The sequence below is a fragment of the Amphiura filiformis genome, chromosome 2 (assembly GCF_039555335.1).
Source record: "Amphiura filiformis chromosome 2, Afil_fr2py, whole genome shotgun sequence".
NCBI classification, from domain to species: domain Eukaryota; kingdom Metazoa; phylum Echinodermata; class Ophiuroidea; order Amphilepidida; family Amphiuridae; genus Amphiura; species Amphiura filiformis.
The window spans coordinates 24,645,962-24,934,319 of record NC_092629.1 but is presented as its reverse complement, the minus strand read 5'-3'; the positions used below and the strand labels follow the sequence as shown (position 1 = coordinate 24,934,319).

Sequence of the window (288,358 nt, the reverse complement as noted above, 5' to 3'; positions counted from 1 at the left end):
GGTTATAATGACTATAGGCCTGTTATAGCACATCCCCCTCAACCCTTGCGTCAAAACAGAAAAGGCAAAACTTTGGCTGAATTGGAGGAATTATTGAGCACGAATGTTCATATAGGCCTAAAACTAAAATTCGCGGCTCAGTTGGAAATCTGTAAAAGAAATATATGCTCCGAAAATAACCAATAAACAGTTTTGATGTGTCCGGAGAATTGAAAGTCTGCAAAATGTCGTCGAGGGAGCAAAGTTACTAGTATTCTGCAGCATTTAAGCTCAAAGTTATGAAAAAGAGCAACAATTTTTTTAGCATTCTCCGATTTCTCACGTTCACTAGAAAGAGAGTAATCCCAAGCCCGCGATTTAATTCATAAATTGGATAGTAAAATTAGCAGGAGCTAGTAGGCACTTGGGCTAGCTACAACCCTGATTATGCTGATTAGGCCTACTCGCAAAATTATTCCCGTTACGCCAGTTCACGTTCACAATATCGTTTGCGGCTGGGTTTTGAGACTAGGGAGTATGTGATTTATGAGACGTCTTTGAATTATGATACTGTCAGGTGACTCGGCACTGAAGAGTCTTTGATATCAGAGACGTCTTTGAATTAGCAGTACCCCCGAACTGAAATATAGACGAATCCAACGAGCCAAGTCATGGTCAGGATTTGGTCGGTGTTGTTGGCAGGTGTTGTGACTGCCCAATTGGCATGATTGGGTGGATTAAAGCGGCTTAAAAATTCGGATGTTATATTGTATTGTGTTGTAAACTTTCAGCATTCTTTTGTCTACGTGTAACACGAGTGATGGAATGCAGTTTACATTTTCCGCCAAGGACGCATCATTTCACATTTCAGGTGAGATATACTCAGCGGGGACCCAGCCATGGCTGCCACTGAGTTGTAGGAATGTGTAAAATTAGATTCGTCTATAATAGAAAGTCAAAAATACAAAACAATATTCACAAAAAGAAACTTGTCAGTTATAGTCATCCTTGCTGTTCAACAACCTCGTAATTTTCAATTATTCTGAAATATACATTTATTTTTGTTAAATGGATTTTGCTTTCTCATTTGACACCCTGTTCGTGAAAATCGAGCAAGAATTGACCAAGATATGCGCCTCCAAACCCTCCAAACCCAAAATGAAAAGTTGCAATTTTAGCGATCAATTGTGCCTGTTACATGCATTGTGTGCTTTTATATAGATTGACCCGTGGTGCTTGTGTGCAATACAACGATGCGTTTCCATAAAAAAATCGTTGAAATTGAAATTTTTGATTTTGGGGTTTGAGGCTTTGGATGCACATATCTGGGCCAATTCTTGTTCTATTTTCACGAACAGGATGTCAAATGAGAAACCAAAGTGCAATTAACAACATGTATATTTCATAATCCAAAATAATCAGGTTGTTGAACAGCCCGTTGAACAGCAAAGGTGACTATAACGAACGAGTTTCTTTTTGTGCCTGGTGTAGGTGTAGATATATGTCTAGTTATCTAGACTTGTTTGTTTTATTTCCTCTTTAACTTGGGACACTCAATCGACACTGATTGGCTAATTGAATTATGTCATCATCACATTGATACTTCATTCGCTGGTCAAGCTGTGTAGCAACGCATGACCTAGTTCTTTTTACGCGGTAATCAGACAGAGCAGACGGACACCGTTGAAGTAATTTGCTGAATAGTAGCTGATCTAAACAGAATTTCCTCCATACTTTTTAAACAGTCGATTTTATTTAATACAAAGCAGAAATGATGTGAATAAGATTAGGTGTGCCTCCTGAGAACTTCTGCTATTATTACAGTGTTTCTCATTGGTTAATGCAACCTCTTTAATAGCTGAATCAAAGCGTGCGTCCGTTGTTCGACTCTGCCTGTATTCGCTGGCGTAGTTCACGTTAGAATGTGACCGTTGCTAGGTCAACTGGCTCACGCTTTCTTTGTTACGAACCACTGATCGAAATGATCACAACACAAAGCCTATGGCATATCAAAATTCGGGACAGGTGTATGAGCCCAGGCTTGAACCAGTAACCAATGGTTACTAAGGCCCTGTATCCATAGGCTGTTCCCTTGTGGCGTGTGCCCTTGTTCCGTGTTCACTTGTTCCCATGTGACCTGCCACACAGACAACGAACCTTTGTTTTGCTTATAGCCGTATCTATAGTATACAACCTATGGATACGGCCACTAAGCAAAACAAAGATTCGGTTGTCTGTGTGGCAGGTCATGGGAACAAGTGAACACGGAACAAACACGCCACAAGGGAACAGCCTATGGATACAGAACCTTACCTGCACTACGGCAGAGAATATGAGACATAATTATATTTCCTATTAATTTTGAGTTCTAGGCAGATTCGGTGATACTTGCCAATGTCTTTGTCCATGCTTCAGCGAATTGAATGTCTAATTGTTCTATATATTGTCTCGTGTATAATTGTTTGTACAACTCTACAAAATCTAAATTCTCATATTGTCGAAATGAATTTTGTTGAAGTGAAAGAAACTCGACCAATTGCTTACTTTTTTTGGTACAAATCTAATTCTGCATCGAAATCTCTTAAAATATCATGAGCATTCCTGTCTTGAATCACGTATGGCGACGAAAAGGCTAAGCACATGTTTTTGCTGTGTAGAAAACATTGCGCTATGTAACTTCTCCAAATATCACTTACACGCCCATTTACACTCAATGGTAATGCCATGTAAGCAAACGCCGGAGCAAACCATAATGTTGCCTGGGCATTGAATGGTGCATATGTACCTCTTGGCAAAACGAGTGGCGGATGAAATGTTCGAGATGCGCCAAAGTTAAAAGGTACGTCACGTGTCATTCTATAAATAGCATCTACGTCCGGTTGATTATTAGCTAATGATTGCACTATTCCAAGCTGAACGTTTCGACGTGAGGTACATAGCTTAGGCAGTGTCTCATTACTTTTAATGTATTGCAGAGGAAACCCTCTTGGCCATGTACGGGTTTCTTTACCCCCGAAATAGGGATAAGGATTCAGAAGTATATTTTGTGAATGTTTGCAGACAGTGACGTAATGGAAATGTTTTTTGAAATCATTTATATCTACTATTCCATCATTATCGTCATCAAAATCCCAAATCAATTTAGCTTTGTGATGTATAGCATACATATATCCTATATTTTTCCTTCCAAAGGTGTTTAAAGGTATAATTTCTGATAATAAAGGGTACAGGATAGTTTGTTCCTTCACCGAAAGATATTTGATTATTTTTGAATAATTCGAGTTATTTTTCATTACGATTTCAGAAAGGTATGTACTTTCTAGTGGTGTTTTGGTGTCAGCTACTATTACTAAGCACCAGTTCGGAAGGGATGCCATGCTTTTTACTGCTTTTGTAGGATAGTTAATCGTCGTAACAACAGCCCAATTATCGCACCCTGGCATCTTGTCCATGATTGCAAAAGCGTTGTGATGTGTTGTTAATGATGGCATTGGGAGCAGTGTCCGCACGATATCACCCGAAAAAATTGACCCAGTCACGGCATCAGATACTAGTACTGGTTTGTTATATTCATGAAGTTGTTTCATTACTTGTATTGATGATTTATGGCAAAGCACATATCTCAAACAAAACAGTGGCTTTACATGATCCAGGGCTATTGTTTCGAAGCTTAATTTATACACAATCCTATGGTTATCTCCTTGAAAGTCGACGTCATCGTATATTGACAGCCATGATACCAAAGATGTATCCCCATAATTAGTATCGATCAGATCTATCGTTTTGTTGCATTGTTCCGTGCAATACTTGCGTTTTACGATTCTTTCTAACAAGTCTTTACCTACAACCACAAACATTTCATCTATATATGGCGCAAAGGGCTTTGTTTCCCATTTATTTGCTTTACCGTAGTATAACTTCGTTGATTTGAGTTCATTAAGTCGTTTTAACAACTGCGGGACACATAGAAAAACATCATCATCCAGTTTGACCGCAAGTAACGTATCTGGGTAGTATTCATAAATGTACTTATACCAAACGTATAATTTATATCCAAATTTCACGGCTCGTCCTTGGTGTGTATCATTTAGGAATAAAATATCGTTATACTTATCATTTTCTACGATTGTGTCATTTGTTGGTTGATCGAGAAGGAATTTGTAGATTATTCTGAAAGGAAGCGTATCTTGCAAAATAGATACAGTAGAAAGCCACGTGGAACGTGAGGCGTTCCTAAAGTCACTGTTTAGCTCTGCTGATAATATGCCTAGTACTAGAAGGGTCTGTTGTCACTGGTTGATAGTGAATTGCGGTCTTCAAGCTGAATCTCTCTCACTGAACTACGGTCAACAGGTTGCCACGTCAGGTGTGTAGAAAATAACAGATGTTCAGAGAAGCCAATGACCAAAATGACAGAGAATATACAAACCATGAGATACTTCAATCCACTTAGCATGCAAACGGAATGCACTCTCCACTCCATGGTGTTCTCAGATAGACTGATGTGGAAAACTGAAAGAAGAATACAAAGTTCAATTAAAATAAATATTATAACATAAGAAACTAACCGTACTGTCTTAGTGTTTTTGATTAGATGTGATTTCCAATTCCAAACGTACATGTGATTGCGAGTCTACCTTAGGACATACATAAACAAGTCACATGGATGGGCCCAAAAATGTTATTTATTTCTGTCACCTAAAATAATGAAAATTGATGATGCATTCAAACCCATTGTTATGCGTTAACAATAGGCTACTACACCACCTAATCATCATTATTATGTACTTAGCGCTCTGCATGCTAGCCACAGGCTTCGACATAAATAGGCCTTATTCCAAGTTTTGAGATATTTTCACAGACTATCAAGAGCTATCTCAAGAACCACTGTACCAATACTAGACTTGTTTGTACTCATTTTAATGCATTTTACATTCTGATTCTAAATATGGTCATGAAAATTTACAATTCTTAAATTTTTGGAATTGTTTAACAAATTTTGAAACTTGTGGTCTGCAGTCGACATCCGTGTGGAGAGGGTTAAGCCAAACAACTTTAACCAGTGGTGTGTGCAATTGTGTACTAAGCCAAATACTAGTCATGTTCAGACGGTCATAGGATTCTCGAGGATCGGCATGCTCGAGAATTGCGATTCCTAAGTCAACCCCCGAGTGCGTGTCCACATGTGACTCAATTGCATCCTGGACGGAATCCGTGAGTTTTGCAATGTCTGATGCATGTCGTCAGCTTTAGGGTCATTAAGGTCATAAGTTATGCCCAGCACTCGAGAATCGCAAAATGTATCGTTCACACGGCAGTAAAACTCGAAGATCACTCGGGAAATCGTGAAATCCCCTAAATTTCTTGGAGATAAATTTGGGGATAAATGTTTAGGCAAACTTAGGATTGGAATCCTCGAGAGCGTTCACACGGCAGATTACCCCAAGTTTTTGCTCGAGAACCGCGTTGCATAAGCAGAAAGCCCTCCGTGTGGATGGGCCTAGTACTATGTGATCAGTTATCCTTCATTGGTTTTTCTCTATTATACGCATGTACATCTATTCAAAATCACTCTCATGTGACTGAGCGTATGGGCGTACGATACGTACGTTTGGAAATCGCAACCTCTCTATCACTCGGAACGGTTAACCGATGGCTATTGTTGTACAAGGCTCACACTGTCATTTAATGAGGCAATACAAACGATCGAATTTGGTGTTGAAATTAGCAAAATTGTAAACTTGAAATATTGTAACATAAAAATATATTAGTATTTCGTTTCCATAAAATATTAGCTTTTACTGTCAGATATGAGTCGAACAAACGGGGCGAACAACTCAGGAAAAAGAAAAGAAAATTAGAATTTACTACCAGCACCGAAGTCGCCAATAGAGAGATTGCGTTCGCGGCAAACGCCATACGGGTTACGGATTTCTGCATTTTGCGGTAGAACGTCATAGTCCCGTTCACATCCAAATTAGCCTCCTGCACAGCCAGTTTGTGTTGGTGCTAATGCTCGTCGTTCCTAGTATGTTCGTGATAGCCGCATAGAGTCTGAACCAAGACTACGTGTAAACGCAATTGCAATCATGATGGCGCTATGCTGAGACAAATAATCTAAAGGTAATAGGAAGCACCCATTGATTCACCTTGGGTGCATCGAACCAGAGAAGATTATCTTCTTTCATCGAACTACTTTCCTCGGTACTGATATGCAAATACGACTGGCTATATCTATAATGCTCTAAGCATTCAGTCCAGATTAGCGATATTTGAGTTTTGCGGGCTATTGGAAAATGAGTAGCCTATGTTCACACGTGTATGATATTTGTCTAATTAATCTAAACAGAGTTTGATGTTGGATGCCAAGGAAGTCGCCTTGGTGTATATTATTCGAATAAAAAGAAACAAACTCCATTATCATATAAATAATACCCTGTTTACTTTCTAAAGCAAAGTGAAATTAGATAATCTAAAATGTCTAGTTTGATTACTACCCAGCAAACACAAATATATTATAGAAAACGTTAAATGTCGGGTTAAAGGTTATGTGAGGGTCAAGGGCATTAAAAGTTTTAATAACATTCAAAAAACCTTTTGTTCAAAACTTGCTGATAAACATTCTAACACAATGGACACTTAAATATGTTTGCCAAATGATATTTTACTATAGCATTTCGAATTTCGGCTTAAAATGTTGTATTATTTTTTCAGTATAACACGAGTTTTCATGATTTTTATATGAACATACATCGATATGTTATCAAAATGTTTTAACCAAAACCAAAAACACATGCATTATCATGTTTTAAAATATTTTGGTGTTTGCTGAATATTATCCATAAGCAAAACACTTTGACAGCTGTTTAATGCACAACGAAAAGCAAGGCGAAAATAGCGTTTGCACGAACTTCTGTTCCCCGTCCCAAACAGACAATTATACCGCATTTATGCCGTAACACGTCACGATCTTGCCTAAAACACCTCTTCGCAAGCTGATTTTTGGACGGCATTTTCCACACACAAATGAATAGGCAATCTGTCCGTTCGAATTCGCGTCGAAAAAAATCGAAATTTGTTCACTTCTTCTTGTCTATACGAGATCAAATTTTAACCCCCAAAATGGATTTTATTACATGTCGGACTCTACTTGTTCTATTAGGATACTTTGATTCGCTTCATAACATGATCAACATAACATTTTTCTGCATTTTATAATGCGTTTTTTTGTCATTTTGGAACGTCATTTTTTGCTACCAACCGCATCTTAATCGCCTTACGGTAATTCCACGATTGACCAATTCACAATAGATTTCACCCTCTAGAGGGCATACTAACCGATTTTCGACTAATAACATTAAATTCTTTCAAATTGGACTTTATTTTGTCCACTATATATTTCAAACTTCAAATAATTTTACTTTGTGTAGCAAATATGATTTTGAATTTCCAATTCATTATCCAAATAAATACAATGTTTTAGGACAGACTTGTTGCAGTCTAAAAAGGTTTGTTTATTGAATTATCAGTATTGTAACATGGTAGACTTGGAACAAATCTTAATTAATTTTTATTCTAAGATAAAAACATAGATTCTAAAAGTAAGCATTAAAATGAGCAGGATTTTGCATAATTTTGGCTAAATTTGGATTGGTAATGACTAGTAATATTAAATCCTACAAGTGTATCACAGATGGCAGATATCAAAAATTGTTTAAATGATTTTAACTTAGCATTTTTATAGAGAAAAACTGGCATCATTTTCAGTGATGTGCGCCCTTATGTTAATTTGCTCATACGATATCTGGCGATTTGCACGATGGTCGAATTCAGCACCTTTGAAGAGCTAGCGTTTGAACTTGAAAATCAGTGTACTGTGAAAGCCGAAAAGATTTCGTGATGGAATTTGAATGTCTGTGATACTAGTGATGTGAGTAATTATGATTGTGTGTGTGTGGGGGGGGGGGGGGGGTGGGGGGGGTGGGGTACATAGACCTGTATGTTAAGCTTATAGATTTCATGCACGTGAAAATGCAATGCTGTTGATAATGCACTTGTCAATAGAAACCCTGACCCTGTGATACTAGTGATGTGAGTAATTATGATTGTGTGTGTGTGCTGGGGGCGGGGGTACATAGGCCTGTATATTCAGTATTTAAGCTTATAGATTTCATGCACATGAAAATGCAAGGCTGTTGATAATGCACTTGTCAATTGAAACCCTGACCCTGTGATACTAGTGATGTGAGTAATTATGATTGTGTGTGTGTGTTGAGGGGGGGGGTACATAGGCCTGTATATTCAGTATTTAAGCTTATAGATTTCATGCACGTGAAAATGCAAGGCTGTTGATAATGCACTTGTCAATTGAAACCCTGACCCTGTGATACTAGTGATGTGAGTAATTATGATTGTGGGGGGGTGCATAGGCCTGTATGTTCAGTAGTTAAGCTTATAGATTTCATGCACGTGAAAATGAAGACTGTTGATAATGCACTTGTCAATTGAAACCCTGAGTCCCTGACCCACTCCAACCCCTGCCTGCAGTGCAGAGTACCCGGAAAAATAGCCGGGCAGTTTATTATAACAGACGGGCATTGACACAAAATTTGTCCCTGTAGGGCCGGCCATGTGTTGTTTCCCGTCGGTCCGGGACTTGGCCGGAAGTTTTAACATTTTTGAAATTTAGCCCTGGTATAAGTCCCAGCCACCCATCCCCCTGGTACCCTGGCCATAAGGGGGGGCTGAAATTCACAACTGCATATAGCCATATCTTTGATAACATGGACAAGTATAGTGATGATGTACATTATACAAATGATGAGATATCCTCTAAATGGGCACAATTTCACGGCTTTACCAGACGCGTAATGTTGCGAGTAAATTAAACGCCATTTTGTGCGTAGGAAGTTGCAATAAAAAAAACTGCGATAATTTAAAATGACTGCAATTTGCAATGAAAAGCAAACCACCAAAAATTTCTCATTTGTAGATGTACACACATTGGTATGCATATAGCCTCTGGCATTGGCCAATTTGTCCTTGTACTATAAAAAGACCATGCACATTCTTCATATGAATCACAGGCCTATATTCACATAGCCATACATGTACCTGTACAGATGTACACACACCCACACAAACAACTGTATTTTATCCAAGGTAATTGCAGACCCCTCCTACATACGGTACCCTATAACCCTAAACCCTAAACATGGGCCATAACACTAACCGTAATTCTAATCCTAACCCTAACCCTAATCCTAATCCTAACCCTAACCTAACCCTAATCCCAACCTTAACCCTAACATACCCTTAACAGGCAAACCCTAATCCTATATCAATTCCTAACCTTAGTCCAATCCTAATCATATAGCCTTGGAAGGAGGGGTGCTCCTTTTGGAATGGATAATAAATTGGACATTCAAAATCATACTTGTTACACAAAGTGAATTTAATTTCAAGTTTAAAATAAATCTGGACTTAGTAAAGTCCAAAATGAAAATCATCTCTGTTTAATGTAGCTTGCCGTTGGCGTTCCCGTGTCACGTTTCACGTAAATTTCGCAATCTCTCTAATATGTGTGTATGACCGTCCCGCACGTCATGTACGTACTGTGTTATGAACATCGCGTACACATTCGACTAATATTTCGACTAAAACTATAGCACATAAAGTCTTGATTTTGCAGGGTATGTTAGTCAATGCATAGGTACCGCGTAAATCCGAATTGGACATGTTATCAACAAGGCGTAAAATAACAAGACTCTGTATTCTACACAAGGCCATAGGGGGGCACTTAGCATTACCAGTGCAAAACTACTTACGGCCGACCCAGAGGCTCACTCGCAGATCAGCACAAGGAGCATATATTGAACACCAAACCAGAATGGACAGTTATAAGTACTCTTTTGTCCCCAAAACTGTAAGGGACTGGAATAGCATTCCATCGAACATAACCAACATCCCAGATCCTGAACACTTTAAGATCACATTGGGGGACTTCGTCCGAGTACAGGATCGAAACATTCATGACATTAGGGACTAAAAAAGTCCAAACAGCGCACACCACTATTCCTATTGCGTCTTGTTCCTACGAGGGATGTTGCATAGTATCCAAAAAGAAGAAGAAGAAAGAATGTTGTAGTGCAGGGCGATCTATTCAATAATTGTATTCGTCTATTGCTATGGTAATTAATCCTGTTACATCATCACTTCGACGGCGAATTGAACCCGTATTACAAAGGGAAAAAGAAACGCCTTAAAGGAGGAAATATCGAAATTGGTCAGTTTTGAAACTCACCCATTTGTCATTCAAATAAATAAATATCCTAGTGGAAAAACTCGCATCGTGCCGAATAACGAAATAAGGTATCAAAGTAAGCAGAATGAAATTCCCCATCTATCGACTACTTATTTGTAACTTAGGTTTAGTGTCTTAGTATACAAATATTAACTGTCTATGAGTGTGATGGTCGAAATATAATCACGAGGTGAAAGATGGATTGTTCCATTCCACGAGCCGGAACGGCGAGTGGAATGGAACAATACATCTTTCACCGAGTGATTATATTTCGACCATTACACAAATTTAAGACAGTTAATATTTGTTTTATATCACTCATGCATAAATTCTATTACTAAAATACTATTTAAGGTAGGAAATACATTTTTTCATCAACATAACACCATGTTTTGCCGTGATATACTTCACATTTTGGGGTCCACCCCATAACTAAATCGGCGAGTCCAAGAGTCACGTCAGCGCACGGCTTGGCGCAGGCGCACAACGGCAGAGCACATGATGGTAAAGACTATCACACGGAGAGGGTGATAGTAAAAATGATAAATGGTAATCAACCAATGAACTGTCTAGAATTTATGTATGAGTGATATAATAAGAAATGGCTTTTGTTTTAAATGTTCGGATACGTTGTTGGCGCAGTTTATAACTTCTGCAGGTGTTCCACCACCCACTGGCCGGGATTATGCACTTTCAGTTTTCCACGCATTTGAATGAGCATTCGCCACTTGCACGGTTCCGCCATTATGCACTATATGCGGGAGAGCCTCGAACTGGCAGCATACATGAAAGGAAGAATTACGTAACCTTACACAGAATGTTATATGACTGGTTCAATTCCCATTCATGTATGCTGCCAGTTCGAGGCTCTCCCGCACATAGTGCATAATGGCGGAACCGTGCAAGTGGCGAATTGGATCGCGTACTTTTATAATGTTTGGTGAGCATATTTCGCCAATATTTTAAGAAGTTGACGTCGAATGTTCTATTCTATATTGTTTGGCAACCGTATCTTTTGCCAATAGTATGTTTAAAGTTGTAATTTTGTTTTTTTGATCGTAAAGATCGGATATTTTTATTCCCGATCCGAATACTGAGCCCTTCGCAGGGGTGCTAAATTCGGCAAAAATTTGACGATAATTTTGCCTTTTTGGACACTAAAATGCATTCGATCCTTAATTTTGTTTCAACCGAGTCTATAATTAGCAAGCACAATAAGGTGGGTGCCAATTTTATATACATTGATGAAAATTTAAAGATTTTTTAAATGGCGTGAGCCAGTCCTATACATAGGCACGGCGTATAGGACTGGCAAGCGAGTCTAACCACCCACAAATGAGCAGCCTATCTGTACGTTGCTAGCATTAATGCATGGTATATAGCCCTACATTTTATATTTAGAGCACTTACCGTGTTTAATAGCAAAATTCAGATTGGGTACTGCGAAACTCAACTGCCGCGATACTAATGCTGGACGATCAGCAGACTCCTCAGTAAACTCTCTTCAGCAATGTACAATCTTCGGCAAATGTCAGTGATATAATAAATGGTAAAGTTTATTATGTTGAATGATTAAAATAATCTTTCCGTGTCCTTGGTCCTTTTCACCATCTATTCATAACAGCTCATAACTTCACTTTTCATCTTCTCTTGACTGCACACACAGAATAACAATATAGTTTGTGCAGTGCAGTGATGCGTCTCTCCCGCGACCCGCGTCTGCACTTAAATATAATGGCTGATCAGTTTGTGGTTTAATAATAATAATATGCATTTTGGTTGAATTCCTTATAGTACAGGGCGCTATGTGATGATTTTTGAGTTAGCATCTAGTCTAAATTAGTGGAACCAGTGTTTTTTTTGGCATCCATACACTTCTAAGGATAAAACTTCTATGCCCACTATACTTCCCACGAGGAGTCGTATGTCATACTGGGGGCAAAAGTTAATATCTGTTCTATCATGCTGTAATATACCTCAAATTGTTCCCCTCAAAAAGTCAATTGTCATATTGCACTAGGGTGCTCAGTTCAGGAGTTATAGTGTAAATAATTTTTGGAAATTTAAGGCAAACCACAAAAAGCAGTAGCCTACTCATCATTTTACAGCGAGGCTGTAAGAGCGATGGTCATAAAAGCAACTTCTGGTAGCGCGTATTATAGCGGGCGGTATAAAGGGAGCTAGTAGCTGAATCGGTTTTTTTTACACAGTGCGTAGCATCATAGTGCCCCAACCCCAATCGGTTTGAAATTTTAGAAAATCCCATAAGAAATTTTTCAAAAAACGGCTTATGTCCCCATCAGGCCCTCGGTGTCCCATAATCATGGTTGTTATGCCCTCCCTCCATCTAGGATGACTCGTCCTACACCACTGAATATGACCATAATAGAGGTTCTAGTTCTTTAAGTTGCATATCCTATTGAGCGACTGCTATACCTTGTTAAGGACTTTCAAGAGAAGTACCTGCATGTGCAACCATGACTGCTTCAAAACACACCACTCCACGCCATGCCATACATAAATTCTCCCAGTCACATTTCCCCAATATGAAATTTAAAAAAAAAAGTAAAATTAAGTTTGGCAGAGGCGGGGTTCGAACTTACGGCGCACCGCTTTGGATACTCTATGAGCCTAGCGCCTTAGACCTCCCGGCCACTTGTTTTGTTGGTATCCATTTGAAACTTATTTGAACATATAATCACAACTTCAACATAGGCCTACCACGTGACAAGCAAAGGCAGAAAACGTACCATATTTTGGAATTGTTTGCCTAAAAACATTAATGTGTATTAATAGCGCTCAATTGTTGTTAACTGCGTGTTCTACAAACAGAAATCCGACAATAAACGGGCCTCTACATGGACAATACATTATATCGATTTTGACTCGCCGAACACGTGCGCTAGTACATCGTATATGGTCGAATCCAACGAAAAGTGTACACGGCATGTTCAGGGCCATAACTTAAAAGTATTAATCAATTGGCACTCGTTTTTGTATTGTGTTTATTCGCCTTGATCATACGCTTCGCGCCATATATAATAAGACCCCCTTCTGTGAAAAAGGTAGACACAGAGACCCCAAAACATGCTATTTTTACCAATTTTTTCAAAATATTTCTTAAGGTATTTTTAAAAACATCTAAATCAGTTATGAAAAGAAGTCATTGGATTGAATCTAAATTGATTTCCTGAAAGGTGTGTATTCAAAGATTGCCTGTTCAATTTTGCACATATTTGTACATAATTATGAATTTTTGTGATAATTTTTTGAGTGGTATTTTTTACATTACCTACGAATACAATTTTTCATAGCACTAGATATATCTTTAAAAATGGAAATCACTAATAAATGCGCAATTGATACAAGCTTTGATATGTCCAATAGTGAAATGCATTGCATTCGGACATCTTTATTATTGTGTTTAGCTGCCAGAAATTCTAAATGGCACAAAGGTAGATTTGGTAAAAAATATGCATTACCTCCGAATACATGTTAAAAGCTGTGTCATTTCCACAAACTGAGAGAATAGTAAACATTAGTTAAGCAATAGGTGCAGGGTAATACACTTTTTATTTCTACCAAGTTTCAATAGCCTGCGTTTAAATATATCTGAGATGTCAACAATAAAAGCAAGTATTCGTAGGTAAATGTCGATAACCGAATGTTACCTACGAATACAATTTTTATCATGACAGTATTGTGAAACACCGCCATTCATGCCAATGCCCATATTGGTACATAACGAAGGCCTGTATGTTTGCTATCAAATCATATGTCAATGAAAGTTGCGAATTCACATACATGCCCACCATGCAAAACTGAAAAGGCTTAATTGTTGAAAAATATGTACTGAAAAAGACGACGGTCTGCTCATTTGAATGAAAAATCATATTCGAAGAAGATTAGAAGGGGGTTAATACTTGGATTTGTCAGCTGTCATGTGTGTTTCATTTTAAACGTTTACCGACCTTCTGGTTTCTGAGTAATTTGTGTCCAAATTGGTTTATTCGAAGGTAACTTTTGACGTTTTCGCTAAGTTTACCTACGAATACCATGGACAAAACGACTTTTCTCATTGTCTCATGATCTAGACAACACAGTAGTGGACCCTAGTATAAAGCTAATTATAGTTGCCCTCAAACGAAAGGCCACAAGACGTAACTGACCCCAAGAGACTTCACAAGTCTGCAATAACGGTTTTAAGCGATTTGTGTGCAATTAAGCAAATTAAAGTCACTTTAGTGTCTTTGTTTCTTACTTCAATCCTTTTTCAACCACTGTGAACCGACATTAAATATACATGATAGGGTCTCAAGTATCAATAAACACACATAAAGAAAATAATACATTCAAAGTGCTTTATAAAATGAAGATTTGATTGCGATATCCACCAAAAGTCTAATTCTTACCTACAAATACTGAAATGTTACTTACGAATACAGCATAATACATGACATATGTAATGAAGTGTCCCTACCAATGTAAATTAATTGTCAAAAACTTTAAGCGGTACTCCCGGACAATATTATTACCAATATACGGATCCATTCAACAATTATTTATTATGTAAATTTGCTGTTTAACTACTTGTATATCAAAATGAAGTGTTCAAAATCTTGCTAAAAGCATCAAAAAATTTTGATCTAAGGTAATAGCATTTATTCATTTGAACGCACCATCTGAAAGAGATCTAAAAACTACCATTTTATTCATTCATGATCATAATAGCAAAATTTAAACCTCTAAACGTAATATAGATATTGTTAAATCGCTCATGTTACCTACGAATACCCGGGTCTCTTCACCTATTATTTTATAAAGCGTTAGGTGTATGCGTATAATTCCTAATATTCCTGAAAACAGATATCCCACTCGTTCTAATACAATATGTAAATTGATTCATACTCATTTGATAAATAAAATACAGAAACTGACCTAAACTTCATTTACAAAAATAAACTAGCATAAATTGACTAAGATCATATTGATCGCGTTATAAAAATGAAAACAAATATTTTCTGGTTGAGCTAGCATTTTCCTGACACCCTGTGGTCTACATTACACGAAAAAAGCGTTAATGGGAATATTCCCATTGCTTTAGGTTGATTAGTATTGCGATAGTGAAAGTATCCTAGTGGTATTCGTAGGTAACATTGGGTTTTGATGTCACATTTACTATCACACGTCCTGGATTTATTTTTCAAGATTAGTGATGGCACTTTTGGTTCCTATAAGGCCAATATGTTATCAATCAATGGGCAAAAGGAAAAAATTGTGGAGACATTTTTATTTTGGACTTTTATTTTTGGCCCGTGGACACTTTTGGTTGGATTCGACCATATACATAGTATAGTATAATACTATAGTGGAACCTACCATTTTTCTTGTATACACGTTCGATGTTTTTATCATTTATATAATAATTCCACATTAGACCCCAATTTTTTTTCAGGAAATAAAAGAATAGATTACCATAAAAACAAAACCGTAATCGTTGGCGGGGTCTAATGTAATTTTACATCGGATTTTCAACGTTTTTTCTATCCTTATTCTTGCTCAATTAAAAAAATATTTTGGGTATATAAAATTGAAATAAAATTCTCTGCTTCTTAAGGGAGGTGTAATGGGCGTGAACCCGGTTTGGATTCCAGAGGGGGTGTGCCTGTAAAGACTCACAGCCATCAGAAAAGGACCAGTTCAGATCGCGCGCCATATAAGTTTGCATTTCAGAAATAGCTTTTTTTTCAGCCTTGAAAAAGAACCAGGCAGAGCTGGGAATCGAACCCGGGACATCCCGTTTGTAAAACTCAGTGCATACCACTGAGCCAAGTAACTATTAGCTACGAGAAGTTTGATAGTAATCCTTGATATTGCTGAATAGAATAAATCAATACTTATAGCCCTATTTATCTAATGTACGATGCAATTCAAAAATTAAAAGGGCCTATAAACTAGGAATATGTGCGAAGTGGCTATCAATCGATCAATCAACCAAGTTTTCAAGTTATCAACAATCAATAATAAACCGATGAATCATGGAATATTATTAATTAATTACTAATCTACCAAACTAGTCAGTAAGTAAATAAGCAAATAAATAAATAGGCATATGCCTAAAGAGAAGTAAATAGGCCTACATAATGCAGAACGCAGTTAGTATTTTAGGTACAAAATTCTATTATTCTATTATTTATAATTTTCTACTATACACGGGATTAGGACCTGTGCTTTTAATATCTGCGCCTAATCAATAATGGGTCTTTCACCATCACTAGTGGAAATTGTAAAATGAGAATTCTTTCAAAGCGATGAGAATTGGACAAAACTATGAGAATTGAAATTTTCTCATCCAAATGAATGAGAAATACTAATTCACCTGTCAACAACCTGTCACAGATCGTCGTTTGACACTGAAATTAATGTGAACTTCAATTTTCTCATAAGGAATTATTATGATTACTTTCTTTTGATGCAAAACACCTACATTGCGTTAATTGCTAATTTTAATTTATAATCTCACGGATTTCATTATTGATCATAATTTTTAAAAACAAATTTAAATCGATAAACTGCGCCGTCGTAGGTGTTATCTGAGATTTTTAAAAGGGATAAAGAACAAAATTTTAAAGGGAAAAAAATCGGCGACTATTGGACTCGAACTCCAGACCTCGTGATGGCAAGGCATTAACGAAACCACAACACTGCAGTAGGGCCGTTGTCAGTCGTGCAGAGTTATTTATAATAAGAATAACAGGTTGATGGCCAAACGGTCGACACAAACAGTGTTAAAAGACATTAATGTAATTTTCTTTATTTAAATTGTGTCCACCGTGAGGAAAGTGCACGAATCAAAATTCCAAGTTTATTTTCTTAACCCTAAATACATTGCCAACAAATATTCGTAGTAAACCGATACAATTATGTCTATTTGAGACGTTTCAGTTCAGTTTTGTACTACGCCACGGGCCATACGTACATTGAATAACTTAATATAGGCTACATAACAAATCGATTAAATGTTCGTAGAGTTCCTCGTGGTGCAGCGTTAGAGGATCTGACTTGTAAACTGTAGGCTTTATTGAGGGTCATGGGTTCGAATCTTCTGTAGTGCTATTTTTTTATTATTGTTACTTTTCCTCTTCTCTTCTATAAGATATGTTTAAAACCTTTTATCTCAACTTATTTATTCAATTTATACAACTGCATTATTGGCATATATTTATACCAAAGATCTATGAGTGGATTGGAAGGTGAGCGGGTCTTTTGGTGAATCTCAATTCTTTCTTTCTTTCTTTCTTTATTTTTGTTTCTTTTTTTTCTTCACATTGCCAATTTACACTTCTTCTGTATTGCATAATTATTAAAATGTCTTTATATGAAATATTAAATGAATAAATCTTGATTGATTGATTTCTATTTCCATGTATCAATGCTTGGGTTTTCTTCAACATGTTCAATTTTGGTGGTTTTTTTTATATATATTATTATAGAAATGCATAGGCCTGATAAATGCATATGCATATTTCGCAACCTCGGTTCAATAAAACCGTCCATATGAAGTTCGCCATAGGATATTTTATTTGTATAATTTCCAGCCTATTTTGAATCCCCCCAATACATGATATAGCACATTTAAAAAAAATGCGGTGTTTGGTATACAACATTGAATAAGGGGCGGGGGAGGTCATTGAACCGTGGATGTGTCACAGCAAATTTGCACTTGATTGTAGCTACATACAAGATACAGAACATCAGGATGACGGTTGAAACTCAAATTTCCTCATTTAAAACAATGTGACAGGTGGTGCCCGGGGTGGTTGACACGCTAATTAGTATTTCTCATTCATTTGGATGAGAAAATTTCAATTCTCATACTTTTGTCCAATTCTCATCGTTTTGAAAGAATTCTCATTACAATTTTTCTACTAGTGCATGTTCACCCAATAGTTAAACTATACTGTGTCCCTGTTGGATTATCTACTGACGAGGTGCTAAAGTCGATGCTTTAACAGTACCCAAACAAGTGTACATATCAAGGTCATAGCAGGGCATTATACAAAGAATGGTCAAAGGTCAACGTTTCCAAAGAAGTAGAGTATAGAAGTAGACGCACGCTTTCGTGCGGGAAACATAAATACATAATCGCCAGTCGTGGCCTTTTGATGAGATTTGATAGACTAGAGCTCTTCCATAATTTAGTCCGAAACTCGGTTTTCAGACGAACATTTGTGTGTTGTTACAAGGAATTCAAAGTAATTTTATCATCAAGTGACCCACATAGAGGAATACGACATCTATCGTGAGCCAATCTGCATTCTGTTGCCTGCAAAAGCCGACGATCAGGTAAAAATTATAAAAGGATCGTGAGCAGATATTTTCTTAATTTCATGATAAGCTTAAATTGCATTGAAAACGCCAAGTTGCAGTCACAAAATATATAATATTCGTAAATCACTAAAGCGAATGGTAACGTAGGTATGTGGAAAAGAACTGCAATAGCAATAACAAATTACGTGCCCAAAGAGTTTTGGAAAAACGCCCCAAAATTTAAAACAAACACGAACCTTCCAAAATAAATACATATTCGCACTCGGCGGCCCAGTCACTACCTGCCGCTGTGATTTGGGGTAACTCGTTGCTTCCCCTCTCCAGATACCTGTACTTCAAGTTCGCCCATACCCCATGCCTTAAACGACATCAAATGTGCCACAATTGGGTATCACGAATCGTTATAATGATGTGCAGTAAATATTCATAATTATATTCTTTTATACATAGGAAAATGAATTTAGAAGAGCAGCAACGACATCACTTGCATTACATTCCAGATGTTAAATCTACATCATATGCAAAATTTGAGGAAATTCGCACGAGTCTTTATTTTAGGGCCATTTGTCTATAAGTGGTCTTTACATGTAGCCCTATGGAGAGAGTGCCCGTTGAGGGCGCTATAACCCCCATTTTAGGAACAAAAATGTGATTTAAAAAAAACGGACTCGTGCGAATTTTCCAAAAATTTCAGAGTATGTAGTATGAACATGTAGAAATATAATCAAGTAGTTGCCCTACCTGCTCTCCTCCGAAAAAATAAAAAGTCCTATACCTCAATGATAATGAAACCTAGGTGGATGCTTCAATTTTGACACAAAAAATATTTCATTGAAAACCCTCTCACTCGGCTATTTAAAAAGGTAACCACGCTTCCCTAGAATGTGCAATAAATTAGCATTAAAAGTTTTCTTATTTTAGCAGCATTCCAAATACTCTTGTCGTTTGGCGAAAAGAGGAGTAGCTTCAAAATAGCCCGCCAAAGTCATGCAGGTAACTCCGAGGTCGTGCATTGAATTGGTTTGAATGAGGAATACTACGGGAATCAGCGTCTTTTGTTAGAAGTCACGCATGAGTAAAGTGGATAACCTCTATTGGACTTTTCCCCAACAATTTACCAAGTCTTTACAAAGATGAAGGTATCAATATAGACAATAGCTAAAGAAAATGTAAATATAGATGAATAAATAATGTAAATATAGACGAATTCAACTAGCCAAGTCTTGGTCAGGATTTGGTCGGCCATTACTGGGTCCCCGGCGCACCAAGCTGGTGTTTTGACTGCCCAATTGAGTGGATTAAAGCCGCTAAAAAAATCGATGTTATATTGTATTGTGTTGTAAACTTGCAGCATTCTTTGTCTACGTGTAACACAAGTGATGGAATGCAGTTTACATTTTCCGCCAAGGACGCATCATTTCACATTTCAGGTGAGATATACTCAGCGGGGACCCAGCCATGGCTGCCACTGAGGTGTAGGAATGTGTGAAATTAGATTCGTCTATAATAGAAAGACAAAAATACAAAACAATATACACTAGGCACAAAAAGAAACTTGTCAGTTATAGTCATCCTTGCTGTTCAACAACCTCATAATTTTGAATTATTCTGAAATATACATTTATTTTTGTTAAAGCCATATTATAACATTTCTTTGAAAATAGATTAGTATTTATTTTCCATAAAATGTTAGCTTTTACTGTCAGATATGTCCCCTTTTAATTTTGAGCCGAACAAGCAAGGTAAAGCAAAGAAAATTGGAATTTACTAATAGCGCCAATACATGTTACTCCGGTGGTTGTATTCGATGTCGTAGTGCACGTTAGTAACCATTGGTTACTGCTCCAAGCCTGGGCTCATACACCTGTTCCGAATTTTGATATGCCATAGGCTTTGTGTTGTGATCATTTCGATCAGTGGTTCGTAACAAAGAAAGCGTGATCCAGTTGACCTGGCAACGGTCATATTGTAACGTGCACTACGACAGCGAATTACAGTACGATCCTCTGGCGCGTGTGTGTGTCCCGCACGCCGTGTACGTAGGGGTGTGTTATGAACAACAAATACGCGCGTTCGACTAATATTTCTATCGTAATAATAAAACGACGGTTCCGGCGGTTTATTCAAAATCACGGATTTTGACAAAACTACAGCACCTAAAGTCTTGATTTTTGCAGAGAAATTTTGTTTACTAAAGTACATTACAATCGTGTAAAAACCTGAATTTAAATATTTTTTGAGGGCGTTCTTCTCAACAAATGTTATAATATGGCTTTAAATGGATTTTGCTTTCTCATTTGACACCCTGTTCGTAAAAATCGAGCAAGAATTGACCAAGATATGCGCCTCCAAACCCTCTAACCCCAAAATGAAAAGTTGCAATTTTAGCGATTCAATTGTGCCTGTTACATTGTGTGCTTTTATATACACCAGGCACAAAAAGAAACTCGTCAGTTATATTCATCCTTGCTGTTCAATAACTTGATAATTTTGGATTATTCTGAAATATACATTTTGTTAATTCTCATTTGACACCCTGTTCGTGAACATTGAACAAGAATTGACCAAGATATGTGTCTCCAAACTCTCAAACCCCAAAATGAAAAGTTGCAATTTTAACGATTTAATTGTGCCTGTTACACTGTGTGCTTTATTGATTGGCCCGTGGCGGGGCCCGTGGTGCTTAACGATGCGTTCCCATTGAAAATCGTTGAAAATGCAACTTTTGATTTTGGGGTTTGAGGCTTTGGAGGCGCATATCTTGGTCAATTCTTGTTCGTTTTACACGAACAGGGTGTCAAATGAGAAAAAAAAGTCCAATTAACAAAATGTATATTTCAGAATAATCCAAAATTATCAAGTTATTGAACAGCAAGGATGAATATAACTGACGAGTTTCTTTTTGTGCCTGGTGTAGATTGACCCGTGGTGCTTGTGTGCAATATAACGATGCGTTCCCATAGAAAATCGTTGAAATTGCAATTTTTGATTTTGGGGTTTGATGCACATATCTTGGTCAATTCTTGTTCTATTTTCACGAACAGGGTGTCAAATGAGAAAGTCCAATTAAGGGCGTACTACACCCATATATTGGTTTGATTGGTCTAAAAAAATATTTTTTCATTTATAGCTAGGCGATATATGCACGGATCATGTGAAATAATAAAATTATGAAAAAACTTTGTAAAAGTGTCCTGTTTCACCTTTTGTCGTAAAGTTGACTGGTTGATAAGGACGCTTATTTTTAGCGATATTCCTGTAATACGTCTATCAGGCGGTGATGGAAGCGATAACGCCAATTTTGAGGTCGCCATTGGATTAACACATAATCATGAAATCTTCACAAACAATTCTAAATTTGTTATGTGGTGTCAAAGCAAAATTATTTTACTCTAAAACCGTCGGGGTACGACAATGTACCACACTGCAAGTATGTTAATTTTCCATTTGTAATTGCTAACCGTGTATTTTGAATGGGGCTGTCAGCCTGTATCTTCGCCAGCCTCGTACGTCACGTGTTGCGCTTCCTATGCCACCTGCGTCTATGTCAATCTCCATAGGGATGGGCGATACCAGCTTTTGGTACCGATTGTCGATCTAGATCTAGATCTAGAGCAGTCAGGGGTGGGGCCGAATTTTTAGAAAAAAATAAAATAAAATGAAAATAAAATGGCCGCGGAGCGCGCTTGCGCGACGCAGGGGGTTGTCTAAGGGGGGATGTTCCCCCCTCAGAAGTAAGAAACTTGTGCAAAATGAAGATCTAATTGAAGCGATTTGGTTGACAATTTTGGCACTATTAGGCCTAATAGTGTAAAATTTTAGTTGAAAAAGCCGCAAATTTGTAAAATTAATGACGGTCCATGAAACCTTCCGTGGACAAGTTTTCCCTATAAATTGTGTTAACATAGGAAATTTGCAAATGTCGAAAGAAGAGCGAAAATGGTCATATGTTTATCCACTACGCTGTCTGAGGACGGATGTTCCCTCCTGTTTGAAAAATTTGCAAAATGATCAGGGATGCAAATTGTGTGGGAGCGGGGAGCACTGCTCCTAGGAAATGAGAGTTAAAATTAAGGAAATAATGCCATGGGAAAAAAAAAAGAAAGAGAGGAAAAGGAGGAAGAAAAGAAAAGAGTAGAGGAAGGGGGAAAGAGGAAAGAAAAAGAAGAGGAGTGAGGTACAACTTAGGGGAGGGCTGTGAGGCAGTGAAGCTACTGAATGGAAAAGAGGAAATCTTTAAAGACACTGGTTGTGCCAATTTGGAGGAATTCACAATATTGTTCAAGACATAAGAGCAAAAAAGAGGACGGTGTTGGTGTTAGAATATGGAAATGGGATATGAGGAAATTTACAATAATCATCACCATAGGCCTATAGGAGGTATTCAATATAATTTGACAGGAAAAAAAGAAGTTGGATGAAGACAGGTGGAAACAGGGCACATAGCTTAGGAAATTTACAGAGGCGGCAATCATATCTGAGGAAATTTATAGAGAGGCAGCAATGAGGATTTTATGGGAACAAAAGTTATGAAGGAATTCAGTGTATCAATACTAATATTGACAGAATTTAAAAAGAAAAACAAAGAAGCACTGAACAAGTTGTACTCCCTCTGACAAAAAAATGAAAGAAGAAATGGGGGGGGGGTGGTAAAGGAAAATAAAAGGGGAAAGGAGCCTAAAACTAGTGTAACATAGCATTTTTTTGTTCGCTACGCGCGCACATTTTTCTCATATAAAGTCTTTTTGGAAACTTGAAGACTTTAACATTGAGTCGTTCTAAAAATACACAATATGTATAACATTCCCATCTTTTGAAATATAGAATAAAGCTATTTATGCATGGTATGATTGAGGAAATTTTGAGTCTAAAAACCTTGCTCCTGAGGAAGAAATCACAATTTGCACCCCTGGTCCAATTCAAGCCATTTATTTGGTGCATCATTTTTACACTATTCAAATCAATTGCTTATAAAAAAAGGGCCCGAACTCAATTTGCAAAATTCGAGATTCGTAAACATGGTAAAAGCCGTGCATAAATCGATGAAGTCGGCAGGAATAATGACTTTGGTGGCAAAATGTGACGGACCCTGCATATCGGCGGGGCCGCAGTAATTTTCACATGCTTTAGGATGCGGACCCGCCTTCAAGCCCAATGCCTAAAATAATCGCAGGCCATTATTATAGGACCTACTTCAAATCGACCCGACTGTGCGTGTTTTTATTAAGCATGGGCCTACTCAATTACGTGAAATGTTAACCTTCCTTTTCTCTTCTCCTTTTCTTCTCCTCCCCTTTCTCTTCTCTTCTCTTCTCGCCTTTCCCCTTTTTTGGGGGGGGGGGGTAGCGGGTCAGTCGGCGTTCCCTAAAATCTGCGCCTGAAATGAGTAGGATGTGTTTGTTCAGGGGATGCGGGGTACGTGTGGCTGTAGGCCTACCACATTAATGAACTAAACTTACTCTTTGTGGGATTACGAATCGTAAACACAAACAACACAGGTGATAATAAAACCAGTAGCAAACATCACTTTAATCAACTAGATGCAACAAGCTTAATACAACTTTCTTTTTAAAGCCTTGTAGGCCTATACGATCGTTTCAAATTTTTAGATGTTTCTTTTTTCTTCCAAAATGATAAAATAGGCCTACTTAAAGGCCCATTCAGTGATTTTCTTATCCGGACGATAGTAAAAATCATCAAAATTCAGATTTTTGTACCTTTGTCATTGTCATAGATGTGCTAAACATAGCCTGCGAGTGGTTCAGCCGAAAGACATTTTACGTTACGAATCTGTAATTTAGATACTGACAGTATCGTGTATTTGAATGTGGCTTCAACTTCGTCAGTACTGCACACTGCTGGGGTTTTTTTTTCGTTTTTTTCCAAATTTGTCATTTCAAAAATACCAAAAGACAATTTGAATGCCTTCGTATATCCGCCATTTTGGATTTTTGCCATTTTTTTGCATTTTGAAACCAAAGACCAATTTTTTCTTCATTTTTTAAAGTCCCCAATTAATCTCTATGCAATTACCTATCATGTGAGACATGTTATGGCTTGGCTTCGATTTAGTTTTCTTCTTCTGACAATTTTAACTTTACGGCCACCATCTTGGATTTTGAGCTGAATTTTCACAAATTTTCAAGTTTTACCGGATTTTTAAGCCGAAGGCGATTTTTTTCTTCAAATTTGGCAGTCGCCAAGTAATCCTTGTACAATTATCGTCCATATAGTACATGCAAATTGGTTGGCTTCGACTTTATCTTTTTTTGAACTTTTTTGAACAAGTGATCGCGGTCTATGTAGGCCTACATCAACCCCTGTGATCCTACAAACAATTTTAATTTTTTACACTTGCGCTGGGATCACTGAATGGGTCTTTAATATGCAATCATTATGAAAGTTCCCAATACATTTGGAAGCGAAAACATTGGAAATTTGCAAAAAAACCAGCATCATAAACTTCACCTCTATCACTCGAAATATCACGCCATCAGGCATGGTATGCCGATGAGTGTATATCCCATACACAATCCCATTCATTCATTCATTCATTCATTCATTCATTCATTCATTCATTCATTCATTCATTCATATTTATTCGGCAAAATCGACAAGAACAATAAATATAATCAATCACAAATTATCACAAATTTAGCAAATACATGGATACAAGCAAAGACACCAAAAAGCCGAAATGCTAAGATAACCTTAAAGTCTAGCTGCAAATGGGGGGACAATCCATTGGAATTAAATCACTATACCACAAACAATTTATTCGCTACCTGAAGTTGCTAATAGAGAATGACAGATTAGAATATTTGCTTATATTTGTTTTCAATTTTCAAATATTTTTGTTTTCAATACGTTTCATAATAGTACATTTTATTTTTGCTATCTGTCAAAAGTAGCCGATACCAATTACGATACCACTGGTATCGTAATTGTAGCAAGTACCGCCCAACACCGAAATGAAAATTCAGTTAAAATGGCGACGTTTATTTATGGAAATATCATACACTGGCAGCGGTTGTTTCAAGTGAAAATGGAGTGGATTGAGGTGTCCGATGTAAGTACAAATGGTGGCATATTAATTATACTCCAACATACACTGGTTATGTTCCCATTTTAGTTGATTTTGTGCAATAAGTTGCGAGAAATTAACTAATTGTCCCAAACACATACTTGCCGTACATCGTTTCACGTTATATTCAATGTTCGTGTTTTACTTAGTCTGACGGCCCTAAAAATCATTTAATACTTAAAACCAAGACATTGACTGTTCTTTAATTTCAACCGTATCAAACCTGAAACAAATATGCTGCCTTGCGAACACAAATTTTGCATATCATTGTCAACTGGAAGGGGGAAAAATAAGTTTAATTTCATTGATAACATGAAATTGATGCATATTAATGTTTTCAAAGCTGTGCATAATTAATATTTCCCCAAAAAATAAATTTTATAGTTTTAGCGTCTGTCATAAATGCTTAACATGTGTGTGTAATTTGATTTACGATAGCAATTCTGAAATTCTCAAGAAACTCGATTTCATGAATGCATGCCTATGTACCTCTTCCGGGCTTCTACCTTTAAAAGCATGTAAGCTACATTGATACCGATGTCACCAATAGAACGAGAAGATTTGCCCCTTCATTTTGCATACCACTTTGACCAATTTTTTTTCCTGATTTCTTCACAAAATGCAAAAAACCCGCAAAAAAATCCAATGGGTGTAGTACCCCCTTAACAACATGTATATTTCAGAATAATCAGGTTGTTGAACAGCAAAGGTGACTATAACTGACGAGTTTCTTTTTGTGCCTGGTGTAGGTGTAGATATACGTCTAGTTATCTAGACTTGTTTGTTTTATTTCCTCTTTAACTTGGGACACTCAATCGACACTGATTGGCTAATTGAATTATGTCATCATCACATTGATACTTCATTCGCTGGTCAAGCTGTGTAGCACTGAACGCATGACCTAGTTCTTTTTACGCGGTAATCAGACAGAGCAGACGGACACCGCTGAAGTAATTTGCTGATCTAAACAGAATTTCCTCCATACTTTTTAAACAGTCGATTTTATTTAATACAAAGCAGAAATGATGAGAATAAGATTAGGTGTGCCTCCTGAGAACTACTGCTATTATTACAGTGTTTCTGATTGGTTAATGCAACCTCTTTAATAGCTGAATCAAAGTTTGCGTCCGTTGTTCGACTCTGCCTGTATTCGCTGGCGTAGTTCACGTTACAATGTGACCGTTGCTAGGTCAACTGGCTCACGCTTTCTTTGTTACGAACCACTGATCGAAATGAACACAACACAAAGCCTATGGCATATCAAAATTCGGGACAGGTCTATAGTATACAGCCTATGAATACGGCCACTAAGCAAAACAAAGATTCGTTGTCCGTGTAGCAGGTCACATGGGAACAAGTGAACACGGAACAAGGGCACACGCCACAAGGGAACAGCCTATGGATACATGGCCTTACGTGCACTACGTAGCGAATATGAGACATAATTATATTTCCCATTAATTTTGAGTTCTAGGCAGATTCGGTGATACTTGCCAATGTCTTTGTCCATGCTTCAGCGAATTGAATGTCTAATTGTTCTATATATTGTCTCGTATATAATTGTTTGTACAACTCTACAAAATCTAATTTATCATATTGTCGAAATGAATATTGTTGAAGTGAAAGAAACTCGACAAATTGCTTACTTTTTTGGTACAAATCTAATTCTGCATTGAAATCTCTTAAAATATCATGAGCATTTCTGTCTTGAATCACGTATGGCGACGAAAAGGCTAAGCGAATGTTTTTGCTGTGTAGAAAATATTGCGCTATGTAACTTCTCCAAATATCACTTACACGCCCATTTACACTCAATGGTAATGCCATGTAAGCAAATGCCGGAGCAAACCATAATGTTGCCTGGGCATTGAAAGGTGCATATGTACCTCTTGGCAAAACGAGTGGCCGATGGGATGTTGGAGATGCGCGGAAGTTAAAAGGTACGTCGCGTGTCATTCTATAAATAGCATCTACGTCAGGTTGATTATTAGCTAATGATTGCAGTATTCCAAGCTGAACGTTTCGACGTGAATTACATATCTTAGGTAGTGTCTCATTACTTTTAATGTATTGCAGAGGAAAACCTCTTGGCCATGTACGGGTTTCTTTATCCCCGAAATAGGGATAAGGATTCAGAAGTATATTTTGTGAGTGTTTGCAGACTTTGACGTGATCGAAAGGTTTTTTGAAATCATTTAAATCTGCTATTCCATCATTATCGTCATCGAAATCCCAAATCAATTTAGCTTTGTGATGTATAGCATACATATATCCTATATTTTTCCTTCCAAAGCTGTTTAAAGGTATAATTTCTGATAATAAAGGGTATAGGATAGTTTGTTCCTTCACCGAAAGATATTTATATTATTTTTGAATAATTTGAGTTATTTTTCATTCCGATTTTAGAAAGGTATGTACTTTCTAGTGGTGTTTTGGTGTCAGCTACTATCACTAAGCACCAGTTAGGAAGGGATGCCATGCTTTTTACAGCTTTTGTAGGATAGTTAATCGTCGTAACAACAGCCCAATTATCGCACCCTGGCATCTTGTCCATGATTGCAAAAGCGTTGTGATGTGTTGTTAATGATGGCATTGGAAGCAGTTTCTGTACGATATCACCCGAAAAATTGACCCAGTCACGGCATCAGATACTAGTACTGGTTTGTATTCATGAAGTTGTTTCATTACTTGTACAGATGATTTATGGTGAATGACATATTTCGAACAAAAATCTGGCTTTATGTTTTCCAGGACGCTTGTTTCGGAGTTCAAACCACGACCTATAGGCCTATGAATAATCCTATTGTTATCTGGTTGAAAGTCGACGTCATCGTATATTGACAGCCAAGATCCCAAAGATGAACCACCATAATTAGTATCAATCAAATCTATTGTTGCGTTGCATTGTTCCGCGCAATATTTACGTCTTGCGATTCTTTCTGACAAGTCTTTACCTACAACCACAAACATTTCATCTATACATGCTATACCTGTAGGTGTTGCTTTTTTGTTTTCATGTGCCAAACCGTAGTATAACTTCGTTGATTTGAGTTCATTTAGTCGTTTTAACAACTGTGGGACGCATAGAAAAACATCATCATCTAGTTTGGCCACAAGTAATGCTTCTGGATATGTTTCATAAATGTACTTATACCAAACGTATAATTTATATCCAAATTTCACGGCTCGTCCTTGGTGTGTATCATTTAGGAATAAAATATCGTTATATTTATCATTTTCTACGATTGTATCATTTGTTGGTTGATCGAGAAGAAATTTGTAGATTATTCTGAAAGGAATCGTATCTTGCAAAATAGATACAGTAGAAAGCCACGTGGAACGTGAGGCGTTCCTAAAGTCACTGTTTAGATCTGCTGATAATATGCCTAGTACTAGAAGGGGTCTGTTGTCAATGGTTGATAGTGAATTGTGGACTTCATGCTGAATCTCTCTCACTGAACTACGGTCAACAGGTTGCCATGTCAGATGTGTAGAAAACAACAGCTGTTCAGAGAAGCCAATGACCAAAATGACAGAGACTATACAAACCATGAGATACTTCAATCCACTTAGCATGCAAACGGAATGCACTCTCCACTCCATGGTGTTCGTAAAATGAGATGGACTGATGTGGAAACTGAAAGAAGAATAGAAAGTATTTGATTAAACATTTTTAAAATATTATAACAAGACACTAACTGTACTTCATTGAATAAGTTCATCAGGTTTGTAGATTAAATAAACAAGACACAATATTTCGTTTTCGGAGGACGAAATATTGTAGTGAGTTAACTTTCACAATGGTTTTCGTCCTCACGTCGGAGGAAAATGTCTTGTTTATTTAATCTACAAACCTGATGAACTTATTCAATGAAGTTAGAAATTTACACGGTCAACCAACGGTCAAGAAGATACGTGATTTGGAAAATGTAAACAAGAAAATCTCTAGACACAAAAATCATCTGACTTTCACGCACCGCTGCAAGGATCTAAATCTAACGCCGGTAAGCCTGAAACTGAAATGCCCTAGACTGAAAAGATCATTGAAAAGGCGGAAAAAGAACTTGTTCGGGAACGCATTCGCGTGATCAGTAATAAATTAGTTTCCTTAAAAAAAACACGTCGCCATAAACAAAGAATTAGAAACACTTGAACCGGAAGTGAAATCGCAAGTTGAGTTTCATGTAAACAATGCACGTGTGACGGAAAATGAAAAATGCAAAAGCCGTCAAATTACGAAGCTCGAGCGTTTGAAAGACGGAAATGAGAGAAAAATATCACCGTTAAAACACCATGACAATGTAGACCTGTCAGGAAACCAACTTAAGAAATGGGTGACAAATCTGTCCAAGCACAAATTAACCCAACCGGAGGAGAAACTTTTGCAGAAAGGCTTGAACTTCGCGGTAAGTTGTGAACATATACCAAATGAAGAATTCATTGTAGCCACCGAGAAAGCGTGTAGTTATATTTCCGCTAATGATCGTGCAGCCTTGAGAGCTGAAGTTGTAGGTGTGCTCCGGAATGCAAAGCCTCCCCAGTCCAATGTTTCAAAAGAAGAAAGGGCGGCGATTAAGTCTTTAAAGAAAAATGATTCCATTCTTGTTATGGGCGCTGATAAAGGCAGGTCAACTGTTGTACTCGATAAGGAAGATTATGAGGAAAAAATACATGAAATGTTGAAAGATGATAAGACTTATGAAACACTAAAAGGCGATCCCACTGCCAAGTATAAACGCAAGTTAATAGCCATCCTCACTAGACTCCAGAAAGAAAAGAAAATTGATGATGCTCAGTATAGGCTCTTATATCCTACCACGGCCAATACTCCGAGATTATATTGCACCACTAAAATTCACAAACCAGGCAATCCTATTCGGCCCATAGTGGATTACACGGACTCCCTTGGGTACGAAACGTCGAAAGCTTTAGCTGATTTACTGAACCCACTTGTTGGAAACACAGAACATCATGTGAAAAACTCAAAAGATTTAGCGGAGGAACTTAGTGGCGTTTACATAGAAGAGAACGAAATATTCAATTCCCACGATGTTGTCTCTCTTTTCACGAACACACCTATCAAAGAGACACTAGATATTATCAAACAAAGACTCGTCGCAGATAAAGATCTGAATAAGCGCACAAAACTCGATGTTGAGGACATCGTAGAGCTCCTGGAATTTATCTTGACCACCACATATTTTGAATTCCGAGGCAATGTTTATAGACAGCGTTTTGGTGCCGCGATGGGCAGTCCGGTCACCCCTATCATAGCAAATTTGTTTATGGAGTTCCTTGAACAACAGGCAATTGCGACCGCGCCTATAGATTGTAAGCCGCGGCTCTGGCGCCGATATGTCGACGATGTTCTTGAAATAATCAACAACGGTCAAGTGCAAAATCTAACGGACCATCTCAATACAATAGACCCAACAGACAGCATTAAATTTACTTTCGAAAAAGAGAAAGATGGAAAAATTCCTTTCTTGGACACACTTATTATCAGAAAACCAGACGGCTCCATAAAACTCCTTGTGTACAGAAAACCCACCCATACTGATCAGTATCTTGATTTCAATTCCGAGCATCCTCTCCATCAAAAAATGGGAGTTATCATCTATCTATTATTAAGGTAGATACGGCCATGAAACCTCACCAAACTCTCAGGCGTATCTTAGTACACCCGAAGGACAAACGCGAGAAAGAAAAAACAGGCAATTGTATCTATGAAATTGGATGCCAAAACTGCGATCAGTCCTATGTCGGTGAAACATCTCGCATGTTTGGAACCAGGATGTCAGAACACAAAGCTGAAGTCAATAAGGCCACTAACAAAAAGTACACTCGATCTGAACGCGCAAGTTATCAGAAAAGAACAGACCAAATCAGCAATTTCTGATCATGTTGCCCGGGCAAACCACGTTATCAATTGGGATGATTCAAAGCTCCTTGGGCGGGAGCACAACAAGAAGGCTAGAGAAGTTCGAGAAGCCATGGAGATTAGAAGAAGGGGGAGCAAGACCTTAAACAGAGAGGAGGGCACATATTTCCTTAGCACGTATATGATCCGCTTTTGAAGACTGCGAAAGAGTCTAAGCCCAACCGGAAACCCATCTCCCGGGAAAGTGGATCAGATGACCATATCAGTCATACCTGATGAAGTCCTCCGACGTGAAGGACGAAATATTGTAGTAGAGAGCTTGCGAAATGGAGTTACTTTAACTTTAACTTTAACGTCAGAGGATTATAGAGGATTATGTATTCAAAACCACTCTGCCATTAAAGCCGCTTGAAGTTAAAGTTAACGCCAGAATCTATAGTGTGCCGTAAATTATGATGAAAATACGTCATAATTAAAACAATGGTTTGCATATTTCCTCATAGACTACATAATTACCACTTATGTATTGTCTAGTTAATAGACCAATTATTGGAAATCTAATTTGGTTTGGGTAAAAAACATGCCACATGATGCTAAAAACTACTGATTGAATTAGATCAAAATAAATTTTGTTCCAAACGTCACACTTGATATATACATTTGTGTGTGCTCATGACGTACACCAAATCAGCTTGCGGAACCAAGTTTTTGGCTTGACTTCAACGCCAAGGGGATTAAGTTCCAGTAAAATGGACTGATTTACGCGACCCAGCAGTGTTGTGAACTTCTGCGAATTGCAGCTACTGTGAAAATGTCTTTACAACGTTGCGTGTCTTATAATTACACCTCTATATATAACCAAATATGTTTGTACTGTTCAGGTATTTTATTTAATTATTATTTTATTCATTTAGGCCTACATTATGTACCCCAATTCAGCAGAAAGCTGGTCTAACATGTGCCACGCTATTATATGCATATTATAGGCCTATGGGTACGGTATTGTATGTCAACCAAATTATTCATTATTAAAAGAGGAGGCCTATTTGTTACAAAAAATAAGAATGTCAGAAAAGGAGCATCCAGAAATATGTTAGTTGAAATTCAAAATTCTGGGAGTTTTTAAAGAACAAAATGAGGATCATTCGGGGAGATATATTTAATTCGATCAGAATGCAAAGAGGAGTCCTTGCCCTCCTAAAAGAAAACTCCTGGCAACGCTACTGGGGAGTGGGAAAGTGAGGATAGATGAATAGATGGAGGGAGAGGATGATATGGAGAGGTGGTGATGGGGGGGCTAGGGAGAGCAAACAGATAAAATGGGCTTGTGTCCTGATGGAAATATAAAATTAACAAAGCTGACGTTTACTGGAATAATAATTGAGCTTTTCTTATAATAATCCGGGACAATAATATAGGCATATCACAAGAATATTTAATTGAAACATGTTTAGAAGTATACTATTAGCGTATAGCTCATAACATAGGCCTAATTCCCATTGCATTGGTCATCGCCAAGAGATGTAATCCATGCTTATTCAAACTAAGCGCCTATTGTAATAAGTGTTACCAACTAACCACTTCAGCAAACAAAAGGGAGAAATTTGATGCAGTCGCTTTTACATACCCTTCTTTTGATCACCCATTGATACACTTCCCCTAGTTTAAACAACAAGACGCTGTTGGTACAGAAACCAATCTGACGTTCGCGTTGAAGTGAAGTTGAGCAAGAAATCGAATCGATATTTTTGAAGTTGCCGTTAAAGTTCCAGTAACTTCATTCCACAAGCTCTCTAGTGAGTTAATTTTCACTTGGTTTTTGTCACTCAAAAATGTCTTGTTCTCCACTATACTCCCAAAGAACGACACCAATGCCCGCCAATAAAACACTTTTTAATACATAAGCTTGCGTTGTGTTGGTATTTATTTGCACCGGCCACAGCGAATCGTGAGCTCAATGAGAGCAGGCACAATTATTATAATTGTGAATCTTTTTTCTTACTCTACTTGTACAAACAATGCAGTGGGATCCTAGACTAATACAATGGGGAAGCCTAAAGCCTAAAAGAAAACAATCGCGGTAGGAGCGGGCTACGAAAACTCTTGAAAAAACTCCCGATTACTATTTTTGGAGAAAAATTGAGAACGTACGATGACCCTGGCTTTCTACCTCATGTCAACCTGATGATTGAATTCTTTCCTCCCCGAACAATCAGTCAAATACCCACCCTGGATAACCGACGGAGGCAAAACCTTTTAAAAATACACATTAAAATTTTTTGGATTTAACAAAAAAAATTGAAAAAAGCGTGTGTGCTGCGTGGTGCTACCAACCTGAAGTGACTACCAAACACTAACACGCCCCGGCGCACACCCAAGTCATTCATTATGACGTAACGTGAAGAAAATAAATATATGCTAATTCGCCGAGGGCGCTCAAACGCACATATTTTCATTTCTCCACTATACTCCCAAAGAACGACACCAATGCCCGCCAATAAAACACTTTTTAATACATAAGCTTGCGTTGTGTTGGTATTTATTTGCACCGGCCACAGCGAATCGTGAGCTCAATGAAGTAAAAGTCAGGGAAATCTACAATCCCAACGATTGGGAAACTGAAAGCAATTTTGGTAAACTTTCCTTGACATAGCCATCTTTGGCTGAATCGGACCTCCATCTGCCGTGCCTCTTAAATAATCTTTCAGGCACCCCCGCATTGGCTGCCTCTGTGGCACCCCCTGAACGCAGGCTATGGACACCAAATTTTGATGTGTCGCCAACTATTGGCTTGAGCGCATCCAAAATGACTTCGCGAACTCTAGTATATGACATTGGTCGGTTATCCTTGCGCAATTTGTAACCCATTTTTGTGGCAGACAAACTCCTGAAAATGAATGAACATGAATCTTGGACCTGAGCTAACTCTAAATACTTCTGTAACATACGAACAGGACAAACTCTTGATCTCAGACGTGCTATAATAACTGATTTACCTTGCCTATAAATGTCCGTCTTGCTAGAAGGAATCAGAATTGACATATGTGATAACTCAAATGTTATATGCTCTCTTTTTATCTCAGAAAGTTCATCAAAACGGAGAAACCCTGCATAAGCTATCAAGCACATTGTTACAGTTCTAATAGTAAGCAAATTCTTGATGGACAAATCTGCACAATAGTGATCATATACTTTAACCAGAATTTCTGCTGTTATAGGCTCCTTTTTAACGGTAGGAGATGCTAATTTACGTTTCAAACCCTCAGCAGCATTCTTAACAATTGGAGAAAGACAAGGATCTGAACTCCCTGCCAATTTATGAGCCCATGAAATAGCAGCAGTGGCTTTCAAAATAGGTGCTGGTGTGTTGGCTGAATGACTGACATGAATGAGATATAATGAAACATAATAGGGATCCGCTGGAATTTTGACTTTCCAAATCTGTCAGCCCATGTGCACCAATTGCAAAATGCTCCCCCATATTGTTTTATAGTTGAATCGGCTCTAGAGTTTAATGTCACACCAGGCAATTCTGATGCTAATTTGTTCAGTTCATCATGCTCTTCGTATCCCGCATCTGACCATATACCACTCTGGAAGATTACCTGCAAATGAAATGAAAACAATTTTTAAGAATTCCGCAGTCAAATGTATTTAGGCCTACTAATATTTCTAACATTGTCTGATTACTCTACCTACTTACTAATTTTCACTTCTTGTCAATGCCGTCCTTCACGCATTGAGTACCAAATCAATCTTCATAAATTCCTGCTATATTAGCATGTAACTATCTTCGTTGCAAGCTTTGATATTTGTTGCATTTCATTTATATAAAGTTCTTTGTATTTCCTCGAAAACTCATTACCAATATCATGGCATACTCAATTTACAGAATATGTTTCTCTTAAAATATCAAATTTATTAGGATTTCAAATCCAACCGATTTTGCTCAACGCATTCGATTAAAACTGGACTCTTACCGCCAGAATAGCACTTCTGGCTATTTGTTTAACGAACTGCTCGTTATTGTATCTGCCATTTACAAACATACCAGGAAAATACTGTAATTCCTGTATATCCACCACTCCAACTATAGGAGTCTGTCCATCTGGGAACAATATCGGCCAAAAAGGGGCCGAATACCACTGAGGGCAAATAAGAGTTCCTGCTGCCCCGAACGCATCATGTGAAATAGGACTCTTGGAATGAGGTGGATAGGTGGCACTAACCAGTTATTTTCATTAGACCAATCCACAGTAAATGCGTCTATATTCTCACAACCTGGGTTCCAAAACCTCGAATCGAATCTTGGCAACTTTGCATTGTAAAAACTGGCAAATCTGTCTATTGTATGAGGACCCCATCTTTTGTCCAATTTCTCAAATATATAATCTGAGATAGCCCAATCATCAGCATCAATAATGCGACTGATATAATCAGCTCTTTCATTGTCTGATCTAGGGACCCATTCCACTTCTAAAGATATATTATCTTGGACACAAATTCTGAAAATGTTCAAAGCAATTTCTTGTAAATCAGTTTTCATACTGCCTTTTGTTGCTATCGCTGCAACACTTTGGTTATCCGTAAACCATTTCACAACATGATTCCCAAGCTTCTTGACAAATGAAGCCATGACCATTTCTACGGCCTTAAGCTCTCTCCATGCCGAGCTTCGTCTTGCATCAACTTGATTCCATTGCCCATGAGCAATATCATCTGACATATCTACTACATACCCACCGTAGCCAGTGCTACTTGCATCTGAATATACTATTTTAGATGCTGCTGTTTTCGGTTCTACTTTTGCACAATTGAGAGTACGAATATTTTCCCGCCAAAACTCTAACTCATTAATGGCTTCTTCCGACACACAAACAAAGGATTCCCAGTTTTCTTTACCTTCTACACAGACATGTAAAGATTTCGTCATTAATCTTGCTATATTTCCAACTGCCAGGCTAGTGGAAACAATTTTTCCCGCCACACTAGCCAGAAGTCTAGCCTTCACATTTAAATTCCCACTATTGTCTTTGTAGTTAAGAATAGTGGTAGTACTTTGATGGATGTCTTGAACTCTTCTTCCGGTGACCCCAAATGCACCCGATTCTAGATCAATATCATATCCCAACCACTCTAATGTTATTGTTGGGTTCCAAATCGACTTCTGGATATTCGGCACAAATCCAGATTTAATCAGATAGGCTTTAATACTATCACTAGCCTCTTTTGCTTTATCTACAGACCCACCAAAACCTAGACCATCATCTAGAAATACTACAATTGCCTTGCCTTCGCTTCTCCACTTCTTTACCAACGGTCGAACTATTTTAGTAAAAATGAATGGAGCCGAACTCAAACCAAATGCCAGGCACGAAAATCTAAAATAACGCACTTTACCATTGAGATTCCATGAGAATCCCAAGAATTTTCTATGCATAGGGTGAATCTCTATATGATGATACCCGGACTTCAAGTCAAATTTGAACATGAAACCACCTTTCCTAAGAAACAGCAGTGCTGTTCTCATATCCTCAAACTTAACAGATTGCTTGCGAATGAACTTGTTTACCATCCTCAGGTCAAGAATTAGCCTCTTTTTCCGTTTGGCTGAATAGAAACAGTGAGTGGGTTAATAACGTGTGGGGAGATTGACAAATTTCTACAGACCCCAATTTTACCAGCTCAGATATGGCCTCAGACACAAATTCGTGATTATTATACGCAGACCTGTTATTCTTGGATGATTGCATCGGAGGCTCGTCATAAAAAGGAATTACATATCCGTTTTCAATAGTTTCCATTATAAACTGTGGTGCCCCAATTTCCCGCCAAAACTGGGCGTGGCTTTTTAGCCTACCTGAAACCTTGATCGCAATATTACCTTCGCTTCTCTCATAATCTGCATAATCAAATACTATATCATCTGAAATACAGACACATTCATCTACGCTACATGAATTATCATACTTAACTTTAGCTCTATTTACTTTAGATGCCTCCTGCATTTTGCGGCTGGTTTGTACTAAACTGCTGCCGTCTGGCTGGACAACTTTCTCTCCAGTGGCCGAACTTCCCACAGAAGTAGCAACTGCCTTTGCCTTGCCTGCTGATGGGCCCAGTGAAGGACCCTCCTGCACGAAAAAGCTGACTAGAAGAACCAGGCATACCAAAACCACCACCCACGGAAGCGCCGCCATCTTTTTGAACTTTTTGCCGCTTGCTTGCTAGCTTGCTTCTGCTTGATCTTTTCCTGCTCGATATTCGGCCCGTTGAATTCTTTTGTGATCATCCTCATCAGCTGCCAACTCATTGGTTTCATACTCTGACACGGTCGCCCACCCATGCTCGCTGATGTCAGCCAGTCTTATAAACTTCTGCCTTGTACCGATGGTATCTCTCGCTTTAAGTAGGTGCACCTTACCATCAACTGGGTCATCAATGGCCTTGGTTATTAGGTCGTCAACAGATCTATATTACAAGTAAATAACACGTAACACTTATTAGAGACAATTCATATCAGATCATATACGCGCCAAATCGCACATTTCGCGCCAATCAAACAATTGAGATAATTAAATACATTTCCACGCTGGATGATTTTCTTTTTACTCGGACACATTAGCTCATACCAATTGAACTAAATTTCTATAAAAGGTGAGCCACGCGTATCACTGCCCTTTTGCTATTGTTAACCTTGCACACAGAACAGACCTATTGATATTACACGGTCCACTGTGACACGGTCCATTGGACCCATTAAACTGACCAGAAAAGCTGCTGCCAACCATTTCTTATTAAACATGATAATAATTGAATTATCCTTCTAATAAATTTAATCATTTTAAGTACCACAGAAACGGAACGAAAACTTAACTGGTTAAACTCGTACTGCCGTTTATTTCCTTCTCTTTTCCACTTTGTCTCAGAGGCCGTCGCCAACTTCTTTTCAAAACACTCCGCTGTTTTCTTATTTTCTTGCCAAAATTCCTCCTTTGCTGACTGTAGTGACTCTGTAAACGAACTTTTAGCTCTGCTTGGCTACTTTTGAACTGATTCAGTAACTCTTGAATGTCTTCTTTCGTTGCGGCCGTCATATTCATATAGGCCTAACACCAATGCCACGTCACTGAAGCTGAGACGGAACCGGGATATTGAAAAAGCGTGTGTGCTGCGTGGTGCTACCAACCTGAAGTGACTACCAAACACTAACACGCCCCGGCGCACACCCAAGTCATTCATTATGACGTAACGTGAAGAAAATAAATATATGCTAATTCGCCGAGGGCGCTCAAACGCACATATTTTCATTTTGCTAACTGTACTGTCGAAGTGTTTTGATCATATTAGAGAGGTTGCGATTTCCAAAGGTACGTATCATACACTCTACGAAATAAAGGAACTAAATAGGTTCTAAAGTTGTCCTCTCAGGTGAATCCTTATAGGTTCTCTAAAGAACCAAAAAATGGTTCCAAAACCATCAAAAATGACCCCAAAATGTGATACAGAACCGTTTTCAGTTCTTTAGAGAACCTTTAAGGGTTCTCCAAAATTAAAGAACCTTTTTAGAGGTTCAAGAGGGAGGGTTCTCCGGAGAGGACAAAAAAGTTTCTATCTAGAATCTTTATTTCTTAGAGTGTACACACGTGCATCTATTCAAAATCACTCTCATGTGAGCGTATGGGCGTACGATACGTACGTTTGGAAATCGCAAGCTCTCTATTCTGCAATAATTCACAACCCCTGCCGACAACATTTTAATCGGATATATAAAGTTCTATATAATAACTATCTTTTGGTAGTTACTGAGGTAATAACAGAAAAGAGTTCATCATTAAAGGGTCTCGGTCTGCACCCCGGGATCCCACCCGGTGTCGAATACAATTTTACATACTAACAAAATAAGTTATGTTGCATAGCATTCATTTTAGTAAAGAAAACGCTGCGCAATTTGTGTTGCAAGGGTGCATACTACCAAATCACTGTCCCTGGACAGTATTCATACACGATAGAGTGTAAAAGGGGCATTTTGTGATCCTAGCATCCTCTTTGTATAACATTAATTTTTTTCACGAAAAAAGCTTATTCCCAAAATTTCAGTTGATTCCGATTTTGCGAGTTATGCATGATTATGTGTATTACTAGGCATGTCACAGTGGCTGCACAATACTTCTGCCACACTGTGCATGCAAGCATAACAGTAAATTAAAAAGCGCGCGCATGAAAGTTGTTCAATTTTGGCAAACATCCATGTCGAAAAATTAATTTCCTCATATGTGCTATTTATCACAATTATTGTTTGAATTTTTGATATATGGTGTGTGAAACCTTTCTGTGACTACCATCGGGTTTTTTAAAATAAATATTGCTTCGTTTAAGAGCTACTACCTGTTTTTATGGATTGTTGAAGATGCCTCATAAATCAATAAATATAGGCATTTTGAAAAAATCAAGACCTACCACCACTTAGCTGAAATACTAATCTTTCTAAGCATGTAAAGTATTTCCGTCGACAACGAATGGCACACTTGAGGAAAACGATTTGAAACAAAACATTTTTTAAGTGTGTTTAAAGGGAGTAATATTCCAAACCACAATAGCTCTAAGCCATTGTGTGTGTCCAAGGCCACACCATTTTTGTATACGCGGTATAGTAGAGTAGCTGTTCATTTTACTGTTTATCTTCCCATGTTAATCCAGATAACAAAATGTTAATTTAAAGTCTCATTGCAAATGAATTTTTATTTTTACTTTTCGGATTTGGCTTTGAGCAATGGTGACACATACCATATTTACAGAAAAAATTTAAATTCTATTCCAGACACCGTCAAAATGTCAAAGTTTGTATTTTTTGTATTATATTAAAGTAATTAACTGCAGATTCTTTACTCAACATCATAACAGGTTCATACTTGACAAATTTATGATGAATGAAAAGACTTTCATTAAATATTGAAAAAACAAACCAAAATTACTCATGCCTAATTTACCTAATAAAATAATGAATACATAATTAGCTGTAATAAGCTAATTTGCATAATTGATTACTTTTTGTGTATTTTTTGTTATCAATTGAAAGAACTTTGCATACATATGTGTGCGAAAAATCCGCACCCTGATATCATGTACGGTTTTCTTTTGGCATCAATTTTGCATATTAATTAGCTGAACTTAGTCATTTTTTCAACTTTAATTTGTCTGCAGATTGCTAAAATAGTATATTTGGTTAATTTATTATAATTTTTCGATGATAGATTTTTTAATTTTGTTTTCTTTGACGAAGTTAGAAAAGATAGGCAATTAACCTTTAATACTTAAATTAACGTTGCTTTTTCAAGCAAGTGTCCAAATAAACCTTCAAAATCTCGAAATGTGCCAATTTTGTCATTATAGCAATTTGTGGCAGATTTGCATTCCATTTATGAGCATCTTAAAATTGACACTACATCACAATGCATTGACCGAATTCTTTTTAAAAATATTTTTGATGCTTTAATGATGCTTTAATAAAGGTCATTCATGTAGAAACATTAAATAACGTGTTTCTGATGCCCCTATTTTTGAGGTGATATACCTAGTATTACACTGCTACATCATGTCCATAGGCCACTGTGTTGTATTTTCGTTCTGGTGTACCAGAACGTAAAATACACCTACTCATGTTACTATCAGGGCATGGGAAACAATAATTTTCAATGTGGGGCTTTGAATATGATAACTTGAAATTCGTCACAACTTAAAAGTTTGCTGTATTTTTGTGTATCAGTCAGTGTGGGAATGCGACATGTAGCTAGACTATGCCATACTCGAATTTTGATAAATAAAAATATGTTATTATTAATCATGATGAACGCATTCCGTTGAACTCAAAATTATACTGATGTTTACTAAAATTAAAGTGTTCAAAAGTAAAATGGTCATAGAGAGTTTATATAATTAGTTGCAGTAAAAGTAGGCATATGTTATTGAATGCAACATATCTTGTATAATTATAATGGCTCACTTCAATACTACACAATTCTGATTTTGGAATCTACCAGTTTATCGATCGCGAAAACCCGAGTAAAAAATCCGACTATGTACTTTGGATTTTAAGCAGGACTTTACCCCGGGACTTTGTCTCTAACATACGCTGTCTCTTATTTAGCAATCGAATTTAACCGCAAGCATAAAGCATGGAAGTACAAGACGCACTTAACGTACGTCCATACACCAAGTGAGAGTTTAACTTTCGCGCCAGGACAAAGCGCCGCAAATTTTACAGATTGTAGAATGGAAAGTGCCAGGAGGATTAAAACTATAGCGAGATCTTGGCGACCAATCGCAATACAGATCTATTTAAAGATGCATTCATGACCAATTTCGGCCAAATCGGCCTAGTTTTACATAGAGACCCGTGTTAATAATGTTAACCGCAATCCAAAGTGACTGAAAAGATCAGATATGTGAAAATCTATCAATTGCACACAAATTAATACAAATCAGAATTGTATGCTTTAATGTAATAGCCATAGTATGCAAAATGTGCAAGTTGACTACGGAGAAGTGTAACATGTAGCATACATGTATATCGTGCATATATGTGGCATACTGTGTGCACAGGATACAGGCTGTTACAATATAAACATCTCAAAAAGGTAACTAACCCCCCTTAAAATAATGGCCATTATTCAAAAACGGGCTATTGTATTACAAATCTGTAAAATGCGTTGGAAGCAGAATTTATTTCTGCGCATTTCGACACCTCATTAGATGCGATAACCCAGAAAAGAATAAAACAGCAGTCAATTTAATGTAGTGAGGTCCAGATTTGAAAGTTGCACTTACAATAATACAGAAATACTCAGATATCATCACACAAATTTCCTTCCATTATACTTAATACAAATCCTAGTGAAAGATATGACGCTTCAAAATGGTATCGAGACTTTTGGGACACCTTGTATAACATAAGAATCGGATTAAATATGGGTCAAATATTATGCTTGTACATATTTCTATTCGACTCTGAAGAGGACATGACAGTACGAAAATGGACTAAATTTGTGAATTAAATATATTTTTGAGATTTTGTGTTGTAATTTCGTTCTGGTATACCCACAGAATTAGTTTTAATTCTGTGGGTATACCAGAACGAAATTTAATATATATCTTTGCTAAACGAATTAATCTGCAAAAACTTTTTAGTACATAAACGTTATGATAATGTTGTGGATCACGAAATACCCTTTTAAGCTTTACTTACTTACTCTTACTCTTACTCCGTCGACTCTTGCTGTCGGGCATCAATGATGGCTCGCCATAACCGCCTGTCCTGCATGCTGGTCTCAATTTCTGCCACTGTGTATCCTGTGTCTAGTTGAAGCAGGTCCACAAAGGTCTTCTTGGGACGTCCTTTGGTTCGTTTTCCTTGGGTGGGCTTCCATGTTACCAGATCAGATGTACTCCTCCCTTTGGCTCTCTTACTTGTCACTGACTTCGATTTTGCCGATGACATAGCATTATTGTCAGAGGAAATAGATCAAGCTAGCAAGCTGCTCAGCGAGGTAGAAACATCAGTAGGAAAGGTCGGACTGAGAATGAATGCTGGCAAAACGAAGTTCATGGCATTTAACCACAGCAAAGGTCTCACACTCAAGACAAACAGTGGAACACAGATTGAGGAGGTCACAAATTTCAAGTACCTTGGGGCATGGATGCAGAGCTCAGAAAAGGATGTTAAAATCCGAAAAGCAGCAGCCTGGAGAGCTTGTAATGGGATGGCTAAGATCTGGAAGTCATCTCTCTCAACAAGGCTCAAGCAACGCCTATTTACGGCAACAGTTGAATCAGTACTGCTCTATGGGTGTGAGGCATGGACAGTCACTTCCAAACTGGCAAAGGAGCTGGATGGCTGTTACACCAGACTGTTGAGGGCAATGCGTAATGTCCACTGGAAGCAGCATATGACAAACAAAGAGCTGTATGGTGACCTCCCAAAGTTATCAGACAAGATCAGGGAAAGAAGGACACGGTTTGCTGGCCACTGCTTCAGAAGCAAGACAGAACCTGTATCTAAATTGGTGCACTGGATTCCAAAGCATGGGAAAAGAAAATAAGGAAGACCCGCCCTAACATTTGTCGACATCCTAAGACAAGACACAGGACTTGAATCTACTGACATGGTAACAGCAATGCAAGACAGGAAGATATGGAGGGCCATCACAGTTCGAGGACAACACTCGACTTAAGCAAGTAAGCAAGGCTCTCTTACAGTGTCCCGCAAACCGTAGCCGTCTTGTGCTGATTTTTGAGGTCACAGGTGGAATGTCCCCATAAGCTTTAAGCTTTAGAAGACCTCAAATAACATAAGCAGGTCACAGGTAATGGCCTTGTCCTATTTGTTCATTTGACATTTGTGAATGGAGAGCTTCTTTTAATGGGGCACTACACCATCGGTTTCAGGGCGTAGTTCATTGAACTCAGCGGCAGGGCTTGATACTCAACTCATTTGCATAGCAAAATGACCCGTCTCCTCTGCAGCCAATTTGGTTCCGCTCCATCGAAATCAAGCTGGTCACGGAGGAGACTACCCTCCTTTGTGTTTGTTCATTTGTGTATGGAGAGCCCTTCTTGGAGTCCGTAATGACTTAGGCTACGCTCTCAGCTAGAGTCCGACGCTGCATTGCACTAGAAATACCTTTTCTGTGAAATCGCTATAGAGCCAACCGGGAACACGTACCGGTATTCGTTTTGAAAATATAACATTAAAATTGGTATCACCCTTGTGGCCCACGTGCAGTGGAAACCTTAATACTTTCATTAAAAGGAAATGAAAATAATTAAAAAAAACACGGATCTACCTGTGCACCTATAAAATGGGCACAGCAATTTGTCTCAAATATGAATGAATTTTAAAACATACGGGATATGATGAGCATTGACATGACGCCATGATAGTAGGATCTATTAGTCGTTTATATACCGTATTGTCATAATACCAATATTTGTCATTATATATAATGAGTAGGCTAATATTTAGCAACGTAAATGTGCAGTTCATATGCACAAACGAATACTGATCTTTATGATATTCAGGTTCTTGTACATCGCATATAACATGTCACATAGGAGGTCATACGTGCTGACCTTCATCTATTGCATTTGTTCATCTGTGTATGGAGAGGATTAACGCCATTAAACGCCATTAAAACTCCATCAGTATTAGGGCGTAGTTCAGTGAACTCACCGTATTGCTATTCCAAGTACCTTGATAATACAGATAATATGTACTAATAGGTCGAGACGATTTGCATTGAAAAACCTAATGAATTATTCAGAACAGTTACGTAATCAATCGATGATAGTGCGGACACTTTTCATTTGCAAACCACCAAAATTCGTGATCTTTAAGCGTTGGAAAAGAAACCGCGTGAATAGAGTGCCCTCTCAAGAATATCTTCTCTCTGTCAGCGGGCTGATATTTGAATTTTTACAAAACGGATCGTGGTGATAGCCTTGACAAACCTAATAAATATACCAGGGATTAATAAGTAGGCCTACCGGGGTGCGGACATTTCATTAGTCCCAAACCTTCAGGATTCGATACAGGTTTGCGTTGTAAATGAAAGCGTGAATAAGAATGTCATCCCCCTGGCCCTATATAGGACTGGCAAGCCGCGAGTCTAGGGTACATAGGTACGGCGTATATAGGACTGACAAGCGAGTCTAGTCTAGGGCTAAGCCTATCTGTACGTTGCTAGCATTAATACATGGTATACACCAACATGTATGTCAACCAAAAACCAAAAAAAGGTCAACTTTGGCACAGCATGTCATTTTTAAAGGGAATTTTTCTATTAGGGCACTTACCGTGTTTGATAGCAAAACTCAGATTGGGTGCTGCGAAACTCAACTGCCGATACTGATGCTGGACGATCAGTAAGCTATCTTCAGCAATGTACAATCTTCGGCAAAGGCATAATGAATGTTAAGTTTATTATATTTTGAATATTTTTTCTGTGTCCTTGGTCCTATTCACGATCTATTCGTAACAGCTCAATAACTTAATTTCTTAACAATAGTCCATTTGAATAGTCTGTCACAGTGCAGTGATGTGTCACTCGATCCCGCGTCTGCACTTAATAAAAATTCCCTTAAAAGGGAAAACCAGCCTCAATGTAGAAGAGGTCTTGCAATTAGTTTGGGTCACCGTGGAAGGCATTTTTAGGACTACGCCTACATCCATCATGTTTCATGACAGTCCACCGAACCATCAATGGTGAGAACATGCACACTGAAACAGCAAAAAATAATTAACTCCTATAAACTCAGGCTGTCAAGTCTTATTCATATTGCTCCAAATTGTTCTGTCTTTTTGTCTTTTCTGCCTCATATGGAAAGGTTTCTATAAAAAATGATTCTCTTAAGTTAATTGTATAGGCCTACACAGTAGCTTATTCATGGACAATAATCATCAATTCAATTTTTTTCTTTTTATTCGTGAAAAAAAATAACTATAAGACAATCAGAAGAATTTCTTAATCCATTCTCTGCTCCCACAGATGCTTATGCATTATGAATGTGTATATCATATCATGGCAGCAAGTAACATAGAAAATCACACGTCCCATGAGCAAATCCACATCGAATTATGATCGATAATATCAGTAGATTTAGTACTAACCTTTCCAAGTTAGATTTAAGGTAGAGTTTTTATCCATAACGAAGTTGTATAAAGTTGCATAACTTAAAGCGTAATCATATCTGTAATATCCATTGGCGATGGTTAAAGAACAAATAGTCCGCATTATGTTTATTTCTTGCTAACTACCTCCAGAATGATCCTAAAACTACCAATACATGTACCAAATTAATATAATATACATATCTTACTTGCCACCAAATGCAAAAATAGGCACAAAATTGGCCAGGGGTGTACAGTAGTACCCCCTTAATGGATGCATTTTGACGTGGAAATAAGATGAATAGTTTGTTAATAACCTTTTACTTGTATACTTACAAAATACAACAACTGTGTATAAGATTTATTTGATTAATATACCAAAGTGCTATCTTTAGTAGATAACAATGCTCTTATATATCAAAGTGATATCTGCGGTAGATTACAATGCCCTTATATCTTTAGTAGATAGCGAATGCCCTTATATCAAATTGCTATCTGCGGTAGATAGGAATGCCTTTATACCAAAGTGTTATCTTCAGTAGATAGCAATGACCTTAAATCAACCCTATCTTCAGTAGATAGCAATGACCTTATATGGTCGAATCCAACCAAAAGTGTCCACGGGCCAAAAATAAAAGTCCGAAATAAAAATGTCTCCACAATTGTTTCCTTTTGCCCATTGATTGATGACATATTGGCCTTATAGGAACCAAAAGTGCCATTACTAATCTTGAAAAATAAATCCAGGACGTGTGATAGTAAATGTGATATCAAAACCCAATGTTACCTACGAATACCACTACGATGCTTTCACTATCGCAATACTAATCAACCTAAAACAAATGGAATATTCCCATTAACGCTTTTTTCGTGTAATGTAGACCACAGGGTGTCAGGAAAATGCTAGCTCAACCAGAAAATATTTGTTTTTATTTTTATAACGCGATCAATATGATCTTAGTCAATTCATGCTAGTTTATTTTTGAAAACGAAGTTTAGGTCAGTTTCTGTATTTTATTTATCAAATGAGTATGAATCAATTTACACATTGTATAAGAACGAGTAGGATATATGTTTTCAAGAATATTAGGAATTATACGCATACACCTAACGTTTTATACAATGAAAAGGTGAAGAAACCCGGGTATTCGTACGTAACGTGAGCGATTTAACAACATCTATATTGAGTTTAGAGGTTTAAATTTTGCTATTATGGTAATGAATTAATAAAATGGTAGTTTTTAGATCTCTTTCAGATGGTACGTCTAAATGAATAAATGCTATTACCTTAGATCAAAAAAATGTTGATGCTTTTAGCAAGATTTTGACCACTTCATTTTGATATACAAGTAGTTAATCATCAATTTTACATAATAAATAATTGTTGAATGAATCCGTATATGGGTAATAATAGTATCCTGGGGTACCGCTTAAAGTTTTTGACAATTAATTTCCATTGGTAGGGACACTTCATTACACATATCATGTATTATGTTGTATTCGTAAGTAACATTTCAGTATTTTGTAGGTAAGAATTAGACTTTTGGTGGATATCGCAATCAAATCTTCATTTTATAAAGCACTTTGAATGTATTATTTTCTTTATATGCGTTTATTGATACTTGAGACCCTATCATGTATATTTAATGTCGGTTCACAGTGGTTGAAAGAGGATTGAAGTAAGAAACAAAGGCACTAAAGTGACTTTAATTTGCTTAATTGCACACAAATCGCTTAAAACCGTTATTGCAGACTTGTGAAGTCCATCTTGGAGTCAGTTACGTCTTGTGGCCTTTCATTTGAGGGCAACCATAATTAGCTTTATACTAGGGTCCACCACTGTGTTGTCTAGATCATGAGACAATGAGAAAAGTCGTTTTTGTCCATGGTATTCGTAGGTAAACTTAGCGAAAACGTCAAAAGTTACCTTCGAATAAATCAATTTGGACACGAATTACTCAAACCAGAAGGTCGGTAAACGTTTAAAATAAAACACACATGACAGCTGACAAATCCAAGTATTTATCCCCTTCTAATCTTCTTCGAATCTGATTTTTCTTTCAAATGAGCAGACCGTCGTCTATTTCAGTACATATTTTCAACAATTAAGCCGTATTCAGTTTTGCATGGTGGGCATGTATGTGAATTCGCAACTTTCATTGACATTATGATTTGATAGCAAACATTCAGGCCTTCGTTATGTACCAATATGGGCATTGGCATGAATGGCGGTGTTTCACAATACTGTCATGATGTCAAATTGTATTCGTAGGTAACATTCGGTTACCGAAATTTACCTACGAATAGGCCTACTTGCTTTTATTGTTGACATCTCAGAAATATTTAAACGCAGGCTATTGAAACTTGATAGAAATAAAGAGTGTATTACCCTGCACCTATTGTTTACTATTCTCTCAGTTTGTGGAAATGACACAGCTTTTAACATGTATTCGGAGGTAATGCATATTTTTACCAAACCTACCTTTGTGCCATTTAGAATTTCTGGCAGCTAAACACAATAATAAAGATGTCCGAATGCAATGCATTTCAGTATTGGACATATCAAAGCTTGTATCAATTGCGCATTTATTAGTGATTTCCATTTTTAAAGATATATCTAGTGCTATGAAAATTGTATTCGTAGGTAATGTAAAATAATACCACTCAAAAAATTATCACAAAAAATTCATAATTATGTACAAATATGTGAAAAATTGAACAGGCAATCTTTGAATACACACCTTTCAGGAAATCAATTTAGATTCAATCCAATGACTTCTTTTTATAACTGATTAAGATGTTTTTAAAAATACATTAAGTTTTTCACAGAAGGGGTCTTATTATATATGGCGCGAAGCGTATGATCAAGGCGAATAAACACAATGCAAAAACAAATGCCAATTGATTAATACTTTTAAGTTATGGCCCTGAACATGCCGTGTACACTTTTCGTTGGATTCGACCATATATCGGAACAATTTTACTGCTTTTGCTGTTGCCACAGAGGCTTATGTGCAGGGTGTGCCTGAAAAAACTGTATCGTCGGAAACCAAATTGTTTGGGTATTTTAACGACAAAGGTAAACATAACTAAATAATTGTGTGGTTGAGGAATAAATCAGCTATCACATACTTTTTGAATTTTGACAATTGACCTACCGTTCGTGAAATGTAAGAATTTTATGAAACTCTCTCATCTTTTATCAACCTCAGACGTATCGAAATGAATTCTGAACACGAGGCATGTCTTTCTGATAATAATCAAATAATTTTAATTTTTTGAAATTCACAATTTAATACAAATTTTATGACAAATTATTAAAACTAGCGGGATACCCGCGCTTCGCGCGGGTCCCCGCTAGATGAGTAAATGGGAGCGTTCACTATAACAGGAAGAATTACTGGACAGGTATAGAATCATCGAAAAGATACATTTTGATTTTCCGTTTCCATGTTATTTATTTATTTAAGGGGGTACTACACCCCTGTGGTAAATTTGTGACTATTTTTGATTTTTTTTCTAAAAAAATAATAACACACTGGTAGCAAAAGTTATGTATATTATTGGGGCAAGGAATCCAATTACTACACTGAAATTTCAGTGACTCAAGAAAAGCGATTCAGTATATAGGCCTATGATCGGAAATGAGGTACATCCTAGCGGTACCTTATTTCTTATCATAAATAACGAACCGCTTGTCTTGAGTCACTGAAATTACAGTGTAGTAATTGGATTCATTGCCCCTATAATATACATAACTTTTGTTACCACTGTGTTATTAGTTTTTAAGAAAAATGCAAAAATAGACACAAATTTATCGAGGGGTGTAGTACCCCCTTAAACCCGTTCCCATTGTTTTCTAAATCTGTTATTTGTTACATTTCCCTTTTAACTTCATTTTTTATTTGCTGCTTGTGATTTCCCGTTTCCATGTTTTTTATTTAATTCTGTTATCATTATTATAGCTTCTTTTTTTTCTTACATTTCCTGATTAGTTTCTTTCCTTCTTTGTTTCGTTCCCGTTTCATTTAGTTAATTTAACCCGTTGGCCTAATTACTCGTGCCTCTTTTGTCATTTTAATTTCATTTTTCTTTATAGTATAGGTCTACCGCTTCATTTTGTTTATACAACACACATATTTTTCCCGTATACGTCCTCTTATTTATTTTTCCTTCTTTCTGTATTATCATGTCCACTGGTCTCTGGCTCGCAAGTCGCGTGGCTCTGCGCCGTTTACTCGCGCATTGGCGTAGTGCGCATTACGCCCGCGCGCCGACGCGCTGCCTGCCAGCTGCAGTGACGCGCAGGCTGGTAACCGATTTTCATAACAAAAACCCCGTTTTTACCCATATTTTCACTGTTTTTGCAGCCAATTCTTGACCGATTTCAACCAAATAAAGTCGAGGCAATTTCCCGTATATTCCTCGATCTCCCGTATGAATTTGGCGACATTTGGATCGAAACTGACGGAGCCTTTTACATGAACCACATAGATACATACAACATTCCCCTATCTTAATACTAATTATGGCGTGTCTGTCCTCTGTCCGCGCGCTATCGCGTGCGCGTGGCTCGCTAACGCGTGCTCGCGGTGCGTATCGCGTGCGCGCGGTGCGCTATCGCGTAGTGATGCGGAGTGCCGACGGGCGCAGTGCGAGCATCGGAAAGTATTACAGTGACTAAACAGGTGCATCTCATCGGACCAATAGGCCTATTTTAAAGACATGATTAACATACCCGTTTGCGTTCACATTTCTCCCGATTGAATTGACGGCCTACATCCAGACACTTCTAAAATTTCGGGGTATTTTTGGGTCCTCCGATGTGGTTGCAGGACAGGGTTTGGAAGAGGCGAACGATGGGTTTTCAGATTATAGGTTCCGAAGTAAGCGTCACCGCTACAAAACAGAGTTGATAGTTGTGTCTTAATCATTGAGAGACATATATCGTATAGGTCAGGACAAGTATTATAGGTAACGGGCGTTGGGTAATTAGAGATAGGCCTATCACGAGAACCGCCCAACCCGAGAACCGCGAAATCTAGTTTATAGTAAGATTGGATATTTTTCACATTTTTGATATATAACAGTCCTTGAAATAAATTTTATAAATCTAATGATATTTTCTTAAAGTGTATGTAGCTGGGAGGAAACGCCGACGATCAATTGCAAATTTTGACCTTTTATATTGAAGATATGGATTTTTTTCTCAAAAAGACCTATTTTTTTAGGTGTTTTGGGAAAAAATTAATATCTTCAATACGAAAAGTCAAAATTTTCAATTGATCGTCGGCTTTTTATCCCACCTACATACACTTTAAGTATAAATCATCAGATTTATAAAGTTAACTTCAAATACTGTTAAATATCAAAAATATCAATTTTTAATGATTTGCCATAAAATGTGTATTACATTGCGAATTTCAAAAAATCAAAATTATTTGATATCAGAAGGACATTCTTCGTATTCAGAATGCAACTCGATATGTCTAATGTGCTCTAATGTCCCACAACAAATACTGTCCAAACGTTCATACCCCTTCCCTTAAGAGGAGGCGGCTATTGGGCTCCCGAAATTTTCCACACATCCCCAAAGATGACATTGCAATTTCCCATAACTTTAACTTTCCCTCTCAATATTGCTTGGAAATTCCTATCATGAAATGACGAAAGAACATGCCATATCCCGTCCAGATACACTTCGGAATGTACAAAATTGGGAAATTCCATAGCTTTTTGGTGTAAATGCATGTAAATCCTAAATTCCCAAATGTAGGCCTAAAATAAAATTGTGGCTGGGAAATCACACTTTTATTTTATAGGTGGCTCAGAAAATCGCATAAAGTTTTAAGAGATTGGAAATCCCACATTATTGTTAACCTTGTTATCTTTGAGGGGTGTGTGGAAATATCTGGAATAGCCCATCGTCATTGATAGATATTTGACTCCGTGGAACGGGCTGAAAATAAGTAGTTTCGTAAAATTCTTTTATTTCAAAATCGGAGCGGTTAATTGTCAAAATTTATGATATACTGTAAACGTTCGCCTAATGGCACTATGGGCTGCCTTGACATAACTGGAATTTTAGACACAATCTAAAAGTGCCCTCCCGTAAAAATACAAGTATCAAATAAGGGCACATACCCTTAATTCTTGTTAGGATTTTCAGAGGAGGGAGCTCTCTATTCATGCTATTTGTACAGGAAATTTATCCCAAGGCAAAGGAGCCCATGTGGCCATTAGGCGAACGTTTACGGTATTCCTCAACCACATCGGTTATTTAGTTACGTTTGATTTATGCGTCAAAAATACCCAAAAAATTCAGTTTTCGACGATACAGTTCTTTCAGTATAAGGCCTAAAAAAATTGATTGGCGTAACCCGACCGACCTTAAAAATAGTCCCGATAATTTCTTTTTTATAAATAAATAAATAAATAAATCTTTTTTTTGGTGTTTTGGGGAAAAAATCCATATCTTCACAGACATGCCAACTTTTAAATCCAGATTTCCGTACTCAGAAGAACAAAAATCCGTATTTTGCACCCTAAAACCGTATTTTTTAAATATGTACCTTTTGCATACCTGCCAACCCCAGAAACTCCAAAAGTAGAACACATAATTGAGAGGGAGCAGTGGCACTTGTGCGCCCGAGCACGTAACGGCCCAGGTCCAGGGGCCCACTTTACAAATTTGCAATCAAATTTGGCAATACCAAAGAACCATTCCATCAAAGTAATAAATCAATACAGAAAGATGCTTCCTTTATGAGTTATCACTCATTGAAAGTGCTACTTTGCTATACTTTACATGGAAAGAGGCCCTCTTAAAGTCGTCATATTTCCTTAATTACATAACTGATCAAGCTGAATTCCGGATATATGATGCACAGTTGAAAATTAATTTTTAAAAGATTTGGTGGCCTCAGTCGACCTTTGACCTTGTATGTGACCTTTGACCTCACAAAATTGGATAAAGTATGTAGACCAAACAAATTGGGTTGTGTTACTTCTAATGTTGTTAGAAGCATGCTTTGTTAAAACTTTCAAGTTCAGAAAATCATTGATCATCATCATCTGAATCTGAATAAACAAAGTGGGAAAGCATCTTGTAGGCCTATGCATATTGCCTGTGCATGCATGGTGCGAAAGTCGGGAAGTAAAAGGAGGTCTGAAACCTTGTAGGTTTATTCTTTTGCACCAATAGAGCTAAATAGTTAACTAAATACCTTCAGAAGACATAGCATTAGGTGGTTAAGGTGGCTGTGTACTCTCAGATATGCATGTAGTAAAAGTGCAATAACTTTGTAATTATTCGCGCAAGATATATAAAAGTATACATTTTATGAAGGCAAGACATCAATAAATCTTAATATAAATACAGATTTGGGGTAAAAACAACAATTATGAAGAAAATCACAAAAAGTGAGTTTTTGGCAATATTTGTTAGGTACATCATAACAGAAAAACACTCTTTCCAAAATATTTTATTTTGTTTTTAGCTCAATCTTGAGGCTCCATTCCAAAAACGGTTTTTTATTTTTTGATATTGGCCTTATTTTTTGAGATATTGACCATATAAGGCATCAAATTGAACTTTTAAAATTCACAAACGCCTATTTGCACAAAATGATGCCTAAAATCATAAATAGACCAAAATATAAAAAAATGAGAAAACCGTTTCTTGAGTCGATCATGCTTTTTACGATGATCATATTTGCTTACCTATAGATGTTGTATTTATTGAGTTATCGTGTACCTAAATCGTCATTTTACCGAGAAAATGAACATTGAAAGAATGGCCGTTGAAGTTTAAAGTGGTCACATTATGCACTTTCATCGAATCTTACAGGAGAATGCGGCAGTTTTCGTTTTTCTACCTTATATAACGTGAACATCGGGTAAATCCACAGCCCCTTGAGAGGTTTGAGCGAAATCCATTCATAACTTGATATTTAAATCGGGGGAAAGAACTTGAAAAAACCCACATTTTATCAGCTAAAACGGAGCCATTTGACCGCTAGGTTTTTGTGAAATCAGTGCTTCCGTGGTGCTTCCATAAGATGCGCCGCGCATGTAGATACGCGTTGCGTATGCGTAGCGTATTTGTGCGTTAACAAATTGCGCGATACGCAACGCGATGCGCGGTTGCGCGCGTGTACCCTGCTGGTACAACAAAGATTTTCTTTCCTTTTCAATTTCAAATACGAGTGGAATAGTGAAATAAAATCCTTAAAATATTGCAGTTGGAGTTTACAAATCTGGATTTTCATTCCTTGTATTTATAAAAACATAACAAAGTACAAACTTATCAAAAAAGCTCAATTTTGCGAAAGAAACCATGTCTAGAGTACGCAGCCGCGTTAATAAAAAATATTAATGTGCATGAAAAATCTGCAAGTCAGAAGAAAATTATTTCGGAAACCATCTTGTAGGCCTATTAAATATTTCTTTAATGTGCATGCATGGTGCGAAAGTCGGAAGTAAAAGGAAGTTGGAAACCTTCTTTTATGCCTATTCTTTTGCACCAATAGAGCTAAATAGTTAACTAAATACCTTCAGAAGACATAGCATTAGGTGGTTAATAAAAAACATTAATGTGCATGAAAAATCGGCAATTGGGAAGAAAATTATTTCGGAAAGCATCTTGTAGGCCTATTAAATATTTCTTTAATGTGCATGCATGGTGCGAAAGTCGGAAGTAAAAGGAGGTCGGAAACCTTCTTTTATGCTTATTCTTTTGCACCAAAAGAGCTAAATAGTTCACTAAATAGGCCTACCTTCAGAAGACATAGCATTAGGTGGATAATAAAAAACATTAATGTGCATGAAAAATCTGCAAGTCGGAAGAAAAATTTTTCGGAAAGCATCTTGTAGGCCTATTAAATATTTCTTTAATGTGCATGCATGGTGCGAAAGTCGGAAGTAAAAGGAGGTCGGAAACCTTCTTTTATGCTTATTCTTTGGCACCAAATGAGCTAAATAGTTAACTAAATACCTTCAGAAGACATAGCATTAGGTGGTTAATAAAAAACATTAATGTGCATGAAAAATCTGCAAGTCGGAAGAAAATTATTTCGGAAAGCATCTTGTAGGCCTATTAAATAATAATTTTTAATGTGCATGCATCACCGAAAGTCGAGAGAAAAACGATGTAGGCAACCACTTTAACAGACCAAGAAAGTGGTCAAATGATACCAGTAATTCAGTCGGTAGTCTAATCTTGCAGCTGTTTATATATCTTTTTAAGACACAACATTTTATTATTTTGGTCAAAATTCTGGAATACCGTATTTTTTTTTTTGGGGGGGTGACCGTACTACCGTATTTATCACGTTTTACCGTACAAAATACGGTGAAACCGTACTAGTTGGCATGTCTGTCTTCAATACGAAAGGTCAAAATTTACAATTGATCGTCGGCTTTTCATCCCACCTACATACACTTAAAGTATAAATCATCAGGTTTGAAAAGTTTACTTCGAGTACTGTTAAATATCAAAAATATCAATTTTTAATCATTTGCCATAAAATGTGTATTAGGGGCCTACATTGCGAATTTCAAAAAATGAAAATTATTTGATATCAGAATGACATTCTTCGTATTCAGAATGCAATTCGATATGTGTGATGTGCTCTAATGTCCCACAATAAATACTGTCCAAACGTTCATACCCCATCCCTTAAGCATAGCATTTGAGCCCAAACTTGTAATGAAACCAAGTAAAGCTTTTCTGTTAGCCAAGATGTTACTGATTCCATGTTATTTATACTGCATACAACACTGTTGCCATGTCTCTTTTTTTTCTTAAGAGTGAAATTGCAATTGTATAACTTTTATTGTTACAGTATTATAAAGAATACTAGAGGTACAAATTTCAAGCCGGGTATCACACTTAGTTAACAAACCACAGAAAAAGAAACACACAAAGAAAACACCAATTTGATATAAAGGTTATAATTTTCTCAGCCTTAGACACGTATAATACAAAATATATATCAGTATTTACATGGAATTATAAATATAGGCCTAATTAAAAATATGTATTTCAATTTTACGTAGCAAGATAACAGTAGCCAGCCAAGTATCATTTACTTCAAGACTTGGTTCATATGATTTCATCGTCAGAAAACAACCTAAAATGGGCTATTCGCGGATCGCACGGTCATCTCAATATGCGTGCGAGTATGCCTGTAAAACATGTTATTTAATTGCCGCGCATGCTTTGCAAAAGCATTCTGGCACCTTGCGTGCGAAAAGCGTGCGAAACAAAAATGCACTTTTTGGGCATGCGTTTGCAGGGAGAACCTCGTTTTGGCAGCAAGATGTCGTGCAAAGGGTCATACACGTTGAAATAATACACCCCATATCATGCATGATATGGAAGACATGTCCTTAATGACCTCCTACACAGTATGAATTTCAAATGGGAAGTATACCTGAATGGGTGACTCCATTTTAAGTCTACACCCCCTGTGTGGGAGATTATGATAAAGTCTTCCACAGAGGGTGTATGGTTTTAACTAGAATAGCCCAATGTCGCAATCCAAAGAAAAAATATTAAAAATATAATGGCTCTCTTTTCTTTGTATATACCCAGAATTGTGAAAAATATTCAGGGCATCTTCCTCAGCAAATGTTACAATATGGCTTTAATTAACTTGGGTATTTGAGCTTCAGTTAGAAGCACTGGTTCCCCAAGCACAGTGTCATCGCCCCGATATCTTCATGGCAGAAATCGCCATGGTAGATTGAATCCATCGCCACGCATGGTCATTATACATATCGACCTGTTTAATAGTTCAGTCGCATAATAGGCTGAAGGACATCTGACTAAGGCTACTGACAATAGCCCCGATTAGCTCAGTGACTAACCTCACTGTGTGTCAGTCAAGCATGGTATGCCATAGGTCATATTCTTTTAGACAACCTTCACGATTGGCCTATACACTGCGCTATATAATTCGGCACATATAAATCAGAATTATTGCGGAATTATTGTCAGTTTTTGACTCAAGATGCAAGCTACTGTCTCAAAGCGCACGATAACGACTATCATATCTGTTCAAAATATATATATTCATGTGCAAGGAACCACATCTGGTTTCTTTATACGAAATCATTTACGGGAGATATTCATCATTTTCTACACCGGTATCCAAAGATTTTCTTCTCATATCAAACTCGTACATAGCAAATTCACGTGTATCGATCCCGGGTATTTATTTTAGTATCTCTGCTGTACCAAGTAATTATTAGCCAGGTGATGTCGGTGTGCCAAGTGAGCCTGTGCAGAGTCGACTGCATACTATCTATCCAGGATCATTGTTCAACTTTTCTCCGTTTTACATGCCATCAAACAACCGTGTCTGTTAGATAGAATCTCGATGTTTTCATATTATGTTGTTTTAATGCTTCAGTCTCAATCCAACCACATCTACAGCGGTGTGCCTATTGTGAGGCAGGATTTACATAACTTTTACTGCTACTGAACATGTGCAACACACTTTTAAATAAACTAGAAAGTGAGAAAATCTTTCTAGCATCATATTTGGGCTTATACATGAATATGTTACTGGCTGGAGCTCTGACACTTGCTTGTTTTACTTGTGTTGGAGGAAGAAATAAGCCAACAAGGTTATCAACAAACTCGACTGAGGGTGTGCCTGTAGGATATGATAATAGTGGAATTGAAATCAAGTACTTTGGTAAACTTTGTCTGCTCTTTCTCAGTAAAATAACAGCCACATTGCCCTTGCTTTCATTAATATCTTGAGTAAGACTTTGATACATCTGATTCATAAACCACCCATCTTCAACTGCTTCTGGGCTAACTAAAAGCAGAATTTTCAATGATTTCTCAATTGCTTCTGCTATAGCCTCCAGATGTGGAATTCCTATTCTTACATCACGATCGTAACGAAAACCACACAAGCCTCGTTCCTCCTCTAACACCTTGAATATCACATCCGCTTCTTCAGTGTTCTCTTTACTAAACCAAAGTAAGAAGTCATACTGGTCCTTGTGAAACTCTCCAAACTTGGCTTCATTCAAGCAGGCATCAGTTGACCCTACAGATAAATGCGATGTCCTGGATGAATTTGGCACACCCGAATCAACAGCTGTCACTGATAAGGTCTGTGCTGTTGCCATGGTTTTTGGGCGGGTGCGGCGTGCCGCACCCGCCCTGTATTCTCTGACTATTGACCTACTTTCTCACATGCCGCAGTGTTGAGAAAATATTCGTGCCGGTTATATCCCAAACACCCACAGAGGTGATAGTTTACGGCGAGTTTTGTAATTATTACTTGATTTTGATATGTAAGTAATACGATAAAGTCATCATAGGCAGTAATGTGTTTGTATTAAAAGAAATAACAAAAATAATTATTTTAGTAATAGAAATACTATTTGGAAATTGCAGCAAGATTTGCAGATGTTTTTATTTGAACAGTACCAGTTCACCAGTTTTGCTAGTTTTCCTAATCTTTGGGCTAAATTAATAGCATAGTGAAGGTCATATATATCATTTTATACTGATAGCTTCGGCATGTACTTAAATACAGCTTGTATGTGCATTGTGTTCAGTGTGTACATAGGCTATTTACTTTTCAAATCTTGTGACAAATAGTGCTTGCTAATGCTTGTATAAGGTATTATAGACAAATTATTAAAATGCATGTGCACCAGTAGAAATGGCCCAGGTTGAATAAAATAAATAAACATATGAATGAATATTTTATTCCCTGGATTATTTTTGTTGGGACAAAATAATGATATAGTTTGACGCTTTGAAATACAGTTATGTTAATCATAATAAAGTTACAAAGTTAAAAAATAATATCGAAATATTGTAAAATCAAACTTTTCCCTCATAAGTTGTATCAAAACAACATATTGAGGAAATTGATATGACTCACCAGAGAAGATGAGCAGAAGTCTTTCTATCTGATGATAAAAAAAAAACTCTAGGTATGATTACGAAAATGTTTTAAATAACTATTATCTACAAAAGTTTTATAACAATGTTTTATATAAAATATTAACATAAAACGTCTTCTGTTATGATGTGAAGGGTTAATATAAAAACAGGGAAAATATGTTCCAACTGACCAGCAGAGAACAAAGGATAAGCAATAGATAAGATTAAAATCACACAACCTCCAATGGGGGAATAACAAACGTATAAACGTATAAAGTTAAAAACTCTTTTAACGTTGTTTATACGTTTTGTGTTATTCCCCATTGGAAATCGATGTTGTGTCATATTTTCCCTGTTTTTAATTGTGAACTTGACTTACTCATTCTTTCATTTCTCTTGACAATTTTTCATTTGCCCGCCCTATTCCTTTTAAAGGAATTTTTATTACACCTTCAGTGGAGACTGTAAAGAGTTGCGACTTCTGCCTAGAGGACAGGTTCTTCCTTGACTTGGAAGATGAAGATTTTGACAACCTGCTGACCCTCCATGGCATTCTTGGTCCTTTTCTTTTGGTGAATTTGCCAACTAGACTATCAACAAACCTATCAAACTCAACTTGCAATTTTGAATTGCTAGTACTTGACACATGCAAATGGCTTCTTAAGTCCATCTCATCATCTGATTGTGTAGGATATGATAATGGTGAAATACAAAGAAAATCATTTGGTAAATCTTTTCTGCTCATTCTAAGCAAAATAGGAACCAAATTACCTTTGCCCCCAGTTTTATCATGTGCAGAACTTTGATTCACCTGGTACTGAAACCACACATCTTCTTCTGCTTCTGGGCTAAATAAAAGTAGAATTTTCCATGAATTCTCAATTGCTTCTGCAAAATTCACCACATGTGCTTGCCCTGCTATTGCATCACGATCATACCGAAAACCACACAAACCCTGTTCCTTCTCCAACACCTTAAATATCACATCTGCTTCTTTAGTGTTCTTGACAGTAAACCAAAGTAAGAAGTCATAATGGTGTTTGTGAAATTCTCCAAATTTGGCTTCTAAGCAGGCATCAGCTAAACTGTCCATGCTGACAGATGAATGTACAGATTGCAATGGCCTGGATGAATATAGCACACCTGAATCAATGTTTCCAGCTGATATGATCTGTTCTGTTGTCATGTTTTTTCTTTCTTCACTAGATTAGATACAGTAATTGTTTGTGACTCCTGTGTGGGGGACTGATTCTTCCTGGACTTGGAATATGAAGATGAATATTCTGACAATCTACTAATTGACTCTGTTGTGTTGGACTGTATTTTTGCTACTGGTGGATTGCATATTCTTATTAGGCTATCAACAAACCTATTAAACTCATCTTTATTGCTTGTGCTGTTTGGGCTTTCTTGTTGCCATTTTGAACTGCTAGTTGAGTCTTTAGGATATGATAATGATGCAACTGAACTTAAGTAGCTTGGTAAACCTTTTCTGCTCATTCTCAGCAAAATAGGTATTACATTGCCCTTGCTTTGATTAATTCTAGGAGTAAGACTACTAATCATATGGTGATTAAACCATACATCTTCTAATGCTTCTGGGCTAACTAAATGCAGAACTTTCCTTGATTTCTGAATCCCTTCTGAAAAAAAAGCCTCATATGATGTCATTCTTGGTCTTCCATCACGATCATAACGAAAACCTCGCAAACCCTGTTCCTCCTCCAAAACCTTAAATATCACATCTGCTTCTTTAGTGTTCTTTTTAGCAAACCAAAGTGAGAAGTCATACTGGTGTTCGTGAAATTCTCCCAAATTAGCTTCTTGCAAGCTGACAGATGAAGGTGATAATGTCCTGGATGAATTGGGTACATCTGAGTCTGGTACATCTGAATTTGGTACATCTGAATCTGGTACATTTGAATTTGGTACATCTGAATCTGGTACATTTGAATTTGGTACATCTGAATCTGGTACATTTGAATCTGGTACATCTGAACCTGAAACATCTGATGAACCAAGTTTTCCTGTGAGGAGAAATAAAAATATGATTTTAAAACAGGCCTTAGCTAAATATCATTTTGTATATTCCATGGGCTTAAAGGTCCGTAACCTGATCGACAGCATCCATCACCCCCACCCCCATTTTTTCTCATTGTTGATAAGTATCATATAATAGATCATATTTTTCTAATTACCATCCTGAAACTTGACGCTCCAAGTCGATGTATTTTCAAAGAAATTTGTGGTTACCACAAATAATGAAATTTCCGGAATTATGGGTAGGGAATTATGAATGAAACCGTAATCAATCTAGTCTCCTCAGCAGCCAGTTTGGCTCCACTCCGTCCACACAAACATAAATTCAGCTCCAAGATGTTATGATATAGGCTTTAAATTTCCGTAATAATCACAGTTGGGTATTATAGATAGCGCAGTGCGCGATGTACCAGGTTCAATTCCCTGTAGTGGCAAGTAAGAATTTTGTTTCCTTTCCCTATCCATTGTAATTCCAAAATCGTTTACTTTCATTTGAAGATGTACATATATTGCACTAGGAAATATATTTTGTTTCCTTTTTCTGAATTGGTACATGGGTGTGAAAAAGAGCCAAAAACACACTTTGGACAAACAAATTTTGTGTTTAACGTACAGCAGTGCAGCATGTTGTCATCACAATCATATCTATTTTGTTTTTGATATTGGCTATTGCCATATCATACACAAAAATCTACCAAGAATGATATTAATAAGAGGAAAATGACAAATATATGAGAGCATGCCACCCCTTCAAAACTGGTTGTGGGGAGTGGTATGTTACTAATGTCAATTAGTATGAACATGTAGGCCTACTCTGGCATACTGGTTGTCAGTGCAACATCCTGTTTCCATCGGGAAATGCACGAACGAGAATGCAGCACATGCTGTTGGCTGGACCAGAATATAATCCACGCATAATAACGTATTGCATTGCTAATTTTGCTATTCACTCACATTTACGCTGAAAATGTTCTTGTTTTTTCATGTAGCTGCATCAAGGGGACGATATTTGACATTGTATGCAAGTTTGGAGACAATCCTCAAACTAATAGGGTTAACCCCTTTAAGTCTTCATTACTTTAATTATTAATTATACAAACTTTACATCTAACACAACAAATTTGATCATATATGACCGTGCAGACATGATCAAGGTGACATGGAGTGGGTTGATGTAAAACAAAGCATTGTTGTTAAAAATGTCAAATTTCCTCCCGCCGAATCGGGGGTCAAATAATTGAAAAGTTGGCAAATTTTTCACTTCACAGGAAACTATCGGAAGTCGCAGGACCCTATGTTGAATGGTCACTTTTTTTTTCTAAACCATTGGTTTCTGTGGGACAGGAAATTTTCCAAAGTTGCATGGAAAATCTTCAAAAGTTTTTAAACCACTGGAAACATCTGGCTATGTTATGTACAAAAAATGTCTTGCATATTAATTCGTTTAGCAAAAATATTGTCAAATTTGAATTACATTCTGGCATACCAGAAGAAAATTAGAACACAGAGGCCTATGGAGGAGTGTAATACACATAATCATGAACTTGTAAATGCAAAATCAGAATCAACTGAAATTTTGGTAATAACCTCTTTTTGTGGATATCTACTGAAAAATGTCATAAAAAGAAGATGCTCCTTTAATATCAAAACTATAAGTTTGTGCAGAGGGTTTAATTTGATTGATATGGTATTATTTTAAGGTGTTTGAAATGTTTTTGATGTCTACAGCTAAATTGTGTGTGCAAGTATATACGGCCCTTAGCCATCAGCGGCGGCGGAACAATTTTGAAAGTGGGGGGCCAGTCAGGGTGATGTAAAAGCGGCCATCATGTTGCGCTTGCGTGACGCAGGGGGGTGTCTGAGAAACTTTTGCAAAATGAAGGCCCAGTTGAAACCACTTGATGGACTATTTTGGTACCATTATTGTGTACAATTTGAGTTTGAAAAAGCCATTCGTGGACAAGTTCTCACTATTATTAACTGTATAAATTATTACTGTAAACATTAAGTGTCGGGTGTCGAAAGCAGAAAAAAGGGCGAAAGCAGGGGGGTGTCTGAGGGGGATGTGCGCCTTCAGAAGTGAGAAACTTTTGCAAACTGAAGGCTAGCTCGAGATACTCTAGCTAAAATACAGGTTTACATTTACTATCTTACATTATCTTGCTGTATTTCAGCTAGAGCTCCAAACGACAAGCTTCCGGGTTTATTTTAGAGAACAATACTGTTACGTAAGATGAAGAAGAAACCCGCCTCGGAGCCCGCCTTACTCATTATTTCATTGTACTTATTGCAATTTGCCTCCACACATTACGTAATCAACACAAAGCTTTTGTGAGGATTAGTGAGCGGATAAGAAATTGACAGTGGAGGATACGAAGGACACGCCGATTGTTAGTTGTCAATCATGAATTGCCGCAACGTATTAATATTTTACTGCATGGCATTCCGCAAACACCAAGACAAATTATGCCGTATTTTTCCAAAGATCATCTCATATGAAGTAAGCTGAATGCGATCTGTACTTTTGTAACATTCCGATCGCTTTTGATGACCTATTATCGGCTAATTTGCTTGAAAACACATGAGATCATGTTGTGTAAACATAATTAGCATAGACACAAATGAAATTACGATGCAATACAATGCAATTTGAATGCGCAGCAGATCTATAGAAATAATGTTGCCCGGTTTTATGCAGAATTAGACCCTGTCTGCTGAAGGCCCAATTGAAGCCATTTGGTGGACCATTCTGGCACAATTATTGTGTACAATTTTAGTTTGAAAAATCCGAAAATGGGTTAAATGAAGGCCCAAATTGAAGCCATTCGTGGATAAGTTTTCACAATTATTGTATAAATTATTGCTTTTAGTGTTAGGTGTCCAAAGCAGAAGCGAAAAGGGGAATTTGTTTATCCATAGGCCTACACACTGTGTATTAACACAGGGGAGTTGGAAAATTTTGCAAAATGAAGGTCCAATTGAAGCCATTTCATGCATCATTTTTACACATCTTTAAGCATGCTAACCCTAACACCTGTAAATACCATAAAATACCACAATGAAAAATTCTGCGCATGCATGAATCCCAGGGTCTGCGATGACGCAATCACCCTAAGTGTGATATGCTCACGGAATTGCTGGCCGGGCAGCAATAACTCGTCCAGCTACCGGTCCGCGATCGTGTGGTTGGCATGCAGGGGGTCAAAGGTTCGAATCCCGGGGGTGCCAAGTCAAAACTTCTTCTTCTTCTTGAAAAATTCGGGTCTTCTTTGACTTCCAATATCAAAAAGCATGGGTCAGTGTTAGGGTTAGGTAAGATGTATTTTTCCAGATTAGAGTGTCTTCTAACCCTAACACCTGTAAATACCACAAAATACCACGATGAAAAATGCTGCGCATGCATGAATCCCAGGGTCTGCTATGACGCAATCACCCTAAGTGTGATATGCTCACGGAATCCCAGGGTCTGCGATGACGCAATCACCCTAAGTGTGATATGCTCACGGAATAACCCGTGCAGCTACCGGTCCGCGATCGTGTGGTTGGCATGCGGGGGATCAAAGGTTCGAATCCCAGGGGTGCCAAGTCAAAAATTCTTCTTCTTGAAAAATTCGGATCTTCTTTGACTTCCGATATCAAAAAGCATGGGTCAGTGTTAGGGTTAAGGGTCTAGAATAGAGATTTGATTATTTATGTTCACCCAGACATGTTACACACAGCACATTATGGGTTAAAAGTGGGGGGGGGGGCAGGCCCCCCGGTCAAAAAAGTTGAGGGGCCAGGCCCCCCCTCCCCCGGTCAAAAAAGTTGAGGGGCCACTGGCCCCCCTGGTTCCGCCGCCAATGTTAGCCATATCCATTAAGAGTGCCCTTTGTATGAACACTAACCTTGATTTGTTCACTTGACTATTCAAGTTGAAATCTATACATGACCTTAATCTTCCGCACAGGGGATGTGAATTTCAAATGGGGCTGCCAACACCCTTTATAGCAAGTTAGTGTTCATCTGGTTTCTCATGCTATTTTAATATTCTCTTTAAAAGTTTCCATGACAGCTTCTCCCTTTTTTATTTCCACCTTGTCTCACCTCTTTTCAGTAGCATATCTGGAGTCACTTTGGGGGGAGGGGGGGGGGGGGCAAAGAGACAACAATTCTGGTGTGCATCATTTTGTCCCAGTAATTTACTAGTTGGACTGCAGTCTTCTTGCTGATCTGCTTCAAAAAGGACACAAATATTTGAACTTTTACACTATTGTGGCACATAATCAAGCTTAATATGAGTGTGGAACCTTTGAAATTCAAATAATTTATTCAATTGAAGTTGAATTTTATCTTACCATCCACAACTTTTTGCCGTGCTTTAATGTGCTCTTTGGTTGGTTCTATCTTGTGTAATACCTCCTCACTGTCATGATGCCGCATTTGTCTGGAGTCAGGGGTTGAACCACTGTCCATCTCATCAAGGGGATCGTTGTCTGAGCCAAACCGCATGCTGAGAAGAGAGCCAAGTGAATCTCCCTGTTCAATATAAAAATTGAACATTACAAAATTAGGTAAGGTAATTACTTCATTGGTCTCATCCATACCGCGGAAACATGGCATGTTGCCTCAGGGGATCGACGCTAAGTCAGGTACCGCGTGAGCAAACTCACAATAGCGCAAACAGCGCGAGCGTACACAAACGAAACTTCTCGCGTAAGATAAGCGATGTCGCCAGGTCTGTACACTGTACCGGGGCCAGCTGAATTCAAGTACGCTTAGAGGGCACAGGCATGGAAAATTCCAATCTGTGTATTAATAATCTAAGGTCTCATCACATACAGAGGTATAAGTTCAATACCATGTTGAACGATGTTACTCAAATGATTGACATGTGAATTTCACCAAAATGAAAACTTTTAAGTGTCTTTTTCATAAAAAAACACCCTGTCAAGGAAACTTGATTGAGCAATCTTTTGAGTAACATTGTTTAACATGGTAATAAACTTATAGCTCTGAATGTGAAATGTTGCATCAAATAGATCAGTATGTGATGTGACTGACGAATTATTCCATAATGGAAATACTACCCTGTAAATTCCACAATAAGGAAGCCTATAGTGGATGAGAGTACATATCTTACAGTATTTACAGCTATTAATTAGCGCACCAATTTGGAAATCTTGCTGGAATATGTTGCATGCTCCCAGTTCTGGCACTCTGTGTATCCCGGGATACTCATGCTGGTCGGAAATTTTACGAAATTAGGGGTATTTTCAGATAAAATTCGAGAAACACAAAATATAGGAGTGATTTTTCATACCACTCACTGCCACTTATTTCGAGAAATGGAAAAAAGGTGCTCTTCATTTATGTATCACATGTATATAAATCATAGTTTCATTCATTATTCTTCATTTACGAATTCTATACACAACTCATCTCAGTTTCATTATTCTGTTTGGCGCACATTACATCACATCACATCAATATACAATGCATACAACCACGGGTGCTGTGTATTATACCCTATACGTGTTTCCTTCAGAAAGGGTTATATTAGAATGTCGTTCGCGATTATTGAAGGGCACAAAATTTGTGAAATGGCTAAAACTAGGGGTGTTTTATCCTGAAAACTTCGCAAAATAAGATGCAAAAGGGGGTGTTTCAAAGTTCGCCGACGCGCATGAGTACCCGCGGATACACAGAGTGCCGGAACAGGGTGCATGTTGCAGCCAGATCAAGTTGTATCACTGGTAACAGTAGTTGTGGTACAGCCTGCTTCAGCACACAATTAATATTTTTTCACCTTGAACCCTATAATGTAATATACTCTAGCAGCAGAAGGAGGGGGGTTTGGTGCCCTATGTGAATGGGAGGCACCCAACCTGTATGCAGTATTTGGGGTCATTAGGGTTATTGAGCATGCTGAAGAGGAGGGTGAACACTGCGCACATGAGGTGTGTGTGTCAAGGGGCAAAACAGATAGGGTGTGCATGCTGCAGGCATATTGAGGGAGACTAAGAGGGGCTGTGGGCCAGGGCATGGCTGCTGGTTATCAGTCACAGCATGGGCAAGTGACCAGCAGCCCCAAGTTGTCTGTCTCTGTGAATATAACTCCGGGATCAATGTAATTGGGCTACATAAATGGCCAAGAAAACATGCATTCTGTGGTATTTTTTGCCAAATTTCTGTTTGTCACTTTTTGACCATATGGGGTGGATTAACCCTGTCGCTCTGAGGGGCGATTTGGTCCAAGGTATCCTATGTGTTGCCCGCCATCGACCTGTTGAAGGGCAGAGGCACATAGCCAGTGGTATTTGGAGGCCTAGTGTTAAGAGGAGGGTGGTCACCCGCACACATTTGTAGTGTGTGTCAAGGGGCACAAAAGAGAAGACATATATGTTCACAGCAGACATATCGAAGGGGACTGGAAGGTGTTGTGGGCCAGAGCAGTGTTGCTGGTTGTCTGTTATGGCATGGGTGTCCAGGGGTCCATTTCACTAAACTTTACGAAGCTTCGTAAGTCTCAAAATCGTTCGTAACTTACGACAAGTCGTAAGTTCCATTTCACTAAACTTACTTACGAACGGTACCCTTCGTAAGTAATAGGGATTTACTACAGAGACCCTTCATAAAGTTACTTGTACAGTATTGGGTATTCGTAACTTTACGAACGGTTACTTGAGTTACGATGGGTTAAAACCCAAAAACCCTGTACATACATTCCATGGCATTTTTGGTGACATTTCTGGGGTTCATTTTTTTTTACCATTATGAGCCTTAATTAACCCTAATGCTCTGGCAGGAGGTGGTTGTGGGTGCCTTATGTGCTGTTCAGCACACCCTGCTGAAGGGGAGGCACCAAGCCTATGGTATTTTGTGGTATTTGGAGGCATTTTTATTACTTACCTCTTTATATTTCAAAAAAGGTAAAAGATCAGGGTGGTTGGCTCTTGCTACCTCAATTACTGTCCGATGTTCCTGCAACAAAATATATAATAAAATAATCAAAATTATATGTGACCCAAACAAATATTAATAAAAAAATTATTCTTAAATCCCTGATTACACTCTTCCATAATCTAAGGTGAAAATGTGTTTGAAAAGTTTTGTTTCCTTGACTGCACTTTACAAGCATGTACTATATCCCAATATGGATCATTCTCATATCAATGTTTGTGCATTCACAATCTCATGAATATACGCAATGTGTGTGCTCCAATCGCATTTTATTATTTTGTAAAAATACAAACGCAAATGGAGGTCATTAATATTTCACAATTGACCACAAAGAGCATAATTGTTAAAATCTCACACACAAATACCTGACGTTTGCGTATCATTTCTTAACGTATAAACAAGCACACGTAATCACCGCAAGTAAGTCTATTGATCGCATATTAAATATGCAATAAAACAGTGAATGGAAGATAAATTTTAAGCAAACAAAGGTGTTTTTTCATGAAACAAATTTGTAAAATGGCAGTAATGAATGAGAATAATAACTTTGCACTGTCTGTTTTACGGTCACTGCATGAAATTGTCAGGGTTTGTGTTGGGCCTCGGTATAGTTCCACAGCCCAAAACAACCCCTCTGATTTCCCGCAATGACCTCAAAACAGCTAGCGTACAGTGAAAAATTTAAACATTTTGTCTTTAGAACCGAGGAATATCCCGAGGGGCGTAGCCCCAAGGGATGTTTGGATTTTTCACAATGCCTAACATATTACCAATGCAAAGTTATTAACGTTATTCATAACCGTCACTTTCATCTCTTCACTTTACAAATTAAAACAAAAGTTTGTAAAAATACACAATTTTTATATTTTGCCTTTCCAAAAATCAAACAGGCTAAAACAGGATGACCAATAACAAAAGTGCAAATCACAATCTGTCCAAATATGGAAGTGCATAATTTAAATACGGCAGCCTGCGCGAACGCAGTTTGCTTGACGCACAACACGGTGCGCAGAGGTTACTGATATTTACGATTGGAACAATTACGCACTTAGGGATTCAATCATGTTTCACCGTTGTTCATCACTGATAAACAACTCGCGTCCGGCGCGTCTGCGTGGTTTACTAGACGACGCGGACGCATCGTTGTTAATCGGTCCGGTGCGTCTGCGTGGTTTACTTCGCGTCTGCATGGTTTACTTCGCTCTGGTTTACTTCGCTCGGGCAGCTAAAGCTGCCCTCGTGAAGTAAACCACGCAGACGACGCGGACGCATCGTTGTTAATCGGTGATGAACAACGGTGAAACATGATTGAATCCCTTTCAACAACGAAAAGAAGCTACAGATCGTATAATTCACGATTATTTTAAGAGGAATGTCAGTTAATGCATTGCCACTCAGCCTTACAAAAACTTCGATGATTTCTCTTTTGATATCAGCAATAAAACTACTGAATAAAACTGCAATGTTTAGCTGCTATCTGAAAAATACTGAATTCAACTTGTAAGCTTGCATACGCGCAAAGGTTCCAGGCATGACGATTTTACGCGCTCTCGCGTAACCCGTAGTCTCGCTCGCGTTCGCGTATACGCTACAGTAACACTGTGGATTCATCACGGATTAACAACGGTTGGCTCCTGTACAAAGGTATAGGAAGAGTTGTTGAATTTGTGGTCAATTGTGAAATATTAATTAATTATTAATTGTGAAAAAACTTGTTTGACATTATTTCTTTGATCGGTTTGTAACACAATACAAACAAGGAGAAAGCAATCACCCATCGTGGTTTTATGCGGGGCACACATTTGAAAAAAAAAATACATGAACACGTTTTTGGTCTTGTTAACATGGTGCATATAAAAGAAGGATTTTCAAATTGATTCTAAAAATATGTATAAACCCACAAAAGTAATGTAAAGCTACATCCAACACACCAATATTTCTCTCACTGCTATTGCTGAGAAAACTTGGTTTTAGAAAACAACTCTATACATCTTTTATAGGTTTTTTTTATAATTATACGTTTCTTTCCGTAACCTTAAATGCTCGGGCACTAATTAGGTTGAATATAATGTGACTGGACACTACGAATGAGCCCTAAACTTGGCAAATTGTATTCTGAGTTACAGTGTAAATGTGCGTGAAGGTCGTATTCATAGGTATCTCAATTGGTTGCGACAAGTATCTCATCAAAGCATTGTATTTTGTCTAGGTATGTATAACCAACAATTAACAATGAGAGGACATTCCTGAACCTCGTTGACTTGGGGATGATTTGAAATGACCGCCAATTATGACTGTTTGATATTTATTACCAGAAATGTGGAAAAAGAGACACATGTAGAACCGAAAAAAGGTACAATTTTGTTGAAGGAACAGAGTTCAACAAACCATAACCCCGCTTCTGGATATCGTTTGAATTCAAAAGATATACCATTTTAAAGCTTATGATATATATTTTCTAAACACGAAATAAAACAAAATTGACCGGGGCCGACTTTGCGGCTGATTCGTGGTGTCCACTCACATATACAATAAATTTTGTGCTTTTCTATAGATCATTGTAAAATAAACATACCTTATTTAAGACATCTGTTCTGGCCTTGTTTTTCACTAGGAGCGCACACATCAAATTGTTTCCTTGATGCACTGCATGATGTAGGGCTGTATTACCCAGCTGGGGAAGCAAAACATAGGTGCTGTTATTAAATGTTGTTTGTGAAAATGGCACACGTTCATTAACATAAAACACCTGTAAGGCCAGAAAATATTGTTGTATTGGCGTAACCCGTGCTATTATAAAATTCAGGCCTTGCTGTCTAGATTTTAAATGGTCAATCACTCGCTAGCATGATGCTACTGCCTATTCCAGAAAAAAACAGCACTAATTTTTTGGGATTAAAAAAATATTATCAAGTTCTGCCAAATGAAACATAGCTCAATCATAATCATTCATAGTACTTACTGGAGATAAAAGAAAAAGTTCACTATTTTACTAATTTCTTGAAAAAGAGCCAACAACATGCATTTTTGGTATATTTTCTAACAATTGAGTCACAAAAATCAAAGACTTGGAACAAGTCTAAGCATTCAAAATCTTGAGTATTTTTTCCGAAATTTTGCTCTAATTTTCACTTTTTTGTGTTACTTTAATTAAATGATTGGTTATAAGAATGAAACATGTCTTTTCCAAAAATTAGAATGCATAAACTGAAATAAGTCTTAGTACAAGTCTTTGGGCTTGATTGTCACAGCATATGAAAAACACCTTAAAAACGCATGGTTTTGGCCCTTATTTCCAAAAATTGACCAAATATTAAAATTTGACTTTTATTGCCAGTTAGGACTAACTGAAGGATTAGGATTTAGTTATGTTTCATTTGTCAAAACAGGATAACATTTTTTTAATCCCCAAAAATTAGTGCTGTATTTTTTGGAATAGGGAGTAGGCACATGGTTGAATCCCTCTCTTATGTAGTGGTCGAATCACCCTTTAGCTCTGAAAGATCATTCATACTAATATGAAACACTTATGCACTGTTGACACCCTCTCTTTCGTTTTCAAGAATCAAGGCAAATGTCTTACAATAAATCGAATATATTGAAAGTGCAGCAACTTGAACATAAATTTGATTCAATTTTGGGTGATTCTCAGCAAGCAATATTTAGTGTTTATTGGCTAGTGCAATATCGCTCATTAGAAATTGAGTTTGGGTGAGTGGTGGGGAGCGACAGCGATCACATGTTGCCTGTTTGTGACCAATGTTTTGATAGAGGGAAATATATCCCAAAATGCAAACCTTTCAAGAAATAAATTCTGTCATCACGAGGCTTGTTGGACGGATAAAGCTATGTTTATAATACAGGGTGAGTCAAAAAAAGTGCGATAGAGTAAAGAATCAATATTTATGTAAGAACCACATTGAACTTTCCCATTATTGAAAGTTTTTATAAATGCCACACTCAATAGTCACCTTCTGTGAAAAAATGAAGTGAATCACAACTACCGTTTAATTTTTATGAGTCCTTTTGCTGCGATACCCAATTTCATTATTTGTCCACGAGGTACCATGTATTTTGAATGAAAGCACAGAATGCACGATAAAGGCACCAGCTCTGAAACTGACTTTAACTTAAATAAGGTTGATTTTTGCGTTCTTTTAATTTCTTTTTTCTGTTCAAACAAACTTTCTAACATTACTTTAAGTCCTCTGTATTTTACCTCAGCCCAAAACAAAACCCTCCGATTTCACACAATGACCTCAAAATAGATGGTGCGCAGTTATTATTGTCTAATTCAACAGGAAGTCTGTCAACATTAAGTGTTCTTGGTATTGCTGGAATGGTTCACACTTTATATTTACCTCATCAACAGCATTGATTATGTCACTTTCTTTCATATGTTGGAGCAGCTCTTCACAAATTTGGGAATGGTTGAGAAACACAGCCATGTGCAATGCTGTTGCTTTCATCTAATACATTAAAAAAGAATGATGAAATATGTGTTCAAAGTTCATGTAAAATATGTAGGCTGTATTGACACCAAATATTTCTGCTCTTGGACTCTTTTACTTATCATTATTCAAACCTACGCAGCCACAACTTTTTTACTGTCTTATGTATCTGCAAGCAAATCCAACCCCCCTTCCAAACATCAAGAATGTGTATGCACCATCCTTTAACTGACTTTAAAGGCAGGTTGGAGGAGCGCATGACTTAGCAGTGTTTACACTCAAATATTGAGACAACTAAAGCTGACACACATTAGCAATCATATTGGTTTTGTTAAGTACATACATTAGTACGGTTTAATCTTTCGATAGAGAACTCCTTTTCAGAGGGCTAAGCTTTCCAAAGAAACATAATTGTGGTGATGGCCCGGGGTGATGGGGCCAAGTGCTAAATGATGCACAAACATTTGTATTGCTGAAGTTTAAAGATGCCAATTTACTGTTCGATTTCAAGCCTTTCTTGATAAAATGCCACACATGCCCAGGGCCGGATTTATCATTGGGCCAGAGCCCAGGGCCCCAAAATTCCAAACTTGCCCTGAGCATCTGAAAAGCACTCATGTTTTGGGCCAAAATATGGTAAAATTGCAAATTTTTTTGTTCATTTTTGGTTAAAATAGTCTGAAAGTGAATTTTTTTCGCACGCTTTACACGCATATTAATTGTAGAATCTGAACAATATATGATCTTCATCTACAGTCAATTGAATGCTTCCGCAGAGAATTACAGAGAATTCAAAACATTGCTGCCAGACATACACATACACAAAACCATGTGAGCACATTACACCTGTTTTACATGACTTGCATTGGCTACCAGTTGAACAAAGAATCACATTTAAAATAGCCTTGTTTGTCTTCAAGATCTTGTATATATCAGCTCCAGCATATTTAAATGAACTTGTAGAAATGTATTCACCAGCTCGTAACCTCCGTTCTACTACAAAAGGACTTCTTCAAGAAACAGTTGCCAGAATCCAGTGGGGCAGCAGATCATTTCATGTTTCAGCTGCAAACATTTGGAACAATCTGCCATTTTCGGTTCGCTCTGCCAAGAGCTTGTGTAGTTTCAAAACAAGTTTGAAAACACATTTGTTCCAAAATGCTTTTAATTGACTCTTTGCATATCATGAACTATACAACACTGATGAACTGTTTTTGTTATTAATTGTTATAATATGTTTGTATCATTGTACATTGGTTGTTTTTTGCAAAGCGCCATGAGCGTCTCTCGACGGATACCGGCGCTTTATTAAGTGTACATTATTATTATTATTATTATTATTATAGATTTGTGCGAGTCTGAAGTCTGACAAAGTGTCACAAATAGTGGACCAATGTAACATTCAAATTTTACAATATGAGTTGGGACCCATGAAAATTGACGAAGGCCCGGTTAAACCCAAGGGCACAAACAACCCTTGAAGAGCTTGGCTTATTTTGTGCACTACTCTCTAAATGTAAAAAGAGTGAAAGTCTACTCGTCTGGATTACCAGCCTAGAGTCTTAACCACTACTACCTGAGTTCACAGTCGGTACTCGGGCAATCTCAACTAAAGTCCTCATGATAACTCTCTGCACTGTGTCTAAGCGGCCAATTATAATCATAATTTCTCAGACTTCCATCATTTATTTCCGTTCCTAGCATATATTGATTGTGTCTTGCATAATTATCTTACGCCCTGCTAGGGTAAAGCATATCGTCGGCAGAGTGCTACACTATCGTAAGTGCAGTAGAGTGTAATAGCTGCCATTTGCAACATTTCAATAAATGTACTTATTTTTAACCAATAACACTAGAAAAACACCTACCGTAACTACATGTAAATGATGTGATATCTTGGGTTAGCTTAGTGGCCATCAGGCAAGTAATACAGAACATCAACACTTTACAATGAGGGGATGTGCTGCAATAATACTAGGTGTTTTACAAAAGGCAGCTATTACATTCTAATGCACTTACGATAGTGTAGCACTCTGCCGACGATATAGCCTTCCTCATTATTTAACCTTATTATTATAGTAAATTTCACTCTTTCAAACTTTCAAAGTTTGAAAGTTTTATTCTTTGGTGAGTGGTCCCTTTATTACTCTTTCACATTAAAAGAGTACATGTACATATTGTTTTGTTATTTTGACAATGCATACCTGGTCTACTTCATCCACTCTTGCTCCTTGTGATATGAGATACTTTACCATTTCCAGGTTGTTCAACTCAGAAGCCAGATGGAGTAAAGGCTTTCCTCCCTAAAATTGTAAAAAGAAAATGTGTCTTAATTCAAGCCACAAGACCTGTCTAAAATCCGAAATTTTACATCCACTTCCTGGCTTTGTTTGCAGCTGTGATATAACCATTTTGTGAAGCAGATAATAATACTTTTCAGTATGGTATCATAAAGGCTCAGATTTCCCACAGGGCCTGGGCCCAGGATCCCAAATTTGAGAAGATAAAAAAACCCTCTGGTTTGAAATGAGAAATAGGTTTCGGGGATGGGGTGGGGTGGGGCGGGTGTAACACATGGATCTCTACATAATTTGTTGGCTTATGATTGGCAAAAAATGAGACTCATAACAGATTAACACGGTGTATTGAAATAAACAAGGCAGTTCTCGAACCATGAGTCTCCCCTGCTTTTGCAACCGCCTGCTTTCGCAATTACTTTTGTTAGAAGAAAATTAACATGCAACAACCCATGGTGACCCCAAAATGACCTTCCAAAAATTTGGCTCTAAATGTTGACTGTACCCACAAAGTTTCATGCCCATACGATAGTTTTTCCAAATTTGACCTCATCTGACCCCTGGATGACCCTGAAATGAGCTTCCAAATATTTGGCTCTAAATGTTGACTGTACCCACTAAGTTTCATGCCCATATATGACAGTTTTTAGTAATTTGACCTCAGATGACCCCTGGGTGACCATGGATGACCTTGAAATGACCTTCCAAAAATTTGGCTCTAAATGTTGACTGTACCCACCAAGTTTTGTGCCCATACAACAGTTTTTAGTAATTTGACCTCTGTTGACCCTGGGTGACCCCAGATGACCCCGAAATGACCTTCCAAAATTTTGGCTTCAAATGTTGACTGTACCCACCAAGTTTCATGCCCATACAACAGTTTTTAGTAATTTGATCTCAGATGACCCCTGGGTGACCCCAAAATCTAATCAGGTTGAAAACCTCTGGTCGCGCTACCCCCACCAAGTTACGCCACTGTACCCCATACGGATCGCCCGATATTTTTTTTACAGGGTATTTTGCTTATTTTCTGCCATACCCCCTTCCTCTCCCTTGTACTGACCATCCTGCTCTACACTTCCCCCATCACTGAGCAGCTTGACACACTTGCCCCTATCACTGTTCAAAATTGCAGCTCGATACGCCAGAGCATAGTGAAATACATAGCCTGAGAGCAACTTAAAGGCCCATTCAGTGATTTGCTCATCCGGACGATCGTAAAAATCATCAAAATTCAGATTTTGGTACCTTTGTAATTGGCATAGATGTGCTAACATCCCAGGGGGGCCACTCATATAAAAAGTTGTAAGCATGCGTGTGAACAAAAACGCGGAATATGGGTGGTTTTTTCTACTGCTACACGGGCCCGCGTTAAGGGTCTCAAAATCATTGATTATAGCAAATAAGGGTGTCATTTTTGACACCATGTGTCCGTGCTAAGGGTAGTTAAATCTAATCACATTCCTATAGGCCTACCCCTACAATCGATCGTCATAATAAAATATACTGCCCTAATAATGCAGGCGATAATTATGTTGAATAATGATAACTGAGTAGGCCTAAGCCTACCAAATCCAGTTAGGAAGTATCCAATTAGAGTATAATAATAAAGGAAATAAGAAACCTTGAAAGTTGATGTCTTTTACTTTTTTCTTCAAAATTGATCATGCATCCTTGCTAAGGGTTAGATTTAATCCACTTGTAATTTTGTCCTTGTTAAGGGTATGGTTAACAAACCATTATCCTTGTTAAGGGTCATTTTGAAGACACAATGGTTGTCCTTGTTAAGGGTGCTTTTCTGAAGTGCATTCACACGCATGCTTACAACTTTTATATATGAGTGGCCCCCCTGGGGCTAACATAGCCTGCTAGTGGTTCGGTCGAAAGCCGTGTATTTTAGACAAAATAAAGCATTTACATGAATCTGGACTTTTGATACTGACAGTACAAAAAGTCCGACTCGAGATCGAAAGAAGCTTTGCAACACGCGTTGCGTATTGTTTCTACTACTTATTACATCAGTAGCTACTATTTTAAACAAAATACACAATTTTAACTGTTTTTCTTATTTGAATTGGCCGTTAGTTTGCCTCGGTGACCTTTAATTCCTTATTTTGTTTTCTACTACAAAAATTAAGCGTCTGTTTTAAATCAATTTAGTCTCTACTTCCCCGTGTTAGAAACACTGGACTAGGAAGTTTTCCCAGTCGATTGGTGGCGCACTGTACGAAAATCTCGATTTTCTCGAGTCGATCTGAGTTGAAGTAGAAAACCTTTCTAAAACTTCTGTTTTTTGACTTATTTGTCGATGTATTCAGGGGAAAAGTGGTTTCATGAAATTCTGTAGACTTATTCTTTATTTCTAAGCAACTCTGACAAATTTCCATTTTTTTAATGTTCCTGTGAAATCACTGAAAGGGCCTTTAATCCAAATTTCAAGAAAACACCTCAAATGACCTACGGTAAGTTTCCTTGCAATAGGATTTGAACTTCTGAGAGCATTTAATCAAAACTTAAACCAAATTGTCACATACACACCCCCACACGTGTAATTGCCTCCAAACGTGGACGCTGTTGAGGACCATGCAAACGTGGTCGTCTGAATCAGTACTCAATCAACACACCGAGGACGTTTCCGCCATTTTGTTTGTGTATTTTTGTGTGTATGGAATTTAACTTTATTTCGCAAATACATTATACATGCACTGATTTGCGGTCGTTTGCAGACCTCCAGAAACCGAGGACAATCAGGGTGGTCCGTGGTTTGAATGTGAAGTGCAAGTGTGTGTCCTCGTTTGCTGGCAAAAACAAATGCACACATACACACACACATACTGAAAAGTGATTACATAGTCTCCTGCCTTATCAGGCGAGACCAAAATGGTGTGCACACAGTTGGGCGTAGTGCTTTCGCTGTTTGTGAGTTGCATAATGCATGACTGACACACACACACACTTATGTGAAACTCAGAGGTGTGAGTGACCACAGATAAAACTAGAGGGCCTTATATTTGTACACAAATACGGCTATACCTGCATGTTATCGGTGTACACAAACTTATACTCCCTTTTTGATTTTTGGCTGAGGACTTAAAATAAAGAAATTGTAAAAAGTTGAACAATTGGGCGAAAAATGTGTAAAAAGTGAATGTCCAAGTCACAAGCTTATATTTTGATGTAGGTTGCAGTCTTGTATAACTTAAAATAATGAAATTATTAAAAGTCACCCAATTGGGCAGAAAATGTGTAAAAACAAATCACAAGCTTTAATTTAATGTAGGTTGCACTCTCATTGTACTAAAAATAAAGGAATTGTTAAAGGTCGTCTAATTGGGTGGAAAATGTGTAAAAAGTAAAACTAGCCCATAATATGCGACATATTGGGCTTATACATTATAACAATATAATTCTCAGGTGCAATCTGTGTACCAGCTCTGAGCACTGAAGCTACTTTATTTGTTGAGATACGACCAGCCCTTGGTTTTAACATTTGGGGCCCTAGGGCGCTCATGTACATATGTACAGTATACTCAAGCAGGGCATTGTAGCTGTTTTATTCATAGCCAGCGCTATGTGTTTGGGGCCCTGGGGCCCATATTATGGGACATAAAGGGCTCATATATACATATAAGAATATAATGCTATAGACCTATTAGTGTACAAAATCTGAGCCCTGCAAGTACTTTATTTCCTTTGTTTTAACATTTGGGTCTCTGGGGCCCATAGCTAGCCTTGAACACCTGAGCCAAAATGGGCAAAAAGCACATCTACAACTTAGGGTCCATACGTGTGCCACATATGCAGGCATGGAAACTGGTGATGAAAAAAACAACATTGAAATGCGAATCGTAGAAAGCATAGCGTGCCAAGCTCTCGATGATCACGGCGGGGGTCGAGGGGGTGAAAGCTGGTGGGTTTTGAGGCTCTTTAGAACTAAAAATCATCAATTTCAGACGGGCTTATTTTGGGATATAATCAAGGGCATACAGGTATAATATTGACCCTTGTTAGGTTCCTCCTGAATATCATATCATGTCAAAGCAGATGGTGCAAGGATAATTTAAACCCCCAAAAATGTATTTAAAAAAATTTCTATCTTTTCGGAGGATTTGGGGAACCCTTGGACCTATTTTGAAGTTCTAGAATCTTTGTAGTTCATTGAAAAATTTTAAATTATGAAAAATTTACAATTTGTTATCTTTGGTGTGCAAAAGTATAATTTGTGTTTACCTCATTCCTCTATCATAAAAATGCACTGGGTTTTCTATGCATTTCTATAATTTTTTTTTTCAAATTAACTATGAAGATCCTAGAACATCAAAACAGCTCCACAGGTTGTCTAAATGCACTGAAAAAAAAATAGAAAAATCACCAAAAATTTTGTAAAACCATTTTTCGCTGGAAATTGTATATTTTTGTAATATCTCTAGGTTAGAGCAAGATTCTGGGTTAGGGTAAAGGTTAAATTATGGTAAGGTCTGAAGGATGGTTAGGGTTTTTGTAAGGCTGCGAGTATGAACAAAATGAAGAAAAGTTTGGGAAAATATTAAACATTTAGCGGAAAATAAAAATGCGGAAATCTGCAGAAACTTTTCATGCCTGCATATGAGCCCTTGTGCCCTTGAAGTTTTAGAGCTAGCCTTGTCAATCTGATCCCCTTATGAAAACATTTGGGGCCCTGGGGCCTCATAATATATGACATATGTATATTTGTAAATATAGAGTACCCCTCAGGCTATCAGTGTACCAACACAGGGCCCTGATACTGTTTTATTTGATGAGCAATGGCATGCTTTCTATTTTTGTTAAGACTGGTGAGCTACGTTACCAGAATTCCATAGTATGCACTTGTATAACAAGTACTTCCTAATAATATGTGATAGGTACCAGTGATCGAACCCCATTTATATTAGAATTAACCGACATAACATTCTAACGTTCGCAAATCACATCAAAAAGATTAAAAACCTGTGAACTGCGTTACTGTGAGCTACGTTACGCACTCATTTATGCATCTTTAAAACTTCTATGAAATGGTGAAATCGGTGTTATATTTCACTCAAGTGATCTTTCGTTTGGTTTTTATGACCTTGGATTAAGTAAAACCAGCCCATTTTGTAGCCGGTAACGTAGCTCACATTACATTGAGTTTTAGTGTTAAAAAACATCATGACTTCCTGAAAGAAAAATATACAAGTGGTGTTGACAATCTTTTACATCTGAAAGTAGTGATACATTTGCTCTTAAAAAACACAAAAAACAGGTCTTTTTGAACAACTTTTATTTTTTCAATTTTTACAGTGGATTGGCACCGGATTTTGTAGAATGAGCGATATGGGCCCTGGGGAATATGAATATTGGCGTAGTTTTACACAGCTCAGACGAACAAACAAGATATAAGACGAATAGCAATATGCACACAGATTATACATCAAGACGGACAGTGCTTACAATGTGTGTATAATCTCGCCGACCATATTATGATCATGATTATTGGCAGAGCTACACGCAGCTGATGTGATGTACAAACAAGACGTAAGACAAATAGCGTTATGTTTATCCAGCACTCGATCAGTGAGCTCAAATAAAACCGGAGAGCTCCTGTTTTATTATAAATGTTAAATTTTACTATAATTAAAGCACTTCAGGCTTAGTCTTTCACAGTTAGGGCTAAAGCCACGATTTTCTCCGTGATACAGAAATAGCCTAATTGTTCCAATCTCGCAGACAAATAACCCGTGTTTGTGTATCGTTTCTTAAAGGTGGGTATACCTGATTGACGATCTCATCCCCCACTTTACCTCATCAAAATGCTGATTTTGGTATCAGATGAAAGCTCATATTGTTCTCATAAACATATTGAAATTTGGCGCTCCGAATCGGTATATTTCCGAAGAAATCATCAAAAAACTGCTGAATTAGTCAAAAATATGGTATACCATATTTGTAACTAATTCAGCAGTTTTTTGATGATATCTTTGGAAATACAACGACTTGGAACTCCTAATTTCAGTACGTTTATGAGAAAAATAGGGCCTTTCACTTGATATCAATATAGTACATGATCATGATGATTATCATTAATAAAAACACTGTAGACTACCAATATCCCGCTGTATAAATGTTGGTGATTCCATTAGGAATTAGTCACATTTACAAAAAACATTTACATGACTGTTCTTTTTGCATGAGTGCTTGAAAGGGATGACATTTTATATTATACGTAAGTTTTAAAGAATTTGATTTTCCCAATATATCAGGTCACCTTCCTTTAATGAGCAAACAAGCACACAAAATCAGCGTGTGTAAGCCTGTGCACTTGTTGATTAAGTATTAAATGCGCATTGTGCTGTGCCCTGAGTAATTTAATTTGATGATTTATCTTTGTTTACAAAGTTACATGAGTGATGACATTTTGGGGAATTCCCCTTTCAAATTGAGCAAAACAAGTTGAATCATATCTAATTTGGAATATTTGGAAACCCCTGAAAATGATGTAATGGGATTTCCCTCAGGAAGTGATGTAATGAGAAAGGTTAATGTTATAATTAAGGCTTGGGAATTTCCAAGTTCTCATCATGTGTATTAATACTTGGGATTTCCCAGGGCCTGATATATAAGAAAAGGTAAACACAATTATGGACACAGTTGATAGTGTTGATCTGGGCTATGCTTACAGTCCAATTCCTTCAAAGAAAGGAAATTGCAAACCAGAAATATTTTATGTAGTCAAAGTACTACTATTTACCAGTGTTGTCGGAGAAGATCTAGAATACGTCAAAGAACGTTATTCTTCCAAGAAAGGAATATATATTCTTCTGTCGACTTGCTGAAGTCTGGTGTTTTGATTCAACGCAACTGTCAAAATAAGTGGGGACAACTGCATCGCAGTCCTGCTTCCTGAAGATATTGTGTGAAAGGTGGAAATAGCACCAAGTTTGGAGAAAGCAGCGCAAGGAGTTAAAGTTGGAGAACTGCGCAAGGAGTTTAATATTGGAGAACGGCGCAAGGAGTAAAGTGAGTTGAGAACTGCGCAAAGAGTTACGAATGTGTTTGGAGAACGACGCAAGGAGTTTAGTACTTGGGAGAAAGTAACACCATTTTCGTATGAGGATTTTATACGCAAGGATTTATCAATGCAAGTGTACAAAGGACTTCGCTGATTTTCGCAGGACAAGTGAATAAGGATATATTACATCAGTCGTCCAGAACATTGCAAGAACTTTATGATCACCAAGAAGAAGAATGCTGGCTAAGTACTAAATAGTTAAAGAGTGATTATATTTGATTATTATGTATGTGCATTTGTTGTCATATATTGTACCAATCATAACTGGCTTTCAATTAAAGACTTAGATTTTATTAGCTTAATCAAACAGTGTATTTGTGTTGTGCATTCGTGTGACTTTGGGTAAAAGGTGATTTTGGCCTTGAGTCAGGTACGACTCGTAACAGCATTAAAACAGTGAACGGAAGATACATTTTCAATAGTCTAATTATGTACTCCAAAACTTTTGGCCTAATTAAATAAACACATGAATGTTTCTCAATAACTGGCCATTCAGCATCATATTTATTAAACACAATTGGAGAAGTTTTCAATTTTGACCCTTATATCAACTTTGACCTTGAAATTCTTGAATTGCTGTACTTTATATTTTACCTAATTAGCACCCCTCCCTAAAAGTGTCTCTACAAATTGTTAACTTTTCAACAGTACAGATAAAGGCGTACTAGTACGTACACGTACATGTACGTACTGACGTCATGAGTTTCCCACAATTCGTTGCAACATTATAAAGAAATACATAAGATTTTAGAACCAACATTCGGGACAGTTTATCTTAAAAGGTGCAAGGTTGACATTTTCAGACAATGAACCTAAAGTGCTAAGGAACAAATTGTATGTGTGGATTTTTTTATATCATGTGTCTGAATAAAGATATTGCAGATTTTGTATTGATTATGTAACACCCCATGTTTTTAACAATAAATATTTCAAATTTGACGTATGATTTTAAAATTTCAACACATAGGCCTACAATTTGTAGCTTAATGCTAATTCGAGTAATTGTAATTCGAGTACCCCCCCCCCCGAATAAAATTACCATCTAAGCCTTCTGGCTAACAAAAATGATGATTTTGACTAGCAATACACTGTATTTTTCATGTTTATATGTCAAGGTCTCAGTGCAACACTGGTTCATCTCCATTTACTCTCCCAGGTAATGCTGTGTACATTTCCTCTTAGATCATTGTAAAATAAACATACCTTATTTAAGACATCTGTTCTGGCCTTGTTTTTCACTAGGAGCGCACACATCTTATTGTTTCCTTGATATACTGCATGATGTAGGGCTGTATTACCCAGCTGGGGAAGCAAAACATAGGAGCTCATAGGTGCTGTTATTAAATGTTTTTTGTGAAAATGGCCACACATTCATAAGCATAAAAACAAATATAAGGACAAAAATCATTGTTGTACTGGTGGTGTAACCCATCCTATTCTGTAATTGGTCCAGCCCTACACTTTTTTAGCTGTCAAACATTTGTGGGATTAATGAATGACCACTCAGTTTTAGAAGTGTTTCAGTAAATTTATCAGTGTCATTACAGTCTCAATGCAGGACAACCGATTCTTTTGTTCTGCAAGGCTCACTCAGTCAATTAATGAGGCAATACAAATGATCGAATTTGGTATTCAAATGAACAAAAATTTGAGTTACACCTTTTCAGTGTAAATTTTTTTTTCTTGGCAAAATGAAAAGCAATAATTTTCATTTTTTCAGTAAATGTCAGGAAAAACTGTAATGCTTGATACTGTATTTTTTTCAAATCCTAGTGTTAAACTTAGGCGTGAAATTCAGTCATTTAGTGTAAGATTTTCGATTTTGATAGGCTTCAACTCTGCCCCCAAGCCTTTTTTTGGATCAACCTTTTAGCTTTTCAAAGTAATATAGTTGGCTAACAAAGGATTTTTCCCAACTTTCTAACGCACATCACCGTGAGCGATATATCATAGTTTTGTCAGAATTTCCATTTTGATTTCACCCTTTTTTACTGCCGGCTGAAATTTTTTCAAAATCAATGTGTGAAATCCGAGGCATTGTAAATCGATATCCCTGGGTGCCATATGAAGACCGGCCTGGCTACAGTGTTGCCAGAACTTCAATATAGCAAAGAAATTCCAAGGCCTAGCGCTCCTATGACACTGTGAGTGATTAATTATTTGATTTCATCATCACCGTGATCATCGGACCAATGTGTTGAAATTTGCTTCTCCTCAAAACAACTTTGCCCAACATTTGGTAAAAAAAATCAACAATCTTACATGCAATTGGGCAATATTTTAAACAAAACTTTCATTTACAAAACATAAATATTACGCTGTATGTTTTATCAAGCAAACTGTTTGGAACACACTTCCAAATAACCTTTGTAACATCCCCAGACTTTCGTTACCGTATTTAAATGCCAGCTCAAAACCAATTTTTGTAAATTGATTGTTTTTATGTTTGTTTGTCAATTTCGTGCTTTATGCGCTTTGAGTTCCTCATTGGAAGAGATTGTGCCTTATAAGAACCATTCATTATCATTGTTAACTTAAACCTGTTCAAGCAATTAATTAAAAGTGCTTGCCTAAAAACAGAATAACTTGGATGTTAATACTTGACCTAGTGTTTCAATTGTCATGAAGGTGACTGGGTATGGTGCCTTTTGTTTGTGTTTGTTTGAAACTGCTTTTGGAAAACCAGCGAAAGTCATAAGAAAGCAGCCAAAACAATACAAGGTTAAACATGGAAGTTTATAAAAAACCTATTAAATAACCTAAAGGAAGAAAAGAAACACAATTGTGGCAACAATGAGCCTTGCATTGAAAGTCATATTTAAAATGTGTTGAGTACCACTCCAAAGTTTCCCTACATACACCCCCTACTACCCACCTCACACACCCCTGCACCCACCCGACCCCCCATAGGCCTATACATAATATTACATACCGGTATAATAATATTTATATAGCACGTTATAGCTATACATTAAAAAAGTATAGTGCTATTATGACAAATAGGCCTACATGTCAAATTAAAAACAAACCCGAACACAAGTCTGAAGGGTGTAATGAAAATGCCAACCCGCGATGGGGGTGGGGGGTGGGGTGGGGGCATACAAAATTCACCTGGAGATAGAAGGGACAGAAAATTAAAATCCCCTATAATAACACACTAATTTTTCTAGGTTGGGACAGTACAACGTGCGCCTCTTAATACGGACTAACCTAGGTAAACAAACAAACAAACAGACAAATGGTCGACATAATCATGGAAACCATAATTTGCCATTGCAGGCTATCACCATGATCACGGAAGCAAATATCCAAAATTCACTTTAATTTACCAAAGCACCCAAATGGGAGATTTGGGCTACAAAATCGCCCGTCGAGTAATCCTTGCTTTCAATTCAGAAGAGACCTGGATTAGAGCAATGGAATTATCAACTATTTATGCTGCTTGCTTTCGAGATAAAGTACTGAGTTTGAGATTTTAGGAGCATGACGTGAAAAAAGGTGAAATCAAAATGGAAATTCTGACAAAACAATAATAGACAGACCCACACGATGTGCTTTACAGAGGTGGGAAATATTTTTCCTTAGCGAATTATATTAGTTTGAAACGATAAAAAATGAATTCCGAAAAAAGCTCGTGGACGGATGTAAGGCCTATAAAATTCAAAAATCTTACACTAAACGACACAATTTCATACCTAATTTTAACACCAGGATTTAAAAAAAAATGTATATCCAAGCACTATGTTTTTAATTGACATTACTGAAGAAAAATAAATATTGCTTTATATTTGACCGAGAAAATTAATTTCATAGCAAAAAGGTGTATATCTGAATTGTGCTTTTAACATGTATCGATCGACTTTTAGCGCGACTATGCATTTCTTAAGAATCGGTTGTCCAGCGTTCTAACTGATTAGACAAAAATATCATAGGAATTCCCAAATTGTTTAACAAGAATTCAACAGGAAGTCTGTCAACATTAAGTGTTCTTGGTATTGCTGGAATGGTTCACACTTTATATTTACCTCATCAGCAGCATTGACTATGTCACTTTCTTTCATATGTTGGAGCAGCTCTTCACAAATTTGGGAATGGTTGAGAAACACAGCCATGTGCAATGCTGTTGCTTTCATCTAATATATTAAAAAGAGAATGACAAAATATGTGTTCACAAGTTCATGTAAAATATGTATGCTGTTTATCTGCAAATAAATCCACCCCCACAAAATAAACCCAAAACAAAAAAACAAAAACAACTGTAACATCAAGAATGTGTATGTATCATCCTTTAACTGACTTAAAATGCATAACTCTAACATGCCTGAGTACTACAAAATACTACTTGATATATTTAGTCTGGTGGTTAAAACTGGGAAAATAGGGCTCCTGCTATCCAGCTCACCTTAAATGTGTTGCTATGTCATGTTTATGTGTCCCTTGTGCAGGTAAAACTCCCGGTCCCGGCAGTCTGTGTACCCGCCGGTACTCATGCCCGTTGGCAAACTTTGAAAACACCCCGTTTTGAATCTCATTTCGCAAAGTTTTCAAGATAAAAACACCCCCAGCGATTCACGATTTTTTGCCCTTAAATAATGCCCTTTTTTGCTGAAATGCAAACGACATTTCTAAAATACCCCTTTAACTTTCTGACGGAAACGTGTTGTGCTTCCTTTCCTTTTGTTATTGTGATTTCTTGTAGTTGTAGCATGCTTTCTTATTCCCCTGATACCACCAATTAAATTTCTATTGTTTAATTTTGAAGATTTCCACCCTTTTCTACCCTTATCTTTATGGAATAGTTCTATTGTCAGTGCACGAAATAAGGTGGGCTTCACGACTAGTAATAAAGAGTATGTGAATATCACTGTGGGCACACCCCGACACACTGGTAAACTACCCTATCCATGAAATTTTGTCACCAAAGTAAGCAAAACACACTAAATGCCGCCTGAGTCTGAAGTCTTACAAAGTGTCACAAGTAGTGGACCAATGTAACAATATAATTTACAATATGAATGGGACCCTGCATGAAAATTGATGAAGGTCAGGTTAAACCTAAGGGCACAAACTACCCTTGAAAAACTTGGCCTATTTTGTGGGCTACTCTCTAAAGGTAAAAGCAGTGAAAGTCTACTCGTCTGGAGTGACCTGAAGAACCACTCAGAGTGTCACACTTTATGATGTTTTTGGGCTCAAGCAAACTGGCATATATATGAAAGTTTTGAGAGAGAAAAAAATCAGGACTCAACAGGGCTTGAACTCTGGTCACTGGATTACCGGTGCTGCGTGCAAAAGCACATACTTATGCAAAATATGATGTTTTGCATATGCAAAACTACATACTTTATGAAAGTATGTACTTTTGCATATGCAAAAACACATACTTACGCAAAACATGGAGTTTTGCATAAGCAAAACATCATACTTTACGGTAAGTAGAGGGCTATACAAGCTTATACAAAAATAGATGTTTTGTCTAGAAACACGTGATGGGGCATACGGGCTGGCTATATGGAATCAGGGCGCATACTACCAAAGCGGGAGCAGACCACTTAATAATGTGCCGTACCATTCATTCCACGGAGCTTTTTGAGGTAGCTGGAGGTATTTGGTATTTTAACAGTCTCATCTCTCGCTTATACCTCATCCAAACTGAGATTTGGCTATCATCCTTAGCTCATTTACTTCCAATTTTACTAATTATATTTAGTACACTGTGTGAAAGAAATACGGGTAAAAAACTACGGGCAAAACGTGGGTGGGGGGGCAATCACCGTAATGATGTACAATAGGCCTAAGACATTTCTTTTATACGTTTATTATTATATATGCTTATATATATAGGCCTACCAAGTTGCATATGCAAAGCACATACTTTTGGAAAAATATGTCACTTTGCATTGGCCCAATCATGCAAAATGACATATTTTGCAAACGTACGGTATGAAAGTTGGCATAATTAGTAAACTTAGGGGTAAAAGTGGTATGGTGCATAACCACCACCGGAAAGATAATTTGTAATTCTAATAATGTCTTAGTGTATTCTATATTAACAAACGTATAATAAGTTGCATAAGCAACATACTTTTGAAAATGTAATTTTGCATAACCATGCAAACTGATATATTTATGTATGTGGTTTTGGCCAAAAAAAAACGGGGGGGGGGGTGCATAAACCACACCAAAATATAATGTACTGTAAGACATTAGGTCTTTATAGTATATACTAAGTTGCATAAGCAAAAGCATACACTTTTGGAAAAGTATGTAATTTTGTATAACCATGCAAAATGACATACTTTGCCAAAATATATGGTTTTGGCAATAAAACGGGGGGGGGCATAAACCACCACCAGAAATGTACTGTATTATAAGACATTATGTCTTATATACCTTTATTATTATAGTATAGACTAATGAGTTGCATATTAAAGCAAAAGCACACATTTTTGGAATTTGGAAAAGTATTTAATTTTGTATAACCATGCAAAATGATTATGCAAAAAGTATGTGGTTTGGGAAAAAAACAGGGGGGAGGGTGCATAAACCACCACCAGAAATATAATATACTATAAGACATTAGGTCTTACATTATACGTTTATTAATATAGTATAGGCTTAAGTATGTTGAATCAACAAAAGCACACACGTTTGGAAAAGCATATGTAATTTTGTATAACCATGCAAAATAATATATTTTGCAAAAGTATGTGGTTTTGGCAAAAACGGATGGGGGTGCATAAATCACCACCATCAGAATTATAATGTACTATAAGACATTAGGTCTTATATGTTTATTAATATAGTATAGACCTATACTAAGTTGCATAAGCAAAAGGACACACTTTTGGAAAAGTATGTAATTTTGCATAACCATGCAAAATTACAAATTTGGCAAAAGTATGTAGTTTTAGCAAAAGGGGGTGGGTGAATAAACCACCACCAGAAATAGAATGTACTATAAGACATTATGTCTTATACGTTTATTAATGTACTATATAAGACATTAGGTCATTCATATGACATATAATGGTAATGTACTATAAGACATTGGGTCATTCATATGACATAGGCAAAATGCAAAATGACATATCTTGCAAAAGTATGTGGTTTTGGCAAAAACGGGGAGGGGAGTGCATAAACCACCACCAGAAATAATGTACTATAAGACATTAGGTCTTATATACGTTTATTAATATAGTATATACTAAGTTGAATAAGCAAAAGCACATACTTTTGGAAAAGTATATGTAATTTTGTATAACCATGCTAGTATATACTAAGTTGCTTGAGCAAAACCACACCTTTGGAAAAGTATGTAATTTTGCATAACCATGCAAAATGACATACTTTGCAAAAGTATGTGGTTTTAGAAAAAAACAGGGGGGTGTATAAACCACCACCGAAAGTATAATGTACTATAAGACATTAGGCCTTATATACTAGTATACGTTTATTAATATAGTGTAGGCCTATACTAAGTTACATAACCAAAAACACACACTTTTGGAAAAGTATGTAATTTTGCATAATCATGCAAAATGACATATTTTGCAAAAGCATGTGGTTTTGGCAAAAACAAGATATTAGGTCTTATACGTTTATTTAAAATATAGTTACTAAGTTGCATAAGCAAAAGCACATACTTTTGGAAAAGTATGTAATTTTGCATAATCATGCAAAATGACACTATTTGCACGAATGTGGTTTTGCATTGACGCAGGATTGTTCATTGCTTGAAAGGGTAGGCATACGCTTTAATATGCTTGTCCTGAAAAATCTTAAAAGAGATACTTTTAATTGAAAGTGTCTTTCTACAAAGCAGCAATTAAAATCATTTGCAAAATGTGTAATGGCCTATAATAACATTCTGGATTGATATTTTGAATATTGTACACATAGATTTAGCATGTTATATATGTCATGTAGGCTAATAAGGCTTGTTATGTCTCAAAGTCCACGACAGTTTCAAAAACGAATGCGAAATGAGGATATTTTTTTTTAATTTTCGACTGCTCAAAAGTACACAACATAAAATTGTGGTTGATTTACACAACTGAAGAACAATATTCATTGTTTTTTGCCTAAACAATGCGAGTATTGAATCAAGTAACTCTTCTTCCAAATTTGTCAGAATTTCATGATTTTACGGCAAAAAATATTTTTACGGCAAAAAATGAATTTGCTGTTTCTTAGCCTAAACAAACACCAAATAAGTCTGTGAGCTAATCATGTAGTTGGACTTCTCACAAATTATGTCCATTTTTTCCACTTGACAAGTAGAACAGTGTTCAAATAACCATAACCAGGAACTGGTATGCTCTGCTGTAGTGTTACACATTGTCATTGAATCACACAAGTAAACAATTCACAAATAACATTATGCTTTGATAACCTTTATTTCCCAAATCACTGTTGACACAATGTGACAAAAAATTGCAGGTAATACTTTGTTTCACCTTGTATTTGGTAATGAAGTGACGTCCGTTTGTTGTGTGTTTCTGAAGCGCCCTTGTACATACAGGTAACACAACTTTTAAAAGTTTCCCCGCATAAATGTTTTTCAACCGATTATGTAATTGTATGGCATGTTGGGCATCTTCAGTGTTAAATATGCAATGATGCTTCCCATGTTTCAGAGCAATTGAACAAAATTTGAAATGAAAAGTTGCAATGGCATGATATCAGAAGCACATTCTTCGTATTCAGAATGCAATTCGATTTGTTTGCTGTGCTCTCATGCCACACAAAAAATACTGTGCACACGCTCATACCAGTCCAGAGCCCTTAAAAAGAGCTTTACTGTGTAACTTTTAAAACATGATATAAAAACTGGGAAAATCTGTTCCAACTGACCAGCTGGGGAATCAAAGGATGTATCCAAAAGGATACAACAGTGTCACACTTACCCACTAGCAATGGATGAAATTAAAAACAGGGGAAATATGACAACATCCATGGGGGAGTAACAGTAACACTAAACATATAAAAAAAGTTTAAAATCCGATGTTTTTAAAAGACAATTTTTTCTTTTTCAAGGGATTAAATAAGAGACCTGCTCTCAATATAGTGGAGACCAGCTCTCTTAAAATATGGTCAAACTTTGTTCAACTACTCATAGTAACTTAAAATAGCTTGAATGGATTTCCTTTAAAAAACACTGAAGATGCACAACATGTTTTTTATTATATTATGCTTTTTCTGTTTTTAAATAGGCTAAAACTACATTAATTTATTCAAACATTTATCAGGGGGAACTTAGAAGTTGTATTATCTGTATATATGAATAATGTTTATACACTCTGTAGATTTGGGACAGCAGGTGCGATTAAACAGCAACGTGAGTCAAATATTGTTACGGAGTCGTCAAGGCCAAACACACCTTTCACCCAAATTCACTTCAGAATGCACAAGAAAAAAATGCTTGAAAAGTTAACAGTATTTGAATAAATAAAAGTAAAATATGATTTATAATGTTCTGATACATAAACATAAATAAATGTCCAGTTCTATTAGCACATTACATATTCACTCTTTCACAAAATACGATGTAATCTGGAAATTCCCAAGCCTAATTTTAAACATTAACCTTTCACTTCCTGGGGAATTTCCAAAATGATGTTATATCTACTTTACACTAGGGAATTGTGAGTACATAAATAGTTCTGACTTTGTTTACTGTGATTACACGGTAAAGGGAATTCCCAACTTTCATGCAGTAGCTTTAAATTGTAAACAAAGAAAAATTTTCAAATTGAATTACTCAGGGCTACTGTAATAATGTTCTCAAGCAGAAGCAGATGTGTCTAAATGTTTAAAACCTATGCCTTGGAATGAATTGGATAATGTGACATGTGGTCTCAACAATTTGGTTATTTTGATACACAAAATAACATAGCATAACAGAGACGTTTCCAAAACTAAGGAAATGATAATTGATTTCAGGACGTCAAGTACAACTCCAAGCCTTATAGTGGTGAAGGGTAGTAAGGTTAGCCCTACTAGTATATGGCCTTTTGACTGTGATGATCCAAAACCATGCTATATCATAAAACCTGGCTATATCCAGAGAACTGCTAAACCCTGTGACTGCTATTCCCCAGAAATCGGGTGGAGCGGTTATAGTGGGTTTTAGCAGTTCTCGGATATAGCGTGTTTAAAACGCCCTATAGTAGGGCTAAGTAAAGTGGAGCATGTGTCCTCATATAAATATCTTGGCACTATGATTGATGACAAACTCAATTGGCATACACATGTAGAATACTTGATCAAAAGACTGAACTCTAGAATCACATTGGCACCTCATTCGCTAGTCAAACTGGGTAACAATGTGTGACCTACAATCCCGGAAAAAATGTGTTCGAACACCCACTGTAATTCCCATGTTCTTCTTAGTATAGTGTGCACACTATATCCACTGGAAACTAAGGATTATAGTAGTGTTGTCTCAATGTTTATCTTAAGCATTCTCCCTCCCCTTTCCCCACCAAACAATGTTGGGAGAAGATATGGTGAAGATGCGCATATTGGGCATGCTAATATTGTAAGGGGGTAGAAGGGGGACCATTTCCAATAAGGCCTTAAAAGTGTTCAAACAATTTTTTCTAAGATTGTAGTTCTTTTTACGTGATAATCAGAAAGAGCAGAAGGACACAGCCTAAGTAATTTGCTGAATAGTACAATAAAGTATTACTTGACTTGACTGGACTTGACTTGGCTAATCATTCACAAAATCTAATCATTCACAATATAATTATAGTTTACATTATTTGCTAAATATAGTTTCCATATGTTTTAATAACATGCTTCTCATTCTAATAAGGTAGGATTTGACTTGAATTTTTAGCCATGCTGTCAGCTTTACAATGAGTTCTGCTAACACTGGTAATATGAAATGACCAGTCACTGACATTTCCTTCGAAACAAATCCATGTAAATGTGCTGGTCTTAAAAGCCTTGCATTTTTAAATAGATAAAGTGTATATATTTGTTCATCATATTTATGCAGCTTGTATCATTCATTTTTATACACATCTGTGGATGTTGACAATTGAGAAAATTTCCCCGCTGCTAAACATGAATGACTGTGTCGCTGTTGTCACTTGTTCCCTTGTAGCATCAATGAGGGCATCAAATGATTCTATGGATAAAAAGAGTCAGAGAAAGAGAAGATAATAAGAAATACATACATTTGTACAATTGACTGTGGATACTCATGAATGTGTTATTAGCATTTTGGAACAGTAAATTCTATAATTAATGGAACTTAATTTAATGTCCTGATCTACTCGTACTGTTAGCCACACTCCAGCAATAGTGGAATTCCTTTCTTTTGTTTGAATAAACATAGTTCAAAAGCATTTGGGACCAGGTTGCTTTTGTATTACATTAATTTGAAAATGGCACATGGACACTTAAAATGACATGCGTAAGAATATTTGTGTTGTGTATCTGGATAATATTGTTTCCAGAATTGCTAAGTGGAATAAGATTTATATATAGACAAAGCAACTTCAAACAGTGCAATAGGGGAGACCGAGGAGTCTTTGCCCTTTTTCCGACTAGTATCTATATGTCAATTTTAAGGTTAGAAGGGACCTGACTGACCCATATGAGAGCCATGTGTCTTGGCTACATACAAACCCAATCTCAGGACTGCAAGCCTTACAATACTAACAGAGTAAAGCAGACAAACAAATTTAGGGAGCGGGGCAGGATGGCCCATATGGTAGGGTCAGTTCGCAAAAAAAGTTAAAAATAACTAAACAAACATTTAGTAAAGGGTACTAGTATATTGGGCAGTTATTTACTTCCGGGGAAGAACAGGGTAAAGGGTAAAGTTCAAAATTACGCAGACCTGTTCAAAACTCACACCATCGTGACTCTCTGGTAATACTACTTCAGATAAGGTATACTTTGACCAATCTATGATGTACGGTTATGGAGTTATGGGCAAAATTGGGACGTCATAGGTCCAATTTTTCCTCCGATGGGGGCTAAAATGGAACTTGCTCTGATTTTGATGAAACTAGTCTCAAATTATTTGTATTGTTGCAAGAAATAGTTTTAACGATCTTGGGATTAATAGGGGCTGTCAGCCAATTTCGCCATCTTGTGGATACAAATGATCTGTGTGTTCATGTGTTAGACACTACGCGCAGGTCGCAGCAGTGCCACGCATCGATGGTGCGTTTAGCTGTTCACATATAGATCGAACGAGCATCGCAGCGTGCACCCACAAGATAGCGGCATACAACATCACACTGATTATCTCTATTTTATATGCAAAAACTCAATATGAACTGTGAAAAGGGCTAGTGTAGGTTCATGGCTAAAGCCCCAAGAAGTTAGAGAATTAACTGAAATTGCAGGGCAAAAATGCAACCTGTAATTATAGAAATGTATACAAACAAGCCTGACAGGGGGGGGTCCAGGGAGGCATTTACGTTTTAGACCTTCAGCTACAAATATTCTAATTATATGAAAATATAGGGATTATAGGGCTGTTAAAAACTTTCTAAGGAAATAGAGAAATCTTAAAAATATAGGAAATATATGGCCACTTGCAGCCCTGCTCATAGAGCTACATGATACACCTTACCTGACTCAAGCACCTGTAAAATGTACAACATTATCTGATTGCAGCTCTTGTAGGGTTCAGCAGAGAGAACAGGAAAGTATTTTGCAACTGTTACAGCACTCTTGTTGTATTAAATCTTGTTTCACATATTCAGCTCCGACTACTTTCAACATGCAAAATCTGGAAAAGAAAAAATATAGGTTGAAGAAGAACTTCTCATAACAATACTAATTATGGCGTGTCCGTCCGTCCCCTCTGTCCATGGCTGCTATCGCATATTTATGAATATAAATGAGCTTATTTGCAAATTTTACCTACATTTTCATTATTCCACTCTGCAGATTAAAGCATAATCACCGATCACCTTCAAACTTGGTATTGTAATGGTGGCCTGGCGTGCAGTATAGTTTTGTGCCATGTTATTTGCATATCATTATGAATATTTATGTACTTATTTACAAATGTATTTGCATTTGCATATATACAAAACCACATACTTTCAAAAAGTATGTAATTTTTTTGCAAAACCATGGTTTTGCATGCAGTACTGATCTCCCTCTCTTAACTTTGTATTGCATTTTATATGAAAATGGAAATGGTCGTGTGTAATGAAGTGGTGTTCCTTTGTGCAGTAAATTTCAATGATCGCGCATCATATTGCATTGAAACACTCCTAATTTACTAAATATAGACCCTATCATAGTAAATGTGTATATTTTCTGAAAGGAAAATGTCCAGTCTGCCCAAATATGGCATGTCAGTAGGGGCTAGTCTGTGCAAATCCTTGTATGCATGAAAATGATGTCAACAAGAAGCACCGCCTCAAAAACATGTAACATCTAAACCACAGCACATATAAAAAACCCAACCTTATCAGTGCAATGGCCCACCTAAATATATACTTTGAAAAGGTTGCCACTAGTTGATGAACTGTTATGATGTACACGGAATGACATATTACAAAATTTTCAGTCAAAATAAGTGGAAAATACAGGATATAATGCTTGGACTGCTTAAGACTTGCCCCTTTTTTGGAAAGAGTAAACTTCTTTCTTCAAGAAAATGTATAATTTTGATATAATATGTAGTTTGTAAATTAAGAATGTTTCAATGTATGATGGTGCGATATGTGTCCCAGGAACCAGGGAAGTGAGACAGATGGAACATCTATTGAATTATTTACGTAACATTGTATAGAAGGTACACGCCAAGCTATTGTGCTAACAATGTAGTCAGCCGCACAGCATGCCTTTTCAGTGGATCAGGTATGCCGCTTCTATTTCAGTTTGTTTATTTACAGGTTTATATTGTTATTAACAAAAATTGTTTTTTTCTCGATTAATTTTCACATAAAATGTGACAGGACTTAGTTAACATCAAATTTATAGTCCATAAATTGCACAAAATCAACCAAAAATAATCATATTCAGCCATATGCTTACAGAATTAGAATATTGGAAATCAGTCATTTACATTTAAACCGCCAATTATTGCTATAAATATGCGCATTTGACACGTAAATTTATCTCACATCTATATGTGAGCCCAGGCCACCCAAAATTGCTGTTGACAAAAATATTCTTGACTCTTGAGTCTGGTATTATATTTCCATTTTGCGTAAAATTAATTTCATTTCATTTTATTTTCTGTTTTGTCACTGCTATGAAAGTATGTATTTTTGCATGTATACCCGGTACATGTATGTACAAATTGCATTTATGGCTACAGGAGACTGACTACATAGGGAAAATTATTTTGCAAAAGTATGTAGGTCCCTACTTTTGCATACATGCATGTATGCAAAACCACATACTTTTGGAAAAAAAACGGGAATGTAAACCGTAAACAAAATTTAACAGTACATACTACAGTATATGTATGTGCTTTTGCACGCTGCCAGTTCTGGGTCAATAATGAGATCAAGTAGCGTCACGGTATGCATTTTTGCATCCTTTGTGACCTGAACCGAGTTACTTTGAGATTAACTCTAGCGTCAAATTTGCACATGTAGACTATACGAATTCCATGCTAGAGTCCTTTGCCATTTTTTTTTTTGGGTCGATCAGCGTTGATTTAATATCATAAGTTCATAACTTAAATCATGAAATGTACGGTTGTCGGTTGGCATGACATCACTTGTGATAGATCGCTTTTGCTGAGATTTGGCTGAATTCAGACACGAAGGGGACACATACCGTTGCACTATGGGGGAAATTGTCTTGAACTAAGAGGTCCTGCACAAACCAATAGGGATTTCACAAGGGTGTCCCCTTTGACAGACATTCTCTCGGTCGGGCTGTTTAGATCTATTGCACCCATGCACTTTCGGACAATGCAATGGCATGTTTTGTGATTTCACCCACTAATTGCAACAGCAATTCAAGTGTCCCCTTTTGTAAGACAGGGGCCGAGATGGAACAGCCAAATCTTGGCAAAAGCAACCAATGGGTTTATATTCGAGAACTCCAGCTTCAAATTTGCACACGATAGTTACCGGTACTAGAGTGCTGTGCCATGTTTTGTTGGTCAGACAGCGGTGCAATTTTTTGCACGAAGGTTATCTATATAAATAAAAGGAAGTCGCTAAATCTTGTGCGCGCGAATAGACTCAGAGATGATTTCACTTTCAGCTCTGATTTATTCGTACATTGATCGGTACATATTGCCATTAAACCATCTGAGGTTCATTTTTGCAAAAATTGATGGTAACTAAGAGAATAACATAAAAAACTGTCGCGTTGCTATGCAAAATCGCATGCAGTGGCATTGTGGGTAATAAGGACAGTGTGAACCGCGTAATAATATTTCCATTAAAAAACCATACGCAGAGCAACATTGCCCTGTTTTCTGCCAACTGCGAGGTGGCCAAGAAATGATTCAGGCTATCTAGATGCACAACATCGCGTACTTTAAGAATGATCTTACGAGCTTTTCGCCTCTCATGAGCTCGCACCCCATTTTCCGCCACTGCACCGAAGTTGGCAGCCAAGAGATTAAGTCTACGTCGCGTGAATTTTATTATTTATTCTAGGCCTATAATGAATCGTCGTTTAGTTTTACAGCCACATTCATACGGGAGATTGAGGAATATACGGGAATGCATTGCACTTTATTTGGTTGAAAGCGGTCAAGACCAAGAATTGGCCTCAAAATCAGTGAAAATATGGTTTTTCCCGGGATTTTTGTTGTCAAAACTCAGTGGTAGCGCGTGCCGTAACTAACTGGCAGCAGGGGTTGGCGTTAGTGCGTCGGCGTACTGAGCAATGTGATGTATATATAGACAGAGAAATAGAAAAGAAAAGAAAGGAAGACAAAACTGAAAAGGTAGGCCTATGGATGGGTCGGGTTGTGGATTATATGCATGGTACTGGATTAGGTTAAGAGATTACCCGCCAAGATGATAAAAATCGTGAGGATACGAGAGGAAAGAAGGAAGCTAAAAATGAAAGAAAGAATAAAATAAAAAAAAAAAAAAAAAAAAAAAAAAAAAAAAAAAAAAAAAAAAAATAAAAAAAAAAAAAAAAAATAAATAAATAAAAAAATAAATAAAAAAATAAAAATAAAAAAAATTAAAAAAAATAAATAAATAAAAATAAATAAATAATAAAAATAATAAATAATAAATAATAAATAATAAATAATAAATAATAAATAAATAAATAAATAAATAAATAAATAAATAAATAATAAATAAAATAAAATAAAAAAGTAAATAAATAAATAAATAAATAAATAAATAAATAAATAAATAAATAACGTAAAAAAACTAAAATAATGAGAACAGAATTAAATAGATAAAATTCAAGCGGAAATCACAAGCTAAGCAGGAAATATGAAAATGGGAACAAAATGTAGAAAAAAAGCCAAAACTAAAATAATGCATGGGAACAGGGCTCAATAAATGAATAACATGGAAAGCGGAAATCACAAGCTAAGCAGCATGGGAACAAAATAGACCTATGCAAAAGAAACTGAAGAGAAAGAAAGGAGCTAAATGAATAGAAAAAAAGAAGAAGACAAAAAAGGTAGGCCTACGGGTAGGCCTATACAGGTTATGATTACAGTAACTAAATGAAACGGGAGCAAACTAAAGAGGGAAAGAAAGAAACTAATCAGGAAAATTAAGGGATAAAAGAAGTTAAAATTAGAAACTAATCACGAAAAATAAGAAAAATAAATAACAACTGAAGGAAGCGGAAATCACAAGCTAAGCAGCTGATAAAAATGAAGCTATAAAGGAAAGCGTATAAGAAAGGATAGATTTAGAAAATAATGGGAATGGGGTTAGGCCTAGATAGATAAATAACATGGAAGCGGAAAATCAAAAGCTAAATAGCATTTTGTTTTAATGGAAACAAACTAGGCCCGTGCAGAATAAACTGAAAAGAAAATGGAAATGCAAGAAGGGACAGGTTTAGAAAAATAAAATTTACCTTTCAATGATTCTACCTTTTCAGTAATTCCTCCTGTTTTAGTGATTGCTCCCATTTACTCATCTAGCGGGGACCAGCGAAGCGCTTGGTATCCCTTAGTTTATTGTAATTTTACGAACATTTTTGATGCAATCGCCTGTGGTTATCGGCTGTATGTGTTTAATTCTGAACTTCCATTGCTTTAATTTATACGGTGTCATGCTTCAGCGAATCCTACTAAATTTTGAATGCAATGGTCTCTAGCCTAGAATGTGAAGCTATCGGTGAGCAAATTCTTGACTACATGTAAACTTCACGAGCAATGGAAGAAGCGATCTATCACAAGTAACGTCAGGCCGACCGTCCGAAAGAATGACTGAGAAGTGGGCAAGTGATCTAGATGGAACTAGCATCCAATGTGATGTGAAGCTTCATGTACACCGGCAGCGAGTTCGCCCATGAGTGCGTATCGCAGTGAATCCAACCATGGCCATGCCATCGCACTCGTGATTAGTTTAGTACTATAATTAAGACTTAAAGCCATATTATCATAACATTTGCTGAGGAGAACGCCCTCAATTTTTTTTTTTAATTCTGCGATTGTAATGTACGTAATTTTACGATTGTAATGTACTTTAGTCAATAAAGATACTCTGCAAAAATCAAGACTTTAGGTGCTGTAGTTTTGTCAAAATCCGAGATTTTGAATAAAACGATGGAACCGCATTTTACGATGGAAATATTTGTCTAGTAACACGTATGCACAGTAGGCCGACGCACATGGTGTGCAGGATCTACTAATCTATTTTTACAGAGACGTTATAATATGGCTTTAATTATTGTATCCAAGGCAAGGGTTGTTCGTTCGTGTTGTAGTTTGAAATTTATGTGATAGGACCTAATTTGAATCGCGGTTGGATAAATCACGTGTACAGCTGTTCAACTTCAAGCAGTGTTTTAACTTTGAAAGCTAAAAGCTGTTGAAATTTCTAGCTGATACATACATCAAGCGTATGGAGCTGCAGTATATTAAAAGCCGAAACTCACATACCTGATACATGACATACATACGTACATGTATCTATCTAGTCCGAATAATCAGACCCACCAGAACAAAATATTAATTTCTGACATGATCATGTACTGGGTCTGAACTGTTTCCATATGAAATCTTGATGGCAAATTGGACAATAGAAGCACATGGTTCTACGTGACAGCTTTTTAATCCCTATTCAGGTTACGTGAATCACGCTATTGTGGACCATCCTTCTGATACTTGAGTGTTTGGACAAGCGGAACGGTTTTTTGTCTACCTCTCTGTTTGTAAACAAACCAGGAGGTCGAAATCGTCCTCCTCGCCGAATACGAAAGTCAGCGTAATAGTACGGCACTGGTATCTATCTATGACAATAATTGACATGTCTATGTACTGTGTACATGTATACGATGCTGCCATGGCCATGGTGGATGTATGTAATGGGGTGTAGCGTGTGTAGTAAACACTGACACGTCGTATCTTATAACTAATTTGCAAAGACTTACCTGGCTACGAGGAATGATTCAACCACACCAACTATCTGACAGTGATGCACAGATTCTCACATCGAATAAATATACACTACTTCGCCTAGCTGAGCGATATAAAGCGGCGGACATTATTGTGAGAATGACAAGCTGTCTATATTCATGATATTGGAAAGCACCGCACACCACTAAAATCGTCGTCATTGATTTTGCCACGCAAGTTCCATAACTTTTTTTTATGCAAAAGAAGATTTTTTTCTTTACAGTTTCGAATTATAAATTCTGTATCATCTTAGAGAAGAATATTTTTCATAACAAAGCATGAATGGCTCAATATTATGAACATTGCTCGTCTACTTGTTGAGAAAACTAGCGATATATAAAATTCCGACTGCTAACTACATTTTGGCCTTGTATATTCATGCGCAGATAGCCGTAAATATTGTCCAAAAATTCCTGTTTTATTTAAACCTGTGTGGCATTCACATTTACAAATTCTATTCAAACATGGTTTTGAACACTAAAATTGCTAATATTGTATCAATTTGTCACATTTTGTATGTAAAGATGGCACTACATGACTGATAAACTTAGGCAGAAGTCTGATTTAGTGGTATAAGCCCTGGAATTAAAATGACCACGTGGTGATATATAACTGGGTGGAATATTTTCTAAAACAATGCAAAAATTCTTCAAATTATTTGCGAACCACGCAAAAGGTCAATCAAAATTGTTAGGATATAATGCAATATATTTCTTAATTCACATTTGATTCACAAGTTGACAAATATTTTTAAAGTAACGAACACGTATATTTCATTATATATCACCAAACTCGATTGAAGAGTCTATGCAAAACATCATACTTTAAAAGTATGTACTAAATTATGCTATACCGGTCCAGAGTACTACCTGAGTTCACAGTCGGTACTAGAACTCTCTCACTGTGTCTAAGCAGCCAATTATAATCAAAATTTCTCAGACTTCCATCATTTATTTCCGAACCTTGCATATATTGATTGTGTCTCGCATTATCTTACGCCCTGCTAGGGTAAAGCATAATAGGCTGCCTCCTTCTTCATTATTTAACCTTATTATTATGGCAAATTTCACTATTTCAAACTTTTAAAGTTTGAAAGTTTTATTCTTTGGTGAGTGGTCCCTTTATTACTCTTTCACATTAAAAGAGTACATGTACATATTGTTTTGTTATTTTGACAATGCATACCTGGTCTACTTCATCCACTCTTGCTCCTTGTGATATGAGATACTTTACCATTTCCAGGTTGTTCAACTCAGAAGCCAGATGGAGTAAAGGCTTTCCTCCCTAAAATTGTAAAAAAACATGTGTCAAGCCACCAGACCTGTCTAAAATCTGAAATTTTACAGTACTTACTAGCTTTGTTTGTACTTACTGTTACTCGTTAGCTTACAAGCAAGAGAGTTAATTGCAGCTGTGATAATCATTTTGTGAAACAGATAAGTAAATAATAATTTTATGCAGAAAATTACTACTAGCAACCTCTCAGTACATAATGGTATCATAAGGGCTCAGATTTACCACAGGGCCAGACATGCCTTGGCCCAGGATCCAGGGCCACAAATTTGGGAGGATAAAAAAACAAACATGGTTTGGAAAAAATGAGACTCACATGAGAATTACACTGTGTAATTTGTGTATTGATATAAAAATGGTGCATGAATACAGTTGGGCACAGCGTTTACACTATTTGTGCGTTACATAATAACTGACACAAGCTTATGTAAATTTATTCAAGCATAACTTGGGATTTCATTGATGTGTGTGAAGCCAGTAACAAAAGCCTTATAATTTTCACCAATTATAAGGCAAACATTAGGACCCTAAATTTTAGGCTGGACTAGGGCCCTGAAAAAGATAAATCTGGTTCTGGGTATAAATGTTTTGCTGAAATAGATAACTGCATTAACATTGCACTGAATTTCATACTTACTATCTGTAAGGATTGTGAATATGCAGGAGTTGTTCCTTTCACTTCAGGAACATTGTTCTCCAGAACAGCTAAAATTGTATCAGCATTCCTTACATCTGCAAGACAACAACATAACAACACATGATTATCATGGGACATTATGTTACTTTTAAGCCATAATATACAATTTTATTGGGTTTTTTTTAAACAAGATATTTTGGCATACTTATAATATTTACATGTCCCAACTTACACCTAAATAGAATAAGCCAAATTGGTTGCATTTGTCAGGTCAGCAGAGCTATTTTAACGTTATGTTATATTCAGACATTAAGCATGAAGTTTTTATAGCCAGTGGAGGTTTCTTTCAATTTATCTTGTTATTTTAGATTAAAATGGATCAAAATGAAAATGTTTGGAAAACACACAGATTTTGCTGCCATAATTAAGGTATCACCAATAAATAAATTGGACACCTACATTTAAAGATATATTAGTAACAGGGACAGATTTTAGCGGTGGCCCTGCGCCAGTGGATTTTGCATCGGGCCAGTAAACTTCCAACAATGCTGACCCGGCGGGCCACTAGATTTTTGAGCCTGATATAACTAATGAGAGACAAGTTATAATCAGTGATGGACTTCTTAGACACAGTTTCTACTCCACTTGTCACCTACATGTATGTGTAATTTAAACACCGAGTGCCACAACACTGTGTTTCATGCCCTGCAATCTTTTCGTCCATTTATTCTTATTCTTGCATTGCAAGCAAGTTGGAAATATATGGCCGCTTTTTACGGCGATAGTATAGGCCTACATGTACCTGCTACTAGTGACTTCCAATCATCTGATGATGATAGCGATACCGTAAATACCACATACTTGAACCTTTGTGAATTTTTGGAACTAGATTAACCCTAGCCCCCTAAGGACTTTTTGGCGACGGGAAGGGAAAGAAGGAAAGAATAAAGAGAGAAAAGAAGGAAAGAAGTTGTTTGCTGTGGGTGGGATTTGAACCCGAGACCCCTTGCATGCCAAGCACTCGGTCGGCGACACCTTGCCATGGGCTTGGGCTTCGCTGGCCAGCGAAACCGTGCCTATATATCACTTAGGGCGATGGCGTCATCACACCATGTGGGATGCACGCACGAACAGCGCATATATCAAGTAGTATTTTGTAGTATACAGGCGGGTTAGGGTTAACCCTAACCCAACTAGGACTCACTAAAGCTCACTATTAAAACCACTCTGCGTGCATGCATTCCACAGGACTTGATGAGCGCAATCAGACCAAGTCATATATGCCCAGGGAATCGTTAGCCGGGCCAACGTCATCTGTGTACCTACATGCTGGGGATCTTCTGCGTGGCATGCGAGGGGTCCGAGGTTCGAATCCCGGGGGTGCCAAGTGACTTTCTTCTCCATCTTCTCTCCTTTTTCGTTCCTTCTTTCCCTTCCGATAGCACAAAAACCACGGGTAGGGTTAGGGTTAAGGAAGCATATAATGAGTTTCGCTAGTGGTAACCTAACCCTAACCCTCTAAGGGCTTTTTGGCGACGGGAAGGGAAAGAAGGAAAGAATAAAGAGAGAAAAGAAGGAAAGAAGTTGTTTGCTGTGGGTGGGATTAGAACCCGAGACCCCTCGCATGCCAAGGACTCGGTCAGCGACACCTTGCCACGGGTCTTGGGCTTCGCTGGCCAGCGAAACCATGCCTATATATCGCTTAGGGCGATGGCGTCAACACACCATGTGGGATGAACGCACGAACAGCGCATATATCAAGTAGTATTTTGTAGTATACAGGCGGGTTAGGGTTAAGGAGGGAATACAGACTGAACTCGGTACAAAACAATTAAAAATGTTAAAAGGGTTTGTTTGACTTAAAGTGGCAAAGAATAAAATAATGTTAACACACAAGTAACATGACTGTGTTAGTCAGGAGGATGTGAGTTCATAAGGGCAATGTCGGGGACTAAAGGTCACAGTCGATGCGAAGAGATGAGGTCTGACCGAGTCTCCTACACAGGGAGCATAACCAAACTGGCTGATGTGGAGACTAAGCCAGTTTGCGTCGGTCTGATACTCGTCTATCCTCGTCTTTGACCATGCGCAGATCTGGCTGGTCAGGAAGATATTTAATATCCCGAATTTATAATATGCCTAGGCTGTAACCAATTTGCTAGAGAATATTTGTTACCATGTTTAATAAATTCGTATTTAACGTATAATAAAATGTGGCCGAATGTATATTTGTGTACATAGTTTGTGGATTACAAGAATAATATCTTCTTCGGTCTTTGCTACTAAGCATGTCGGGAAGGATATGGCTGTATGCTGACCTGGGTCAATATGTTTTGGCCAGATGAGGTCCGACCGATTGCCTACGTCACTGTGTGCGATCATGTGTGACAGGCAATTCCCGATATCATAATAAATTCCCTGGTTAAGTTTGCTAATTGGTTGTCTCTAAGTCGCATTGCAACACACTTCTTTATTTTGCACTTTTAAACATATTAAAAAAGCTGGGCCAGTAAATTTATTGCAGGGCCAGTAGATTTGCCATTTCATTGGACCGGAGGGCCAGTAGAAAACTGAAACATAAGTCTGTCCCTGTTAGTAAGCTGCTTTATGACAGCAGAATTACTTACACAGGCTTGGTTCACTTGACTCTACACGTACATGGGGCAGTGAAATGACTTCTTCATTGTCAAACCAAACTTGGAAGATACCATGTAGAACACACCATTCATCTAAGTCCTGACAGAAGTACACTACTCTTTGCACTCAGATGGCACATCAAAATATAGCATAATGCATCCATCTGCTTGACCTTTTTCTGAAATGTACACTATATTTTTTCCACACTGTTTGGCAAGCAGCTGTCTAAATTCTTCAACGTCTATTGGTCTGAACTGTTCAATGTCACCGACGATCTTCAACTTAACTAAGGATCTTCCTGCTCCTGTTGATAAAAGAAACAAAAAAGAATTGCAATATTGGAAACTGTCATGCCATAAATTAGAGGTTAATAATTGCACTACACAGCCGTTTTCGCCAAACGTTTGTCAAACAATTGCCGATCACAAACGTTTGTCAAACATTTTCGTTAACACCCGCAAACGTTTGGCAAACGTTTTGATCGCTAAATGTTTGTCAAATGTTTGCATCGTGCATATTCATGAGGTTATGAATCATGATTACATATAATGGGGTTATCACTAAAATGTAGCATTCGTAGAATGCTAGAAAATGATGTCAAAAACTTCTTAATTGAAAATTGCTGACATGTGACTCATTTCCCTTGATCATGTCACATATTAGGTTACATGTATCATAATTACTTGGTTTTTTATACAAAATAAATAGAATCTCAAATTCAGCATGTTCATGACTATATAGTAACAATGCTTGGGAGGGCTACCAGCTTACACTGTCAACAGTAATGAACTACCAAAAAAGCAATCTAGGATTTGATATAGAAGTTGGCTATGAAATGTACCATGTTTTTTAAGGAAAAGAAATAAACAAACAAACAAAAATATACTTTTAACCCTAACATGCCCAGGTACTACAAACCCGGGACTACAAAATACTACATGATATGCACTGCGCATGCATGCATACATCCTACAGGATGCCATGACGCAATAACCCTACAGTTCAATCAACTGGGTCAGTGAAACAACCGCGGTTACCAGATGCCGACCTAGTGAGTCTTTGATTTTTGTGACCCGATTGTCAGAAAACATGCCAAAATGCATGTTTTTGGCTCTTTTTTCAAGAAATTAGTAAAATAATGAACTTTTCTCCAGGTTAGTACTAAATGAATGATTAGGATTGAGCTTTATTTCATTTAGCAGAACTTGATAATATTTTTTTAATCCAAAAAAATTAGTAAAGTTTAGTATTTTTCTGGAATGGGGAGTAGTTGTGCATAAAGTTTTAACACCATTCAAGCACACATGTTTGCTTTGCATTTGCACAGAACATGTCTTATAATTTCAAATGACTAGAATACTCGCAACATGCTTGGATTGAAAAAAAAAAGCCCAATATCATTCCAAATGTCATAAAATATCTAAATATCAATAAGTAAACGTACCTTGATCAACTTGTTCAGGAGTACATACAAATAGTGTTTTTGATGTCAACTGGTCAGCATGAAACTCAAGCACCTTTTTGTAGAGTAGTGAATTTCCAACATGATACAATAGATATTGGACAAACCATGTGTTTGTTGAACTAAGATAATTATAATCTTCCATACATTCCAAAAGGTCCTGCTTAGACTCAAGTTTTTCAATAACATCCCTTGGTATTCCAAGCTCACTTTTCTTGTCTGAAATAAAAATAAATAATAATCAAACATTTTGCATTAATAAACTAGAATTATGTGGTTCATAATTAAGGTGGCCCCCACACAAAGGTGGGTAAGTAACAGAGGTTTGTAAGTACCAATAATATGCAATTGAAGTCATTAATATTGTGGATTAATTGAATATTTGGGAAAATATGCAAATAAGCTCATTAATATTCATAAATATGCTAATAACATGACACAAATCTATACAGTACATCAGGCCACCATATACTATCACAATACCAAGTTTGATATAATATTGGATGGCTGAGCTGTTGGCTCGTCCGATATTTTTATGACTCATCCGATATGTTATGGTATCATGCAAAATAATAACATAATAATGAAGTTGATCAGTTATTGCGTTTAAGCTGCAGAGTGGATTAATGAAAATTTAGACAAAATATGCAAATATGCTATTAATATTTATAAATATACAAATAACGTGACACAAACTATACAGCACATCAGGCCACCATATCCTATCACCATACCAAGCTTGAAGTTGATCGGTTATTGTGTTGGAGCTGCACAGTGGATTAATGAATTTGCTTCTGCCCAGACAGCCAGTCAAACAAACAACCCCAACCAGGCAAACAACCAGACAGGCAACCATTTTGGCAATAACATAAGCCCCACATAATGTGTGGGAGCCAAAAATAATCCAGATGTCACACACCAATTATATTATTAACCAGACAAAATCTAAAGTAAAACAGACTGAAACAGATAACTATCTTTGTCGCTATTTGAGATATGTCCTCTTGTTTTAAAGAGGTGTGACAAGACTGACAGCTTCATCCCTGATTTTTCTTCATCAAAACTGAGAATTTGGTATCACAAGGAAGCTCATATCTTTCTCGTTATCCCAGTAAAATTTAATGCTCGAGATGTTTAGTTTAGATGGTGTGAACAAAAATATGGTAAAAAGTGGTAACCACAACCTGAAGTTTGTGGCATTGTTATATTGCTTCATGAGTTTGCTTCTCATATCAAAACCACTACAATGCAACTCAAAATTTCAATACATATTGTGTTAATGGTAGGCCTAAATGTAAAATAGAAAACAGAACATGAAAGACCATGCCCCTAAAAAGATAAGAATAAAAATCAGTGGCAGCACTACCGGGGGATGGGGAGGCAAGAGGGGAAATTTGCCCCCTCCCCCACTTTTGAGGCAAAAACCCCAAAAGCACACAAATTTCTACTTTTTGAGGCAATTTTGATTTTGCAATTGATTTTGCCCTACCGCTGAAATTTACTTTGCCCCCCCCCATAAAGTCAGATATGGGCAAGGTATCATTTCAAAAACATAAAATTTTTATTTGATCAAATTATAAGAGATATTATCAAAGTTACCTTTTCGCAATAAAAACTTCAACTTTTTAAACTGTTTCTCTGTGAGTTCTTCACAAATGTCATAGCATAGCAAATTGTATTCCACAGGTGGAATACCTGCATTTTCTATGTCTTCGGTGGATACACTCCCTCCTTAAAGAAAAAAAGAAACATATTATGAAGTTAAAAGTTGCTAGAAAAAATATATGTTAACATAATATATAATTTTTGGTAAAACAATACAAAGATATATAATTGCAGATCACTTCTGCCACTGAGAATCCATCATCAGAATATGTCTGCACATGCGCAGAACTGGGGGGGCTCGGTACAAATGACCCAACGGGGACGTGCCACAAACATGGGTAGCATTTTCAGCAGTTTGGTATATCAATGACCCCTTTTTCTAAGCCAATTTTGGTATATGGATGGGTCCTTTGATCATGCATGCAAACACACCAGTTCATTGAGTCAATGCACACAATTTAATAGTACGAACCCTGGAGAACGCACTCTCTCCAAGTCGCTAAACGGACTATACACTCACATGCACAGAAACCCTCTTTCTTGGTTCTATAGAATACACCGACACAGAACCTTTCCATTACTTCAGTCCCTTATGACTCTGATGGCCTTGAATGAAATGTCCTTGTCCCGGTCCTTGTTAAATTTTGGCATATCATTTTGACCAAGTTTCATGAAACTTATTATAATGTGGACATTTTACAAAAACCTTACAAGCAAAAATTGACTTAATGCTCCTTTTTCTATAATTTCATTCTTGGGTATGGTTTAACATTTTGAACTATAGAACTAGGTCAATTTGGGGCCTGTTTTGTCAATCTGGGGCCTTATGTTTATTGTAGTTTAACATTCTGCTTTAATAAACAGGGCCATAGCAAACGGGGCAGCCGGGGATGCCATATGGCTGCTCCACTTTTTGAGAAATTTGTTATGTTTTTCTTTATATCTTTATGTCAATTTGGGCATATATTTGTATTTTGGCCGCTCCACATTTATGATGTCCGCCCCACATTTGTCAACCTTGTTTCGGCCCTGTTAATTAATGTCATTATGAAATGATAAACCCATGGGAATTATGTTTTGATGGGGTGTGCTGCCTGACCTTCAAAACCCTACCCTATTTCTAAGGGTCGCAGTTAAGTTTTACTCAAGAAAGAGGTATATTTTGCTCTTTGAAGGTGATTTTTCAAAACATGGACCCACGTCTAAGGATATTTTTTTCTAAACCTACCCCATTTTTATCTTTTTAGGGCAATTTTTCAAAGCATGGACCCTTATCTAAGAATTTTCTGTGAAAAACAAACGGACACATTTGAGTGGCATGTCGCAGTATACTTCAACATGGAAATACCAAGCGATTCAATTGCTTAAAATTCAAAAGAGTAAAATAGCCCTTTCATTGTGTAATATGTGACATGATCTGGTCCATGGGACCAAAGGCAGCAAATTTGAAACTGAGATATAGGTAAAAATGTGTAGTAAAAAAACAATAAAATTAATAGAGAAAATATAAATCATAAAACTTCATAACTTTAGAACCAAGTATGCTAGACCTTTGGTGTTTTCAGTAAATGATAGCCTACAGTAACTCAAATTTCAAAAATGCCTCCTTTGGCCCCATGGACCAGATCATGTCAAACCTACCTTCTGATGTGGATGTCCTTTCATTTTCTCTTTCTTCTTGGTTCTCATCATTACCTGTTTGAAAAAAGAAAATAAAATCATTTCGACTTTGTGTGTGCTAAGAACATGACATTAGGCTGTGAGCACATAAAAGTATACTGTATACGGTATTCACTATACTTAGGCCTACATCGGTCATTCGGTCAGAGTTCACATAGTATTATACTCATACTTCTATGTGATCGCAGCCTTATGAAACCTTGCAGCTTGTATGTAAATGTGAGAATGCAAGCAATTTTATCTACCTTTTTACAACAATCCTAACTATTATAAGTACATGTAGTTCAAATATTATTAATATTGTTCTCATGATGATGACCAACATGTTTTTCAGTGTTCTGGGACTTCAGTACTTGGTAGTGTTAGTGTTCCGTTGCCTGAACATTACCAAATGAAATGACACTTATTTGATTTACAAGGTTAATGCTGTGTTTGATAAATGTTCTTTTCTGATCTTTTAACATTTTCGAGTACACTGCAAAAACAGTGTTGAGAAAGTGAAGGCAAGAATGTGTTTAGAAACGTTATGTTTAGAATATGGATGTCAGATGTTTAGAAATTGAACACTATCACTGCCCAATGTTTAGAAATTTGACACATGATGTTTAGCTGCTAAACGTGTTTACAAAGTGAAGGCAAAATTGTGTTTAGAAAAGTGTTTAATTTCTAAACACTGTTTTTGCAGTGTAGTGTACAATGTCATGTAATTTTTTCAAAATTTCTGTTGCTTGCCAGAGACACTATATTAAATGTACCACAAATAAATGTTAGGTATATATACTTTTTGTATTAGTTTATAAAATTGGACACACACTTTGACACTAGGGTAAAGTTCCATGTACATGTAATTGTATCATATTTATCATGTTCTCTTAGGGCTAGCTACTATAGCTAGACCCAGCCCCCAACTCAACACAAAAGTCGGCAACCATGAGAGTTACCAAATCTTTCAAAGACTCCTGATTTTTCATCATATTTACCCCCCTTTTTCATGCAAAATCAAAGACAACATTTGGCCAAAAACAACCCCTATTTTGTGGTTTTCAATGACTAGAATTTCAAACACCCCTTTTCAATGACACCAAATATTGACATAAAATTACCGGATTTTCCCAAGTACCCCTTTTATCCAAATTTTGCAGACAGCCCAAATTAAATACCCTCTATTTTGCCAATTTCGCGGTCATCGCTACTGGTAAAAACAAGGACCGTTGGTAACCGTAGCGGTTGCTGCGGGACAAGGAATTCAATTTTGCAGTGATGGTGTCTTTGAAGCAGGTTTAAGTTTGACCCCTATTTTGACCTGTAACCCCTCTGTGAGCTTAACCTTTGAGGGCGCTCATCTTAAAAATAATGCCAGAAAGGGTATTTCCATCCACACCAAAAAAAAAAAAATCAAAATTTGAAAAATTGTGGTCGGAAATCAATTTCGGACAATTTTGATGTCCAAACGATTTTCGGGAAAAAAGCGTCTTGACATCAAAAGTGTACGGAAACCGATTTCGGACACTTTTGATTTCCAAACAATTTTCGGGGAAAAAGCGTCTTGACATCGAAAGTGTTCGGACACCAATTCTGGACACTTTTGATGTCCAAACAATATTTGGGGAAAAAGCGTCTTGACATCAAAAGTGTTCGGAAGCCGATTTCGGACACATTTGATGTCCAAACGATTTTCAGGGAGAAAAGCGTCTTGACATCAAAAGTGTTCGGACACCAATTCCGGACACTTTTAATGTCCAAACGATTTTCGGGAAAAAAGCGTCTTGACATCAAAAGTGTTCGGACACCGATTCCGGACACTTTTGATGTCCAAACGATTTTCGGGAAAAAAGCGTCTTGACATCAAAAGTGTTCGGAAGCCGATTTCGGACACATTTGATGTCCAAACGATTTTCAGGGAGAAAAGCGTCTTGACATCAAAAGTGTTCGGACACCGATTCCGGACACTTTTGATGTCCAAACGATTTTCGGGAAAAAGCGTCTTGACATCAAAAGTGTTCGGACACCGATTCCGGACACTTTTGATGTCCAAACAATTTTCGGGAAAAAAGCGTCTTGACATCAAAAGTGTTCGGAAACCGATTTCGGACACTTTTGATGTCCAAACAATTTTCGGAAAAAAGTGTCTTGACATCAAAAGTGTTCGGAAACCGATTTTGGACACTTTTGATGTCCAAACGATTTTCGGGCAAAAAGCGTCTTGACATCAAAAGTGTTCGGAAACCGATTTCGGACACTTTTGATGTCCAAACGATTTTCGGGAAAAAAGCGTCCTGACATCAAAAGTGTTCGGAACCCGATTTCGGACACTTTTGATGTCCAAACGATTTTCGGAAAAAAAGCGTCCCTTAACTTCCCTCAATGTTCCCAATTTCCCATCAATTTCCCTCATTTTCCCAAATTTCCCTTAACTTCCTCTATTTTCCCAAATTTCCTTAATTCTTGTAAATTTCCTTAATTCACCTGAATTTCCCTTAATTTCCTTAATTCTCTTCAATTTCCTTAACTTCCCTCATTTTCCCAAAGTTCCCTTAACTTCCCTCTATTTTCCCAAATTTCCCTTAATTCCCCTCAATTTTCCCCCAATTAATTCACCTGAATTTCCCTTAATTTTCCCAAAATTGCCCTTAATATCCCCAATTCTCCTCAATTTCCCCAAATTTCCCTTAATTCACCTGAATTTCCCTCAAATTCCCTTAATTCTCTTCAATTTCCCTTAACTTCCCTCAATGTTCCCAATTTTCCCTCAATTTCCCCTCATTTTCCCAAATTTCCCTTAACTTCCCTCTATTTTCCCAAATTTCCCTTAAAGGAGGATTTCGTGATCCTAGCATCCTCTTTTTATGACATTTTTCAGTAGATAGCCACGAACAAAGCTTATTTCCAAAATTTCCGTTGAGTTCTGATGTTGCGTTTGCGAGTTATGTATGTGTATTACACTGCTCCATAGACAATAATTTCCCCCATTCCCCTCAATTTCCCAAATTTCCCTTAATTGCCCTATAGGCCCTCTCCCTCACCAAGTACCATAGCCATGCGACAAACGATGTTGATGCAAATAATGCCAGAAGAGTATTTTCATCCAAAAAATCTAAATTTCAAAAATGCAGAAAATTGTTGAAAATCTAAATTTCAAAAATGCAGAAAATTGTTGAAAAACGTGTAATGCCCCTTTAATGACCTAATTAGCATATTTCGGGACAAAACTCTTTTCCAGTATGGGGCCGGTATAGGCCCTCCCCCTCACCAAGTGCCATAGCCATGCGACAAACGATGTTGATGTAACAGCATTTTTTAGTGTTTGTTACTAACAGACGGACGGACTAACGGAGAGACATGGTGACTTATAGAGCTGCTACCCACTGCTAATTCCCTCTATTTTCCCAAATTTCCCTTAAAGGAGGATTTTGTGATCCTAGCATCCTCTTTTTATGACATTTTCAGTAGATATCCACGAAAAAGCTTATTTCCAAAATTTCAGTTGATTCCGATTTTGCGTTTGCGAGTTATGCATGATTATGTGTATTACACTGCTCCATAGACAATGTGTTGTAATTTCGTTCTGGTTCACCAGAACGAAATTCAAATTTGGCAATATTTTTGCTAAACGAATTAATCTGCAAGAAATATTTGGTAAATAAATAAATACCAGAGGTATCCAGTGGTATAAAAATCTCAACTTTTTTTTTTTTTTTTTGGGGGGATGAGGCTGTGGATCACAAAATGCCCCTTTAATTCTTGTCAATTTCCCTTAATTCACCTGAATTTCCCTTAATTCTCTTCAATTTTCCCAAATTTCCTTTAATTTCAATTAATTCACCTGAATTTCCCCAAAATTGCCCTTAATTTCCCCCATTCCCCTCAATTTCCCTCATTTTCCCAAATTTCCCTTAATTGCCCTATAGGCCCTCTCCCTCACCAAGTACCATAGCCATGAGACAAACGATGTTGATGCAAATATTGCCAGAAGAGTATTTGCATCCAAAAAATCTAAATTTCAAAAATGCAGAAAATTGTTGAAAATCTAAATTTCAAAAATGCAGAAAATTGTTGAAAAACGTGTAATGCCCCTTTAATGACCTAATTAGCATATTTCGGGACGAAACTCTTTTCCAGTATGGGGCCGGTATAGGCCCTCCCCCTCACCAAGTGCCATAGCCATGCGACAAACGATGTTGACGTAACAGCATTTTTTAGCATTTGTTACTAACGGACGGACGGACTAACGGAGAGACATGGTGACTTATAGAGCTGCTACCCGCAGCTAAAAATTACCCCTTTCCGTGCTATTTGGTAACTCTCATGGTTACCAACTTTTGTGTTGAGTTGGGGGGCCGGGTAGCTAGACCGCTCTTTTTTGTGTACTTTTTTCCATTGCGACAAAACATACTTCTTCCGTCCTCTGTAGTCTTTTTAAAAGAATACTTTTGATCGAAGGGGACATGTTGCGAAGCCGCGAGCAAAGTAGACTATGCCATAGTCGAATTTTATTAAAAATATGTTATTATTTAATAGTCATGATGAACCCATTTCGTTGAACTCAAAATTATACTGATGTTTATTAAAATTAAAGTATTCAATAGTAAAATGGTCATAAAGAGTTAAAAATATCAGATGATTAGTGACAATAAAAGTAATTGAATGCAACATTATCTTGCATAATTATAATATCTCACTTTAAGGGGGTACTACACCCATCGATAAATTTGTGTCTATTTTTGCATTTTTCTCAAAAACTAATAACACACTGGTAACAAAAGTTATGTATATTATACGGGCAAGGAATTCAATTAGGGGTGGTGCAATAATTATGTGTACCGGGGGGTGAATTCTCAAAATGGTCTGCCAAAATCGCTTGCCCCCCCTTTGGCTGTGCCAAAAACCTTTGCCCCCCTTTCGACGTGCCAAAAACCTTTGCCCCCCCCTTTCGATGTGCCAAAAAACCTTTGCCCCCCCCCTTACACATGCAAGATTTTGGGGAACCCGAATTGAAAACCTTAAATTGTCTTAACATATAATGCGAGCGCAGCGAGCAGGAAATTTTGCATATTTGAACGTGTTCGTAACGTTTTCCTACGCCTTTTAGGGCGTAATATAGAAACGGTGCCCAAAATATCTGTGCCAAAAATTGCTTGCCCCCCCCTTTTCGACCTGCCAAAATCGCTTGACCCCCCCCCCTTTCGACCTGCCAAAAATGCTTGCCCCCCTTTTGGCCTGCCAAAAATCTTTGCCCCCCTATAATTCACCCCCGGGGGGTACACATAATTATTGCACCACCCCTTACTACACTGGAATTTCAGTGATCCAAGACAAGTGGTTCGTTATTTATGATAAGAAATAAGGTACCGCTACGATGTACCTCATTTTCTATCATATATACTGAACCGCTTGTCTTGAGTCACTGAAATTTCAGTGTAGTAATTGGATTCCTTGCCCCAATAATATACATAACCTTTGTTACCAGTGTCTTATTATTTTTGGAGAAAAATGCAAAAATAGTCACAAATTTACCACAGGGGTGTAGTACCCCCTTAATACTGAACAATTCTGATTTTGGAATCTACCAGTTTATTGATAGCAAACCCCGAAAATTCGACTATGGACTTTGAATTGTAAGCAGAACTTTACCCCCTGGACTTTGCTCTTTAAAAACACTGTCAAGCATACTTGTTTATCAGTCCATTAACCACAAGTACGCGCTAGATGTTTGATGAGAGATTAACTTTCGCGTCAACACAAAAGCGCCGCAAATACCACAGACAGTTGTGTACGGTGTAGTTAATGGTAATGGCGCGGGCCCAGAAGATTTAAACCATAGCGAGATATGGGCGACCAATCACAAGGCAGATCCATTTAAAGATGCATTACATCATGGCCAATTTTAGTTAGACCAGAAATTGGCCTAACTCTCCATAGATAGAGTCCCGTGTTAAAAATCTTAACCGCAAGGCAAAGTCAGTAGTCTACTTGGGAAGCTAACAAAAAAAGGGAGTAGGGTGACTGAAAAGATTAGATGTGAAAATCTATCAATGGGCTATTCCATTTGAATTCCACACCCCCCCTGTGGAAGATTTACAATGCTACCTAAATTCCAGCTGGGCCAAATGTACAATCCGGTTGGAAATAGTCCCATGTTTCATTGTAATTCCAGCTGAATCATGTAGAAGATTTACAAATTTAATGCAATTCCAGCTGGATACCCTATGGAAGATTTGCATTTTGACCTCAATTCCAGTTGGAAACATTTACATGTTTTGTGTGGAATTCTAGCTAAAAACTTCATTCCAGTCAGATACCCTGTGGAAGATTTTCATGCCGACTTCAATTCCAGTTGGAAACATTATCGGTGGAAAATTTAACTTTCAGTTGGATACCCTGTGGAAGATTTGCACTTCTACCTCAATTCCAGTTGGAAACATTTACATTTTGTTAGAATTCCAGCAGAGAAGGTCTAAAACAGGGTAGAAATTCCCCCTGTGGAAGATTTGCTTGTTTTCTGAGTATGGTGGAAATTTAGAAATAATAAAAACTGTTAGACGCAAAAAACATGTTTGCTTAAAATATTATCATGCTGAAATTTCCAACAATAACCAACACATTTTGAGTTGGACCATCATGGGGAAATCCCCCCCCCCCAACCCATTGGCTCATAATTATTGCACATCAGCCCCTAATGAGAATTTTTGCCTGAATTTTATTTTGTTGTCCAAATTTACGAATTTTTTGTTGTTGTAAAAAAGGATTTTTTATAGATAGAATTCTTGACAGTTTCTTCAGATTTTTATTTTGCTATACATTCATTCATTCAAATACCAGATAGACTTTATAGCCAACTTTAATAGACCTCAAGTGACAAGAAATCTATTTTGTCTGCATTGTGAAGTTTTTGTTTTAAGAACAGGTAATTGCAAAAATATAATGCCACATAAATTAAACCATTAACATTCTAAAACCTATTTTTAGGATGGGTGTCCTTGGCCCAGTGGAATAGTTTTGTAAAACCACTACAAGTTTGTGCACAGAAGCTGTGGACCACAGTGGACAGTGTATGGGGCATAATTTGATTATGATCTTTAGTCTGGGCTTTTCTCAGGATAGGCCTTGCTTCATGTTTTTTTTCTACCTGGTTACAGATTTTCACATAACAAATTCAAGTTTTATATTGACATGTGAATTAATCCTTTTTACTGAAGTTCAAGTATAACGAGTCTTCTTTTTTTACTGAAGTATAATGCGTCTTCTAACCTCAAAACTGATTACCACTTCACTTTTTGTATTGATATTTTCATACAGATATTAAACAATATAATTTAATTAATATAATTGCCCTGGTTGCTTATTTCTATTCTCGGCTTTCTAGAGTTCAAAATCGTAAACATTTTCAAACAAAATTGCCTGCATTTTTATACCCAGGGCATTTTAATTTTAAGGTGTCATTTTGGTGTCTAAAGGTAAAATTCCAAGCAGGTTGGACAACATACTTTGATGGACAAATTGAATTTGGCTACAATATAATTTTGAATTGATTTCTAGGCTGATTCCTCATGTATCGTGCCAATGTCTCAGATTCAAATGTCAAAGAACTTGCCCATATGAAAAAATAAACACTTAAAATTTCTATACTACATGCTCATTTTCTGATATCAGAAAGATGAGAATTAAAAAAACATTCTTAATTAATTATTTCAAGATATTGGAGATATTGAAATGAGGGGATTTTTTTTCAGCTTTGATCGTTATCAAAGCAGATGGACGTGAAACTTTTATACCAATTACCTTTTCAGAAAAAAGTCATTGATAGATGGGCAAATGGTCTTTTGTACCGAGTACCTCCCTAGCTGTTTATACAGGCTATTTGAACCATCAACCATGCCCCCGCATATTTCATTATAGTCTATTAGACTTAGAGCATGACAGTATCCTGCTATGACTATCACCCTCCACTTTGTCATATCATAGGAACTAATATTTTTCCCCTGGTCTGTTTTGAAGGGGAAAAACCTCGGGCCCTTCGTGATTTTGAGTTTACCGTTTCCTGCCCGCATCCAAAATAATTGAGAATTGCAAAATATTTAGGCCTAATTATTCGATTTTTATTTGATATTTTGATCACATTTAATAGCTATGATGCTGAACAAACAAATAACATCTCTGCATTGGTATGAAATCAACCATAATTGCAATATAATTACAGTAAACCCGCAGTGCCAAAATGTACCGCTGATATTGCATATGTGACCACTCATTTCAAAAGAAAGAAAATGATATATTAATTAAGAATAAACTTTTTGCAGTTCACATTGTTAATTTATTCATTCAAGGTTTATTTTGATTCTCATTTAAAATTTATACTAACAGTTATAAATATGCTCTTGTAATGTTTTCCGTTTGGACAAAGTCATTTTTGACCCTCGGACGTAAAACTAGCACCATTTTGTTTAATAATTTAGCTTCTTTTGCTTTCATTTCTTCATCACATACTTTTAGAAAGATATACATTTAGAATATGTAACAATATCATGAATAGCTCTTCTACAATTCGAGCAACCCCCCTCTGAAATTGGGTAAAGTTGTTTTTGGCCCACACTGTAGATGTGTCATTCAATCGAATTGGTCGTTCATTTTAATTCATTCATTAATTTCAATCATTTGTATTATATTTGTTTTAATATATCAAGCCTGTAAATATTGTCAACTGAGGGAGTATGGGCAATTCACTTGCACGACTTATTTCTGCCCAATGTTTGTTGACTTTTTCATCAAAAGTAATATTTTCAATGCTAAAAAATATTTATAAAATTTTAAATAAATTTAAAATAATTTGTAATGCAAGAAAATGAATTTTTATTGCAAACATTTTGACTTTAATAAGTTTGTCACTGAAGTTTGTTAGGCTTATGTGTGCAATACCATGTCATTTTATTTTTTATTTTATTGTAATATTTGTCAATCAATCGAATTGGTCGTTCATTTTAATGCATACATCAATTTCACTAATTTGTATTGTATTTTGTTTTTGGGGCGCCCTCTACGGAGGTGCCCACCATATAGGCATGAGTTTGTGTAAAGCTTCTAATTTCACTCCTAGATTTACTCCGCAATTGTTTTGCTAAAATTATGCCCTTGCTCAGAAATAAAACCACAATATGCTTGGATTTTATTTTATTATTGTTTTCTGATATGCACGGGATAAAATGGTTTGCGTATATTCTTTGTTTAAAATACAAAATTAATGGATTTATAAAAACACCAAATAAAGCGAGACCTTTGACCTTTGTATGGCTTAACCAGTTTACCGCCTCTTAGAACCCGATAGACGGTGACCAACACTATGGACTACAATAGCCTAATCTCAATGGCATAGTCCAATAACCTCAAATAAACAATCATAGTGCAAAATTTGACCTAACTTGCAGAGTATGAGTTTTTGTACCCAAAGTTTCAAAGTCATTCAAAGAATGTAATGTATGTTGTATAGTTGTCCTTGTTTAATACGCTGCAGCATGGTAGGCATCTTATCAAGATCAAGATAGTGATAGTGACATAACAATTAACATGCTTATCTTACCAAGGTCTTATCTATCTGCATGTAATTGAAAATATGTGTATTTGTTTTAAGGATGAAAGAACTGGCTCCTTTTGCATGGAAATTAGAACAAATTACTATACAAGCTGTATCAAAAAGTTTGGTACCCAGCAGTTTTGATATTTTGTCAACACTTAAATAACATTATGTTAAAATATTTGCACCTAGCAAACACAGAAATATTCTTACAATGTTTTTTACAAAACGTTTTAATAACATTTAAATGTCGGGTTATATAAAGGTCGTGAAAACATTATAAAACGTTATTTAAAATATTTTGGCCAAACATTTTTTGCAAAAATTGTTTTCAACCCCAAAATAACATTCTGTTTAGAATGATTTGTACCAAGTTTTCACAAATGTTTTTGGAATGTTATTAAAACGTTTTTATACCCTTTATATAACCCGACATTTAAATGTTTTCTGTAAAACATTTGTGTTTGCTGTGCAGTAAATTACCAACAAATGTTATTTAATGTTATGAAAACGTTTTATACTCTTAATGTACCCTTTATATAACCGACATTTAAACGTTTTCTGACAACCTTTTATAACCTTTTGCGAATGATGTCGAAAACGTTTTGTGTTTGCTGGGTAAGCTACTTTTATGAAGAATGAATGTTCTGACACCAAAATTGTCTGATTTTTCATATTTTGAACCTTAATTAATACAAACATTAGAGTTTGCTAGTAATAAAAAGAAAAAGAAAAAAAAAAAGAAATCCCACAGCCGACCGACCCAATTTTGACAATTCATTTGAGAGCAAGCAAACAATTTTTTTTATTGGCCTAAGATCAAACAAGGCAGTGACTATGTAAACATGAACAAGGCCATGTTTTGAGTAGTATACTGATAATGATAATTGCAGTCACACACAGCACGCTAATTAAATCTGAATAAAAACCGCTTATTTTGTAAACAGATAATACTCTTATTTATGGAAGAAAGTTAATGGAACTGCTCTCATTGAAATAATTGATATATTAAACATACATTGTGTTTTTTTAACGATGGAAATCCGTTCACAAATAAAGTTTTTACGACATTATTTGACAATTCAATTCATTCGGAAAATGCAAGATTGATTCCAGGCGGCGAGTGAAATGATAGAGCCGGCAACTTGTGAAACCGTCCAGCCGTATGGCATTTTCCATATACTCGGTTAGTTTTGTGGGGTTCACTATCAAACCCGAACGGTTTTAGCTTCTATTTATATTATTTATTAACATAGGCCTATTTGTTTGTGATATTTCAAGCGTTTTAAAAATTCAAAATAATCCCATTTAATTACACGGTTGACGATGGAAATTTACTGAATTTAGAGAATGCACGTCATTCACAAGGTACAAGACAGAAAGGGCAAAGAGACAGAAATTTAGAGTTTTAAATTAGAGAGTTGACAGGAAGTTGTAAGAGTTAAATTGTTATGGACATGATTGGTGTAAGCGCGAAAATGTTGAATGTCAGGTCAAAGTCATCCGAGGTGAATTAAGTAATGTCGATCACAATTCTGCGCCAAAATTGTTACAGGTCATCTGAGGTGGACTAAGTATATATTTGGATTGTCAGAACACCTTCCCCAATCAAACACATTTCTCTTGCATTTGATCATCTTCTACTCTTCCCTAGAAAAATCATTATAATACCAAATCTACACACCATGGAATTCACCATCACATCCAAGCTCACATTGGGCGCCCCATTCCTTTTTTAAAGGAATTTTTTTGGTCATAAGCCTGTAAATATTGTCAACTGAGAAAATATGGGCAATTCACTTACTTGACTTATTTCTGCACAATGTTTAATGACTTTTTCATCGAAAGTAATATGTTCAATGACAAAAAAAAAAAAAAAAAAAACTTACTTATTTTAAAAGTTGTATTTCTAAACATTTCAATGTGATATTCTTTTAAACTTAAAATGAATGTCAATAGCCTTTTCAATTAATTAGTTATCACCAAGTGGATATTTGATGAATATCAATGCCATACAGTCATACCGTCATAAGGAAATATTTTGAGTTTCTGTGGCTGCAATATTTTTGGAATTGGAATATCTTTTCACAATATCAATGACAAGTGCGGAATTAACTAAATTAATCAAATATTTCATAAAAACAAAGGCATTATGAAGATTGTTAAAATAAAATGAATGCCTTTGATTTTCAAATTGTTTTGCAGGTTGTAACAAATATGTCACACTTTATTTTGTAGCCAGCCATATATTTCTGAAAGGAAAATTTGTATCAATTATTCACTCTCTTTCTCACATTCATTGGCATGTTTGAGAAAAGATTGTAAATAAAAATATATAAATCGGGACTCATTTCCACAAAACCCTGGACATGTTGACAACCCTTCTGTTGAAATAAAAAGATATGTTGCGCTTTATCATGTTCCTTCCTGTATTCTACGGGGATCCCTTCAGATTAGTTTACTATTTGGGTATGCTGTTTTCTATTGTCAATATATTCCCGCAACTATTATTTATCTCCCCTCAAGCATGACTTTGATGACTATTTCTTATGATAAATACAGGTTTGTACTTTTGAATTACGTAATCTCATTTGTATCAAGTCATTGCTATATGTACACTGACAACTGTCAACGTTGGTGGGACATTTGAATTGCAGTTACAGAACATGAGAGAAGGATAAGTAAGTACCAAAGCAGTTTGCAAGCCCTGTTTTGGTATGAGGTAATCTGAGTATATTCACTTGATAATTGTGAAAGAAGAATTGAACACACATACGAGGAAAGGTGCAGTCTTTGAAATTCATCAGAAATAGGCCTTAATGACAAACAAAAATGGTGTGAAAATCATGGCAGACGAGCATACAAGTTAGACACAAGTTAGACACAAGAATAAAAAATATCTCCAAAATAAAACGAAAACAATTATGATTATTGGTATGAAAGATCATAGTCAGGACAATAGAAATTGTTGCAATAAAAGAAATAAATATGCGCATGTGTGGGTGGTAGGCACAATTAAAAGTACCAAAAATGTATGAAAAAAGGAAAATTTAGGCAAAAAAGCACTATAAATATGACTAAATACAATGCTGCTGGACGTTGTGAGTTAGTTGCTATACTAAGTCTCAGAATGCTGTTCAAATTAAACACACCTTTTGAAATTCAAATTTCTTTTTCAATTCAGAGCCTCTCTATGGTGTGCTGCTTTGATTACATAAACATGACATTTTGAAAACAAAGGGTTTAAAAAGGAAGAAATGTTTGCGAATTCCCCACGGGGACCTCCCATTTTACCTTATCGAACCTGGTACCATTTTAATCTTGCTATTTCTTATTATGTAAAGAACAATGCGTGATATCGCCTACTCAAAATTGGAGATATTCAACATGATCCCCTATCTCTAATAAAAATAGAGGTTATCCGTGTTCTATAAGCTGCATATCCTATCAGCGACTGCTATACCTTGTTTAGGACTTTCAAAAGAAGTACCTGCATGTGTAACCATGGCTGTTTCAAAATAGCCCGCCAAAGTCATGCAGGTAACTCCGAGGTCGTGTATTGAATTCCTTTGAATGAGGAATACTACGGGAATCAGCGTCTTTTGTTAGAAGTCACACATGAGTGAAGTGGATAACCTCTATAGTATAGGTCTAATAGAGTATAGCATCAACCCTGTGTAATCGGTCTACCAAATTGCAAAACCGCACCAGATTCCATAATTTTATTCTCGAGATATTTAGAATTATGTAACAATACCTCAATTTGACTCATTATTTTCTCCACTATTTTTCACCACTATGATATATCAGGCAGTGTCCATATGCTATTGTGTTTATGCTAATGTCATTACGTAATCAAGAATTCGACTTGGCTAATAGTAATACACATTTGTTTTGAAAGACAAGGGTACAAAAACTACAAACTAGTCATCAAAGTCATGCTTAGCAGAGATAAATAATAGTTGCAGGAATATATTGACCATCCCTCGTATGTTGTTATTTGTGATGGCAGAGAAATTTGAATAAATAAATAAATACATGTATACAGCGTTCGAAATTTTGGTTGTCCGGTTGCCCGGGACAACTAAAAAAGTCGCCGGACAACCAAAAATACTGATTTGGTTGTCCGCCAGACAACCATAAATCTAGCCAAAAGTCACATTTGTAGGCCTACGGACAGCCAAAAACTTACACGGACAACCAGAAATTGTAATCTGGTTGTCCGTGGGACAATTTATTTTTCCTAAATTCGAACACTGCATGTATACATGTAGGCATATAAGAAAACCATGCCAATAGCACATTTTTGTGAAAGCAATCTGATAAAGACCAAATTTGAAAAGCAATTCTAGGATAAGTAGTGCAATTGAAGTTGTTGCATTTTGAAGCCTATGTTCAAGATTATATAAACATTTTGGGGATTGCTATATAATTTTATCATGAACAATTTTCCAACTGTGCCAAAGGTTGGTCAGTTAATTACCTTCCCCCCCTTTTTTTTTAGCATTATGTGTAACTTTCAATATTATGATATTGTGGTTTCTCGGAAAAAATTATCTCGCTATCTGAGGGGGAAAATAAATTAGCTCCACACCTCCACCTCAGACTAAAAAAAATATTTAAAAAAATTGCTCCATGTCGGGTCAACAAAAAGATTTGGTGTCAAGGGTGAAAACAAATTCATTTTCATCATTTATAATATTTTAGCTTCGTACATGTATAATTCCCCAATATTTTGATAAGAGGGTATGATCTATACAATCCTCCCCATGCATCATGTTGATATCTGTATGCGGATTTTTGGCCTAAAAATAGCCTTTGCGTCTATTTATTCTATTCTTGTATAAACCATATTTCACACAATTTAGCTTCAATATGGCAAATATTAGGTGCTTCGTGCGAATTTCTACCATAAACTTATTCTGTGGGTAGGTTTAGTTTCACACTTAAAGAATTGTTTTCCAACCCCAGTCCCCCTACCATATCAAATACAAATCTATGCCACTGACTTGGAAGGCCCTGTATTCGAGTCCCACATTCTCCCCCTTTTCACTAAATTTCCACAGCTTTATATTTTTAAATCACATTAAAATGGCAAAAAAATATATTTAAAAAAAATGGATTGTTTTTGTTTAATATAGTCTCTATTCAATTTCACTATACTTTTTTTTAATCTGGCAATAAATATAAATATTTACAATATTACACCAAAAAATAATTTAGGCCAAAACATTAGAACATTATAATTAGGTGTAGGCCTAAGTTTAACTCTTTAAAACTGTTACTCATATTAAAATGAAGCTTGTTTTCACTATGCAGCAACAATAAGTTTTGTATAACAGTTTAGTCAAGAAATGGCAAATTTCTTGTCTTTACTTAATTATGTCTAGAATTTCCTTCGAAGTTTCATTCAAGACATAGTGAAACAAAAGTCAAGAAATTTACCACTTCTTGACAAAACATGGATTTTGTTTTCATCATTTATAATAGTTTAGCTTCGTTTTTATATAATTCCCTAAAAATTTTGATAAGGGGGTATTGACAATCGTCCCCCATGCATCAAGTTGACATCTATGTAGCTTTTTAGCCTAAAAAGAGCCTTCATGCCAGCCTATTCATTCTATTTTTGCACAAACCATATTTCACACAATTTTATATAGCTTTTTGGCAAATATTAGGCACGTCGCACAAATTTGTACCATAAACTTTTGTTTAAGGGATCTGGAATGAGCGATTCTACAGTATTTTTTGTGGGACATGAGAGCACATCAGACATATCGAATTGCATTCTGAATACGAAGAATGTCTTTCTGATATCAAATAATTTTCATTTTTGAAATTCACGATATAATACAAATTTTATGACTAATTATTAAAATTACGCGCGTATCGTGTTTAGGGTGTAAAAGCATGAAATTTTGGGGAAAAAGGGTAGCAAAATTGCAATTGCTAATATGCGGAAATGAAATTTGATGCAAGGAATAAAATCCCTGTTTAGGGTGTGAAAAAACAGGTGCGTGTTACCTGTTTATGGTAACGTTTTAGGCAAGGGTTAAATCCTTGTTTAGGGTGCTTTTCAAAAGTTGATTATCGTGGATGGTGTACATGCTATAATGGGATTGACCCCCCCAGGTTTTCAGAGCTAAATGCTCAAACAAAAAAAACACTGAAAGACAGCGTCAAAAATTGGTAATAAAATAACTCCAATTGGGCTGAATTTTTTTTTAATGTATGAATTTGAGCAACAAAAGTAACTGAAAAGTTTCAGGTCTGGGTTTTCAAATTTCACAACTACTCGCGGATACACGGAGTGCGGGGACTGGGAGCATGTAGTCTCATTAGATCCAGCATTTGATGGTTTGAAACCATGATTACTAGCAAATAAGAAGATCAGATATAGTGATTTTATACCAATACTAAGGTACTATGAAAAGCTGGAATTCCAAACATGCACTTTTCATATAATGAAAATCTGGAAGACTCAAATTGATGATTTTGGTTGGATTTCCAAAATCTTCCACACCCTTTTCAGAGTAAATCTTCAATTCCAGTTGGAAATTTACATGTTTTTGGGTTGAAATATACATGTTTTTGAATTACCCTGTGGAAGATTTGTACTTCAGTACCTCAATTCCAGTTGGAATATTGACGACTCAACCTGTTGATTTTGGTACTATTTCAGATGTTTTTGAGTGGGAAATTTAACTTTCAGTCGGATACCCTGTGGAAGATTTGGATTTTGACCTTAATTCCAGTTGAAATGTCAACTTCAATTCCAGATCTGGAATGACTCAAACTGTTGATTTTGGTTGGAATTCCAAAATCTTCCACACCCTTGCCGTACTATTTCAGATGAAATCTGACCTCAATTCCAGTTGGAATGTCGACGACTCAAACTGATGATTTTGGTTGGAATTCCAAAATCTTCCACAGGGGGTGTGTGGATTTCAAATGGAATAGCCCAATTGTGCACACATTAATTAAATCAGAGTTTTAAGCTTAAATACAATATTCAGAGTATGCACAATGGGCAAGTGGACTACGGGGTAGTCTACAAGCAAAGTGGCAAAGGCACAACAGAGCAGCGACACATAGAGTAAGTTGATTTACTATTTGCACATCCGTACTGTCATAGTCATGTACATCATCCACACAATATAATTATATATGCACTCTGAAAATTTCAAGGGGTGTGTGTGTGTGGGGGGGGGGTGGCAGGGGAGGGAATTTATCAGTCTGGTTGTGTGGGTGAGGGGTGGGGGTGTGTAGGTGTGCGTTTACGTAGGCAGGCAAACGAGGACACACACAAGGATACACACATGTCAAATGAGGACACCCCGTGATCGTGGAGGTCCTCGGTGTTTTAAATATATCCAAGACATCGCAAATAACGTAAAAATGCATTTAAAACGGGTCCACCTATGGGTGGTATAGGACGGTCCACGGTTGGATAGTACGTTGTCTGGTGTGTGTGAGTGAGGTCCACGGTATGGCGATTAAGAACGGATGTGTGAGTCCTCGGTTAGTATGTTTTAAATCAAGTGAAAAATTAGGTCCTCGTTTTCCTGCCTACGCGAGTGGCGGTGAGGGTGTGTGTGTGTAGGGGTGAGTGTACTTGAGCATGAACATTTGCTTGTTTCAAACGTTAGCATATAAGTACCCTTACCATTCAAAACTGCATAATATATGCAGTCTTTATGCAGTCAAAGACAAATGACTACTTAATCATGCAGTTCTACCATGTAGTTATGTCTTCGACTGCATAGAAAGCAGTCGAAGACATGTCGACTAATGAAGGCATAGCTATGCAGTCGACCAATGAAGGCATAGCTATGCAGTCGGCCAATGACGGCATAGCTATGCAGTCGACCAATGAAGGCATAGCTAATTTGCATATTAACTTTGCTGTGGGAAGGCATAGCGACTGCAAATAAGCCTTCGAAGGCATATATCCTGTCTTTGAAGGCATAATATGGACATGTCGATGCATATGAAGATCATTTCGACTACTTAAACCGACTACATAAAATAACTGCATCTACGACTGCATAGAAACTGCATAGCGAAGGCATTCACTTTGGTAAGGGATAGGATCTACATGTATCTTGACACAACTTACCAATTTGTGAAATTGGAGTTCCACTGTTAAATGTCACTGGTCCAGTAAAATGGTATTCATGTCCAATTTTAGTGTTATTTCCCTCCACTTTATACATATCATTACATCCGATGGTCTGGTGAGGTTGGTGATCACTTGTATCTGCTACTTGTATGCTGTCTTGTGTATCTTGCACTTCACTGATGGTATTTGACATTCCTGAAGAAAGTATTACAACAAACTTATTTGAATATTGGTTCAAAATGGTTATATTTGAAATGGAAGTGTTCTTTGCTTCATTTCACATTACATTATTAGTATTAAAATATTAGTACCAGTACTAAAGGAGCATCTTAAAGTGCCTGGTCAGTGAACTTTGACACATCACAAATCAAAAACGAATCAGAGTTCCAAACTGATTTTTTGACCAAGTGATCACATAATATCAGATAATGTCAAATTTTAGATAAATATTGGACACAATCAAAACAGTGTCTAAAAAATCACTGAAAACTGCAGTTTTTTAACCCAAAATGGGTCAAATTTGAAACAGAACCCCTAAAATTAAGTATCGATGGATATGAAATATTATTATCTTTAATATGACATTGACACCTTACTTGGATAAGATTAAGATAGGACCTTAAATGGGTTAATAGCATCTAAATTAGGCTACGAGGTCAAAACGGTGGCCATTTTGGATGCCATCTTGGATTTCTATCACAAAGCTACCATACTGGAATGGCTATCATAGCAATTCATGACCCCTATAGGTATAGACCTTAAAAAAAACCACAAGATTTTGCCCATGAACTAATTAGGTTGAATACAGTAAAATAATATTTTCTTACCATTTTGGACAATCTCTTCACAGTTTGGTGTTTGTTGACATTGGATAGACCCATTGAGGCTGCTTACTAAGTCTACACTACCACTAATTCCTGCCAGGTTCTGAATTTGCTGTTCAACTGCTGTTGCCAGTTCTGGTTCAAGGAAGGATGTTGGTCTCATCAAAGCTAATACATGATTTGGACTTTGTTGTCCCCCTGATTGTTGTACACATGACGAAGCTGGCTTTTTTGTGCTTGCACTTGATACAGGTGGTGTGCTTGATTCCTGATCCCCACAAGCCATTGTTGGTGTTGATGTTTGTGAAAACGAGCCACCATTTTGAGCTCCGGATATTTCACTGGAAAGTGATGATTCAACAGTCATCACCTTGGCAATTGGCAAGTCTGTCACATGGGGGGAATGTATTGGAACATTTCCATTTGTAGACTCAATTGGGCATTTTCTACCGGTGTTTGTTATTTGTGAGGAGTGTGGGCTTGTATCCTGGAATACTTCTGAAAAAGGGGAAAATAAAATACACTTTTATGAAAGTAAGTATTTTTGAATTTTCATTTTAGACAGAGGTCCAAATAAGCTCAAATGGTGGCTCAGTGGTTACGGCCTTGCCGTCGTTTTATCTTTTCAGTTTCTGTTTCCGTATCCGTAATAGTTTTTGTAAGTCATTGTTATTCTGAAGTGGTAGTCTCCCAGGTATGACCAATCTTTTATTCTAGCCTTTTGTTAGTTACTGAAAATTTGAAGCTCGTGAATTTCAGTTTTCGTTTTAGTAAGTTATATTGATTTTTTACATAAAACCTTGAGATGTGCGGTTGGGTGCCAATCTAGACAAAAGAAGAGTCTAAATTTTACGGTCCTAAATTCGCGGTAAATTGTACGGCTTCAATTGACTTGTGTTTGGTGTATATGTACTTACGCCTAGACGTAAGTGGATCGTAAAAAAGTCTTGCATTGAAATATATACTGACCATGTTGCCAAGTTATAAGCAATGAGTCTTTCATATTGGCGATGAAACGAGCGTCTAAAATAGTCAAATATCTCCCAATGTGGCGCGTACAAGTGGTGATTTGGTAATCATGTTTTATATTGAAATGCAATACAAAAGAATTTGCATTGGAGCAAAGATAATGTATTCTATTCATGGCAAGCTAATCTGATAATTGGTTGCGCCTATATGCAAGACTCGGGTTTATTTTAAATGTTTATTTTTGCAGAGCTTATTTTCAGTCATGGATCATACTGATAAATTTCGCGAGGGGAGGGAGGAGGAGGAGGAGATACTTAAGTTGAGACTGAACAAGCGAAAGTGGGAGGGGTGAGGAAGAAAGAGAGGAGAGGGAGAGACGGAAAGGCTAGAAAGAGAAAGCTCGAGAGGAGAGAGTAGGGATCGGGGAGGGAGTGGGGAGCCTGATCATTGGGGGGGCAGGAGGAAGCAAAATAGGGAGATAGACATTGATACGAGGGAAGGGCGACACTGTGGCCCTGCACAAGTGCAATGGGGCGCGACAGGCTCATAAGCGGACCTTTTGTGATTGAAGGGCTTATTTTCAACGTTTTTACAGAAAAAAGTGGACCTTTTCATTCGGATTTGCATTTTGTCATAATAATGTGAATCAATTTATCACTGTCAAACACGAGAGGGCGCTAGACCATTAAAACAGCGGTCGGACACCGGTGTTCAATACTATTTTATCTCCAGCCTTTATGGGCTTTATTGACACAGGCAATTACCTCTATTGAAATAAGCTGATTGGTACTTCAGAGTCAACAATGAAGTCAGATTACAGTAAACTTACTGAATCCCTTGCGTTTTCGTATCTGAACAATAGAGTTACGGAAACTGAAAAGATAAAAAGACCCTTGGACTCATAATCTGAGAGCCTGCTTTACGTGCGTGGGTTCGAGTCCCCGTCCCGCCACCGTGTTGCGCCCTTGGGCAAGGCGCTTTGTCTCGCTTGCCTCACCCCACCCAGGTGCAATGGGAAGCTGTTAGGGGTAGTCACAGTCGTTGTACTGATGAACCCTGCGCCATTTGCAGGCAGCAAACGTGGTTCCGATATATTCTAATAACGGCGGAATAACTGTAAAGCACTTTGAGGCTATTTACGGCATAAAGCGCTATATAAATATCTACATTTAAATAGTACATACGAGGGTCATTCAAAAAAGTTCTGCTTAAACTTTATTACCAGTATTTACACATACTACTGTTATTGTTTTACCATTATCATGGGAAACAATGAATTCCAATATTATATGGCTTTAAGAATTAAAACCCCCACCGGCTACCCCAAAAAGGCTCCCCCCCCCCTGCCCAGATGGCTTTTACTGGGCTGGCTAGGTCCATCTACCAGGCAGAAATCAACCAGAATTGTACTGTGAATCTCCTTTTAGCCTTATAACCATCTTAATTTTGAACATTAACTTTGTCAGGTACATGGCACAAAATATCTAAACCAAACGTGGGGACGGACACACAATTTTACCTGATTGGTCATGATGTACAGCAGTGACCAGTTTGTCGGTTTTTGCATTATGACTCCCCATCTCTATGCACATATGTATACATGTAGAAGTTCACCTGAGAATTGAAATACAGAACAATTGTGTACTCATGTTGAAAAGGTAGTCTGGGGGAGGGGGGAGGGGAAGGAATGGAAGGGGGTGCAGCTCACTTCAGTATATAATGGATATAGGTGTAGGCTTGACACTTTGACAGTAAGGGGCATTTGGTGAAAGCAAAATATAAAAAAATAGGGGGAAATTGGGTGAGAGCACAATTTTTGGAATTGGGTGAGAGCAAAATGTACAAAATATGGGGTCACTGAGTGAGAGACTAGTACCGTTTGGACCTAAATGGGGGGGGGGGGGCATTGGGTGAGAATATGGCTTTTTTTAAATGGGATCTTTGGGTGACAGAGCATGCGTTCGAAAAATAAATATGGGGGGGGGGGTCTTCAGGTGACAGCACGATGCTGAAAAAGGGGGTCTTAACAGCCATATACATATACGTCACCTCCAAAGTGGTAGTTCCTCCCCCGGAGTCAGTGGCATAAGTTCTTTTTTGACATTGAGGATGGAGGTTGGTGTAAAATCTGTGAAGCAGAGTGAATAGAGTGTCTTTCACTCCCAGGATAACTTTCCTTCTTTCTAACTATAATGCATGCTCAAATTTGCCATTTTGAAGCCAAAATGGTCAAAAATTATGTTAAACTGGATCTGCGCATGAAAAATTGCTATTTTTGGCCCCACACAGAATGAGGGGCTTATGTTACTGGTTGTTTGTTTGTCTGCTTGTTTGGCTGTCCGGGTGGAAGCAAAACCATTAATCCACTGTGCAGCTTAAATGCAATAATTAATACCAATCTTGCATCCTATAGCGGTCCGATTAATTCATCATTAGGACAGTAGAGCTCTGCATTTTGCATATTTTGCAGACTGTGTTGGATTATATAAGGGCACACTATTTTCCCCCAAAATTTTTTTCCAATAATGCCTCAAATACCACCTTAATAACGGTAATTTTATTGCTTTTTCAATTTTATGAAAATTTTAGGGGTGGGCGTTTAATAGAGACTGGGCATTTATTAGGAACAATACGGTATATTACTGAATACTGTACAATATGATTCACATTGATATGATGTTAACCTTGAATTGAAATTAACTTTATGCAAACGTATGTGTACATGTATATCATATGAAAGTTTGTTCCACACTTTAAGGCATGTAGCTGTTACGGTGACACTCTCCGTCGAGTTTTTCGATAAATTCATTAATTTCTCAAAAAGTAAAAATAGCAGTTTAACAAATAATAGTTCAAATGAAAGCCATTATTGGGGGCATAATTATCGTATCATTCATATAGGTCTGACACCAATTAAAACATGTGTTTTGATGTCCCAAGTTCATAGTAAAATATGCTCACGCTCTTTTTTACAGATGGCCTGGAATTTCATATTTCGGTTGCAGCGATTGCCCAAAAATAAGTGGTATGCTTATGAAAAGCGTTTCCGCTTGGAATGTAGATAGTTATTGTTGCTATTACTGTTCGCGATTTTAATTTATGCATTCTTTAGCCGACAATTTTCAATGCATTTTACACACTCAAAATGTCGCTTTCGCGTAAATACTGATATTTTAAACAGTATCCGTTTTTAAACGAAACTACTGTCCACATTAGTTCCCAAGACTTTGATGAAAACATAGATACCAAATCAGACTGCATGTGACGAACAGATTTTAAATTAGAATTGAAAGAACCAGCGTATGCCCTATGAAAATGCTGTTTCGTAATAAATCGCGTTGTGATAAAAGAGGAATTTTGGACATCCTTTTGGCTGTTTTTTATACCAAGGAAATGCGTGACCTACCCCAAACTTCTCATGTAGCCTTGACTTAATGTCCGTGACTGTTTGATATTATTGAATTTAGACGATTTGAACTATTTACTTACATTTAACCCGATGTTTGGCCAGAGAATGTTGTATTATATTCCAAAAATGGCGACAGCTACAGACTCACTTTAAACCAGTAAAAAGGACACGTTTCTGCTCAGTTGTTTCAGAGTTTGAGACCATATATTCACGGTTTTCCTATTACAATTCAAACCTATGACAAATTTGGCTGGTTTGCGATATGCGATTTTTCATCCTGATGTGGTAGTGATGTCAGTACAGTGAGCATTTAATTGGGCACAGCCAAATAATTACTAGCGTTCGGTCAAAGCGCTGGTGTACACATGCACACGCTTAATACGCCACATAGATGCGCGAACGAAACAGCTGCTTCAACGCGTTGACGTTGACTGCCACATCAGGGTGAAAAATGGTAGGCCTACATGTATGACTATAAAACCTCAAACACGCCCCTCGATAAAGGTTGGCAAATGAAGGAGGCGGCAGTTTAGCGAATATGCGAGTGCAAGCGCCGCCCTAACCGTGGAAGGTTTCCGCATACCGAATATAGGTTTATATCATGGCCTCTAGGCCTCATGGTTTATTTTTCGAAAAGAAAGCATAATCAATTGAGAAGGGAATGGATATTGCCATAATAATATCAAAGTTAATACTTGTCGTCCATAACAAGAAGGAATGCATCACGATTGTATAATATCCAGCTTTGGTATTTCATTTGATTACACTAAACATATGAAGCTTTATCTTTACTAGATTTATGCACTGAACATTTGCAGACCAGGCCTTCTACATGTAGTGAGCACCACATTAGATTGTGTTTACAAGAAATATTTATAAAATAAATAAATAACATGAATCCATATAAGATTTATATAGTGCACAAAGAGGATACAAAGCGCTGTAATTTCGCTGCTACTAGTGAATTATCAGAATCAGATATCATCAACTATGCCGATTGTAGCCGATTAGATTGTAACATCCACTTATTATCTCAGCAGTTCCCCAAAGTCCATTGGATGAAGAAAGATGTGAGCGGTATGAATTAATAAGTGTCGCCTCCTAGAAATATCCTAGATCACCAGCTTGGATGATAAAATATTATCTAGAAACACACGTCTGTTTTTCAAGGTCTCCCTTTCATCTATTGACCTTAAAGAAAGGATTACAATTATTGAATAGAGTCCATGACCTGACGCAACGCATTATTAATGAGTAGCTATTAGGGACAGTCATGATGTTATGGTTGAGCGAGCAACGTATGACCACTACACAGGTCAATGGCCTGATTGCGATCTGGCGGGTTTTTTAAAAGCACGGTCCCTGAACAACGGTGTACCATCAGGGACATGCAAACTTAAAATAATTTTTCACAAACTCAAATATTTTTTTGCAAACTGAAATGATTTTCTACAAACTCAAATATTTTTTTTACAAACTCTAATAATTTTTTTACAATCTCAAATAACTTTCTACAAACTCAAACAATTTTTTACAAACTTGAAATATTTTTTGCAAATGTTCGACTTTCACGAGAGAGCAAGACTCCCAGCGAGACTCAGGCTATCGAGATTGAGTCTATGCGCGATGCGATATGATTTTTTTTTTTAAAGAAGGGTCTTAGACCGCTCGGCCACACGACTTGTTGGTATCCATCTTGAATTTTTTTAACATATAATCGCAACCTCAACATAGGCTTACCACGTGGCAAGCAAAGGCAGAAAACGTACCATATTTTGGAATTTTATTTGCTTAAAAACATTAATGTGTATTAATAGCGCCCAGTTGTTGTTAAGGAGACTGTGTACTCTCAGCCATGCATGTAGTAAAAGTGCAATAACTTTGTAATTATTCGCACAAGACATATAAAAGTATACATTTTTATGAAGGCAAGACATCAATAAATCTTAATATAAATACAGATTTGGGGTAAAAACAACAATTCTGAAGAAAATCACAAAAAGTGAGTTTTTGGCAATATTTGTTAGGTACATCATAACAAAAAACACTCTTTCCAAAATATTTTATTTTGTTTTTAGCTCAAACTTGAGGCTCCATTCCAAAAACGGTTTTTTATATTTTTTTTTATATCAATTGGCCTTATATTTTGAGATATTGACCATATAAGACATCAAATTGAACTTTTAAAATTCACAAACGCCTATTTGCACAAAATGATGCCTAAAATCGGAAATAGACCAAAATATAAAAAATGAGAAAACCGTTTCTTGAGTCAATCGTGCTTTTTACGATGATCATATTTGCTTACCTAGATGCTGTATTTATTGAGTTATCGTGTACCTAAATCGTCATTTTACCGAGAAAATGAACATTGAAATAATGGCCGTTGAAGTTTAAAGTGGTCACATTTTGCACTTTCATCGAATTTCACAATGTCTAGAGTACACAGCCGCGTTAAGAGGCGCACCATTTGATTTACAAGGGGCATGGGAGTTTTTGAAAAAAAACTTCGCCCACTAGTGAGACGAAAAAACAACTTCGCCCACTAGTGAGATGGAATTTTTTTTTTCCTCACTGGTGAGTAAAACAAATTTCTCCCACCCAACTTTGTATAAAGGTATACATTATAATTGAAAAATAAATAAATAAATAAATAAAAAAAGGCGGTGAAAATAAATCCTCCCTTTGGAGGCGATAAAAAATACAAAAAAATTCTGCCTGACCCAAACTCCCATGCACCCCTGAGAATCTAATGGTGCGTCCCCTGCGTGATCTAAATACAGAAATCCGACAATAAATGGGCCTCTACATGCACAATACATTATATTAAAGTTTGCAACAACAAACATTAAAGTTTGTAATAATTATTCGAGTTTGTAAAAAATAATTTGAGTTTGTAAAAAATTATCAAAGTTTGCAAAAATTATTTTCAGTTAGCATGTTCCTCATGGTACACCGTACTGAACATAACATATCCGTGGGCATATGACCGAAATTGCCTAGCAATTGACGTCTCATGTCAACACAGTCTATAGTGTGATTAGAACATTATTGTCTGGTGATCATTACAGTATGATCAGTACGAAAAATCCAGATTTTCAAAAATTAAAAGAACCACTTTTTAGCTGGAATTTTCGTAAGTTACACAGCTGAAGTTATGAAAGGGTTGAAAGACTACAATATTATGGCATAAACAAGAATATGTTCGATTGGTCTTTATTCCTATAGGCTGTACCCTTAATGCCACTATTCAGCATCGAAGTGGTTACGTAATTCTCTTGGTTACCGGATCACGCTACTTTGGTATGCCTTCGAGTGCCATATACTTTATGTGGTGATCATTTCGATCGTGGTTCATTACTCTAGCGCGTGATCCCGTTGACATATAGTAACATTACGTAACTTCGATACTGAATAGTGAAATGTATGTTTCCCAGGATTTATACTCCAATTTTTCAGCATGGGTATGCTCCTCTGGAATGGGGTGGTGGCTCTTTGTAGCCTCGGGATACAAGACATATCCCTGGTCTTTGGGAGCTGACATTGTACCGGTTAAAGGTGGTCTTTTGGAACTGCAAACAGAAAATTAAATGGGGTCTTTTGGAGCTACGAACAGTTCAAATCAAAAGCCCTTGCATTTTGGTTCGGCCGACGTGAAAAAAACATATTGAGGAATGAGCAATTTAGGGGTTTATAAGAGGTGGACTGAACTGAGTTTTATTTTGGTCAAATTTCAAGATTTAGAGGGTCTTCCGCTGCGAAATCCAAAAAAAAAAAAAAGGGGGGGGGGGCTAATTTCCGGGAGCATACAGCAAGTGCCCCCAATTTTACCCTCTCCATGCTCTTAGTCCCATCAGGGCCCACAATTATTGCTTAGCCCCTTAAGGGGCAGTCATAAGGGGCTAAGCAATAATTGTGGGCCCTGATGGGACTGAGATTATTTAGCCGTAAGGCTTATGGCTAATAAATGTCCATGATCATATTAAAGCCGTAATGTACGATTTCTGTCAAATTTTGATTTTGTTATTCTTTATTCAAGATGTTGAAATAATATTAGTAATAACTGACGAGAAGGGTTGCTGTCCATTTTAGGTTGAAATAACAAGGTTAAGTGAAAGAAAACCCACTGGTTATTTTCGCCATTTAACACGCAGTTCTATGGGAGTGTCGAACTTTGCTCTGTAGGCCTACAAAGACAACAAATTTGGCCGATTCCATTTAGGTGCAAGTTGGGACATGTGTAAACATTACAAATATGCCAAAAAAATTCAGGTTTGAAAAAAAAAAACAATTTCATATCATAAGATCGTACATTTATGGCTTAAAATTAATAACCCGACTCACACCCGCTCCGTCTGTACAGTAGATTCCACAATGATCATTGGACCATGCATAGCTCATCATCATCGTCAGTGGTCGAATGATATGCACGGCGAAATTTCAGGAACTATGCACCTGTAGGATGTTAGTGACCATAAAGGCACATGGCATATATAACGCAGTGAAAATTTCGCCGCATTCTTTTAGTTTAGTGTACTCCTGGCCGGGACTCCTGGCATGTAGGCCTACTTCCGCAAACACTGAACCCATCTCAAGACTACTTGTGTACAGACTTCATGTCACAAGATCTGCTATCATCGCTGCTCTGCCTATCTAATGACTTTGTGAAACTCCTAATTTTGACTTTTAACTTCATAAAAGGACTTGTATATACAATATGACTTTTTACAGAATTGATTTTCTGGTGCTCCTAATGCAAAGGAGGGAATTACGTCAACCAACCAACCAACCAACCAATGGCGACACAGGCCGGGGAATTAGACTGCTGCCCTCAGTCGTCAACCGTCTGGATTGACGACTGAGAAAACTACGTGGAAAAAAAGTGACGGATTTTGCAACAGGATTCCTGTGGCATAGAGCATGCGCAGTTGTGTCCAAATTGACCTTTTGACCGAGTTTGTTGTTTTTAGAAGTTCAGAGCGCGATCTTGTCACAGCGGCGCGGTACAGCGACGCGGTACACGGGCGCCGCTAGTCAGTCGCGCTACGGCGCACAAGCAAAGTCGCATTGAATAGTTTAGTCCGTCATGATATTGGCTGTAAGATAATCAGTCGTCACTACGAAGCATGCGAAGTGTAGACGACTGATTGGAATTAGTCTACCGGGGAATCCCTAGACTTGATCCACCCAAGAGCTGTAGGCATTCTTGTATTGTTTGTAAAATGTTTTGTCAAATAAAATACATTTTTAAAATATTATGTATTCATTTATCTTATTTTTGTCTCTTTCTGTTTGTTTAAAGTAATCAGAAAATATCATAAAAAAATATTCAATAAAGATCGAATCATCGTATCGTGTCCCTGCTGGTTTGATCAGGGTTTGATTAATTATTAATATAGCGCCACCACTTTTCCCGATCGAACGGTTCACAATCACTATTATATACTTCGACCTGACAAAGATGAAAGACGACCGAACTTCATTACGTATTCATGATATCTACTTAATATTCATATTGACATTTCGAGATAAATATTCATATTAACATTGCGGACCAATCAGAACACTTCAACGTAAATCAGTCTTACCAGTTCTGAATGCATAATTAGTGCTTGATCTCTTTAAAATGCGGAAATAAATAATATCTATGAATAATTCATCATTCATCGATCATGAATATACATGTTATCGTCACGTTAAAATCATCCGATCGAATCGTATCATGTTTATGGCGCTTACTACGTGTATATAGTGTAGACTTGATCCACCAGTCCTTCAACTGCTTACGCACGGTTATCGGGTTGTGCTTTTCTCAGGGGAGAGGGCAAGTAAATGAATACCATTTAAAATGATCATTTACTGTGTGGAATGAACAATATTTTGTGATATCTTCTAATTATAAATTTATTAAAACATCAGAAAGGGTAAAAAATCAGACAGATTCACACTATATATTTGTTAAAAACGTATTTTATTTCACACATTGTACAAATATCACAAATAATACAAGAATGCCTACAGCTCTTGATCTATGCATCGTTTTGCTTACTCGCCAACTTACTCCTCCAACGATGAAGAGTGCGTTGCCGAGTAAATAACAATAGCTGCGGCGTAACTTTACTAGCTTAGTAACTTACGCACATTTGGAAGTCACAACATTCTGAGATACTCGCCAACTTACTCCGCAAAAGATGAAGAGTAAGTTGCCGAGTATAATAACAATAGAACTTACTAGTCTAGTAAGTTACGCCGATTTGGAAGTCTCAAAATGCGAGATACTCGCCAACTTATAGTAGCTTACTCCGAAGTTACGCGGATTTGGTGCACTCAGCGGAATGTGTATGATACATGCTGGGTATAGGCCATGCTGGATTTCACATGCTCAATAGACGCACGCGCACGTAGAGGGTGGATTTGGGCTCAACATTTATACATGATAGCCCTATGTTTACGCAACAATTTCCCATGCTTAACTCAATTTGGTCAAAGTATGGAGTTGGGTGGATTCTGCATTCATGTATTCAATTATACACATTGGGATCAATATAATAGAACAAGAGGAAACCGCAATATATAGATGATGTGACTTCTGACGTCAATGCCTGACAGTATGCGCACGCATCATCACAATTTCCATTGTTTTTTGCCTGGCAGTATGCGCGCGCATCATATTTTGTTCAGGGCTCGTGTTTTTAAAACTCCCGCCACATCACAATAAGACTATTAAACAGTGTAGTGGTTGCATGGGGTTCATTCAAGCATAAATATGATACCAGTCCCTTGCCTTTGTTGATAAACATTGAGGTCACCTCATCTATAGATAGCTACTTTGTCATTTGAAACTTATATATTCAAAAAAGAACATACTTTTGCCTGCCTATGTTAGGGCTTTAATGGGTATTGTACAGACTCTTACGTTTTTCTTTATTTTTTTAACATTCCCTGAATTTGTCCATGTTTCAATTTTAGTTTACAGGGTGGTGGTATGGTTTCCTAATTTTAGTGGGTGGTTAATGATCTTATATCTAAATTCTCTCACTAGATGTTTTATTCACTGAGATTGTGGTGTTTTGATTTGTTTTGAGTTTTTTTATTTTAGAGAAAGTTAGAAACACCATAACTTAAAAAACACTATCATTGGAAAAGGTTGACGAGAGCATTTTTGAATTTAAAACCCATTCATTTAAATTTAATAACCTCCATTGTTAACGTTGTGCCAGTAGTTAACTCAAAAACTCGTGAATTTGGGTAATTTAGTAAATTATTTTGGGTAATTTTGGGTAAAGTAGAGGAAATACAAGTATACAGCGGATAAAAAGGATAGAAAATTCATTTTTGTAATGGGTTTTGAGATGACAAAAACATGGCGGATAGAGTTTGTCTTCAATATGTTTGATCAGTGCTCATTTAATGGTTTTGGACAGAAAAAATGTCATGTTATCATACTCTACTAAATCAAACAAAAGATGTTCAATTCCTGGATGGCTGGGGAGCAAATTCCAGTTTGGGAAAATGCAAGAATTTGAAATTGCATCACGAATATGATTCTATTTTCTAGAGATACAAACGAAGTTAGATTTTGAATATAAATGTATCGTCCGGTAGTTCCAGTGGATAGGAAAATGTCTCACTTGAACTTTAAAATTCATTTCCTCTGCATTGATAGATCGGTATTGTATTCAATTTTAATTTCCGTCAGTTTTGATTTCAATATTCGGCAACCGAATGTCGACTATTCATTTCATTTCAAGTTTTGGTTAGTTGTTGAAGCTATACAGTCTACCGGTTACCAGACTTGTAACGAGTCATGACTCGAGACTCGACTTATTTACGACTTCATGACATCATTCGAAATCAACAACAGATATTTCATTCATTCATTTATTTTTTCACTCATCATATAACAATCATATTATGCATAATATAAATAATCAAAATACAATATGTGAGAGCAGGGGTCACTTTCTCACGGTCTCACGCCAAGGTAGTATAATCTCACGCCTAAAAGTAAATCTCACTCAAAAAGCTGAAAATTGAGTACAATCTCACGCATCGCCATGAATAAGTTGTTATTCCTACATCCCCCCCCGCTTGTCTTATTTTTTACACCAAAAATAAGGGGTTATAAAATTATTAAGGACAGGTAACTCCAATTTTGTGCGCCAACCAATCTTAAGTTATATAAACCAAAATTTGTGCGGGATCCGCGCGAGTTCTTTACCGGTTTGTCAGAGGATCCAGTACAAGTTATTGCTTTTGACCTTCAAGTGCATGCATGATCTCGCTCCTGACACATTACTCGGTATGAGCCCGGACGCTCTCTTCGATCTGCAACACAGAATCTGCTAAGATTGCCATCTACTATTCCACGGACTATAACTTATGGTTCCAGAGCTTTCGCAATGTCAGCACCGGTATAGTGGAACAATCTTCCTAATCATATGAGACGCCATGCTTCTGTAGAACAATTCAAATCAGGTCTCAAAACTTACCTGTTCAAACAATACTTTCAGTAAAATTTGCTGTTTTAATTATTATGTGTTCACTTGCTGCTAATTTGACATTTGACATTTGTTTGTTCATCCACTCTGTTTGATAATATTATTATGTTGTACTTAAGGGAGGTGCAATGAGCGTGAACCTGGTTTGGATGCAGAGGGAGTGTGCCTGTAACAGACACAGCCACCAGAAAAGGACCAGCTCAGATCGCGCGCCAAATAAGTTTGCAGTCCAGAAATTTCATTTTTTCTCAGCCTTGCAAAAAATAGGCAGAGGTGGGAATCGAACCCGGGACCTCGGTGTTGTAAAACCTACTGCGTTACCACTGAGCCAACTGACAATCAGCTATGAGAAGTTTGATAGTAATCCTTGATATTGCTGAATAGAATAAATCAATACTGATAGGTCTATTTATCTAATGTACGATGCTATTCAAATTGGCCTATAAACTAGGAATATAATGTGAAATGACTATCAATCGATCAATCAATCAAGTTGTCAAGTTATCAACAATCAATAATAAACCGACGTAGGCCTATCATGGAATATTACTAACTAGGCCTACTAACTAATATTCCAAATAAATAAAATAAATAAATAAGTCAGTAAATAAATAAATAGGCATAGGCCTAAATAAATAAATAAATACATAATGCAGAATGCAGTTAGTATTTTAGTTGCAAAATTCAAACATTCTATTCACACATTCTATTATAATTTTCTGCTATACACGCAAAGGACCTGTGCCTTTAATATGTCCGCGCCTAATCAATAATGAGTCTTTCACCATGCTCACACACCATGTTAAACTATTGTATCCCTGCAAGTATTATACTGACCAAGTCCTAACACCTCAATGAAATGGATGCTATAACGTACCCAATCAAGCGAACATATCAAGGTCATATCAGGGCGTTATACAAAGAATGGTCAAAGGTCAACGTTTCCAAAGAAGTATAATAATAGATGTAGACACAAGCTTTCGTGCGGGAAACATAAACACATAGTCGTCAGTCGTGTGGTTTTATGAGATTTGATACGGCGCTGAAGTCTATTGGCTGTCCCAAAATCAGTACCAGACCCGGTTTCCAGACGGCAATGTGTGTGTTGTTACAAGGAATGCAAACTCATTTTATCAATGAGTGAACCACATAGAGGAATACGACATCTATCGTGAGCCAATCTGCATTCTGTTGCCTGCAAAAGCCGACGATCAGGTAAAAATTCTAAAAGCAGCGTGACTAGATATTTACGTTAATTTCATGATACGTGTAAAACGCATTGAAAACGCCAAATTGCAGTCATAAAATATATAATATTAGTAAATCACGAAATCGAATGTTAACGTAGGTATGTGGAAAAGAAGTAAAGAACTGCAATAACAATAACAAACTATGTGCCCAAAGAGTTGTCTTTGGCATGTCGCTTTTTTGAAATATGACCAAAAATATCAAATTTTGGAAAAACGCCCCAAAATTTAACCAAAACACGAACCTTCCAAAATAAATATATACTAGCACTCGGCGGCCCAGTCACTACCTGCCGCTGTGATTTGGGGTAACTCATTGCTTCCCCTCTCCAGATACCGGAACTTCAAGGTCGCTCATACCCCAGCCCTTAATCAATATTTTGTCTGTTTTTCATTATGCATGTACTCTGGCCTGACCTGTGAGTGCGGCTGCAGCGTTCGTGTTTCTGTTTTTGCCGCCTCTGTTTTCTGTTGGGCACGGGCGCATGTATGATGAATTTCAAATATTTGGTAAAAAATATGGGTCATTGAAAGCAAAATGTGAAAATGTGGGAGACCTCAATTAGGGGTGCATTGGGTGAGAATATGACATTTTTTATAACTTGTTCTCTGGGCGATAGCCAAAACAGTCCCAAAAAAGCCTCAAACATTGAATTTCTAGTTCTAAATGGCTGCTAATGACTTTCCTATTTTAAAATAGGTAACACAATCAATAATAAATGAATGTTGCTTGTATAGGTCTTTGAGTGAGAGGTCAAAATCAAGGCTAGCTCATTTAACTCTTCTTTCATGTATCTAATCGAATGTCACATGTCATTTTCGCAACACTGATTTTTGCCTCAAACTCAGATAGCAGGGTCCTGTTTGTGACATGATCAAGGGGAATGGGTCAGATGTTGCTAATGTTATTTGTGAGATATTGGCAAAAACAGTGTTCAAATTACTGAACATGTTCATCAGGACTGTTATTGGAAAAAAAGAGACGAATTTCATAGTTCTAGTCCAATTAAATCAGAACTTACTGTGGACGTTTTGAAATCTGTAAGATTTCTTTATCAACAGTGATGTTGTTGTGACGACATTCTGTTTACAACTCGTTGGATCAAAGAAGCAGTTAACATCAGGCAGCAAAGCACCACTATGAACAGAGACGAGGGGCAATACAAGCTAACTCACGTGTTTGACGATCTTCTGAAGAAGAAATCAACAGGCAACCGCGTTGCTGAACAACAACGAGTTGTAAACAGAAGGTCGTCACAACAACATCAGTGTTGATAAAGAAATCTGACAGATTTCGAAACGTCCACAGTAAGTGCTGTTTTAATTGGATAAGAACTATGAAATTCGTCTCTATATAATGTTCAAATTCTTTTGTTTTATATTGTTTTCAGCTATAACTCGGCAACCAGATGTCCCATTTTGGCGAGGTTTACATCAAAATGTTGCATTTGTAAACCGGAAAGTAATATAAAAAAACTTCTAATTGAAAATTGCAGATATGTGACTCATTCCCTTTGATCATGTCATATTGATATGTGTGCATTGCAGGGTTTATACAATTGACTATCTGAATACAAAACCCACTCAAGTCCATCGAAAGTGGTTTTCAGAAAACTAAAAAACAATGTGTATGATACATGCTGGGTATAGGCCATACTGGATTTCACATGCTCAGTAGACGCACCTAGAGGGTGGATTTGGGCATTTATACATGGTAGCCCTATGTTTACGCAACAATTTCCCATGCTTAACTCAATTTGGCCAAAGTATGGAGTTGGGTGGGTTCTGCATTCATGTATTCAATTATACACATTGAGATCAATATAATAGAACAAGAGAAACCGCAATATATAGATAGCTACTTTGTCATTTGAAACTTATATATTCAAAAAAGAAAATACTTGTGCCTGCCTATGTTAGGGCTTTAATGGATATTTTACAGACTCTTATGTTTTTCTTTATTTTTTGAACATTCCCTGAATTTTTCCATGTTTCATTTTTAGTTTACAGGGTGGTGGTATGGTTTCCTAATTTTAGTGGGTGGTTAATGATCTTAATATCTAAATTCTCTCACTAGATGTTTTTAGATAAAGTGTTTATTGACTGAGATTGTGGTGTTTTGATTTGGTTTGGGTTTTTTTTATTTTAGAGAAAGTTAGAAACACCATAACATAAAAAACACTATTATTGGAAAAGGTTGACGAGAGCATTTTTGAATTTAAAACCCATTAATTTAAATTTAATAACCTTCTTAGTTAACTCAAAAACTCATGAATTTGGGTAATTTAGTAAATTATTTTGGGTAATTTTGGGTAAAGTAGAGGAAATATAAAACAAAGTTCACAAGTATACAACGGATAAAAAGGATAGAAAATGTATTTTGTAAGATTGGCCAACGTCCCAAAAACTCAATGGGTTTTGAGATGACAAAAGCATGGCAGATAGAGTTTGTCTTCAATATGTTTGATCAGTGCTCATGTAATAGTTTTGGACAGAAAAAATGTCATGTTATTATACTCTAGTAAATCAAACAAAAGATGTTCAATTCCTTGATGGTTGGGGAGCAAATTGCAGTTTGGGAAAATGCAAGAATTTGAAATTGCATCACGAATATGATTCTATTTTCTAGAGATACAAACGAAGTTAGATTTTGAATGTAAATGTATCGTCCGGTAGTTCCAGTGGATAGGAAAATGTCTCACTTGAACTTTAAAATTCATTTCCTCTGCATTGTTAGACCGGTATTGTATTCAATTTTAATTTCCGTCAGTTTTGATTTCAATATTCGGCAACCGAATGTCGACTAATATTCACTTCAAGTTTTGGTTAGATTTTGAAGTCTACCGGTTCCCAGACTTCTAACGAGCCATGACTCGAGACTCGACTTATTTACGACTTCATGACATTATCATTTGAAATCAACAAAAGATATTTCATTCATAAATAATCAAAATACAATATGTGAGAGTGAAGGAATCGCAGGAAAGGCCAAAAGAGGCCTGAAAGTATGTGTTCCTTTGTTTGGTTAATTCATCATTGGACATGGCAGCAGATTGTCAGATCAATGAATAACTAACAATAACCTGCCATATCCTGATATGAATTAACCTAAATAAATATAAAAAATAACAATAATAACAATAAACAATAGTAAATTAGACACCAATAAATATCAATGTGGTCATATAAACCAGAAACAATAAGAATTAATAGTAACTTTGCATAAGATGCTTTTAAAATGCATGGATTGATAGATGATGAGCTTTTGATGCTGTTATCAACATTATTCCATAACTTAGTAGCTGCATATTTAATACATTTTTCACAGAAAGCTCTTTTGATAAAAGGAAAGCTCTTTTGATAAAAGATCGCGCCGCCTTAAGACAACCTATTTATATAGATTATCGAGCGGAACTGACTTTAAATACAGATGGTACAAGCATAGATGAACTCCTGGATGGGGCAGCTTTAATTAGCATGAGGCCGGATTGATATGTAAATAGCGTATTGTTATTTAAATTTGTGCCCAACGTATTGAGGGCGATAGTCATGTTATCCAGACGGAGAATGGCTGCATATGCCGGGCATGTCAATTTGCTGAGTGAAGGCTGATAGGCCTTAATCACCTTTCTGTATAGGTAATAAGCTGTATATTTCGTGTACCAGTTGGTTATAACAAAAAATTAGTATCATATTAAATATATTAAATGTATAAACTTTGACATTTACATGAATTTGAAGAGCAGAGCTTCGAAATCTAGCTAAGTCAGGTGATGTGAAATTCTGCTGCGTGACCCCCTCTGCGTGGTAGAATTATATTCATAAAACATTGAATTTAACAGATATCATGGGCAGCCATCCACGATTTATCAGCATTTAAAATATATGTTAATTAACAAAGATAAATAATAAAGAGTACAAATGGCAATTAACTAGTAAGCAAGCCTGAAATCTTAAAATCTTGCCACGTGATTTCCCAAACACATGATATGTCAACATGTGACCACTATTCAGATTTACCGTAAATATTTGGAGTATTGTTGCACGGCTTGCACATACACTGTGCATTTCTTTACCTCCGTATAAAATCAATAATTCATGCTGGGAGCCAAGTAACATTCTGTCTGCTTAGTGCAGATTGGTATTTTATTTTACTTGAGAGCAAAATAGAAATACATAAGACGAATCATGGCGCCATGATGGAAGGTCAGGTCGGGTATCAAAGGTTATTATAACTTAAATACTACTTGTATTTCACACATTGCCTCTGTCACCTATTTCCTTCATATTATTGACAGCAAGTCCTAATTTTGACTTTGCTATTGCAAAATGTCATTTCATATCAAATTAGTAGAACATATCACTGGAATTGTAATTGTTACCATAGATATTCCATAAAATTCCGCGCATTTGCGATATAGTTCTCTTTCGGAAAATACTCTCTCTTCCAAGTGCACTCTTGAAATGACTGGGATTTGTAGTTTTAAAGAGTTTCTTTGCAGTTATAATTAATTTAAGTTCATTCTTCGCCTATCTTGGCCTATCCTAACCATTTGTATTCAAGTTTTCGGAGGGTTTGTGTCAGCGGAAGGGGGGGGGGGGCATCAAGTTTTTCTGATCAGAAAATAATTGACACTGGTCCTTGAAATATTTGGGACCCCTCCAAAGTCCGCGTTCGTGGAAAATAACATGTCATTTGCGGAATTTGGCTTTTCAAGCGGAACTATATTGCAAATGTGCGGAATTTGATGGAGTATCTATGGTAGGAGGTCTTATAAAATGTTTATGGAGTACTGTACAACTAGATCATTTCCTGTTTGTTTTCCAATTTTGGAATTTCGGAATTTGTTCGGTTTCCGATGCATTTAAATGATATGTTTACAAAATATTTTTACCGATAACAATGTGTAACAATATCTCACATTTACGAACAACTCACGCAAAACGTCAGCTCAAACACTGGGTTTAGTGCCATTGCAAGTCCGAGGATGTAAGTCCACTGTCCATAAATATCAAGGAATGGACTTGTCTATGACTTGTCTTAGAGTAGTCTTTTCCCCTCTGGTAATTTTGAGATATCACCGCTAAATCTACGATATTCTATTTTAGATCTACAGATCCACAAATGATATTGTTATCGCTTACAGTGTTTCCCGATACAGATCAAATCCAGGAAGTTTTTCCTCATTTTAGGACTTGAAATTGCGTATAAACACGGATTCAAAGCGGAATTTGACCACGTCACATAATACACAGCATACCAAATCGTCAAACTAGGGTCAATCGCCAGAAATACATAGAGTATTTGCACAATGTAGGCCTAATATGGTACCCAACAGATTATGAATGCAATTACTATCATCGATAGAGTGATCGCCGCTTTTTTGTCCTTTTTCAATGCACGCTTTTTGTCCCGAGCTGCTTGTTGTACCGTAACTTCTTCCTGTGCTCCCGCGTCTATGGCTTGACCAACAGCCGCTCTCTTACTGGAGTTATTTAGAGTTGCACTCCCTACCTCACGTGTAGTTTTGTGAAGTGGATCTACTACAGATTGTACCGTGTTCACAGATGATGCAGATGATGGTGCAATGATCCGAGAACGAAATAACCCACCAGATCTTTTGCGAATATTAAGAAATACCATCATATTGAAGAATACTAACAGACAGCCTGGTAAACCAAAGGCAAACAATATTGTGACGATATTATAAGACGGATTATACTCAACACGGGCGTAGCAAGTTATATCGTAGTTCGGTACCCAGGTACTCGGGTACCACGACTCGTAGCCTAATATCGGCACGATGAAAAACATTAAAGAAGAAAACCATGTTGTGGCGATGAAAATACATACTTTCCTAATCGTCATAAAGGTTCGATACTTTAGCTGCATTGTAACCATCAAGTATCGATCCATGCTTATCAAAACTATAGCAAAAGCGGACTGCACAATTGCTGAATAGTCGAAAATCATATAGATCTTGCACATCCATTCTCCAAAAGGCCAATTTCCATAATGTCGCCAAAGATTGGTAAATGTTAACGCATTGATTCCTACAAGGAAATCCGCTGAAGCTAGATTGAGAATGAAAAGATTACCAGCTTTGGCACGAAGCTCGGCATCTCTAGCAAATGAAGCAAATATAAGAGTATTGCCTGTTAAAGGCCCATTCAGTGATTTGCTCATCCGGACGATCGTAAAAATCATCAAAATTCAGATTTTGGTACCTTTGTAATTGGCATAGATGTGCTAACATAGCCTGCTAGTGGTTCGGTCGAAAGCCGTGTATTTTAGACAAAATAAAGCATTTGCATGATTCTGGACTTTTGATACTGACAGTACAAAAAGTCCGACTCGAGATCGAAAGAAGCTCACTCTCCACGTACCAACACGCGTTGCGTATTGTTTCTACTACTTATTACATCAGTAGCTACTATTTTAAACAAAATACACAATTTTAACTGTTTTTCATATTTGAATTGACCGTTAGTTTGCCTCGGTGACCTAACTGACCTTTAATTGCTTATTTTGTTTTCTACTACAAAAATTAAACGTCTGTTTTAAATCAATTTAGACTCTACTTCCCCGTGTTAGAAACACTGGACTAGGAAGTTTTTCCAGTCGATTGGTGGCGCACTGTACGAAAATCTCGATTTTCTCGAGTCGATCTGAGTTGAAGTAGAAAACCTTTCTAAAACTTCTGTTTTTTGACTAATTTGTCGATGTATTCAGGGGAAAAGTGGTTTAATGAAATTCTGTAGACTTATTCTTTATTTCTAAGCAACTCTGACAAATTTCCATTTTTTTTAATGTTCCTGTGAAATCACTGAAAGGGCCTTTAATGTTAAGATGGTAATAGTCCACACATACAGTGAAATAAATATCTCAATGTACAAGGGATGTTTGTATGCATCAGAATAATCATACACGTTAGATGAGGAGTTGAGAGCCATGGTGATCCCTCTTGTTGCACTGGTAAAAACCACATTACTGCTCATCATTAACGTTGGAATAGAAACTGCCGTTAACAAATACCACGCCCTTTGGATGCAACCATGGTGATATTAATTCTAGATTTAACTTATTGCGTTTTACGTAATATACCATAAGCACAAGTTATATAAGCGTTGTGCAATAACTATGGGCTATTATAGTTGACATCCATATGGAAGGCGTGATCTTAATCTTCCTTACAGGGGGTGTGAATTTCAAATGCGGTGACCTTTTTTTTCAAAGAAAATTCTTTTGTTCTTTGGGACATTCATACTTTAAACTCGCATTGGTATATCGTAGGTTTTGGGTGAAGCAGGACCTTGGATGTTAATCTAGGAAGTTAGTTTTAGTCCCCAGCTCGCAGTTTGAATCCGGGAACAACCTGAATTTTAACTTATTGTGGCACATTAATTATTGAAAAATAACACTTTGATGTTTTGCAAAGGTTCATTCTACAAATCATATACTTTAAAAACGTGCTTGATTTATTGTTGTTAATGAGTTAAGTACGTTTTACAAACGTGTTGCTGGTTTAGCACTCCTTAAAACATAACTCAAGAACCACATGACCTACAAAAGTATATCTGGGATATTTGAATTCTGCGACACATTCGCTGTAAAATGATCAATGCAATTTTTGCCACAGCTCACTACCATTCGCAAGCTGCTGTGAACTACGAAATCGCAACAGTTGCTAACCTTAAGGGAAGGGTATGAACGTTTGGACAGTATTTATTGTGGGACAATTGGAGCACATCAGACATATCGAACTGCATTCTGAATACGAAGAATGTCCTTCTGATATCAAATAATTTTGATTTTTTGCAATTCGCAACGTAATACATATTTTATGGCAAATCATTAAAAATTGATATTTTTGATATTTAACAGTACTCGAAGTAAACTTGATAAATCTGATGATTTATACTTAAAGTGTATGTAGGTGGGATGAAAAGCCGACGATCAATTGAACATTTTGACCTTTTGTATTGAAGATATGGATTTTTTTTTCCAAAACACACAAAAAAAAATAGGTCTTTTGGGGAAAAAATCCATATCTTCAATATGAAAGGTCAAAATTTTCAATTGATCGTCGGCTTTTCCTCCCAGCTACATACACTTTAGGAATATATCATTAGATTTATAAAATTTACTTCGAGGACTGTTATATATCAAAAATTTGAAAAATATCAAATTTTAATAATTTGTCATAAAATTTGTATTATATCGTGAATTTCAAAAATGAAAATTATTTGATATCAGAAAGACATGCTTCGTATTCAGAATGCAATTCGATACGTCTGAGGTGCTCTCATGTCCCACAAAAATACTGTCGAAATGCTCAAAACGCTCATTCCAGATCCCTTAAGGATAACATTATTTCATAATATGCAATACCTTGGTGATCTTTTATTTATTAACACGATTATGTTTTATTGTTTTTAGGAAATCAATTCCCATTTACTTTGGCCCTATTTTACTAAAATTGAGACATTACAATAATCCTCTCGCTTTAAAATTTGTTTATTTTTATTCTTATTCATAATACTACTTCATAACTCGATGGCTTTCCAAGTTTGGCTACATTCATAAAAAGGAACAGGGTTCGGTGTTTTTTTTTGTTGTTTTTTTGGGGTTTTTTTACATTTAAAATCTTATACTTTTTATTAACCATCACTCCTAGGTAGGAAAAATAATAGGTTCTATTCTTTATGAGTTAGAATATTGTCATGATTTTACTTAATCCCAATGTTCCGATGACGTCAAATTCGTTGTAACATTAAGGTACCAGAAACAATTTTGTTCGATCATTGGATGGATCAATGCTGTTTCGATGCTTGTTATTATTGAACTAACAACTATTAATCAGAATTAATGCTAAATTCATTTGTTATCACAATGAACATTAGTCAGTTTATTGATTTCATAAATAAAAATGATCGACCAAGCAACGATGATCGATCGAAAGTCCGAACTAATTTGTTTCTTTTGCCTAGGACAGCTTAGAATTTTGGGATGTATTTTAGGAAGACATACAGCCTGTCTCGAAAAAAATTGTGCAAGTGAAAAAACGCCCTCTTTGGCAATTAGAAAATACATCAACGTCAAGGGCGTAGTCTTAGCTCTCAAATGCCGTTTGTTCTGTTCAATTTGTTTGTTTCAATCTCGAGATATGTTTAGTAAACAACGGAAGGGTAAAATCACAATTGTGCCACTCTTACTAGGGAAGATTTCTGTGATTCCTTCACTCTCACCTGTATAATGATTTCGTATGTATTCTAGCTTTTTGCTATTTGATGAGTGAAAAATAATAAATGAATGAATGAATGAAGAGGGCTGTACATCAATGATAGCTAGTGTTGATGCATCTTCGGGGTTCGTGCATCAAATCAGCGCGCGTTCATTATTATCAATAAATTTTTTTTTTTTCTTCTTGTTGTACTTTGTAAATGTCGTGTCTCTGTGCAGTGTGTCTCAAAACTGTAAAGAAAAATCAAAGGAAATTGCTATGTTCTATTTGTAAAAAATATGTCCACAAATGTTGTAGTGATGTGACTGCCAAGGAATTTAGTAAGAAAATAGATACCAAATATTGGCACTGTATAAAATGTAATGATCTAATTGCTCTCCCGTTTAATCATTTTGTAGATGAAAGAGAATATCTATTAGAATTGTATAATATGTCACTAAATAGCGATGTGAAATCGACAGATTTTATAGAGAAAAAATATGAACATCTTGTATTTAATCCATTAAAGGATATACCAAGTGATATTTACAATACCCTATGTAATAGCAATTCCGATTACTATTTAGAAGATAATATTGATGAAGTAAACAAGAAAATCAATGGTAATAATCTTTCTATGTTAAATGCAAATATAAGGAGCATGAACAAAAACTTCGACAAATTCAAAGACTTCTTACATAGTTGTAATATTCATTTTAATATTATAGGCCTTGTCGAAACGTGGTTGAAAGATAAACCTCTTGAGTATTATCAATTAGATGGTTTTAATTTGGAACTCACAAATCGACAAAACAATCGACATGAACGAGGTGGTGGTGTAGGCCTATACATTGAAGATGGTTTAAAATATACTGTAAGAACTGATCTGAGCCAGGTAAAGCACCCTATAAATACTGAAACCTTGTTTATTGAAATAGAGCGTAACAAATCAAAAAATGTAATTATTGGCATTGTATATAGATCGCCAGATCAAGATATAAATGAGTTTAATCAATTTGCTGATAACATATTAGCCAATGTTACTAAACATGAAAACAAACTTCTGTATATAATGGGTGACTTTAATATTAATTTGTTGAATGAGGACATCCATACACCTACTTCTGACTTCATTAGTGTAATGACAAGTCACTCTTTGTATCCTAGCATTACTAAACCAACCCGAATTACTTCAAAATCAGCAACGCTTATTGACAATATATTTACTAACTCCCATACAAAGCAAATTGCTGGTATTATTCTAACTGACATTAGTGATCATTTACCAATTTTCATCTCAACAAATCTATCGATATATCAAAAGATGTAACCCATACCAATGTAGAAGTTAGACAGATAAATGATCAAAATGTACAAGTTTTTAAAAACAAATTGAGTTGCGTTGATTGGGATATTGTTTGCTCATCAGAAGATGTCAATGTATCATACACTTCCTTCCTTGATAAGTTTAATCAATTGTACGATGAGACTTTTCCAAAAAGAAATTGAAAAAAACATACTAGAAAAAACAAACCAAAATCACCTTGGATAACATTTTCATTGTTGAAGTGTATTCGTAGAAAGAATATTTTGTATAAAAAATCACTAAATAAACCAACTGAAGGTAATATCCAAAAGTACAAAATGTACAGAAATAAACTAAATAGTTTACTTAGATTGGCGAAACAAAATTACTTTAGTACCTTAATAAAAAAAGAAAAATACAATATGAGAAATACATGGAAAATTCTTAACTCAATTATTAGGTCTTCACGAAAATCAATTTCTGATAAATTTGTACAAAATGGAAAAACGATTACAGATCCAAAACAAATTGCTAATGAATTTAACAAGTATTTCGCTAACATAGGTCCTTCGTTATCTTCTAGTATCAAACATACTGGAAGCGATTATAACACTTACCTTAAGAAAACTTATTTCAGTGCTACTTGTTTTTTAAAACCAACGGACGAAGATGAAATAACTAAAATAATAGGTAAATTTGGAAGCAAAAAGAGTCCGGGTCATGATAATATAAAATCTGATATTGTAAAACAAATTGCAAATGAAATTTCCTACCCCCTAAAAATACTTTTTAACCAATCTCTTGGTAGTGGAGTTGTTCCAAACGATTTAAAGATAGCTAAAGTTGTGCTCATTTACAAAAAGGACAACCCTGAAATATTTGGTAATTACAGGCCTGTTTCTATGTTACCGTGTTTTTCCAAAATTTTGGAACGTATTATGCACAATAGATGTTATGATTTTTTGACCAAAAATAACATCCTGTACAAAAAACAATATGGTTTTCGAAACAAGCATGCTACATATATGGCTGTTCTGGATTTTGTAAAAGACATAAGTGAGGCTATAGATAATGATATGTATACACTTGGTATTTTTATGGATCTATCGAAAGCCTTCGATACCATAGACCACGATATATTACTCAGTAAGCTGTATCACTATGGTTTTCGTGGCGTATCACACAATTGGTTTTCAAATTATCTCTCTAATAGGAAACAATATGTATCGTATAATAATGTTGTGTCATCTAATGAAAATGTAATTTGTGGTGTGCCCCAGGGTTCAATACTGGGGCCATTACTTTTCATAATTTATACGAATGATATTTGTTTTACATCCAAATTATTATCATTTATTTTATTTGCTGACGACACAACTGTATTTCATACTGATCGTGATGTAAATGTGCTTTATGATACAATGAACTGTGAGTTAAAAGAAGTATGCAATTGGTTCAAATGCAATAAATTATCACTCAATGCATCAAAAACAAACCTTATGCTTATAGGAACAGCATATCGAACAAAACACGCTCAAATAAATGCTGATATTCACTTAGATGGTTGTAAATTAACTCGTGTTTCTACTGCAAAATTCTTAGGTATAACAATTGATGAGAATTTGACGTGGAAATCACAGATAAATGAAATTTATAAGGTGTGTTCGAGAAATATAGGTGTCTTAAATAAAGTTAAGCACTTCTTGCCAAACCAATCATTGTATCAATTGTACTGCTCCCTAATTTTGCCTTATATGACCTATGGAATATTGTTATGGGGTAATGCCAGCAAAGAGTACCTTGTGAAAATTTTTAAACTTCAAAAAAGGGCTTTAAGAATCATCTCTAATAGCTCTTATCTATGCCATACAAAGCCTTTGTTTGAAAACTACAATACCTTAAATATTTTCGAATTGTACAACAAAGAACTGGGTATATTTATGTATAAGTATAAAACTGGTTTACTTCCTCAATCATTTGATAATTTATTTACGGAATTGGAAAGTATTCACAAATATGATACGAGAAACAAAACTGATTACAGACTCGAAATACACAAAATTAAATCTGTATTAACTTTGGGACCGAAACTTTGGAACTCGTTCCCCCGTGATATTAAAGTGGCTCGAAATTTAAATTCTTTTAAAAGCGTTTGTCGTCTTTTCTCATGGAAAAATCTAAGCATATAATATATCTTTGTTGTAAATTATGTATCAGTATGTGGTACATGTATATAATTGGTTTAGGATTTGTTGAAACTATTTTTCTTATCACATCCGAAATTCTGACTTATTGATCAAATGATTTATTTTTGTGAGTTATTTTCCTACATTACCTTGCTTTTGTTGCTTGAGACATCTGTTTGTGTGTGTGTAAATGTATTTGAGTGTAATTCTTAATTTCTGTAATTCTAGTATTATATTAATTAGCCTAATATTTCTTTTAAGGTGGTGTAACGCTCAATTCAGGCTTTTGCCTTTTGTTACATCTCCGCCATCTTTTTTAAATTCTATTTTGCCGTTTTGTTAAATTTGCTTGCATGTATTTTGATATGATGGAAATAAATAAAATATGTATGTATGTATGTATGTATTATTTCGTCTAATTTCTCTCCCAACAAGTAATACGCGTTCATTATTTTGTCTAATTTCTCTCCCAACAAGAAATACGCGTTCATTAACCTAAAAGTTTGTAATATTTGTTTGTCTTGTCTTTTAACATGTCTTGAGTGACAAAGAGAACAGTTTTTACCATGATTAATCATTGACATGCACATGTATTTAATTTTACAGCAGAATGTGTGAAATATTTATTTATCTTTTAATCTGTTTTAAGTGGAAAAAAAATAGAATCATTATACCTGTATTATGATAAAACAGTAAAAACAGTAAAACAATTTTGTATTGTTGTGTAATTGATGCATTCTTTTGATTTCACGAAGGAACTCTTGATAAACTTGATAATTTAAAAAAAATCCGACCGTCCGACCCAACTTTCCCATTTCCCACTTGAGGGCAACACAACAATTTTTTTGGCCTTATCTGAATCAATATATTATTGAAATATAACACTTTGGTGTTTTGTAAAAGTTCATTCTACAAACATATACTTTGAAAACTTGCTTGATTTATTGTTGTTAATGAGTTATGTACGTTTTACAAAAGTGTTGTTGTTTCAGCCCTCTTTACACAGGACCTACAAAAATATCTCTGTGATATTTGAATTCTTCTACACGCTCGCTATGAATTGAGCAATGCAATTTTTGCTAAAGCTCACTACCATTCGCAAGATGCTGTGAACTACATTTTTTGGCTGCTTCTACCAACAATATATCGTATACCCTTAAGAGACAATGACAGTGGCGTAACTAGGGTTGGTAGCGTCCGGGGCAAGAAACAAAATTGGCGTCCCTATCCCCCCCCTCGAGAATATCTTAGACGCGGGCAGTGGCGTAGCTCAAGGATACATAATACCTCCCCCCCCCCATTTTTGAAACAAGCGTGCGAAATTTTGGACAAATAAGGCCTATATACTAATAAATTTTGGTTACTAGAAGTTGAATATTTGTCTTAAAATGTTCTAATAATTAATTATGTGCTGAAATGCGCGCGAAGCGTGCGAAAATTTTGACTTTCATTCCTTGAGGGGCGCAGAATCGATGCTGAATTGGTCAATTTGGCGCCCCCCCCAGGATGGCGACCGGGGCAAGTCGCCCCCCTCTGCCCTCCCCCCTCCGTAGTTACGCCACTGGACACGGATTGACTATTCTTGCACAGAACTATATATAATATACATTTTATCAGGGATTTTCATGTCAACAGAAAACAGATTGTGCAAAACGATGGATACTACAAAAGGTAAAGTTTCTGATAATATAAATAATACACTGATTCCTGATTGTAAATTATACATTAGAGAATGAATTTGGAGAAAACCTTCTACAAACACTCGCTTAGCAGCAAGACCTTCCCTCTAAGCTTTTAATCCGATAAGCTGATTATCTATTTGTTTTCATGAATTGGAAGACATTCTTTGATGTATTACTGAGCTCAATCATCTGAAATTACTGGAGCGTGAGCCACCCAGGCTGGTGGCTCAGCATAGTATTTTATTAACAGAAGGTTTTCTCCAAATTCGTTTCCTAATGATATGCAAGGTAAATTTAATGTTAATAATGTTCCATCAAAATGTGTATGGTACTAATAGGCACTTGAACTCAAGTGGGTTTGGAAAAAATAAATCAAATCAATAAATGTATGGGTCTGCATGTACAGTAAATAGGTCATCTTGTGGTACATGTCATTGTAAAATTATTAAGAAAAATAGGTTAATTTTGTATACATGTAGTAATGCACCCTTAACTTTCACATTGATTGTATTGATAGTTCTCATGTAGTGTAATAACTGGGTCTGTGATTGCTGCTTCTTTCAAAATAGTTGGTTTGGTGAATGTTTTATTAGGAATTTTAATGTGTGTGGCAAATGTGTTTGTATAAATGTAAAAACTGTGATCTTCACTTTCATGTGAAAGGTATTGGAAACAATTCTGCTCACACATGTAACTGGTTTTGCAGTGGCGTAACTCCTATGGGCTCTGGGGCTGCGCGCCCTGGGCTAAGGGGTACCAAGCCTGGATAGCCTTTGACACGATAATACTTTGTTATAGGAAAGAAGTGGAAACCTTTACCCACCACGCATAGAATTACTCTTTATTTGGGTGACCCTTCAACACAAAATTTTCGCGCACTTCACGCGCATTGAAACATAAATTGCCATTTTAAAGACCTAAATTCAAATTGATTTAATACCAAATTAGTGGTATTTATGCACATTTTCGCACGCCCGCACGCAATTGTTTTAGGAAGAGGGATATTTTGTATTCTTGCCCTGGCGTTACAATCACTAGCTACATCACTGCAGCTAGTGACGAATCTTCAAAAGTACAAGGACCGTTGGTAACCGTAGCGGTCGATGCGGGACAAGGAATTCAATTTTGCAGTAGTGTTGTCCAAACAGTTTTCGGGAAAAAAAAGCGTCTTGACAGCAAAAGTGTTCGGAAACCAATTTCGGACACTTTTGATGTCCAAACGATTTTCAGGGAAAAAGCGTCTTGACATCAAAAGTACTCGGAAACCAATTTCGGACACTTTTGATTTCTAAACAATTTTCGGGGAAAAAGCGTCTTGACATCAAAAGTGTTCGGAAACCGATTTCGGACACTTTTGATGTCCAAACGATTTTCGGGAAAAAAGCGTCTTGACATCAAAAGTGTTCGGACACCGAATTCGGACACTTTTGATGTCCAAACGATTTTCGGAGAAAAGCGTCTTGACATCAAAAGTGTTCGGAAACCGATTTCGGACACTTTTGATGTCCAAACGATTTTCGGGAAAAAAGCGTCTTGACATCAAAAGTGTTCAGACACTGATTCCGGACACTTTTGATGTCCAAACAATTTTCAGGAAAAAAGCGCCTTGACATCGAAAGTGTTAAATCCCCAAAACTGCCCGATAGGGAGCTAAAAAATGGGGGAAAAACAGGTAAATCAAAGACATATGTTTAGAGATTTAACCAGGGCTATGAGACACATCCCTGATTTAACATAGTTAAGCTGTTTTCAATGAGGTTTATCTTGGTTTAATGGGGTTTACGTCCTGCAAAAGTTGTGGTGAATTCTGCTGTAGACATGACTGCATAATGCCTAAATGACATCTCTGCGGTATATGATGGTATTCCCCAGTATTTTCCGCCCACACTAGCATTTGGCAGTATATGGCCAACCTTGAATTATAATATTGATCTATTTCCCAACTAAAATCAAAATTAATGTTTATTGTAGCAATCCATAACATAGGCACCAATGTTGCACCGAATGAAAGAGACAGTTAGAATAACAGTCGAAAGAAGTAAAAAGTACAGGTAATAAAATAAAACAGCAACAACAATAGACAGCGTATTCTTCCAACATTTATGCTGTCTTCAATTTTCTTTGTCAAGCAATTGAACCGGACTATTTATTAGTACTTATCTTTAGTATAATTGTTAATATCAATCACTTTCATTGAAAGTTGCCATTATAATGTTGATTGAAGGCATGTCATTCTTTTGCCAAGCGTCTTTATTTTACATATTGCTATTGCCCTCGAGTCAGATTTTTAGGCAAAATTAGTGCAAAAATCGGTATTTTGCACATTTTCATTAAAGAGAAACGTCAGGAATAATCGCTGTTACCTGTTAGATATTTGTTATACATACACAGACAATAATTTTCCGTATGTTTTAGTACCAGCCACTGTCACGATTTACTGTTTGATCAACCCCACCGCACCCCACCCCACCCCGCCCCATTTTACTGTTTTCTATCGGTTTTGCTAATGTATTCACAATAACAATTGTTTTTCTGGCATGTTTAAATTTTATTTCTCATGACAGTTTCAAATTTGACTTCCGTATTCAAATGTGTGTAGAATTGATCAAGTCTAATTTGATTTGCTGAATTGAAAGTTTATAGTATGACCTTCATAATGACATTTTGGATATCTACTAATGGATTCTAAAATCTCGCTAACACTTCTTTTTGACTCAGGATGTACCACGTCTTTTGTGACCATGGTGACAGTTGCTGTAACCATAGCAGTATTTACAAATCGGTATATTCACAGCGGTATTTTGTATTTTATTTTTTTATTTATTTATTAACATTTTGTTTATACAGGGTAGCCTCATCAGCACTTAGTGCTGTTCTCCCTGAGGGCCCTGTTCTAGTTACAAAGAGTCTAATGCTTTTACTCCACAACATGTTATAATACAATTATATTAATTAAAATGTACATTTTAAACCTTGAAAACAGTCATTGACATTGACATAGAAGATGCATTTAATCTAATATTGGCATCAACACATCACGACACTACAAACCTTTTATCCTAATTATACATACTCGTAAAACACATGTTAAGGCCGGCTTACACGATGCAATTTTCCATGCAATTGCCTGTTGCACAGACCTTGGAAAAAGATTGCTCCGTGTAATTTGGATTTGCAAGGAATTAAGGGGCTGTGCAATAATTATCAGCCCCCCCGGGGGGGGGGGGTAAAATTTCCGAACGGCTCGCCAAAAATCGCTTGCCCCCCCTCTCGGCCCGCCAAAAATCGCTTGCCCCCCCCCCTCTTGGCCCGCCAAAATTCTTTGCCCCCCTTGAACATGCCAAATTTTGGGATCCCAAATTCCAAACTTTAAAGGGTCTAGATGTATGTTGCGCGCGCAGCGAGCAGGAAAAGTTGCATATTTAAGCGTTTCCGTACCGTTTTCCTAAGCCTTTTTAAAGCATTTGATTAAAAACGTGCCCCGTGAATGCGTGCCAAAATTGCTTGCCCCCCCCCCTCTCGGCTTGCCAAAAAGTGCTTGCCCCCCCTTTCGTCTCGCCAAAAATTTCTTGCCCCCCCCCCCCCAATTTTACCCTCCCCCAGGGCTCATAATTATTGCACAGCCCCTAATCCCCCAAGCATCAGGCAAATTAATCCCCCGAGCAACAGGCAAAAAGGTAGAGACCTGCTCTACTTTCAAGGTTGTTGCATGCAATCTAACCTCCTTCAGCCAATCAGCTGAGTGAACACCGGCTGATCACTGCATTCATTTGGGAATGTGTAGGGACCAGTTTGATTCACCATCCACAACATGATAAATGTGTGCACATGCTACATTATAATACATTTGTAGGCCTATGTTGTTGTTGGTGGTGGTGTTTAGCCCTTTTGATCTTAGTTTTCCTTAGCCTTTTATTTATGGAAAATTGTATAGATATACAGGAGAGGATGGCAATCTTTTGCTTTCAGGACAACACATGGGCCATTTTGATATTAATACGAAAATCATTAACCACTACTTATGTTTTGAGTATATCCCAAAGCTATGGCCACGCTCTAGGAATTGCAAGGCCGAACATTGCTTCGTCTATAAATAAATAAATAAATAAATAAATAAATTTGATTGGTTCCATTTTTTCTATGCCCCCTGTGGTTACCACGAGGGGTTGAAGCCTCGAAGGTCACAGTTGGGCCAAAACATGTAGTGTATCTCAAATTGTTCCCCTCGTCACAGGGAATAAAAAAAGTCAATTGTCATATTTTTCTACGGTGTGCTTAGTTCAGGAGTTATAAGGTCGAATAGGTCAAATGTCAAATCTTTTATACACATAGGTCAAAATTTAAAAATGGTCCGATTTCATCAAAACTGGTGTCAAATTACTCCCCTAAACATAAGAAATCTGAAACGTATGAATAGACAGATAGCATCTCCAACAATTAAACTGAGTGCCAAACATTGTGGCTAAAAGCTGCACATGTGTTTATATAACTTGTATAGGTGTGCAAAAATACCTGTGTCCAAAATCTCACGTCCTTTGTATGGTCACCAGCTTCATAAAAATGATGTAAAATGTAAAGGTTGCTCCAATCATGATATATGATACCTCTTCCTCTCAGCATAGGAACAAAAAATAAGTCAATTGTCATATTTCTGTGGGATGCGTATGTAGTTTATGGATTATGACGTAAAATAGTCAAAGGTCAATGATCTATTACATAGTATTCACATTTTTGTTTAATGCTCCGATTCGCCCGAAACTCGTCTAAAATCATTGCTCTAATGATCCAGACAAGTAATAATTTCATGATTTGTGTGGTTTTTTGCATAGCTAGGGCTATATAGAGCATGCACAGGTTCACATTTGATGAATTTTGATCCATTTGTTTCATCAGAAAATGGGGTGAATGTGTAAGTAAGGTTTTCGTGTTTATTTTGTCTCAATGAATAGCTTGAAACAATCTGAGACAAATTTTGGACGAATCGGAGCATTTTCAAAATTTAAATATAATGTAAAAGGTCGTTGACCTTTGATCTATTTGACGTCATATGACAATTGACTTTTTGTTCCATATGACGAGAGGAAGAGTTCGAGGTATCACACAACATGATCGGAGCAACTTTAACGTTTTACATCATTATGACCTTTGACCTAAGCTGGTGATCATACAAAGGACATGAGATTTTGGACACAGGTATTTTTGAATACCTATACACCTATACAATAAACCTATTTCCAGATTTCAACCACGATGTTCAGCAAATTTCTATAGGAGCGATATAGAGTACTACTACCCTTACATCTACTTTTTGTTCGATTTAATTCAATTTGGCTTTGAAAAAGTGTTGATGAATAGAAACTAAAAGAATAAGTTTGGTACAATTTTAAAGCCTTCCTATTTATATTATTATTTCTTTTATATCGCTCCTTTTGTGGATGTAAGGGCTTTTGTAACCATATAAATTTTACCCTTTTCTAGGAGCCACCTTTGCAATCAAATTTGAGCCCAGTTCTTTGCACTACTTTATGTAACTTGACTAATACTTTCAAAATCAAAAAGAAAAATTTCTCATTTTCTTTTTCTAATTATTAATTTTTAAATCTGGCAAAATTACATTTTTGAGCTTTCGTTAATTACAATGATTTTTTCAAACATAATGACCCAAAAACAGTTCCTTTTGGTTTTTATAGGTAAAAGGTAAAGAACATTCAAGGCTACTATTATACATCAAGAAATTATTTTCCCAACATTTTATATTCATTTTAAGTTCAGATTTCATGAAATTCCTAAGATTTCCCAAACGGGAAAGGGAAGGGTTGACTAGAGAATTGGGCAGCCAAGATTATTTTTCTTGCAGCAAAGAAAGACCATGCTTCCCCATTGCTCGATCCATGAATTGCACTGGCTGCCGGTGAGGGAGAGAGTCTACTACAAAGCCATGGTGTTTGTGTATAAGTGCCTTGCTGGCTTGGGGCCGGATTATTTGGCATCCTCCTTGACATTATATATCCCTGGAAGACAAGGACTTCGATCTGCCACCGATGCCACTCGCCTGCATGTGCCCAAACTCCACTACCGTTCATTTAAGTCAGCCGCTGATAAGGCTTTTGCTTTCACAGCTCCCAAGTTGTGGAACCAGCTACTTGTTTCAGTCCGGTCCTCCAACTCTTTGCCAGTGTTCAAAAAAGGGCTGAAAACATTTCTGTTTTCACAAATATAATTGCTTTTTATTGCATTTTCTTATTTTCTATCATTTTTTTTGCTATTATATTTCATGCTATGTTGTTTTGAGCGCTCTGATCATTTGAAATGGCGCTATATAAAAGCCTATTGTATGTATGTATGTATGTATGAATGTCAAACAACCACCAAAATGTGTATTTTTATCCACACTATACTATCATGTCAATAACTCAAGTTCAGCCAAAAGTGGATGTAAGGGCTTTTGCAACAGAGCTCTTCATAGTCTGGATTGGGAGCATACTCAAATTTAACAGTAAAGAGAGCCCTCTCCTGTGGTAACTCAATGATGTACTTTATTGGGAGCGCTATAGCGGTGTATTGGTGATTTCGCAATGCAGACAGTTGTATCCGGGAGTGATATAGATCCAGATTGAATGAATTGAAGTGATTAATACTTGACTGTAGTATTGCCAAGATCAGACAAACTAATGCCGAGATCACACAAAATAAAATGAAAAATTAATTTTAAAAAAGAACAAATATCGACTACGGCATAGTCTACCCTCCGGGTGAGAACTAAAACGGTCCCACAGAAGCCCCAAACATTCAATTTTTGAGTTCTAAATGACTTCAAATGGATTGCTGTTTCAAAATAGATAACACAATCAGTGATAAATGTGCTGAGGCTTGTGGATCAACGTCTAGGCGTTGTGCCTGTGCGTAGCGCACTATAAATCACTGGGCTTATAATAAATGAAAGTTGCTTGTATGGTTCTTTGAGTGACAAATCGAATCGAAACATGCAGGTTCTTTGGGTGACCGACCATTGTGCAATACTTATGTCTACGGCATAGTCACCGTGACCTTTTCAGCCATAAACCCGCTTAGTGAAAATTAAACCGAGATATGCAGTACTAAACCATTATAGTAATCAATTGTCCAATGCAAATTTGCTACCACGTGATAATATCCAACGAGCGATCGAATTGTCCGCTAATCCAACTAATCCAATTGATAATGACGCTATTGACATGTACTTTAAAGACCTAAATTCAAATTGATTTAATACGCGCCTAATCAATAATGCGTCTTTCACTCCATTGTTAAAGTACTGTGCTCCCTGTAGCATATGGAGTGACCAGGCCCTGGAGTGTGATAGTTTTGTAGCACATGACAGTATTCATTCAAGCCTAACAAGGTCTGTTATTAGCCACTTGCTGAATGGCTGGGCATTATCAGCTATCAAAGAGATACCTTATGCTGCTGCCAATCACAATAGAGGTTAAACATTTGTGCATGTTGGTACTTGATTGTTTGGATTCCTATGTTGAAAATCCCTTGTAGTACATTAGTATTTTTCTTATGTGTAGTGTATATTGTTATGGAAAAAAAGTTCACCTGGACTTTTGATTTTGTGCCACTTTGGCCATTATGGATGATTTTTGGCAAATGTTTTCTAAAAGCATGATTTCAGTGCCTCGGTTTGAAGAAATACTTAATGCTATTGACTTAGTAAAGTGCCATTTCATAAGAAACCCCTTTGATACTTTCACAATATGCTTGTTTCATGTTTGCATTATATTAAAATAAAGAAATATAAAAAGGTAAATATATGCTTATACCAATTTTGCTCACATTGCTATATTTAGACTTTGTCAATTTATTTCGTTCCAATGACCGGTCAGAATGGGAAACTTTGAAAATTCATAATTCGATAAGTTTTTGACCGATTTTGACCATTTAACCACCAAAATACTTCTGTTGATGAGTTCTTTCCAGAAAACAATCTTTTGTAGCAAAAGGGGCAACATGAAATTATGATGGTCATCCCTAATTAAAATATGATATTTTGAATAAATAATGAGTACGCTTACCTTTCTGCAACACTTCCCGGTACCATTGCGCATCTGGTGACAGCCAATATTTTGGCTGAAAACAGTCCCTTCCTATCATTTTTGAACAAAATATGCCTCGAAATTACGTACATGACACGTAAATATTGGCACAGCGAGGAAATGATGAGAGCTATTTACGGTGGGGTAGGCTATTGGAAGCTATGGTACCAGGCATGTCAAGCAGATGCATACATAAGGGCGGTATATTCAAATGCTATTGTCTGGATCATTGAGTATCGATCGTGCAAGTAGGCTTATACACGTAGGGGTGTGTTGTCGCTCCCCTGGTTTTGACATAAATTACAAGAACGTCTTGCATGACCCAGCGTTTTTATTATATTTATTAGAAAATGAATCGTCGTTTATTACGAGTCCTAAGAGTCATACCAGTTCAATTCATTAAAATTAATTTGTATTAAATGAAAAACAAACAGACAAGTAGAGTCCAATATCTTACTATGACTGTATTCCTACCAAAATCTGCTTTTCAATACACTAGAAACGTGTTGATATGTATATCTTTGAAAATCGTCAGACATTAACCACAGGTACCGCCGTGGCACAGTGGCATCGTTCACTGTTCAGCATCCATATCGGCAGTGGTTCGAACCCTGGTGTAAATTTTAGTATTTTTTATTCTTTTTACTAATACGCTGTGCCGTTTTTCAAACACGCCCCTGTATGAAATTCATGGGCAAGTACCCTTAACTGTTTCCACTCGTCGTTCATTCATTAGTTTTACTGCTGGATAGCAGTGAAGATGAAGAGAGTGGATGTTGTGGCGTGCTGGGTCCTTGACTTCATGTCGCCCGACTGCCTATTGATTCATTGATTCATTGTATGGTAGCATGTAGTGGTGAATCTGGCACGGTTTGCATCCTGGCTCTTCAAGTGTTTATTACTTTATTTTTCCTTAGCAATTTGCAAAATTGCTAAGGTCTGTTTCTGTCAAGTTCTTTGTTTCTTTCTTTCTTTCTTTCTGTCAATCTTATAATGAGCCACCGTAGCCATATGCGTTGAGCCATGTTGACCATAGTTAGTCATTTGGACCATTGGGTGGGGGGACAAATGAAACATGATCAACTTCAGGTCAAACGTCATCCACTTCCTGTCAATGGCCAAAACGTGATTTCACTAAAATGCTACTTCTTCCACAAATTATACAGCACGATGATGGCACTTGGGTACATGCATCAGCTATACCCAGTGTCTAAAAGTTATTGTCCAGAATTGGGGTCAAAGGTCATTAAGGGATACTTCCGGTATATGACCAAATACCCTAAAATGCTGCTGCTGTCGCAAATATATATGGTACAACAATGTTACTTGGTCATCAGGACCAATAGCTGGTGGCACAAATGTCACGTGACCAACTCAAGGTCAAAGGTTATGGAAAGGTCATTATGGTCGAAAATGTTATTTCCTGTTATTTTTACTAAAACTGCTACTCCTTACACGAATTACACAGCAAGATGATGTCACTTGACACATGCATTAGCCTTGAGGTCAAAGGTCATACGAAGGTCATTATGGCTGATGTGATTTTCTGTTCTGTTACTAAAAATGCTAAGTCATTCCACAAATTATAATATAGCATGATAACATTACACATTATATTCATCCATTGGGGTCCAATGTCATTTGGGTCAAAGGTCATGCAGATATTACTTCCGGTATGTAGAAAAATACCTAAGGAAGTCGCACTCTAATAGCGCATGACCAAAGTTGCACAGAAATATTTACATGAATATTGAATAATTTTTGGTTAACAAAATGATTTCACAACTATGGAAAATAATTATGTAATATAATTAATAATTATAAGGCCAAATAAAAAAATAAACATGTTTCACGTACCCTCCCGCTTCCTTTTTTGAGGTTTCTTCAATTATATATTTATTCAGTTATAACTTTTCAAAAAATATATCTAGGAAGCAGAAATATTTTTATAGCCTTGCTAATATACAAGAAACACTTTTTGAAGGTTTTATGAAAATTAGAGGTGCTGTCCTATATCCTGAGAACAAAAATAAAAAGAGGCCTCCTCCTTTTTCCAGGCATTATTGTGTATGCTAAAACAGCTCAAATTATGGGTATTCACACCGATTTTGCCATGAAAATATAAAATAAAAAGCCCCCTCTTCCTCCTGGACTTGAAACATGTTTTTTTTAATTTTACTTGGCCTAATTATATGATACTACAAACTTCAGTTCTAGTTATACATGTATATTCCAATGAATTACACCAAACTGCTGGACCTTTTGAACTCACATATGCTATAGGTGAGCTAACAAATTAACCTTGCTCCCATTGTCCCTATGGTCAATTTCAAATTACAGTGCATTTCAAAAAAGACCTCTCAGTAAAATCAGCATATTATACTACTGCTGGCTGTTTATATGCCTTAATACATGCATGCATGCTAGATAGCTGGGCTAATTAGCCATAGGCCTAGTTAATTAGCTATTGCTAAGGTCGCGTATATGTGTATGCGCAATTATAGCTCTAGTTGTAACTTTTTTTAGTTGGCATCACACTCATCACGCTCTGCGTTTAGTGATGTCCACATCTCATTTTTATAATATTGCATTTGTTTATAATTATTATTATTATACATTTATTATCATAAATATTATTGTTATTATATTTATATTTATATTGTATATGTTGTGAAATGAGATGAAATAAACGATGAAACTATGAAAATCATTTTGCAACTTTAAGAGTGTACACAATGTTGTCTTCAACATCGTATATATACATGTTCTTATGTTTCATAATACTTGTAAAAACACCTGTTTCTCGCAGTGAATGTAATTTGGCATCTAATTTTGAACCGAAATTTTGAGGTTCAACTTCATCCTCTTGGATATCGAAAATAATTGTCCCGCCTGAAAGAAATACAGAAAGAATAAGAAATACTTTAAATGTGCTATTGCTATCACACGGTGAGGCTAGTGGTACACATAGCAATGGCAATGAACTGTCTAGAATTTATGTGAGAGTGATATAAATGCAATTGGCTGTCAAATCCCAAGCTGACAACATTGTTCGACTACAGCTGCAGTATGGTAGAAGATCAATCAATTTAACAGGAACGATCCTTACGTCACTCTAAACATGTTAAAATATTTATGACCCCAAATATCAAAGTTTAGGGGTCAAAGGTCAAATGCATTACTCGTTGATGGTCGATAGACGTCCCAATAAATCGGACTTAGTCATCGGTCAGTTCTACAGCATAGATATCCATGGCTAACGATGGTTAACTATGGAAACATGTTAAAGGACATCAAGAAAATTTTCTAAGTTATTTATTTTCAGCTCTTTCGAGACGAGTAATGGATATATTCTGTAAATTTAGGTTTTGTCTGTGACTGCTAATGTGAGGCCGTCGTAGGTCGTACGGGACTCAAACTCGGTGGGTGGGTGTAGTTCTGTCCTGGCAAGAAGATGTTTATGTTCATTAAGTCATCCGACCCCGGGGCCCCCTCCCAGGGGTCATTTGAGGTAAAATGACTTAAAAACTGTCATATGGGCATGAAACTAGGTCGTACGGGGCTCAAACTCGGTGGGTGGGTGTAGTTCTGTCCTGTCAAGAAGATGTTTATGTTCGTTTTAAAGTCATCTGACACCGGGGTCCGCTCCCAGGAGTCATCTAGCTGAGGTCAAATTACTAAAAAGTGTCGTATGGGCATGAAACTTGGTAGGTACAGTCAACATTTAAAACAACATTTTTTGAAGGTCATTTTGGGGTCATCCAAGGTCACCACGGGTCATCTGAGGTCAAATTAGTAAAAACTCATATATGGGCATGAATCTTGGTGGGTACAGTCAACATTTAGAGTTATAAGTTTAGATCATTTTGGGGTCATCCAAGGTCACCCAGGGGTCATCTGAGGTCAAATTACTAAAAACTGTCGTATGGGCATGAAACTTTGTGGGTACAGTTAACATTTAGAGCCAAATTTTGGAAGGTCATTTTGGGGTCGCCAGGGGTCATCTGAGGTCAAATTAGTAAAAACTGTCATATTGGCATGTCACCATCAGCCTGGTAATCGCGCCCAGGCGAGAACCGCTAAATATGGTAACCGCCTAGTCTATTTTAAAACTGATGCATCAATGACTATGTTCATCATGTCATTGTATCATTCTCACATACATTTAGGAAATGAATTTGGAGAATAGAGGCCATGCATGTGACATATCATCCCGTAAATATGGCGGACTACTCAAATGCATTCAACAAAAGCATGATTGCAATCAAATAGGTTGATGACAACATTTGATTGAATGGACTGCACTCCGCCATAACTACGGTGAAGGACACCGGCTCAAATCCTTTGTTTGGAGCCAATCGATAATTTCATGCAGGGCCTCTATACTTTTTGTTAATAAAATACTATGCTGACCTCACACTCCAGTAATTTCAGATCATTGAGCTCAGTAATACATCAAAGAATGTCTTCCAATTCATGAAAACAATTAGATAATCTGCATATCGGATTAAAAGCTTGAGGCATTTCAATTGCAAGGCCCATTACTTATACACCAACAACAACATAGGCCTACAAGTGTATATAATGTAGCATGTGCACACATTATCATGTTGTGGATGGTGAATCAAGCTGCAGTGCCTACCCATTCCCAAATAAATGCAGTAACCAACCGGTGTTCACTCATGATTGACGTACTGATCATTATGTATGATTTAAACTCATAGGTTTTGGCAATTTGGGATGGGGTGGGTTCAAAATGACCCCATAGGATTATACGGGGTAAAAATTTCAAATTGCTCAAATACCCCTTTCAAATATATCAAATTATTTAAATAAATAAATAAATAAATAAATAAATAAATAAATAAATAAATAAATAAATAAATAAATAAATAAATAAATAAATAAATGAAAAAATTGAACAAATTGTAGCGTAGCATTAAAATCATAATAACCATTGCTGGCAGGCGGATTCGAACCAACGATATTGACATTACCAGTCTGATGCTCTAACACTGAGCTATGCCATCATCTAGTAATGAGGGTCGAGTTTTTAGCGTATACAGTGTTTGTCTGCGATAATGCCGCCTTGTGAAATAAATAAATATACAATCTCAATTTTTAATTTAAATTTATTTGATAATTTTCTAACCTATATTTTCTTTAGAGCAGGGACAAATATTTCCCCTTTTATCCAATTTGGCCGCTAAATAAGAATCTACTTCTTTTATTACTGATTTAATTCCGCGATTTGTTCCATTCAGCAATATCAAAGATTAATGTCAAGCATCTCACGACAGATATTTAGTTGGCTTAGTGGTTTTGCACAGTGCTTTTTAACCGGGAGGTACCGAGATCGATTCCCACCTCTGCCTGCAATTTTTTTTCAAGACTGGGACATAATAACCTGACATTCGCCGCTGACATTCGTACGGATTATTCCCACTTGGTCCAATCCCATTTGGTCCAATCCCACTTGGTCCAATCCCATTTGGTCCAATCCCACTTGGTCCATTCCCACTTGGTCCAGTTCCCACTTGGTCCAATCCCATTTGGTCCAATCCCACTTCGGCCAATCCCACTAGGGCCATGTCCCACTTGGTCCATGTCCCACTAGGGCCATGTCCCACTTGGTCCATGTCCCACTAGGGACATGTCCCACTTAGTCCATGTCCCACTAGGTCCATGTCCCACTAGGGCCATGTCCCACTAGGGCCATGTCCCACTAGGGCCATGTCCCACTAGGTCCATGTCCCACTAGGGCCATGTCCCATTAGGGCCATGTCCCACTAGGTCCATGTCCCACTAGGGCCATGTCCCACTAGGGCCAGGTCCCACTAGGTCCATGTCCCACTTAGGCCATATCCCACTAGGGCCATGTCCCACTTAGGCCATATCCCATTTGGACCCGTACATAGGCCTAGATGTACTTAAAAAGATGAAAAGCTTTAGAAGAACAGAAAGGAAAAAAAATGAGATGATGTAGGAGGAGAATAAGGAGGATGAAAAGGGAGAAGAATAGACAGGAAGGAAAAGAGAAGGAATCAGTAGGACAAAGGAAGGAGATGGAGACTGTAGGAGAAGAAGGGACTGTTTGCCAACATAATGCCGGAGACTATGAACAGAAATGACCCATAAATGATGATCTTTGGCTTGTATAATAATTATGTGCATAATCATACGAAAGTGGCATTTTATCATAAGCCTATGTAATTTGCATAGCTCGCATTATATTATCTAGACCATTTAAGGTTTGCAAATTGTGCGAACGCACATCGTCACACACCAATGTTGCAAGAAAGATGAGAGTATCTTCTATCATGCACGATAAGGTGATGAAAAAAAAATACACTGTTCTACGGTCGGTCGGCCTTTTTTTTTTTCTTTTTTTTTTTAATGACCCAAAAAATCACCAAAATTTGTAAATAATTTGCAATTTCAGAAAATACAAATAAAAACTTTTGTTCCTGAAATTTCCGAAATTTGGGTCGACATTCATTTGTACAGGTAAAAAAATTTCCCAATTTGTTCAAACTCTGGGTCGGTCGGGCCCGTAGAACAGGGTTTTCTTTTTTCGTTGCCTATAACAAAAACAAAATTGCTCCTTTCAGACTCAAATCAAAATGGGTACCATTAGACTCTGAAAACCAAATATGAAATTTGTCATCTAAGATTCACGTGACCACAACCAAATCTTGCAACAAAAGAAAGAAATGCTCTTTACAATAAACTTTATAACATCCACGATATAGTCATCAAACCACCCCCCCCCCTCCAAATGCATGATAAAGCTCAACATGTACATAACACACTCGTAGATATGTACAACTCCAAATATATCAACGAAGATGGGGCCTTTCTTGACCCATATAACTCTGATATTAGAACAAGCGGAGTTATAACTTGTTAAACTTTGCTCCTTCCGTAAAAGGGTACATTATTTTGGCACTACATTATTTCTTTTTTTCCACATTGCTGGTATTAAATATCAAATGGTCATAATTGGCGGTCACTTCAAATCATCGCCAACTGAACGAGGTTCAGGAATGTCCTCTCATTGTTAATTGTTGGTTAACCCACCACTTGAACAGGATTTAACCAAAGCAAACAAAGACTTAAGCTTTTTTACGAATGCTTTACATAAGTATAAGCTTATTATCCTCTTCAACAATAGGATTAAAGATTGGTGCTTGACTGGAATTACGTGCTAGTGTCATTGGTTATTGTTAAAACGCAATAAGGTGTGTAATTGCAATATTTCCTCTGAATAGGAAAGACTCTCTACATCGAACCATGGATGCTGGTGGTTCGAATTAAGCCCGATCCTGACTCCACTCCGCAGCGGTATGCGATGCTGCGATGCTTTTCAAACATCTCAGCATCCCGCGATGAAATTAAAATGTACAGGTGGAGTCAGTATCGGGCTTTAGGAATCCAAACCCAATTCGAAATGATGCGCTTGAGAATTCAACAATATAAATAATGGTAGCTCTATTATAATACACATTAATGATAAAATTCCAAAATATAATACGTTTTCTGTCTTTGCTTGTCACGTGGTAGGCCTATGTTGAAGTTGCGATTATATTTTTAAATAATTTTCAAATGAATAACAACAAGACAAGTGGCCGAGTGGTCTAAGGCGCTAGGCTCATAGAGTATAAGACATGCGCCGTGAGTTCGAACCCCGCCTCTGCCAAACTTTAAAAGAAGTAAATTAAAATTGTACTTTATTTTTAATTTCATATATCCATTACTCGTCGATACACGAAAGAGCGAAATAAATAACATGTTTCCATAGTTAGCCATGGTTAGCCATGGATATCTATGCTGTAGAACTGACCGGTGACTAAGTCCGATTTATTGGGACGTCTATCGACCATCAACGAGTAATGTTGGTCAAATAAAATTGGTCTGATCGAGCTCAAATTCAACAGGAATGATCCTTACATTATTCTAAACATGTTAAAATATTTATGACCCTAAGGGTCCAAGTTTAGGGGTCATTTCGTCAAAGGCCATTTAGGGGTCCTTTCTGCTTAACGGCTACGGCTAGGTTTAGATCTATAGCTAGATCTAGTTCAGCTTGTTCAGTCTCTACCGAATGCCAAATTTATATATTTACCTGGTCTGACCATGCGAGCAATTTCTGGGATATGGATTTCTTCTATATGCCCTGGTCCAACAGCAGCTGCAATCGTTGCACAATCATAGCTATCTGTGTTGGAATAATTCAAAGTAAAAACAGTGAAGAACGCGATCCTTTTATTTGCTGAAGAGATCGATGCATTTAGTAAAATTGGTAATTAACTTTGATGATTAGAGAATAAAGGTATTGTTTTTAGCCGCTGTCGTGCATCTATCGTCTCATAATCATATAACACGGGCAATATCATTATTTTAAGTAAAACAACGAGGCGAAGCCGAGTTGTTTTACGCCAAAAATAATGATGTCGCCCGTGTTATATGATTATGAGACGATGGATGCACGACAGCGGCTAAAAACAATACCTTTATTCTCATTCTTAAACACTTCAATTCAAATAAAAATATCATAAGTATTACAAATTATAATCAAATTAAATCCTACATTTTGAAAGGCATTTTACCTAGGGCTTAAAATCGATCAGTCCCTTTGTTGATATGCGACTCCGATTGCTTCAAATAGCGAGTACGCGTATCGCGTCGTTGCACACGCGCTGACACGTGTGATATGTTAGCTTCGGGAGGGGGGGGGCAAGTCCGCCCCTAGTAATACTAGAGCCCCGTGCTGGGGCAAGTCAGCCCCAGTGGGGGGGTAAGTTCGCCCTGATAAAAAGAAATGGTTATAATACCGTAAACGTTCGCCTAATGGCGCTACGGATTTCTTAAAATGAGAGAGCGCCATCCTTGTAAAATCTCAACAGCATTAACCTGAGCAACCTCGACATAATGCCTCAGAAAAAACCTTTTGTGACATGACCATACACTTAGGTCACTAGGTTAGTTACTAGTAATACTAGAGCAGCAAATGTTTTTGGGTTTTTTTTTCTTTTATTCTTTCTCAAAGTGCCTTAATTTGTAAATCGATTCATACATATACCTAACTCATTTTGGTAAATTTTTTCTAACATTATAATTTCTTCATATTTTGTGAATATTATTCAGTTCAAAACTGCACTGTTCTGCTGTCTGACCCGATAGCTCAGTCGGTAGAGCAGGCTCTACACCACATTTCGCCATACTGCATTCTAGAAACGATTGCTGTTAGAACAAGAAAAAAATTTAATTGTAATTATTGCACAGGTCACGGCGACCCTGTGACCTTTCCGGAAAAAAACGAGTGGCAGGTTTTTCAAATAAATATTTTCTGTGTAAAAACTGTACCATCAGATAGGTAATGGAATATATGAATATTAACTGTACATCTATCACAACAATTTTTGAAAACAACTTGCGTCACAATTGATCTAGTATAGTATAGAAGGTAGAGAATTTATTTCAATCTTATATACGCCATTTTTTTTTTAATTAAGTGAAAATTAATTCTGTAAAAACTGTAATTTTTTATGTAATTTTCACATTAGACCCGACAAAAGATTACCGTTTTGTTGTTATGATAATCTAATCTTTTGATTTCGTAAATAAAACTAGGGGTCTAATGTGGATTTAAGATGCAATCTGGAACAATCCAATGCCTTGTCAAAAGCATTTGCTTCAAAATGGAGTTCGTAATACAACTTCCGCCACTGCGGGAAACCACATGCACAGCAGAGCACGTGGCCGATATCAAAATCGATTTTATGTATTGTGTATGTAGGCCTATTCATAGGACCCTCGTATTAATTGTCTCTCGTGTGCTTGAGAATTCAACAATATAAATAATGGTAGCTTTATTATAATACACATTAATGTTTTAACAGATAAAATTCCAAAATATGATGTAGTAATGAAGTTGCGATTTATTAATATTATAATGTTTAAATTTTCACGATGACACAATGAAGTCCTTCGTGGTCGAGCGGTCTAAGGCGCTGGTCATATGGTATACGTGATAGCGGCGCAGTGCAGCGTGGGTTCGAGCCCCGCCTCTGCCTAATAAACTTTCCTTCTATTTTTAATTTCATATTATGTTAGGGAAATGTGGCTGGGAGAATGTATGTATGACGAAGAGTGGTGTGAGCGGGCGCATTGAATGATGAAGGGTACTGGTTCGAATCTTGAATACTGCCCCGCTTTTGTGTGAAGAAGCGTCAAGAAATGTTTTGGGAAGTTACTTAACTCCGTGGTATCGGAATCAAGCACTCTTTGTATGACGATCATTATGATCCAGGTTCAGAACTCAATGCGTGATATACAACGCACTAAAGAGTCTATTGTTCTATTGTGTCCGATTTGAGCGCTGACATATTGGAAAATGCTGCCAATCAATATGCATGAAGTCGTGCGATCGACACGTACAGCTGTTCAATTGGGCGACTTTATTGTTAGGTGCTTTTATTCATACATTGGGCGTATCGAGCTGCATCGGTTGGTCCGCAATTATATTTAATACAGTATTGTAGGCCTATGAGTATTATTTGCTTTGCTTTATTGATTGATTCAGAAATAGTATGGCTACATGCTTTTTGAGTTATTAGCAAATATATCACATTTGAAGTCAAGAGTAGATTCGCTTGCCAGTCCTATATACGCGGTACTTATATAAATTATTATGGTAGGCCTATATATGATAAAACACGATGTGGACCGCGGCTAATGTCCTTAAAATACTACAGTAGGAGCGATACACGTCGTCATCATCCCTATATCTTCGTGTTAAACATTGCCGTGATAGTACAGCGAATTCTCTCGTTTTTTAACAGCTACGCATCGCGATTTTGTTCGAGATAGGCCGAGCGACTCAGGCTAAGCATACCATGATAAGGCGCCGTCTGGGGTTTACTTCTCTTATCTTAGGTTTATGTTCCTTATTTAGGATTAAGGCGCCTTATTTGGGGTTGGGACCGGTTTATCTGAGGTGTACGTCCCTTATCTGGGGTTACGGCTCCTTCGGGGGTTTAGACTGCCATATCTGAGTTTACGTCTCTTATCTGGGGTTAAGGCGCCTTATCTTGGGTTTAGATGTCTTATCTGAGGTTTACGACCCTTAATATCTGGGGTTAACGACCCTTATCTAGAGTTAAGGCACTTTATGTGGGGTTTAGATACCTTATCTTAGGTTTATGTTCCTCATTTAGGGTTAAAGCCCCTTATTTGGGGTTTGGACTGCTTTATCAGCGGTCTACGTCCCTTATCTGGGGTCACGGGGGATTATCTGAGGTTTATATGCCTTATCTGGGTTTAGACTGCGATATGCTAAGGTTCTTAGCCACAGGTAAGGAACGTAAACCCAGGATAAGGCCGTCTAAACCGCAGGTAAGGCGCCTTATCCCTAGATAAGGGATGTAAACCCAAGATAAGGCAGTTTAAACCCCATTTAAGAGACATGAACCCCAGATAAGGCGGAAATGAAACACTTATGCTTCTGCTCTCATTCAAAAATCACATTTACGCTCTACCAAATGGGGGCCATCTTGGATTTCTGGGCAAAAATTATGTTGTAACGTAAAATTAATGTCAGATTCGGATTTCTTGGGGGCGACTTACCAGAAAAAGTGTCTTTGTACACGATTTTAGGTAATCTGGTTCAAAACTTATTTTTTTCAAGATGGCGCCGGCGGCCACCATCTTGGATTTCTGGGTAAATATGAGTTCGTAATGTCAAAGTAATGTCAAATTTGAAATCCTTGTGGTCGACTTAGCCAAAAAAGTGTCTTTGTACACGATTTTAGGTCCTCTTGTTCAAAACTAAATTTTTCAAGATGGTGCCGGCCACCATCTTGGATTTCTGGGTGAAAATGATACCGTAATGTCAAACTAATGTCAGAATCGGAATCCTTGTACTCGATATATCCGAAAAAGTGTCTTTGTGCATGATTATAGGTGCTCTGGTTCAAAACTTAAATTTTCAAAATGGTGGTGGCGGCCATTTTGGATTTTGGCCTCTAGCGAAAAATGCCGGGATTTTCGCGAGGGACATGGTGGCTATTTTTTTCTAAATGGTCCATAGAAGTCGAATCAATCGTCAAACCTTACTAGCCAGAGAGTGGTCACCACATCAAACTTTTTCACCTAACTAATAATCAAATGAGCGCACAAACCCACCTTTATTTACAACTTCGGCATTTATGATTTTAGGGCATAAACGGTGGTATGAGTAATACTGATATACCACCTAACTTTAAAAAATATGCTTGCATGTAGTTTTATCCTTTTTAAAGGTATTATTATCAATATTTTGCATAATACGCCGATGGGGCGAATCCGCCCCGGTATGTCCGCCTTGGGAAAACACAGGGCGGACTTGCCCCCTCACATACAGGGCGGACTTGCCCCAGCGGTACTCTTTTTCTTTACCTCGTGTTCAAATGCCTACTAAACACAAAATGCATAATATGTTGGGCAAAACGTTCACTTCCAAATAAATATAAGAACGAAAACCGTCTCTGCAAGGTCTTGAGATTATTACAATATTACTAATTTTTTTTAAAAAGTAATCTTCCTTGACTCGGAAACGTTTTTTGATAATAATTTCTGTGGCGACATGTATCGGACTGTCTTATATTCTTGGGTACTTAGCTATGACGTGTGCCGGCTAATTACATCATCATTATACTTTTCCAGCAGTCGTGATCAGTGGGTGGACTTACCCCGAGGGTGAACTTGCCTCGGTCTCCCCTATTTGGTTTTGAAATTCGGACGGCACACCCAGTCAAATTTTTTCCTAGTACAACACCAACTCCACCCTCCCGATGCCCTGACACCCAGGGGTATAGCCAGCTTTTTTTGGTGGTGGGGGGGGATAAAATTTCGGGGGCATAAACGAAAAAAATTACAGTTGTATCATACAATACATAGAGACTGTATGTCTTCGAGCTTTAAAAATGCTTTATTTGGACGATGTGCGAACGTAGCACGCAAACATTTGGTATTTTATTTTTATTGCCCATTCAGGATGGAATTGGATTTATCTTTACAATGTGCGTACGTAGCTTGCAAAAAAATGATATTTTACACTATTTTAGCCCATGATCGGGCTGAATTTTGACCAAGACCAGATCATCTGTGATCAAGCGTTGGCAAGATTTAAATTTTGCACTTGGACTTTTTTTTATTTCTTTTTTTTATAACCACAATGACACACATACACACGCAGACTCGCCCTTATAAAAGAGCACGTGTATCAGGAACAGTGTCATCGCCCCGATATCTTCATGGCAGAAATAGCCATGGTCATTGATGGTAGGGAGAATCCACAGCCACGCATGGCCATTTTGTTCCGACCTTTGAGACACATAATGAGCTGAGGGACATCCGACTAAGGCTACTGACAATAGCCTGGTATGTGACCTCTCGGTGTGTGAGTGAGCATGTATACGCCATTGGCTTTTAGACTGCTTGCACGAGTGAGTGCAGCTAGCTATACGCTGCGCTATAGTTCGGCACATATAAAATCAGAATATTTTTGTCAGTTTTTGAGTTCAAGACGCAATGGTTCTTTCTCAAGACGCAAGCTAACTACTATCATATCCGTTGAACACGAATATTTAAGTGCAAGGAACAAAATCTGGCTTCTTTATACTAAATCAATTATGGGCGATATTCATCATTTTCTACCCCGGTATCCAAAGGTTTATCGTCTGAATATTAAATAGTGCACAGCACATTCACGTGTTTCGACCCCGGGTATTCATTTCAGTGTCTCTACTGTATAATGTAATTATTAACCGGGCAAAGTCGGTGTGTCAGGTACGTCTTGCAGGACTGTAGCTCATGACTGAGTTCATGGGTCGAACGTAGTGTCTTTAATAAACTTTATAGGGAAGTTAGGCAAACCATGTTCGCGCTGAAACAGTGTACTTAGTTTGACGTGCGTGGATGCCTGGTACATCTTTGGGTAATGTTTTTCCTGCTTATGCTGGTATTTCGAGACAGGGGCAATGTTCCCCCTGTCAGCCTCCCCGACTGGTCGGTACATACGCTACTCCACTCACCGTTTGAAATACTTGTTGGTTTGTACTTATAAATCGCCTCCTCATACACTTTACCGTAAGTATTCTTTGGTATATTTGCTATCATGCCATGTGCAGGCTCCAGAGCATCAATGTTTACAAATCCACGTTTACGCAGCTACGGAAACAAATACGAATGTGGGAAATTAAATGAACAGTTATACAGACAGCAATAAAAAGGCTAGCAATTATTTTAAGGTGTTGCGATTTGGTAGTTCACAGCCAGTGGCGTTGCTGCCGGGGCAATTGCCCCCCCCCCCCCCGGCAAAAATTGCCAATTTGGGCCCTGCCCCCTAGTGCAAAGAAAAAAGAGGAAAAAGGAGAGAGAGGGAGGGAGAGAGAGAGGACAAAAGAGAGCAGAGAGAGGGGCAGAGAGGGAGAGGAGGGGAAGACGTTTATTAGCAATAAGCTTGGCAAAAATTGTCTATTTGCCCCCCCCCCCTCCCCCTAGTGCTGGGGAAAAAGAGAAAGGAGAAAGAAAGAGAGAGGACAAAGAGGGGGAAGAGAAGGGAAAGAGAAAGAGGGAATCCATACGATGTGTAGTTCCATACGATTATTATCAATATAGGCCTACTCGACAATATACTTGACTTCTTGAAAACAAAGAAATAGAAAGCTTTTTAAATGCTAAATGGCACAATAACACCTATAGGAGCAGTATATTGCAGGGACGGATTTAAGCAGTGGCCCGGTGGCCCGGGGCCAGTTGATTTTGCCTCGGGCCAGCAAACTTCCAACAATGCTGGCCCGGCGGGCCACTAGATTTTTGATCCTGATATAACTCATATGACTGAGGCAAGATATAATTAGTGATGGACACAATTGGACACAGCTCCACTTGTCACCTGTAGGCCTACCTGTGTGTAATTTATATTTTTATTTAATGATTTTTTTGTCTATTAAATTTTGTTCTTATCCTTGTGTTGCAAGCATACGGCCGCTTTTTACGGCGATGTAGGCCTACATACTATTTCCAAGCTCTTTCATGCTCTATCTGATGATGATAGCGATAACACAAATACCGCATACTTGAACCTTTTCTTTTGTGAACTTTTGGAACTATAGATTAAGGAAAGACTACTGACTGAACTTGTGTTAGTGACTAGTCTCTCTATACTGAGTATGCTCAAAATTATTAAAAATGTTCAGGTTTGCTTGAATTAAAGTGGCACCATAGATCCCGGAAAAAGATTTTTATGGTACATCGTGGCACAGAATAAAATAATGTTAACACACAAGTAACATGTGTCAAGTTTGGTAGGCCTAATTGGTAGTCTCTAAATTTAAAAGTCGCATTGGAACGTGCAGGCCCATAACCAGGATTTTTGTTCAAAATTTGGACCTTTTTGACCGACAAGGACTGAAAACCTCTATTTTTTTGCTAGCTACGCTTGTGAATGGGTCATTTGGCAAGGGTGGTGTTCACCACCTGCCCCCTGGTTACGGGCATGGGAACATGCTTCTTTATTTGCACTTTTTGCAGTAGAACATACTGAAAAAGTTGGGCCAGTAAATTTATTGCAGGGCCAGTAGATTTGCCGTTTCACTGGCCCGGAGGGCCAGTAGAAAACTGAAACCCAAGTCTGTCCCTGGTATATTGACTAATAAAAATAAAACAATAAAATGGCTAACCCCAAAAGAAAAGTCGAAAAAGGTGGTAAAGAAGGCTGTGTATGACATGTTTCTTGCATTGCATGCCCCAACCGAATTATGCGATATTGATTTTGAGATACAGGCAAACAAAGGAAATATTTTATTTAGTTTCCTGTTGTTTTGGGAACTCTTTAATTACTCATATCTTTGGAACTGGTTGTTCAATTTCAATGAGGTTTTCTGCAAAATACAGCTTTGTAAATGTTTTTTACTATCCTATAAGAAAAATCTAATATTTCCGAGTTCCGACTGATTTTCCTTGATCGCATCACATATTGTCAATATCGACACAAAATTGGCCGATTTAGTCATTTACCATTGAGCTAATTCAAACTTGGGCCGGATTTGCCATAAGACTAAATGGGTCGTGGCCCAGGCCCCTAAAATTGCCTACACACTTAAAACTACGGGGTCAAAAATGACCCAAACGGGGTCATTTTTGACCCCAGCATAGTTATCAACTAAACACCATACCACTAACGGGGTCATTTTGACCCCATTGGTCGGGGTCATTGCAATGACTACGTATTTGGGTCAAATAGTAACCCCATTGGGGTCAAAATATTACCACATTTCGGGGTCAAATGAAATGACCCCTTCAAAAGGGTTGCCTTATTGGGTTACTTAATGACCTCATTTCGGGGTCAAATGAAATGACCCATTTGAAAGGGTTGTTTTATAGGGTTACTCAATAACCACATTTAGGGGTTGTTTGGATTTTTTTTAGTAGGCCTATGGTCATGCTGGTCCCACCAGGACATAAGTGTGTTTCTGCAGAGAAAGCATTACATAAACAGCAAACTGCAAAATGCATCTGTGTATCACACTCACACACAGTCAGTCATCGCCTATGACAGTTCACGTATTATAAGCTTACATGATATAAGCTTATAACAACTGCAGCCAAGACACCAGCCACGACAGCATGAAATTGGAATGAATTTGCGTGCATAGACAAGGGTCTATATGCATCCTTGCAGTCTCACTTTTCAACTAACTTTTCATATTCCATCATGCAGACAAGCACACACGACAATCCGCTGAGCTGCACAATCAGAACAAATATGGCGCTGATGTGACCACGTGAGCCGATGCACACCGTGTGTGCAAATAGTTCCGAAATGCAAGTCATTATAAAGTTGACAAATTGGGTAACTTCGGTCAAAAAATTAGTTTTATTTATTAATCAACAAACATTAATTGCAGCTCATGTTTAAACTCATTTATGAATTGAGATTTTCAAAGCGGAAGATTGAAACTGATATCAATGCGCGACGGTATCGGCAAAATGACCACTAAGTTTTTGACCACGTTCGTCATGGCTAAAATGACCTCGTGAAAGTGGTCAAATTAAAACAGTACAACCCCCTTGAAGGGTCAAAACAACCCCAAACGTGGTCAATTCAAAATGACCACGGAAAATATAACCCCGTAGTTTTTAGTGTGTAACGTACCGGTATGTTCCCCAAAACACCATGTTTTGGACCGAAATATGGTAACATTGCAAAATTTTACGTAAAATTTAAAGTTCATTTCTATTAAGACCACATTAGTAGTAAAAAAAGCAAATTTTCTCGTTGAGCGCGCAATTTCTTTGAAAAAGTAATTACCCAGTTTACCATTTTCCTTCTTGACCCACTGTATTGCACAGTTTTAATTTATTTCCTTTTTTTCTTTGATATTTTTACTCTGAAAGTACACTTTCTTTTCGGTGGGGTTGCGTCACACCACTCGCATCTACCCCCATTTTTGTTTGGTGGATTTGGGCCCCCGCCCCATCAGGCATACCCCCCCCTGGAAAAAAAATCCCAGCTACGCCACTGTTCACAGTATCTTGCAAATGGTAGTGAGCTTTGGCAAAATTGCTTTGATCATTTCATAGCGAGTGTGTAGAAGAATTGAAATGTCACAAGATATACCTTTGTAGGTCCTGTGTGGTTCTTGAGTTATGTTGTAAAGATGGCCGAAACAACAACACTTTTGTAAAACGTACATAACTCATTCACAACAATAAATCAAGCAAGTTCTTAAAGTATGTGATTTGTAGAATAAACTTATTTGCAAAAAGTGTTATTTTTTAATAGTATTAATATATTGATTTAGATAATGAAAATCGATCCTTTGTGGCTGCTTCGACCAACAATACCTCGTCTACCCTTAATGTACGAGTAATTTCACCCCTGTATATACTAAACAAAGACAATTAGGTTAAAAAAAACAGCAGCCAATGCATGTTTCTTCTAGCTCTGCTCTGATTTAATGGGTTGAGGATTAAAGAAACGGTGATCGAAAACAAAAAAAGCAAGGAACGAAATCAAAAGTTGAATGTGCTAAATATCAAAAGCACGGCGCTGCTGATTCTCTTGTTCGTGAACTTGAACACTTCGTGTACATAAAAATAGGCATCCAATTGAATTTGCATCCTCCATGGGATTTTGGATCATCATGTCTTTATTTCTTGGCCTATAGTTGCTGGTTCTAATGATTTTCATTATTTTGCTGTCTGTATTTTATGTGCAATCAAGCATAGGAAGGGGTGGGTGGAATAAAGTGCCTACCTCCACCTTTCTGTTGACCGACGTGTTACTGGGTTTGAATTATGTGCATTTAAAACACCTTTATTAAAAGGGCTTTCGTGATCCACAGCATCATCTTCCCACTTTTCTCAAAAAAAAGTTGAGATTTTGATACCACTGAAAACCACTGGCTACATAATGTTTATGTACATACAATTTCTTACAGATTAATTCGTTTAGGAAAAATATCGTGAACGTTGAATTACGTTTTGGTACACCAGAACGAAATTAAACACATTGTCTATGGAGCAGTGTAATACACATTATCATGCATAAACTCACAAATGTAAAATCGGAATCAACTGAAATTTTGGGAATACGTTTTTGTCGTGAATATCTACTGCAAAATGTCATAAAATGAGGATGCTAGGATCACGAATTTAAGTAAATAGTTTTTTGGTATATAAGTTAACAAAGAAGTTACGTTTTTACAACAATGTACGTACCAATAAAACTGAAGTATGATAAGAACTGTGTAAAACTTGCTACAGTGGGTTAGCATACTTCCGCCTGTTTCCATTATCATCTAGAAACACTGTGATTTCAATTTGGAATCCTTTAGTATTGCCTCATGCCTAAAATTGCAACTTTGAGTGATTTTAGACAATAAAGGCTATCAGTGTTTGTAGAAAATCGGCAATAATTTTTATGTACAGAGATTCTCGGTGTAATAAAGTTCACTCTTTAAATTATTCTGCTTTCCAGCTTGATTATATCCTAACTTTTCTCGTCACACCAAATAGCGCAGAAGACAAATTTCAGTAGGCATGATATTAACCAAGGGCAATCATAAGAAAAAGGTACGGCCATTATGCCTACTGCAATTTCTCCAAATATAACATGATCATAAGACAATGTCATTGTTCATTCATTAAACCTCCTTAACTTTAAATGTTTGAATATTCTCAGTCATCCAGGTAGATAAACATAGTAAAATGAGTACGGTATTAACTGAATCTGTTCATCTGGACTTACAATAAGCCCTTTCGCAATTACAACTGCGCATGTGAGAAAAACAAAAGTCGCCAAATAAAATTGGAGATAAATACCAGGAGGCTACTGTACATTTCCAATGCGGTGAACTGTGCCGTTTGCATAAAAACATCTTGTACTGGAATTTTGCCGATTATTTTGTCTTTATTTCTTCATGATACATTGTATTTGATTAAATATTGATATCATAAAGAAATAAAGACAAAATAATTGGCAAAATTCTCACAAAACTAACCCCCTGGATAGTGAACCATAAGTACCAAATTCAAAGCATTATTAAAAAATATTTTACTCAACATTGAGTGAAAAGGTCAACACTCAACAGTTGAGTCAAAAATTACTCAACATTGAACTCATATAGGTCACAACTCAACAGTTCAGTAAAAATTACCCAACATTGAGCTCATGTTGAATAATTTTGTACTCATTTGACTGGCAATACTGCGACATTATTGTAACTGAGACTCACCTCAATCCCAGCTAAGCCTGTCCCAGCAGCAATGTCAATTATTTTAGCTTGTTTATCACTCACACTTTCGGCTACAATTTGGGCAATTACTCGACCATTCATATAATAAGCACTCTAAACGCAGGATATGAGAATGGAAATAAATAAACATATAGTGAGAGAGAAAATGAAATACAACAAGCACACAATAATATAATAACAAAGAAGTATCTACCAAAAAACGTTTCAAAACGTAAAAAGCGGCCAAAGTTTAAAAAATCTTTCCTGTGTGGCTTTTCACCCTTTTTTAAACTTGGTCCCATTTATGAAAGTTTCTAAAGACCCAGAGGATGATTTAAGGAAGCCCCATCATGCACTGTAAAAGTGTTATCTCGAGAGTTTCAACTGCCACTTAACTTTTCAAATCCCATTGAACTCTGTGCAAAAGATGTTGTTTTAGAATTGCCCGTGTGTCATTATTACTTGGTCGATTTCAGATCTAAAGTTATGTATGCATGAAGGATAAATCACACCTTCTGTAGATAACATAAAATGTGAAATCGACCAACTTTTTGAAGGTGTTTTTATTGTAAATATATCTGTCCAAATTCCAATTTAACCATGCACGTGTGTATGCAGTGGGCGGGCAGTGGTGTCATGTTCACTCACACAGCTGTGCTAACCGCAAGACTTGCTGGGAAGTGCTTAAATCATCCTCTGCTAAAGACCCATACGAAGTCATCTATAGGCTACTTGTTGGTTTTCTTAGTTGTCAGTGTTTATTTTGTAGAGCAAATGAATTAATGTTCGTGCGTAATTGAAGTTTTTTTCCGTATAGACGTTATAATGTATTTTGTAGCAAATACTCACTTTGTTTAATTCTTCATCGTCATGTGCGATTCTGCGCCTTATGTACAGATGTAGGGCCTATATGTAGCAGGTTGACACACAGTCAATTTGCTAAGTATATATAATACTCTACTACTCTTTATGATCACGCAATATAATAAAACATAAACCTTGAAATGTTTTTGATAATGGTTGCATGTAAAAATTAGGACTCATTCTTCATGTTATTACTACTTTACTAAATGGGACCAAGTTTAAAAAAGGGTGAAAAGCCACACAGGAAAGATTTTTAAACTTTGGCCGCTTTTACGTTTTGAAACGTTTTTGGTAGATATTAATTCTTTTTTGAGGTAAAAAATATTGCGCGCTAAGTGGTTCTTTGTAGCCATGCGAGGTGAACTAGTTAGATATCCATATTTCGCGGTTAATGGTGCTTTTAGAGCCCTGCTGGGCAAACTAGTTGGATATCCATATTTCGGGGTGTGTGGTTTTTCGACGCCCCGCGAGGCATACTCGTTGGATCTCCACATTGCGCGGTCGGCCGGTCTTTGTAGCCGCGCGGCGCACATGCGAGGTGAACTAGTTGGATATCCATATTTCGCGGTTAGTGGTTTTAACGACCCGTAAACACCCCAATCAGCTGCATACCGCATCCAGCTATTTTATTTATCAAAATACTAGTTTTTTAATGCTATGGGGTTAACAGAATTATTAAAAAAAATTAATAGCTGAACCCAATAGTTCAGCCAAGGACTGGAAACGACATATTGATGACTTTATAGAGTGTATTCAATAAACCCAAGGCGGAACGAGAGTTGCTAAGTAACCGCTATCCGAACCATAAACACACATGCATGATCAGACAACGAGTATTCAATTTCCTCATAGCATCCCACGTTGTTCACACGTCAGTCGAATTTGGCGGTGTTGGTTTGTTAGCCCTCCAAGTTATAACATCGTTCACTTTGTGTTGAACATTGTATGTGAGCCTCGCTGTAATAACATAAAGATCAGTCTGATCAGTGTGATATCACAGAGCAGACCCTTGAGAGGGCACTTGGCTCATTTGCATGGCAGTCGGACTCTCCATTGTATTTGATCATTTGTGTATGGAGTGCAATGGCGACCCGTCATTGTATTTGTTCATGTGTGTATGGAGAGCCACTCTTGGAGCCCATGGGACTTAGGCTAGGTCCTCAGGTAGAGTCAGACGCTGTATGTACTAGAAACGCCCATTCTTGATTCTGCGTTCATTCAATGTTAGCATTAAATTTGCATTGCCCGGCGGCCCCGCGTAATGGAAAAACCTGAATTTGTTACATAAAAAGAAATGAAAATTAAAAAGGCAAGGTTCCACCTGAGTACATATTAAATGGGTGTAGAATTTTTTTTCAAATATATATATGAATTTAGACAAACATACGGGATATAATGAACCTTTGCATTGACGCCATGATGACATGATTTTATTAGTCGTTTTATATATCACCTATACCGTGTATCATAATACCAGTATTTGTAATTTTATATTATATAGAACTAATATTTTGCATCATAAATGCGCAGTTCATATGCACAGACGATTACTAATCTTCACGACTTCAAAATAACATGTTACAAAGCAGGTAATAGGTGCTGGCCTTGTCCTATTGTACTTGTTCATTTGTGTATGGAAAGCTCACTGACCTGTTAATAGAGGTCAATGGAATAGCTTCTTTATGGGGCACCTCTCCATCGGTTTCAGGGCGCAGTTCATTGAACTCAGCGGGATTCTATTGCAAGTGCTTTTATATTATTACAAAACGGATCGTGGTTATTGCCTTGACAAACCTAATAAATAATTCATACCAGGGATGAATAAATCCAGGGGTACGGACATTTCATTGGTCGCAAACCACCGGGATTCGATACAAGTTTGCGTTGTAAATGAATGCGTGAATAAGAGTGTCATCCCTTGGCGCGATATTTGATTTCTGAATATACTCAAGTTGCCGTTGAAAATGCCTAAAAATCATCAAGATATTGCAATACTGTCTAAAGTGATGTAAAATTGTGGCAAATTTGTATGATTTATCGCACATAATTTCTGCGTAGCGTGGAGAATCATTTACATAGGATTTTGGAGAAAAAATGTGATAATTTTAGGGAAATATAGAATGGCGGAAGAAAGAAATAAAACATTTTCCTGGAATGTGTAGACCATACTCTTTCTGTTCCTATTGATTTCTATACTGAAATAATTCTTAAAATGAAGTTGTTGGATGATTTTAGTTGGCATTTCTAGAACGTAAACATGTAGGCAGATAGTAGAGAGGGCACTCTATTCACGAGATTTCTTTTCCAACGCCAAAATAGCACGAATTTTGGTGGGTTGCGAGTGAAGAGTGTCCGCACTATCGATGGACTACGTAACTGTTCAATAGGTTTTTGTAAATGAGCTAGTATTAGTGGGTAAGCTGTACATCTCTTTTGCATTGTTAAGACAACCACGCTAGGTTTTTCGATCAACGTACTATGCGTGTTTGGTCAAGCGAGGATAATTTGTAAAGCAGCAAGTAATGGTGAGGATGTTGCCCTTTTTAACTACTTCTGACTTTTGATTTAGCCCAAAATGAATCAATAAAATCGTGTATAAGATATTTGTGGGGATATTTGGGCGCTATTACAACAATTTAAATAAATGGGCACTTCTGGGTTGGATATATTATAGACTCTATAGAATTTAAGTATGATATATTTTCGATGGTAAATATATTTTCACTTTCAAAGTTTGTAGTTTTCATAATTGCAATTTCTTAATATTATATAAAAGGTGAGAATAAGACTATAAATGTAAGAGTATGGGATAATTTTGATTGTTAATAAATGCGAAACGCCGGCGGTAGACATCAGCAATATCAGGGATTGCCGCGATTCTTGCAGTAGCTTTTATGAATAGAATACAATAGTGGATACAATAGCGGATACAATAGCGGAACAATAGAGCTCTCTTACGGGCAAATAAACCTCGTCGCGTTTTGCTAAATTTCACTTCTTCTTTTTCATGAACTAACCGTTATTTTTTTAAACTTGTGGCAAAACTTCGACCGAAGTTTTTAATATATTTAGACAATAACTGCGCACTTAAATTATTTGGAGGTCTTTGTGTGAAATCGGAGGGTTTTGTTTTGGGCCGAGGTATTTTCCGAGGAAAAATACCAAGGCCCAAAACAAAATCTGACAAAACCCGCTCATGCGATGCCGTCACGGTTCTGTGATTGGTATAGCTGTTGTTCTCGGCGCAAATGTCCAGTTCGCGTGTTTTTTTGTATGGTACGTTATAACAATAATTTAAACTTTTTATATTTAACAGCGTTTTATGTATAGTAAGGGGCTGTCAATTTCTTCGGAGGGGGGGGGGTCATGAATATACGGGGAGGGAGGGTGGTCATAGAAGTTTTAACACCCAAAATAGGGGGAGGGGGTTATTGAATCATTAAGGGCTGGCTCCGCGCGCCTACTTTGCACACGCGATCAAATTTTAACGCACTCCGCACACTTTCTACGCTCGAGTTTGGGTGCGCTCCTCGCCTTTGTTCCGGCAATGAATAATTTGTCTTGAGTCTGTGTAGGCGGGGGGGGGCGAAAAACATTTCGACCCAAGATAGGAGGGGGGGCATAAAACAATGTTCTCCGTCACTGACATATTCATGACCCCCCCCACCCCCCCACCCCGCCGAAGAAAATGACATCCCCCTAACATAAAATGCCATTTTGATTTGTTCAAAATATTAGATATGACTGTAATGAATGACATTAATGAATTTGCACCATCTATTTTGAGGTCCTTGATTGTCGTGGAAATTGAGTGGAATTTTGCCCATAGCAAAACCCTCCGATTTCACACAATTACCCCACAATAGAGTGTACGCAGTTGATTATTGTCTAACGTTTTAGTTCAAGAGAAGTGTCGTGTATATGGTCAATTACAGCCAAAGCGGGACAAAAATTGTCTCTGGGGCCATTTTAAAAATGTTTTCCTTTTCAATTCTAGACTTTTCAAATGAGAAGATCATAGCTAGTGAATCATCAGGTGGAAGTGCCATCGGATTGAAAAATAACTTTTCTTGCTAGACCAAATAAAGTGTTTAATGCGCATATGCATGTTACCCACGAATTTAAGCCTTTTTCACCTGTTGTACGCCATAAAATTTCACTTTCTTTAATATCTTTCAACATTTTAGCTTCAAATTGGCTTCAAATTGGCAAATTTTTTTGCACTTTGCGTGGAAGTTGTGTAGAAAATCTTAACCTGGGAGCAAAATGTCACTTTCAAATTCGCGCGCATATGTCTCCTTCAATATTCATATTTGATTATTGGCAGCTATAAAACATGCTACTTTCGCTCCGATTCAACATATGTTCAAGGATTTTACACCAACAACCTCCCTCCCCCATGCACAAAGAAATTTACGCCACTGCTTCCCCCTACACACGCACCCCCACACAACCACCACAAACTTATGAAGTCCTGCACCGTATCGCTGATCAATTGGGCCCGTGCGTTCACATTGCCCCCGGGTCCGTAATGGCTCTCGGCGGCACTGTGTTTTCGGGCACCCTTTTCTAACATTTTGTGAATGATGTCGAAAACGTTTTGTGTTTCCTGGCAGGCAAATAAGATTACCGGATCAACATTATCATCAAAGCAAAGAGTAATTAATTTTCGGTCCCTAATACACAAACAAAAGACTTCCCATTGTACTGTGTGGGATGTCATATTAAAACATGAACATGAAACGACCTGGCACGTCCAATGTTGATAGGACAAAATAGGGCCTACAACTTACATATGGGAATTGGTAAGTTGAATAATACTCCACCACACTATCAGTACATCCTGCATTCACTTGTTGCCCGGCTTCCGTCAGTCCAACACGCCATTCAGTTACCTTGTCCGCATATTGCTGCTTAGAATTAGAAGGTAATTTAGCAAATATTGCACGATCTTCATCTGTAAGAACATATCGATGAATGTGAGTTGCAGTAGCCATTATATACTCCTGCGCCACGCAAAGTGTAACTTTGAAACTATGCCGTAACTCTACGCCGAGTAATTAGGCCATATAAAATTAATGTTTTGGTTCTCGTCTAGAGAATTTTCAAGAATTGATGAGGGCGTGAGTGTTTTTTTTCCAATGTGTTTTCTTTTCCATCAGTGCTCGAGGAAAGGCCTTTTTTTAATGTGATATTCTGAGGGATAAACCCCCTAGACTACCACAAAAAGTTCATTAAGGTGCGGGATTGTAGCTATCTAAATTATCCTGACAAATATCCAATTAGCTTCAGCTATTAAGCTATTTAGATATTTAAGATATTTGGATATTATTAAAGGATATTATGGATAATTTGGATAATAGTTGCGTTGCACCTACTGATATTTTAGATATATGGATATGTTAGATAATTTGGATATATCAAGGATATTATGGATATTTGTATATTTCAGATATTTGAATATTTTAGATAATTTGGATATTATTATGGCTAATTAGGATAATTTGGATATTTTAGATATTTTGGATATTATTATGGCTAATTTGGATAATTTGGCTATTATTATGGCTAATTAGGATAATTAGGATATTTTAGATATTTTGAATATTATTATGGCTAATTTGGCTAATTTGGATATTATTATCGCTAATTAGGATAATTTGTATATTTCAGATATTTGGATATTTTAGATAATTTGGATATTATTAGGGCTAATTAGGATAATTTGGATATTTCAGATATTTGGATATATTAGATAATTTGGATATTATTAGGGCTATTTAGGATAATTTGGATATTTTAGACATTTTCATATTATAATGGCTAATTAGGATAATTTAAATATTTTAGAAATTTTGGATATTATTATGCCTCATTAGGATAATTTCAGATATTTTAGATAATTTGGATATTATTAGGGCTATTATTAAAGGATGATTTGGATATTTTAGATATTCTTCATATTATTATGGCTAATTAGGATAATTTGGAAATTTCAGATATTTGGATATTTTAGATAATTTGGTTTTTCATAGGGCTATTTAGGATAAATTGGATATTTTAGATATTTTGGATATTATTATGGTTAATTAGGGTAATTTGGATATTTTAGACATTTTAGATAATATTATGCCTCGTCATTAGGATAATTTGGATATTTCAGATATTTGGATATTTTAGATAATTTGGATATTATAAGGGCTATTTAGGATAATTTGGAAATTTCAGATATTTGGATATATTAGATAATTTGGATTTATTAGGGATATTTAGGATAAATTGGATATTTTAGATATTTTGGATATTATTATGGCTAATTAGGATAATTTGGATATTTTAGACATTTTGGATAATATTATGCCTCATTAGGATAATTTGGATATTTCAGATATTTGGATATTTTAGATAATTTGGATTTTATTAGGGCTATTTAGGATTATTATGGCTAATTAGGATGATTTGTATATTATTCTGGCTAATTAGGATAATTTAAATATTTTAGAAATTTTGGATATTATTATGCCTCATTAGGATAATTTCAGATAAATTAGATAATTTGGATATTATTAGGGCTATTAAGGATAATTTGGATATTTTAGATATTCTTCATATTATTATGGCTAATTAGGATATTTTGGAAATTTCAGATATTTGGATATTTTAGATAATTTGGATTTTATTAGGGCTATTTAGGATAAATTGGATATTTTAGATATTTTGGATATTATTATGGCTAATTAGGGTAATTTGGATATTTTAGACATTTTGGATAATATTATGCCTCATTAGGATAATTTGGATATTTCAGATATTTTAGATAATTTGGATACTATTAGGGCTATTTAGGATAATTTGGAAATTTCAGATATTTGAATATATTAGATAATTTGGATTTTATTAGGGATATTTAGGATAAATTGGATATTTTAGATATTTTGGATAAATTATGCCTCATTAGGATAATTAGGATATTTCAGATATTTGGATATTTTAGATAATTTGGATTTTATTAGGGCTATTTAGGATTATTATGGCTAATTAGGATGATTTGTATATTATTCTGGCTAATTAGGATAATTTAAATATTTTAGAAATTTTGGATATTATTATGCCTCATTAGGATAATTTCAGATATTTTAGATAATTTGGATATTATTAGGGCTATTAAGGATAATTTGGATATTTTAGATATTCTTCATATTATTATGGCTAATTAGGATAATTTGGAAATTTCAGATATTTGGATATTTTAGATAATTTGGATATTATTAAGGCTATTTAGGATAATTTGGAAATTTCAGATATTTGGATATATTAGATAATTTGGATTTTATAAGGGCTATTTAGGATAAATTGGATATTTTAGATATTTTGGATATTATTATGGCTAATTAGGATAATTTGGATATTTTAGACATTTTGGATAATATTATGCCTCATTAGGATAATTTGATATTTTAGATCTTATGATATTTTAGATAATTTCGATATTATTATGGCTTATTATGATAATTTGATACTTTTATAGCATTTTATAGCTTTTTCGGATTGTAAGGGGTAGGTGATTAATACTACCATTAAAACTGCTGGAATAGGTGAAACAAGCAACAAAGAATTTTTATAAACATATTTTATCAAACAATAAAAGGAATTAATTGTATCAAGAGCGTGAAAGAGTAAATTCCAGTAACTAAATAGCGCCACCGATTTTATCATTAATAGATACATTTTATATCCGAAAAAGCTATAAAAATGCTATAAAAGTGATTAAATTTGTAAAAGAGGTGACATTAAAGTTGAGAATGACTCAAAAGCATCTGCAAACATTAGCATGATATCACATTTAGCTGTTTAAGCCTAAAATTTGACTGTACATGATGTTTTGTTTGAAAAACTAATAAATGATCCCATCAAACAACGGTGGCATGATGTAGGCTATTCATAATATTTTTCAATATGCAATATCACTAGTGTATGCGTCGTTCTTTTAAACTCTTTTACAGCAACATACATGGTTTAGGAAACTTGATGCATATGCAACTTTAATGTACAATATAATGATAAATCATAGGCCTACTACATTAACAATATCTGATATATCGGATATTTTAGATAATATGTGAATTATCCGATATTTGGGATAATTTAGATAATAGCTAAATATCTGATAATATCTTAATATCCATCACTTACTAAGGATAAACAATCAATACAAATTTAGAAGTTCCTAATATCCAAATATCTGATATATCGGATATTTTAGATAATATCTAAATTATCTGATATTTTGGCTAATTTAGATAATAGCTAAATATCTGATAATATCTTAATATCCAATACCTACTAGGCAAAAAAATTACTAAAATTTTTAAAGTCCCAAATATCAAAATATATGATATATCGGATATTTCAGATAATATCTAAATTATCCATTAAATACCAGGAAAAAAACCAAAAAATATTCTAATTTCAAAATATCCAAATATCTGATATATCGGATAATTTAATATTTAAATAATCACATGCTTTGGATAATATCTTAAATATCTGATATATCGGATATTTTAGATAATAAGATATTATGATCCCCAAAAATAGCCAAATAACTAAAAGCAACCTTGTAACTATCTAAATTAGCATATTTTTCACCCTATGCTACAACACACAAATTATCCAAATTATCTTTAAAAAAAGTTACAATCCCGCACCTGACTGGTTCATGTTCTCTAATAAACTCATTTATATGTATAAAGTGTTCCTAAAGTGTTCCAAAATCTAAACAAAATTTGAAAAATCTTAAAACAAAATCTGACAAATCCCAGAAATTGCGGAGGGAGAGGGGACGAGAACCAAAACATTAATTTTATACGGCCTTATCTATGTTGCAAACCCTACTCGTACATGTCCTAAATAACGCCCGGAATGAACGTCAATATTCCAAACCGCTAGGTAAAATGTTTCCGGATAGTATTTCCACCAACAATTAGAGCAGATTGATATTAAACGAGATGCACGCGACTTACATGGAAGTTTTTTAAATCCTTATCGGCGACGTTGGTTGTACGGTTGTACCATGGAAGTACGAGATATTAAGGTTACACGAAGAAACGTATAAAAAACGTATAAAAGACGTATAAAGTTGTTCTCTAAAACAGAGTTTTCTCAGTAATCAAATATCGCAGCGAGTGAACTTTTGGTGCATTGGATGTAGCTTAACATTTTTGTGTGTGTTATACAAATTTTTAGAATAAGTTTGAAATCCTTCGTTTAAAGCATTTTTACGCACCATGTCCACAAGATCAAAAACACGTTCCATGACGTTTTTTTTTTCAAATGTGCGCCCCGTATAAATCCACGCCGAGTGATTGTTTTCTTCTTTTTCGTATTGTACTATAAATCGATCAAAGAAATAATGTTGCCATGGGGAAGAACCAAATACAGTACCGTTTACATTTTAAAAGCCCGTTTTGGGGGGAAAAGTTTGGAGAATTTGCTTGAGAAAAAGCTGGTTTGTGAAATTATCGATATCTTGATTACGGGACGTTAATTTAGACATCTGAATACCTACATTATTTCTCAACATTCTGCCAATTGCTATTCCATTTGATTTTAACTCCAAATTGAAGCTAGTTTTGCAAAAAACGAGGTTTTTCTCCATCGGGTTCGTCCAAAATTTCAGCGCCGACATGCGTGTTTATTCTAAGAGCCATTATGCGGACGCAATTGTAATCACGTCATTACGTCAAATTATAATTAAATATCCCCTTCGAGGACAATCAATTGGGTAAGCTGGTGTAAGGCCGAGCGGATAGAGCGTCGGACTTTGAATCTATTATGATTAATTTTTGTGGGTTCGAGTCCCCGTGTGGCTGAAATTTCGGTTTTTTTCCTCTCTTCTCATTTTTACTTCTGTTCTTCCCTCTTTTCTTTCTCCTTTTCTTTTCTTTTCTTTCTTTCTTTCTTTCTTTCTTTCTTTCTTTTTTATTCACTATTTCTTTATTATTTCTTGCTCCTTTCTTTTATAGTTTGTGTATATTTGATTGATTCGCTGACTGCAGTGATTGATTGTTTTTCACTTTATATAATTCAGACATTTGTAGGCCTGCTAAGTCTGTCTTGTTGAATATTCACAAATTCAATTTACAAATAATTCCTTTGTGATGTTGTTGTTGATGTTATCATCAAAGATATCAAGGCTCTATAAATTTAATATCAACATATTTTCTAGACGGTGGCGTATCTTCATGGGGCGGGCATAGGGGCCAGAGGAAGTGCCCCCAATCAATTTTAAAATTTATGAAATCCTCATGAAAATTGCCAAAAACGCCCCCCGCATCACGTGCTCCGGGCACGAGCTGAGCGTTTAATGTCTTGACCGTGGATCGATATTATATTAGAATTATTAAAGTAGGCCTACCTCCCGGTACGCTTGTTCATTTTCTGCATGGCTATTTCTGTTATGAACTTACGCCCCTCTGAAATCAAGCGCATGAAAAACCTTTCGGCTAACCTTAAAGAATGTCAGAGAGATTCTGTCACGCAATGCCAATTACTGACCTTTGCCGAGAATGTTTAGATAATGTGCCATGATTAATGACCTTTGCCGACAAAAATGCTTTATATGCTTGCACAAAATGTCAGATTGTAATAGCGTCATGTGACAATAAATTAATTGATTAGCTACTGGTTGGCATTCTAGATCTGTTCAAAGAACTTTTAAAACGTTATTGAAAACTATTTTGGTCAAAGATTTTTGTACCCCTCTCCCCACATCGGAAGGGATGGGGCTCAAACAGTAATATCTAGACATTTTGATAATATCAGCATTATTAATAGCGAACACAAAAATTGCACACGGGTCTTTCTTGCTCGATTAGACTCCAGATGAAATAAGCATTTTGATATAATTTATCGGTCTCATCACATACTGTTCTATTCGAAATTTTTGACACTTTTGAGAAAATTGCTGTATAGCAATGTATTTTGGAGCTCTTCAAATCCAACAACTTACAGACCTGAATTCTTTCTAATTTTACAAAATGAGATATGATTATGAATGATACTTTACAGCGCTATTCAATAACATAACGTAGGATACTTCTACCCAAGCATTAGTACGTATACTAGTATCACACATAGATCTATAGGCCTATGGTGAACGTCGCATTACATACAGATCTATTTGCCGGGGGCAAACCTTTTTTTTTGGCAAATTTTCTTATGGGAAATTTTTAAATTTCGATCGATGGGGGCATGTCCCACCGTTCCCCTATAACGCTACGCCACTGTACTACGTATTTTCTCCTCGATCAGTTTCCACAAAATAACTGTTTAAACGGCAACTACAGACTTGACATTTAATATGGAATACTTTTTCGTAAAATTCCAAGACTGGTCTGGTAGAGGTCTGCACAAACGGCACGGGCTAAATATTAACTGGGGTGTGTCGGGTTATGGTGCAAAATAATTGTTTGACAGAAAATGTGCTTTCCATTAGTGTATATTATGGCGCTCATAATGTAGTAAATTAGCCTAAAATGGCGGATTTAAGGAGACTGAATTTGAATTTTGTAGGGGTAAAATTTCTGAATTTGAGCAACATTATTCTAATATTATCAAAATTTATTGAGGTTTGAGGCACTTCTATTGAAACTAAATACCAATAAGTGTTCGTCAGAACTGAAATTCACCTGTGATCTACTAGTTTTGAAAGTGGGAGGAGCTTTAACAAATATGGCTCTATAAAGTGGTATGCACTCAGGAAATTTGAATGGTCCCCTGGGGCCAAATGTTATAAACTTACTGTATACAAAGAAACAGTGTGAGTTCATTGGACAACCAGGAATCCGCACAGTTGTTTTTGTAAGGTAAGTTTGTAACATTTGACCCAAGGGGGTCATTCAAACTTTCTGAGTACGTACAGCTTTTAAAAGCCCTATTTTAAGCTCCTCCCCTGTTCAAAAACTTGGTACATTGTAAGTGTATTTCAGCTGTGATGAATGCCAGTTGCTGACGAAGTTTAAGAAATATCATCTCAAACCCCTATAAATTTGATAATAACAGAACCACGTTGCATAGAGTTCGAAATTGTGTCCCCCACAAAGCTCAAATTCAGCCTTCTTAAATCCACCATTTTAGGCAAATTCGCTACACTATGAGCACCACAATGTAAACATATCTAAAGCACATTTTCTATCAAACAATTATTTTACACCATATCCTGACACACCGCAGTTAATATTTAGCCCGTGCGGTTTATGCAGACCTCTACCAGACCAGTCTCGGAACTTTGCGAAAAATATTCCATATTAAATGTCAAGTCTGTATATAGGCCTACTTGTTAATTTTATTTCAGCCTGTTTGATACTATAAAATAAGATACGGTAACTCCATCTTGTTTTGTTTTACAATTGTGTTCACTTTTTATGGCGTGACGAACTAATCGCGTATGCGGTCTGTCAGTTTCTTGCAGGTCGACTAGCGTCACGCAATGTTGATGGCGTATTTGCACGGTATTTGCGTTTGGGTCAGGATGACTCAAAAGTTGGACCCAATATCGATTGATTGGTGACGTCTGGGAAAAAAGTCTGTAAACGCATCGCATAGAGATCTATGCGTATTACAACATAGTGAGACTATAGCATAATACCGTAAAACCCCGTCTACAAGCATATATGGGTTTTTTATGAAAGTTTAACTAATACTAATTAGGCGTATATATACCAATACAATAGATTGGTCTTACAATAATACTTGTTTTTATATGCTTGAATCTGTAATTTATTTGTTCAAACTCCATAATGGCGCCTGGAATAATTTAGCTTTCATCAGACGCACTCTATATGCTTGTAGACGGGGTTTTACGGTATAGCGACAGAGTAAAAAAAAAGCGTTTCACATGCAGAGAAATAAGTTTAACACATATTAAACAATGTTATTTGAATGATAGATATGTCAATTTCACCAAAATGAAACTCCCAGGTCTCTCCATTACATAAAAGCATACCCTGTCGAGAAAACTCTATTGGAAAATAGGTAAGTATGAAGCCTAATCCAACAACAGAATTTTCAATAGTGATTTTCTCGAAAACGTTTTTTTTTTTATTAAACCACACAAAATCTCACCGACATCTTTTTATGCATTTCTAATTTTAAATTAATCTATTTAGGTTGGATGTATTTATGGTGTTTCTGGGTTAAGCTAGACGCCCGTGTCTTATGCTCCTGATTTCGTTCTATCTCCACTACCGCATAACATTATTACGCTATACGGTATATGACTAAAAAATTGGTCAAACAACATAGTCATTGCATGGTCTAAATTGACTGAATTTTAAATATTTATCACGTCAAACGATTAGCCAAATCACTAATTCTAATATTAGTCTATCAAAGGTATTTTTTCGTTGGACTATTAATGCAAAACGTTTATTAAGTTATGCAAAAAATTATTAGTCAAAAACATTTTGTCGTTCACATCAGTTTAAATTAATCATGAATTAAAAAAATGAATAAAAAGTTAACAATAAGTCTTTCACAAGAATTTGAATTAGTAATATAATATGATTATTATAGATTTTTCAGATATAAAGGAATAAATGTTGATTATCTACAGAAATGCGTAATAATTTTCTTCCCAGTGTTCATCTCCTTTTGCTTTCGCATTCTCTTCACATTGCATCTCATGCATCTTAGCAGAGATAAAAGCTTTCACAAAACCACTTCCAAGTGCTTCAGTTACCACCTTATCCTCTAGGAATGCCTGGATTGCGTCTTTCATAGTGTTTGGTAGTCGACTGGTTCCTGGAGGCAGATTCTTTTCTTCATAAGCAGACTTAGTAACTGATTTAGGGAGTTGAAGTTGACTTTGAATTCCATCAATTCCTGCAATTATCAATCCAGCAAGACTAAGATACGGACTTCCAGCACCGCTACCAAGACGATTCTCAATATAAGTGCGGTGTGGTCCCTGCCTCTTCACACGTAGGAAGCAGCTCCGGTTATCAAAACCCCAAGTTGCATTTATTGGCAAAAATGAGTTTGGTTGAAGGGATTTGACGCAGTTAATGGTTGGACAATACAGAAGGGTTGTGGCTGGAGCATGTGCAAGAATACCCGCTATCCAATGTTGAGCTACAGTGGAGAGACCTGTTGGAGAGGATGCATCATAGAACAAGGCAGTTTTGCCATCTCCATCCCAAAGTGAATGATTCAATTGTGTTGCTTTACAGCTATACTCACTACTAGCAGGATCAGGGTTGGTCATAAAGTTTGCTACATAGTTGTGCTGTTTAGCAATTTCTTTCATGGCAGCTTTAAATGTGTGTGCATTGTCGGCAGCAGAAATACCAAAAGCAGGTTTGTAGGTTACTTCCATCATCCCTGGAATGCATTCGTTTTCCACAGTCTCTATATCAATTCCAACCAGCGGCAGCTGACGTAAGATTTGTTTCGTATACGCTGGGTTAAAGGTAGATCGTGCAGTTGCATTCCATTGGTAGGAATCGAAGGCTGGAATTCTAGTACCATGCTTGAAAAGGGTGAATTCGTATTCGTGAGCTGCGAGAAGGGAGTATCCAAGCTCTTGAAGTCTATCACACTGGGTTTTTGCGATCTCACGAGGAAAACTTTTTACTGGTTTCCCGTCTGTCTTGCAATCAACAAACACACGAGCTGTGTTATCACACCATGGTAGTACTGTGTAGGTGTTAAGATCAGGATAGCAGACAGTGTCTCCATAATTAATTTCCTCTCCAAAACCAGTACCTTTGATAAAATGCCCCATTGGGTCGAAAGACATGAATCCTGACTGAATGAAGTTGTGGCCATATTGGTATTTTTCTGCAAAATGTCTAGCAGGGATAGTTTTACATCTTGCTACGCCATATTGGTCAGATATTTCCAGTCGGATTTGCTCAATATTATTGTCTTTGATTGACTCCAAAACTTGTTTCAGATCCATGTCAATACTCCTGCTCATCCTCAGGTGTTAGGCTATGTCTGTATAAATTAAACAATCATTTTAAGATAAGCAATTATTTGGTAGCTCACATCATGATAAGATATGATTTGATATGATTTTATTAACCTGCACAACATCGCGGCCATTGCATTATACAAGAAACAAGAAACAAATAACAAATATTATGAAAGAAATCAATTACACATAATTATAAAGCAAAAAATGAAAAAAGGCAACTTGGCATGGAAAACAGCAGAGATATGCAAAAGGGCACAATGTGAAGCCACCAGCACGCAAGCTACTACTGCTTATTCAACAGATTAATGTAGTAGGGAATGGGGCTTTCAGCAAATCTGCTTGTGCGTGCACGCAATTTGAAGATATGGGCTGCATTTCTCAGCTGTCTTCCATGGACTTCACTTGCAAATGGTATTGAGCTTTGGCAAAAATTGCATTGATCATTTCATAGCGAGTGTGTAGGAGAATTTAAATATGACAACTATACTTTTGTAGGTCTTGTGGTTCGTGAGTTATGTTGCAAAGAGGGCTGGAAAATACCACTTTTGTAAAACGTACATAACTCATTAACAACAATAAATCAATACATTTTGTGAAGGTTGTCATTCATCTAGGTATAATCAAATATAAAATTAGATTCTTTAAGGGATGTATAATGGGCAGGAACCTGGTTTGGATTCCAGAGAGAGTGTGCCTGCAAGAGACACAACCATCAGAAAAGGAATAGCTCAGATCGCGCGCCAAATAAGTAGCAGTTCAGAAATTTATATTTTTCCCAGCCTTGAAAAAAAGTAGGCAGAGCTAGGAATCGAATCCGTGACCTCGCGGTTCTGAAACTCAATGCATTACCACTAAGCCAACTACCTAGTTGCTGTGAGAAGTTTGATACTAGTCTTTGATGTTGCTGAATAGAATAAATCTATACTGATATTTATCTAATGTACGATGTTATTGAAATCTGAACGTTCACATACACTTGGAATATGTGAAATGACTATCAATCGATCAAGTTTTCAAGTTATCAACAATCAATAATAAACCGATGAATCATTGAATATTACTAATTACTTACTAATCTTCCAAATAAATAAATAAGTCAGTAAATAAACAAATAAATAAATAGGTATAGGATCCGTAAATAAATAGATAAATAAATAAATAAATAAATAAATAAATAAATAAATAAATAAATAAATAAATAAATAAATAAATAAATAAATAAACAAACAAATAATGCAGCATGCAGTTAGTATTTTATTTACTAAATTTGAAACATTCTATTATTTATAATTTGCTGTTATACACGCGAAGGAGTTGAGCTTTTAATATACGCGCCTAATCAATAATGGGTATTTCACTACATAGTCAAACTGCTGTGTGCCCTGACGGATTATGTACTGACCAGCTGCTAAACCAATCAGTATTTTATCTGTATGCTTTATAGCCATGATAACGGATTAAGAGTTTGTAACAAGGTCGGTCTTTGGCGGCTTGCTGATAGGTTCTGGAATTATACAAAGAGATATCCCAAGCAGCACCACCAACCACAGCTCATGTTTGATAATAGGCAACCAACATATTAGTATAGTATAGGCGCTGACGCAAGCTTTCATGCGGGAAATATGAAGACACTCTCGCCAGTTGTGCCCTTTTTTGAGATATTGATACGGCGCTAAAGGCTACAGCTTTTCCAGACACAGCGACGAGAACTGTATACAGAGGTAAGTTATCCTCTTGTTACAAGGAATTCAAAGTACTTTTATTATCAATAGGCCCATATAGAGGAATACGACATCTATCGTGAGCCAATCTGCATTCTGTTGCCTGCAAAAGCCGACGATCAGGTAAAAATTCTGAAAGGAGCGTGAGTAGATATTCGCGTTAATTTCATGATCAGCTTAAAACGCATTGAAAACGCCAAATTGCAGTCACAAAATATATAATATTTCTAAATCACCAAAGCGAATGGTAAAATAGGTATGTGGAAAAAAAACTGCAATAAGAATAACAAACTATGTGCCCAAGGAGTTGTCTTTGGCATGTCACCTTTTTGAAATATCACCAAAAATGTCAAATTTTGGAAAAACGCCCCAAAATTTAAAACAAACAAGAACCTTCCAAAATAAATACACATTGGCACTCGTGGCCCAGTGACTACCTGCCACTGTGATTTTGGGTAACTCGATGCTTCCCGTCTCCAGATACCTGTACTTCAAGTTCGCCCATACCCCACACCTTAAAATATTGAGACAAAAGCTGGTTCACCCAAAAGACAAGCCACCCAAAGACAAGCAGAGCAATATTGTCTATGATATTGAATGCAATGTCAACAATTACCAGGACTTGTACATTGGTGAAACAAAACAGACCTTGGCAAAGTGTATGTACCAACACACACCGACACCGCCTGGCTAATAATTATTTGGTGGAGCAGAGACATTAAAATGAATACACGGGATCGATACACGTGAATTGCTATGCACGATTTTGATATCAGACGAAAATCTTCGGATAGTGGGTTAGAAATTGATGAATATCTCCCGCAAATGAATTTTTCTCAAGAAACCAGATGTGGTCTCATACACTTGAAAATACGTGTTGAACAGATATGATAGTCGCTAGAATGCGCTTTGAAAATTGGCCGTGCGCTTTGAACTCAAAATCTGACAATTTTATATTGCGTTGGTCCTGTATTACAGCGTGTAGTACAGCTGCACTCACTGTAGGCAGTATAAAAGTCGATGACCATTGACCTCAATGGGGTATACAAGCTTATTCACGCACAACCAAGATCAATTACACGGCTATTGTGTATAGCCTTAGTTATGTCCCTCGACTAATTATTGGTTTTAAAGAGCTTTAAAGGTTTGAACCAAATGGCTAATCGTGGCTGTGGATTCAACCTACCATGGCGATTCCTGCCATGAAGATATAGGGTCGATGACACTGTGCAACACAGACATGCCAGCACCAGTTGTGGGGACTCTGCAGTGTATACGGACAGCACGAATCACACCTTCGACAACAAGGACGTTGTGATTGTAGACAGGGAGCGCAGGTGGTACCAATGCGGAGTCAATGAAGCGATCTATGTCAAGAAAGAGGAGTCTTCACATAACAGGGGAGGTTGCCTGCGTCACAATTTGGCGGGCCTACAATTACGTTATCAAGAACATTACGAAGAAGTTTGGCTCTAAATCTAAGGCTTCAGGCAACACCATCTCGCCACTGGTCAGTGACCAATTGCCGACAGACCAACAGACGGCCTGAAGATGCACCTGGGATAAGGTGCTAAACCGCTGCCTCTCAAAACCGTGAGTCCAGTTGAATAGTTTAAAGAATCTAATTTTATAACAATAAATCAAGCAAGTTTTCAAAGTGTATGATTTGTAGAATGAACTTTTGCAAACATCAAAGTCCTATTTGTCATAGGGTGATATATAAATAAATAAATAAATAAATAAATAAATAAATAAATAAATAAATAAATAAATAAATAAATAAATAAATAAATAAATAATTATCAATTACATGAGAAAATAAAACACTTAGCCCACTATCACTAAAGAATTCCCCATTAAACTGAGTATTCAATGCATGAAATATGTTTCTAAAAAACCTAGCTAACTATCTTTAGTGTAAAAAAAAGCTTGCCCGGCCTCATTCCCCTCCCCGCGAAGTCAAGAGGCGATCCCTAAAACATCAAGAGTCATTGCGAGACGTATGCACATTGCAGACGATACATTTACACCAACATGAATGCTATTTAATGTAACCGGCAAACTTAACATCCGATAGGCACACATGAAGTATTTCATTTATGACCTGCCCGTCTCCGTATAGATGGTAATTTGATCGGACAGTCAGAATGACGTACAAAATACAGATAACCAAGCCATTATCTCAGTAAACACAAAATTATTTTAAACATGCGCAAAATAATAGAAAATGTTGCTAGAAACATTCACATGTACATTAAGGCCCCTACATGTGTTTTCTAGGCATTGAACTCAGTTTGAGTTAATTCTAAAATAAATGGTTCCAATAAAAGGTTTAAAGAATAATTATTACCTTCGATTGTAGGACCACGACAGATGCAGTGTGCAGCACTGGATATTATTGTCATCAATTGAACCACTTGAACCGTTGAACAAAATGGAGTGACGAGATCCAGGGAGCGTCCGCAATTGGAATATATACATCGGGTGTTTATACTGCTTAGTGCTGGAAAATCAGTATTTAGTAAGTGAGTCTCCACAGCAGCCAGTTTGTTTCCGCCCCTCGTAACCAAACTGGCTGCGTAGGAGACTACCGAGTTATATTGCATTAGATAACAGACATAAAATATATTGTATTTTATTTTCAAGAAATTTAAACATTTTTATGCTTATTTATTGAATACTTTACTTAGTTAAACATGTATAATTTCAATTCAACTGAATGTGTTCAACATGATTAATAACATATTTTTGGTATTTATTTCTCAATTATCGACTTTGGCATCTGGTATAGTCTAGCTGATTACTGGGTGGCAAAAATACTCCCCGTTTTTAATTTGGTATTTATATGGATATCATTTTTTTAGTTTCAAATGCTATTATTTATTGAACAATTTGAACCTGAATACTGTATTGGAGGTTTATTCAAAAGTGTGAAGGAAAAGAAGCCTTAGGGGCCATAATTACGGACCGTGAAATGCCAACGTCACCACTATCCGGGACCACTGTCCATAACGGTCATTCGTGCCACTCATTGCACAAAAATGAAAAGATTAAATGAGAACTTACCTGTTTGAAATTTAATCTTGATTTTATGAGAAAGAGCGAGCGAGAGATAACGTGAGATACCAGATGCGAATGTGACGTCATACTTAAAAGCAAATAATGATGCCGGATGCTAAAGTGAAATGAAAAGATATGAAATTACGAGAACTATCTTCTACCTAATGTTAAACAAGAAAGGGTGGGAGCGGAGGGCACGTTATCTCTCGCTCGCTCTTTCTCATAAAATCAAGATTAAATTTCAAACAGGCAAGTTCTCATTTAATCTTTTCATTTTATTTCGAAATCTCGCGAGAGATTCCGTGAGACTTGAAAGCCCATCAGGCATCATTATTGTCAAGTAAACCAATGTCATCCGAGAAATGTACAGATGAAATAATCCACAATCACTGCTAATGTAAATTTTTCAACAATTTTATATCTTTATACAAAATTCATACTTTATGTTGTTCAGTCCGTGTCTCAACAGTTCGTAACACCTTAACTTAGGTTTCAGTAAGTAATGCCACATAATTTTGGCAGGTTTCAACATATAGAAACATAATTACAATGGTCATTGTCAAATGTTGTGTGCTTTCATTTTTAGCACAAAAAGAAAAATACAACTTTTTAACTCGTGCAGAACTTTGCATACAGCAACCAAACATCTTTCAATAGGTTTTGACCTGAATGTGCTGATTAAGGCTGATAACATCATATCAAACATCTACATATTTGCAACTGCATACACCAATTTATGTTAATGTTTTGTACAACCTGTACTGTGTGCAGTAAAGAAAGTTTAGTCCGAAATTCAAGCTCAATGTAGTTTTAAGTTCTTGTTCAGGAAGGGTCTTGCTATTCCCGTTTGCTTTCCTTCCAGTGGCTTATCATAATATTTGCGAAAAGTTCTTTCATTGGACCATCCTGCTGCCTTAAGGATGAGGGATATGGGTACGCCAAGTTTATCAGCAGCAGATGTTGCTGCAGCCCTTGTAGAGTGTGGTTTGAAGCGTGAAATGTCAACCCCTGCATCCTTCATTACTATATTGATCCACCTAGAGATACTGTCCTTGCTGACTGGTTTGTGTGGTTTTTTGAAACTTATGAACAATTGCTTCGCTTTACCGCGCAATTTTTGTGTTCTGTAAATGTAGTGTTTAAGATAGGTCACAACACAGAGACGCCGATCTACAGCATAGGCTTGAAGTTGTACAGTTAGTCCACATTTTCCGGGCCGACTCTGTTTGATCAACCCTGTGATCTGAAATTTCGCAGTACTGCCACTGTAGTATAAACTGTCCAAACATAGTTTATGTATAGTTTGTGATCTTTGAGCACTGACTAGTGCTATTAGCATAACCAGTTTTAATGTGAGATCTTTGAGGCTTAACATGTTAGCAGGGGCAAGTTTGCGTAAGTAGTTGAGCACAATTTGCACATCCCAGATAAATTCATAGCGAGGAACTGGAGGTCGTTTTGTGTAGACTCCTTTCATAAACCTAGTAACCAGAGGGTGAGTACCTACAGTGAATCGCCCTGCCTGTAGAATTACAAACGAAGACAGAGCACTGCGTGCGACATTCAAGGAATTATATGTAAGTCCTTCCTTGAAAAGTTGTGTCAAAAAAATCAGAACCTGAACTGCATCCGTCTGCATTGGATCAATTTGTTTGCTATTGCAAAATCGTAGCCACTTGCGGATGTAAACATGGTATTGCGACTTAGTGGAACTGCGCCATGAGGACAAAATAATGTTTGTAGTTTCTTCTGGTACACCTGTGTCTTGGATGGACTTCCGGACAACCTGCAAGCAAGTAAAATGAGCTTAGTGTTAAGTGGGTGCAATTCCCCTGATACAGGTTGGGTAAGGAGTGACCTGGTGTTTGGTAAAACGATAGGATCTTGTATGAGCAAGCTAAGCATTTGTGGGAACCATGACTGTGTAGGCCATTTGGGCACTATGAGCAGTCCTTCAGCTTCATCTTGAATAATCTTTTGGAGACATCTCCCAATAAGACAAAACGGTGGGAACGCATAAAAATCCAAAGTCCCCCAGTCAAGACATAGGGCATCTACTGCTTCTGCTCCTGGATCTGGGAGCCATGACACGTATCTAGGAAGTTGAGCATTGTTTCTGGATGCAAATAAGTCAATTGTAGGTTTAAATTCCAAGCACAGATCCCGGAATATTTCCCTATCTAGCATCCATTCTGTCTCATCGGCAAAGACTCTCGACTTCCTGTCAGCTATGACATTTTGTACCCCTGGAAGATGTACAACAGATATCCATATATTTCTATCTATACACCACTGCCACAATTGCTTAGCTAGCTCATTACAATCCTGGGACTTGGATCCCCCCATGTGGGCAATATAGGCCACCGCTGTGGTGTTATCAATGGATATTCTGACATGTTTGTTACTCATATTTCGGCCAAAAGCTTTCAGTACAAAAAATGCTGCTAAAAGTTCAAGGTAGTTAATTTCATTTCTTTCAGCTATGGAAGCTTCATTTGCATTCCATCTACCCCCAATATGAGTGGTGCCATCACTTCCGCCCCAGCCTTGACCTGAAGCATCAGATGTGAGGTAAACCTCTGGTTTGGGCCTGTATATGCATGAATAAGCAGTATCAACATTATCTATCCACCATTGCAATTCTCTTTTTGCCTTATTGGAAATTGTCATGTATCTATCGAAATGGCCGTGGTTGGCTTTTAAGGCTCGAATTTTACCCCGCTCTAACAAACGGTAGTAAAGTGCTCCGTACTGTACTGCCGGCAATGCAGCAACTAGTTTACCAATTACCCTGGCTACTGTATTGATGGTATGTCTATCATTATCCAACAAAGTATTACAAACCATTTTAATATCGAGCTTCCTTGCTGTGGGTAGAGACACTGTCATTTCATTTGAGTTTATCTTGAACCCCAAATATACAATTTCTTGTGTGGGAGTAAACACCGATTTTTCAGGGTGGATTATAAACCCTAAAGTTTCCAGAAATTTTGCAGTGTCTCGTACAGATCTAGCAGCTTGCTCTTCCGTGCGTGCTATCAGCAGCGAGTCATCAATATAAGCTGTAATCACATGACCCATTGATCTAAGTTTTGCAAGTGGGGGTTTTAAGAGCTTGGTAAATAAACGTGGCCCCCCACTGTACCCATTTGGCATGGCTTTAAAAGTGTATAAACTATTATTCCAGTAAAACTTGAGAAATTTTCTGTCACATTCTGCAATGGGGACAGAATAATATGCATCTCGGAGGTCGAGAGAGGTCATGTAGCAATCCTTGGTAATGAGTGATCTGGCTGTTGCAAATGTATCCATCTTAAAATGATTTTTTGCAACACTTTCATTTAATTTTGACAGGTCTAGTATCATTCTGTGACCCCCGTCTTTCTTTTCCCTTGTAAAAATGTTGGAAAGAAATTGGCCAGGTTCATGGTCAGAAAAGGCAATGACCTCTTTTGAAATAAGCTTGTTTATTTCTTCATTTACAGCCGTTTCTTCCTCTGAACTTAATTTATATGGAACAGGGAACCCATGCTGAACCGGTTTTAGATTGTGTTCAAATTCCAATTTATGCCCTGAAATAGCTTCTAATATTCGTGTATCGGAAGTTATTTTTTCCCAATTGCAACAAAAATGCCTCAAACGACCACCGACAGGCGCATCAATCTGTATGTCGTCTAATTTATACAATAAATATGAATCTTCATACTGTACATGTATAACACTTTCAGACTCACCTACCTCTTCTGCTTTTAGTTCTTGGTGTTTTTTGGTGAGTTGCTGGATGTCATGGTGCTTGGTTTTTGGCTCTGCCGTGCTTGGTACTGGCCACGGTTGTTGTACTGGCCTCGGTTGTAATACTGGCCTCGGTTGTAGTAAGGGAATTGTCTGTGAGATCTGTTCTTTCCCCCTAAAAAAGAACCTTTGCCGGCACCCCATCCTGCAGCTGCAGCTGCTGCATGGAAACTCTGTCTTGCATGCGATCCACCTCTGTTCTTGTAGTTTGTGTACGGCTTAAAGCGGGCATTGCCTTTGGGAAAATTACTGCCATAATTATAGCCTTTGGTCACCCCAGACGTTGCCTTTGATTCCTCTTGGAGCTCTTTAACTTTCTTGCCCAGTTCATCACCAAACAACAGAGAGTAATATTCTCTACTGTGCTTCACTTGCCGCTTTCCGCGCTCCAATACAGGCGACTTGCAAAGGTGATGGTATTGTGGGTTTAGGTCTGGTTTGAGCAGATCTCTGCGCAGGCAATTTAGCTCAAAAGCCGCATTAGCTACTAGCGTAAACCCATCAACTATGTCCTGATTTAACTTTGACGTTTTCATTTTGGCCAATGCAATAAGGCCTTTCACTAAGGGCTTTCCCACTCTTTGTAGTTTTAAGTCACGAGAACGTGACTTAGTTGGAATGTTAGCCCAGATCTGAGGGTTTACCATCGGAGTCTGGAGCGAATCACAGTTCTTAGGACATTTGTGTCGATCCATAGCCTCTTTAAGCTTGGATTCCTCAAGCTTGTAAGTCATTTCATGTACGAGGGATTTTGCAATATCACCTCTAATGTTTGGTCCGTCATCAAAGTCCACTGCAAACATTGCAGCAAATCCCAGATCTTGGCTGGAAGTGACAGTTTCTGTACCTGGTGTGGCATCATCAGACGGTCCATGAAAATTATCAATATCATGATCAGTTTGCATATTCCAAGACTGTGTCTCATCGTTCATCATGACCTCTTGCGTATCATCATCGGAATCACTGATTTGGTGACCCCCCAATTGCACCACCAGTTGCGGTAACAGAATCTGTTGACATTTTGTCATCATCATCATCATGCATTAGGCCGCTCATCGCGCCCAGAATGCTATGTTGGAACACTTTATTCTGTTCAGCTTGTTGTGCTATGAGCTGTTCCAAATGCGTCATTCGTTGGCCAAGTTGGCCGTGACTATCATCAGTTGGCTTTTTAGCCTTACTAATTGCTACCTTTTTCTTTATAGGAGCTTGCGGTTCATTTGCCGACGCACCATTTTTTGAGGTGCTCGGATTTCCGCTGCCGGTTGCCGAATTCGGCACCCCGGGCGTATCCATTTTCTCACGTGGAGATGCATTTTTGTTCGATTTCTTGGTCGAACTGTCGACAGTTTTAGACACCGCTTTGGGTGTACCTTTACCGTTCAATTCGGTTTTATCTGCCATTCTTGGCTAAAATTCTCTTTCAGTGAAAGGTCGAATTTTTTGCAGAAATTCGCAGTGATTGCGAGACGTACTGTTTCAGTACTAACAAACGCAACGATTATGACGTCACATTCGCATCTGGTATCTCACGGAATCTCTCGCGAGATTTCGAAATAAAATCGCACTGCACCTGTATTCACTATTTCTCAACCGATAGCTCGCAAGTCAGTTAAGCGAATGCCCTGGTGCCGTGTGTGATTACCGCTCATGCACTGATCAACCACATCATAAAAAGATTCGGGAAGCACCGTAAGAAAACTTGGCAAGTGGTGGCAAGAAAGTTTCGCACCACGCACGTCGAAGTTCACTTTTCAAAGGGCGACCTGTTGTTACGAAAAATCAAAACGACTGGTAAACATATCTACTCAAAAGGTCAAATCGTCTGTGAAAAATAAAATGACGAAATTGCAACAGTGACTGTCACCCTTACGAGTGAAAATACAGCTTATTTAGCCAGTGTCAACATGGTGTCCTCGGTTTGAATATTTTCCTAACATATTGGACTAACTCCACAGCCATATGGTTTTTCACAATATAACAGTAATAGAAAGAAAACTGAAATTGTTCGTCATTTTTCGGCACAAAAATGTTTGGCCAAAAATGACGTCACGGTCGTAAACAACAATCTCCTAATTAGCATATGGTCGCCATTCCTCCAGCTAGCTCGTCCTGTGATTGGTCCTTTAGTTATCTAGTTATTAATTATTCTATATCGCTGTTCACACGTACCTATAGTTAGGTGAAAAAGTTCAATTTGGTGACCACTCTCTGGTTAGTAAGGTTTGACGATTGATTGATTCGACTTCTATGGACCATTTAGAAAAAAAATAGCCACCATGTCCCTCGCGAAAATCCCGGCATTTTTCGCTAGAGGCCAAAATCCAAAATGGCCTCCGCCACCATTTTGAAAATGTAAGTTTTGAACCAGAGCACCTATAATCATGCACAAAGACACTTTTTTTCGGATATGTCGAGTACAAGGATTCCGATTCTGACATTACGGCATCATTTTCACCCAGAAATCCAAGATGGTGGCTGGCACCATCTTGAAAAACTTAGTTTTGAACAAGAGGACCTAAAATCGTGTACAAAGACACTTTTTTGGATAAGTCAACCACAAGGATTTCAAATTTGACATTACTTTGACATTACGAACTCATATTTACCCAGAAATCCAAGATGGTGGCTGCCGGCGCCATCTTGAAAAAAATAAGTTTTCAACCAGATTACCTAAAATCGTGTACAAAGACACTTTTTCCGGTAAGTCGACCCCAAGAAATTCGAATCTGACATTAATTTGACGTTACAACATAATTTTTGCCCAGAAATCCAAGATGGCCCCATTTGGTAGAGCGTAAATGTGATTTTTGAATGAGAGCAGAAGCATAAGTGTGTCAATTCCGCCTTATCTGGGGTTCATGTCCCTTATATGGGGTTTAAACTGCCTTATCTTGGGTTTACATCCCTTATCTAGGGATAAGGCGCCTTATCTGTGGTTTAGACGGCCTTATCCTGGGTTTACGTTCCTTACCTGTGGCTAAGATGCCTTAACCTTAACAGTCTAAACCCAGATAAGGCATATAAACCCCATATAATGCGCCGTAACCCCAGATAAGCGACGTAGACCCCAGATAAAGCAGTCTAAACCCCAAATAAGGCGCCTTAACCCTAAATAAGGAACATAAACCCCAGAAAAGGCATCTAAACTACACATAAGGTGCCTTAACTCTAGATAAGGATTGTTAACCCCAGATAAGGGTCGTAAACCTCAGATAAGACATCTAAATCCAAGATAAGGTGCCTTAACCCCAGATAAGAGACGTAAACTCAGATATGGCAGTCTAAACCCCAGATAAGGCGCCGTCTGGGGTTTAAGTATCTTATCTTAGGTTTATATTCCTTATTTAGGGTTAAGGGGGTACTACACCCCTGGCCCATTTTTTGCCTATTTTTGCATTATTCTCAAAAATTACAGCAAATTGGTGACAAGTAAGATATGTATATTAAAGGGGCAATGACTACAACTACTGTACTGAAAATTCAGCAACTCAAAGCAAGTAGTTATTGATTTATTGATCAAATATTGGTTTTCCTCATTTTTGACTGTAACTCCACAACTGTTGTCTGTGCTGAAATAAAATTTCCAGTGCAGTAGTTGTAGTCCTTGCCCCTATAATATACATATCTTACCCAGGATAAGGCCGTCTAAACCACAGGTAAGGCGCCTTATCCCTAGAAAAGGGATGTAAACCCAAGATAAGGCAGTTTAAACCCCATATAAGGGACATGAACCCCAGATAAGGCGGGAAATGACACACTTCAAAAATCACATTTACGCTCTACCAAATAGGGGCCATCTTGGATTTCTGGGCAAAAATTATGTTATAACGTCAAATTAATGTCAGATTCGGATTTCTTGGGGTCGACTTACCGGAAAAAGTGTCTTTGTACACGACTTTAGGTAATCTGGTTCAAAACTTTTTTTTTCAAGATGGCGCCTGGCGGCCACCATCTTGGATTTCTGGGTATATGACTTCTTAATGTCAAAGTAATGTCAAATTTGAAATCCTTGTGGTCGACTTATCCAAACAAGTGTCTTTGTAAACGATTTTAGGTCCTCTTGTTCAAAACTAAATTTTTCAAGATGGTGCCGGCCACCATCTTGGATTTCTGGGTGAAAATGATGCCGTAATGTCAAACTAATGTCAGAATCGGAATCCTTGTACTAGACATATCCGAAAAAGTGTCTTTGTGCATGATTACAGGTGCTCTGGTTCAAAACTTAAATTTTCAAAATGGTGGCGGCGGCCATTTTGGATTTTGGCCTCTAGCGAAAAATGCCGGGATTTTCGCGAGGGCTATTTTTTTCCTTTTATAAATGGTCCATAGAAGTCGAATCAATCGTCAACCAAATTGAACTTTTTCGCCTTACTACTATATCCATCGCCGGTTAATATTAGTGGCCCGGAGTGAGGATCGACTTCTCGACAAGGCACTTCCGTGCATCGTAACTTGAACCAGGGATCGCTACTCGAACAAAACCATTATACGGTAAGAACTATATTATTTTCACCTGTCCGGCAAACTCGATTTCTTTATGCATCCATGGGTCGCTGCAACCATAATGGGCCATAATACACATAACCCTTAGGGTTGGTGTTAGGGTATTACGGCAGAAAATAAATTTAATGTTTGAAAGTTTCCTTGCTATATTTTACTAATTCTTATGACATCATGCAGTTATTGTTAACTACATGTACAACACAGAGGCACTCACACTAGGCAATTGACCCGTACATGTAGCGCTGTGTTGGAGGTATAGGAGATGAACTAGTTAGCGTCATATATCAAAAAGTATAAAAGCTATGATTTTAGTACTTTTCAAAATATCTGAATTTTTAACCCGGTACAAGCTTTAATAACGGGGGAGAAAGGAAATCTACATCTTATCCAAACTCCCGTGTTAATCCAATGCACATTTTGCTTCACCGGGCCGCCATGACTACAAATTTAGTACTGTCTGTCAATCAAGTATAGTTTATTCTCTACATGTCAATCTTTAAATTATTAGCATAGTAATAATTATAATAACGGGAGACCGCCTTGATAAGTAAATGATAGCAAACCAGTGAAAATACCTCAAAACTCAGTCAGTGGAGCTCCGCCTGTACATGTCAATAGCATCATTATCGATTGGATTTGTCGACCGTAGCGGACAATTCGATCGCTCATTGGATTAATATTATCACGTGGTAAGAAATGTTCATTGGACAATCGATTATTATAATGGTTTAGTACTGCATATTTCGGTTTAATCTTCACAAAGCGGGTTTTTGCCGTGGACAAAACTGCACTATGATATTTTAATGCCATATACATGTACAAGTGTCTACCCCTTGAAAAGATGCAAACATTACTAGATTTAAGATAAATAGCACCATCAGTTTTCAACTTTGCTTAAAAATGAATACAGTTCTACATACCAATCAAACAATCGTGGGCGCTACCACGCATAAATTTATGCCCTCGCACACAATTATGAAGTCGCTTGGCGTATTAAGGGGTGGGGTATGGACGTTTGGACAGTATCGAATTGCATTCTGAATACGAAGAATGTCCTTCTGATATCAAATAATTTAGATTTTTTGGAAATGTAATACACATTTTATGGCAAATGATTAAAAATGTATATTTTTGATATTTAACAGTACTCGAAGTAAACTTTATAAATCTGATGATTGATACTTAAATTGTATGTAGGTGGGGTGAAAAGCCGATGATTAATTGAAAATTTTGATTCTTTCGTATTGAAGATATGGATTTTTTTCCAAAACACTTTGTGGGAAAAATCCTTATCTTCAATATGAAAGTGTCAACATTTTCAATTAATCGTCGGCTTTTCCTCCCAGCTACACTTAAAGAAAATGTCATTAGATTTATAAAATTTACTTCGAAAATTTGAAAAATATCAAATTTTAATAATTTGTCATAAAATTTGTATTTATATCGTGAATTTCTAAAAATGAAAATTGTTTGATATCAGAAAGACATTCTTCGTATTCAGAATGCAATTCGATATGTCTATTTTGCTTTCATGTCACACAAACAATACTGTCGAAACATGGACTGTGTCGAAACGCTCAAAACACTCATTCCAGATCCCTTAAGGGTTTTATAAAATTCGTAGTAGGCCTGTGCTTAACCACAAAATGTTACAGAAGGTTTATTCAAAGTCAATAGCTATGCAAAGTCAGTAGTTGTTCAATGCCAACAGTTACATAACAAATGTTTCTCTCTGTGCCTACATGTACTGAGAAGTTCGTTTCTTTTATTGAGGGAAGATAACCGTGGTCTGTGGCCCGGGTCTGTGGATGATGAAGAACTTTTTTTCGAGGCAGAGGTTGCAGATTTTGCTCGATGTGGAGTATGCTCTTGCTCTGCTGATGATTCTCCAATTTATTGAATAAGTCACTTTGTTGTTTTTCAGCTTCCAAATGTATTCACTCAGCGTTGTTGCGTTGCGTTTCTCCTCATTTTTGAAGCTAGCGGTATGTTGGTTGTAGCGAGTTTTAAATGAGTTTTCAGTGAACCCGATGTAAGATTCTACTGCGACTATCTTGTCGAGTTACCGCGGCTTGATATATGACACTGTTGATCAAGCAATTACCTTTTAGTGGGCATTCCTTATTATTTCTGCAGTTGCAGTTGGTATCTGTTGGGGCTCTTTGCAATTTTAGGATATGCTTGTTGTGTGAGATATGCTTTGGCTCACGTCAGGCATATACAGCTGTAGCTTAGTTTTACTGTGTTTCGGTTCAGTAGTTTATGGAGTAGGTGGCCAGGTGGCCTATCCAGTAACTTGAAGATCTTTTTTCCGATGTTGGTAGACATGTTGTTGCTGAACCAGGTTACATTTCTGGCCGTTTCGAATTGTTCGAGTTGGATTGTGGCTTGTACTTGAGATTGTATTTGTATTCGCGTTTATGCAGATCTAGAGCTTCTTGGTACGCCGGTGTTGCTTTGTTGAAGACCGCTTCGTCAGATTAGATTTTAGAAAATCTTTTGTTGATGCTTTTAGGTATGTTCTTGATGATGGTTGACCACTTTACCAATCAACAGATAACGCATTGCAATGTTTATAGCAAGGGAAATGTTGTAAATCTGTTGAAAACGACTTATCCCAGCACAATTTTTGATGCCAAAACCTTAAGAGTTCCTTACAATATTTCGAGGGTTTAGAGCCAGAACTAGCTATGTCCATTTGTTTTCTCAATTACATGTTACTCATTTCGGTATCAAATGGACGGTTAATTCTGCCCTCCATAATATACATAATTAACCGTACATTTGTTACCGAAATGAGTAACATGTAATTGCGAAAACCAATGGACATAGCTAGTTCTGGTTCTAAGCCCTCGAGTTGTTAAAATTTTATGTCATTAAATGAAAAAGCACACTTATACTGTACATATATTCTCTTTAAATTCCAGTTCTCTTTAAATTGCAAATATTGTGCAAAAAGTTGCTATTTTCGTCTGTTTTGTCATACGGTTGTAAATTCAATGAACTATGACTTTGCTAAAGAGCGCTTACAAATTTATATGTCGTGTATTAAATTTATATGTATATTATTCTTGTGCGTGTTTGTTTTCTAAATCTATATGGTATGCTTTTGTCAATTCAAACACAGAAAACAAAAAAGGTCAAGTTACAGCAAACAAATAATCGCAGGAATGCCTGTGCAGTCAAGCATATTAAAGTAAAGGTCGAAGGTTGGTCTCCATTCATCCGCAAACCAAAATATCCAACTATGATCATCCATCATTTATTGTTGAAATTATTCCTATTTTAATAGCGATGACAATGGAAGCAGTTGGTGCCAAGTACAAGACCGTGCCACACACAGGCAGGGTTGATACGTCAGGCGATCGCTGCACCATTTTTGCGCAAAGCAAAGAAGTAAGGGATGCACCGTTAGATATTATCGGGGGGGCGGCTACGGACTTTTATGAACGCCGGGAAAAAAATGCCATCAAAGGCAGCGTAAGAAATAAAATTCAAAAAAAATTGCCTGACCCTAATTCCATAGACCACCCCCCATTGATTTGCCCATTTTATTTGTTTACAAGCTAACAATATTTAATGAGAGATAAGAGAAAGGGGGAAACCAAGAGTTTGTGTGTTGTGTTTTAGGGAAAAATCCCTTTTGTTACAAACTCAATCAGAGTTATTAATAATCTTGGAAGTATAGCATCATGGGGAAAATTCCTTAGAATATCAAAGGGATATATTACATCATCGGGAATACTATTAATAGATCATGGGTTTCTAGGAGTATAAAAGGTGAAGCTTTAGTTTGCTCTTTGCAAAATACCATGAGAGTTTGTAAATTCTTTACGTGTTGGTCATCTTTGTGCTTCAAAAAGAAGTACATTTGAACCGGTTTGCATAGCCAGTAATGTGCTATTTTAATACAGCAACGAAGGAGATTTTGAGTATATGAAGGCACTCCTTAACGTTCTTCTGTCGACTTGCCGGAGATTGGTTTTTAAAACAACACATCTGTCAATAAAGTGGAGCAGTGAAAAAAAGAAGCATGTTTCCTGGAGAAAGAGAGTGATTGGTGAGTGGAACAGCATTTTTTGGAGATTGTCATCTGCGCAAGCAGTAAGGTGTTTAAAGAACAGCGCAAGGAGTTAAATATTTGGAGAACGGCGCAAGGAGTTAAGGGATCTAGAATGAGCGTTTTGAGCGTTTCGACAGTATTTTTTGTGGGACATAAGAGCACATCAGACATATCGAATTGCATTCTGAATACGTAGAATGTCTTTCTGATATCATTTTTGAAATTCAAGATATACACCAATCAGAGAAGCGTTGACTGTATTTGGCCCTCTATTGACGGCAACACAGATGTACCAGAGCGGGAGATTTAATTCGTAATTCAATACTTATGATCGTGTATTGAATATCACTGTTGTGTACAATTCTCGGATACAATTCTGTGTAGCACGCAATAAATAATGGGTGGAAGGTGGAACCCCCGACCTCGGGACACCGCAGTTTTACATCGGGGACACCGCAGTAATGGCGAAGTCGGATTGGTCTATAAAACAAATTTTATGACAAATTATTAAAATTTGATATTTTTCAAATTTTTGATATATATAACAGTCCTCGAAGTAATTTGATAAATCTAATGATATATTCTTAAAGTGTATGTAGCTGGGAGGATAAGCCGACGATCAATTGAAAAATTCATATCTTCAATACCAAAGGTCAAAATTTTCAATTGATCGTCGGCTTTTCATACCACCTACATACACTTTAAGTATAAATCATCAGATTTATAAGTTTACTTCGAGTACTGTTAAATATCACAAATATCAATTTTTAATCATTTGCCATAAAATGTGTATTACATTGCAAATTTAAAAAAAAAATCAAAATTATTTGATATCAGAAGGACATTCTTCGTATTCAGAATGCAATTCGACATGTTTGATGTGCTCTAATGTTCCACAATGAATATTGTCCAAACGTTCATATCCCAGCCCTTAAGTATTTGGAGAAAGCAGCACCATTTCTGTGCAAGGAATTCATACGCAAAATGCAAGTAATGGACTTCGCTGAACAGGGATTTTCGCAGGATACGCAAACAAGGAAGATATACATCATCAGCCGTCCAGAACATTGCAATAGAACTCTATGATCACCAACAAGGAGACTGCTGATTAAGTACTGATTAGTTAAAACTGTGATTGTGTGATTATATTGTCTCTGCAACTAATCATATTTTACTTTCAATTAAAGACCTAGATTTTGTTAACTTAATCAAACAGTGTATTGTTGTTGTGCATTGGAGTAAAGTTGGGTAAAGGGTGATTTTGGCCTTGAGTCATTGCGGCTCGTAACGCGATAATATCTTATGGTGCGTCCCTAAAAGGATGTCAGTTAAGATATGAAGAGGAAAAATAATAAGTATATGTAGTTTTACTAACACTAATACAACACATACGATTCATCTTGCTTATGAATAAATTAGGCATTACTTTGTGCAAAGAATGAAAGTCAATAATGCATCAGTTGCCAGCACCAGTAAACCCTCCCGAAAACCTGCAGCATATTGTTACGAGTCGTACTGACTCAAGGCCAAAATCACCTTTTACCCGAACTCACACGAATGCACAACACAAATACACTGTTTGATTAAGCTAACAAAAGTCTTTAATTGAAAACAAAGTATGCTTGGTACATATAACACAATATTGCAATACAATAAAATCACACAATTAGTTTTATTCTATCGGTATTTAACCAGCGGTATTCTTGTTGGTGATCCTAGAATTCTTGCAATGTTGATGTTCTGGACGACTGATGTAATATACCCTTATTCACTTGTCCTGCGAAAATCAGCGAAGTCCAGTGTACACTTGCGTTTATAAATATCCTTGCGTATGAAATCCTCACACGAAAATGATGCTGCTTGCTCCTATTACTTATCTTCTTGCGCTGCTTTCCCCACAACATATCTCCTTACGCTGCTTTCTCCAATAATGGTGTTTCTTTCACCAATCACTCCTTTCTCCAGGGAACAGGTTTCTTTAACACAGCTCCGCTGTTTTTGACAGATGCGTGGCCTTCACAAACCCAGCAAACTCCAGCAATTCGACAGAAAAACTTTAATCCTTTGATGAGGAAGAGCACATTTGTTTGCTCGCTATCTCCTTCGTTGCTGTATTAAAATAGCTCAATCATTGGATACATAAACTGGTTAAAATGTACTTCTTTTTTTGAAGCACGAAGACCATCAACACATGTGGAGTTTCTCAATCTCCCATGGGATTCTGTAAAGTTATATTTGCATTAAAAACCATGTGAACATGCTGGTCGATTTCACATTTTATGTTATCTACAGAAAGTATGAATTATCCTTTAAACACACATCACTTTAGTTCTGAAATCGACCAAGTAATAATGACACACACACAAACAATTCTAAAACAACATCTTTTGCACATAATTCAATGGGATTTGAAAAGTAAAGTGGCAGTTGAAACTCTAGTGATAACACTTTTGCAGTACATGATGGGGCTTCCTTAAATCATCCTCTGGTAATACACTGCCAGTGAGGATTTGCAAAATAAAACGAAATCATAGGTTGTGTTATTTCTTCATGAAATATAACCATGTATCTGTTTTAAGCTCGTACTAAACCTAGGTTTAAGTTAGTTTACGATTCCCGAAGCGTATAGACTAATTAACTACTATTGTTACATTTATACAAACAATATTTTGAAAATCACACAATTTATGAAATTATTACTTGTCTGGATCATAGAGCATACATCATTTGAGACAAGTTTCGGGCGAATCGGAACATTTTTGAAATTTGAATACTAAAAATTATAACGTGGTTCAGTTTTGCTACTCAAATACAAGTAATCTAGTTCAGATTCTGAACCACCTTAGTCGTATTTGTGCTAAATATCGACTAAACATGTGGTCCAGCATCCGACAAAATAGTCGGATTTGGATCAAAAGAACAAAATCATAAACAAAATAATTTTAAAAAAATGGGAACGACTTAGTCGTAATTTTGGTCGATTGACCAACCCTGTTCAGTAAATGTGTGCCAATATCTCTGACTTTAAATATTTGAATACAGTACATTAGGATCGGGGCTCTAGTTCGAATCTTTTGAAATCAATTATTATGAGAAAGTATGAATTCCAATTCCGCAAGGCATACTTGGTTGGTATTCTGTTGTGACTTGGGGGTGTTGTTCAGTTTTGCAGTATTTTCTCCATTTTATAGAGAGAAAATGTCGTCAAATCAAATTTACGATATAAATCCCTCCCCCTAATCCTCCTCCCCCTAATCCCCAGCCACCCTTGGCACATTTCATGCCAAACGTTATAAGAAAATAATTTTAAAATATTTTAAAACAGGATAAAAACATGAGTAATCTAGAATAAATTAGCCTCAATTCAAGACCTAATTGAATCTTCTAAGTGAAGGAATACTCAAGAGACAGTGTTTTGAAATCCAAGCAGCACATCAAAATGTAACAAAACCACCTTTCTGATCTCACACCACCAAATCAGAGTCCCATAGAGATATGTGCTAAATTTGCCTTAAGAAAACGTCATTTTTTCTTCACAGGAGCGACTCAGTTTTAAGCGACAGCTATGATGGTTGAAATCAGCCCTTGCCTGATCCCTCTGGCTGGGAAAAAATATAGGTTGACCGTCATTATTTTTTACGACTGGCCCTCGAAGTCTACGATGTCTGGGAATTGCCTATTTTACAGGCAAAACCACGCCAGTGTTTCTGTAAAGAAAAGGCTGCTTAAAATCATTAAAAGTTATTTGATCTCGCCCATCTGTGGTACACTTGCAGGAAATAATATTACTAATCATGACCAATCCAAATTTGGCTAAAATTATGCAAATTTCTGCTCATTTTAATGCTTAAATTGAGAATCCATGGGTTTTTCTAAGAAGTGAAATTAAGGGCGCACAACGATATAATTCTATTTGGTGGTGTGAAATCTTCTGGGTACCCTAGTATATGACACAGGATCATATCCATTTCATATTGAAGCCCCCCCCGGTTTTTCAGCTGAAACCTAACTATGCAATTCCATACGATCTGTAAAAAAACAACGTGAGCGTAATTGACTATGAACTTGGGACACCGAAACAAATGTTTACATTGGTGTCAGACCTATTAATATAATAATACAGTAATTAGGCCCTAACCCCCCAAATAATGGCTTTCATTTTAACTGTTTTTGGCAACCTGAGATTTTTAACTTATTTATCGGAGAACGCTCCCATTCCTTTAGAGTCCGTGTGGACTAAAAAAACACACAAATACCAAAATAACCAATATCAATATTATCTTTGTAGAAACGCATCTGATGTGCAATGTTTTGTCATTTTCTCCATTTCTGTTAAAGAGCTGTGAATCGCAGAGACACCGGTACAGTGAAATGGTTTAATTCGGATAAGGGTTATGGCTTCATTACTCCAGACGGTGGAGGCGCCGATTTATTCGTTCATTATACGGCTATCACCACCAGTAACCAATCTCTTGATGAAGGACAAAGAGTTGAATATGAAGTGGGTGAAGGAACAAAGGGGCCAAGCGCTCAAAATGTAGCTCCGATATAACTTAGTAGTAAGCATGTATTGAGTTTATGGTACCGGTAAAGTCATACATGTATCGAATGACTAGCTATAGTAATTAAAATGTTGACAGTATAGCCTATATAGATCATTAGGGGGAGGTACCCTATTTAACGTTAGCTTTGGACATTTGATTATTGTATTGATTTTTCACCCGGGTAAGCATGTATTGAGTAATTATTATGGTCGCGAATGATCAGCTAGAAATTTAACCTTAATAGTATAGACTAGATTTAAGTAAAATAATAGGTATACATATTGAAACAAAACTGTCTCCTGAACATATCAACAAACGAGAAAAAAAAAACAGGGTAAAAATGCTAATATGCATAAAACAAAAATGGCCACTTATGCAGAGCTTAAATTTCAAAATTGGTCAATATCGATAAAAACGATTGAATTTTGTTCTTCTAATTATTGGGATTAAAAAACAATACCTTTCTCATGTACAGTTCTTGAGTTATAGACATAAAGGTCAAATGTCAAATCTTGGTTTTCACATTGGTAAAAAATCATAAATGCTCAGCCACTGTTTATCTCCTTCTCCCCGGCATAGCCACTGACCCCCCCTTTCTGCAAATCTGCCACTCAAATTCTGCGCAAACCACATTTTGCACATTTTTGCCCAAAAATATTTTTTCACGGTCAATGATACCCGATTTTTAACGTTTTTACAAAAGGCGCTGGTTCCCGTAGTATTCCTCATTCAAACTAATTCAATTCACGACCTCGGTGTTACCTGCATGACTTTTTTGCGGGCTATTTTGAAACAGTCATGGATACACATGCATGTACTTCTTTGAAAGTCCTAAACGAGGTATAGCAGTCGTTGATAGGATATACAGTTTATTGAAGACGGATAACCTCTATTTGAGGTAAACTCCTAGGTCCGTGTATACACAAAACAACTTAGTGTAGAACAGGTCTAGGTCTAAGGAGATTTTTATTTTATTTTGTACCTTATTCTATAATAGTGTAGATCCGTTAGAATCCGTAACAGGTAAAAAAATATTAGAAAAAAATGCAGTTTAATTTTTGGATTTTACTGGAAAATAATAAATTAAAGGGACCCCCCTCCCCTAATCTAACATCCATAGTTAGACCAGGTCCAAAGTTAACCTGGTCTATTATTGTTTTGTGCATACGGACCTTAGAATATATACACGGGTGGGGTTTTTTTTTGCGTTTTGTTTGCTTGGTCAAAACATTATAATATCATTTAATATTAAAAAGGTCATGAAAAAGTTTTAAAACGTTTTGTACGAAAAAAATACTCGACCAACACTTTTGTTTATTTTGATAATGTTGTCAGATTGTATTGTAAAAAATATTTGTATGCAAACGTTACAATATTTGTCAACATTTGAATTACAAATAAATGAATTTAAAAAAAATGTTTTAACCGTTTATTATATTCTTTATACAACCGGAAATATACATGATATTCTTTCGAGAAACCTTTTTTGTTAAACATTTTGCGAATGTTTTCGAAAACAAAATAATGTTGTGAGACAAATTTGCTTTAGAATTTGATTCCTTCTTTTATGAAAATTTAGTATAAGAAACGTTAGTTTTGCCTGATATTATTTGAAATTAAATCAGAGCACATTTGAGCACTGACCAGCTTGCTATACAATTAAATATATGTAAATTATGCTATTGCTAAGCTATAATATAACAGCTTGTAGATCCTGGTTCCTTCTCATTTAGAAAAAGACGTGCTAAATATCGTCATGCCAGACAAATTTTTGACTCGAGAGTCGACATCGCCGTTCTAGCTGCTGCTGAATTTTCACGCGCGTGTGATAATAAATATGTTGCAAACAGCTCCACGAAGGGTTCCCTGTAATCAATAGATAGAAAATGGATCTACTTTAATTGTAAATTGTTGTTTTAGTGTGCATTTGCATCTAACATCATTATAATGACATTTAAACCCACAGTGATGTATGTTCCTGTATTGTATTCGTATTACGCGGGCTTTGGATGTCGACATTTTCCCATGATGCACTGTGTATTTTGGCCTCGACCCAGCGACCGCATCATATTGTGAAACGCGAGAATTAAAGCAGTATCCGCATACAATAGCATACAAAGGTAGTTTTCAACTATCCTACCTTCTTGTGTAAAGTAAATTCTAATAAAATATAAAGCAAAAAATAAATAAATACATAAATAAACAAATAAAAGAAAATATATGCAATCCAGGTTTTAATCAAAGCAGTGTCTGGAAACCATATGTGCGTGACATTTTTATTCTCGATTTTATTACTATATTAAGGGGGTACTACACCCCTCGATAAATTTGTGTCTATTATTGCATTTGCATCTCAAAACTAATAACACAGTGGTAACAAAAGTTATGTATATTATAGAGGGGCAAGGAATCCAATAAATGGAATTTTAGTAACCCAAGACAAGCGGTTTGTTATTTATGATAAGAAATAAGGTACCGCTGGGATGTACCTCATTTCCTATCATATAAACTGAACCGTGAGTCACTGAAATTTCAGTGTAGTAATTGGATTCCTTTGCCCAATAATATACATAACTTTGGTGTGTTATTATTTTTTGAGAAAAATGCAAAAAATTGTTACAAATTTACCCTAGGGGTGTAGTACCCCCTTAATAAGGGTGAAGACAATAGAAATATTTACCAAAGGAGCATATTCTTGTTTTAAAAATAAAAAAAAGCGCAGTGATTTATAGTGCGCTACGCACAGGCACAACGCCTAGAGGTTGATCCACAAGCCTCAGCACACTTTACATGTTGTCGCTGACCACTACGGCCCACATCATTCCACAAACCATTAAACAACATTTCAGGGACTTTGCTGCTTCAAGAGCGCATACCCTAGGCATTCCACAAATAACCATCGCAACCAGGATCAGCTCCCCGAGTTTCGTACGGGTTACAAAGAGACAAATTAGCAGTAAGTTCCTTGTCCAGGGGAATTTCAAGCTAACTCAATTTTTCCACGAGAGCGTACTAGGCACCGCCAGGGTTCGAACCCGCAACCTCTCGCCTTATCGATTGAGCTAACTTGACTGTTAAATTCTTGTTTATACCATGATATTGTTGTATCTCAATACCATAACAACTTCAACTGTGTAACTTTTCTTTTAATTAAAAATATAATAAATAAAATCACTCTGCGCTTTTTGTATTGACCAGACTATAGTAATATTTATTCATCGAAAGTGGTTACTTTTTTTCTGTGCATACTATAGACGAATCAAACGAGCCAAATCATGATCAGGATTTGGTCGGCCATATTTTGGTCCCCGCAACACCAAAAAACCGCTTAAAATCGATGTTAGATTCTTTTGTGTTGTAAACCGTGATCGTTTTTTGTCTACGTGTAACACGGGTGATAGAATGCAGTTTAAAATACCCTCCAATGCCGCATTATTTCACATTTTAGGTGAGATTGAGCTGACGGGGACCCAACTTAGGCATAGGAATGCGTGAAATTGGATTCGTCTATAGAAAACGCTTTACTATGTAGAAATTATGTTATGCAATACTAGCAACTAGATATATTGCATCCCTGTAAGGCTGCGAAGTCCAGCCGTGACCTTGAAGTGACATCTGATGACCTTGAAAAGATTTGAAACACAATTGCATTTTCGTGAAAGATGTAGGCATTAAGTTTAATAACAATCTAGCTAATAAAATAATTTGACCTTTGTTGACCTCTGATGACCTTGAAATGACCTCCATTTTGTTTTAAATCACATCAATTTTATATGTTCTAATTTAAAGTTAATTTGGACGAATTTTGGAATTTTACCCTTTTTGACCTTCGGTTGACCTCTGGTGACCTTGAAATGACCTCCATCATATTTTGAATCATCCCGTGATCACATATACTAAGGTCATTTGAATTGGACAAATATTAGAATTTTACCCCATTTGACACCAAAACAGACCCCTCCCCATGTTCAAGCCAAATCTGATTATAACCCTATATGCACCCAATGTTATAGTCATTTTGGCATTATTCTGATGATCAGAGCACTTAATATGCAGCAAATAGTGAATTTTAAGGTAATTTAGTTAGTAACTGATCAAGCTTGGATTGCATACCTGTTAACAACCAATTGACTTTAGGGACCGTTTACTAAGACTTGTAAGGGGGGCCTGATGCAAAAAAAATCATAGCGAATAATTTCCAGCCCCCCGCCCCCTTACAGACCTCAAAAATTTCAGGGCCCCCCTTTTGACATGAGCATATAAACTCAATTTTTCCAGGAAGATTTGTTGTTAATTTTTTCATGCCCCCCCCCCTTGGAGGGTAAAAAATTTTCAGGGCCCCTCTTTTTGCATCAGGCCCCCCTTACAAGTGTTTGTGAACGGTCCCTTATGATGTGATCATTTTGATCGTGATTCCGAACACAGAGAGCGTGATGCAGTTAACCTGGCAACGATCGAATTTGACGTCACACTACAACGGCGAATATGCAGAGAAGATATGAGGAAATATAATATCCACGGAAATCTACAGTTCTGTAATTTGAACTTTAGAATTAAAATCTACTTAAATTAAAACACACTATTAAAGGTGGAATCTTATACTGTGCAGTATTATAAATCATGATTATGATATTATCCGCTAGTGTGTGTTTATGTTTATTTTTAGACATAGGCATACATGTATTTCATTTGTAAAACACTGAATATTTTGCAAGGTGTCCGATCCTATTCTTGTATATGGTCACCCCTAGCATGTCGATCTACTAATAATGCCAGGTGTGTATGTGTATGCGTTTCTCTGTGTCCATAGACAGAACTGCATTTGCCGTTTAGGCAGAAGCATCACGAACTATTTATTAAAATCCTTAAGTCCTATACGTTGTCTACTTTCCAGACAGGTCAACTGCATATGTATATCACTCATAGCGGCGGTCTACTTTTTGGCGAAGTGGTAAAAGCCTAACAATTCCCGTTGATTACGAGCTGATCAAACTATATGTAACCTCTTGGTAGTTTTATTTTAGTTAGGTGAAAAAGTTCAATTTGGTGGCCACTCTCTGGCTTGTAAGGTTTGACGATTGATTCGAATTATATGGCCCATTTAGAAAAAAAATAGCCACCATGTCCCTCGCGAAAATCCCGGCATTTTTCGCTAGAGGCCAAAATCCAAAATGGCCGCCGCCACCATTTTGAAAATCTAATTTTGAACCAGAGCACCTATAATCATGCACAAAGACACTTTTTCGGATATGTCGAGTACAAGGATTCCGATTCTGACATTAGTTTGACATTACGGCATCATTTTCACCCAGAAATCCAAGATGGTGGCCGGCACCATCTTGAAAAATATAGTTTTGAACAAGAGGACCTAAAATCGTGTACACAGACACTTGTTCGGATAAGTCGACCACAAGGAATTCAAATTTGACATTACTTTGACATTACGAACTCATATTTACCCAGAAATCCAAGATGGTGGCTGCCGGCGCCATCTTGAAAAAAAAAAAGTTTTAATCCAGATTACCTAAAATCGTGTACAAAGACAGTTTTTCCGGTAAGTCGACCTCAAGAAATCCGAATCTGACATTAATTTGACGTTACAAAATAATTTTTGCCCAGAAATCCAAGATGGCCCCTATTTAGTAGAGCGTAAATGTGATTTTTGAATGAGAGCAGAAGCATAAGTGTGTCATTTCCGCTTTATCTGGGGTTCATGTCTCTTATATGGGGTTTAAACTGCATTATCTTGGGTTTACATCCCTTATCTAGGGATAAGGCGCCTTATCTTTAAAAAGAAACTTGTATATCTCTATAAGAATTATGTTGATGTTTTGAGTTTGTTTGATCTGAAACAGTTGATAGCTTCACCAACACGTGTTACAGATACTTCTTCAACAATAATCGATCATATTCTTGTCAATTCCAGGGAAAGAATATGTCATTTTGGTACTATTTGTACTGGCTTTAGTGACCACTTCCTTATTTTTTGCACTAGAAAAACTAGCAAAGGGAAAATCGGCACCCACAAAACTGTTAAAATTAGGTCTCTTAAAAACTACAGCCCTGAGGCTCTTCTTGACCGTTTATCTGAGATTGATTGGTCTGCGGTTTGCGATTTGCAGAATGTTGAGGATGCCTGGTCAAAATTCAGGAATTTGGTCACTGGAGTCTTTGATGCAATGGCACCTATTAAAGAAATCAGGTTGAAACAAAGAACAGAACCTTGGATTTCAAGTGACATCTTAAATGACATAAAAGAAAGAGATAATATTTTGTATCAATTCAACAAGGATAAATCGAAAAAGCATCTTTACAAAGAATATTGTAAACTCAGAAATAATGTTCAAAGAAATGTTCGTAGAGCTAAATCTCAATATTATTTAAAGGTGAACCTCATTGAAAATAAAGTTATATATCAATGGAAAGCTTATGATGTCAGGATATTAAAAATAATTTTTTCCGATTTTTTTGATTGCTAATAAAGCTGAAAAATTAAAAAAATGATTGAATTTTTGGTCTTTTTTAAGGCGCCCAAAAAGCACCCAAATCAATCGTCTATGACCTTGGGAATGCTCGTGACGTAAGCTCAGGGTTCGGAGTCACGTGATCCTACTCGGAAACATGTAAACAAGACTTGCTTCCTGTACTGTACTTTGCAAGCTGCCCGGCAAGTCTGATTTTCACAATAAAGCTTGAAATTAGAGGAATCTTCAAATTGCTGGTTCCTTCTATATATATATTAGAAATAATAGAATTATTGTCAACACATAAATTTTCCGTACATTTTTGACAAAATCAGTCATAACTGGCTGGGTATAACTGGGTAATTGAGTTTGAATTTCGCGCTGGGATCAATCCCATGCGCAAATGCTGCTACCGTTCATGTCATGGACTGAATAAACATGATCGAATAACAAATTAAATAGTTGTTTGTGACATTCCCTATATATTCTTTATTCATTTTAAAATGTCTGATTTAAAAAAATATCGTCTTGCAGTAATTAAAAAAATTAATAAAAAACCGCAGATTTCATCAAATCCAGCCCATAAAAGGTTTTCATATTTAGCGTATTGCGGTAATACATTCTTTCCACACAATCGCGATTGAAAGAAACAGATACTCGGGCAGATACTTTATTATAAAATAAATACAATTTAGGCTTAGTATGCCGTTATTTGATGGAATTCTGAAATCTGAATAAAATTAAAATATTGTCACTTGTGTCATGATTCTTTAATGATAGTACAATCAGTGTACGGTACTGAAAAAGTGAAACATTCATGTTTTATGGATTACCGAACACGATGCGTAAATTGCTGCTGAATTGCAGGGACGGATATGCACAAACACAGCGACTCGCTTCGGGGCTTCGTCCTCCGTGTTTCATGGGGTGTTTCAGCAGATTTGATCAATCGTTCCCTTATATTTGGAACATTTACAGGAATAAATTTTGCTGATGAAGTAGCAAGAAGTTGGAAATATCAGAATGTGAATATCAAATCGGTCATTTTGTCTGCAAGTTCAGTACAGTCGCAGATACTGAACACTCGGCGTAGTGAGACTCAGTCAGTCACTGAGCTCATCCGTATGTATCTATACGAGTTCGCCTATCATACATGACCGGCCATGACTGGTTGTAAAGCTAAGAAATAATTAAAAAATCCTGTACATGTACCTTATTCTATTCCTTCATTTTCTCATTGTGATAAGTTCATCTCAACTTGGTGTGACGATCTGTACTGGTAGCACTAGCAGTTGTTTTTTTGTAATCTGTTTTCATTCCAGTTCTTCGGCGATCTTCGCTCTTCGTGCTTTACTGTAATATTCCCTATGCATATCGTGGATGGCTTGGCCTATCCCAAATCACCCCGGCCAGCACTTTTCCCATTTTTAAATCCACACACTTTATTCAGGAACTTCATTCTTAATTTGATCATGATATTTCATTCATGTTATTCTTATTTTATTGAGGATATTTTTCATGTTAAGTAAGTTGACAATGACTGAATTCGTGCATTGGCCCGATGCATGCCACAGTAATACACGGACATTGTGTTTACAATCAAACCCGGAAGTAACTGTGTGTCCCTGGGCTGACGTCATCAACGAAAGCGCCCAATTTGAACGATTTCGTTTTGTAATTTAGGGGTGCCAATATCCAATCTTTGCATGGAGATTATGTCTAGCCTGGTACGCTATGCAAATAAAAAATATTCTTTTCTGATTCCTGACATCATAAGCTTTCCATTGATATATAACTTTATTTTCAATGAGGTTCACCTTTAAGTCAAATCGATGAGAACAAAAACAATCCTAAAAAACTTTGGCAGCAACTAAAAGAACTTGGTTATAGCTCCAAAAGAAAAGAGAGTAGCAAAGTTGTTTTAGATATTGATGGTGTCACTTGCTATGATCCCCACAAAATAGCCAATTCTTTTAATGAATTCTTCACCAGTGTTGCTTCCACATTAGTTGAATCTGTACACTACCACCTCTGCAGTTTTTCAGAATTTTTATCGTGACAAATCTGTCGGCTCATTCTCCTTGAGGTGCGTTGGTGAAGAGTTTATTGAAATGGAGCTGCTCAATCTCAACCTAAATAAGAGCACTGGGTTTGATAACATTCCATCAAGGTTTTTAAGGGATGGTGCCTCAGTTTTGAAAGTTCCTATAACCCACATTGTTAATTTATCGATTATGACCAGTACTGTCCCTACCGAGCTAAAATTGGCTAAAGTTACTCCTCTTTACAAAAAGAACAAAAATACTGATGTAAGTAATTACAGACCAGTAAGTGTTTTGAGTGCAATATCAAAAATTCTTGAAAAATCAATTTATGTTCAATTGGAAGATTTTTTGACATCAAATAACATTTTGTATGAACACCAATCGGGTTTCAGAAGCAAGTTTTCAACAGATTCTTATCTCATTCATTTGATGGACCATATCAAAACTCAATCTTCCCGTGGTTTATATACAGGCATGATCATGATTGATCTCCAAAAAGCTTTTGACACGGTCAACCATCAAATCTTATGTGAGAAATTAAATGCAATGGGAGTTGAATCTGTTGAATGGTTTCATTCATATCTCTCAAATAGGCAGCAAATAGTTCAAATTAACAATGCTAATTCTAAATCCCTTAATATTTCATGTGGTGTGCCCCAGGGTAGCATACTGGGGCCACTCTTATTTTTATGTTACATTAATGATATGATCATTAGTATAGACACAGACTGTAAATTGATGTTGTATGCAGACGACAGTACAATCCTATTTTCTCATACAGATCGTAGTGTCATATCACAAAAATTAGGCCAAGTTCTTGAGTCTTGCAGCAATTGGCTGGTAGACAACAAATTGTCTTTACATCTCGGCAAGACTGAAAGTATTATCTTCGGATCCAAAAGGAAAATAAAAAATGTTGACAATTTTTCTGTTGAATGCTCTGGCCAGATTATCAAAGGCCAGGAGTCTGTGAAATATCTGGGTATTAACATTGACCAATCTGTGTCTGGGGAAGCAATTGCAAACAATATTATTCAAAAGGCAAATTCAGGATGAAATTTATGTATCGCAATGGCAGCTGTCTCAACCAAAACTGTCGCAAAATTCTGTGTTCGGCTTTAATTCAATGCCACTTTGATTATTCATCTTCTTCATGGTATTCCGGTCTCAGTCAACGGCTTAAAAACAAACTTCAAATCACTCAAAATAAAATGGTGCGCTATATTTTACATCTAGAACCCCGGTCACATATTGGTCAAACCGAACTTAACAGTCTGAATTTTTTAAATGTAGAGTGTCGAGTAAAATTTTTAGAATTATGTCATGTGCACAAAATTTATTATGGGTCAAGTGCCCCTACCTGTGCCAGTTTTTTACCAAAACCTCAGAAATTCACAACTATAATACTAGAAGGCGGCTTTTTAATTTCCATGTGCCTAAAATCAAAAGTTCAGCTGGCACTACTTTTTATTACAGTGCAATTCGGGATTGGAACATGCTTCCAAATGACATCAAAAATATCCCCAATCTTAATCATTTCAAGAGTGCAATCAGGAAACTTTTCAGTAATGGCTAATTTCCAGTGGGGTCTGTTGTCCATTGTGTGCTTTCTTTCTTCTTTTGTTTATACTCTTGCCTTTTTTGCCAAAATCTTTCTTTCAAGGACCCCATTGGAAATAAGCCTGAAACATTGGCTTTATGGGTTATCCCGGTTCCTAGTGTATTTTTATCTTCACATTGTATATCTTTTAATTTCTTATTTTATCAAGTGTTATATTTATGTAATGTATTTTAAACTGTGCAATATAATATTTTTATGTATTGTGTATTATGGAACCAAATAAAATCAATCAATCAATCAATCTGTGGATTTTGGCCTCTAGCGAAAAATGCCGGGATTTTCACGAGGGACATGGTGGCTATTTTTTTTCTAAATGGTCCATTGAATTCGAATCAATCGTCAAACCTTACTAGCCAGAGAGTGGTCACCAAATTGAACTTTTCACCTAACTATTTACATCGTCGGGTGTATTACATAGTGACGGATGTTAAACTTCGCCAGAAAAAAAGTTTTTGAGTTAGACGCGATCAAAGAGTACGCCGATTTGTGATCAACCATAGCAGAACACTGTCAAGTAAAATCCTCCAAAAGTTGCTGTGTTTTAAAAAACTAGTATCTAAAGTATCTTGAAACATCTATCACATGAAGAATTATTCGCTATTAAATCAGTAAAATGATTACAAAGTTATACGTCAGTATGTAAAAACGTGAAAACGTTGCACCCTAACATCCGTCACACATCCGTCACTATGTCTTGCGCCAATATCAGCTAATATCGCGCACGCTAATCTGGTCTCTCGTGTTGATCTATGGACATCCGTCACACATCCGTCACTATGTCTTGCGCATAAAAGTCGGATCAAGGAAGGACTTCGAAGCATCCGTCGGTTCTTTACGCTTATTATTAAACGCTTTTTTCATGAGAAAACCGACTCGTCACGAGTGCCCACGACATACATGGCATAGTGTATTTGAGTATTTACTCCTGATCTTACTAGTACTCACTCTCATGATATAGGTAATCACACAAGCTGTAACTTCTTTTTACAAAACGCCAATGATTGTATTCAGTTTTTACCAATTTACACTATATTATCTGTAAATTTGGAGCCGCCTCTAAACGCCTCTGAACATATTTTGATCATCTTTCAATAACCTACTCATTAAAAAGGATCATATTTTCATTTTTTTATTAATCATCCCTTTTATATTGTAAAGCTTTAAAATAATGTCTCTAAATAATTGTCGAATCAACTCGAACCATTAAAAATTTATTAAAAGTGGTATTTTACTAAAATGATGATCCATTGAATATCTGCTCTACGTAAAAGTTTTTGGTTTATACCCAGTTATCAACATCCGTCAAGAAATCATGTAGGTTTCAATGAACAATATTGAATTACGACGTTCAAATTGAAAAATAATGTTTTTACATAGTGACGGATGTGACAGATACGCCATACAATTTAGTTGTTTTTCCGAGTAAACGGCGTTTTACATAGTGACGGATGTTTAGATACGCCACTATGTAAAACGTCGGGTAATGTAATATGTCAACATCCGTCATTTGCATAAGTAATTATCTAATTAATTATACAAACTTGAGCTTCAAATCTTGGTAATATTATACTACTCACTATTTAAAATACATTGGCCAATTTTCATAAAAATGACAAAAATCAATATACGTCACTATGTAATACACCCAACGACATGATCAAAGTAACATAGAGTACATAGGAGGTTTTTCCTGCCCACAGTATACTGTAAATAATTTTATATACATCGTATTAACATACTTTTAAAAATCGAAGGCTGAAAGGCAGAAAGCCTTAACTGACCTGCTCCCTGGGCAATATAGAATATACAGTCCATTTCACGTGACAAAATTCCACAGAAAATAAAAGAAAGAAATTCTACAAGTAATAATTAATTTTATGAACAAATTAATAAATGACTGACTGACTGACTGAATGAATGAATGAATGAATGAATGAATGAATGAATGAATGAATGAATGAATGAATGAATGAATGAATGAATGAATGAATGAATGAATGAATGAATGAATGAATGACTGACTGAACGAACGAACGAACGAATACATAAATGACTTTTTATTTCCATAATAAAAACAACAAAATGCACTAAAACTGTCATTCTTATCCTCGATTCCGCGCAAATGTACATTACTACTTCAATTGATTATTCGTTAAATGTGTATGAGAGTAAAACCTACCCGAAATTTAGTTCATGCAGCACTACATTTGGATTTGGATTTGGAAGATACCTTCTCTTAAATAACAGTATTGCGAAACACCAGCATACATAACTCGATGTAGAGAGTATTTCCTGTTCAGAGGAAATATTGCAATTACACACCTTATTGCCTTTTAACAATAACCATTGACACTAGCACATATCAGAGAAGATGTAAGAAAAGGATGGAGAACAGAATTATATCCTTGAGATAATCCCGTAGGTAATCCTGTTGCACCTATCATAGTCCTTTATTCTCAAGTGGTGGGTTAACCAACAATTAACAATGAGAGGAAATTCCGGAACCTAGTTCAGTTGGGGATGATTTGAAGTGACCGCCAATTATGACCATTTGATATTTAATACCAGCAATGTGAAAAAAAAAGAAATAATGTAGTGCCAAAATAATGTACCCTTTTACGGAAGGAGCAACGTTTAACAAGTTATAACTCCGCTTCTGAAGTACAAATGTCAGCGGCGAATGTCAGGTTATTATTTCCCAGTCTTTAAAAAAAATTGCAGGCAGAGGTGGGAATCGATCTCGGTACCTCCAGGTTAAACAGCACTGTGGAAGACCACTAAGCCAACTAAATATCTGTTGTGAGATGTGTGACATTAATCTTTGATATTGCTTAATGGAACAAATCGTGGAATTAAATCAGTAATAAAAGAAGTAGATTCTTATATAGCGGTCAAATTAGATAAAAGGGGAAATATTTGTCCCTGCTCTAAAGAAAATATAGGTTAGAAAATTATCGAATAAATTTAAATTAAAAATTGAGATTTTATATTTCTTTCTTTCACGAGGCGGACAAACACTGACAAACACTGTATAAGCTAAAAATTCGACACTTATCACTAGATCCTGTCATAGCTCAATGGTAGAGCATCAGACTGCTAATGTCAATATCGTTGGTTCGAGTCCTCCTGCCAGCAATGGTTATATTAATACTACGCTACAATTTGTTCAATTTTTTTCGTTTATTTATTTATTTATTTATTTATTTATTTATTTATTTATTTTTGTTTATTTATGTAAATAATTTGATATATTTGAGGTTTTTGAGCAATTGAAATTTTGATTTTATAATCCTATGGGGTTATTTTGAACCCCCATCCCCACCCCTCCCAAATTGCCAAACGCACAAAACCTATGAGTTTGCATCATACATGTCATCATCATAAAAAAAAAACATTCTGTGTATACCTGACGCCGCCGGCAGCCTATATTAATTTACTAGTCAACATTTGCATAGGAACCGCATAGATTGGAGATTATATACGTATTTATTAGTAATTCGCTACTTGCACGGTTCCGCCATTATGCACTATGTGCGGGGAGAGCCTCGAACTGGCAGCATACATGAAAGGAAGAATTATGTAACCTTACACAGAACGTTATGACTAGTTCAATTCCCATTCATGTATGCTGCCAGTTCGAGGCTCTCCCGCACATAGTGCATAATGGCGGAACCGTGCAAGTAGCGAATAGACAAGTAATCGTGTGTTTGCGATTTATTCCGTAATCAATAAGTATGATGAACAAACGCATTTCTGGCAGAAGCACTCACAGCGTAGTGGTATTCGATCTCGACTGTTAATCAAAAGGTTGTGGGTTCGAACCCTGGTAGAATTTTAATTGGAATAAATTTGTTTTTCTTTTGTTAAGTAAGAGGTAATAATTATGGCAATAAATCCGCCGTATAAAACTGAACACAGCTCAATCCAGCCTCATAGGCCTATATCATGTAAATGTATTATGTGATGCAAATGTTGACTAGGAAAAAAAATATCGCACGCCGGCAACTAGACTACTGTACAAAAAAATAGTATCACATCTTTCCTGCTCAATCAATATATTATAATACTTGCAAATAGATCATAGTTTACTAATCTAATCCTGTAATATAGACCTGTTATATCACTTCTTCACTCATCCCTCCCGACCCTGAGATCCCCCACCGGGCCCCCCTCACACAAACGAATAAACATACCAAAACACAAGAAATTAGCATTAATTGTCGGTACTGTTATTGACCAGAGCACTACTGTAATGCTCCATAATTACCATTATGTTAAACATAATGAATCCATTGTCTTAAACTACTACATAGATCAGAATATTTGAATATTTGAATCTATTACAATAGGACAGCCTACACAGAATACGAACGCAGCAACTAGGGAGCTACGAAAACTCGAAAAACTTGAACTTTTTATTATTATTAATATTTTGTATTATTGATCAAGAACAAGAAAATTTGAGAACGTAGATTGGCCCAGCCTAGTCACCCCATGCCAATCTGGTGTTCGATTCTCCCTCCCGCCAAAGTTTCACGTGCCAAAAGACCTTCCCATCCAGACTACTAACCAGCTTGACCACAGCAAAAAAAAATATATATATATAAAAATTGTGTGTTGTAGGCTCCAGCTACCGACGTGAAGTGATCTAACCCCGGAACAACCCTTCACAATCTCATTCCCGATGACGTAATCGTGAAGAAGTTTAATTTATTCTAATTCAACGAGGGCAGTATCAACCGAATAAATTTCCAATTCTTCACTCATACCTCCCGACCCTGAGATCCCCCACCGGGCCCCCCTCACACAAACGAATAAACATACCAAAACACAAGAAATTAGCATTAATTGTCGGTACTGTTATTGACCAGAGCACTACTGTAATGCTCCATGAAGGGAAAAAAGCCAGGGAATCAAAGGCCAAGTGATTTTGTCACAGCCAACCTGTTTTCAAGTGAATCTTTAACATAGCCATCTTTGGCTGACTCGGACTTCCACCTGCCATGCCTTTTAAACATTCTATCATTAATCCCGGCATTGGCCGCCTCGGAGGCGCCGCCTGAACGTAGGCTATGGACACAATACACTGACGCATCCCCAACAATAGGTTTTAGAGCATCTAATATGATTTCTCTAACACGAGTGTATGACATAGGTCGGTTAGTATCTCTTAACTTGAACCCCAATTTGGTGGCCGAAAGATTTCTGAAAATAAAGCGATCTGCATCAGCAACTTTGAATTGGGCTAACTCTAAATACTTTTCAAGAATAGCAACAGGGCATGTTTTTGAACCTAGCCTTGCAATTACCACATGGTTACCATCTCTATAAACATCGGATTTACTCTTCGGAATGAATATTGAAAGATGTGATTGTTTAAAATCAAGATGACCATACTTAATATCTGACAGTTCGTCAAAACGTAGAAAACCAGCGTATGCAATTAAGCACATACATACTGTTCTGATATTAAACAGGTTTTTTACGGAAAGATCAGCACAATATAACTCGTACATATTAATCAATATTCCCGGTGAAATAGGCTCTTTTTTGACTTTTGGAGACGATAGCTTGCGTTTTAAGCCTTCGACTGAGCTTTTAACTAACGGAGTGCTACACGGATCAGCTAAACCAGCCAATTTATGAGCCCAGGCAATACTGCTGACTGCTGTAAGGATGGGTGCTGGAGATTTGGCTGAGTGGCTCAGGCTTATCAGATAAAGCGACAGATGAAACGGATCAGCCGGGATTTTAACTAATCTAAATTTACCTGCCCATGTACACCATTTATTAAAAGCCCCACTGTATTGGGCATTGGTAGATGTAGCTTTAGAGTTCAAGAGTACAGAGGGTAACTCTGCTTCCAGTTTTATAAGTTCTTCATGCTGGTTCTCAACAGGGCTATTTGTCCATATTCCGCTCCCAAATATTACCTGAAAGCAAACAAAAACAATAATCAGAATCTATACCATCTGAATAAACTCTAATATATACTACACATACCTGTTATTTTAAACCTGGTTGACTCCCAACTCTTGGGCTTACCTCTTTTGAGGACAAAAAATGTTAAAACAGACTTAACCAATAGTGATTGGATAAGAACCGCTGTCTGACAGCATCCTTTTGCCAAATATCATCAGTGACAAAACCATTATCCAAACTGTTTGGAAAAATTTTGCTGTCTGACAGCAATACCGATTGCCAAAATACCATGACAGGATCATGCTAAGATATAATTGCTGTCCGACAGCATCTAGCCAGTGAAATAACTTAAGCCGTCTGAAAACGCAAATTTGTATCAATATACACTATACACCCAATCGGTGATAATACCTGATATCTGATATCTTCTAGGATCTGAAATCACATCTTAGTGCTATAATTACACTTCTGGCTATCTGTTCTACAAATTTACTGTTATCACCTCTGCCCGTTTCAAACATTCCGGGAAAATATCGGATTTCTTTAATTTCCAGGATTCCTGGGATTGGGGTAAACCCATCAGGAAATAATAAAGGCCAAAATGGTGCCGAAAACCACTGAGGGCAAATCAAGGTCCCTGAACACCCCGTTTTCATCATATGAAGGATTACCCTGGGGATCAAACTTATTGGTGGAACTAGCCAATTATGCTCTGACGACCAATCAAAAGTAAATGCATCTATTCCATAACAGCCTGGATTCCAAAACCTGGAATTAAATTTTGGTAGTTTTGCATTATAGAAGGAAGCAAAACGGTCTATAGAATGAGGACCCCATATATGATCAAAATGATTGAACACCGAATCTGCTATTGCCCAATCGTCAGAATCTACAATACGACTTATGAAATCAGCTCTGTCGTTTTCTGCTCTAGGTATCCACTCTACTTCCAAGGAAATGTTGTGTCTGACACAAGTCCCACATATATCTAACGCTATATTGTGCAAATCAGGTTTCATACTACCTTGTTTAGCTATTTTAGCTACTGCTTGATTGTCAGTAAACCACTTAATCCTATGATTGGACAGCTTACCAACTAAAGATTGCATCACTAAGTCAACTGCCCTTAATTCTCTCCATGTAGAGCTTGTTTTCATTTCTTCAGTAGTCCATAGACCGTGTGCTATATCATCTCCTAAACCAATCACATACCCACCATAACCTGTGCTACTTGCATCCGAATACGCTATTCTAGTAGCGGATGGCTTAAACTCCAACTGATTATTGTTGAGAATACGGATGTTTTCAATCCAGAATTTTAACTCTTCGACAGCTTGAGTGGATAACTGGACAAAAGAATGCCAATTTACCTTTGTTTCAATGCAAACATGCATTGCTTTAGTCATTAAACTAGACATATTTCCCACCGCTAACCCCGTGGAAACTATCTTACCTGTAATACTTGCTAAAAGTCTTACACTTACTCTTCCAGAGGAGGACTTCTTGAGAGAATCCAACATATCTAAACAAGATTGATAAATGTCTTGCACTCTCTTCTCAAGTACTTTAAAACTGCCGGATTGTGTATCTATACTGTAACCTAACCATTCCATGTATTGGGTAGGCAACCAGATTGATTTTTGAACATTTGGTACAAAACCAGAAGCAATAAGATCAGCCTTAATCTCTTCGCTTAACGAATTGGCTTCCACAAAGCTCTCTGCAAAGCCTAATCCATCATCCAAAAACACGACTATGTTTTTACCTTCACTCCTCCATTTCTTAACAAGGGGTCGAACCGTTTTCGTGAATAGAAAAGCTGCAGAACTGAGACCAAATGGTAATGATGTAAACCTGAACATAGTACTCTTACCATCAACTGTCCATTTGAAACCAAGAAAAGTCTGGTGGCTCGGATGTATATCCACATGATGATATCCTGATTTAAGGTCAAACTTAAACATATACCCACCTTTCTTCAGGAACAACAAAGCTGTCCTCATATCTTCGAATTTTACTGATTTCTTATGAATAAATTGGTTCACTAATCTTAGATCGAGAATTAACCTCTTCTTACCATTCGACTGGACAGAAACTGTTAAAGGGTTAATAACATGTGGCGCTATATGGCAAACCTCAACTGTGCCTAATTTGACTAAATCAGAAATAGCCCTAGTTACAAAATCACCATTATCCAAAGCCGATTTGTTATTTCTTGAAAATTGATTTGGCGGCAAATCGTAAAATGGAATAACATAGCCATATTTTACGATATCCAGAATGAAATCAGGAGCACCAATCTTGTGCCAAAATTCTTGGTGAGATTTTAACCTACCAGAAACTTTAATATCGCATGTACCATCAGATTCTTCATATTCTGCTAGATCATTTACCACATTAGGATGGTCTATATTCATGATTTCTACAAGATCATACTTAACTTTGTTATTTACTTTAACGGCTGTTTCCAGTCTGGGTGGAACTCTGGTAGCTCTGATCTCTGTATTGACTGTTACTGCGTGCTGGACAGGATTCTTTCCAGTGCCCGAACTTGCCACAAAAAAACATGCTCCTTTTGCTTGCTTAAAACCGGGGCCATACCCGGGGTTGCCAAGAAAAAGCGGATTAGGATTAGCCCTAGGAGTAAAACCAGAAGTAGACTGCACGTCTTTCTTGAAGCGTTTTGGGGGCTTTCTGGCTTGCTGTTTCTGTTTGATTTTCCTCCCTGCTCTTGCTTCTGCACGCATGATCCTCTTCTCATCGTCTTCATCTTCAGCCAACTCATTGGTCTCGTATTCAGCGACGGTTGTCCAACCATGCTCGCTCTGTTCAGCTAATTTGATCAGCTTCTGTCTATCTCGTAGTAAACCCAAGGCTTTCCTTAATGATTGGTCTGCTTCAATCGGTTTCTCAATAGATTCTTCTATTAATTCCAGAATGGATCTGATAAATAAGAATAAGATACAAAACATGATAAAGGCTCATTAATTTTATTACATAACAATCATGTCTCGTATTATAGTATCCTGATCACTCAAGCATCGATCCTATATAACCTCGATATGCTTCGTCGTGCACTGATGCGTGCTAAACTCACAAATTTTTAGCGACATAAATTTCACTAACGATTGAGGCTTACGGCCTATATTGAAAATTACTCATTGTGACACAACAAAAATAACTACACACGCTAATTAAGATGAACAAAAACACCTATTAAATCTTTTTAGCAGCAATAACGCACTTGAGCCGGGGTGAGTCCAATTTCGCGCCAATTTTACTGACAAAGGAACTCAACACTAGACACACGCCCAGACTTTCTTATTTGGCAGCATAATTCATTACCATTCAGCACAGAGGCTTTATATTAAATATACACAAATATACTCAAACTTTGTTTTAACCGCGCAGAAGACGTTTGCCACGGACCTGAAACAGGGTGGGGCAATTTTCGCGCCAAAATACAAAGAAAGAACTCGACCCAAAAACTACACAAAAAAGGCACCATATCCCAATTTCTTGGAATTCATCTCATTCAGACTCTAAAAGCGTATTTATAATCTACTATAGAAGTAAATGAACACTTAACTGATTGAATTCAAATTGTCTTTTGTTGCCTTCCCTCTTCCACTTGACTTCCTTCTTCGCCGAAACTTCGCTCACTTTCTTCTGTAACACCTCTATATTTCTCTCGTTTTCTTCCTGAAACTGCCTCTTGGTATCCTCTAATGAAACTGCGAACCTGGTCGCTAACTCATCCTGGGAAGACTTGATAGACTGTAAAAGTGCTTGAAAATCTCCTTTCGTTGCTGCCTCGGTAGACATGTCGGCGGAATAAAAAATTGTGTGTTGTAGGCTCCAGCTACCGACGTGAAGTGATCTAACCCCGGAACAACCCTTCACAATCTCATTCCCGATGACGTAATCGTGAAGAAGTTTAATTTATTCTAATTCAACGAGGGCAGTATCAACCGAATAAATTTCCAATTTTATTTATTATGTGTTCACTTGCTGCTAATTTGACATTTGACATTTGTTTGTTCATCCACTCTGTTTGATAATATTATTATGTTGTACTTAAGGGAGGTGCAATGAGCGTGAACCTGGTTTGGATGCAGAGGAGTGTGCCTGTAACAGACACAGCCACCAGAAAAGGACCAGCTCAGATCGCGCGCCAAATAAGTTTGCAGTCCAGAAATTTCATTTTTTCTCAGCCTTGCAAAAAATAGGCAGAGGTGGGAATCGAACCCGGGACCTCGGTGTTGTAAAACCTACTGCGTTACCACTGAGCCAACTGACAATCAGCTATGAGAAGTTTGATAGTAATCCTTGATATTGCTGAATAGAATAAATCAATACTGATAGGTCTATTTATCTAATGTACGATGCTATTCAAATTGGCCTATAAACTAGGAATATAATGTGAAATGACTATCAATCGATCAATCAATCAAGTTGTCAAGTTATCAACAATCAATAATAAACCGACGTAGGCCTATCATGGAATATTACTAACTAGGCCTACTAACTAATATTCCAAATAAATAAAATAAATAAATAAGTCAGTAAATAAATAAATAGGCATAGGCCTAAATAAATAAATAAATACATAATGCAGAATGCAGTTAGTATTTTAGTTGCAAAATTCAAACATTCTATTCACACATTCTATTATAATTTTCTGCTATACACGCAAAGGACCTGTGCCTTTAATATGTCCGCGCCTAATCAATAATGAGTCATTCACCATGCTCACACACCATGTTAAACTATTGTATCCCTGCAAGTATTATACTGACCAAGTCCTAACACCTCAATGAAATGGATGCTATAACGTACCCAATCAAGCGAACATATCAAGGTCATATCAGGGCGTTATACAAAGAATGGTCAAAGGTCAACGTTTCCAAAGAAGTATAATAATAGATGTAGACACAAGCTTTCGTGCGGGAAACATAAATACATAGTCGTCAGTCGTGTGGTTTTTATGAGATTTGATACGGCGCTGAAGTCTATTGGCTGTCCCAAAATCAGTACCAGACCCGGTTTCCAGACGGCAATGTGTGTGTTGTTACAAGGAATGCAAACTCATTTTATCAATGAGTGAACCACATAGAGGAATACGACATCTATCGTGAGCCAATCTGCATTCTGTTGCCTGCAAAAGCCGACGATCAGGTAAAATTCTAAAAGCAGCGTGACTAGATATTTACGTTAATTTCATGATACGTGTAAAACGCATTGAAAACGCCAAATTGCAGTCATAAAATATATAATATTAGTAAATCACGAAATCGAATGTTAACGTAGGTATGTGGAAAAGAACTGCAATAACAATAACAAACTATGTGCCCAAAGAGTTGTCTTTGGCATGTCGCTTTTTTGAAATATGACCAAAAATATCAAATTTTGGAAAAACGGCCCAAAATTTAAAACAAACACGAACCTTCCAAAATAAATATATACTAGCACTCGGCGGCCCAGTCACTACCTGCCGCTGTGATTTGGGGTAACTCATTGCTTCCCTCTCCGAGATACCGGAACTTCAAGGTCGCTCATACCCCAGCCCTTAATCAATATTTTGTCTGTTTTTCATTATGCATGTACTCTGGCCTGACCTGTGAGTGCGGCTGCAGCGTTCGTGTTTCTGTTTTTGCCGCCTCTGTTTTCTGTTGGGCACGGGCGCATGTATGATGAATTTCAAATATTTGGTAAAAAATATGGGTCATTGAAAGCAAAATGTGAAAATGTGGGAGACCTCAATTAGGGGTGCATTGGGTGAGAATATGACATTTTTTATAACTTGTTCTCTGGGCGATAGCCAAAACAGTCCCAAAAAGCCTCAAACATTGAATTTCTAGTTCTAAATGGCTGCTAATGACTTTCCTATTTTAAAATAGGTAACACAATCAATAATAAATGAATGTTGCTTGTATAGGTCTTTGAGTGAGAGGTCAAAATCAAGGCTAGCTCATTTAACTCTTCTTTCATGTATCTAATCGAATGTCACATGTCATTTTCGCAACACTGATTTTTGCCTCAAACTCAGATAGCAGGGTCCTGTTTGTGACATGATCAAGGGGAATGGGTCAGATGTTGCTAATGTTATTTGTGAGATATTGGCAAAAACAGTGTTCAAATTACTGAACATGTTCATCAGGACTGTTATTGGAAAAAAAGAGACGAATTTCATAGTTCTAGTCCAATTAAATCAGAACTTACTGTGGACGTTTTGAAATCTGTAAGATTTCTTTATCAACAGTGATGTTGTTGTGACGACATTCTGTTTACAACTCGTTGGATCAAAGAAGCAGTTAACATCAGGCAGCAAAGCACCACTATGAACAGAGACGAGGGGCAATACAAGCTAACTCACGTGTTTGACGATCTTCTGAAGAAGAAATCAACAGGCAACCGCGTTGCTGAACAACAACGAGTTGTAAACAGAAGGTCGTCACAACAACATCAGTGTTGATAAAGAAATCTGACAGATTTCGAAACGTCCACAGTAAGTGCTGTTTTAATTGGATAAGAACTATGAAATTCGTCTCTATATAATGTTCAAATTCTTTTGTTTTATATTGTTTTCAGCTATAACTCGGCAACCAGATGTCCCATTTTGGCGAGGTTTACATCAAAATGTTGCATTTGTAAACCGGAAAGTAATATAAAAAAACTTCTAATTGAAAATTGCAGATATGTGACTCATTCCCTTTGATCATGTCATATTGATATGTGTGCATTGCAGGGTTTATACAATTGACTATCTGAATACAAAACCCACTCAAGTCCATCGAAAGTGGTTTTCAGAAAACTAAAAAAACAATGTGTATGATACATGCTGGGTATAGGCCATACTGGATTTCACATGCTCAGTAGACGCACCTAGAGGGTGGATTTGGGCATTTATACATGGTAGCCCTATGTTTACGCAACAATTTCCCATGCTTAACTCAATTTGGCCAAAGTATGGAGTTGGGTGGGTTCTGCATTCATGTATTCAATTATACACATTGAGATCAATATAATAGAACAAGAGGAAACCGCAATATATAGATAGCTACTTTGTCATTTGAAACTTATATATTCAAAAAAGAAAATACTTGTGCCTGCCTATGTTAGGGCTTTAATGGATATTTTACAGACTCTTATGTTTTTCTTTATTTTTGAACATTCCCTGAATTTTTCCATGTTTCATTTTTAGTTTACAGGGTGGTGGTATGGTTTCCTAATTTTAGTGGGTGGTTAATGATCTTAATATCTAAATTCTCTCACTAGATGTTTTTAGATAAAGTGTTTATTGACTGAGATTGTGGTGTTTTGATTTGGTTTGGGTTTTTTTTTTATTTTAGAGAAAGTTAGAAACACCATAACATAAAAAACACTATTATTGGAAAAGGTTGACGAGAGCATTTTTGAATTTAAAACCCATTAATTTAAATTTAATAACCTTCTTAGTTAACTCAAAAACTCATGAATTTGGGTAATTTAGTAAATTATTTTGGGTAATTTTGGGTAAAGTAGAGGAAATATAAAACAAAGTTCACAAGTATACAACGGATAAAAAGGATAGAAAATGTATTTTGTAAGATTGGCCAACGTCCCAAAAACTCAATGGGTTTTGAGATGACAAAAGCATGGCAGATAGAGTTTGTCTTCAATATGTTTGATCAGTGCTCATGTAATAGTTTTGGACAGAAAAAATGTCATGTTATTATACTCTAGTAAATCAAACAAAAGATGTTCAATTCCTTGATGGTTGGGGAGCAAATTGCAGTTTGGGAAAATGCAAGAATTTGAAATTGCATCACGAATATGATTCTATTTTCTAGAGATACAAACGAAGTTAGATTTTGAATGTAAATGTATCGTCCGGTAGTTCCAGTGGATAGGAAAATGTCTCACTTGAACTTTAAAATTCATTTCCTCTGCATTGTTAGACCGGTATTGTATTCAATTTTAATTTCCGTCAGTTTTGATTTCAATATTCGGCAACCGAATGTCGACTAATATTCACTTCAAGTTTTGGTTAGATTTTGAAGTCTACCGGTTCCCAGACTTCTAACGAGCCATGACTCGAGACTCGACTTATTTACGACTTCATGACATTATCATTTGAAATCAACAAAAGATATTTCATTCATAAATAATCAAAATACAATATGTGAGAGTGAAGGAATCGCAGGAAAGGCCAAAAGAGGCCTGAAAGTATGTGTTCCTTTGTTTGGTTAATTCATCATTGGACATGGCAGCAGATTGTCAGATCAATGAATAACTAACAATAACCTGCCATATCCTGATATGAATTAACCTAAATAAATATAAAAAATAACAATAATAACAATAAACAATAGTAAATTAGACACCAATAAATATCAATGTGGTCATATAAACCAGAAACAATAAGAATTAATAGTAACTTTGCATAAGATGCTTTTAAAATGCATGGATTGATAGATGATGAGCTTTTGATGCTGTTATCAACATTATTCCATAACTTAGTAGCTGCATATTTAATACATTTTTCACAGAAAGCTCTTTTGATAAAAGGAAAGCTCTTTTGATAAAAGATCGCGCCGCCTTAAGACAACCTATTTATATAGATTATCGAGCGGAACTGACTTTAAATACAGATGGTACAAGCATAGATGAACTCCTGGATGGGGCAGCTTTAATTAGCATGAGGCCGGATTGATATGTAAATAGCGTATTGTTATTTAAATTTGTGCCCAACGTATTGAGGGCGATAGTCATGTTATCCAGACGGAGAATGGCTGCATATGCCGGGCATGTCAATTTGCTGAGTGAAGGCTGATAGGCCTTAATCACCTTTCTGTATAGGTAATAAGCTGTATATTTCGTGTACCAGTTGGTTATAACAAAAAATTAGTATCATATTAAATATATTAAATGTATAAACTTTGACATTTACATGAATTTGAAGAGCAGAGCTTCGAAATCTAGCTAAGTCAGGTGATGTGAAATTCTGCTACGTGACTCCCTGCGTGGTAGAATTATATTCATAAAACATTGAATTTAACAGATATCATGGGCAGCCATCCACGATTTATCAGCATTTAAAATATATGTTAATTAACAAAGATAAATAATAAAGAGTACAAATGGCAATTAACTAGTAAGCAAGCCTGAAATCTTAAAATCTTGCCACGTGATTTCCCAAACACATGATATGTCAACATGTGACCACTATTCAGATTTACCGTAAATATTTGGAGTATTGTTGCACGGCTTGCACATACACTGTGCATTTCTTTACCTCCGTATAAAATCAATAATTCATGCTGGGAGCCAAGTAACATTCTGTCTGCTTAGTGCAGATTGGTATTTTATTTTACTTGAGAGCAAAATAGAAATACATAAGACGAATCATGGCGCCATGATGGAAGGTCAGGTCGGGTATCAAAGGTTATTATAACTTAAATACTACTTGTATTTCACACATTGCCTCTGTCACCTATTTCCTTCATATTATTGACAGCAAGTCCTAATTTTGACTTTGCTATTGCAAAATGTCATTTCATATCAAATTAGTAGAACATATCACTGGAATTGTAATTGTTACCATAGATATTCCATAAAATTCCGCGCATTTGCGATATAGTTCTCTTTCGGAAAATACTCTCTCTTCCAAGTGCACTCTTGAAATGACTGGGATTTGTAGTTTTTAAAGAGTTTCTTTGCAGTTATAATTAATTTAAGTTCATTCTTCGCCTATCTTGGCCTATCCTAACCATTTGTATTCAAGTTTTCGGAGGGTTTGTGTCAGCGGAAGGGGGGGCATCAAGTTTTTCTGATCAGAAAATAATTGACACTGGTCCTTGAAATATTTGGGACCCCTCCAAAGTCCGCGTTCGTGGAAAATAACATGTCATTTGCGGAATTTGGCTTTTCAAGCGGAACTATATTGCAAATGTGCGGAATTTGATGGAGTATCTATGGTAGGCATGGTAGGAGGTCTTATAAAATGTTTATGGAGTACTGTACAACTAGATCATTTCCTGTTTGTTTTCCAATTTTGGAATTTCGGAATTTGTTCGGTTTCCGATGCATTTAAATGATATGTTTACAAAATATTTTTACCGATAACAATGTGTAACAATATCTCACATTTACGAACAACTCACGCAAAACGTCAGCTCAAACACTGGGTTTAGTGCCATTGCAAGTCCCGAGGATGTAAGTCCACTGTCCATAAATATCAAGGAATGGACTTGTCTATGACTTGTCTTAGAGTAGTCTTTTCCCCTCTGGTAATTTTGAGATATCACCGCTAAATCTACGATATTCTATTTTAGATCTACAGATCCACAAATGATATTGTTATCGCTTACAGTGTTTCCCGATACAGATCAAATCCAGGAAGTTTTTCCTCATTTTAGGACTTGAAATTGCGTATAAACACGGATTCAAAGCGGAATTTGACCACGTCACATAATACACAGCATACCAAATCGTCAAACTAGGGTCAATCGCCAGAAATACATAGAGTATTTGCACAATGTAGGCCTAATATGGTACCCAACAGATTATGAATGCAATTACTATCATCGATAGAGTGATCGCCGCTTTTTGTCCTTTTTCAATGCACGCTTTTTGTCCCGAGCTGCTTGTTGTACCGTAACTTCTTCCTGTGCTCCCGCGTCTATGGCTTGACCAACAGCCGCTCTCTTACTGGAGTTATTTAGAGTTGCACTCCCTACCTCACGTGTAGTTTTGTGAAGTGGATCTACTACAGATTGTACCGTGTTCACAGATGATGCAGATGATGGTGCAATGATCCGAGAACGAAATAACCCACCAGATCTTTTGCGAATATTAAGAAATACCATCATATTGAAGAATACTAACAGACAGCCTGGTAAACCAAAGGCAAACAATATTGTGACGATATTATAAGACGGATTATACTCAACACGGGCGTAGCAAGTTATATCGTAGTTCGGTACCCAGGTACTCGGGTACCACGACTCGTAGCCTAATATCGGCACGATGAAAAACATTAAAGAAGAAAACCATGTTGTGGCGATGAAAATACATACTTTCCTAATCGTCATAAAGGTTCGATACTTTAGCTGCATTGTAACCATCAAGTATCGATCCATGCTTATCAAAACTATAGCAAAAGCGGACTGCACAATTGCTGAATAGTCGAAAATCATATAGATCTTGCACATCCATTCTCCAAAAGGCCAATTTCCATAATGTCGCCAAAGATTGGTAAATGTTAACGCATTGATTCCTACAAGGAAATCCGCTGAAGCTAGATTGAGAATGAAAAGATTACCAGCTTTGGCACGAAGCTCGGCATCTCTAGCAAATGAAGCAAATATAAGAGTATTGCCTGTTAAAGGCCCATTCAGTGATTTGCTCATCCGGACGATCGTAAAAATCATCAAAATTCAGATTTTGGTACCTTTGTAATTGGCATAGATGTGCTAACATAGCCTGCTAGTGGTTCGGTCGAAAGCCGTGTATTTTAGACAAAATAAAGCATTTGCATGATTCTGGACTTTTGATACTGACAGTACAAAAAGTCCGACTCGAGATCGAAAGAAGCTCACTCTCCACGTACCAACACGCGTTGCGTATTGTTTCTACTACTTATTACATCAGTAGCTACTATTTTAAACAAAATACACAATTTTAACTGTTTTTCATATTTGAATTGACCGTTAGTTTGCCTCGGTGACCTAACTGACCTTTAATTGCTTATTTTGTTTTCTACTACAAAAATTAAACGTCTGTTTTAAATCAATTTAGACTCTACTTCCCCGTGTTAGAAACACTGGACTAGGAAGTTTTTCCAGTCGATTGGTGGCGCACTGTACGAAAATCTCGATTTTCTCGAGTCGATCTGAGTTGAAGTAGAAAACATTTCTAAAACTTCTGTTTTTTGACTAATTTGTCGATGTATTCAGGGGAAAAGTGGTTTAATGAAATTCTGTAGACTTATTCTTTATTTCTAAGCAACTCTGACAAATTTCCATTTTTTTTTAATGTTCCTGTGAAATCACTGAAAGGGCCTTTAATGTTAAGATGGTAATAGTCCACACATACAGTGAAATAAATATCTCAATGTACAAGGGATGTTTGTATGCATCAGAATAATCATACACGTTAGATGAGGAGTTGAGAGCCATGGTGATCCCTCTTGTTGCACTGGTAAAAACCACATTACTGCTCATCATTAACGTTGGAATAGAAACTGCCGTTAACAAATACCACGCCCTTTGGATGCAACCATGGTGATATTAATTCTAGATTTAATTATTGCGTTTTACGTAATATACCATAAGCACAAGTTATATAAGCGTTGTGCAATAACTATGGGCTATTATAGTTGACATCCATATGGAAGGCGTGATCTTAATCTTCCTTACAGGGGGTGTGAATTTCAAATGCGGTGACCTTTTTTTTCAAAGAAAATTCTTTTGTTCTTTGGGACATTCATACTTTAAATTCGCATTGGTATATCGTAGGTTTTGGGTGAAGCAGGACCTTGGATGTTAATCTAGGAAGTTAGTTTTAGTCCCCAGCTCGCAGTTTGAATCCGGGAACAACCTGAATTTTAACTTATTGTGGCACATTAATTATTGAAAATAACACTTTGATGTTTTGCAAAGGTTCATTCTACAAATCATATACTTTAAAAACGTGCTTGATTTATTGTTGTTAATGAGTTAAGTACGTTTTACAAACGTGTTGCTGGTTTAGCACTCCTTAAAACATAACTCAAGAACCACATGACCTACAAAAGTATATCTGGGATATTTGAATTCTGCGACACATTCGCTGTAAAATGATCAATGCAATTTTTGCCACAGCTCACTACCATTCGCAAGATGCTGTGAACTACCAAATCGCAACAGTTGCTAACCTTAAGGGAAGGGGTATGAACGTTTGGACAGTATTTATTGTGGGACAATTGGAGCACATCAGACATATCGAACTGCATTCTGAATACGAAGAATGTCCTTCTGATATCAAATAATTTTGATTTTTTGCAATTCGCAACGTAATACATATTTTATGGCAAATCATTAAAATTGATATTTTTGATATTTAACAGTACTCGAAGTAAACTTGATAAATCTGATGATTTATACTTAAAGTGTATGTAGGTGGGATGAAAAGCCGACGATCAATTGAACATTTTGACCTTTTGTATTGAAGATATGGATTTTTTTTCCCAAAACACACAAAAAAAATAGGTCTTTTGGGGAAAAAATCCATATCTTCAATATGAAAGGTCAAAATTTTCAATTGATCGTCGGCTTTTCCTCCCAGCTACATACACTTTAGGAATATATCATTAGATTTATAAAATTTACTTCGAGGACTGTTATATATCAAAATTTGAAAAATATCAAATTTTAATAATTTGTCATAAAATTTGTATTATATCGTGAATTTCAAAAATGAAAATTATTTGATATCAGAAAGACATGCTTCGTATTCAGAATGCAATTCGATACGTCTGAGGTGCTCTCATGTCCCACAAAAATACTGTCGAAATGCTCAAAACGCTCATTCCAGATCCCTTAAGGATAACATTATTTCATAATATGCAATACCTTGGTGATCTTTTATTTATTAACACGATTATGTTTTATTGTTTTTAGGAAATCAATTCCCATTTACTTTGGCCCTATTTTACTAAAATTGAGACATTACAATTCCTCTCGCTTTAAAATTTGTTTATTTTTATTCTTATTCATAATACTACTTCATAACTCGATGGCTTTCCAAGTTTGGCTACATTCATAAAAAGGAACAGGGTTCGGTGTTTTTTTTTGTTTTTTGGGTTTTTTACATTTAAAATCTTATACTTTTTATTAACCATCACTCCTAGGTAGGAAAAATAATAGGTTCTATTCTTTATGAGTTAGAATATTGTCATGATTTTACTTAATCCCAATGTTCCGATGACGTCAAATTCGTTGTAACATTAAGGTACCAGAAACAATTTTGTTCGATCATTGGATGGATCAATGCTGTTTCGATGCTTGTTATTATTGAACTAACAACTATTAATCAGAATTAATGCTAAATTCATTTGTTATCACAATGAACATTAGTCAGTTTATTGATTTCATAAATAAAAATGATCGACCAAGCAACGATGATCGATCGAAAGTCCGAACTAATTTGTTTCTTTTGCCTAGGACAGCTTAGAATTTTGGGATGTATTTTAGGAAGACATACAGCCTGTCTCGAAAAAAATTGTGCAAGTGAAAAAACGCCCTTTTTGGCAATTAAAAAATACCGTGATGACATGATGCTTACATCAACGTCAAGGGCGTAGTCTTAGCTCTCAAATGCCGTTTGTTCTGTTCAATTTGTTTGTTTCAATCTCGAGATATGTTTAGTAAACAACGGAAGGGTAAAATCACAATTGTGCCACTCTTACTAGGGAAGATTTCTGTGATTCCTTCACTCTCACCTGTATAATGATTTCGTATGTATTCTAGCTTTTTGCTATTTGATGAGTGAAAATAATAAATGAATGAATGAATGAAGAGGGCTGTACATCAATGATAGCTAGTGTTGATGCATCTTCGGGGTTCGTGCATCAAATCAGCGCGCGTTCATTATTATCAATAAATTTTTTTTTTCTTCTTGTTGTACTTTGTAAATGTCGTGTCTCTGTGCAGTGTGTCTCAAAACTGTAAAGAAAAATCAAAGGAAATTGCTATGTTCTATTTGTAAAAAATATGTCCACAAATGTTGTAGTGATGTGACTGCCAAGGAATTTAGTAAGAAAATAGATACCAAATATTGGCACTGTATAAAATGTAATGATCTAATTGCTCTCCCGTTTAATCATTTTGTAGATGAAAGAGAATATCTATTAGAATTGTATAATATGTCACTAAATAGCGATGTGAAATCGACAGATTTTATAGAGAAAAATATGAACATCTTGTATTTAATCCATTAAAGGATATACCAAGTGATATTTACAATACCCTATGTAATAGCAATTCCGATTACTATTTAGAAGATAATATTGATGAAGTAAACAAGAAAATCAATGGTAATAATCTTTCTATGTTAAATGCAAATATAAGGAGCATGAACAAAAACTTCGACAAATTCAAAGACTTCTTACATAGTTGTAATATTCATTTTAATATTATAGGCCTTGTCGAAACGTGGTTGAAAGATAAACCTCTTGAGTATTATCAATTAGATGGTTTTAATTTGGAACTCACAAATCGACAAAACAATCGACATGAACGAGGTGGTGGTGTAGGCCTATACATTGAAGATGGTTTAAAATATACTGTAAGAACTGATCTGAGCCAGGTAAAGCACCCTATAAATACTGAAACCTTGTTTATTGAAATAGAGCGTAACAAAGCAAAAAATGTAATTATTGGCATTGTATATAGATCGCCAGATCAAGATATAAATGAGTTTAATCAATTTGCTGATAACATATTAGCCAATGTTACTAAACATGAAAACAAACTTCTGTATATAATGGGTGACTTTAATATTAATTTGTTGAATGAGGACATCCATACACCTACTTCTGACTTCATTAGTGTAATGACAAGTCACTCTTTGTATCCTAGCATTACTAAACCAACCCGAATTACTTCAAAATCAGCAACGCTTATTGACAATATATTTACTAACTCCCATACAAAGCAAATTGCTGGTATTATTCTAACTGACATTAGTGATCATTTACCAATTTTCATCTCAACAAATCTATCGATATATCAAAAGATGTAACCCATACCAATGTAGAAGTTAGACAGATAAATGATCAAAATGTACAAGTTTTTAAAAACAAATTGAGTTGCGTTGATTGGGATATTGTTTGCTCATCAGAAGATGTCAATGTATCATACACTTCCTTCCTTGATAAGTTTAATCAATTGTACAATGAAACTTTAAAAAAAAAAAAATTGAAAAAACATACTAGAAAAAACAAACCAAAATCACCTTGGATAACATTTTCATTGTTGAAGTGTATTCGTAGAAAGAATATTTTGTATAAAAATCACTAAATAAACCAACTGAAGGTAATATCCAAAAGTACAAAATGTACAGAAATAAACTAAATAGTTTACTTAGATTGGCGAAACAAAATTACTTTAGTATTTTATTAATAAAAGAAAAATACAATATGAGAAATACATGGAAAATTCTTAACTCAATTATTAGGTCTTCACGAAAATCAATTTCTGATAAATTTGTACAAAATGGAAAAACGATTACAGATCCAAAACAAATTGCTAATGAATTTAACAAGTATTTCGCTAACATAGGTCCTTCGTTATCTTCTAGTATCAAACATACTGGAAGCGATTATAACACTTACCTTAAGAAAACTTATTTCAGTGCTACTTGTTTTTTAAAACCAACGGACGAAGATGAAATAACTAAAATAATCGGTAAATTTGGTAGCAAAAAGAGTCCGGGTTATGTTAATATAAAATCTGATATTGTAAAACAAATTGCAAATGAAATTTCCTCCCCCCTAAAAATACTTTTCAACCAATCTCTTGGTAGTGGAGTTGTTCCAAACGATTTAAAGATAGCTAAAGTTGTGCCCATTTACAAAAAGGACAACCCTGAAATATTTGGTAATTACAGGCCTGTTTCTGTGTTACCGTGTTTTTCCAAAATTTTGGAACGTATTATGCACAATAGATGTTATAATTTTTGACAAAAAATAACATCCTGTACAAAAAACAATATGGTTTTCGAAACAAGCATGCTACATATATGGCTGTTCTGGATTTTGTAAAAGACATAAGTGAGGCTATAGATAATGATATGTATACACTTGGTATTTTTATGGATCTATCGAAAGCCTTCGATACCATAGACCACGATATATTACTCAGTAAGCTGTATCACTATGGTTTTCGTGGCGTATCACACAATTGGTTTTCAAATTATCTCTCTAATAGGAAACAATATGTATCGTATAATAATGTTGTGTCATCTAATGAAAATGTAATTTGTGGTGTGCCCCAGGGTTCAATACTGGGGCCATTACTTTTCATAATTTATACGAATGATATTTGTTTTACATCCAAATTATTATCATTTATTTTATTTGCTGACGACACAACTGTATTTCATACTGATCGTGATGTAAATGTGCTTTATGATACAATGAACTGTGAGTTAAAAGAAGTATGCAATTGGTTCAAATGCAATAAATTATCACTCAATGCATCAAAAACAAACCTTATGCTTATAGGAACAGCATATCGAACAAAACACGCTCAAATAAATGCTGATATTCACTTAGATGGTTGTAAATTAACTCGTGTTTCTACTGCAAAATTCTTAGGTATAACAATTGATGAGAATTTGACGTGGAAATCACAGATAAATGAAATTTATAAGGTGTGTTCGAGAAATATAGGTGTCTTAAATAAAGTTAAGCACTTCTTGCCAAACCAATCATTGTATCAATTGTACTGCTCCCTAATTTTGCCTTATATGACCTATGGAATATTGTTATGGGGTAATGCCAGCAAAAGAGTACCTTGTGAAAATTTTTAAACTTCAAAAAAGGGCTTTAAGAATCATCTCTAATAGCTCTTATCTATGCCATACAAAGCCTTTGTTTGAAAACTACAATACCTTAAATATTTTCGAATTGTACAACAAAGAACTGGGTATATTTATGTATAAGTATAAAACTGGTTTACTTCCTCAATCATTTGATAATTTATTTACGGAATTGGAAAGTATTCACAAATATGATACGAGAAACAAAACTGATTACAGACTCGAAATACACAAAATTAAATCTGTATTAACTTTGGGACCGAAACTTTGGAACTCGTTCCCCCGTGATATTAAAGTGGCTCGAAATTTAAATTCTTTTAAAAGCGTTTGTCGTCTTTTCTCATGGAGAAAAATCTAAGCATATAATATATCTTTGTTGTAAATTATGTATCAGTATGTGGTACATGTATATAATTGGTTTAGGATTTGTTGAAACTATTTTTCTTATCACATCCGAAATTCTGACTTATTGATCAAATGATTTATTTTTGTGAGTTATTTTCCTACATTACCTTGCTTTTGTTGCTTGAGACATCTGTTTGTGTGTGTGTAAATGTATTTGAGTGTAATTCTTAATTTCTGTAATTCTAGTATTATATTAATTAGCCTAATATTTCTTTTAAGGTGGTGTAACGCTCAATTCAGGCTTTTGCCTTTTGTTACATCTCCGCCATCTTTTTTTTAAATTCTATTTTGCCGTTTTGTTAAATTTGCTTGCATGTATTTTGATATGATGGAAATAAATAAAATATGTATGTATGTATGTATGTATTATTTCGTCTAATTTCTCTCCCAACAAGTAATACGCGTTCATTATTTTGTCTAATTTCTCTCCCAACAAGAAATACGCGTTCATTAACCTAAAAGTTTGTAATATTTGTTTGTCTTGTCTTTTAACATGTCTTGAGTGACAAAGAGAACATTTTTTACCATGGTTAATCATTTACATGCACATGTATTTAATTTTACAGCAGAATGTGTGAAATATTTATTTATCTTTTAATCTGTATTAAAAAAAAAAAAAAAATAGAATCATTATACCTGTATTATGATAAAACAGTAAAAACAGTAAAACAATTTTGTATTGTTGTGTAATTGATGCATTCTTTTGATTTCACGAAGGAACTCTTGATAAACTTGATAATTTAAAAAAAATCCGACCGTCCGACCCAACTTTCCCATTTCCCACTTGAGGGCAACACAACAATTTTTTTGGCCTTATCTGAATCAATATATTATTGAAATATAACACTTTGGTGTTTTGTAAAAGTTCATTCTACAAACATATACTTTGAAAACTTGCTTGATTTATTGTTGTTAATGAGTTATGTACGTTTTACAAAAGTGTTGTTGTTTCAGCCCTCTTTACACAGGACCTACAAAAATATCTCTGTGATATTTGAATTCTTCTACACGCTCGCTATGAATTGAGCAATGCAATTTTTGCTAAAGCTCACTACCATTCGCAAGATGCTGTGAACTACATTTTTTGGCTGCTTCGACCAACAATATATCGTATACCCTTAAGAGACAATGACAGTGGCGTAACTAGGGTTGGTAGCGTCCGGGGCAAGAAACAAAATTGGCGTCCCTATCCCCCCCCCCCTCGAGAATATCTTAGACGCGGGCAGTGGCGTAGCTCAAGGATACATAATACCTCCCCCCCCCCCATTTTTGAAACAAGCGTGCGAAATTTTGGACAAATAAGGCCTATATACTAATAAATTTTGGTTACTAGAAGTTGAATATTTGTCTTAAAATGTTCTAATAATTAATTATGTGCTGAAATGCGCGCGAAGCGTGCGAAAATTTTGACTTTCATTCCTTGAGGGGCGCAGAATCGATGCTGAATTGGTCAATTTGGCGCCCCCCCCAGGATGGCGACCGGGGCAAGTCGCCCCCTCCGCCCTCCCCCCTCCGTAGTTACGCCACTGGACACGGATTGACTATTCTTGCACAGAACTATATATAATATACATTTTATCAGGGATTTTCATGTCAACAGAAAACAGATTGTGCAAAACGATGGATACTACAAAAGGTAAAGTTTCTGATAATATAAATAATACACTGATTCCTGATTGTAAATTATACATTAGAGAATGAATTTGGAGAAAACCTTCTACAAACACTCGCTTAGCAGCAAGACCTTCCCTCTAAGCTTTTAATCCGATAAGCTGATTATCTATTTGTTTTCATGAATTGGAAGACATTCTTTGATGTATTACTGAGCTCAATCATCTGAAATTACTGGAGCGTGAGCCACCCAGGCTGGTGGCTCAGCATAGTATTTTATTAACAGAAGGTTTTCTCCAAATTCGTTTCCTAATGATATGCAAGGTAAATTTAATGTTAATAATGTTCCATCAAAATGTGTATGGTACTAATAGGCACTTGAACTCAAGTGGGTTTGGAAAAAATAAATCAAATCAATAAATGTATGGGTCTGCATGTACAGTAAATAGGTCATCTTGTGGTACATGTCATTGTAAAATTATTAAGAAAAATAGGTTAATTTTGTATACATGTAGTAATGCACCCTTAACTTTCACATTGATTGTATTGATAGTTCTCATGTAGTGTAATAACTGGGTCTGTGATTGCTGCTTCTTTCAAAATAGTTGGTTTGGTGAATGTTTTATTAGGAATTCACACAATTTTAATGTGTGTGGCATATGTGTTTGTATAAATGTAAAAACTGTGATCTTCACTTTCATGTGAAAGGTATTGGAAACAATTCTGCTCACACATGTAACTGGTTTTGCAGTGGCGTAACTCCTATGGGCTCTGGGGGCCGCGCCCCCGGGCTAAGGGGTACCCAAGCCTGGATAGCCTTTGACACGATAATACTTTGTTATAGGAAAGAAGTGGAAACCTTTACCCACCACGCATAGAATTACTCTTTATTTGGGTGACCCTTCAACACAAAATTTTCGCGCACTTCACGCGCATTGAAACATAAATTGCCATTTTAAAGACCTAAATTCAAATTGATTTAATACCAAATTAGTGGTATTTATGCACATTTTCGCACGCCCGCACGCAATTGTTTTAGGAAGAGGGGATATTTTGTATTCTTGCCCCTGGGCGCCACAATCACTAGCTACATCACTGCAGCTAGTGACGAATCTTCAAAAGTAACAAGGACCGTTGGTAACCGTAGCGGTCGATGCGGGACAAGGAATTCAATTTTGCAGTAGTGTTGTCCAAACAGTTTTCGGGAAAAAAGCGTCTTGACAGCAAAAGTGTTCGGAAACCAATTTCGGACACTTTTGATGTCCAAACGATTTTCAGGGAAAAAAGCGTCTTGACATCAAAAGTACTCGGAAACCAATTTCGGACACTTTTGATTTCTAAACAATTTTCGGGGAAAAAGCGTCTTGACATCAAAAGTGTTCGGAAACCGATTTCGGACACTTTTGATGTCAAACGATTTTCGGGAAAAAGCGTCTTGACATCAAAAGTGTTCGGACACCGATTTCGGACACTTTTGATGTCCAAACGATTTTCGGAGAAAAAGCGTCTTGACATCAAAAGTGTTCGGAAACCGATTTCGGACACTTTTGATGTCCAAACGATTTTCGGGAAAAAAGCGTCTTGACATCAAAAGTGTTCGGAAACCGAATTCGGACACTTTTGATGTCCAAACAATTTTCAGGAAAAAAGCGCCTTGACATCGAAAGTGTTAAATCCCCAAAACTGCCCGATAGGGAGCTAAAAAATGGGGGAAAAACAGGTAAATCAGAGACATATGTTTAGAGATTTAACCAGGGCTATGAGACACATCCCTGATTTAACATAGTTAAGCTGTTTTCAATGAGGTTTATCTTGGTTTAATGGGGTTTACGTCCTGCAAAAGTTGTGGTGAATTCTGCTGTAGACATGACTGCATAATGCCTAAATGACATCTCTGCGGTATATGATGGTATTCCCCAGTATTTTCCGCCCACACTAGCATTTGGCAGTATATGGCCAACCTTGAATTATAATATTGATCTATTTCCCAACTAAAATCAAAATTAATGTTTATTGTAGCAATCCATAACATAGGCACCAATGTTGCACCGAATGAAAGAGACAGTTAGAATAACAGTCGAAAGAAGTAAAAAGTACAGGTAATAAAATAAAACAGCAACAACAATAGACAGCGTATTCTTCCAACATTTATGCTGTCTTCAATTTTCTTTGTCAACAATTGAACCGGACTATTTATTAGTACTTATCTTTAGTATAATTGTTAATATCAATCACTTTCATTGAAAGTTGCCATTATAATGTTGATTGAAGGCATGTCATTCTTTTGCCAAGCGTCTTTATTTTACATATTGCTATTGCCCTCGAGTCAGATTTTTAGGCAAAATTAGTGCAAAAATCGGTATTTTGCACATTTTCATTAAAGAGAAACGTCAGGAATAATCGCTGTTACCTGTTAGATATTTGTTATACATACACAGACAATAATTTTCCGTATGTTTTAGTACCAGCCACTGTCACGATTTACTGTTTGATCAACCCCACCGCACCCCACCCCACCCGCCCCATTTTACTGTTTTCTATCGGTTTTGCTAATGTATTCACAATAACAATTGTTTTTCTGGCATGTTTAAATTTTATTTCTCATGACAGTTTCAAATTTGACTTCCGTATTCAAATGTGTGTAGAATTGATCAAGTCTAATTTGATTTGCTGAATTGAAAGTTTATAGTATGACCTTCATAATGACATTTTGGATATCTACTAATGGATTCTAAAATCTCGCTAACACTTCTTTTGACTCAGGATGTACCACGTCTTTTGTGACCATGGTGACAGTTGCTGTAACCATAGCAGTATTTACAAATCGGTATATTCACAGCGGTATTTTGTATTTTATTTTTTTTATTTATTTATTAACATTTTGTTTATACAGGGTAGCCTCATCAGCACTTAGTGCTGTTCTCCCTGAGGGCCCTGTTCTAGTTACAAAGAGTCTAATGCTTTTACTCCACAACATGTTATAATACAATTATATTAATTAAAATGTACATTTTAAACCTTGAAAACAGTCATTGACATTGACATAGAAGATGCATTTAATCTAATATTGGCATCAACACATCACGACACTACAAACCTTTTATCCTAATTATACATACTCGTAAAACACATGTTAAGGCCGGCTTACACGATGCAATTTTCCATGCAATTGCCTGTTGCACAGACCTTGGAAAAAGATTGCTCCGTGTAATTTGGATTTGCAAGGAATTAATCCCCCAAGCATCAGGCAAATTAATCCCCCGAGCAACAGGCAAAAAGGTAGAGACCTGCTCTACTTTCAAGGTTGTTGCATGCAATCTAACCTCCTTCAGCCAATCAGCTGAGTGAACACCGGCTGATCACTGCATTCATTTGGGAATGTGTAGGGACCAGTTTGATTCACCATCCACAACATGATAAATGTGTGCACATGCTACATTATAATACATTTGTAGGCCTATGTTGTTGTTGGTGGTGGTGTTTAGCCCTTTTGATCTTAGTTTTCCTTAGCCTTTTATTTATGGAAAATTGTATAGATATACAGGAGAGGATGGCAATCTTTTGCTTTCAGGACAACACATGGGCCATTTTGATATTAATACGAAAATCATTAACCACTACTTATGTTTTGAGTATATCCCAAAGCTATGGCCACGCTCTAGGAATTGCAAGGCCGAACATTGCTTCGTCTATTTTGATCAATTGCACAGCTTCATGGTCAGTGAGCACATAATCTCACCCACTTAGTAATGGGCCTTGCAATGGAAATTTCATCGTGTAAGCCCACCTTTACACATCCCTGGTTACACAAGTGAGATTTAAAAGGTTGTACCATTCATCTCTAAACAGTCTGCCGGTTGCGAAGGTCATATCCTATTATGAAGCTGGTTTTTATTTCAATGACAAGCGACAAGAATGATGTAAACATTATCAAGGTCGTAGGGCGCTATGGGTTTGGGATTTTCTTTTGCTACATTGGTGGAACCAATGTTTTTGGCATCCTTAAATCTGATAGGATACAAATTTGATTGGTTCCATTTTTTCTATGCCCCCTGTGGTTACCACGAGGGGTTGAAGCCTCGAAGGTCACAGTTGGGCCAAAACATGTAGTGTATCTCAAATTGTTCCCCTCGTCACAGGGAATAAAAAAAAGTCAATTGTCATATTTTTCTACGGTGTGCTTAGTTCAGGAGTTATAAGGTCGAATAGGTCAAATGTCAAATCTTTTATACACATAGGTCAAAATTTAAAAATGGTCCGATTTCATCAAAACTGGTGTCAAATTACTCCCCTAAACATAAGAAATCTGAAACGTATGAATAGACAGATAGCATCTCCAACAATTAAACTGAGTGCCAAACATTGTGGCTAAAAGCTGCACATGTGTTTATATAACTTGTATAGGTGTGCAAAAATACCTGTGTCCAAAATCTCACGTCCTTTGTATGGTCACCAGCTTCATAAAAATGATGTAAAATGTAAAGGTTGCTCCAATCATGATATATGATACCTCTTCCTCTCAGCATAGGAACAAAAAATAAGTCAATTGTCATATTTCTGTGGGATGCGTATGTAGTTTATGGATTATGACGTAAAATAGTCAAAGGTCAATGATCTTTTACATAGTATTCACATTTTTGTTTAATGCTCCGATTCGCCCGAAACTCGTCTAAAATCATTGCTCTAATGATCCAGACAAGTAATAATTTCATGATTTGTGTGGTTTTTTGCATAGCTAGGGCTATATAGAGCATGCACAGGTTCACATTTGATGAATTTTGATCCATTTGTTTCATCAGAAAATGGGGTGAATGTGTAAGTAAGGTTTTCGTGTTTATTTTGTCTCAATGAATAGCTTGAAACAATCTGAGACAAATTTTGGACGAATCGGAGCATTTTCAAAATTTAAATATAATGTAAAAGGTCGTTGACCTTTGATCTATTTGACGTCATATGACAATTGACTTTTTGTTCCATATGACGAGAGGAAGAGTTCGAGGTATCACACAACATGAGAGTAGATCTCGGTGGTCGCAGTATCATTATAAACAAAAGCTGGTGATCATACAAAGGACATGAGATTTTGGACACAGGTATTTTGAATACCTATACACCTATACAATAAACCTATTTCCAGATTTCAACCACGATGTTCAGCAAATTTCTATAGGAGCGATATAGAGTACTACTACCCTTACATCTACTTTTTGTTCGATTTAATTCAATTTGGCTTTGAAAAAGTGTTGATGAATAGAAACTAAAAGAATAAGTTTGGTACAATTTTAAAGCCTTCCTATTTATATTATTATTTCTTTTATATCGCTCCTTTTGTGGATGTAAGGGCTTTTGTAACCATATAAATTTACCCCTTTTCTAGGAGCCACCTTTGCAATCAAATTTGAGCCCAGTTCTTTGCACTACTTTATGTAACTTGACTAATACTTTCAAAATCAAAAAGAAAAATTTCTCATTTTCTTTTTCTAATTATTAATTTTAAATCTGGCAAAATTACATTTTTGAGCTTTCGTTAATTACAATGATTTTTTCAAACATAATGACCCAAAAACAGTTCCTTTTGGTTTTATAGGTAAAAGGTAAAGAACATTCAAGGCTACTATTATACATCAAGAAATTATTTTCCCAACATTTTATATTCATTTTAAGTTCAGATTTCATGAAATTCCTAAGATTTCCCAAACGGGAAAGGGAAGGGTTGACTAGAGAATTGGGCAGCCAAGATTATTTTTCTTGCAGCAAAGAAAGACCATGCTTCCCCATTGCTCGATCCATGAATTGCACTGGCTGCCGGTGAGGGAGAGAGTCTACTACAAAGCCATGGTGTTTGTGTATAAGTGCCTTGCTGGCTTGGGGCCGGATTATTTGGCATCCTCCTTGACATTATATATCCCTGGAAGACAAGGACTTCGATCTGCCACCGATGCCACTCGCCTGCATGTGCCCAAACTCCACTACCGTTCATTTAAGTCAGCCGCTGATAAGGCTTTTGCTTTCACAGCTCCCAAGTTGTGGAACCAGCTACTTGTTTCAGTCCGGTCCTCCAACTCTTTGCCAGTGTTCAAAAAAGGGCTGAAAACATTTCTGTTTTCACAAATATAATTGCTTTTTATTGCATTTTCTTATTTTCTATCATTTTTTTGCTATTATATTTCATGCTATGTTGTTTTGAGCGCTCTGATCATTTGAAATGGCGCTATATAAAAGCCTATTGTATGTATGTATGTATGTATGAATGTCAAACAACCACCAAAATGTGTATTTTTATCCACACTATACTATCATGTCAATAACTCAAGTTCAGCCAAAAGTGGATGTAAGGGCTTTTGCAACAGAGCTCTTCATAGTCTGGATTGGGAGCATACTCAAATTTAACAGTAAAGAGAGCCCTCTCCTGTGGTAACTCAATGATGTACTTTATTGGGAGCGCTATAGCGGTGTATTGGTGATTTCGCAATGCAGACAGTTGTATCCGGGAGTGATATAGATCCAGATTGAATGAATTGAAGTGATTAATACTTGACTGTAGTATTGCCAAGATCAGACAAACTAATGCCGAGATCACACAAAATAAAATGAAAAATTAATTTTAAAAAAGAACAAATATCGACTACGGCATAGTCTACCCTCCGGGTGAGAACTAAAACGGTCCCACAGAAGCCCCAAACATTCAATTTTTGAGTTCTAAATGACTTCAAATGGATTGCTGTTTCAAAATAGATAACACAATCAGTGATAAATGTGCTGAGGCTTGTGGATCAACGTCTAGGCGTTGTGCCTGTGCGTAGCGCACTATAAATCACTGGGCTTATAATAAATGAAAGTTGCTTGTATGGTTCTGTGAGTGACAAATCGAATCGAAACATGCAGGTTCTTTGGGTGACCGACCATTGTGCAATACTTATGTCTACGGCATAGTCACCGTGACCTTTTCAGCCATAAACCCGCTTAGTGAAAATTAAACCGAGATATGCAGTACTAAACCATTATAGTAATCAATTGTCCAATGCAAATTTGCTACCACGTGATAATATCCAACGAGCGATCGAATTGTCCGCTAATCCAACTAATCCAATTGATAATGACGCTATTGACATGTACGGGAGGAGCTCCACTGACCGAGTTTTGGGGTATTTTCTATGGTGTGCTGTCATTTACTCATCAAGGCGGTGCCCCGTTATTATATATGCTATATTATATGCTAATGATTTAAATATTGACATGTAGAGAATAAACCATACTTGATTGACAGAAAGTACTGAATTTGTACCTATTACGGTTTCGTGACACTTCCAAATGTGCATTGGAACAAAACACGGGAGTTTGGATATAACGGTAGGATTTCTTTCTCATACAAATGTATGGTCCCCCGTTATTAAAGCTTGTACCGGGTTGAAAATTCAGATATTTTGAAAAGAATAAGTAATTGAAACATAGAGCAAGTACTAAAATCATAGCTTTTATACTTTTTGATATATGACGCTAACTAGTTCATCTCCTATATCTACAACACAGCGCTACCAGTAGGGGTCAATTGCCTATTGTGAGTGCCCCTGTGCTTTGTGCATACATGTAGGCAACAATAACTGCATGATGCATGATGCATGTGATCGAAAAAATATGGGGTCTTTTTGTGACCAAAGTATTGGGGTGACAGCTCTGCTGAAAAATGAGTCTTAACAGCCCTACATACGCGTCACCTCCAAATCCCTCTCCGGATTGCAACATAGGAAACATATAATTGTAACCCCGGGAATGGTAAATTATGCATGGACTATGGAGCAGCCAGTCGAGCAGACCTAATTGCCGCTAGCTACTAGTCTTCTTCGTATACTGTGCAACATTTCTTGTGGAACAAAGCGTACTGGATTGTGGTGTGCACAATAAGGACTAAAGCAGTATACAGACTTTTTATTGTACATACAATATTGCATGTACAATATGTACGTTATTTAATCTATTGCCATTCTATTTCCAGTACTGTTTAAGTTCTAACGAATGTTTGATGACGTAAAATCGATAATATATTTCTGCTAGATATTGTATGTAACATATTATCGATTTTTCGTCATCAAACATTCGTTAGAACTTAAACATTACTGGAAATAGAATGGCAATAGATTAAATAACGTACATATTGTACATACAATATTGTACGTACAATACTCGGAGTCTGAAGCGCGCTTTATTAGTACTGGGCTCTTGTTAAATCACATAAGGTAATTTTGAAGTGTTCAGTTCAGTTCAGCTCAGTTTTTTTCGCTACACATTTAAATAAATAATACACAGAAGTAAATCAATTATATTATTACAGACAAGGTGCAAAAGTAATGTGACAGATACAGAAACAAGTAGAATAATGATTTAGATAGGGTAATGGTCAAAAAATTGAAGATAATGTTACAGCTAGATATCGAGAATGTAAGATAACTTTATTCCAAGGATGTAGATATACCTGTGTAAATTTATTCAATTATAAATCAGGATCTGGGATGCTGGTAATGATAATCCATTCCCTTAATGTTTCGGGAACAAAAGAGTCAATTCTTGCTTGATGTGCAATACGCTGGCGAAGTGACGTAATAATCGGATTAACTGCCATAGCAATAGGTGAAAACAATTTTGGAATATATCGCGCTGCACTGGTACGTTCACGTGGTTTTCTGCATTGAACCATATCATGCTGATCACTCGCACCTGTAAGATTAGTATCTTTGAAAAGACTCCCTGGTATCTGGGTCACGCACCTTTTGGACATGCCATAGACTTTGTGTTGCGAGAAAGCGTTTAAATGTCGGTTTATATAAAGGGGATATAAAGGGTATAAAATGTTTTCATAACATTCAAAAACATTTGTTAACCCGGGTTTGTTGATAACCTACTGCAAAATCTTCTAACATAATCTTATTTAATTGTTTACAAAATATTTGGCAAAAAATGTTTGCACAAAATATTTTACAATAACATTTTGAAAACATTTAAAAAATATTGTTGTATTTTATTTTCATACATAACGTTTTCAAACGTCTTCTTAACCTTTATATAACTCGACATTTAATGTTATCAAAACGTTTTTATCTATATAAATCAAAACCCAACAACAACAACAACAACAAAACAAACAGACCAGAACAATTTGGAGTACATGTAATGAATTAAAAGAGTTGACATGAGATTAGGAATTAATGTTTTCTGCTGTTTCAGTGTGCATGTTCTCATCGTTGATGGTTTGGTGGACTGTCATGTAGATGTAAGCGTGATCCTAAAAATGCCTTTCACATTGACCAAAACTAATTACAAGACCTCTTCTACATTGAGGCTGGCTTTCCCTTTTAAAGGGAATTTTTTATTAACGTTTTAAAAATGTTCTTGTCTTTGCTTGGTTATTAGTCTTTACCATTAGGCTATTCCATTTTCTAAACTAGCACTACCACTGTGGAAAATTTAACGTAAGTCTTCCACAGTGGGAGTATGGGTTTTGACTTGAATAGACATTTGTGTACCTTCCATTTAAAATACTCACTCCAGTTGTGGATGATATAGCTAAAGCCATAATACAGGGGGAGTATGGGTTTCAAAATGATTAACCCTGACCAATTACATTTGAAATACATACTCCCTCTGTGGAAGATATTTCCAAAATCGTCCACATGGGTAGTGTGCATATCAACTGGAATAGCTCATTCTAATGATATTAACAGGTAATTTGAGATATAGCCAAACAAAGAAAATATTTCCTTTAATTTCCACTTGTTTTGGAAGCTCTTTAATTGCTCATATCTTTGGAACTGGTTGTTTAATTTCAATGGGGTTTTCTGCCAAATGTAGTGTTTTAAATGCTGTTTTCTATCCCATAAGAAACTGATTTTGCTTGATCGCATCACATCAGTCAACCACAAAATAGCTCGGTATATCCTGGGTGAGAACACATTTTGAATGTCTACCTAAATCTATCACACTAAAATGGCACGCAGAGTTAATTTTTCCTAAACATTTAAATAGTAAAAACATGATCAGGAATAAATAAAAATTAAATCCCGGGACAAAATCTAGGCTCTCTGCTTTTAACTTTTCTGTCACGTATTAAATTGAATTTCGGTCATTTTCGCAACACTGATTTTTGCACAGAATCTATAACTCAAATAGAAGATATCTATTTATAGGTGTGCATTCTGGAGTGTATACAATTATACAGGCGGTGACCGGTGGTGGAAGCGATATCGCCATTTTTGACGTCGCCATTGGATTAACACATAATCATGAAATCTTCACAAACAATTCTAAATTTGTTATGTGGTGTCAAAGCAAAATTATCTTACTCTAAAACCGTTGGGGTACGACAATGTACCGCACTATATTAAAGGTGAACCTCATTGAAAATAAAGTTATATATCAATGGAAAGCTTATGATGTCAGGATATTAAAATTATTTTTTCCGATTTTTTGATTGCTAATAAAGCTGAAAAATTAAAAAATGATTGAATTTTTGGTCTTTTTAAGGCGCCCAAAAGCACCCAAATCAATCGTCTATGACCTTGGGAATGCTCGTGACGTAAGCTCAGGGTTCGCAGTCACGTGATCCTACTCGGAAACATGTAAACAAGACTTGCTTCCTGTACTTTGCAAGCTGCCCGGCAAGTCTGATTTTCACAATAAAGCTTGAAATTAGAGGAATCTTCAAATTGCTGGTTCCTTCTATATATATATTAGAAATAATAGAATTATTGTCAACACATAAATTTTCCGTACATTTTTGACAAAATCAGTCATAACTGGCTGGGTATAACTGGGTAATTGAGTTTGAATTTCGCGCTGGGATCAATCCCATGCGCAAATGCTGCTACCGTTCATGTCATGGACTGAATAAACATGATCGAATAACAAATTAAATAGTTGTTTGTGACATTCCCTATATATTCTTTATTCATTTTAAAATGTCTGATTTAAAAAATATCGTCTTGCAGTAATTAAAAATCAATAAAAAACCGCAGATTTCATCAAATCCAGCCCATAAAAGGTTTTCATATTTAGCGTATTGCGGTAATACATTCTTTCCACACAATCGCGATTGAAAGAAACAGATACTCGGGCAGATACTTTATTATAAAATAAATACAATTTAGGCTTAGTATGCCGTTATTTGATGGAATTCTGAAATCTGAATAAAATTAAAATATTGTCACTTGTGTCATGATTCTTTAATGATAGTACAATCAGTGTACGGTACTGAAAAAGTGAAACATTCATGTTTTATGGATTACCGAACACGATGCGTAAATTGCTGCTGAATTGCAGGGACGGATATGCACAAACACAGCGACTCGCTTCGGGGCTTCGTCCTCCGTGTTTCATGGGGTGTTTCAGCAGATTTGATCAATCGTTCCCTTATATTTGGAACATTTACAGGAATAAATTTTGCTGATGAAGTAGCAAGAAGTTGGAAATATCAGAATGTGAATATCAAATCGGTCATTTTGTCTGCAAGTTCAGTACAGTCGCAGATACTGAACACTCGGCGTAGTGAGACTCAGTCAGTCACTGAGCTCATCCCGTATGTATCTATACGAGTTCGCCTATCATACATGACCGGCCATGACTGGTTGTAAAGCTAAGAAATAATTAAAAAATCCTGTACATGTACCTTATTCTATTCCTTCATTTTCTCATTGTGATAAGTTCATCTCAACTTGGTGTGACGATCTGTACTGGTAGCACTAGCAGTTGTTTTTTTGTAATCTGTTTTCATTCCAGTTCTTCGGCGATCTTCGCTCTTCGTGCTTTACTGTAATATTCCCTATGCATATCGTGGATGGCTTGGCCTATCCCAAATCACCCCGGCCAGCACTTTTCCCATTTTAAATCCACACACTTTATTCAGGAACTTCATTCTTAATTTGATCATGATATTTCATTCATGTTATTCTTATTTTATTGAGGATATTTTTCATGTTAAGTAAGTTGACAATGACTGAATTCGTGCATTGGCCCGATGCATGCCACAGTAATACACGGACATTGTGTTTACAATCAAACCCGGAAGTAACTGTGTGTCCCTGGGCTGACGTCATCAACGAAAGCGCCCAATTTGAACGATTTCGTTTTGTAATTTAGGGGGGTGCCAATATCCAATTTTTGCATGGAGATTATGTCTAGCCTGGTACGCTATGCAAATAAAAAATATTCTTTTCTGATTCCTGACATCATAAGCTTTCCATTGATATATAACTTTATTTTCAATGAGGTTCACCTTTAAGTATGTTGTTTTTCAATTTATAACTGCTAACCGTGTATTGTGATGGGGCTGCCAGCCTTGTATTTTCGCCAGCCTCGAACGTCACGTGATGCGTGTCCTATGCTGCCTGCAATTATACACATTGGGACAAAACCATGAATCATGAGACATAGGGATGCATTCTCTGGATCACGTCCTTTGACTCGCTGCTCAACCAATCATCAACCTGTGGGAATGAGATGGGAAGTGCAGTGAGTCTGGACATCTGTGATCAAGATGACATAACCGGTCATCAAAAGCTCAAAAAAGTGAATAAAAGCATTGGTTTTGTCTATCAAAAAGCACCAATTGTATGAAACAATCCTGCAAATGAAAAAATTTTAAACACTATAATTGAAAAATGTTGACGAGAGAGGTTTTTGAATTTAATAACCTTTCTTTTAAATCTAATAAATCTTGTTTGTTAAAGTTGGACCAACAGTCCAACAGTTAGCTCAAAATTGTATAAAAAATAAAAACAAGAGAAAGTAGAAGAAATCTAAAACAAACTTCACTTGTATACAATGGATACAAAAGACAAAAAATGTATTTAAAAAATCAGGTTTTTAAATATCTGATCACTACCCTTGGGGAGGTGGATTGTTGAAGTGTCCTTGGTATAGATAGTATTTATTATCTGGATGTTTCCAGGATAAATACCTTGCTGTTTGATGGCTGTGATCACTGCCTGAATCTCAATGCTGTCAAAAGCTTTTTTCGTAATCAATAAATCCAAGGCACAGTGGCTGTCTATATTCACCCATCTTTTCAACAATTTGGTTGATGACATGAAGGCGATCGAAAGCTCCGACATCCTGCCTGTTCCTTGGGTTGGTTGACGTCACTTTGGTGAAAAGTTCATGTTTGATAGAGTGTTTGATGTCCCCTTTCTTGTGGATGGGAATTATAAGGGCATTATTCCAACTGTCTGGTGTCTGGATACGTGAATAGCTTTGCATGTTCTGCCTTTACTGCGCTGTCTCCATCCTTGACAATGTCGACTAGCACTCCATCTACTCCTGGTGCTTTACATCATCATGTTATAAATGGCTTTTTCAACTTTATCTTCTCCAATTGATGGCATATCCTGCACTTTCAACGTCTATGATACCAAAGACTTGACATTTAGTATGGAATATTTCTTCACGAATTGCCAAGACTCGTCTGGAAGGGTCTGAAAGCCGCATGGACTAAATATTAATTAGGGTGTGTCGGGAGATGGTGTAAAATAATAGTTTGATAGGAAATATGCTTTCCATGAGTTTACAATATGGTTCTCATAATGCAATGCGTTCGTCTAAAATGGAGATTTTTCAGTGTCAAGTCCTTGCTTTGATTTCTTGTAACTTTTGTTAGAGTTTTCTGGATCATCTTTGTGTTGTGTGCTCGTATTTCATTTGTCATATTCGCTTCCATTTTGTTGTGCATATTTCTGTTTACTGATATGTTGGATTCCACTGGTGTTCTTCATTTCCCGTCTCTTTTTCATAATAAAAGTTTCCTTTGAAATCTTGTCTATCTTCTGTGGGCCTTTTATCCTGCTGTCTCCAAGGCACAATCTAGGATTGTGTTTGTAAGTCTCTCACAGACATCATTTACACCTAGGTCTTCTGCTTCATCCTTCTGGAGATCAAACATGTTTTGCAGCTTCATCTGGAATTTTTCTCATGTTATTATACTTTATACCTACTAAATCAAACCACAGATGTTCAATTCGTCAATGGTTGAGGAGCAAATTGCAGTTTGAGAAAATGCAAGAATTTGAAATTGCATCACGAATATTATTTTATGTTCAAAACATACAGACGAAGTTAGATTTGAATATAAATGTATGGCTCGGAAGTTACAGTGGATGGGGAAATGTTTCACTTGAACTTTAAAATGCATTGTCTCTGCATTGTTAGCGCCAAAATCAATGCTATAATAAATAAAATGATACACTGCTACTGTCTTTCTGATAGTGCCTCTAATTGGCTAATTACATGATAATTATAATCATCTGAGTAACCAATCAAAATAGAGCTGACAAACTCTTGTACTGGATTCAATTTGTTTGAGTAATTATAATTTCCGTCAGGTTTTATTACAATATTCGGCAACCGAATGTCGACTAATATTCACTCCATTTCATTAGTTTTGATTGTATTTTGAAGAAATTTTGTAGAGATGAATGGTAGTTACAACATTTCTAATATCGCTTGAGTGAAGAATTCAAATATATTTTTGTAGGTCCGGTGGTTCTTGAGTTCAGTTGTAAAAATGGCTGAAACAACAACACTTTTGTAAAACGTACTTAACTCATTAACAACAATAAAGCAAGCAAGTTTTCAAAGTATATGATTTGCAGAATGAACTTTTGCAAAACATCAAAGTGTTATTTTTCAGTAATATATTAATTTAGACAATGAAAATCGATTTTTCGGCTGCTCCGATCAACAATACCTCGCGTACCCTTAAACTCAATATGAATGTTGTGATTTTAGGGGGCTGTCATTTTCTTCGGAAGGGGGGTCATGAATATACAGGGGGCCATAAAATTTTTAGACCAAATATAGGGGGATTATGATTTTTTTAACACCAAAAATAGGGGGGTTATAGAATAATTATTAAGGGCTGGTGACTCAAAATGTGCGCACAATCTTTCGTTATCTAATGCAAAATTTTTCTTTTTACACACACGACCAAATTTTAATGCACTCCGCACACTTTCTTAGCTCTAACGTTTTGGTGCTCTCCTCGCCATTGTTCCGGCAATGAATAATTTGTCTTGAGTCTGTGTAGGCGGAAGGGGGTCATAAAATTGTTCTACCCAAGATAGGGGGTTATAAAACATTTACTCCGGTCACCGACATATTCATTACACCCCCCCGCCGACCCCCCGCCGAAGAAAATGACATCCCCCTTAAGGGACCGTTTAATATTTACGCCAGGGGTGGGAATTTTGACAAAATCTCGACAAAAAAATTTGCGTTTCCCTCTCCCCTCTCGCATGCGCTCAACATTTTTGGATTTCCCACTTATGTTCCCCTATTTCGCCATTTTAAAACGTAACATTCCCCCTCATGGTTCAAGTAAACAATTAAAATCCCCTCAAAACCCCAAAAAAATTCGAATTAAAACTCATTCCTCTCTGATGTAAATATTGAACTGTACCTAAACATACAAGATCTTGACGCACAAAAGGTTTGCGTATACATGTAAACCCCCTACCAAGTATAAAGTGCTCAAGGGTTTGGTCACCCACCTTTGTACAGTATATTTTTCCCAAAAGACATAACATACTTAGGTCTTTTGGGTGAAAATGTATATCTTCAATACGAAAGGTCAATATTTTCAAATGATGGTTGGCTTTTCCTCCCAGCTACATATAGGCCTATACACTTTACGTACTTTAGATTGATAAAAATATCAATTTTTAATAATTTGGCATAAAATTTGTATTATATCGCGAATTTCAAACAATCAAAATTATTCGATATCAGAAGGACATGCCTCGTCATTTTGCAATTGGGTGTATCTGATGCGCTCTCAGGTCCTACAAAAATACTGTGCAATCGTCGCTATCCGATCCCTTTAGGTATTCATTTTAAGCATCGAAGTAAATGTAACTCTTTTACCACAACGTTGCTATGGTTAATAATTCACACATTTATCATGTTTATTGCGATATTTTCAGATATAACCAGTATTCGCTTCGAATAAGAAGCTGTTAGAAATACCAACGTTCTGCTCTTTACTCCAATATTTTGTTTCACTTACGCATTTTATAGAGGTTCTGTGTGAGATATCTATTAAAAGTCAGCATTACTACCGCATCTCATTGATATAACATAACACATAACAATAACGATTTATATAGCGCCTAACCTACAAGATATAGTCACTTAAGGGGTGGGGTATGAACGTTTGGACAGTATTTATTTTGGGACATTAGAGCACATCAGACATATCGAATTGCATTCTGAATATGAAGAATGTCATTCGGATATCAAATAATTTTGATTTTTTGAAATTCGCAATTTAATACACATTTTATGGCAAATGATTAAAAATTGATATTTTTTATATTTAACAGTACTCGAAGTAAACTTTATAAATCTGATGATTTCTACCTAAAGTGTATGTAGGTGGGATGAAAAGCCGACGATCAATTGAAAATTTTGACCTTTCGTATTGAAGATATGGATTTTTTTTTTTTCCCAAAACACCAAAAAAAATTAGGTCTTTTTGGAAAAAAAATCCATTTTTCAATTGACCGTCGGCATTTCCTCCCTGCTACATACACTTTAAGAATATATCATTAGATTTATATAATTTACTTCGAGGACTGTTATATATCAAAAATTTGAAAAATATCAAATTTTATAATTTGTCATAAAATTTGTATTATATTGTGATTTTCAAAAAAGAATATCAGAAAGACATGCTTCGTATTCAGAATGCAATTCGATAGATCTGAGGTGCTCTCATGTCCCACAAAAAATACTATCGAAACGCAATAAACGCTCAATTTAGATCCCTTAACAAGCAAAATATAAAACTATAATCTTGCAGTTGCAACAATTCGCGGATCAATAGCAAATATCATGCAGAGTCTAAAACGTATGATGAGAACAAATAAATAGATCTGTCGCCAAGATGGGTTTTAGTTATTTTAGCTGCTTTTGCAAATGCTCTGTTGCATTCAAATTCAAATGCATAATATCAGCCCATATCGCTACAGTTTTATTATTAAGGTTACATATTGTTATGCTCATTGCTCACCCAGTAAATTATTTTACCTAATTTTGGGGCAAGAAAAAAAATCAATTGCCCACCCAGCAAATTGTTCTTATTTACCTCTCTAAATGTGTTTCAGTGGCGTAGCGTCATAGTGGCACGGGGGCACGTGCCCCCAATCGATTGCAAAATTTAGAAAATCCCATAGGAAAATTGCCAAAAAACGGCTTGTTCCCTCAATCAGACCCGGTGCGCCCAGAGCTCTGCGGTGCGCCCCTCCCACCAATATAATGACCCACGCTACGCCACTAATGTGTTTTTGCAGTGTCGTGATGTGTAGGTGAATACCAAGAATTAAGTCAATAGCGCTGTGTAATATGGTTTACAGCAACTATTACCATTGTCACAAAAGACGCACGTGGTACTTCCCGAGTCAAAAAGAAGCATAGAATCTACTGGTGGATATTCAAAACGTCATTAGGAAGGTCATACCATAATCAAAGCAAAACAAATTAGATTTGATGAATTATACACCTGAGACCAATCCAATTTGATCAAATCTTATTTGTTTTCTTTTTAAAACCCCATAACCCGACTCGGGCAATAGTAATACACAAAATAAAAACGCGTGCCAAAAGTATGACATATGCCTTTAATCAATATTATAAAGGCTACAATAACATGGCAACTTTTAATTAAATTAATTATATTAACAATGCTATGCTAAAGATAATTACTAATAAATAGTCCGGTCCAGTTGCCTGACCAAGAAACACTGCCTGGTTTGGCAACATGGTATCCCACAATGCAATTCTCTATTTCAAATAGAATATCTTTTAATAGATCAGTATTGTTTGGTTTAGAGTAAATAAATTAGTAAAATATATAATATTATCAATGGCTATACATCCAATGGTACCTTTTATTAATTTGAATAAAAACAAAAGCAATTAAATTACATAATGAAATCAAATTGTCAACCAAAAACGTTCACAAAACATTTTTGTCATTTCAATTAGTTTCCTGGTGAATTACTTTAGAAGATTTGTCGAATTAGAAGTAGCAAAAGTATTTTTTTTTATTAAATTGAAGATGAAGATGAATTTAATATGAATATGAAAATTATTTAATATAAAGTTCTTATTTAATATAATTTAATATAAAGCTGAAGATGAAATTAATTTTTATTATGAAATGCACTTTCTGTAGCAGTCATGGCAATAATTTATTTAAGTCATTAAGAGAATTTTCGATACAAATTCATCTTCTGATTCAGATTATTTTTAAAGTTGATTATGAGTGCAAATGGATATGGTATTCCTGGTAGTACCTGTTAAATCAGCTTTTGAACATCGTGATAATGTAAGTAATTGATATAATTTTCCATTTATTTTGTATCTCTTGTCATATAATGTATTTAGTATATTGTTGAACTATCACACAGAAAAATAAAAGTGTCGAATTGAATCGATTACTGGATCCGAAATGTCCAAGTATTAAATGGGGGTCAAGGTATCTCCCACAGGGTAGCCCTCTGTGATTCATGCAAATAATACTGCTTAAATGTGGCTCCGTAAGGGGTTATGGTTTGTTGAACTTTGCTCCTTCAATAAAATGGTAGCTTTTTTTTTCGTTTCTAAATGTGTCCCTTTTTCCACATTGCTGGCAATAAATATCAAACAGTCATAATTGGCGGTAATTTCAAATCATCCCCAAGTCAACGAGGTTCAAGAAAGTTCTCTCATTGTTAATACATACCGGTACCTATACAAAATACAATGCCTGGTAACCCACCACTTGAACAGTATTTAGCCAAAGCAAACAAAGACTAGAGCTATTAAAATAATTCTATAGCCATCTAAGGTAGAAGCTTATTATCTTCTTCAACAATATCATTATTGATTGGTGTTTGACTATAAAATGAGATAGATGTCGCGCCAACTTGAGGTACCGATGAATACGACCTTAATGCACATCTGTAACTCAGAATACAATTAGAGAATAAAAGAAAGGATTTTGTCTTTAGCCTATCTAATATCGTGTCATAATGGATGAGCTGCCCAATATTTTGAGTAGTGGATGCCGACACAGCCGGTATCCACTACGATAAAAAATATTGGCCAGCCCAATACAATACAATACAATACAATACAATACAATAAACGGAATTTATATAGCGCCTTAGCATAAGTATGAACAAAGCGCTTTACAATGATCTTAAAAGTACAACTTACACTACATCTTAGGCTACAATAAAATGTACAACTTAATTAAAAATAAAAATAAACTTAATTTGGAAACAAATGGGTTTCAGATTAGATTTAAAAGTGGCCAGACTAGGTGAAGTACGAAGTTTTACAGGTAATTTGTTCCAGAGAGCTGGCTCAGAATTGCAGAAGGCATTATCCCCAGATGTTGTGTGAGTTCTATTACATTCAAGCATCTGCCATCAGCATGTGATCGTAGGAACATACCATCAGAAAATGTGTGAGATTTTCAGAGATTTTGTATGTACAGTGGTGTTGTTTCATGTCTACTTTTATATGCGAATGTGAGTAGTTTGTAGGTAATACGCTCATTTACTGGAAGCCAGTGAAGCTCTTTCAGCAGAGGAGTGGTGTGTTCCATACGGTTTGCCATGAGAACAAGTCTGGCAGCTCTGTTTTGAATCTTTTGTAGTTTTTGTGTGTTTTTTACAGTTGTTCCATATAATAAAGAGTTACAATAATCAATTCGAGAATTAACAAGCCCATCCATTATGACATGATATTAGATAGGCTAAAGACAAAATCCTATCTTTTATTCTCATTCTAATTCAGTTTAAGTATAATTTTAGTAAAAGTGCTTTTTTCCAGAAAAAAATCAAGTTATTTTTGTAAGTACATCCCCGTTGGTTTAAATGAATTAATCCGTTACGAACATCTAAACCGCCGAATCGCGTTCTTGATTCACGCACGTGAACGCATTATCGCGCGACCATGATCGCTCACTGTCTTATATGACTATCCACTATCGTGTCATAATGGATGGGGGTGAAAACCAATCAAATTGCGTGTATTCTTGACAAGACGCACCAACTGAATTAGAATTTAGGACATTTACGGCTCATTCGTGCTGTACGGTCACATATATAAAACATTATACTTAAACTGAATCCACTACTCAAAATATTGGCCAGCCCATCCATTATGACACGATATTGGATAGGCAAAAGACAAAATCCTATCTTTTATTCTCTAATTAAAATTAACCAGTTTATTCTCAAAATGAAAAACAAAGGAACCTGTACAAAGAAATGGGAGTGTCGTTTGATGAAATGAGGTGTATCCTGTTGCAAAGGATTCTGGGAAGGGGAAGATACCTTCTCTGGAATGAATCGATGTTAATTCAAATCTACCAAAAAAACGTTGACAACGTAAAGAAATCAGCAAGTTAAAAAAACCCACCTCGGCTCACTTTTTGAAACTTGGTCCCATTTGTAAAAGGTACTGATTTAAACTTTATCATATTTACATCAATTTAAAACATTTCCAGAAGTGTTATGTATCTTTAATGTGCAGATGCGATATTAATTTGTAAGCTTTCTGGATGGAACGACCTGAACGGTTATTATCTTGTTCTTGCATGATAAGCCAATATCTTTTTGTGTTTTGTTTTATAACATCATGATTAATGATTGACTTAAACGAATAACAAGTAGGCTTGTATGTAATCTTGTTGGAAACGCTGTATTCTGTTGAAATAAAATAAAAACACTGATTTGCTGTTGGTGTTCAAATGGGACCAAGTTTCAAAAAGTGAGCCGAGGTGTGTTTTTTTAAACTTGCTGATTTCTTTACGTTGTCAACGTTTTTTTGGTAGATTTCTTTTCTTTTTATGAATGTAGCCAAGCAGCTCCAAGCTTGGAAAGTCAGGTTATGAAGTGCACCATAAAACGAATAAAACGAAAAATGGATGTTTGAAGTTGCCATTCTTGATTCATGACAATAAATAATTAAACAAAACTTTATCAGTCGTTTATTTTTAAAACTTGTTCGTCACGCGTGACTGTAATGTTCAGAGGCGTACACAATGATCAATAAACATTTTAATATACTTTAATTATTCAAGGCTACGTAAATATGTAAATAAAATGTAAATATGAACAACACACACCCAATGTTGACAATGCCAGAGAGAAACACATAGAGTAAATCCGATTTAGGCCTACTTCATGTCGGAACTGGAAAATGCGCATATATTTAAGCCTATACTACGGAAGCGTCTAAATGCCCCAGATAATCGTGTTTTAATGTTGGTGGTTCTTTGTAGCCCTGCGGGGCAATCAACTTGGCAATCCGAATTTCGCGGTTTGTGGTTCTTTGTAGCCCTTCGGGGCAACCTAGTTGAATATTCCTATTAAGCGGCGGTTGTCGGCGATCTTTCGTGGTTTGTGGTTTTCATCAAGCCCTGCACTCTATAGGGAAGTAATTTATAGTTTAAGCTTGTTGAATATCCATATTTCGTGGTTTGTGGATCTTTGTAGCCCTGTGGGGCAATCTAGTTGCATATCCAAATGTCGCGGTTTGTGGTTCTTTATAGCCCTGCGGGGCAATATAGTTGGTATCAATATTAAGCGGCAGTTGTTGTTGATCTTTCGCGGTTTGTGCTTCTTTATAATCGAATAATCGATAGGCCTGCGGGCAATGTAATTGGATATCCCAATTTCGGGGTTTGTGGCTCTTTGTAGCCCAGCGGGGCAATATAGTTGAATATCGTGGTTTGTGGTTTTAATTTCCCTCATCAAGCCCTGCCCTCTATCGGGAGCTAGTTTATAGTCTAAGCTTGTTGGATATGCGTATTTCGTGGTTTGTGATTCTTTATAATCGATAGGCCTGCGGGCAATCTAGTCTTTCGCGGTTTGTGGTTCTTTGTAATCTTTCGTGTTTTGTGGTTTTAATTTCCCTCATCAAGTCCTGCTCTCTATCGGGAGCTAATTTGTAGTTTAAGCTTGTTGGATATCCATATTTCGTGGTTTGTGATTCTTTGAAGCCCTGTGGGGCAATAGTTCCATATCCAAATTTCACGGTTTGTGGTTCTTTATAGCCCTGCGGGGCAATCTACTTGGATATCAATATTGAGCGGCAGTTGTTGGCGATCTTTCGCGGTTTGTGGTCTTAATTTGTTGGATATCCATATAATCGATATGCCTGCGGGCAATCTGGTTGGATATCCAAATTTCGCGGTTTGTAGTTCTTTGTAGCCCTGCGGGGCAATCTAGTTGGATACCCCTATTTAGCGGCGGTTGTCGGCGATCTTTCGCGGTTTGTGATTTTAATTCCCCTAATTAAGTCCTGCCCTTTAGCCCTGTGGGGAAATCTAGTTGGATATCAATATTCAGCGGCAGTTGTTGGCGATCTTTCGCGGTTTGTGATTTTCATTTATAATATTTATATCAAATATAATTTCAGTCTGAGCTGTGAACAGAGCCACTGATAAATAAATAATAAATAATAAATAAATGTCGGTGTTTTAAATGACGAAGATGCCATGATAGTCAGACATGGTGATAGCATCTGGATGGTGAAAGTAGGCCCAAGGCCTAGGCCTAAATGTGAATTAAAAATCAAACATGTAAAAAAAAAAAAAAAAATAATAATATCACAATAGCAATGGATGTTCGAAATGGTGTTATTCTTGATTTACGACAATAAATTGATTAATAAAACATTTAAAAAAAAAGTGGTGGGAAGTTTCGAACTTGAGCAAAAATTCATAAATGGATTTGAAGTCCATGGCCTTAACCACTTCGCCACGCGGACGTCCCGTTATTACGATGTGTGAAAGTGGAGTATTTATTAATATGAATATATGCTGTGGTCCGGAAAGAATAAAAGAATTGTGAAAAACTTGATTTTTTGGCGAATGGGGTCCAGAATTTGTATGTAGGGTATCCAGGAAAATGCCTGGGTATATTTGAAAGTGAATCTGAAAAATTAGTGTGACAGTGACAGCCATGTATGGCTGTAGCAGTGTCGAAAGATTGTCGATATCAGTATGATTAGCTATGATTTGCCACTAATTTTGGCTATGAAATACCGCGTGAAATAAAGCAAGAATGCTTGTTTATTATCAAACAATCGGATTGACTGTAAGATTCGTGTAACTTTTTGAAATAAAGAGTTATTAAAATATGACACTTATGACAGTAAATACGATTTAGCATGGTTTTAGATATATTTTGTACCCAGCGAAAAATATCATAGAACAATAGCGTTTTGTTCCGTGTAAATATAGTCTCGCGGTGCATCTGTTTAGTCTTCTTTATCAGTCGTTTTTTTTTAAAACTTGCTGGTCAAGCTACCGCGTGACTCTAATGTTTAGACCTACAAGTTAGCAAAAACTATTCTACTTCTTTGTTTGTTTGTTGGTTTGTTTGTTGGTTGGTTGGTTTGTTTGTTTGTTTGTTTGTTGGTTGGTTTGTTTGTTTGTTTGTTTACCCAGGTTGGTCCGTGAGGGACACATGCTAATCCATGGAAAACCATGGACCGTTCCAAGCTCATACTTAATGCACAAGCCTGGATAGCCAGTGTAGGCTAATAAATATGCATACTGGCCTAGATAGCTTTGATAAACAAAGCAAGAAATGGAAAATAGCCCCGGGGCCACTCAAATATAATGATGTAACCATGCGTGACCAAAAAAACGCGCGAAAAGGGGCTTGGATTTTCAAGATTTTTATAGATTCCTCACATTATTTACTACTCCTGTTGGTAGATTTGTGAGTTTCCCCTTCTCTGGATTACTTTAGGAAATTAAATTTGCGGTAGAAAGTATGAAAATGGCACACGATACCGGGACACGATACTTTAGGTGCCGAATTCGGAACCAAACAGCAGAACGTTGCCTCCTCTAGATAGAATACGCTGTATATTGGTATTTTATATTCTCACAAACCTACTTTACGAGAATCCAATAAGATTCATGTAACAAGCTACGAATCTGAATGCCTCGTGGTAACTCTGAATTCATCGTGTCATTATTTATATTTAAAAAAATTGTTCAATCAAGTCAAGTTCAGTTGTCAAACAAAATCCATCAAAACTTTGACAAAAACTTGTTTATGGGGTCAAAATTAGACAAAAACTTGTTTAGGGGGTCAAATTTTGGGGGAAAGCGCGTTAAAAACTTGTTTAGGGTGTCATTTTGCTCACAGAGGAAAACTTGTTTAGGGGGTGTTCGAAAATATTTGGTCACGCATGCGTACACTGTCATATTTGAGTGCCCCCCCCGGGAAAATAGTTAGGAAAGAGAGAAGGCCACTCTCAAACACAATTGTATAATTTTACTCTCAGCCCTTACTTCGTGCGAAAGGAAACTGGAATTCCAATCGCATTGAGTTTGGTGACTCTTTGTTACTTATTAAAATATTTGTTTTTCATCTTATTGTTGAATTCATTTTTGATGATAACATATTGGATACGTATATGGTATTTAATTTTATAATGTTTCAGTGAGGCTGGGTCTTGGTTCGAACTCTGGAATTTTTAACTTTGATTTAGCATCTTACTTATCAAAAAAATTGGTTGCAAACGGAAAAAAGACAGTAAGTTTTTAAAAAAAAGTCCCACCTCTGTACAATTTTTGAAATATGTGGCGGGCGATTTAAAATGAACGTGCCAGCAAATACAACTACGATGAGTACGCACACTGCAGGGCAAAGAACAATGGAAATTGCCATAATTCGCGCGCATACTGCAGGGCAATGACGTCACATGCCAAGTGGTCTATAGGGCCACAGTAAATGGGAATTCGTTTCCTGGAAACAATATAACATATTGCGTTAATAAATATAAAGTATTGCATATTTTGAAATAATGTTATCCTTAACGTGCCACAATAAGTTGTAAAAAATCAGGTGGTTTCCAGATTCGAACTAGGAGCTGGAGACTATAACTTACTTCCTATATTAACATCCGATAGGTGTGCTGAGGCTTGTTTTCAACATATGCCAAAACAAAATTGCGTAAAAGCCGAATTGAAAGTATGAATGTCCCGAAGAACAAAATAATTTTGTTTGAGGGAAAAATTAACCCCATTTGAAATTCACACTCCCTGTGAGAATGGATTTCACCTGAATAGCCCATATTTATTCTACAACTTATACAACGCTGATATAACTTATACTTATATATATTACTTATTAGATTTAATATCACCATGGTTACATTACAGCATCCCTGACAAAGGGCGTGGTGTTTGTTAACGTCAGTTTCCATTCCAGCGTTTAACGATGGGCAGTAATTTGCTTTTTACCAGTGCAACAGGAGGGATCGCCATGGCTGTCAACTCCTCATCTGACGTGAGTTTGTCAAGTTTTTCAAGCTATGAGTATTCGTATGATTATTCTGATGCATACAAACATCCCCTGTACATAGAGATATTTATTTCACTCTATGTGTGGACTATTACCATCTTAACATTAGCAGGCAATACTCTTGTATTTACTTCATTTGCTAGAGATGCTGAGCTTCGTGCCAAAGCTGGTAATCTTTTCATTCTCAATCTAGCTTCGGCAGATTTTTTAGTAGGAATAAACTCCCTGATAGTCACTAATCTTCGGCGATATTATGGAAATTGGCCCTTTGGAGAATGGATGTGCAAGATCTATATGATTTTCGACTATTCAGCAATTGTGCAGTCCGCATTTGCTATAGTTTTGATAAGCATGGATCGATACTTGATGGTTACAATGGAGCTAAAATATCGAACCTTTATGACGATTAGAAAAGTATGTTTTTTCATCACCATAACATGGTTCTCTTCATTTATGTTTTTCATCGTGCCGATATTAGGTTACGAATGGTGGTATACGAATACCTGGGTTCCAAACTACGACATATCTTGCTACGCCCGTGTTGAGTATAATCCGTCTTATAATATCGTCACAATATTGTTTGCCTTTGGTTTACCAGGCTGTCTGTTAGTATTCTTCAATATGATGGTATTTCTTAATATTCGCAAAAGATCTGGTGGGTTATTTCGTTCTCGGGCCGTTGCTCCATCATCTGTGAACACGGTACAATCTGTATTAGCTCCACTTCACGAAACTTCACGTGAGGCAGGGAGTGCAACTCAGAATAGCTCCGCTAAGAGAGCGGGTGTTGGGCAAGCCATAGACGCGGGAGCGCAGGAAGAAGTTACGGTACAACAAATAGCTCGGGACAAAAAGTGCAGGTTGCGAAAGGACAAAAAGCGGCGATCACTCTGTCGATGATAGTAATTGCATTCATAATCTGCTGGGTACCATATTACATCGTGCAAATACTATATGTTTTTCATAGAATTACCCCTAGTCCGAAGATTTGGAATGCGGTGTATTATGTGACATGGTCAAATTCTGCCTTGAATCCGTGTTTATACGCCATTTCAAGTCCTAAAATGAGGAAAAACTTCCTGAATTTGATCTGTATGTGGAAACACTGTAAGTGATTATCATTTTTGAATCTGTATTACCGAATTCTGAAGATCAATGTCGTACATTTAGCGGTGATATCTCAAATTTAGCAGTGGGAGAACGGGTACTCTGAGACAAGTCATAGACAAGTCCATTCCTTGATATTCATGGACAGTGGACTTAAAGTGCCGGGGCTTGCGATGACACTAAACCGTACAAAGGTATATCTACATGTATGAAATTTGAATTATTCTACACTCCCGCTATGAAATGGTCAATGCAATTTTGCCAAAGCTCACTATCATTCGCAAGATCATGTGAACTACCAAATTGCAACAGTTTAAAATAGTAGTTAACCAGAGGATGATTTAAGCACTTCCCACCACGCCACTGTGTTGACTTGCGGTTAGCACAGCTGTGTGAGCAGGGATATGGTGTGAGTGAACATGACACCACTGCGCGCACATTGCATTGACGGACATGGTTAAATTTGAATTTGGACTGACATATTTACTATAAAAACGCATTCACAATGCTGGTCGATTTCACATTTTATGTTACCTACAGAAGGTGTGAATTATCCTTTAGATATGAAATCGACCAAGTAATAATGACACACGCACAATTCTTAAACAACATCTTTTGCACAGAATTCAATGGGATTTGAAAAGTAAAGTGGCAGTTGAAACTCTGGTGATAACACGTTTGCAGTGCATCATGAGACTTCCCTAAATCATCCTCTGGTAGTTAACCTTCAGTGATTTTTGGAAAAGCCGTTTCACATTGCCAACCAATTATGGTGACTCTATACCATGTATAGGCGCCGCAACAATTATGCCATCGGTGAAAAGTGTGGGATATCTAAACTTCTAATTCATTGTTAGGCCTTTGTATATGGTTGGATTAAGCATGTTCTTGAAATAGCTTGAATATTATTTCTTACCGCACCACCTTTAAGGGATCAGGAATAAACGTTTTGAGCGTTTCGACAGTATTTTTGTGGGATATGAGAGCACATCAGACATATCGAATTGCATTCTGAATACGAAGAATGTCTTTCTGATATCAAATAATTTTCTTTCTTTTTTTTAATTCACGATATAATACAAATTTATGACAAATTATTAAAATTTAATATTTTTCACATTATTGATATATAACAGTCCTCGAAATCTAATGATATATTCTTAAAGTGTATGTAGCTGGGACGGGGGGTTTGTGGAAAATCCATATCTTCAATACGAAAGGCCAAAATTTTCAATTGATCGTAGGCTTTTCATCGCACCTACATACACTTTAAGTATAAATAATCAGATTTATAAAGTTTACTTCGAGTACTATTAAATATCAAAAATGTCAATTTTTAATCATTTGCCATAAAATGTGTATTACATTGCGAATTTCAAAAAATCAAAATTATTTGATATCAGAAGGACATTCTGCGTATTCAGAATGCAATTTGATATGTCTGATGTGCTCTAATGTCCCACAATAAATACTGTCCAAACGTTCATACCCCATTCCTTAAGATAATTGTAGGCGGTTTTATGTGTTCACGTCTCAAGAGATAATTTAAGCAGCTTCTGAAGTGTGATTATCGAAGCGGAAACGGTATTCACCAGAATGTTGGCGAAGGATTACCATGATAACTTTACACGTCCAAGTTCTATAAAATGTAGTTGCATCTGTAAAAACAAATTTCCTCATCAACGTAAGGTTATAATGGTAAAACAATGCATATTAAATGTTATAATGTAGTCATTTTTGCCCAGATATTGACCATGGACTTTGACCATGGACTTTGGAGTTGAAACATTTCATGTGTATTTAACGTAATTCAGACGGTTTGTCTGCCTTTTTCGATATTACGACGACATCAACAGAACCTTCGATCCTGTCTCATCGGAATCCCTTGCCAACCAGTCTATGCAGATAATGCTACCGTCATGTCCTTCATCACGTACATGATAGGTTTGCCTTTTCCCTAACGACACAAACAGTCCATTAATCACCTGCTTTTTTTCAGGTAGAATTTTTTTCATGGTAAAAAAAAACGTAAGCGTGAAATGATTCTTGCCTGAAATCGCCAAGTGACATCATCAAATTGTTGCCCCATCAAACCGATCTTCCTGCATCGCAATTTCTTGGTGAAGCCTCTGCGAGCAGCTTTATTGCAGCAAAAACAGCAAGATGGGGCACACCGCCATCGCCTGGCTAATAATTACTTGATACAGCAGAGATACTAAAATCAATACCCGGGATCGATACACGTGAATGTGCTATGCACGATTTGATATTCAGACGATAAATTTGGATACCCGGGTAGAAAATGATGAATATCTCCCGTAATTTTTTTTTATTCCAAAGAAGCCATATTTAGATCCTTGTGCTTGAATATATGTGTTGAACGGATATGATAGTCGCTAGCTTGCGTCTTGAGAAAGAACCGTGCGTCTTGAACTCAAAAACTGACAAAATTCTGATTTTATATGTGCCAAACTATAGCGCAGCGTAGGCTAGCTGCACTCACTCGTGGAAAGAGTCTAAAAGTAGCCTAACCTCATGGCGTATACATGCTCACTCACACATAGAGAGGTCAATTACCAGGCTATTGTCAGTAGCCTTCGTCGTATGTCTCTCGGCTCATTATGCGTCTCAAAACTATTAAACAGGTCGGAACAAAATGGCCATGCGTGGCTGTGGATTCAACCTACCATGGCGATTTCTGCCATGAAGATATCGGGGCGATGACACTGTGTGGGGCCATTCCATTTAAAATCCATACTACCCCTGTGGAAACTTTAGCTTAAGGTTAAATGCAATTGATTTTCAAGGCTTGATTCCAGAGGGGCGTGAGTTAATAATGGAAACAGCCATGCAGAAAAGAATGAACTCACGCGTACAATTGTGTATCAATCTGAACTAGGGCCACGGACAAACCGCGGCTCGTGTGTTGCAGGGATAGGGAAGGGGCGACCAAGATAGGACCATATGGGGGGGGGGTGATTGTGGGCAGCCGTTTTCGGCAATTTTCCTTTGGATTTTCAAAATTTTCAATTTTTAAAATTATCCTGGAGGATATCTGTCGTGAAATAAATCAATGCAATATATAGGCCTACAACAATAACTACAACAACAGTAACAAAACCAACAACCAATATTTTGTTAATCTAATTTGTAAAAATATATTCATACTGCCGCGCCTATTAGACTAGTATAGCCTAAAAATTCCTGAATTATATAATGGAGAAAAAAAACGGGCAAAAACAATCAATCGCTGCAGTCAGAAAGAAAGAAACGAACAAGAAAAAAGAAAAAAGTGAGAGAAAAATGAAATAAAATAGATGGAATGGACCACATAGGGACTCGAACACGTACCAAAGTTTTCCAGCTCAAAACTATAGTATTATATAGTCGAACGTAAGAACAGCGCGCTAACCGATTGAGCTACTGAGTGACCTGTGAAATCGAGTGATCTCAAACTGACTATTATGGAATAGTGCATACCAGGCTCTTATGATAAACAATCTCATCACCGCTGTAAATATCGAAGGTATCGATGGCGAAAAACATCGATATTTGCAAAAGTAGCTTAAATTTGGAGTGAAATTCAAATGGTAAAGGAATCGACATACTTTTGAGAAATAATGTAGGCAGTTAGAAATCAAAATTAACGTTCCACAATCCAGATATCGATAATGTTACATAACAGTGTTTTGTGGTACAAGATTCTCGAAAATTGTTCCCAAAAACGGGCTAATAAAATTTAATCGGTACTGTATTTGGTTCTTCCCCATGGCAACATTATTTCTTTGGTCGATTTGTAGTACAATACAAAAAGGAGAAAACAATCACTCGGCGTGATTTTATACGGAGCGAATATTTGAAAAAAACTGCATGGAACGTGTTTTTGATCTTGTGAACATGGTGCGTAAAAAATGATTTAAACGAAGGATTTTCAAACGGATTCTAAAAATTTGTATAAACACACAAAAATAATGTTAAGATACATCCATGCACCAA

General features: G+C 36.6%; 11 protein-coding genes and 1 long non-coding RNA gene across 12 annotated transcripts; 2 read left to right on the top strand and 10 right to left on the bottom strand.

The window, feature by feature from the left end:
- The first annotated feature begins 30,304 nt into the window (after positions 1–30,304).
- LOC140139309 (uncharacterized) lies at positions 30,305–31,333 on the top strand. The gene has a single exon (XM_072161092.1). The coding sequence runs from the start codon at positions 30,305–30,307 to the stop codon at positions 31,331–31,333; it is 1,029 nt and encodes a 342-aa protein (XP_072017193.1).
- Positions 31,334–34,173: 2,840 nt separating this feature from the next.
- Positions 34,174–37,777, bottom strand: LOC140139301 (uncharacterized). Its single transcript, XM_072161083.1, is given in 4 exon segments — positions 34,174–34,949; positions 35,722–37,176; positions 37,179–37,229; positions 37,232–37,777. Coding segments are annotated over 4 exon segments (2,637 nt in total). The 5' UTR covers positions 37,587–37,777.
- A 28-nt stretch (positions 37,778–37,805) lies between these two features.
- LOC140139293 (uncharacterized) lies at positions 37,806–38,884 on the bottom strand. Its single transcript, XM_072161076.1, is given in 3 exon segments — positions 37,806–38,049; positions 38,456–38,604; positions 38,607–38,884. Coding segments are annotated over 3 exon segments (468 nt in total). The 5' UTR covers positions 38,682–38,884.
- A 4,273-nt stretch (positions 38,885–43,157) lies between these two features.
- Positions 43,158–43,676, top strand: LOC140139285 (uncharacterized). The gene has a single exon (XM_072161068.1). It carries the CDS (start codon positions 43,158–43,160, stop codon positions 43,674–43,676), a length of 519 nt encoding a protein of 172 aa, XP_072017169.1.
- A 16,567-nt stretch (positions 43,677–60,243) lies between these two features.
- LOC140146016 (uncharacterized) lies at positions 60,244–74,894 on the bottom strand. The gene is made up of 6 exons (XM_072167756.1): positions 74,800–74,894; positions 72,506–72,613; positions 70,720–70,818; positions 68,094–68,165; positions 65,540–65,720; positions 60,244–61,189 (listed from the first exon to the last, which is right to left on the bottom strand). The coding sequence occupies exons 1-6, from the start codon at positions 74,848–74,850 to the stop codon at positions 60,345–60,347; spliced, it is 1,356 nt and encodes a 451-aa protein (XP_072023857.1). The 5' UTR covers positions 74,851–74,894; the 3' UTR covers positions 60,244–60,344.
- Positions 74,895–91,872: 16,978 nt separating this feature from the next.
- Positions 91,873–100,839, bottom strand: LOC140146015 (uncharacterized). Its single transcript, XR_011858173.1, has 3 exons — positions 100,496–100,839; positions 94,563–94,721; positions 91,873–93,101 (listed from the first exon to the last, which is right to left on the bottom strand). It is a non-coding gene; the product is annotated as an uncharacterized lncRNA (long non-coding RNA).
- Positions 100,840–105,107: 4,268 nt separating this feature from the next.
- LOC140135723 (uncharacterized) lies at positions 105,108–137,295 on the bottom strand. The gene is made up of 8 exons (XM_072157326.1): positions 137,068–137,295; positions 130,834–130,928; positions 128,349–128,843; positions 127,519–127,716; positions 109,796–109,849; positions 108,149–108,280; positions 106,532–106,768; positions 105,108–105,391 (listed from the first exon to the last, which is right to left on the bottom strand). The coding sequence occupies exons 2-8, from the start codon at positions 130,904–130,906 to the stop codon at positions 105,201–105,203; spliced, it is 1,380 nt and encodes a 459-aa protein (XP_072013427.1). The 5' UTR covers positions 130,907–130,928; positions 137,068–137,295; the 3' UTR covers positions 105,108–105,200.
- A 30,359-nt stretch (positions 137,296–167,654) lies between these two features.
- On the bottom strand, positions 167,655–190,601 carry LOC140139280 (methyltransferase-like protein 27). The gene is made up of 5 exons (XM_072161064.1): positions 190,389–190,601; positions 184,732–184,845; positions 179,023–179,158; positions 173,073–173,165; positions 167,655–167,839 (listed from the first exon to the last, which is right to left on the bottom strand). The coding sequence occupies exons 1-5, from the start codon at positions 190,590–190,592 to the stop codon at positions 167,655–167,657; spliced, it is 732 nt and encodes a 243-aa protein (XP_072017165.1). The 5' UTR covers positions 190,593–190,601.
- An 8,491-nt stretch (positions 190,602–199,092) lies between these two features.
- Positions 199,093–204,839, bottom strand: LOC140135716 (lengsin-like). Its single transcript, XM_072157312.1, has 2 exons — positions 204,647–204,839; positions 199,093–200,595 (listed from the first exon to the last, which is right to left on the bottom strand). Exon 2 carries the CDS (start codon positions 200,573–200,575, stop codon positions 199,205–199,207), a length of 1,371 nt encoding a protein of 456 aa, XP_072013413.1. The 5' UTR covers positions 200,576–200,595; positions 204,647–204,839; the 3' UTR covers positions 199,093–199,204.
- Positions 204,840–206,967: 2,128 nt separating this feature from the next.
- On the bottom strand, positions 206,968–208,437 carry LOC140139273 (uncharacterized). The gene has a single exon (XM_072161056.1). It carries the CDS (start codon positions 208,435–208,437, stop codon positions 206,968–206,970), a length of 1,470 nt encoding a protein of 489 aa, XP_072017157.1.
- Positions 208,438–238,579: 30,142 nt separating this feature from the next.
- On the bottom strand, positions 238,580–242,302 carry LOC140146014 (uncharacterized). Its single transcript, XM_072167755.1, has 2 exons — positions 241,903–242,302; positions 238,580–241,256 (listed from the first exon to the last, which is right to left on the bottom strand). The coding sequence occupies exons 1-2, from the start codon at positions 242,136–242,138 to the stop codon at positions 238,742–238,744; spliced, it is 2,751 nt and encodes a 916-aa protein (XP_072023856.1). The 5' UTR covers positions 242,139–242,302; the 3' UTR covers positions 238,580–238,741.
- A 6,352-nt stretch (positions 242,303–248,654) lies between these two features.
- LOC140139267 (histamine H4 receptor-like) lies at positions 248,655–250,363 on the bottom strand. The gene is given in 2 exon segments (XM_072161050.1): positions 248,655–248,912; positions 248,951–250,363. Coding segments are annotated over 2 exon segments (1,035 nt in total). The 5' UTR covers positions 249,728–250,363.
- Between the last annotated feature and the right edge of the window lie 37,995 nt (positions 250,364–288,358).

Bases quoted from the DNA above. Each gene is read 5' to 3' on its own strand.
- LOC140139309 (XM_072161092.1), top strand. From the start codon at position 30,305: ATGGGCGCTGATAAAGGCAGGTCAACTGTTGTACTCGATAAGGAAGAT.
- LOC140139285 (XM_072161068.1), top strand. From the start codon at position 43,158: ATGAATGCTGGCAAAACGAAGTTCATGGCATTTAACCACAGCAAAGGT.
- LOC140146016 (XM_072167756.1), bottom strand. From the start codon at position 74,850: ATGGTAAAGTATCTCATATCACAAGGAGCAAGAGTGGATGAAGTAGAC. The intron at 72,614-74,799 runs GTATGCATTGTC...TTAATGTATTAG, and splicing joins GAGTGGATGAAGTAGACCAG to ATGAAAGCAACAGCATTGCA. The intron at 68,166-70,719 runs GTATGTTTATTT...ATTTTGTTGCAG, and splicing joins GAACAGATGTCTTAAATAAG to GAACATCGGACAGTAATTGA.
- LOC140135723 (XM_072157326.1), bottom strand. From the start codon at position 130,906: ATGTGCATAGAGATGGGGAGTCATAATGCAAAAACCGACAAACTGGTC. The intron at 108,281-109,795 runs GTAGGTTTGACA...TTTTTCTTTAAG, and splicing joins AAGGACATCCACATCAGAAG to GAGGGAGTGTATCCACCGAA. The intron at 105,392-106,531 runs GTACGTTTACTT...TTTTATCAACAG, and splicing joins TCCTGAACAAGTTGATCAAG to GAGCAGGAAGATCCTTAGTT.
- LOC140139280 (XM_072161064.1), bottom strand. From the start codon at position 190,592: ATGGCTACTGCAACTCACATTCATCGATATGTTCTTACAGATGAAGAT. The intron at 184,846-190,388 runs GTAAGTTGTAGG...TCCTGCGTTTAG, and splicing joins CAACTTACCAATTCCCATAT to AGTGCTTATTATATGAATGG. The intron at 167,840-173,072 runs GTAAATATATAA...TATTTCTTTCAG, and splicing joins TGCTCGCATGGTCAGACCAG to GCGGGACAATTATTTTCGAT.
- LOC140135716 (XM_072157312.1), bottom strand. From the start codon at position 200,575: ATGAGCAGGAGTATTGACATGGATCTGAAACAAGTTTTGGAGTCAATC.
- LOC140139273 (XM_072161056.1), bottom strand. From the start codon at position 208,437: ATGGGTCATGTGATTACAGCTTATATTGATGACTCGCTGCTGATAGCA.
- LOC140146014 (XM_072167755.1), bottom strand. From the start codon at position 242,138: ATGTCTACCGAGGCAGCAACGAAAGGAGATTTTCAAGCACTTTTACAG. The intron at 241,257-241,902 runs GTTAAGTGTTCA...CTTATTTATCAG, and splicing joins AGACAATTTGAATTCAATCA to ATCCATTCTGGAATTAATAG.